Genomic DNA, 286,317 nt, shown 5'->3' with positions numbered 1-286,317 from the left:
GGCTGGAGTTATCTTTGTGGGTGTTCTTTTCCCCGGGGCTTCTCCTCCAAGCCGCTGCAGCGCTGAGGATCTCACCCCGGGTATCTCCAACCGACAAACTCAGCCTCCGATCAAAACTGTACATTTATTTACAGCCCAGTGGGCGGCTAAAAAACAGTGCTCAGGCGGAGCTCGAAGACGACGGGCCGAGCTCTCCTGTGCCCGGACCGCGTCTCTCTCGTCTCCTTGTCTTCATATTCCCTCCACCCTGACGCTGGGGGCCAGGGAAGAGGGAAAAGCGAGTCCTTCGTGGGGGTCCAACCCCATGTGGTGGCCAATAGCGCATCCGGTGCGAGCAGGCGCGACCCTCCTCGGAATGCGGGGAGTTTCAAGGCGCCGCGTGACACGACACGTGCGTTCAATTTCTGTGCTGCTCGTCCCAGGGCCCGCGCCAGTTCATGCGTCGAAGTGCCCGACACCTCCACCGCCACTGTGAAACATAACTTCAGGAATGTTTCACACACCACACACACTTTGCGAGCGTGCTCCATCGTTCCTTCAATTGGCGACACAACAATGAGCACGGCCAGTGCCCCTTGACCCTGGCTGCAGGTCACCATGACAAATTAGGCACAATCCTCACATAGCTCATTCAGAGCGAGCGGCCTTTAGAATGCGGTACGCACCGGCCGTCGTCGTCCGAAAACACCCTTGCCATGCGCCGCACACCCTCACACAACAGTATCATGGGCCCCTCTCCTCCTCGCTTCCTCGCTCGGGAAGGGACCACTGCTGGCCCATCACCATGCGTTGAAGCCACTCTGCACTGAGGTGAAGCTGACTGAAGCTTTCGCCTCTTTCTAGGCGAACCCTCGGGTTCGGCCGCTTCTGCGCTCGGAGCGCCGTGCTCCACTACGCACCGTTGGTCAGCGTAAGCAGGAGAGGACTGCTTAGCGGCTACGTCAACGCTGACATGAAATGCTGTAGGGGCTATCTCTTCAGCCACTCCTACAGACCTACCTGCAACTGCCCTGGGCTGCATTACATGAGCGGCCGTACCCTGATTTACATTTTCCTCGCTGAATTCGCTGGAGCTCCCTATGGCAATCACATTGTCGGTACTCAACATTTGGGTATCTCGAGAAACACAAGATACAGTGTGCGTGACACCATCTGCATCCGATTCCTCGCGCAATTCCCGTGCTGCTGCATCCTGCAATGCAACTGGCCGCTCGCCCACGCTCCCGGAACGTTCTCCCTCTCTGAACGCGGTGACAACGGGCTCACGCTCGACTGAAACCAGCCCCTTCACAACGGCTGATTTAAGAACTTCATAGTTCTTCCCCTCCTTCCTGTGCGAACCCTCGTGTTCGGCCGCTACTGCACCCCTGTGCGTGCACAAAGCGCCGTTCTCTACCACACGTTGTGTGAAGCAAGGAGTAGCAAGGGGCTCATCGGCAACATGAACAATAACATGCGACGCTGCGGAGCCTTTCTCTCTTGCCATCAGCTTCATCACGGGCATGCGCACACTCTCATTCAACTTTGACTGCTTGTCATTTACCAACGCAGCCTCGCGCGTAACACCTTCCTTCACCTCCATCTTTATTTCGGTGAAATTCTCTAAGCGGGATGCTTCACTATCCTGCTCCCCGGTTGCAGAAAATCTCAACGCCCACGAAAGAACGTGCGCCACTATCCTATCTTCGCCTTTCCCACGTGACTCTGATCGTGGCGGATATCGCGAAACAGGAGGACTATGCGCGCCCAGTGAATGGGTTCCACCCAGCGCATCTTTCAGCGTACCGGAGCACCCCAGTTCACTCTCTCCCCGAGTGCTGAACATTACTGTTTGAGCAATCGGTGAGGTAGGAGCATTGTTAGCTCTCTTGAAACGTCCACTCTTTGAACGTTCCGCTGCTAACTCTGCCTCAGCGATTCTCAATTTCGCCAGCAATAGCGCCTTCTGCTCAGCGAACGACATTGCAATGCTTGCTGTCCCTGCAACGTTCATGCACGCTTCCTAATCCTCATCATTATCTCGCGGCTACACCTAGATAGCCGCTAGATGTCATGGTGAACCGCAGACCCAGCATCAAACGAGGCACTGACCTGTATAGCTCGGCGCCTGTAGAGATGCCGCACCGGTGCAGATGGGTTATCCGTTTATGCACCGCTCCTTCCGCCGAGGTGTCCACCAAACAATCGCCCGCCGACTTCTCGCCTGCCGCTTCTCCTTCAGTGGGCTGCTGATGCCTCCACTGACTGCTCGCCAAGCTGCTTCTCCGCTGCTCAGTAGGCCGCAGAGATTGCCTCGGTCTCCGTTGAGACGTCCGTTGAGCGCCGCTCGAGCCGCTTCTTCACCTGGGTGGCGAGCTCGCTGCTCCTGCAGATCTCGTTCAGCAGGCTGCCGCTCTCCATTGAGAAGTCCGCTGAGCGCCGGTCGAGCCGCTTCTCCACCAGGCTGACGAGCTCGCTGCTCCAGCCGATCCCATTCAGCAGGCCGCGACTTCTCCGCCTGCTCCATCTCGCCCGCCGGCTGGCTGAGTCGTCGCTGTTGAAGATCCTGTCGACTGCGCCAGTTATCTTCTTAGATGTTCTTTTCCCCGGGGCTTCTCCTCCAAGCCGCTGCAGCGCTGAGGATCTCATCCCGGGTATCTCCAACCGACAAACTCAGCCTCCGATCAAAACTGTACATTTATTTACAGCCCAGTGGGCGGCTAAAAAACAGTGCTCAGGCGGAGCTCGAAGACGACGGGCCGAGCTCTCCTGTGCCCGGACCGCGTCTCTCTCGTCTCCTTGTCTTCATATTCCCTCCACCCTGACGCTGGGGGACAGGGAAGAGGGAAAAGCGAGTCCTTCGTGGGGGTCCAACCCCATGTGGTGGCCAATAGCGCATCCGGTGCGAGCAGGCGCGACCTTCCTCGGGATGCGCGGAGTTTCAAGGCGCCGAGCGACACGTGCGTTCAATTTCTGTGCCGCTCGTCCCGGGGCCCGCGCCAGTTCGTGCGTCGAAGGAGTGTGGGCATGCCCGTGAAAAAGCTGATAGCCAGAGAAACAGCCTCAGCTGCGTCGCATGTTCTAATTCATGTGACCGATGAGCCCCTCTCTACTCCTTGCGTCACACAACGGTGGTTCAGTAGCGGCCGAACGCGAGGGTTCGCACATTAAGGAGCGGAAGAACTATGAGGTTCTTAAATCAGCCGTTCTGAAGGGGCGGAGACTGGCTTCCGTTGAGCGTGAGCCTGTCGTCGCACTGTGCGGAGACAGAGAACATCCTGGGAGCGTGGCCGAGCGGCCAGTAGCTTTGCAGGATGCGGCAGCACGGGAATCGCGTGAAGAATCGGATGCAGTTGGTGTCGCGCACACTGCATCGTGTGTTTCTGGAGGTCCCCGAATGTTGAGTCCCGAAAATATGATTGCTATGGGAAGCTCCAGCGAATTGAGAGAGGGAAGTGCAAATCAGGGTACGGCCGCTCATGTAACGCAGCCCCAGGCAGTTGCAGGTAGAACTGCAGTGACTGAAGAGATAGCCTCTCTGGCATTGCATGACCGCGTTAACGTGCCCACGAAGCAGCCCTCTGCTGCTTACCCTGACCAAAGGTGTGTCGTAGAGAATGACACCTCGTGCGCGTACGGTGGGTCAGAAGCGGCCGAACCCGAGGGTTCGCCTGGAAAGAGGCGCAAGCGTCAGTCAGCTTCACCTCAGTGCAGAGTGGCTCCAACGCATGCTGACGACCCAGCAGTGGTCCCTTCCCGAGCGAGGAAGAGAGGGGCCCCTGATACTGTTGTGTGAGGGTGTGCGGCGCATGGCAAGGGCGTTTTCGGACGACGACGGCCAGTGCGTACCGCATCCTAAAGGCCGCTCGCTCTGAATGAGCTATGTGAGGATTGTGCCTAATTTGTCATGGTGACCTGCAGCCAGGGTCAAGAGGCACTGGCCGTGCTGATTGTTGTGTCGTCAACTGAAGGAACGATGGTGCACGGGCCAAATGTGTGTGTGGTGTGTGTTTCGTGTGTGAAACATTCCTGAAGGTATGTTTCACAGTGGCGGTGGAGGTGTCGGGCGCTTCGACGCACGAACTGGCGCGGGCCCCGGGACGAGCGGCACAGAAATTGAACGCACGTGTCGCTTGGCGCCTTGAAACTCCGCGCATCCCGAGGAAGGTCACGCCTGCTCGCACTGGATGCGCTAATGGCCACCACGTGGGGTTGGACCCCCACGAAGGACTCGCTTTTCCCTCTTCCCTAGCCCCCAGCGTCAGGGTGGAGGGAAGATGAAGACAAGGAGACATCGGGAGACGTGGTCCGGGCGCAGGAGAGCTCGGCCCGTCGTCTTCGAGCTCCGCCTGAGCACTGTTTTTGAGTCGCCCGTTGGGCTGTAAATAAATGTACAGTTTTGTATCGGAGGCTGAGTTTGTCGGTTGAGGATACCCGGGGTCAGATCCTCAGCGCTACTACGGCTTGGAGGAGAAGCCCCGGGGAAAAGAACATCCAAGAAGATAACTGCTGGGCTGCGGTTTAAGCAGCCTGAAAAACCGCCTGAAGTCACCTGCAGGCGCGGAACCTGCAGTTTTAAGGACATTCTTGCTCATATAAAGCTGAAAACAAGGGCTATGTCAACGTCTGATCCCTGCGCCCGCTCCAGATGCTGTACCTGTCAACATATACAGCCCGGCTGCATTTCGCGCCGGATACACCGACAAGCGCTGGGAACCTGCCACGAGCCAATCGAAACAGCCCCACTGTTTCAATGGCGGAACAGCACGGCCGGGGAATGGCAGAACAGCAGGAAAAGCCTCATATAGGCTTACATGTTGTCGGGAGCGTGTCATTCCTTGTCTTTACACTGGTACAAAGTATAATCACATGACAGAGCACGTCGCTGTATTTTGTTCAGTCAACTATCAATCCTTTGTATGTTTATTTTTCTACCGACATCGCATTTTATTGACTATAGCAGATCCATAATTTCTGCTGCATAAAAAGCATTGCTCTGCCCATCTTGTATTTCCTCCACATCAACAAAACTACACAATTCTCCCTAATGCGGAGCTTTGTTTTTTTGGCACTATTCCAGTTTCCTTGACCTCCCTCTTGGTTAGAATCAGCATTCTGTATTTGCTTAACCGGAGTTTTACTGAAGCCATGTCTGTTTCGATTTAACAGATACAAATATAATGAAATTTAAGAAACGTGCAACAAGCTCAACATTCAACAGCAGTGCAATAAGGTGTTCCGCTTAGCGAAAGTTTACTACTCGCGCTACTAGCACAAAAAATAACAAAAGGCGATTACTTAAGGACGAAGACGCACATTTGCTAGTTTCACCGCCATAATATACGAATGCGCCGCATGTACAGTCCACTGCGATTCGGAGGTTGTCGCGGGAAAGCTACTCTTTCAAACGAAGCAGGAAGAACAACAGCTTTAGCAAATAATCCATGCAAGTTTTGTTATCATTGGTGTAGATAAAGGGCAACCAAGTCCAAGTCTGTGCTTGGTAACAACGAATGTACAGGGCCGTCCACGCTAGGTGCGAACACGGCGCAGCGTGGCCTCGCTCAGCGGAGCGCCAGCGCACAATCCACGGCCGCGCATCGAAGCTAAGCGGCGCAGGCGCACAGGGGCTTGGAGGCGGGGCTTCGTGTAGTCTGCTAGAGCAGGAGAGCGCCGTGCCTGCTTTGCTGTGAAGCACGCCTAACTGTAGGCTTGCCTGTAGCGTCTAAGCGCGCTGCGACGGCGTTGCGGGAAAGCGCACTTTCCTTACTACGGCGCGTTGTGTAGTTTCTGCGTACGAGAACCCACAGCTTCCGCTTTTCAGTTCCGCGGTGCAGGTTAAATGCAAGTATTGTTGCAAACATTTCAGGACTGGCGGCTTGGTTTGGTTCAATGAGAGACGCTGCATAGAACGGCATCGTATAATTTCGGCCACTAGGATTGATTTAATGCACACTGGCATTACGCAGAACATAATTGCCTGTGCATTTCGCCTCCGTGGAATTTCGGTCACAGCGGCTGGGTTTCGATCTGCCGAATTTCTTCCAGATGTGTATTGGCTTTTTTCAAACATATGAATATCGCGCATCGTTGAGATGGTTCAAGGAGTCGCGAGGAAGTACGGGTCTTACCATAAAGGAGGATGCGCACAGGTGGCAACAAAGGGAGGGGCCGCTTTCTCCAAATAACTAGCCATGTAGGGAGCGCAACCAATGACGTATGCATTATAATTTAGCACACTAGAGTGGGACCGGTCCAGGATTCGACCGTAGAGTAGACGATTGTGCTGGGGGCGTGACTTCCTGGCTGGGCGACTGCTTGAACCATCTCGACGATGCGCGATATTCATATGTTTGAAAAAAGCCAATACACATCTGGAAGAAATTCGGCAGATCGAAACCCAGCCGCTGTGACCAAAATTCCACGGAGGCGAAATGCACAGACAATTATGTTCTGCGTAATGCCACTGAGCATTAAATAAATCCTAGTGGCCGAAATTATACGATGCCGTTCTATACAGCGTCTCTCATTGAACCAAACCAAGCCAGTCCTGAAATGTTTGCAACAATACTTGCATTTAAACTGCACCGCGGAACTGAAATGCGGAAGCTGTGGGTTCTCGTAGGCAGAAACTACACAACGCGCCGCAGTAAGGAAAGTGCGCTTTCCCGCAATGCTGTCGCAGCGCGCTTAGACGCTACAGGCAAGCCTACAGTTAGGCGTGCTTCACAACAAAGCAGGCACGGCGCTCTCCCGCGGTAGCAGACGACACGAAGCCCCACCTCCAAGCCCCTGTGCGCCTGCGCCGCATAGCTTCGATGCGCGGCCGCGGATTGTGCGCTGGCGCTCCGCGGAGCAAGGTCACGCTGTGCCGTGTTCGCACCTAGCGTGGACCGCCCTGTACAGCTTGAAACCCAAAGGGTGGCAAGTCAGTCGTGCAGGCCATTGTTGTATCATGGAACAGCCAACAAGGGAGCGAAGAGTGTGAAATCTCGATTTTCATGGTTCCGAAACGAAACTGTGGGCTGGTGGCATGCTTGGCCGCTCGATAACCTTCAAATCGTGCTCGACTGTACTTCATAGCTGACAAGAAAACTTAATAGTCCCTTTTCTAAAACACGAGAATCTTGATAGTAAACATTCAGTGTTGGCCTCCACTTCCGCCTGACGAACTTCGGGGTCCGCGCGCCACTCACGAGCGCACTCATGATCACACTCACGAGCGCGGGTCCGCCTAACCACCTGCTCTGCGGACGAATGAATCGCCCGTGGTCTGCTCCTAGACCAGCGAACAGCAATTTAGCTGATCATCACTATCATCACCATCTAAGCTCCTTAAAGGAGCCATGAAGAGAAAATACAACTTCGTTTAATTTGAAAGAACTAGGATTCAGTATGTCACTCAGCTCCATTAGAGCCGCAAAATATGTTTTTTAATGAAAAAAAAGCAAGAAGTATTTAAAAACTTTCAAATTTTGCGCCACAGTGACGTGTTATGAGCAAGAATGACGTCATTAGGGCCCACAATAAAACATAATTTTCAGTGCCTTAACTGCATGTTAACGTTCAAGTGATGCGGTCAAATGAAACTAGAGGCCGGATTACAGACGTCCAGTCATGTGCCGTCGCGACAGGTCAGTTAGGCGGCCGCCAATCGCACAAACAAGGTTCCGTGACGTCATAGATAAGTTGCGGGAAATTGGCTAGGGGGTCGCGACTGCTTCAAACGTTTTCCTTAATATCTCCGTTATTTTTTCGAAGATTGCGATGATATTGGGATCATTGTTATCAGGACTAAGCAGTCTTTCTAATAAACCCAACTTGTATTTTGTCTTCATGGCTCCTTTAAGGTGGGCTTTACAGGTAGTGTTGAGCATACACAAATCGCATGTTAAAGTCAGTTATTTCAAGCTTCGTTTGCAAAACAACGCGCAAGATGCCTTGCCTACATATTTCCCCGTCCCATTTTTTGGTCGACCACACCCCCCCCCCCCCCTCCCCCCGAAAAAAATTCCTGGCTACGCTCCTGGCACACGCCCAATCAGGAGTACGTTCAGCATGCACGTCGGTTGTTTAAAAAAAAAAGGGTGTAATGTATTGCTCAGAAGACTCAATGCTTGCACGCATCTTGGAGCAGCAACGGCCTTGGCAGATGTGTTTGAGTGGTTTTCTTCTCTCATAACATCCACAGTGCTTTCAGGAAAAGCCCCAGGACTAGCAATTAGCATGTTCCACTTAAGAATAATGCTGCTTATACTTTACACTTTCAAATCTTTTTCTTTGTGGAAGGATGTTTCTTTATTGGCGGTACAGCACTAGCGTGCGTAAATCGCAGCCTTCAGAACTCCAATCAGGCCTCTTTAAATGGTACAGTCTTTGTCAAAATTTTGTGGGCCACGGCGACCGTGGCCGGAGCAGGCGCGCGGCCAGACAGGGGCGCTGCGCTTGCCGCTGTCGGCTGGTTGCGCGGCTAAAGAGAGCGAGGGGAACTTTTGTTCTTGCTTTTGTAGTGTGTCCGGCGCCACAAGTGCTGCGCAAAGTGCCTGCGCTGAAGCGAAGTGCGCCTTCTCTGAGAAAGCGGCCCCGCTGCACTTATCGCGCCAGCCATACTACGAAAGGAAGCGCGAAATTTCCCCTCCCTCTCTTTAGCCGCGTAACCAGCCGACAGCGGCAAGAGCAGCGCCCCTGCTCGGCCGCGCGCCTGCTCCAGCCACGGTCGCCGTGGCCCACAAAATTTTGACAAAGACTGTAAAGGCAGTTACATAACTATTTGAAAAAGTGGACTGCAAGGACTGTCAATTCACATGATAAACATCCAAAAAATAGCTGAAAACAGAACTGGTAAGGCTTTATCGAAGACTAAACTACAAAGGTAACAACATTTTGGTGTCACCACCTAAGAAATATGGCTCACCGTAAACATGACTAACACCAGGAAGTTCGTATACATGGTGATTAACTGTTACGCCCGCATTATGATTTTGGGTGAAACCGAGTTTTCCGAAATTAACAAGAAAGGTTGCCATTTAGCGGCTACATGTTAGGTTATGCATGAAACACCAATAATTGTTACGGGGGCGAGAACTTGTACATTCAAGTGATCGAACATTATTCAAGTATGGTAGCCCACTGTGCTACCAAAACTGTGTTTGAAAACTTACGTTCTGGCGGCCAAACACTGTTGACAATGCTTGTGGCTCTTGTCCGGTTGAATGGAGGGACGTGATGTGCTCAGACCGTCCAGAGGTCTAATACCCCTGTCACACGGCAAATCTAATGTCATTCAAAGTGAATGACATTAGCTGTTAATGACATTCGGCTCGGCCGTGCGGGTCTACACGGCGAAACAAATGTCATTCGATTGCGATAGCGGTGACGATTAGCGAGCTCGCAAAACCACAAAAATTACATTTCAAGCGCATCTAGAATGTTTTTACACGTAATATTTAAAAAAAACGTAACAAAGGATTATTTTTTTAAGTAAAAAAACAAGAAAACTATCGATTTAAGTGGCATCAGTAGACATCACAAGCCGAGACAAGTCTGCAAAAAATCCGGATTCGGCTAGCGCGCGCACTGGGGACGAGAGTTTCTTTTTTGTTAGTACTTGTTTATCTTTTTTTATTTGAAAAACAACACAAAGAAGCAAATATAAGTTTACCGACAGTTTTTAGAAATAATATTCTCTGGTTTATTACTGAATTTTTCTGTCTAGGGACGCGCTACTGCTGTCGAGGCTACTCATTCGGCCGCCAACTGAGGTCTAACTGAGGTCCGAGACCTCAGTTAGCCGGTAAATGTCATTCGCCTTGAAGGTCATTCGGTATTCTCGTGTAGCGCCGAATTAATGACATTTAGAGCGAATGACATTTGCTGTAAATGTCATTAGATCTGCCGTGTGACAGGGGTATAAAAGAGGATGACACATGATTACCACACAGGCAAGAATGGAAATTATTGGGTGCACGAATGTTACAACTCGGCAACACAATATTCAGCCAAAATCAATGCCCGCGTACCGCGGCACCGTACACATGGTGAGGTGGCTCGCCGCAAACGCAACGAAGCTTGCGAGGCGCGCACATTCGCTCGCAAACGATTCTGCCTCGCCATTCCCAACACGGCACAAATGACAGCGGTGATTAACGAAGCCGTAAACGCTGCGCAGCACAGTTTAGAGGAGTAGCCGCCCGTGTTCTGATAAACTACGCGTAAGACGTGGTTTGCAGTGGTGAACTCTGAAGCTGTTCAATGTAGTGCTGCGGAATGGGAAACGTTACTGAGTTACTGAGCGCCACTGCGTTACTGAGCGCCAGTGCGTTCAGCGCTCAATGCAAGCACCACAATGTTCTTTCGCACATCGCCTTTCTAAAGACGAGCCCTCAAGGTTCAACCTCGCTAGTTCAGTTAAACAATTCACACACGCGGGCTCCTGTTAACGAATCCTTAAAGCGGCGCTGACAGCTACAAACGGCATCCAGTGAAAAGAAAGGCGGCAAATGTGTCGAGACAGCTTACCTGCAGGAAACGAAGCAGAAGAGCGAGCGACGTTCAGGGGCAAGCGCCGAACGAATTTAGCCGTCTTCAGGTGGCAAAGTTGTTCTCAAATACTTCATCGCGAAGTCGAACACGACAGACATAACCGAAGACGACGAGGTGTCCAATTAATCATAATAACTGCGCTTGTGTAACTGCACACCACAGTAAACAATCCATGAAGGACGGGTCACGGCATGGAGGGTCACGGGGTATCTGTATCTGTTCCGGAATCCGGCCACGCCGCCGCGCGCCGTACTCAGGGTTTCGGCCGTTGGCAGGGAGTTGCGTAAAGAAATTAAAACGACAACAATAAATAATTGCCTCTTTTACTGGCTACAACAGTAAATTATTATTTTTTGTGTGCAATTTATTAAAGAAGCTTAGATTTTTAAAGTTTACAAACACAAAACGCGGACAGAGTTTTTTGGCGCTCCATTTGAACGTTAAAAAAAGCAGCAGATAGTAAGATAACACTGCGCAATGAAATTTGGCAGTGTTCTAGTGTAAGTAATCGTATTATTATTTGGCGTCTGTTTATTTAGCGCCCGACTTCATGCCCCCTCCATTCCCAACTTTTGTTTTCATTTGATATCTGCCTTGTTCTCCAACGTTGTTTCTGTAGGAGAAACTAGGTGGTCTGTTTATTGCATTTGTACACAATATTTACGGTCGCTAACAATAAGAATGGAATAAAATTGTGATTGCTAGTACTTTATAACTCCACTGAGTGACGAGAATGACTGTTGTCAGAGGGGGCTATGATTGTGCTGGTGGGGCAGGAGAGGAACAGGGAACGACGGAATGATGATACAGATGTCACAGTTCAAGGTACGTTGTGCTGTGCTCGGTGCAAGGTTGTAGAAAACAAAAAGTGGGAGGGGGAGTGTTATTCTGTCGATGTCGTAATAAGCAAGGGCTGATATTTTTTCCTGTTTCAATGTCGGTGCTGCCGCTGCTTTTTATTGAATTTGGCAGCTTTTCTTTTTTGCTTTTGAACATTTTTGACGAGGTTGGGTGGATGGCACAATGGGATGTCTTTTTGAAATTATATTGCATGCATGACCTCAATCAATGATGAGCTGAACACCTTTTCCCCACCCTTTCAACACCCTTCCAAAAAAAAGGGTGTTGAGGTTGGTCAACACCCTTTTTTTCACGCAAAAAGGGTGGAAAGCTACAAAAAAGGGTGTTGAGATTCAGGAAAAAGGGCGTAAGGGCCTCCTAACACCCTTTTTCAATTATCTTACACCCTTTTTGGCCAAAAGGGCGTAAAAAAGTTTAGTGTGTACACAGAGCAAGCTTTCACGCTCAATATTAGCTTTGCAGAAATACTTCGCACTACTCTAACTCCTGTTTCTAGCTCCACTCCTGATGGAGCTGCGAGGAGCCATAAAGCTGCACCTGATTGGGTGCAACCCTTGGAACAAAACATCATCATCATAATCATAATCATCATCATCATCATCCTATCTACGCCCACTGCAGGGCAAAGGCCTCTCCCATTATTCTCCAATTACCGCGGTCCTGTGCCAACTGTGACCAATTTATCCCCGCAAACTTCTTAATCTCATCTGCCCATCTAACTTTCTGCCGCCCCCTGCAGCGCTTGCCTTCTCTAGGGATCCACTCTGTTACCCTTAAAGGAGCCATGAAGAGAAAACACAAGTTTGGTTCATTCAAAAGATTGTCTCGTTAGAATCATACTGACACCACTTTTAACGTAAACTTCGCTCAAATAAGCTACATAATTAGGAAAAACGGGAATGGTCATGCGACCCACCAGCTCATTTCCCGCAACAGAACCTATGTCGTCACATGAGCTAAGCTCTGCGATTGGCGGAGGCTGGCAGAAGCAGACGCAAATTAGGTAGAACTTACAAACTAGACGAACGAGCGATTTGCGCTTAAATTTCGGGCACATTCTTTACAAAGCAATAAGAATGATGGGACAAACAGTGGAAGTTACGAAAGCACATGTAAACATAGAAGTACTGATGCGTTCTGCTGTTCGTACTGCGCACAGCATGCTTGGTTTCGCTGCACAGCACTACGGGGCTTGGGGTTGTCTCAGACGACACTGGCCGATTGACGCAAGCAACGGTGTCTTACGTGACCCCATTTGTCGAGCGAGCACTGTTTCAGGGAACGAATATTTTCTCCCAGAACAAAAACAAGCCAGGTTTAAATGCGGGCAAAAACAAACCAAACGCTTGCCACGGTATGGTGGCGCCATCTAGGTTACGGAACATAAAGAAACGCGGGAACAAACCAACACCGCTGTACAGGGTGGAGACAACCTTTGAACGGTCCCGTGCCGCCGCAATTGGGCCAACGGGCTCAACGCGTTATTCTTTTCGTTTCCCACGAGACCTAGCAACGCGAAAGAGACAATATGATTCAAACTTCTTCAGTAAACTGCGTTGCGGCGATAATTTTAGCGCGGTTTTGACACAATGACTTGCTTCGGCGGCGAGCGAGCAACCGAAAATGGCGGCGCCAGCGTATACGTGTCTCTACCCTGTACGGCGGATGCGTGAATGAAGGTATTCTAGGCTGCAGAGCGGTCGGTTTCAGTGATGTCACTTGGGACCACGAAAACGCACGATTTAGCGGGAAAATCAAAATTTTAACCTAAATTGTTTAATTTCTCAGTGAATAAAGCACCGTTTGTATCCGGACAAGCGCTGGGGGCACTATAAAACACGAAATCTTTCGAATAAAACCAACTTGCATTTTCTCTTCATGGCTCCTTTAATGACCAGCGGTTATCTTGCCTTCGCATTACATGCCCTGCCCACGTCCATTTCTTCTTCTTAATCTCTACTAATATGTCCTTAACACGTGTTTGTTCCCTGACCCACTCCGCTCTCTTCTTGTCCCTTAATGTTACACCTATCATTTTCCGCTCCATTGCCCGCTTAGTCGTTCTCAATTTAAGTTGAACCCTCTTAGTGAGCCTCCAAGTTTCTGCCCCGTAGGTGAGTACCGGTAAGATGCAGCTGTCATACACTTTCTTCTTCAGCGACAATGGTAGGCTGCTATTCATTATCTGAGAATGCCTGCCATATGCACCCCACCCCATTCTGATCCTTCTAATTATCTCGGCCTCATGGAACAAAACACATTGTGGAGAAATGCAGATAGTTGTCTACTAGTTGGTATCATACGCCGTTTCGCTTGACTGAATTTTTTTTAGCGAGATTTATTTGTCAATGATTTAAATTCACACCATTCTAGTAGTCAGAAATATTAACGGAGCCAGTTACGCATTTTGTGCAAATGCAAGACGTTACACGGTTGGTTCATTTTCACGATTTTTTTTAACACGAAAGTGTTTTATGCCGGGGCCCTCCAAGATCTCACGACACAATATCCGTCACGAAAGTGACATCGCCAGAATAACTTCAGTTGACGTGGCTGCGCCGGGTTTCGAGCCATAAACTCTTTCACCGCAACGGGAGGTACGTAACGCGCTCCCGATTGCGCTATGAACAGACGCGTGTTTAGGACCGTGGTTTAGGACGACAAACGCGCCTTATATCTTTCCTTTCAGATGGTGCTGCCATCTAGGAGAGGCGAAGCGAAGTAGTGCATCACGACGTTTATGAGCGCCGACAGTTTGCGCCTCGATGCCAGCACCTACGTGTACGGGGGATGCTCAGCGCACGCTGCGGAGAAGCCGACTTGCGGATGTCGCGCTCGTGAAACGGTCCGCTTGTGTCACCGAATGATTCGCTAACAACCCGTTTGGTTTCGTACGCACGGACAGTCTGCGAGCGCCTGTGGTTTCAGTGCGAGCGATTTACGCAATGTTCCGGCGCGTGCAATCCAGTGTCTAACGTTGATGCGTATAACGGTGCCATACCAACGAAATATAAATAGCGATGTGCAAGTTGATATCGATGCATAATAAACATTCAACTGCTCCTGTGAAAGCACATTTCACTTTCGTGTTTTACCGGTTCCTATAAAAGAGGGAACAACCACATTTTTTTTCGTGTTCTTCCACGATGATGAGTTACAGGTCTTTGCCTGGGAGTGAAACTGGGTGCGCAGTCTACGGTTTCTATGTCATTATTATCAGGATATTTATTTTCATGTTCGTTTTTTGAGGACATGCATTTTCTCCATATTTTGTTTCCGCATGGTGAAAGTTAAAATTCAAATTTTATTAGTGTCTGTATTTTCTGTCTTTTTTGCTTTTTAATATTCTGTTCAATCAATGACTTCCATTTCCCCTGTTCTAGCTATAAAATCTGTTAACTCTGCCTATTATGCATCTTTGGGCAACTTTAGGGCGTTGCACGGTTTGCCCGTTCTCAAGATTTTTTATTCGCGCCTTCATCGTTCTTTTCCGGGATTTTTTTATTTTTGTCTGGTTTTTTGGAGGGTGGGGAGGGGGATGATGTCGACGATTCAAAATTTTGATTTCGTGAGTTCATCTTTATAACCCTTAAAATTTTACTTGTATTTCTTTATATTTTTTATTGCTTGTATTTCTGATTTTTTAAAATTTTGTTCTACCAATTATACCTCCGTTTATAATAACGAAACTTCATTTCTGTTCCATGAATACAAATGCAGAAATAAGAACCGCGGGAAAAAGCTGTCGTAGACAGCTTGACGATGCCGCAGCCCCTTTCTGAACAACCACTGTAGCGAATTATTGCGTTAACTCCGGCGATTATGATTTTTTGGGGAAGGGGGGGGGGGGAGAGGAGGTGGGGGGGGCGGGGGCGTGGTACTCAGTTGAGGGATATAGTCGGTTGGGGAATACTGTGCAGAGAATGTTACGCATTAAAAGTAAATTAACAGTTCTCTTTCGTACAATAGGGAAGTTCAGTGCCCTTTTTCTTAACCTCCCCCCCCCCCCCCCCCCCCTGCGAACTTCAAAACTTCGCAGGGATCTCCAGCCTGCTCGGCTCCCACTTGCATACGCCACTGTTACTTGCAGTGTGTGGGATTGCCTTTTGGGGAGTGCCTGTCGCCCCTGTCAGAGAGACCACTCTGCATAGTCACAGCCAGTCACGGCATTTAGCCACATTGAGCGTTACTTACATTACCGCGTGATTCTTCATCTACGACAACATTGTCGGCGCCTGTAGACTGCAATGAAGAAGCAAAAAGAAAACATTAAACAAGCCGTGGAATTTTCTGAATTTGATTAGCACGATCTCTCGTAACTCTTCTAAGCGCGAGAAGAGGAAGAGGAATCAACTTTTACTGAGCCCAAACGAAATCGGTGGTGCACGCTGGCACCAGACGGGGTGGTTCCCGAAAGGCTCATTCGTTGGGTCTAGCAGATTGTGCGCGAAACTAGAAAGCTTTCAGTCTGGTATCAAGTGTCTTTCCAAGTTTCTGCTCAGGCATCCAAATCCGCTCTGTGCCGCTGCCTGCTTCGGGCTGGCGCCTACTAAAATAACCAGCCCCAGCTCTCATCGTATAGGCCTATAATACAGTCCCAACCCATCCGTATGACAGTGTTGTTTAGAATAATAAATAGGGTACGGCAAATAATATCCACGGCCTGGCAAATAAACTACGTGCTTCCTCTAGCAAAACGCTAGTGATTTCAACGCTGCGTTTCCCTTTTACCGCTAGGGCGACGCAATCTCAAAAATAAAACAAATATTCGGATGCGGGCGTGAGGGATTAACCGCGCGGCTGCTTACTGTTATGTGCACCGACACATGCTTACAAACATATGCTACAGCAAGGGTCATTGGGCGCACTTGATTATCTGGGTGCGTTTTTTTTTTTTTTTTTTTTACCGCGCTAACGCTCCCAAATCAACTCCACCGCGAGTAGCGGCTATTGATATGCCAACTCGTTATGCAGATGCCAGGAAATTCTGCACGAAGCTTCACTGCCATAGCTTAGCGCGTCTATCTTTTTCCCGCTCAAAATTCGTCAGAAAGTGCTTCATTCGCACATCATCCTAAAAAGAAGAGCCATCTCGGCTTTGTATCTTCTATCCTCTAGCACGGCTTTTCGGCGGCGGAAACATTCCAGCTTCCCCAGGCCCCCAGTGTGCGTTTTTCCCTATTTGCTTCGTTTTCCCTATTTCCTATTCATGGAATGATGAAGAAAAAATTTGTTTTTGTCCTTGTCGCCCTCCTTTTATCCTTTCAATCTCCTCTACCGTCTTCATCCACGTCATTCTCTGTACCTCTTGGCCTCCTTCCTCTACGCTCTTCTTCTTTGGCCAGTAATTTACCAACCGACTTCCAGGGCTCAGTAACGTTTACTAGTGAAGAGGCGCAGGAATAACAATAATTCCTGATTCAACAGACAGACAGACAGACAGACAGACAGACAGACAGACAGACAGACAGACAGACAGACAGACAGACAGACAGGCAGACAGACAGACAGACAGACATGCCAACATAGTCTCACATTGGTACCACGTACTGCCTTTAAAAAGTTCGGCGTTATTTCCCGGCCGACATAGGGACTCAGCGGAAAGCCCATCAGTAACATACATGCATGCGGTGCAATGGCGGCCGCGTTTTCGCGGCTTCATTATTCCGCTTCAGCTCATTTTAAAAATTCACCAACCCTTCGGAAAATCGTCCAGCTGTAAAAGCAGCCATATTACGCAATCCCCATCTAAACACTCTGTCGCGACATTTTGAACCACAATTCGCGTTACTTACACTACGAGGGAGTACGATGCTCCCGTATTGGCTTTCGTCTTCTGCTCCTGCCTTGAATGAAAGAGTCAGCAAAAAAAAAAAAAAAACATTAAACAGGTACTTGTATTTTTATTCGTAATTACTTAGATAGATTGTAGCTCATCTAAGGGTAAAAGTATAAATATATATATATATATATATATATATATATATATATATATATATATATATATATATATATATAAAGACAGGTCAGCAGCCTACGACGCCAAAGGAGGCATAGGGGTGTGGTTAGGCTCTTTTCTTTTTTACTACGGTTAATGAAGTGAACATTTTTTTTTTTAAATATACAGAAGAAAGAAAGAAAAACACGCGCCCAGAGTGGGGACCGAACCCACGCCTTTCGATTACATGTCGAATGCCTTACCAATTCGGCTATCTGGGCGACTGTGTTCTCCTTCACTTTCTGGGCTATTTATATTTACTACAACTGTATCTGACACTTGAGGGTGGTAGCCAGCGCCACTCTGACTACACGGGGAGAAGGGGACCTTCTTTTCAACCCCCGGGGCGTGACTCCAACGTCTACAGCCTGTCATGAGCGGGTAACTGGCGGGAAGCCCTCTTATGCTACCTAGGCATCAAGGCTGCCAGAACCGAGACCCTCGCTAGGCTTTCGCAGAATAATATAGTAAGGAAATGAGGGGCTCGTTGAGGAAGTACAGAAAGATAGGTCAGCAGCCTACGACGCCAAAGGAGGCATAGGGGTGTGGTTAGGCTCTTTTCTTTTTTACTACGGTTAATGAAGTGAACATTTTTTTTTTAAATATAGAGAAGAAAGAAAGAAAAACACGCGCCCAGAGTGGGGACCGAACCCACGCCTTTCGATTACATGTCGAATGCCTTACCAATTCGGCTATCTGGGCGACTGTGTTCTCCTTCACTTTCTGGGCTATTTATATTTACTAGAAGTGTATCTGACACTTGAGGGTGGTAGCCAGCGCCACTCTGACTACACGGGGAGAAGGGGACCTTCTTTTCTATATATATATATATATATATATATATATATATATATATATATATATATATATATATATATATATATATATATATATATACATATATATACGAAGGTAATGAACAAATGCAATAGACGCAACATGCCATCGAGACATCGGGGTATGTGCCTCACCAGCATAGCCCATACAGGATTATGCCCAATCCACACACGGGGATATGCTCCAAAGAGGTGTCAGGGAAGACGATGAACCCCAGGACGTGCATGCACCAGAAACGCGCTTGGTGATCGCAACGCTCAGACCTGTGTTATCCATCGGCTTCGCTCGTGCAATTAAACAGCCTCAACCGGCTACCGGCGTGTCGGTAGACAATATATATATATATATATATATATATATATATATATATCAGGAAATATAATCATCATTTGATAAGAAAAAAAATCCCCGTCTCGTATCGCGCGCTTTTTAGGGTGTTCCCATATGCGCCCGAGCTGTTTGATCTTAGCTTTACAGAAGCAACCTGCCCTTTCTATCATTTGAATCTACCATAAATACAGTCCCACCTGCCTATCACCCTGCTGTTTAGAACGACACCTAGGATAGAACAACGAACAATCGTGATTCGCCAAGTTTAATGAGCTGTTTATGCTACGATAACAGAGCTAGTCTCAAGACTGTGTTTTAAAGCAAAACTTTTTAGCTCTACCAGCCCGCGGTTCCTTCGTGGCGGGCGTGACAAGGAATTTCCAACGTGGCTGGAGAGGGGGAGGGCGGTTTTCATTCACGGAACAGAGCGTAGATGGCGCAGGGAATGGGCACTATTACCCAGCTCACACGTGCGGGTGCGTCGGTGGTACAGCTTTGTTGTCTGTTTCAGCGACGGTTGTTTTTGGCCTGTTTTGTCGCAGCATCGTGTCCATTGCGCGGTTTCTTCGCACGGCTTGATTAAATTGTTCGATAGCACCTCCAGGGCAACAAAGGCACGATGGAATTAAGTGGTCGTATGGCAAAGATACGTGAAGGATTGGTCTGCAGGGCGGGAAAACAAAATGTAGAGACCTAATACAGACATACATGTAGCCGCTAGAGAAACGCTACCTTTTGCGCACTGCTTGTCACGAATGGGACTCCGTTTAGTAAATTGGTGAATACCAATTCGGTTGTGTTCTAAGAGGTGGTACAAAATGCGAAAGGAGCAACTGGATCAGATAAATAGCAATTATAAAAGTTCCCTCAGCTTTCTCGCAATTCTCGAACTTAGTAAGCAAACTAGTTTTAATCGGCATAAATGGGAGTCCCTAAGCTCACATGCCGAATTGTTTCGGTATCTGCGCCTGTGTCGCGCGGTGGTGCATGTAGTAGCCCCGAGCTAGCACATCAGGATGGCTAGGTTCTGCTGTCTCAGTTCTCGAAAGACGTTCCTCTCCGTTTTCTTTCTGCTGACGCACGGCAGGGCTACAGCGGCGGCGTCCGCCGCTCTAGCCTGGCCGTGGCCGACGCTGCCGCGTTCGGGACGCTGTTGCGTTCGGGACGCCGCCCCCGCGAATTCCAGGTAACGGCTGGCAGAATCTCTGGTTTCACTCTTGGTAGAGCCACGGGAGTGAAGTCAAGTGACGTTGCTTGGGCAATTGTCTTGGTTGTCGTTTAAAGCTTTGCTTTCCAACCACCTTCGCAGCGTGGATTGGAGCCATTTTTTTCCCTTACTGGTTACTGCAAGGATATTTCAAAACAAACAAAAACATTTCGAGGCAAGCATGAAGGATTCATCGCGCGGTTTCGGGCTCCTTCTGTGTGACGCATACCCTGTGCAGTGAAATGCTGTCATTTTCGAACACCAGTTGTTTATGAAAGTGAACCTTGGCATGTCGTCGCTATTTAACCGCAGGAGTATACGAGGAAACTCTGCTGCTCACTTGCCGCATCGAAATTCCTCATACTTTCAATTCTTGCAATGTTACAAAAACAAAAATTTACCATCTGCAGGTGGTGAAAGAACTGGACCAGTTCAGCGGAAAAACTAGATTCGAGAGAGCCCCTATTTACGCTTCTACTAACCCGCTAGCTTGCTTGAGCAGGTCATGATCGCAATGAAGTTCGTCTAGAAACGCCAGGCACTGAAAGTTCTGGCCGAGAATGGTGTGCGCAAATTTTCAAGCTCGTAAAGTTGTGCTCAAGTTGGGAATGATTAATGCCCCATGGGTTTAAACAGTCCAGAACGTTCTTTAGAAATTAGTCAACTACTCGCATGCCTATCTGAAGCGTCGACGTAAGGATAAGTTCATGTACAGAAAAGACTGTACCCATATAGTCTGTAGGCAACAAAATGCTGAAATTAACGCGAAGACTGCCAACGGTAAAGATGCAACAACTGCCCGCTCGTCCCTACCTGCCAATTGCTAATCACCTTCCGTATGAAGTTGAGGCTGAGGCCCCGCCATATGTTTTCTGTTCCAACGTAGGCAGCGAGCAAGCTCAGTGGTTTTTTTTTTTTTTTTTTTTGCAAATTCCCGAGCGCGGCACCCAAAATTGGGAGGGCCGGGGCTGCATCACAACCCCTCCCCCCTTCCCTTAATCCGGCAGTAGTACAGAGTTCTGCACTCCCCAGCGATACGACGGCGGTCGTAAGTTTCAGACTTCATGATTCCAGTTCAGTCGAGTAAAACATTTACCTACCCTTCAGAAGCTACTTCTGTTTTAAAAGTAGAAATATTACGCAAACCCCGTTTAAACACCTCGTCGCGACATTTAAACCACATTAGGCAATACTTACAGGTGTTATAGTTCCGTAAACGCCTTCGTCTGGTAGCTGGAATGAAAGAGTCAGCAAAAAGACAGCGTTAAACGGGCCCTCTGAGTTGGGCTGGTAATTAGTGTAATATCGTGTAGCTCGCCTATATGTGAAAGCATCCCGAGGTACTTTTAGCAATTTATGAGTGAATCTGAAAAAATGGCCGCGTATCTGCTCCTTTCGTTGCAAATGTCGACGAAAGACGATAGTCGACTGGCGCCCCTTCTCTTTCCCGCTCACCTCCCATGCTGTTCCTCTCCCGTCTCGTTCCTTCCAAGATAACTAGCTAGAGGTTTGCTCAAGCCAATTTAAATTTGCCGCGTTTCCCTGCTTCAAGTTGGGTGCCTCGATGCCAGCGCTGCCGTACGGCGGAGGCGGGCGTGAATCAAGGCACCCTACTACAACGTTGATAAAACCACGTTGCTTAACTCCACGAACGTTGCAAGCGGAACGTGCAACCTATCTAGTGAAACCTTTCGTTGCTGTTGCCGTTTGATTTCTTAAACGCCGCCAGAAGCTATAGTAGCGCGGAAAACAGCAGGCGACGGTTTTCTGCAGTTGATGCAGTATTTCATTTGCTGTCGCAAAAACCAAGCATCCGTTAACTCTTTACAAAGGAACGCTGCAAATATCACGCAGGTATTGGTTTTCTGCCTTATATTTGCGTAATGTCTTGCTCTTTTAGACCGGAATTGAACGTTTACATTCGGCTGTGGGTATGTAATGCTATTGCGCAGCTTCTGTTTCGCTTTGGCCGGGTGGCTCAATCGAGACATGTACACATACAGACAGACCGAAATTTCTACGTTTAAGTAGTCCAATAAAGGCTATCGTCTTTAAAAATGGCAGCGTATATGTGCTCGCTTCGCTGCAAATGTCGTAGAAAGACGGTAGTCTTCTGCCACCCCTGTCACGTGACTGGCTCTCTTCTCTTTCCCACCCCCCTCTGCCGCTCTTCCCCTGCCGTTTCGTTCGTCCCGCGATAAACACGGTGGAGGTACGCTCAAGTCAATTCAATTTTCCCGCGTTCCACTGCTCACGCGATAGCTATCGGAACCTTTCGTTACTGCTGGACTTGGAGTGATGCCGCGGGGTATAATCTCGGGCGCGAGCACTTTTTGTATTTTTGGGTCGAAACACTGTTGTCAACGCGTATTTTTGTATTTTCTTTTGCAAATGTAAAGCGCACATCTGTTATCAGTTAGAATAACTCTGCCTAGTACGAATTGTGTATCGACCTCTTGCCTCAAATATTCAGCACGTTTTCTTTTTGCCTAGCAATGTTGACAGTGAGAAGCGTGACACCAGGGGCGATATTCTCGTGTTTGTCCGTTTTGAAAACGTCCGTTTTGTGTCCGTTTTATTGTGGCGTACTTCCAGTTGTAGTCGGGCTTTGGGTTGAGTTTTGCGCATCTGTCCTTGTGAACAAATTTTAAACGACTAAACCTATTTTAAACTATCTTTTATGCGTTTATTATACCACCAGTGAACTAACAACAAGGCGACGTAAAAATTGTCTGCTCCAAATCGTCCGCTCCGAGAAGCCGCGACTCAACGCAGTAGCCCCGCTGTCACATCCGGGTGTTCGCTTTTAGCCTATCAGGGTTGGCTCAAAACGGACACTTTCGAACGGACACAAAACGGACAAAACACGAGAATACCGCCTCAAATGTATACATTTGACAAGGCTTTGTCTCTATATAAACATCTCGTTTAAAAATTCCCCATTCTGTTGGCCGGGCGGGAGGCTGAATCGAGAGAGGCAGACAGAGACAGGTAGACATGCAGACAGACCAAATTTTTTCGGGCTTAGGTGGCTCAATAAAAAAAAACTATCGTCTTTAAAATGTTCATCGTCCTGTATCCCGCTATTTTTGAAGTTTTCGTGTGTACATTCGAGTCATTTGTGCTTAGATTTATAGAAGCAACCAGCTCTTAATATCATTTAATCTACCGTAAATTGACGACTGGCTAAGTAGCAGGTCGTATTGCAGTCATTTCTGGTAGTTTTCGGAGAGCTAAAAAGTCAGGATTCAGTTTTTTTATCAACTGCGGATAGTTACAATCGATTGACGTATACTGGGAAATTCAGTTAATAGTAATACCATATTAACATTAATACCATAAGACGTCGTGCTGGTGAGCCCAAGGACGCGGGTTCGATTCCCGGCCGTGGTGGCCGCTTTTCTGACGGATGCTAAAAGCAAAAACGCCTATGTGTCGAGATTTCGACTCACGTTAAAGATCCCCAGGTGGTCAAGATTAATCCGGAGCCCTCCCCTATACGGTGCATCTTGTAGCCCTGGTGTAACTTCGGTGCTTTAAACCGAACAATCAGCGATAACACATTTAGTAAAACATCGTTTCTTTATAATAATGAACTTGATGTATTTTATAGCGTTTCTACTCGTTTAAAAGCTGTTTTTCAAGAATTCAGTTGTGCTACATCCTGACATAAATAATCGCTTCATCTGCATAGCTTCAAAATAATTGCTTCATCTACATACCTCGGCTGCATAACCGCAGAAAAGTCTCCATTCACTTTTCTCTTTCTTGGAGCATAAAACACTTAAAATTTTGGTAACAAAACATAAAAATTTTCATACTTACGTTCCTCGCCCTAACTGTCGTTTGGCCACTAAAAACTGCGACAGCTGAAAAATGAACAAAGAGGTGTCAATAAATGTCTTCAAATATTTCAACACTATAATGTCGCGGAAGTAATGGTGATATTAAAGAATTACTTAATGGTAAAGTGGGCTACAGCTTGCAAGTTTTTCCTCGGCAAATTAATTCATTCATTTTCAAGGAGAAAATCTGTGCTCCTCTGGAGGATGCGCAACAGCAACACACCGGGTCTTCATACTGGTTAAAACATAAAGTATTGCTTGAAAGCCAGTGACTAATTTATTCGCGGCGCAGAATCAGAGTGTTGAGTAAGATGGGGATACGTCGCAAATTAGAACAAAATAAAACTGTTTTTGATTCCTCTGTCATAGGAATCAGTCAAACACGAAAGTGAAATGTGCAGCGAAATCTGCAGCTGAGCCTGATTTGTGGGTTAGCGGCTTTCTTGTGGGTGTGCTTGGCGAGCGACGTCCTGCTGGCGGGTCGTTTCGGCAAATGTGTACTGGTGTCATCTTCGTGACGGATATGACGTCAGTGAAATCGTGGGGTGTCGCGGCAGAAAACACTTTCGTGTTCAAATATAAAACCCGAAAACAAACAACTCTAAGCATAACGTACTCTTCGGTTCTAAAGGTTGCTTCCCCGCAAGAGGACCCTGTGTGCAGGGTTGCACCCTTTACAACCCGCTTGCTTGGTTGTACAGGCGTCACTTCCGTGGCGGATATGACGTCAGCGAAATCTTCGTGTATCCGGGAATAAAACACTTTCGTGTTACAAAAAGGCATTCCCACAACACGTCGAGGGTCATGTCATAACATGAAAAAGACTCCTCAAAATTCTATACCAGTGATCCCAATGCACGACTGATGCGGTCGCGGTTTTTTTTCATGGTCATAGGCGACCAAGTGCACTGCTGCGGCAAGCACCCCATGGCTTTCTTCCTCATAAGAAATGTCGCTTAACTATTAGCCGTGAAGCTATTCACCTCTAGACCATGTGTGCATCGCGCGCATGCGTTTTCGGGGGGTAACCCGCACCAAAAATATCGAACAGAACTCTCCCGTGTACAAAAAAGAAAAAAAACCATTGGCCCTTCTACTCTCTAAAGAAAGACAACCAGCGGAGCTGTAACGTGTTGTTAGAAATGACGGAATTGTTTCTATGTGTGTGTCTAAAAGAATGGGCGTGCCGGAGGCGGGAAGCCACTAAGGCAGATCGTGCCTTGCCCGAAGCAGCAACTACTGCATCTACAACTGCACCACAGGCACCAGAATAGGGAGTTCTAGCATATCGTTACCATGCTTACGTTAAAGTTTACCGGGCTGCCGGTAGCCGGAGTTTTCGTTCATCGCTGAAAATGGTAGGACGCGTTTTAGCACACCGTTTGCGGTTTGCGTATTCCGGCTTACCGGCTGCCCCGAAGCGGGTATCATCTAACGAAATAGTCAGTATCATCATCACCATCAGCCCGTCTGCGCCCACTGCAGGGTAAAGGCCTCTCCCATTAATCGCCAATTACCCCGGTCATGTGCTAACTGCGACCAATTTATCCCCGCAAACTTCTTGATCTCATCTGCCCATCCAACTTTCTCCCGCCTCCTGTTACGCTTGCCTTCTCTAGCGATCCACTCTGTTACCCTTAATGACCAACGGTTATTTTGCCTCCGCATTACATGTCCTGACCAGACCCATTCCTTCTTAATTACTACTAATATGTCCTTAACACGCGTTTGTTCCCTGACCCACTCCGCTCTCTTCTTGTCCCTTAATGTTACACCTATCATCTTCCGCTCCATTGCTCACTGAGTTGTCCTCAATTTAAGTTGAACCCTCCTAGTGAGCCGTTTCTTCCCCGTAGGTGAGTACCGGTAAGATGCAGCTGTCATACACTTCCTTCTTCAGCGACAATGGTGGGCTGCCATTCATTACCTGAGAATGCCTGCCGCATGCACTCCCCCCCCCCCCCCCCCCATTCTTATCCTTCTATATATCTCTGCCTCATGGTTGGGATCCGGGGTCACAACTTCGCCTAAGTAGATATATTCGCTTACAACTTCCACTGCCTCGCCACCTATTTCAAACCGCTGTGCTCTCCCGAGGCTTTTGAGCATTATACTTTAGTTTTCTGCGCATTCATTTTCAGGCCCACGATACTACTCTAGCTTGTCCGGTGCGGTAATCATGATTTGCGTCACCCCAATTTGCAAGAAGAGCAGTAAAATATTTATAAGGGAGGGCGTCAGAAAAGGAGACACAATCTCCCCAATGTTATTCCCAGCATGTTTACAATTATTAAAAACATTGGATTGGAACAGGTGGCCATAAGGGTTAATGGAGAATACCTCAGTAACCTCAGATTTGCTGACAACGCTGCCTTGCTAAGTAACTCGAGGAACGAAATAGTATCAAAACTGTAATCGAGACGCGAGGGTACACTTCGTCTGCTCAGCAAGCTCGGTCGCGACGGTAACACCCGTTCTGGTAAGTTGCCGTGCACGGTAACTTCTCGCGCATACGCAGTTTGCTCTTGCAATCACGGTCATTAAAGTTAGAGAGTTATAGCAGAGCAGAAAACCGGTCCAGCTACGGTACCCGGTAGATTACCGGTGGTACTGCGCGTGCGCAGAGGCAGAAAAACTGGTTGTAAGCAGGCGAAGTTGTACCAGGAACCGGTTCCGGAAAACAGAACGGAGAACCGGGACCGGTTCTCTGCTCTGCTATAGCTTTTATAGCAGAATGGAGAACCAGTCCCGCTACGGTACCCGATAGGCGACCGGCACTACTGCACGTGCGCAGAGGTGAAAAGACTGGTTGTGCGTATGCGCACGTGTACCGTTTACCATACCGGGACCGCTTCTCTGCTCTGCTATAACCATCTCATAGACAGGTATAGTAGAGCGGAGAACCGGTTCCGGTATGGTAGGCGAACGGTGCTACTGCGCGTGCGCAGTCAGAAAACTGGTTGTCCGCATGCGCAGACGTACCGGATACTGCTGCGGGACTGGTCCTCCGCTCTGCTATAAGTCTGTAAAGACGCTGTTCGCCGTTACCGGAGTGAGCACGCAAAGTGCGGATTGAAGCCGAAGTTTGTCGAGCGATTGCTTGCTTTCTGCGCGGAGAGGGCGCTGTCAACGCGCACATTTTGTGATTGCAAGCGCCGTTACTCTTTCTTGGTATCCTCCTCACCGCACCCCCTTTCCTTCGTAACTAACGAGTGATTAGACACTTTCACTTTAAAAGCAAAGCTATACTAACCTGGTCGAGCGGTTTCGCCGTAGCGGTAAATTTGACCTTCATTTGACCGCAGCTGCGTCGTACCCTTGGCAACGCATTACGTGACTCGCCGGGACGAGCCCGCGTTCGCCGCTTCCGCCGCCGCTGCCAGTTTGGCGCATGCGCTCTCTGCAGCTAGGTAGCCGCCTCACCCGGTGACGCGCCGCGTGGAAGCGAGCTTGGCAATTGGTACGAGCGAGTTCGGGGTGTCTTCTGTGAGCGTTGCTCGGGAGCTGGAGGCTTTGAACCGCCGTCGGTAAGCGGCCGGCGTCTGTACCACCCCGCAGATATCGCCCGGCGAGCCCTTCGGCTCGTAAAACGCCAGAACAGGGACCACAACCGTAGACAAAGGCACACTTTGGACGAATAGTGTAATAATTACACCTAAATGAAAGGTAAACCAAGTGAAACCATGACAACCAGGCAAAGGAAGAAGGGTTACTATCCTAACGACACATGCAATGTTGGCATGAGGACACACGTTATAACCCCAATCTCGCCTTTTTAAGGGGAAAGTAGTCAGACTGCTAAAACAAGGAGAAAATACCGAATACAGCTCATACTCTACAAAAACTTCTGCACATGACCCGAGTCCAAGAAGTCGGCGAAGGCTCGCACGTTTAAGTCGCCTTAAAGGAGCCATGAAGACAAAATACAAGTTGGGTTTATTAGAAAGACTGCTTAGTCCCGATAACAATGATACCAATATCATCGCAATCTTCGAACAAATAACGGAGATATTGAAGAAAACGTGTGAAGCGGTCGCGACCCCCTAGCCAATTTCCCGCAACTTTTCTATGACGTCACGGAACCTTGTTTGTGCGATTAGCGGCCGCCTAACTGACCTGTCGCGACGACACATGACTGGACGTCTGTAATGGGGCCTCTGGTTCCATTTGACCGCATCACTTGAATGCTAATGTGCAGTTAACGCACTGAAAATTATGTTTTATTGTTGGCCCGTATGACGTCATTCTTGCTCATAACACGTCACTGTGGCGCAAAATTTGAAAGTTTTCAAATACTTCTTGCTTTTTTTCTTCGTTAAAAAAACATCTTTTGTGGCTGTAATGGAGCTGAGTGAGATACTGAATCCTAGTTCTTTCAAATAAAACGAGGTTGTATTTTCTCTTCATGGCTCCTTTAATGCTTTACACAGACAAGCCAACAAACACATGCCGTGCACGCGTGATAGACCGACACCTGAGTCACTGGGAGAATCAGGGGTAGTGCGGACCTCTTGCCAGCTAGCATACGCGGGAGGAGACATCCCACACCATGGGGCAGGTTCACGCCGGGCAGGGGTCTGAAGCAAATACCCTTCACACACAGGTTGGGCAGCAGCTGAAGGAGAGGGAGGAGGCCGTTGGAGTTTAGCAGCGGTTACATTGTGCAGGCTAGCGCCACTAAATAAGCTTTTATTTAGTGACGCTACAGGAAACTATGCCATTGGAGGCAAATAGAGGATGCACCCCAGTAAGGGTCCCGGAGAATCCAAGTTGGTAGGCATTGCCGCTCTATGCTTGCCACCATTGCACTGCAGGCGGGGGAAGGGGGGGGGGGGTCGGTTTCCAGTAGTAGCGACGTTGAAATTATCAGACAGCGTAAGCTTGTGCTTGAGCGGGGACGTGTGCTGTGTCGGCAGACGCTGACAAAAACAGGACTGAAAAGCTAGCCGTGGGATTATGCTGCAGACGGGTAGTGAAAAAATGTCCCCGTATTCTGCATGCTCCGCTGCGAATTACGAACGACCTTGAAAGTTGAAAGATGATTGCGTTTATTCGGCCCTTCCCCATCTAATAATTCTACAATTCCCGCTTCCATACCTTCCGCTCTCCGCCTTTTTGTTTTGTTTTTTTTGCACCCCGTTTCACACTCTCGTTCCCCCTTGCGCTTCTCTGCTTTCCGCCTGTCCCTACTCACAACACCGCCTCCGTGCCCGTCTTCTGGCCTCCTTTCGACAACCTTCTAGCAATACTCCATTTACTCCTCCCAATATGCCCCCTTCCTTCTTCTTATTCCCTCCACTTTCCTTCACAGCCTTGTCCTTCCATCTCGCCTCCCAGCTCTGCTCTTATCCTCTCCTTCTCCCCTCCCCTCCTCTAATTCGCCTTCCCCCTTCCTCATGTCCCCTTGCCTTCTCCCTTCCTCCCTGCTCGCCCATTTCTTCCCATCCACATATCCTCCCCATCTTCGCCTCCTCTAGCTCCTCTGACCATTGGCTATTCTCATTCGTGTCACTCCTAGTCTTCCCTTTATATCCACCCACTCCAATCATACTTCTCCCCTGCTACTCGGTCATATCCTTCCACTGCTCCCGTCCCTCTTGCTTAGCTGTTACACGCTTTTTCACCCTCCTCTCCAACCTCTATCTCCCCCCTTTATCGCGCATTTCATCCTCTTCTTCGTCCCAGTACACTCTCGTTCACCCTTCCACTTTCTCTCTCCCTCCTCTTTCTCCTCATTTTCTCCCCCAGCTCTTTCCTCTTCAACGGGGCCACATGACCCACTGGTGCCGTTGGCGTGGGTCATTACCACTAAAGCAATGGCTGGCATTCGTCATGTTTGACTGCGCTAATTATTTACGCGTGACGAGGAACACTGTGGGACACAAGTGCATTGATTCGTCATTCGCTAATTTAGGTGACGGACAGACGAGCAGGTCAAAAGTTTTGAGTTTAGGTAGGTGAGGAAAAGCTTTGGTCGTAAAATGAACAAACAGTAAAACAGCTGTCGCCGCCAGAAATCGCAGGGCAAATTTGCAACAGGGGGCTCAACGCACTCTCGGGGCTAACGCACAATTAACACTGGTACAGCGAAAAACAGGGCAAAGCAGAAAATACCGGCCCAATGAGACCACTCTCCCCGTTTCGCAACGATGTTCAAACCAAAACTGCCACCTTTTGCTTCACCAGCAATGTAGTTGAAAGGCTGTAAGGAAGGTCAAGAAGCCTTTAAAACGTGCTGTAGGTATACACGTACTGCTTCTTAGTGAACAACTGGGGTTGCAGGTTTCTCCGCTTCGTTTCCCCGTTTCGTTTCCCCGTTTCGATTTTACGTTTCCCCGTTTCGTTTCCCCGTTTCGATTTTACGTTTCCCCGTTTCGTTTCCCTCTTTCGATTTCACTTTTCGCCATTTCCCCGTTTCGTTTCTCTGTTTCGATTTCACGTTTCCCCGTTTCACTTCCCCGTTTCGATTTCACGTTTCATTTCCCTGTTTTGATTTCACGTTTCCCCGATTCCCCATTTCTTATCCCCGTTCCGCTTCCCCGTTTCGTTTCCCTGTTTCGGTTTCACGTTTCCCCGTTTCGTTTCCCCGTTTCGCTCTCCTCGGTGACTGTAGAGGTTCCTCACTGTTGCCTCTCGTCGCGTGGCGAATAGTTTAAAACCAGCGACATTCACTGGACCACCAAGTTTTTAGCACCGTCTGATAGTCCTGGTCTTTCGATTTTCAGTATATTCGGGGCCAGAATAAAATATTTTGAAGTATGGCAACTAGAAATTCTTAACAGCGAAGCTGTTGAGCAAATCGTTTGTGTATGGTGTTCGCAATTAAAAATACCAAGAAAACGTCGAGCGCTCGTGCACGCGTCCCTCGAGCGCACGTTCGTAAAGCTAAGCATACCCACTTAGGGAGATTGGCCAATATCACCCCCTCCCTCCCACACACACACAAAAACTCGTTCTCGGACTCCCAATTCAAGAAAATGGGCCTAACACCGAAATTATCCGAACCCTCGAAAACACAGCCGACCAGATTGGCAGACTTATCGCCCGCATAGCCAACCGCAACCACGGCCTCAGAGAAGCCAACCTCCTTCGCTTGGTGCACGCATTCATTACCAGTCTCATTCCATACACCACCCCCTTTCTGAAGTTTACCCAGACTGAAATTGGACGCCTCCAATGGATCATCCGCAAGGCGGTCAAACTGGCCATGGGTCTCCCCCGCCGTCACACCTCTACTGACAAGCTTCTTAACACCGGGACATACAATACCTTCGAGGAGTGGTGTTTGTTGGCCAACTCCACCGTCTGGCCTCTACCCCGACGGGTCGCTCCATCTAAGCAAACTGGGCATCTCCTTTGCTACGCAGAACGGAGATAAGGTCACGTGACTCTCTCCGATCACGTTACAGAGGGTGGCCCCCATTCCACGGAACGTGAACCCTGCCTTCCATCCAAAACGCCACCTTGCCCGGGCCAAGGCCTTACACGAGGCCCATGCTTCGCACCCCACTAGCCCCACTACCCTGTAAGCCGACGCAGCGGAATATCCCGACCGTGAAGCCTGCGTCGCCGTAGTGGTCAACTCCCGAGGAGAGACTGTTGCTTCGTGCTCCGTCTCCGCGCCTCACCCTGAAGTTGGTGAAGAAGTCGCCATTGCCCTTGCCCTTACAGCTACCCCGGCCACCGCAATAATCTCCTACTCGCAGACTGCTCTTCGGAACTTTGCGACTGGTCGTGTATCCCCCGTCACCGCACGCATACTGCAGTCAGCAACGAATCCGCCCGCACATTGCCCACGGCTGATATGGACACCACCCCATTCATCCCTTCCGGGTAACAAGCTGGCTAACGAGGTAGCCCGAGATTTCTGCTGCCGGGATGCCTCGGATGCTGCCTCTCCACTTCGGGCGGGAGGGAGGGGTCGCCTAGCTACGCATCGGGACATTACGCAGCAAATACCGCCTTAGACTCACTTCCCCGGCCCCGTTCCCACTTTAAAACGCAGGCAGTCTGTTCAGTGGCGTCGACTGCAGACGAACACCTTCCCGCATCCCGCTTTGTGCCACTTCCATTTCCCCACGCGATACGGCCACACGTGCACATGGTGCGGCGCACCTTTCGCTTCCCTCCCCCTCATAATGGGCGAGTGCCCCTCCAACCCCCCCCCCCCCCCCTCCATCTTACTCTATCCCTGCCCCTTACCACACTAGAGCAGTGGGAGGCTACGCAACGCCACCTAGAGGAAATTCTAGATGGCGTTGGGCTACGCTGCTCAGCTCCGACCAGCTCCGACCCACAAGTGCAAGGGTGTGTAATCCAGCTGGCCGAACTCGCTGCTAGGGCCCACGGGCTCCTGGCCGTTGATTAGGGGACTGTAGTGTGCCGGTGCTCCCAACCGGCGCCTCTTTCCATACAACTTTGAATGAATAAAGTTTCTGCCACCACCACTCGGGCGTTAGCCGCGTGCCTCGAGCGCACGTTCGTCAAGCCAAGGCTAACATCGGCCACAAAAAAGCTCCACCGTTCGCCGTATCGTGGCAGCACTTGCTCGAAACGAGAAAAGCACGACATAGCGTACGCCCTCATTCGTTCGTCCTCGTGTCGTCGTGCGCATGCGCTCTGCACCTTAGAAGGGCCGTGACTTGAATACCGAAGCTGCTGTAGGTGATCACTGACTCCACATGGCCCGGCCACGAATAATTCGCACGGCCGAGGAAGAGGCCGCGCTTCGAGAGGCTCGGCGTGCAAAAAAGCATCCGCTAGAGATGATAAGTCACGCTTGCAGAGGGGCGTACGAAAACGTCGACCAAAACGACGAGCTCACTCTGGTTTTGCTCAACATCAGGTCATTGAAATGCCGCGCCGCCGACGTCAACCACGACACCACAACGATACTAAAACTTCGTGTCCATCAATGACCACCTACAACAGCTATAGCATCGCCATTCAAGTCTTGCGCGGAAGTGCAATCTTCCATTACTTTTTTTGCGTGTTTTCGACTGCATAAAATGCCGATTTTTGTATACACTAGCTAGCATAGTCTCGACCAAATTGTTCAGTCAGCCACTACAATAGCACTTTTCAAACGTTGTGTTTTAAACCCCTGAGTTTGAGGTGATAACTGTAAACGACTGTTGACGAGTAGTTATGACCGTTTTCGGCCATCTTAGTGACAGTGCAACTCCTATTTGAAATAAATGTCCCTCAAATATGAAAGTTTCAAGCTGGGTTTGATAACTGTAGATTTTTAAAAAATCCTAGATATGGTTGAAATATGCGCATCCCGGTAGTGACTTTATCATTGACCACCGAATCACCCGAGGCGCTCTGGAAATAAAAGCGACTAAACCTAACTCCTTCCGGTAATGCTACCTCACCCTTCATATCACTTCGAAAACTAATATACAAGGACATGCCAAGTGACACGACAACACAGTACGCCAACCTGTCGAAAGTTAGCCACGTTTTCGAAGTTCAAGCCCCAACGCATTCAACAATGCGCATTAATGCTCGTATTCATTTTATATCACACTCGGAGAACAATCAACATGTATAAAATTAGCACACGCGTGACTTAGTAACAAAAGCAAAGTGTGCGATCTCTGAATACTCACTTGACAGCAACAGCAGAAACCTGACAAACTTTTTCATTGCTGAGGAAAGCATTGCTACCGACGAACCCGAGATCTCTGGCCTTATTAAGATGGCGTGGCACGGGACTGTAATTAATATTTTTCAGAAAAAAACGTATCCCGGATCATGCGCGCTGCGAACAACGGGGCTTATATCCTCGCCAGTACCTCAACTATTGTCTTCATCTGGCCGGAAAGCACAATATCTTAAAAATACGAAAGTGTGAACGTTTCAGGCCTAATATGTGTATCTTTAGGTCGGCAATGAAAAGCCTACTGCGAAATATGTATCTTTTATTAAACTTCGGGGCATTATAAACGTAACCAGCTACTTGTTGTAAAGTCTGTTTACACATAAACGTTCTCTCATTCACGCTTTGTGAGAACGTGTACTCAAAAAAGAGCGTGTGTATTGTCCTAACGTTTCGATTTCGAAATATTAAGTATGGCTAAGTGTTTAGCGAATGCTTTCCGAGTTTCCGTAATAAACGGAAATCAAAGCAGCACCAATAAACGGTACAAAGAAAGACCAACACACGGCGCTGACTAGCACCTTGTGGTTTATTCCGCGAGCTGCGAAAATATACCGAAGGAAGGGAGACGAGGAAGAACCGCGATAAGCAAAACTAAATACTAAATGCAAAGATAAAGGAACCCGTGACAGCGAACACAGGTCCGGATTAACAGTGCTGAGGGCCCGATTAAAAAAGACGAGGGCACCCATGACTCCTCCTCCCTCCTTACCCTCTCGTCATTCTTGAGGCTTCACGATTTTTAGAATTCGCTCCAATGAACACCTGTCGCATTTACTCAAAGAATATCCGGAGTGTTTATGAACATCGCCTGGGTGTCTGCTTTCTTACAGAGCATGTGTAGATATTGTCATCGCAATTGAACTATACCGGGAGACGAAGAGAGATACAGAGAGAGAGAGAGAGAGAGAGAGAGAGAGAGAGAGAGAGAGAGAGAGAGAGAGAGAGAGAGAGAGAGAGAGAGAGAGAGAGAACTGTATTACGCAACAATGTGAGAGTGGTTCCTCAGTCACTCCTCGAGCAGAGCTTCGGGCCGCACTCCAGCGTCTCGGGCTGCCCAGCCACACCCTGATGAACCTGCTTTTCCCGACGGGCCCAAACTCCATCCGCCGGGAAGCATTCAGACTTCTCCTGGCCTTCCTCGAACAGACGAACCTCATACAACGGCTCCCAATGCCTGCCGGCCAGCCTTACGCACTCCTTATCTCTTTCTTTATCTCTCTCCCTCTTTCTCTGTCCCCATTTGTTCTCACCTATCTCCTTTCATTCCCCTTCTCCCCTTCCCCCGGACTGGATTGCATGCTGGCGAACTCCAAACAAGTTCAAGATATCCCCAGTCCACTTCTTTTCCGCTTTCTGTATCAATAAAAGCACTCACTCACCCTGGTTCCTCAGTCCAGGAGCCCATGTGCTGTCCAGGCTGCCGTAGCCCTGGTCACAAGCAGGGGCTGATCCTCAGGTCGACAGCTGGACAGCAGTATCTCCCACTGCTCAAGGGAAGAGGACGGGTTCAGGGGCGGAAGGTGTGAGTTTTTTGTGCAGCAGAATAATATGTGTGTCAGAGTTCCTGGTTCCTGGCAGAATTTACACTTATCAGAGTACTGTGTAGAAAAGAGTAAATGCATACAGATGGGGTTGGGGAAAAGTGCCTCATTGAATTTGTCTGAGCGTGATTTCTTGACTTTTGTCAAAGATGTGTGAGGACTGGGAGAGAGAGAGAAAACACTTTATTGGTGAGACACCGGGTTCAGGTTGGGTGGGTGGCCTCAGCCCAAATGGCCGAAGCGACCTGTAGTTCCCGTTGCGTCAGGGTCCGTTGATCCACGAGGCAAGAGCTACCCAAGGCCTGCTCCCAGTGGGTGGGGGTGGGGAAGGGGGGGTAGGGGTCCGCGGGGCACTCGCATAAGGAGTGGTACAGCGTGTCGAGGTTGCGGCATCTCGGACACTCTGCGGAGAGGAAGAGGTGTGGGTGGGAGTGCTGTAATTGCGTGCGATGGGGGAAGGAGTGGGTTTGTAGAGTGCGCCACATCTGTGCTTCCTCTATCGTAAGTTCGGCGTTGGGTGGGGTAGTGTTCTGCGGGTGAGGCGGTAGTGTTGTGTGATGTCTCGGTATGTGGTGAAGGCGTACCCAGTGACGTCGACTGCTCCACGCGTAAGACCAAGAGGAGTGCTCGCCCGGGGTATTAATGCTCGGGCCTGCTGATTAGTCACCTCGTTGGTTCCCACGCCAGTGTGAGCCGGGGTCCACAGCAACATCACGGGCTGGTCAGGAGGTTTTTTTAGAAGAATTTTTAGTGCCGAGGCTGAGATGTTGCCCTTCTCATAGTTGCGAAGCGCCTGCTGTGAATCCGATAGCACGACGGTCGGTGTTGGCGTCTTGGTTATGGCGAGAGCCAGGGCTGTTTCTTCTGCAGTGGTGGGGTTTGCCGTACAGACGGAGGCTTTGATTGCTGCTTGCGGTTCTGTGGCGGAGGCAATGCCTGCGATTGCGAAGGCTGCTCTGTCGGGGTACCGTGCCGCATCCACATACACGGTGTGTTTGTCTGGTGGATAGTGCTGCGAGTGGTAATGCGCGCGTGCCTCTCTTCTTCCCGCGTGGAAGGTCGGGTGCATGTTTCGTGGGATGGGTTTGACCTTGATTAGGGCCCGTATGTGTCTTGGTATCCTGGCCGCAGCGGAGTCGGTGTTAGGCGGTTCTATTTGGATCCGCTGCAGTATGTACCTTCCCGTCGTGGTCTGCGCCAGCCTGTTATCTGTGTCGTGCGATGGGCATCGATTATCTCGTCTACGGTGTTGTGGATGCCCAGTTTTGCAAGTCTGGTTGTTGGAGCGGAGTGCGGAATGTGGACTGGGAAAGGTCTGTCTCGTGGTTCGGTGGTATTGGGTGATTTCTTGGCAGGTGAATACAGGGGCGGAAACAGCCCCGGTCTCAGCGGCTCGGTGAGCGAGGTCTCGAGCCTGTCGATGAGCGAAATTGGTAGACATTATGTGGACTCCCGCCCACTCAGCATTGACGGGAGGCGAAGAGACATAAGCAGCATTTAGACTGGACGGGCTAGTTTATTCGTACTGAAAGAATGGTAAACCGGTGAGAAGTTAAGACGAAAGGAAGAAATGCATAAGACACTTAGAAGTGCAGTCTAAAGTCGTATGTGTTTCTTCCATTTTTCTTAACCTTTAGCGCACTTTACCCTATTTCAATAGACAACATCGTCCCTCAAAAATCAGGAAGTGCATCCGTGAAAAATTTCTTCGTCTATCTGCTTCACTAATTCGGCAGCGCACGCTTTGGTTGCCTGCGTGTGAAAGCTGCCATAGTAGACAGGTGGGCTTTTTTCAGAAACTTCTCGTACATCCACATAGTAAATACGCTACCAATCGTCTTGCTATTTTTGTGATTTCATCCAGCAACAGCAATTTAAGCTTTCTTAAGACAGCGTTCCCATAAAAACAGTGATATTATATGTATATTGTAGTATATGCCGACTGAGCACAACAAACAATTTAAATTTAAACAATTTTATTCAAATGTTTTCATCTTGCGGTGAGCTAAATATTTTAGAAAAAGTGGCGCCTATAGAAAACGAGATCAATACCGAACTTTCACGAAAATGTTTTTAATAACGCTCTCGAATGAACAATCCCACATAATTTCATTTATATAATCTCTGTTTCAATCAGGGGAAATCAGCGGGAAGCTCAAACTTTGTCGAACCAAATCACAATGTCTACCATTTTTTTCAGCCCTCGGGGAGGGCCCCTAAGGCCTGGGATCCCGGTTAATTTGAACCCTTTGAACTATGGATAATCCGCTCCTGCGAATACGCAGTGATAATTACCGATACCACATATAACTATCAAACCCCTGGCAGGGATACCAAGGGGGTTGGCGAGTCAAAATCAGCGGCAGACAGTACAGCTTTGTCTTCAAGAATCAAGAAGGAAAAATCGGGTCTTATCTTTTCGTCTTGAAATTGTTGTTCAAACGAGAAAAAGATTAACGACGTTTCTGTAAGAGGCCCTAGAGCCACTAAATAAGCTACAGTTAAACCTAATCTAGTGGCTATAAGAGGCCCCTAGCAGAACTATTTGTAGAGGGCTGCCTGCTTTTCCAGTTTCCTGTGCTGCGAGCCTCGACTGACGGCGCCTCCAAAACACGGCGGATTCGAAGCTTTAGGAGGAAGCGCCAGCTTCGGAAACGGGATGCCCTCCGGTGCTCCAGAATTGACGGCGGAGTTGGTTCGTACCGGTTTCTGAAGACGCGGTGAAATATCCATGGCGTCTAGCAGGGACGCGGTCGCTGTGAGCCACGACATGACGCAGCGAGCGACCAACTGCACTCAAATTTCACCTCGACCAAATTTAGTTTTGATGTGTAGTAAGTACCTCCAAATCAGCTGGGACACGAGTGGCAGCCCCGTGAAACGCCTCTTTAATCAGTCAGAAGAGTTTAAAAAAGCTCCGCCGCAGACCACGCTGCACCTGCCGGGGGATCGCGTAAACAGCCATGACGCGCCTGTGACGCTCCAGCCGACGGGGGCTTCTTCATCTGGCCAGCCACGCAGCTGCAGAACCAGTCGAGCTTTGCTCCGAACACTTCCCCCATTTTCTGCCCCGCGCGCGTGTCAAGATTGCGCGCAGGATGGTCCCAAGCAGCTGACCATCCAGCCGCTCGCTGGACGACTGCAACGTCACTTCAATGACCACGCTCTTTTAAGTGCGATGCACTTCTTAAGCGACCCTGAACCTGCGTCCACCGGCGATGTCCGCATAGCATACCCACGTGGGGGATTGGCCAGGAATCTCCTCGTCTTCCTTGGCAACGGGGGGAGATGGGCGCGCGCTGCCTGGCCGCTGACATGGCACATACCCACGTGGGGGATTGGCCAGGAATCGGGCGTGAGAAGGGCTAATGCACCCGCTTAAAGGAGTACTGACACGAAATTTCAAAGCTGAGATCCGCTCTAGCAATCAAGTACAACGACAACACAAATAGGTGTCTGTGAATAAATGCATCTTTCTTTCTTTGTAGTTGTGTGTGTGTGTGAGATCTCTCTTTCGCGAACATTACCGAACCGCGCAAATTCAACTCGTGCATTCGCACTTTCACATTCTTCCCCTCGGGGAAATGCGGGGAATTTTTTCAATTTCGGTTTCAAAATCTCCAATTTTTGCTGACCGCTTGCGGCGTCCACGCGCGTATTTCAGCTGTCGTATTTTGCATCTTGCTTTCTTTTTCAGCAGACTGTACGGGTTCGAAATTTTGAGTGCACTCTATAGACGATAGTCTTTCTTGGGCTACTTCAACCCAGAAAATTTTGGTCTGTCTGTGACTCGATTCAGCCGCCCGGCCAAAGTGAAACAAAGTATGCGCAGTAGTCTTATATACTCACAGCGAAATCTAAACGTCTAAGCCCGGTTCATATGTTCATACTCGTCAACATTACTGAACAAGAACAAGTCATTACGCAAATATAAGGCAGAAAATCAATACATGAGAGATATTTGCAGTGTTCCTTTATGAATAAATTCATAGATGCTTGATTTCTGCGAAATGAAATACTTCATCTACTGCAGAAAAAAAATCACACTCTCGCCACTATAGCTTCTGGTGGTATTTTAAGAATTCAAGAATTCAGAGCAAGGCGGTTCTATGAACGTTGAAGTAGGGCGCCTCGATTCACGCGTGTCTCCGCCGTACGGCAGCGCTGGCATGGAGGCACCCGGCCTGGAGCAGTGGAACGAGGTAAATTTAAATTGACTTGAGCAAACCTTTAGTGTGTTTACCTTGGGAGGAGCGCGACGGAAGAGGAGCAGCCTGAGAGGTGAGCAGGAAAGCGAACGGAGACTTTTACTTGGCAAATGTCGGCAAAGACTTTTGTCGACACTGTTTTTTGTCGACATTTGCGACGAAAGGAGCAGATACGCGGCCAATTCTTAAACTTATTTCGGCTTGGTGTGCGTCCATTCGCCTTCTTTCGTCACTGCTTCAGAAGAGTGGTCTCCTGGCCTTTAAAGAGCGTCACACAAGCAAGCTCGGGGGTCATGTCAGCAGGCGACGATATCTTGAGCTGACGAATGAGCTCACTGACCTTGATATCTAGATTATTCACTCAGCTCCATGACCTGTTGCGGAAGCAGATATGCTTTGCGAATATGGTTAAAGGCATCGCCATCGGCTTGCGAAAATGACGACAGGAACATGTTCGCCGAATCGTTACTCTGCGTGTCGTTATTATCGTTAGAAAGCAGCCTGGCATGCTCTTGCCGTTATAGTGAACAACGAAGCTGGTACTACTGCTACTTGGTGGGCAGATATCGACGATCATCTGATGCTGGGCGAGGTGTTCTGCTTGCGTTGTACACGGTTTTATGATATTAGACTCATCGTGGGTGGCATTGACAGCAGTTATCACAGTGCACGCACTTATGTTGGCTGCGTGTTCATAGCGCACGGTGTGCTGAAGCCTGCGCGTCTCTGCCTGAACCGTCGGGAGAGGGACAAAATGGGTGCCTTGCAGTACGATGGGAACACCCATCTCGCTTGACTCACCCAGGTGGTTCAGACGTAGCCCCCGGAAGTCCAATTCATAGCAGTTCGGCCAACCGGGTGGCGTAGCACGCGCGTTCGGAACGAGCTCATTTCTTCGTCGAACAGCTGCGCTACGGTCCTTCAGCTCGTCCTCTGTCAAATTATTTTGTATTGCGGCGTCATTGGAGCTCAACTGGTTTGTCGTGGACAAAGTCGAGCTTAGCATAAAGATCGACCACGGGCGCAGCTGGGTCCTACAGGGCGCCGACTGCTGCGGTTTGACCACTGATTTCCTTTCTCAGGAACCTGCAGCCTCGGTTCAGGTGTTTTATAGGGAGGGGCGGCGTAGCCGGATGAGGGTCGGCTTGGGCGCGAACCATGATGGGCAGCAGCCTCCTGGCCTCCTGGATCAAGCAGCGCACAGGTATACATCCAGGGCATCGCGCGCCTCGTCAAAGGCAGGTCCGCTCGTGCCTCGACTCCCGGGTTTCACGGCACCAGCGTGTGACGGATCCAAGAGGCAAAGCACGACCCAGACGACCCGCTCTCGTGGAAGCTGTGGAACAAACTCTGAGCGAGGCAGTGGGCGCAGCTTCGTCTTGCTCTTCATAACCCGCTGTCGCCCCCTGCCTGCGCCCATCTTATCCTTTATTTACAACACTTCGCTGACACTTTCCTCCTCTGGTACGTTCATCCAAGGCCCTCTCGGTGAATGCACACATTATGGCTCAGAAGTACAGCGCTCGTCTCTTGTGCGGAAGATGCTGTGTTTGAATACGAGCACCGCCGAGCACCCACCGTTTTTTTTTTTTTTTTCGTGGGTAGAGGCATCACTGCTGAAAGTCCGACCTTTGGAAGGGGATTTACACCTGCAAAACTGCCTTTATCCTTGCTAGGGGCCCCCAATTCTAGTCTATCTGGTGGGGACGCGTCCCCAGCCGCGTGTTTGATGTGCGGCGAGAAGTCGTCACTAAAAGGGAGAAAGGGAAGGCAGAACCCATTCAACAGAGGAGCCACGAATGCGTGGATCCTCCGTTGTCACACACTTCCGGCTCGCTTTAGAGAGAGAGAGAGAGAGAGAGAGAGAGAGAGAGAGAGAGAGAGAGAGAAATACTTTAATTTGGGAACGAGTGGTTGAGATTTGGGTATACGGGTGGGTCCCTCCGTCCAGGACCCCTGTCTTTTCCGCTGCTCTCCGGGCTTGAAGAACCAAGTCCCCCTGAACCCCAGGGTCGGAGCTAATCAAAGCTGCCTCCCATAACTCGACAGTGCGTGTTTGTGGTGTTGGGTGCTGAGGGTCATCTGACGGGACAACCAGAGCGTGGAACAAGTTCGATGATTTTCCACACTTGTTGGATCCCGTGTATCGTTTAATACCGAAGCATGCGCTCTACTCGCGCACTTGTATACGTGAAGCGGCGACTGTTTCAATCGCGTGTTGGACTTCGCTTCGGTTGAACTACACGATTAAACCTGAATATTTTACTGAAGTAAAATGTGCTCCCATGATACCTGTGTTCGATTTCTCGTCCTCGGTTGATGGCCGCTTCTGCGGATGTTGAAGTTTGATTTATGCAGAAACAGTGCTCTAGGCAGTATTACCGAAATCCTTTGTCATCAGTTTTGTATTGCAACAATCGCAGTGCAGCGTCCGCAAATCGCCACGTAGGTGGAACGGCTGTTCCTCAAGCGTGGATCTACCGTCCATCCTGCGATCGGACGCCGCTGTAGAAGTTCTACAAGTTCTACAAGCTGTACAAGTCAACATTATGACTGAAAACAACCCGAATATCTGCTCCCTATCATCACTATCCCACCCTTGTAACCCGTGTAGGGAATGGACAGGGACAAGAAAAAACGCCCTGCACAGTACACACGTGTCGGTTTAATTTACGTTATGTGATAGGGGCCAGCGTTATGGTGTGGCTTTTGACACGAGCAAGTGCGACGTTTGCGATACTGTTTTGTTTGTTTGCGCTGCGTTTTTATTATTACTGTTGCGCATAGGCGTGCGCACAGGGGGGGCGGCCGCCCCCCCTAATCATCTGAAGGGGGGCGCCAAATTGGCCCTTATTTTGCCAATGTAACACATTAAAGTAAAAATGTCTGGTCAGAAACATTTTGTATGTGTTGCAATTCCATCGCATTGAAATAAAAACTTTATAACCATCCCTCTTTGCACTGCGTTCGGACCGCTAGGCCTTCAGTAGGAAGAGGTCGGGAGTTGCTGTAGAGGGGAGGGGGGGGGGGGTAGGGGGAGGGCGCAGCGGTAAGACTTTGCCCCCCCCTAATCGAGAACTCTGCGCACGCCTATGCTGTTGCGTACGGGAAGGCCGACCCGAGCCGAGCTCCGTCGCCTCCGACATACGTGTGGTAGCGTGGTGAAGTGAGCGGCCAGCCACTGTTGCAGCCGTGAAGAACTCCAGAAGCCGTAGGCAAACGTAACTTGTTTACTTCATAGCGAGAGATGAGTCGAAGCCAAAGAACAATGCCCCGACGGGCGAGGTTACAGTACATGACTCGAGCAGAGTGACAGCACTGATTCACTGCTCATGCAGAAATGAACTACAGCGCTTGGAGGGGTCTTATTTATACCCAAAGTGCCAACGGTCGAAACAAGCGTTCCCTCTAGATGCTGCACACGACACGAACGGCACAGACACACACAACACTCTTTCCAGAGTTCGTGAGCAGTCGGAGCGGCGCACGCCACTGATCTCCACCTCTGGTGGAGATCAGTGGCGCACGCTGAGTCCGAGAGAGGGGAGAGAGGAGGTATCCGCAGCGGACGCGGCGCTTCCGCGTCCTTGGGCAAGTTGAAGCCCGCCTCGTCTGCCAACGCCGGTTTGAATCGCGCCGATAGCGAGGCGCCTGCGATCCAGACGTGTAGCGACGAGTTGGAATTGTCGGCTGCAAGCGTGAGTCACCGACAGGGAGGGGCCTGTTTGAAAGGCGCACGTAGTGAGGCTTCGCCGCACAGCCGAGGAGTATTGAACGAAGCACAGCGGTGGGCTGATTCGTAACATTACCCTTCCCACGTATCGCGTTTTCCGTGTGTCTGTGGCATAAACTGAGTTGACGTCTAGAGTGTGTGTTTCGTCTCCTCTTTAGCTTTGGCACTGTCTTAAAGGAGCCCTAAACAGGGTTCTGAAGGTCGCCATTCCAATCGCGCAATCGCTAGAGTACCCCTGCACGACAATGTATACCAAATATTATATTACACCTCTGCGTAAAGCAGGAGCCGCACAAACGCGCAACAAAGATCCTTTCTTTCTTTCATTGCTTACCTACCGCTTCCTTGCCGCCACACTGCCGCGCTCTGACGTGCAACAGACTGCTTGTGACGCACGAAGCTCTGAACAGTACGGCTGCGCTATTGGTGGGCCCCGTTAAATGCTGTAGCCAATCAGCGTTCTCGGCTCTGGGGGAAACGTGGTTGCACGCGGCGCTCCTGCACCGGCGGTACAGCGTATTCGTCTTGCACTGGTGGCACAGACGAATGTAGATCGCCGCCATCCGTTACACGAGCTTAGCTGAGTTTAAATATATAGCGCGTCGTTTACAAGGTATGAACAACGCTGAAAAACACGGAGCATTTCTGCGGGCACAAACGCCCGCTAGACGCGCGACCGCGGCCAGCATCTGCCTGCACGGTCGACAAGCAGCCCACTGTGTGGTGTATGCACGATACGGCATACACCGCAGCAGCTAAAACTTGTCACCGCCCGCCAGGGCGGGACTATTGCTGAAAATCAGTTTGCAAGTACGTGAAAGGGGGTGATAGGGCAGTGAAAGATTGCGCGGGGGATCGTCGTCGTCGCGGCCTCGCAAAGCAGTGTCTGGATACCTCGGTGGGACCAGAGCGCTGCTACTGATGATGATGATGATGATGATTGGTGGCTTTCCCTTTGAATCGGGGCGTCGGTTGTCAGCAACCGACTTGCCAGTTTTATTACGCCTACTCGCCCTACTCCCAGCTAACCTAATAGATTTGCATCCTCCCTCCCATCTCCCTCTCTTCCCTGTTTAAAAACTCATCGCCCCCACCCCCGTTTTTTTCTCCCCTCGCTGTTCTAAATTCTCATCCGTATGATTACTCCGCCTGCGTACTCATCCCATCCCTACTTTTCCTCCACCACCACTCCAGTCGCCTCTTCGTCATCTCTATGGCCTTGAAGTTGAGGTTCACCCTCTCCCCAAATCCCAAAGCCTCCACCAGCGTCGTTTCCCCCTCACCCCGCGGTGGTCGTATCTCTGTGCAGTTCCTGACAATATGGTCTATAGTTTCCCGATCACTGCCGCAGCACGCACATGTTTCATCCTGCTGCCTGTAGCTACCCGTGTATGCCCGGGTTTTCAGGCACCATGCCCGTGCCTCGAAGAGCAAAGTACTGCCTCTCGTATTGTCACAGAATCCCTCCATCTTAATTTCCCGTTTCTCTGCCCTATAAGTCTCTAGTCCTTCGTCTCCACCGCGTGTCCACGCTCCTCATATAGAGGTACCTAAACACCCTCGCGACCCATTTTTCGTCCTCCATGTCACGAAGTCGCTCCTCAAACTTAATTTATCTTGCTCTGCGCCTCCCTCGCCTCGAAAGACGACCAGCCCATATCCCCTTGCACCGCTTCATTTGTAGTTTTGCTGTGGGCCCCTAGGGCCAATCTGCCTACCGCCCTCTGATTTACCTCCAGGCCGGCTTGGGTCTCTGGCTTCATTCACAGAACCGAATTTGCGAAAGTTAATCCTGGTACCATGACCCCTTTCTGCAGACTCCCCTTACCACCTCGTATTTGCTGTATCCCCAGAGGGCTCTATGCTTCATTATGGCCGCGTTCCGTCTTCCTTTCGTCTTAAGGTGCGCCTCATGCGCCTGCGTGTAATCTTCGCTGTCGTTCAGCCATACTCCTAAATATTTATTCTCCTTCACCAATGGTATTTCTACTTGCTGCACTGATACTGTTTTGTGCTCCGCGCCGTCGTTAAAGACCATGATCCCCGATTTTTCTCTGCTAAAGGATAGCCCTAGGTGCGTCCCTTCTTCACCGCATATATCCATCAAGCCCTGCATACCTATCCGGTTATCTTGAGCGTCACAGGCAGCGCCTCCTGGCAGCCGCGGCGGCATGTTTTGCTCGTACGGTGCCGGCGCGGTCAGCCGCCCCCAGCGCCAGAGGTATCACAGAACGGTGCCTTTACGGGCGAAAAATAAGCGATTCTGCCTACTTTTATGTTTGCGAATGGCTCAGCAGTTACAAAAACAAGTCTGGAACATCGCCGAAGAATAAATTATGTTGGTTTTTATGCGAATGTTATTAAGGAGAGCGCAGGCTGCGCTCCGAGAAGCCATCTGATCACCTCAACGCTTGGTTCCAGCACTTCTTCGTCAACAGCGCCTGTCGGAGCATACGTTGGCTCTACATTTTGTGGCTACCCTCGTACGCAGGAACGTCAGCAAAACCGTATTTCACATCATGAATTTGGGCGGGCACCTTTTTCGGGTGACGTGTACTTTAATTTCGATGTTCGACAGTTTCAATAGCGCTCGTCGTGCTAACACATAAATAAGCGTTTTATTTGCTGCTGTGTGTCCTGCGTTGGACGCACAGATGGCGCCTACAAGCCTGAAGGTAATAGACTCAGTGCTGGCAAAAGCTATGCGCACCTGCCTGGGTCTACCTAAATGCACATCGACGGTTGGAACCCTTTGCGAAGCTCGGTGCTTTTCCGCCACAGTGCTACAACGCCAAGAGGTGCTTCGAACGTCTTTGCGCCATTTGACTCGGTGTCATACGCATCCTTTGGCAGACCTCTCCACACAGTATGCAAGACACTTGCTTCCGGCGAATTTTCAACAGCCTCAAAAGTCGATAGTAGCCCCGTGGGTACTGGCACCATGGAAAATTTGCACGACTATACCCGGAATTAGCAAAAAGTCTGCCATGCCTGCGGCCGCGCTCAAGTTCTTCACACTCGAGTATATTTCCAGCACTTACAAAGGCTACACACATGTTTATGCGGATGGCTCGGTTCGCCCGGGCTCATCCGCCATCGGCGTGTGGATCCCATCAGCCCGGTGCACTATCGAAAGAAAACTTAGCCATGAAACATCCTCGACTGCTACCGAGCTGGCAGCTGTGAGGGCTGCACTTCATTACATCAGCGGCCATCATGCCCAGCAATTGGTAATATTCCTCGACTCGCGCAGTGCCTTACAAGCGCTCCGAAAGCTTAACAACAACCGCAGTCAGCTTGTATGTGAAATTGCCGAAATTCACACAATGGCAGTGCGCGAAGGCCATGAAATCTCTCTTCAGTGGGTACCTGGTCACTCGGACATACAAGGCAATATTAGATCCGACGCAGCCGCCAGCGCAGGCCACTTGCTGAGCAACACAACCCAGCTTCCTTTCTCCCGAGAGGACAGCAACGCCCTTATCCTCGCAAGTGGATGGGCTGCACAAAGGTCGGAGTGGCAGGACCCTCACCGCAGGTATCTGCCACTGCACGCTATTGACCCGCATTGTGACTTCCGTTTTCCACGCGGCCTCAACAAGCGGTGTGAAGGAGTTCTGCACCGACTGCGCCTGAATGTGGCGTTTACTCGGAGTTTTAAGTTTAAGATTGGTTGGGAAGATTCCCCCCTGTGCCGGACTTGCGGTGTGCGCGAGACTGTAAATCACTTGCTCTGCGTCTGCCCTCGATACGCTGCTACGCGAAAAACTGCAGCGAGCTTCCTCTCTCGTGTACGTCATGGAGGCAGCCTCGAACTTTTTCATTTTCTTGGGCCTTGGGCCAATAGTGCTGACAGTACCTTAGGTACAAAAGTACTGCTCCAGTTCCTACGAGAGACTGAACTGGACAAATCTATCTAGATCAGAGACAGAGCAAGTGTGTCACGATATCTTCTCTTTCGCACTGTGGCGTTCATCTATTTATTTTTCTTGGGTTGGTGTTGTTACTCTTTTTCCCGTCGTTTACTTTTCATTTTGTTTGAGCGTTTCCATTAACGATTTTCTTTTCAATTGTATTTTTTTTTGTCCGGACTCTGTTGGCAGCAATCTCTTGTTTTTCTTGTCCTTTTTTTTCATTTTTTTAACGCTTCATGTTTGTCTTCTTCCTACTGTAACCCTGATGTCTGATATGCACCACTCATCAACGTAGTCACCCCCCATCTGGTGTAGCAAGCCTTGTCCCTAGCAGGGCTGACCTCACCAGTTCACATTAAAGAGCATTCTCTCTCTCTCTATCCCACGCACGCGGCAACTTCGTGGGTAATTTCTGCCCGGCTGCCGTGGCTACTCATGTAAAATCGCCGTCGCCGTGTGTTAGCCCCAGCCGCGGCAGACAGCCTTCCAGCAGCTTCCTCGAAAAAAAAAAAAAAAAAAAAAAAACGCTTTGGGTTTGCCGACGAGCACAGAAACGAAGCAAGGGATTATCTACGTGAAATATCAACGAAATTCGAGAAATTTAGATAATTGTACGTGTGTATGAATTCCTATGCCGCTTCTGTTCATCTTAGGCTTTTAATTGCAGCCAGATTGGTGCTTTTCTGACTTTTTCGTGTTTTTGTTTGCTTTTCTGGTTCGTGTTATTTTGGAATCAATAAACAGGTGAGTGCGGCAAATTGGTTTTCTCTTTGTTCCATTAGTTCATTTCTGGCTCTATTGGTATTTTTAGTTTTTCTTATACAAGTAACATACATTTACGTTATTATACAACAAATGTTTTAATAATTATGCCCTTTTGTGCGAATGCAAGGTGTTTGAGATTCGGTGCATATTAATATTTTTTTGTGTTCTTCGGTTTGTATTTCCGGGTTCTTTATAATTTTGTTTTATTAATCGTGTGATTCATGTGAATAGGTAGACTTCTCGATATAGCAAGTTCATTTTTATTCTTTTTCCCTGTGTGTATTTTTAACTTCACTCGACAAATGGTCTACAGTTACCCTATTACGACGTGCTAACTTCGATCTCCCATTGTGCGTTATTGTGCAAGTGCCAGGCATTACACAGATTGGGCTCTGGGGTATTAGCAAAAAATGCTGACGGATTAAAATTTATATTCCATATTTTTTGCTTACTCCCAACAGCACTTGCATTTTAAACTATTCATTTGAATCACACCATGTTCCGGGGCTATATAGAGGGTCCTGTTTCGGTCTGAATTTCTGCGTTGACGCCGAAGACATGGTTGCTGGCGTCTAGTCTTTTTTTTTTTTTTTTAGGGGCGAAGCTCCTTAAGTCATGGGTCTGTCCATCCCTTGTGTCTCGTGGTACGTGACCGCCGCATGCTTTCGGAGATGTCGCAAAGTGGGCCGCGTTGCACGCGCAAGAACCGGCTGCAACCGGCAGCGCAAACTCGGCATTGGGAGCGCGAGCTTGTCTGTGTTCGCCAACGGAGGCGCGAGCGCACGTGCACTGTGAGGGGGAGATCACGCAAGAGATCACGCCACGAACGCAGCCAGTCGTTCTCGGAGATCGAACGAGACGCAAGGACCTTTGCTCGTTTCCTCTCGTCTTGTTCGGGCACAAGTTCGCCCTAAATAAAAGTTATTTCTTTACCGTTGTGTCCCATCCTACGTGACAAATTGTGGTAGAGGTGCGGAGTAGTCCTCGATGGCGCGGGGTCTTTCACCATGTCTGGGCCTGGGAGCATTGACTCCGAAAATAAAAGTTGATTTGTACAATGTACGCACACAGTCTTACGTCCTTCTTAATGATGTAATGGGCGAACTTTCACGGGAGAGTTACGGTTACCGATGATCTCCCCCTCTCGAGCTTCGCCCCACTTATCATTCATTGCCTGGATATGGCGTGATTTTTTTTTTCGCAGGTCAAGTAGCCTTTATTTTTTAAGTATTTCTCAGGGCTTATTTATTCTAAGCCGTAGAACAGTTGACGCACGGCTCGCTTCGCGTAGTCACGCTGGCCCTGCGCACGGGATAGGCGGACTGGCCAGCGCGGTACGAGCAAAAGATGCGGCGCGGATCGACAGGGGGCGCCGCTGGTTCGAATTAAGTGGCGCCACCATACCAGCGGCCATCTTCAATTATTGTCGTTAACGAGCATGTTGTGTTTGGACGCCCCCTATCTGGCCTTCAAACGCTCGTTTCCACAATTATAAAACTGACGTGCCGACGCGTGCACGGCCGGCGCGAGGAGCCGTTCGATGCGGGCCGGCCACCGACCGACCCTGCTGAGCGGTAGCGGATGTAGTAGGCGGAGCTTGGCCGTCGTCTGCTGAAAAAAAAATTATTTATTTTGCAGTGCGCAGCCAGAAGTGGCGAAGACCGGAGATGCCGAGCGGAACGCGTTCCCCGCTAGCAGACGACGCTCGCTTTCCTAGTGCAACTCGCAACCGCAGCGCCGCGGTGGTGAGAGTCGCGGCCGGCCGCCTTCTCTCCACGGCCGCGGCGGGGAGATACGGAACTGAAACTAAAGCGTGGCAAACTGTTCGCATGGCGACGCAGTGAAACATCCCCCTCGCGAGGGGCATGATCAAATGCAGAGCATTTCCGGGGGCGCACGACGTTAAGTAGTTTGCGTTACGTTAATGTTGTTGCACGGCAACTGCTGACGAGAGAGCGCTCGTCAGCAGTAAAATTGGCAGCCTCGGCGCACGTTGAGTCCGAGAGAGGGGAGAGAGTGTCCTTGAAACGTGCCTGGGCGCGCTATCGAATGTTGATCGCGCCGATAGCGAAACGTCTGAGCCGGGCATGTCGAGGCGAGCGATGCGGACTACTACGGACGACTAGAACGGGTGACATCGTGAGTTAAAGATATGCTCTGCATTTAAAAAGAAGCGTGACGTACCGCCGCGCGAAGCCAACGGCTGCGCGCTTCTCGAACCAACTGTTTCTCTAGGTGGTTGGATCTCACGAGTGCCTTTGATAATGTAGCCCATGACGCCATACTACGCGGCCTCACGGACATGAACGTCGGCCCAAGAGCCTACAACTACGTACAGGATTTTCTATCTCACCGTACGACACGCCTTGCAATCGGGGACCTCAAAACCAATTCCATCCTGCTGGGCGATGTGGGGACTCCCCAAGGATCAGTGCTCTCGCCCTTCCTATTTAACGTGGCGATGCGGGATCTCCCGCCAGCCCTAGCCCAGATACCTAATCTCCGACACAGCTTATACGCGGACGATATTACTCTATGGATAGCCGGGGGCAGAGACGGCGACATCCAGGACGCCCTTCAAGCCGGCATCCGGACAGTGGAATGCTACGCCAACAGCAAGGGGCTACAGTGCTCTCCACAAAAATCTGAATTTTTAGTTATCTACCCAGGCCGTCACACCCCTCCACCCCACCAGAGCATTCAGTTATACTCTAGCAGGGGAACGCCCATACCTCAGGTTCCCGTTATTCGGATATTGGGGATGCACATTCAAGCAAACGGTCTCAACTCAGAAACCATCCGCCGCCTCGATGTTCATGCCACCCAGGTCGGGCGCATGCTCACTCGGGTAGCTAATCGGCGGCAGGGAATTTCCGAACACACTCTATTTCGCCTCGTGCAAGCCTTCATACTCTCCAAGATAACTTATGCCCCCCCTATCTCCTGCTGACTCGACTTGAAACAGAAAAGCTCAATATAATTCTACGCCGTACCTACAAGCAGGTGCTAGGAATTCCCGGAACGGCCCCTACCCACCGCCTTCTGGAGCTTGGCATCCATAATACAGCTGATGAGCTCATCGAGGCTCAGCGCACTTCTCACATGCACCGCCTCGCACTCAAGCCTACGGGCAGAAAAATCCTACAACGGCTAGGCCGCACGGTCCCATTTGAACACCCTTCTGCGCAACCCGTGCCTGCCTTTTTACAAGCGGTGATAGAAGCGCCCCCTCTTCCTAAGAACATGCAAGCGGGCTCGCAGGACGGTCGGCGCCGGGCACGAACGAGGTACCTCACCCGCCTCCTCAAGACCCATTCACATGTGTGGTATACGGACGCCTCCCCATATAAAGGACGCCCCGCCCTTTGCGCAGCCACATCTAACTTTGCCAATAACCAGGAAGTCGCATGCACCTTGCGCCATGGCGACATCAAAGACGCAGAAGAGGCAGCCATCGCCCTTGCGATTGTACAAATCACTCGCAGTGCCTCTCCTGGAATCATCGTAACTGACTCTCAGACCGCCCTGCGAAACATTACGAACGGCAAGTGCAGTCCCCCAGCTGCTCGCATACTACGCACCATCCCCTAGACCCCGCACTAATTACCTCCCATACGTCTCCTTTGGACCCCCGCCCACTCGGGCCTGGAGGGGAATGAGGTGGCTCATGAGCTGGCCTGCGAGCTCACCAACCAGGCGTCAGATCATCCGGCCACTACTCTGCTCTCAGCACCCCTCCTTAGCTTTCAAGATGCCCTAGCTTACTACAAAGACGCTAGAAACATTTACCCACACCCGCACACCTCACTCACTCGATACGAAGCGACCACACTACGTCAAATCCAGACGAACACCCTTCCTTCCCCAGCACTGTACAGTAGAATACACCCTAGCTTATACAGCCCGTTCTGTACATCCTGCGGAGTCTGGGCCAACATGCAACACATGTTATGGCAGTGCCCCACTAAGCAGACCGACAATTTTATTCACAACGAATCAGACTGGGAGGCCGCGCTGCTCAGCCCCAATAAGGACATCCAGAAGGCGCTTGTGGCTCTAGCGATCCGTGCGGCCTCCAGTGCTTCAGCGAGTTCCGCCACAGCAACCACCTCCATGAACGGCCCGGCCACAGGGGGCCACCGTCGGGTCCAAGCTGGGCTCAACCGCTGACCCTCTGAACACTATCGGGCCACTAAATAAAGTTTTCTCTCTCTCTCTCTAGGTGGTCTTGCGCCTGGTCGGTGACGTCACCGCTTCTAGTGCTTTGGAGGCGCGGTGAAAGAGCAAATGCGCCAGGCCTTGTTGCGGGCCCTTTTTAATGAACGATAACTCGGCTAATACTGAACGTGTTCAAATCATTTTTGCGGCAGGACGTTCTTTGAATAGTGCTCCAACGATTGCGCACGTGAAATCGCAACCTTTGGAACCCTGTTTAGGGCCCCTTTAATGTTCGCTAGTACAATGAATTCCCTATAGTTAGTACCCAACTTGCCCAACTTAGCGCTTTGGGTGCCCTAACAACAGCACCTGTTGTTCTCGATAAAGATCTTATTCATTCATTCAATGAACCCTCAGCATGTGTTAAATAGAAATTTAGTTTAATGCGCAATAAAGTTTGGCCTAGGAGACGTGTATTTTGCTGGGAATTAAGTCGACAGGTTTTTATATTAAATTAGGCGCTTAAATTTACGTTAAGAGCACCTCTACAGTGAGGTTTTGCTCGCAGGGAGGTACAGAATTAGGTGGTAATCATTGATCTCGGTGGCTTAATTAACTAAATTTGGATAATTAACTTTTTCGCGGCTGCAGTAAGCATGTTTGTATTGAAAAGTTGAACGCAATCGCGTTTTGACGTAGTTTCATTTGGCCGAATTCTTCTCGCGCATTTGCACTCCGAGATATCGAACTGCGAAGTTAAATTGGCGTTCGCATGATTACATATGCTAGACAGCGCAGACCGGCGCAAAGCTCCTCTCTTCTGTTGTGTGTTTCGATGGCGCTTCCGAGTGCTGCAGATTGCAATAACGCCAGCCAAGACTGAAAGGCTGCCAGTTATCACTTTTTCCTATGCTGCAAACTAAACACCGCACACAGCAGGCACGTCACAAAAGGGAAGAGCTTTGCGCCGGTCTTCGCTGTGTGGTGAATCACATAAGTGGCAACTCTTTTTTTATCAGACACTGTGTTAGATCTCACTTCTCCGTCTGTACCGCCGCCGCCGGAGGCGACGACATCAGCGGCAGAGACGGAGAAGTGCGATGCCATGTGTTGGTGTGAGCTTCCTTTAATTTTTTGTAACTCCAAGCGCATGCTCAAGGCGTGCACACTGTCGATACACGTGCCGTGGGCGAAGCGCACTGCGGCGCGAGGGGTCGCGCGACGCTTTTACGTGGCATTCAGCGAGAACGCACAGGGTAAACACGCAGATGTGCTCAGTGAGTGCACCGTCTGTCTCCCCTGTCTCCGCGTGGGCTCGTAGTACTCAATCGGTAAGACAACGCGCTCTCGCTCCATTTCTCTGCTCATTCCAGGTTCGATTCCTGGTGGTGCCAGTAACTTCTTGTATTTGTTCGAGAGAATTTTCTGTTGACACCAGCGGTCGCGACAGAACCCTTGGGGGGTAGAGGAAAAAGCTTCGCCTTAAAAAATGGCGCAGCTTGCACTAATGGTGCCTGGCTGGATAGACAGCCGAGCTGGCGGCCCCTCTTTCTTCGTTGGAGACCCGGCTGTGGCACATGGATTTCCGAACTTGCTTCTTAAAAAGTTCTCATAACTGGCAGGCCAGGATCGTTCTGGCCGCAGGCTTTCACATCTCCACCACGTGGACCACGTTAGCACGTGCTAGAACACGCAGCAACCAGCTTCGAAACTCTGCGTCCCTGCTCCCACTTCAGGCGCAAACGCACGTGAACTGGAGAGAACAGCACGCTAGAGATCACGCCACAAAGGCAACCGCATAGAAGCCGGTTTCATGATGTGCGAGGCCCAGCTTAGATAACGACCACGGGAAGTGTTTTTGCCTGTGGTTCGTCGTTTTGTTTCATGCAGTGGCGGCCTTTTAATTTGTTCTGTTGTGCTTAATGCGGGGGGTTAGGTTATCGCTTTTTCCGTTCTTTTATTTCCAATCTTCCAAACCGATGCATGCATTTGCCTTCCCGTCCTGGAAAGACGGCCTGGAAAGATAAGATGATAATGTTTCTGCACGCGACGGGCACCTAAATTCGTTAATTTTCGCTTGAAGATTATCCCATTTGGCTCTAGTACTTGTAAAAATCTGGCCTATTTTTCTTGAAGTGCATTGCGTACCAGCTAGCACAACCAGCGCAGCGCAATAATGTGCAACCTCAGCTGCAAGTTATTGTTTCCCGCTGTACCCTCTGGCCCTTGGTGCGGCCCAGTGGTTAGTTTGCCGGTTTCACGGCGTAAAGGTCCTGGGTTCAATTCCCGGAACCTCCCGAACCACATTTCTTTCTCGAGGCTTGTGGGCTCCTTGCCACTTTCCCACACACTTCTAGGCCTAGCAATTTTGCCCCCTCCACTTCGCCGATGATAGCTTTCTGGTGACACTCCACGGCAGAACTAAAAGCTTAAACATCTCTTCTGTTAATACCAAAAATGTCATAATAGGTGCCGCCGCCACTGGCCATACGCGCAACTTGGACCAGAAGTGATCAAGCCTTCTGGTGTGCACGTCTTTCCTGCCTGCCGCTACATGGCACTACTCGTCCACACTTGGGGTGGGAGTACCGCTTTTTGAGGAAGCATGTGAGCTATGCATGAGTGCTAGTAGTCAGAAGCTGCTAAGGACATTGGGAGTTCGGGAAAGCCCAACTGGTTTGACCGAAACTGACCAAAATCGCCCACTCAGTACGTGGTACGTGGTTGCTTCTATCTATACATCACCGCTGCCTAGCTTGCTTCCAATTTATTGTGGTGCTAACAGCGGCTGCACTTGGCGTTTGCACAATGTTTGATCAGTGTTTACGATTTCTCAACAATTAAGAAATTTTTTGGCACCTAATCAATGCTAAAATGGCCGTCTGAAACCAACTTTCTGGTTGCCCTCAGTGTTCCTTTAATTAAAAACCCAGCAAGACTTGAGCGCACAATGAATTACACAGAACGGCCCAAAACTGCTAGTTCCGGCTTCTGTTGCTCCGAGCCCAGAGGGCACGTATAATAGAACCACGCCATGACCTTGCCATTTTGCAAGGACGTCAAAACACTGTGGAGGCGGTGGAACCATTGGCTTAAGTATAGAAGGCTCTACTTCTACCAACCCGCTGCCAAAGCAGAGTTACCTGAAGGTGTCTAGGCCAACCCATTACGGTGGACATTTGATGACTTCTTTCAATAAAAGAGCGAATGGCGGCTTCTACTGCGACTGTAGGCAGGGGACAAGAAGCCTTTAACCTCAAACCAAAAGGTGACACACTGCCAGTGCAATTGGGAAAAATAGTGTTAAAGGAGCCTTGAAGAGAAAATACAACTTCGTTTAATTCGAAAGAACTAGGATTCAGTATCTCACTCAGCTCCATTACAGCCACAAAAAATGTTTTCTTAACGAAAAAAAAAGCAAGAAGTATTTAAAAACTTTCAAATTTTGCACCACAGTGACATGTTATGAGCAAGAATGACGTCACACGGGCCAACAATAAGACATAATTTTCAGTACGTTAACTACACGTTAGCATTCGAGTGATGTGGTCAAATGGAACTGGAGGCCCCATTACAGACGTCCAGTCATGTGTCATCGCGACAGGTCAGGCGGCCGCCAATCGCACAAACAATGTTCCGTGACGTTATAGAAAAGTTGCGGGAAATTGGCTAGGGGGTCGCGACTGCTTCACACGTTATCTCCGTTATTTGTTCGAAGATTGCAATGATATTGGTATCATTGTTATCGGGACTAAGCAGTCTTTCTAATAAACCCAACTTGTGTTTTGTCTTCATGGCTCCTTTAACAGGTCGAGAGAACAGTCACAGAAAGCAGCTTGCCAAACCAAAGCAGTTTTATTACATTGAAAAGGGGAGTTTCGCAACATTTTTCATTGAGCTCAGATCAGTTTTGCAAAGGACTTGCCGAAAGAGGGGCCCGCCCGCACATAAAACTTAAGGCTGCTCCACTGTTTCGTTGTTGAAGCATTTTCACCGGCACTATTGCCCGACACACCGAAGGAATGAATATATTACCTTTTATTAACACTCCAGGTGCACTGAAAAGAAACGCACCTGTACTGAGATTTACACAAGGAACAAAAAATCTAGGCAGACACACAGTGAACTAGCATAGCATGAGCAATGATCAATGTTTTGATAATGTATTGCGGTTTTCCTCGTAAGATACAATCTAGTTACTACTCCGATAATCCGTTTCAAGATACGCACATGCCTGGAACTTCCGGTGTGATGCAAAACTTAAACATGTTGATATGCTGCGCCTCATACCTAAGACATACTACAACACCCTTATCTATATAAAAAAAAAAGCGCAAAATTGAGCTAAGAGAACTTTTTGCAATAAAATGTAATTATAAAAGTTGGGAAGAGAGAAAGAGAGAGAGAGGAAAAAAAAAAAAAAAAAGCACTGCTGGGGCATGAATTCAGGCCGTTCGGACCAAAACCCAAGACTCTACCAAACAGCAGAGCTCGTTTTAGCAGTTCAGGGGTGGAACACGGTACACGGGTTTGGAAGCAGTCCTGGGAGAAGGCAAAATTGCCTTTTGCAGAAGGCTTGGAGCAGCCAGAAAAGCAATTGGGCAGGGGGCTGGCACAGCAGCCTGCGCCAGCCTTCTGCGAGTGTTTGTCTACTATACTGGGCCTTCTAGACCCTACTACGAACCAGGAATGCAATTCTTGTACTATGTCTGGATATTTACAATATACGGAGTTATCTACGTCTGGTCCAAGCGAGAGCGCCGCGCTATCATCGTTCAAAGGGTAAACCTCACTCCCAGAGTGGAAGGGGATCAGATAACACGCCCTAGATAACCGGGGATCAGATAACAGCGGCGTTCCGTAAAACAAGGCGGTTGCTTGCATTTCTTATTTCAAACACTGGTTTCAGTGTGCGCAAACTGGAACATGGCTTTGTCTCCACCCATAATAGGGTTGCGAGAGTCGACAAACGTACGCCAAGACTACGTAACGAGAGCGTGTTAGAAGGCATAACAATTGCTGTACCATCCTCCACATCAGCAAAGCTAACCTCAAAGACAACAGGTGAAAATGAGTAATTAGCTCATAACAAAAGCAAACCGAATTAACAAACGAGGGCAACGCGTCCAAGACCCTGTCTGTTCAACACATGCAAACGCTCCCCAGAAATGGTCAAATAAACTGAAGTTAACCTTCAATAAAACTACAACCTTTCATGCGAATATTATTCTGTTTTCTATGCCTGCAATGTGACACAAAACATTTTGCTCGCTTTTGGTCATTCTCCATTGATTGTGGCGCAGCGGTCGGCACCGACAAACAAAACCGTGAAAATGCGACACGAACAAATTACAAGTGAGGCGGAGAAGGCACGTGATGCCTGCCGCCTTATAGCTAAGCAGAGGCCAATTTCCATAGCGGCTCAGAGCCTTGATGAAACTGAAACCATAACCGCATTAAAACAGAAAACACGATGTTCCAGCCATGTTTTGGGGCACGGGGCATCACGGTGGTCGTATCTCGCGGCTCAATTTGGGCTCTGCAGCGCAGAATGGTGCTGAAAAACAAGTTTAATGCAACAGGGGCGGTTAGGCGCAATCTGGCACAGGTGAACATGTGTGGCGCTCAATGGTGCAAATGGCACAGCTGTTCCACCCCTGCAGTTGTTTAATAAGGGAATAGAGGAAGTGTTCCAAGCAAGCCACTAAGTGGGTGCACACAGGAAATGCCAGGCCTGTACCCATCAGGAAACGGAATAGTGCGTCACTACCGCTGCACAGAACGGTCGCACAAAATCAGGCGAAATAACCATTTTCATCATCATTACTGCGAAGAGATGGAGCGACCCGGAAAGACGTGTAGCAAAATTATTTCCAGCTTGCACGGTTCCCTTGACTGCAAGTAGCTGCGCATGCAAACTCGTGAAACCCCACAGCCGCAACTTATTAGGCTTAGCTAGCTGCAACAACCAAGAACAAAAAAAATGCTATGTGGTACTGAATTGCAGACTCCCAGAAAAGTTGCACGAGAAAAGCTGCTCGCAACTATGACAGCAATGTGGTCACACGAACACGCAAAACGTTTCAGTCGGCAGCCTACAAAAATATGTTCTTCACCACACTGTTGATAGATGTCACACCACTGGAATATAATGAGCTAAATGCAGGAGTACGCTCTCACAAGACTGAAGACAAATGGCCCCAAAAATGCACTGTCGTAATTAATACTGGTTTTACTAAGCAAAAAAAAAAAAAAAAGATTCAGAACAATGGTCTCCTCGAGGAACTGAGAAAACAAAAAAGAGAGGGAGAAACACCCTTATTTTGTGAACAGCCATTTCAGACACACACAAAGATCCCACAAGACTGGTGGACTATTATTCACAAACTGCAGACGGTGTAAATGAAATGTACCATCAACAGAAGATGGGTTTTGTTATGACCTATGATGTGTTCCTATGACGTATGTACAGGTGCTACGTTCCTTTAGTGAAGCAATTTACAAATGTGTATGTACAGGCATTTCTTTCAGGCTCTACGGCCAGTGCACCAAATGCAATCTCACACAGGACAACCTGTCGCCGCTTACCGAGACAGAAACGAACTGTTAGGATGGGGGTGGGGTAGACGGGTAACCTTGGTAAACGATGACAGCGCTTATCCCAAGGCTTTTAACTCGCAAGGCGAATTTTTCAAACACCGCGTACAAAAGGGCAGACCTGACAACTCTGAAACTGTCCACATGTGGCATAACCGTCTAGAGAAAAAGGCCAAATTTCAAAAAGGGCAATACGGTTAGTCAAGCTGATCTTACACAAGCCTGTGTCTAGAGTGCAATTTGACAATAGCGATGTCCACGTCCCTCTAACCTGACGTAACAGAACCTAACTTAACGAACAAAAAGCAACTAATCAAAGCACCTCAAACAAACCTTATCCACAAGAATTAAAATTGAAACCAAAACTAAAGATGTCTTGAGGACCGAGAGACGAGCTGGACTCAAACCACCGTCTCAGGAATATCAAGAAGCTAAGATGGAACATCTACACAATGGTAGACGTGCTGCCGAGTGCCAGCCTCGTTTTAAAATTTTGAAGTTGGTTCAACGGTTTACACTAAAGAGAACGGCAGGATTAGAAAGAAAGCAACCATACCTGGATCCCGTTTCTGCACATAGGTCTATACGCTCGGAAGGCAAGAACACAATTTTTCTTCTGTTTACGCGCTCGCAAGAGACAGAAGCTCCTAAACTCCTGATGTGCCTTTCCTGCAACACTTCCCACGTTTCCGAGATCACTGCTTGCAAGGGAGTGGCATCCCCATACGAATTATGTACGCAGAAGTGCAACCAATAGCTTGCTTTCTCCAAGCAAGAACTGAAACCAAATGTGAGGATAAATATAACGTTGGGGAAACCCATCATAGAGGCCATTTCTTGGGTGCAGAACACAGCCATGGTTGGGGACTCGCAACTTATCCCGCACTTGAGCTCAACCTCCTTACGTATGCACCGAGCGAACCAAGCCCGCTAGAGCAAAAGCGGGCAAGACATTTTGGCCACTTGACCTACAGCATAAAATGCAAAGCAATTAGCTCAATGTGTAGCCAGAGAAAAAAAAAAAGAAAACACTGCCTGTAGTCTGAATGGCTGGATGTCTTGCCGGCGTGCAGTGTTCTGACAACGGCATTCCACACTCTTCGTACACCAATTCCTGGCTTACGGAGGCTGAATTCCGTGAGTAGCGCCAGTGTTGTGCAGCGCATTTCTCTAAGCACTGAACGTAGCCCGGAAGAAAGTGTGGACACGAGTACCTGGTACTCAACCCTGTGCAGCATTTGACTCCCATAACAGACTGAAAGCTCAGCCGAAAAGCCCAAGCCAGTAGTCGCGCCTACGTGTAAAACGCACCCCATCACGAGAAGGGGAATCTGTGCAGAACAGTGCAAGAAACTTCTCACCGATTTGTTGTTCCGGGGCTTTTTCCACACACACACACACATTCCCTCCGCAACAAATCAGCCGTGCTGCCCCTCCCAAGAGCAACCACTCACAAAACCAAGTGCGCGGTCACACCCAGTAGTCCCTGGCTCGTCTTCCTTCCCAAAAAGACCAGAATGACGTCCATTCACTGGTCTCCAGTTTCGTCTTGGAGCACTGATGAGCACACAACGTAGGTGCAGTCCTTCCCGCACACGTCCGCTTTGCTGACACGGAGCATGACCCGAAACTCTAGCCACCTTGTTCGAAGAGCGATTGACGAGGTCGTGCTGCCCAAATGCAGTTGGCAAAGACGGGCAGAACCTCTGCTCCTTGCGCTCTTCGCCAATAGCTGCCCAGCAGAAGAGCCCGTGAGGCGCTTCGCGCGTTTCTTCCCGACAAAGACCGGGCACCGAAACTTTCCTGCCAGACTTCAGACACGGGTTGCGACGACTCCAGTCAAGGCCCCCTCCCCCCGGTTCTTCCTTTTGAGCTACAACGCAGACAGAAATGCGCCTCGGACGACCGACTGTGAGATGGGAACAACCACCCTCGTGGGCCGCCGTGCAAGGTGGTGGTAGTGGCGGCCTGCTCAGCGGTTCCGGCGCAACCGGCGACGGCGGCGGCCGGCGGGGCCCCTGCGTCTGGCCGGAGTCAGTTGGCCGAGATCCAGCCGCTGTTGGCGAAGTGGTTCAGGATCCGTCGACAGTGAGACTTGTCGAGCCCAGCCGGCGAGCGGAACTTGGCCACGCCGCCTTTCTGCCGCTGCGCCTGGTCCTGCAAATGGGGAGAACACGAACTGTTGCCGACTTAAGCTGTGCCTTATGTTGCCCACACACCCAGTGAACACTCTCGGGCCCCTCTCAAAGGGTCCGCCACACCCTTTTGCCTCTGGCAGCGACTGGCTAACCGAGACACCCCACCCTGGCTTGGAATACAGATGAAAAAGACTTTAGGAGCAGTAGGTCAGTGCAAGGCCTCCTTAAGCCATTTCTGCATACTACACACCACTTGTGTAAGTGCACAGGCAACGGAAATGGAAAATACAGGGGGAAAGCGAGCTGGCCATTGCACTTTGCAAAACATCTTTACTGCCTTGCTTTATTCACACTTTAAATGTCACAAATGGTAGTCGAATGAAGCTCCCAAGCCTGTCCTCAATTATCTTACTCTGCACACTGACTCAGTTTCTTTGATACAGTTAAGGCTGAAAGTTGGGCTAGTAGGTGTTGACTTAGAACCATTTTACCAGCAAAGAAAAAGGACAGGGACCTAGAAAGAAGTGACCTAGCGATTGTCCCGTGTACTTCTTTCAAGGTCCCTGTCCTTTTTTTCGCTGGTAAAATGGTTGTAAGTCAGTTTCTTTGTCCTACAAGCTAAAAGGGCTCCTCTTTGTGCCCCTCCCAGAGAGAGTTGTGAGAGTTATCGACTTTAAAACGAAGATTCATGCAAGCATAGTATCCGTTCAGTTTTTCAAGCTAATGGAGCCAACAAAGATGGATACAAAATGTCCCGCCAATCTCGGCATTGTTTCTCTAGGGTCTCATGGAAAGTAAAAACGCAATTCCTGCCACACATTCACAGCAGCAGGACTCTCTTCCAAAGGATATGGCGGAAGTGATGTTGACTAAAACGTATCTCAACACCTGAAGGACTGCCATCGGTTTTGAACAAGTCCTTCAAACCAGCCAATGCATCCGTGTCCTGCCCTTGCATTCCACCAGCTTTCAATGCAGAACACCACAAGCACCTCACAGAAATGGAAGCAATGCACTCCTTGGGAGCAACACCATTACAAAGTGCAGTTTTGTAGGCACTACAAGTGCAAGGCATCCAGTGCCTAACCAGGTCTAACTCACTGCAGGTGTTTCTAAGGGGGGATTTCTCATTTTCCAACAAGGCATGACTCCATGAATGACATTTCAGTGAAACAACTCTCTATTTGTCCTTTTTAGCCTTGAAATCATCCAATTTGTTCTAATAATGCTGTTAGGTTTAACGCTGAATCAGATACGCACACTTCCCTACTCTCTGCAGCAGAGAAGAGTGGTGCCACCAATGGGCAGGCGATAGAAGGAAGGAATTCCTGGAGAAACCACTAGGCAAATGGGTCTCCATTCCTTTCACTTTCCAACAATGGATGAGCCTCTATTCTGGCCCGCACAGTGGCCGCCTCCAACTTTAACGTCCCCCACTGCACGGTGAAAAGCGACAACCGTGGAATCTGCCAGGAGCTCTACACTTCACCCCCTCCGCTGGCAATACCCCTGGAAAAGAATGCCGACCTCACCCCACTGGCAGGCAAAGTAGGCACCGAGTGCAGAGACTCTCTGTTACCTCCGACCATGCACTGTGCTTCGGTACACGCCAAACTGCAGCAGTGGGCCAGGGGCAGTACCCACCTTGAGCACCACGGTCTTGAAGGTGATGTAGCAGTTAGGGCTGATTCCCATGGACAGGCACAGCTGCAGGGGAGAGAGAAAAGTGCACCAGGGTGTCACCGATATGGAGAGAGAGAGAGGGGGGGGGGAGAAGGAGGAAGAGGAGCCTCCCTCACCTTGCGCTCCTTTTCGGAGAGCAGCTCGTAGCCGGGCAAGCTGGTGATGTCGGTAGCCTCCTTGGAGTCTTCCCTCGTGTCACCTTCTGGGGGCAGGGGGGGAGGAGAAAAGCACGGGGGGGTGTCGTCACACAGCTGCCGCACCGATTGGAAAGGGCTACTACCACCGAGCTGACCACATGCACTTTGACGGGCTACCGAGGCAGTCTTTGCCTCCCCACGTAAAACGGGGGCCAAGTTAGTTCTGCCAGGTCCACTAAAAACCAAAGAGCCCCTCGGCAACATCACGCAACTGTAAAACCCTGCCCTTAACATTACCGTTGGCAGTGGCCCAGCCGTTTCTGCATCACGCTGTCCCTGCCCCCTCCAAAAGTGGGCAAAAGCTGCACTGCAAGCCGGTGAGCAGGGGGAGACACGTACCTTGTTCGGTTAGCATAGTGTCGGCGCCTCCTTTTTCTCTGCAGCGGGGAAGGGGGGAGAGGAGACACGAGAGGCAGATAATAAGAACCGGCATGAAATGCGGCAGGGAACAGCTGCTTAGCCCGCAACACAGAGGCAATGGGCCACAGAGTCAGAGACACTTTTTAAACAGCTGCCTGCAGTTCGCCTGCACTGGCCAGACAAGGCAAAGAAAGTCGCAACTTTGTCCCCTTTAACTGGCAGGACACTAGCTGACTGCATGTCCACGTGATATGCTCTAATGTACGCAGCAGGGCCAACCAACGATCCTCCCATGCTCACCCAACTTCTACACCCTGTAGTGTCCCACACAGCAGTCATTACACCTGAACAACACTGACTGCACACCGGATGTTAACGATTCAAACCCCACTGCCAAGAACAGGCTCCAACACCGCTAGACACAACGGGGGTAAAACAAGAAAGGGAGGAAGAGAAGGAGACTCACTCGTGTTTTTTTGATGCCGTTGAGATGGGCTTTTTGTGAGCGGAGCTGGCGGGTGCCTGCGTTGAGGGCAAACTGGTTCGGCATGAGCGCCCCCCTCCTCACACTGGCTCAAGCAAAACAGCGCCCGCCCACCCACCCACACGTGCAAGTTCCCTCCTTGCCAAAGACTCTAGCTCGCGACGATTAACGATGTGCCACAACAGGCACAGCGGTCAAGACGACGTCCCTGCCAGACTCTACTTACTGAAACTTACGATCCCGACATGCTATCCTAGAAGAAAGCAGAGCAGTTGCGTGCATCAAGGTCAGGGAAGCAACTTCAGAACCTCTATCCCTGCAGTTTCCCCGTCAAGACATGCGAGAGCTAATCTTTCCGAAAGCAGCGTAACGTCAAGTGCAACGTGCATTCCACATAGACACACCTGAAGGAGTGGACAAGAGGAAACACTTACAGACTTCCTCTTGGCCTCCTTCCGTTTTTCTCGGCGATGCCGGGCCACATCGAACTCTGCACCCTCTGTTTAAATTAAAAAAGAAAAGTCACATATAGAACTGCCAAGAGGGGAGACTGCGTAACCGTATCTCCACAACCTTAAACGGGCAGGGCCTTAAGGGAGGTTAATGCCCGGTCATTGGGGCTGCACCAAAACTTCGCAGCGAGTTCGATAAACCATGTCATACAATTTCCACAGCCGCGCATAAACGATGCCCGAATGGAGTCGGCAAGACCGAAACAAACACGCACATGCACGCACGCACGCACAAGCTCTGCAATTTCTTTGCTCGTATTCAGTACGCAAGACCGTAGCCCCTTTGTTTCCTTCTCTACAAGCGTAAGAATATTTTGTGAAATGCCTCAGGCGAAAACACAGTGCATCAAGCATCTCCACTGCCTTCTTAGAAACCACCCTGTCCCTGCGAAAGCTCACCGCAAGGGGAACAGTCCGTTATAGCCCCTACCCAACAAGGTCCAGGCATGAGCATAGACGCACAGTGCAGGACTCACCTTCTAATTTAGTTATCCCATGCCGCCTGTACCTCAGTAGCTCCTTGATCCTTGCTTTGAGTTCTTTTTCCCCTGTAACGCAATGATCAATGCCAATGTCAATAGCGGCTAAGCCACAAATTCTCACCAAGGATACTTAATACCAGGCTGTTAAAGAGTATTAAAAGATGCCAAGCGCACATTTTGTCATTCTAAACTGCCCAAAGATACGCCCGACAGCTGCTCCCATATTTCTTCTTTTTTTTTTTTCAATTAATTTTCTATTATGAAAACTGTCTTTAAAGGAGCCATGAAGACAAAATACAAGTTGGGTTTATTAGAAAGACTGCTTAGTCCCGATAACAATGATACCAATATCATCGCAATCTTCGAAAAAATAACGGAGATATTAAAGAAAATGTGTGAAGCAGTCGCGACCCCCTAGCCGATTTCCCGCAACTTTTCTATGACGTCACGGTACCTTGTTTGTGCGATTGGCGGCCGCCTAACTGACCTGTCGCGACGACACATGACTGGACGTCTGTAATGGGGCCACTAGTTCCATTTGACCGCATCACTTGAATTCTAACGTGCAGTTAACGCACTCAAAATTATGTTTTATTGGCCCGTATGACGTCATTCTTGCTCATAACACGTCACTGTGGCGCAAAATTTGAAATTTTTTAAATACTTCTTGCTTTTTTTTCGTTAAAAAACATCTTTTGTGGCTGTAATGGAGCTGAGTAAGATACTGAAACCTAGTTCTTTCAAATTAAACGAAGTTGTATTTTATCTTCATGGCTCCTTTAAACCTGTGCTGCACGGCTGTTTTAAAGGCCTTCCGAAAGCGCAAACCAATTGTCCATCAAGTGGCCCATCGTAAATACAGAGGGCATACTAAGTGAGCATTCAACTGCCAACTGAAAGTAGTTATGTAGCACAGGCACACGCAATCCAAAAATGACAAGTCGAAGAGACCTGGTATCGGTAAACTGCTAATTAACACTTTTGTGACCCCACCTATTCCCATTGATAGGAGACCTGGTATCGGTAAACTGCCAATTAACACTTTCGTGGCCCCACCTATTCCCATCGATAGTAAGCTATTGACGAATACAAATCCAAATTTTGGCGTTCTCTGAGCACTTTTGCACCGCTCACACCATTTAAATAGTAAAGGAGGAAGTATTTTATCGGTTTCGCTTTCGAGGGTCTTTTTTTTTTTTTTTTTTTTTTCTGTGTGTGGGATTTTTGAATGTCCTTCGTCGGCGGAGAGCCAAGCTCACGTGGTTTCAGTTACAGCGTCGCCGCCATTCACCGGTGCTTCGCACGAACGGCGAATTTCAACGGATTCCGATGTAACTGAGCTTGAATCTGTGCACGGTGGTAACAGCACAGACACAGAAGACGACTTCGATTCGTCACACTTTTCTACGGTCAGCGAAAGTGCGTCAAGTCGCCCTGGAACATCACCAGGTGTGCGCCTTTCAGTTTCACTTTCTTCTCCGGTCGCTCTATCACGGGCACGTGTTGTCGTTAAACAGATCCGGCCCTGTTCTAAAGGCCACAGCTCTTATCTGCAGGGTGTCGACTTCGTTCAGGCAAGATCATTTCGCGCCGACTACAAAGAGAGTCGACTTTTCTCCACAAAGACAAGCCAGAGTTGACCTTGGTGTAGCACTCCAGAGCAGCGTGCGGCTGTTCGTGTTTATATTTATATTTTTGTATGTAAATAACTCTTGTACTTACACCGCTCATATTTGCAGTATTATTGTGTAAGCGTTTCATGTTCAAAGTGTATATTTCAAATGGTTTTTATGTGGACCGTGTGCAAAGTAGTTATCATCAATTTTTTCTTTTTGTTACTTTTTTGTTTCCACAATTTTTTGGTAAAATTCCTAATGTATCTGTTTAAAATTATTACTGTTGGAAAGCCCCACCCTTGCTCTATCATATCATAACCTACTCTTTAGAATCCATCAGTTTCTGTGGCAAGCAAAAATTTCCTGGACTACCCAAAAACAACCGGTAACGAGTGTTTATATAATTTCATTTAAATAATTTTTTTTTTACTTACAGAGCTCATTTTTGCAGTATTAGTTTATAATGCCCTTGTGTTCAAATTGCATATATCAATTTATTTTGTGCGTACCCTCTGCAAAGTGGCATTTATGTTTTGATCATTTTGTTTTTCTTTTTGTTACCTTTTTATTTTGCTATTTTTTTATACAATTTGTTATAAATCTGTTGTTTGAAATTATTCTGTCAGAAAGCCCTATTCCTTCTCGATCACTTCGTATCTTGCAGTTCAGCATCACTCATTGTCTGTGGCAAGAAAAAAATATATACTGGAACACCCAAAACCAGCCCATTTTTCTACAGTCACAAAAGTCTTAAGGGGAGATGTTATTCAAATGATGACAAAGCATCTACGTTTTCTAGTGTGCTTTTGTAAAGTTTTCTTCCCACGAAAAACCAACACAAAGTGCCGTAAAATGATACGTACATTAGTTGAGGTGACAGTACCTGTGCAAGTTGACGAAAAAAAAAAAGAATATTCTAAAAAATGCTGTCTATCCCAAACGGCACCACTGGGCGCGGCCATTTTGGTATTGTCAGATCGGCAGAGACGCCATCTTCAATTTTCTGGGTTCCTCCTCTATCCCCGCTCACTCACAGTAAAGCCACAGCCACCTTTAAAAGACTACCACGAGGCAAAGACTCCTTGCCATGGAAACAAGGCTAATCAGGCGATGGACATCCACGCGTCCCCACCATCAGATGCAGCCGAGCCAGGGCTTACTCTCAAGGTTCTCCAGGAGTTGCTCATGCTCCGAGGATGAGTGGAACTGGCAGAAGATGCGCATCTTCTCCTGGAGCTCCCTGCATGTGCACGGCAGGGGAGGGAGAGAGAGAGAGGGAGAGAGAGAGAGGGAGAGAGAGAGAGGGAGAGAGAGAGAGGGAGAGAGAGAGACACCAATCAGGAGGCCATCCATGGCACCACTGATGCCATGACACCTCTGGAGACGAGAACTTGTTCACGTGGGGTGGGGCCCTTTTTTGGGGCAGAAGCAAGGGACCCACTTTATACCGCACTTGGAAACACTTCTTTTAGAAAAAACATGAAACCAAACATCACCGCTTCCTTATTTAACCTTTTACTTGACAATAAACGACGCACTATTTTTTGGAAACGTGTTCCGGCTAAAAAGCTGCCGGTTACGTTTGTCCTCGAGCATGCACGACCCTACCTTGCTGTTTATTTGAGAGATACAGTCAGACCTGGTTGCTTCGAACTCGCAAAAAAACTCCTATCAGTTTGATGTAGGGCGTAGTTCGATATAAGCAGGCGAAGGAATTGGACATTGTAAAAGCACACCATTTATAAAAACACCTTGTTCATGCAGCTGCCTGCTGCAGTACACACTTCAGAGCTAGTCGGGGCAGCTGAGGCCGCAGCCTTTCACATTTAGGAAGAAGCGCCGGACTAATGCAAGTGCACCAATCATTTCGGAGGATGTCAGCAAAGGACCGCTCCAGTATGATGTCGCGTGACAATAATCATCCGCACTCGCCAACCGCTCATCCGGCAACAGCAGCCACAAATTCCGACCGCTTGCTCCACAATTCAGCAACACCGGCAATCGCTCCATCGCACTCAGGATTTTCAATCATAAACGGCATGTGCAAGTGGCACGTCTGTAGGAGTTTTGGTTGACTCTTATCTGCCTGTTTCTGACTTCTACCTTCTATTGATCCCATTCCAGCATTCATGATTTGTGATGTCACCAATTGAGGTGCAGAAAGAAACATTGTATGGGCCTTAATACCAGTTTTCACGCTTTTGGCATTTTCTGCATTAAACTGCCCCTACCACGAGAAATACTAGTATCCTCCAAACTGCAACGTGCCGAGGTTAAATCCCTGTTTTAACACGGAAGTGTTTTATGCCCGGGTACACCAAGATCTCAGCCACGTCATATCCGTCACGGAAGTGACGTCGCCAGAAAAAGTGCAATTGACGCTGCAGTGCCCGGTTCCGAGCCCATGCCCTCTCGCCGCAAGGAAAGGTACGCGGCGCTCTGCCCACTGCGCTATGAAGAGAGACGTGAGCAGCTCTACGAACGCAGCTTATGTTTTTCCCTATTCAAATGGTGCTGCCGTCTAGGAGACGCGAAGCGAAGTAGCGCATCATGACGCTAATGAGCAAGGACAGTTGGTGCCTCGATGTCAGCACCTTCGTGTACGGGGTATGTGCATGAATTGACGCAAGGCTCCGCTGTGGCGTTGTTCCCATGACTGCTGTATGTCAAGCTGCTGTTTCTGTGAGTGTCATTTTTGGTTTTGTTGTCCCGGAATAAATCGGTCATTTTTTTTTGTTTCTTGCGTGTCGGCGTCAGGCTCGCGAATCCTTCACACATGAAGGAGGTTAGGAGGTTCCTTTCATATTCAATTGCTCCTGTGAAGGCACCTTTCACTTTCGCGTTTTGCCGATTCCTATAAAAGAGGCATCAGCCACAATTTTTTTCTTACTTCTGTGTCATTTGACACCCAAGTCAATTGTGCCTGTGCTGCTTATAGAGCTTGAGCCTCTCTCAACACACTATAAAAAAGTTGCACATAATCCAGCATTCTTAAAATTGTTCCCTTCCCCAATTTCTGCATCGTCTACATCCAGATCAACACGAAAATGTCAGCCAAAAATTGGGCTAAACCTTTTGGTGAACGCATGCTTTTGGGAGAATTGCACCCCTTTCTTTCTTTGCAGTCCTGCAGCAAAGTGTCGACCGCAAAGCAGTACATGGCCAAATCCAAGAGGAAGGCGACTTCAGTCGCACAGAACATTGGCAGCCGGAGGCAGTTTGGCTTGACAAGGAACAGCATCCACAGTTGGTGACCATAAAGGAAGCTGTTTTCAAGTGCAACGGGTCGGGAAGAAGCTTTCGGGGGCCAAAGAGAGGGGGGGAGGGGGCTTCCTGAATATTATGCCACGACAGAATTCATTATAATGTCCGTAGCGCAAAACCAGACAACAAAGAGAGAAAAGGACCACAAACAAGCGCTTCTTTATCGCTCTCTGTTTGTTGTCTAGTTTTTGCGCCACTCGCCGACGTTGGCAGCTGCTGGAAACTGGTTTTCGCTGAGAACGGTGCATTGTCCTTGCCGCACAGCGAATGGAAACGAGACCCATGTTTGCTGTTCCGCAGAGCACAAAGGCCAATGAGCGATGGCGGGCGTGATGAAACACTGGTGACGTGCCTGTCAACCTGTTTCCGCTCCCCCAATGTCGCTTCCGCGAGCACGAGCCATTTCGGCGAAAATACACTTTGCCCGAAAAAGCAATAAAAGATCACAATCGAGATTGCGTGTGCAGGACGGCAAGTGGGTGCAGCTTTCACCGGTGGCGCGGCACCACGCCACATGGCGGCCGTCAGCAAGGCAGCGGGGCAAGTTCACTGCTAGTGTGCGCGTAGCTTCATGATTTGCCAACTATCCAGCACCCAAGAGAGAGAGAGAGAGAGAGCACTTCTCGCACAATGTCACAGGAAAATGTCCCCCGCTCCGCGTGACGAAGCGAACGGCCGGCACACTACAGTCGGTAGGACTCACCGGTCGGCCTCCCGGGACGTGCCCCCGCTGCCCTTCTTGCCAGCCCGCGGCAGTGGGGGCGGGTGCTGCGGGGTGCTGGGCCGGCCCGTGTGGCAGAACTGCTCGAGCAGGCGGTAGTCGCGGGCGAGGGCCTTGCGGCGCATGCGCTCGCGCAGCCGGCGCGAGTACATGTCCACCTGGGCCAGCTTGAGGGCCACCTCCAGCTCCTCATCCTCCCCACCCACCGACAGCTGGCTGATCAGCGACTCCGCCTCGTTGTCAAACTCCTGCAGGGCAAAGAGGGCAGGGGAGAGACCCTCTGAAACACACTGGGCCCACGTACATCTGCATTGAGAGCCTTTGTACAAGGTAGCTCCTGCTGCCGCTCTCACAAGAAAAAGTCCATGGGCAAATAAAATACACAGCGGCTCTCGAGTACTTCTGCGCAGTGCAAAGTGGCAAATGCAGGAGACCACTACAGATGGGGCAACCACGTCAATGTTTCCGATAAAGCAAACCAGGTAAAAGCCACCCAAGAAAGCAGCTTCTGCCAGAGATCAGAAAGCAGCTTCTGCCAGAGATCAGTACACCCAGCTCGAGTGACCACACCACTCGACATTTCTCTTTACAATCACCCCCAAGAAAGCTACCCACTCCATCCAACGCTACCGAGATGCAGCAGGGCACAAGGGTAGGGTTGCCACCTGCCTGGTTTTGGACCGGCCCGACCATTTTTTTTTTAAATTAGCGGGCCGGTTGCCGGTCCGTACTTAAAACCGTTTGTCATTGGCCGGTTTTTTGGCCCTCGTGCCGGGATTATGCCCGTTTTGGCATTTTATAAGCGTCAATTCAACAACTAAGACAATAAATATGCGTCGACAAGCTGCGCAGAGACACGCGAGCAGAGAAAATACGCGGGCGAGCACGCTGCCCAAGATGGAGGGGGACCTAAGGGAGGATTGATTAATTGTAGGGCTTTACGCGCCGATGCAACGCAGGCAATGAGGCGCACCGTAGTGGAGGGCTTTGGATAAATTTTGACCACCTGGGGATCTCTAACGTGCGCCGAAATCTCGTGCACACGGGCGTTTTTGCTTTTCGACTACATCACAAAAGTGGCTGCCGCGGCCAGGAATCGAACCCGCGACCTCGTGCTCAGCAGCGCAACGCCTTAGCCACTGAGCCACCGCAGCGGGTGACCTAAGGGAGGAACGAAACAACAAAATGCTACCACTGCAGTCAGCAATTGCGGTTACTTTTCAGTGAAGCACATACAGAGCACTAACCAAGCTCTCAATCACTTTCAGCACAAACGGTATGTTTATTTCTGTCTAAGCAAACGCTACCATAAATGGCACTGCATGTCAAAAACATGGCGTCTTTTTTTTTTCAACACAAACATTCTATGTACCCCCTCCCCCCGGGAAAGGTGGCAACCCTACACAAGGGCCTGGGACAGTCGGTCCCTAAAGGCCTCCTGTCAAAAGCTTGCCCACTCACCCGCTCGTAGTCGTCCCTACAGGGCATGTAGCCTAGCTCCTGCTGCTCCGCAGGTGTGATGTCCACCGAGGCCACGGGGCTGCTCAGGCTCGGCGACAGTGGGCCTGGAACAGTGCGCATTGCAGGTGGCAGCGGGTCAGCTTTGTTACGGTACCATAAGTTGCTCCGTTAAGTTCACCACCCAAGCAGTCAGTGAATTGTTAGAAAGCTGACTAGACATAGTACATGCGCTTTCCTCCAAGAGAGGGTTATGCAATCGAGAAGAGTTCCTCTCCCAGTATTCCTCATTCAACTGCATTCAATTATTGCAGTGTTAAACGCACAATCACTAAGCCTAACTGGAATGCGTCAGGACCTGCCACTCACAGGCTCTTGAAACACGACCAAACTGCGCTCTGTGTGGCTGTATCCTAAGCTGTGCCATGGCATGGCAACAACAGCCACACGATGGCAACTCTGAGGCACCCCTATGTCGCAGTTTTACACAACTAGCAAACTGCATTGGAGTGAAGAACAGCCCAGAAACCACTGAACTTGACAATCTCAACGTTTTTTTTACTTCTTACCAATATTCCTCGTACACTGGCACGATGCTACAAATTTTCTAACCTCACGTCAGCTATGGCACACACTTTTTACACGGCTACTCTATCATAACATACAAGAGTGCATTAAAATCACGACATCCACTTCTCTTCTTCAACATGCAAGCCCTTTCGAATACAAACCATTTTGTATTGACACTTTGTATCGATTTTATGTTTTCATCGAGCTCGCAGCCCAATCACAACTTTGAGGCAGCTACAAATCCGCCAACCCCTCAAGGCACACCCTTCTCCCCGCACCCCAACCCTTTTGAACTCACCTCCCTCAGGCACGGTGTGATCCTTGATCTGGGAAGACACCTCCGCAGACCAGGTGGCTGGGGAGGAACAAAGGGAAGAAGCACGTCAGTACCAAGTGCATTCTAAAGCCGCGAGGCCAAAGATGAGGGGGCAGCAAACAGCCGACTCACCTCTCCCGATGTTCCCCACAATGTAGAGGCTGTTGTAGTGCTCCTGCACCTCTGCCAGAGGGGGAGGGGAGGAGGAGGAGGGGGCAAAACAAGGGCACCGACACTACTCAGCACCACTGCAACCAGAGAAAGCATTCTTACACCGAGATCTCTGCTACCTCAGCCTTGCCTATCTACACACAACTACTTGTGCAGAGGCAAAAACACAAAGCTCTCACACTGACCAACAAAGCAAAAAAAAAAAAAAAAAAAAAAAAAAGCAGCAGCTCATAATGGGGGCACATAGATTACTGCTGAAAGATAATGAGTTGACATGGCCTGCAAAAATGGCCATGCCCGAACGACTGTCCTGCTACGACTCACAATCCTCTGCGATGTCTCATCCCGACTGGCTACGGGTGGAGAAGCCCGCTGCGATTTCCATCAAATCAGAAAGAACTGAACTGGCACAACTCTCCTCCAGGCCCCTCACCTACCTAACGCAGCAAAGCTGCCCTCTGCCTATCCACAGGCATACCTGAAGGCTGGTGGTTCCAGGCTGTGAACAGATCCCAGAGTGTCAGAACCCCAGCGGAACAGTTGCACTCTTGGCTACAGTTAAGCATGCAAGCCCCCATTAGCAAATTGACAATGCAATAAACAGGCCAAGACCCCCCCCCCCAAAAAAAAGTCACTACAAGAGACACTTGGTTATAAGAGACAATTGAATGCGAAAACGGTTTGGCGGTTTTTCCTATGTTTGCCATTTTACCAACATCGCTCACAGGAAACCTTGGTCACAAGAGACGTTTCCCGGGCCCCTTGAGTGTCCCCTGTGACGAGGTAGTACTGTACATGGCTGGTTCTGTGGCTCACCTTCGGCACTCCTCGCAGGCAGGCACTGTGAGACATCTTCCCTGCGGGCCAACAGAGAGAACAGCGTGAGCATCTGGTAGGCCATGGCCTCACAAGGCCACAAGCTGAGCGAGCATAAAATCAACACCAGTGTCAGTTAAATATGCCAACAAGTGCAGAATTTACCCAAGAAAAAACACGCAGGAAACAGGGAACGCTGAGGAAAGAAAGCAGTAAGTACTGTACAGAAACACAAAAGGCACGCACCAAGCAAAAGTTTTCAATAATTGTAGCACGAATTCGTATAGCACAGCCGAAAGTGGCTCACAATGTCTTGTCACACCATGTCTTGTCATAGCTTGTGCGACGGCAGTGTGCTTGCAAGAGTAGCCATAAACGTAGAAACTTTCGGAAGCAGCCAACCAGGTCAGAAGAATCGCCAAAGCATTAGTAACGCACTCCCTAGCATACGCTGCAAGGTTTGCAATGTCCCAAAGCAGGCATCAGAGGGAAAACCCAGAAAGCCCTTCCATTTGACTACCAAAATATCAACACTCTGCGTAAAGCCTCGACAGAGCGCCGAAGTTATCAGCACCACCGTTTCATGGCAACGCACGGTTCTGCACCAAATAGTCATGCCTGCCATTATTGGTGCCAAGTGTTCATAGCCATGCTTATATCCATTCCCCCCTGTGCTCAAGTGTCAAATTGTTTCCAAGTTCAAACTGCAGGTGCTAGTGTACAGTTTACGCTTGTGCACCTCGTTTCACAGCAATCACAAAACGTACTGATGATAATGATTTTTGCTTATTGGTGCAAGGCCAGCTAGGGCAACGAGCGCCAAAGACATGGTTATTTATCGTACACTTATAAGTGTAAATAGTAAATTATTACAGTAAACACAGAACGAGCGTGAAGCGAAATAAAATCCAATGAAGATGGCTGGTGTATAGGGCCAGTTGATGATCACACATATGAGAGGAGTTCCAAAACATGAATCTGACAAAAATTTAAATGTACATTTAATCGAAAACATAGGGTTATCTCCCAGAAAGTATGCTGGATGCAGCGGAAAGTTGTATTTGTATAGCTCTGGAAAGTCGTTATGTCGTGTTGTGTCTAGTGCTTTGCATTGTGTGAGGATCTGTGCTACGGATAGGCCTTCTCCGCAACTGCTTCACAACGGTCTTGAGGAACCAGTGAGCAGGTACGAGTGTGTTACATGTGTATGGCCGATCCGTAACCTAGCTAAGGCAACTTTAGTGTGTCTGTTGCGTGTGTCGGTGGTTTATGGTCCCAAGAGTGGCTTTATTACGTGTAGTTTGTTGTCTGTATGTTCATTCCAGTGCACTTGCCATGTTTTGCGAAGATGTTGTCTGATGTGTGGTTTCAGGTCACAAAAAGTACTACCCAGCACAAAGGCTGCATGTGGTTAACAAACACCCCCCCCCCACCCCCCTTAAATTGTGATGAAACTAAACCCCCAATATCATTTGCAAAGTGTTTTTTTCTCCCCTTTCCCTGCATAGTTAGTTTCTGTGACGAGCCAAGTTTAATTTATTTCTAAACAAAACCCACTGGCCGATTGTGGCACATTTCAGGATAAAAAGACCTCATGAATTTCTCGCCAGGAGTGCCGAGACTTTCAGAAGGTTCAACCCCCCGAGACAGAAATCACGCTCACATGAGCCAGATGAAAGCAGGCCACAATAAAAGTGCTGCAGAAATCTCCAAGAGGCTACAAAGGCGGCATGGACAAGCCATTGAAGCCGACAGCAGCCGTTCTTTACGCTCGTTGCACAAAAGGAAGGGGGGAAGAATGAACGACCATGCGTGGAATTGTTCACCGTTACCACAGCAGTGGTGATGAATGCAACAGCTGTTGTAGCAGGCAGGGAGGAAATCTAAGGCAACTGTCTCGCCTTCGCAGCAGATGCCCACGGCTCAAAGCGGAAAGCTGAAAACCATTTACATCCCCAAGTGCGCAGAAATCTTAACAGGACCGGGCAAGACGATCTAGGCAGGAAGGATAAATGTAGCATGTATATATACATTACTAAATGCCCAGCCGGCGTTGGTGTGGGTAGGGGGAAAAAAAGTTTAAATTACTGACCACCAAGACAAGAACATCTCAAAATTCTGCAGCACACTTCGGAGAGAACCACACAGAATTCGGGATACAAACTGCAGCCCACACGCAAAAAAGAAGAAAAGAAGAAGAAGAAAGAAAGAGAGAGAGAGAGCCAAAAGCGCAAGCACAAGCAAATGCCAAACTCCATGGCCATGTTTCTCTGGGTCAACACAATAACTCGAAACTCAAATACAGTGCCTGAACTAGGCCGCCGTCGCCCTCACCATATAAGAATGGCAAAAAGCTACTCCAGTTTCTCAACAATCTCAATGCCTTGACGCCAAGATGAAACGAGCTGACACACAGTAACCAGGCACGGCCTGTTCTTGGAATTACAGCCCAGGTTAAAAAACGTCAAAGCTCGTAACTGCAACATGCTGCAGCCCCTTTTCCCCGGGTCCTGTCTGGGACAGCTTGAGACTCATCACCACACCGCAAAGCCAGCTTAGCAGTAGTAGTAGGACTACTACTGGTGTGCAGATTCCCGCCCCACCAATGAGAATAATCCAAACCAGCCAAAAACAAAACAAAACTTAAAGAGAAAACGTGCTCACCAGTTTCCGAAGCCGTACTGCTCGATGGCCTCCAGCAGCACCAGCTCCTCTTTGGCCTTCCAGTTGCAGGGTGCTTGGAAGATGGGGAAGTTGCCACAGTCCTGAAACATGATGATGATGCTTGGTGTTTAATGGCACAAGGCCAACGAGGGCAAAGAGCGCCAGAGAAGAAGTTATTTAATGGTTGAAGAGAAGTGATTGCCACAAAAAGGCAGGCATAAAAACGTGTAAACCAGACATAGTAAACTCAATTAAAGATAATGGTGATGGCTGGTGTATAGGGCCAGATTATACATGATCGGAAATGAGGTTTTAAGACTTACGTCTCACAAGTACCTAAACACGCGTTTTACAGAAACCATGGCATCGTCACCCAGAAACAACAATGGGTGTAGCAGAATGTGCTGTCTGTAGAGTTCTCTGAAGTGTTGGTGTTGTGTTGTGTCAAGTCCTAAAACAGAGGGTGGGGATGGGGGGTGACTTCTTTTTCACTCGCACAGGTGCAGCGACACAAAGACCACTCGCTCGAATGACTCTTCCCCAGCAGAATCAGGAGACAAACTGCCGGGTACATTCAGTACTTTCTGTTCTTGGTACATCTTAACAGGACACCGGGGGCCCTTCCAAAAGGCTCGTTCCCTGTTACTATGGGCCGCACGGGATGAGACTGGAGCCTGCACTCCAGTAGCCAGAAGGAGGTGGTCTCGGCAAAGATGTGGTTGTTTTACGCCATTTCTTTTTTTAAAGGGTCCATGAAGATGGATGGATGGAATAAACTTTATTTAAGACGAGCTTTAGGTGCTGATGTTAGGGGCACCTGCCCTGTGGGGGGTCTTCTTCAGTCCGGAAAACCCAGGTCCTCGCTGGCTGCTCTTGCTCTTCGTACCAGGTCTCGCTGGTCGGAGAGGTCTGAGCTGGTCAGCCGGGCCACCCACTGCTCGTAGGTGGGGTTGGGGTTTGGGGGGAGGCTAGGGGTTTGTGAGCACTCCCATACCATATGGTATAGCGTGCTGGGCTGGGTGCAGAATTTGCAGGTTCCGGGATAGAGGGTGGGGTGGATTGCGTGTAGAATGGTGCCATGCGGGTATGAGTTTGTTTGTAATTGGCGCAGAGTGGTGGCTTCGGTGCGGGTCAGTTCGGGGTGAGGTGCAGGGTAACTTCTGCGCTCGTGGCGGTGGTGAGCCAAGATGTCTGTGTAGTTTAACAGCGGCTCAGGTCTTGGAGCGTTGCCCTCTTGAGAGAAAATAAAACTGTTTAAAGGAGCCATGAAGACAAAACACAAGTTGGGTTTATTAGAAAGACTGCTTAGTCCCGATAACAATGATACCAATATTATCGCAATCTTCAAACAAATAACGGAGATGTTAAAGAAAACGTGTGAAGCAGTCACGATTCCCTAGCTAATTTCCCGCAACTTTTCAATGACGTCACGGAACCTTGTTTGTGCGATTGGTGGCCGCCTAACTGACCTGTCGCGACGACACATGACTGGACGTCTGTAATGGGGCCTCTAGTTGCATTTGACCGCATCACTTGAATGCTAACGTGCAGTTAACGCACTGGAAATTGTGTTTTATTGTTGGCCCGTATGACGTCATTCTTGCTCATAACACGTCACTGTGGCGCAAAATTTGAAAGTTTTTAAATACTTCTTGCTTTTTTTTTTTCGTTAAAAAACATCTTTTGTGGCTGTAATGGAGCTGAGTGAGATACTGAATCCTAGTTCTTTCAAATTAAACGAAGTTGTATTTTCTCTTCATGGCTCCTTTAGCTTCAAAGAGTTAGACTTTAGTACCTCACTTAGCTTCATTCCGTCCACGAAATACGTTTTTTAACCGATGAAAACGCAAGAAATACTTAAGGACTTTCAAATTTCGCACCACAGTGACGGGTAATCGGCGCGAGTGACGTCATATGGGCCAGCACTAAAAGCATATTTTCAGTGGGTTAGGTACACATTAGCATTCAATTGATTCGATCAAACAGAACTAGCGGCCCCACTACAATCGTCCAGTCATGTGTCCTCGCGATTGATTAGTTCGACCGCCGTCAATCGCCCAAACAAGATCCCGTGACGTCATAGAAAAGTTGCTGCCAAAAACTGGCTAGCGAGTCGCCACAGCTCCACACGTTTTCTTTAATATCTCCGTTATTTTTTGGAAGTTTGCGATGAAATCAGTCATTTTTATCAGGACAAAGCAGCCTTTCTAATGAACCAAATTTGTATTTTGTCTTCATGGCTCCTTTAAATATTTGCCTTGCAACAAATGTGCCCCTTTGCTCAAAAACTGAAAAGAAAAGCAAGAATTTCTCGCATGCTTTGACAGGACATCATAAATCGTGGGCAAGGCAGCTGTGCACACTAGCTTCAATAGAAACCAAACAAAAAAAATTCCACCTGCGAAGTTTTTGAGCACACGACACAGAGGTAACAGAGATTAGGGGAAAGGTATGACCGAATTGCGCTCCTCTCAAGCACTGACGGCGGTCATCCCTAAGGGAGGCCCATACACAGGGTTCGTACAGGTTTCAAAAGCAAAAATTCAAGGGTTTTCAAGGACTTTCAAGGACCAGCAAACACATTTTCAAGGTCCCCATCTAATGTTTTATCTGGGATTATTTATAACCTTTCCAACTAAATGCAAATGTTTTTTTATTGCACAATACCTAAGCACATTAGTGCACATTTAGGTAGGTGCTAACGGGTTCGTAAATGCTCCCCCAGCTTTATTTTTTTTATTTCATGGCTGGTATTACAGGTTTTTCTTTTTTCTTTGTGTTTTTCTGAGGCTGTTTGATTTCAAAACTTCGTTAATGTTGCCTGCATCTCCTGCTTTATCAGCAAGAGCATCAGCTGGAATTAAGTCGACCAGGTGTTGCTTCAAGGCAGGATGAACTATGTGCACGTCCACCATTTGCATGCAAAAAGCAAATGTAGATGGAGCGTATGAGGCACAGACTAGATGCAAGATGCAAGCTGGCTTTCACTGGATTGTATCGTGATATGGATTGGATTGACAAGTGCCTGCTCCCAATGTTGCCTTGTAATAATGAAAATCCACCAAACTTGTAATTTCACGCAATACACTGAAACTTGATTGTTACAATGTTTCTTTACATTTGTTAACCCCTAAAATCCATGACAAACACTTGAAATTCTTGTGAAAGGGCAGGGCCATTGATTCTCTCCAGAAAAATCAAGGGTTTTCAAGGAACATTTAAAAATTCCAGGACTTTCCAGGCCTTGAAATTGACACTTCTAAATTCAAGGGTTTTCAAGGTTTTCAAGGACCTGTGCGAACCCTGCATACAGTGACAGCCATTCTTTGCAAAGCATATGCAATACAGTTGGTCTTGCTGCAAGGTGGTTTTGCGCACAGAGAACAAAAATGCGCGGAACCGTGATGTACATCTATCCTACGCTTTATTCTGGAAATTAAGTATAAGTAGCAGCAATGAAAGAAATGCTCTCTCAGCACTTGTAGGCACGTGGCGCGCTCAAGTCGAAGTCCTGAGCCCCTTTAGTGAAGAAAATGAACATCCTGGTGTGTTCTATAGCTCCACAGTCACCATAACAATCACAGGGCACTGGTTCATTTCTTTTTCTATGCTTTGTGCTTTAAAACGCTCTGGGCTTCGAGGACACATGCAGCCAGTGTTCCTTGCAGACGCGAAAGATGCCCAGAAACTCAGGTGTATAACATTTGTTTAATAAAAAGGGTTTCCTGCTTTCCCAAACAAAGCCCACCTTCAAGCAAACTTTTCCTTGGGTAGTCAAACAAAACAGCAATTTTCTAACCACGAAATGAATCCACCACGCTACTTTTTGTCTTGGCCAAAAAGCACCTACAAAACCTTATAGTTAAAGCAGAACTTAACAGCCCCGGAGGGACTGTTTGTATCAAGCTAGATCTGAAGAGAAAGGCCCTAGCTACGGGGTATGCCAAGAGGAGAATTATAAATTAATTCACGCACACTCGATACTACGAACAGGCACTGACATCTACACGAAAGTGTTTCCGTTTTCCACCTTTGCCACGAGTTACTGAAACCACCACAACAGCGGAGACAAGGTCAACCAGCGCCTTGCCCAATTACTCACAATCAGCTGGTAGCCATGCCTGTTCTTGTGCGCACCCATCTCGGCTCCACAGGAAAAGCACTGCACGCAGACAAAAACAAGCCAGGTCAAACCTACGTATAATACACAGGCACAGAGAACAAACACTTTCACGCTTCTATTCACGCTACCTGACACACCCGTAAAGTTGGATTTGTCTATACGCTCACGCTACCTTACACACCCGTCAAGTTGGATTTGTCCATACGCTCAGACCCTCCAAAAAGTCACCTAGAGCATATTGTACACAAGTGTGAAGATTCGTTGCGGCTAAGGTGGCTTGGGTGAACATCAGCCTAGTCACCATGCTACAGAAAGCCCAGAATTCCTTCCAAGTGCTGCTTGTTCAGTTTAAGCTTCGCTCAAGCAGCGTGGAGAAAACTTCACCGTCTCATGCAAACTGGCTCCTACATCCACTTTCCCTTTTTTCTGCCACACAATTGCAAGAGACACCAAGAGATGATTAACCTCTTGTTTGAAGCAATAAATCCCACCATCAACACTCCTTTCCCGTTGTTATGCGAATGCTTAAGTTGATTAAAAATATTTAAAGACAACATTTCCCTTTTCTACCACTCGACATTTTCAGGACGTGGAAGATCAAATTCGATCGATCGATTGATTGTGGGGTTTAACGCACCAACGTAACTCAGGCGATGAGGCTCCGGATTAATTTTGACCACCTGGAGATCTTTATCGTGCGCCGAAATCCAGCATTTTTGCTTTTCGCCTCCATACGAAAAGAGGCCGCCACGGCCAGGAATCGAACCCGCGACCTCGTGCTCAGCAGCGCAACGCCTTATCCACTGAGTGGAAGATCAAATTGTTAGCGAAACAAACAGCGACAGCGTGACTGGCAATGTTTAAAAGTGCAACAGGTATTCAAACGTTTTCGAGCTTAGAAACGTGTGCTCAACAAACGTCACCAGCTACACTTACTTTACAAACACCTATGTCGCTGCTGTATTCAGGATCACGTTCATACAAGATCCATCAATCCACTGTCAGCTTTCACAATTTGACACAACAGTAGGTAGTGAGTACAAATGTACGTGGTGGCAACTACCACTATCACACTTCTGGCCTTTCCCGCATTATTTGCTGACTCTAGTGGTATATTTGCATCTTTGGCACTAACCTACTGATACGGCTCAACTGCAGCACCCCCGAAAAGGGGCCGTGAAAATAACTTTGTTCTATTTGAAAGAACTAGACTTTAGTAGCTCACTCAGTTCCATCCCAACAGCAAAAGACGCTTCTTTAGCCACAGAAATGCAAGAAATATTGAACTCTCAAATTCTGCACTACTACTGACTCGTTATGGAAACGTTTTGGGCCGCTTTTCTGATGGAGGTGAAAAGCAAAAATGCCCGTCTGTACGAGATTTCAGCGCACGTTAAAGATCCCCAGGTGGTCAAAATTAATCTGGAGCCCTTCACTACAGCGCGCCTGTACGCCTGTGTCGCATTAAAGCCCACAATCAATCAATCAAATCGGAACGTGACGTGTTACGGCCGGCACTGCAAAACATTTTGATAAGTGTGTTAACTATGCATTAGCATTCAAGTGATAGAATAACGGGTGCCAACTGTACAAACAAGATTCTGTGACGTCGTGGGAAAATCACTGAAAGCAGCCAGGGAGTCGCCACTGTTTAATATATTTTCTTTAGAGGAGTCATGAAGAGAAAACACAAGTTTGATTCATTCAAAAGATGGCCTCGTTAGAATCATACTGACACCACTTTTAACGTAAACTTCGCTCAAATAAGCTGTATAATTAGGAAAAAAGGGAAAGGTCATGTGACCCATTCGCTCATTTCCCACAACAGAACCTATGCTGTCATACCAGCCAGCTCTGCGATTGGCGGAGGCCGGCAAAAGCAAACGCAAATTAGGCAGGGCTTATAAGCTTGCTGAACGGGCTAGTTGCGCTTAAATTTAGGTCACATTCTTCTTAAAGCAGTAAGAATGGTGGGGCCGACAGTGGAATTTACGAAAGCACACGTAAACATAGAAGTACCGATGTGTATGCTGCTGCTGGTACTGCGCGCACTATGTTTGGTTTAGCTGCCCAGGACTGCGGAGCTTTGCGATTGTTTCAGACGACACTGGCCGATTGACGCAAGTGACGATGTTTTACGTGACCGTATTTGTCGAGCGAGCACCATGTTTCACGAAACGATTGTCTCCATGAACAAAACAAGCCAGGCACAAATACGTTCACAAACAAACCAAAGGCAGAAAACGGCTTGCCGTGGTGTGGTGGCGCCATCGAGGTTAACTAACGGTAAAGAAGGCCCTGTGATGTCATTTCAGACCATGAAAACGCACAATTTAGCGGGAAAATCAAAATTTTAACTTACACTAATTAATTTCTCATGAATAAAGCATCTTTTGCATTCGGAAAGGTGCTGGGGGCACTATAAAACACGAAATCTTTCGAATAACACAAACTTGTGTTGGTCTCGACTATTTGTTTGAAATTGGCAATAAAGTAGTTAGTGTTGTTTTTGGGACAGAACAGCCTTTTTAATGGCCCCAACTTGTGTTCTGTGTTTATGGCCCCTTCACAACACACACACAAGCAGGGTGTCGGAACGAAATGTTTTTTGTTCCGGTTTCTGTTTCGTTCCGTAAATAAAAGTTCCGTTTCGTTTCAGCTCCGGAACGAAAAAAATAATGGTTCGTAACGGTTCGTGTTTGCGCGAGAAAAATTGATATTTATGAAATTGTTAAAAAGGATTGAGAATTGTGAAACTACGTTAAAGAAGATGAAGTGATGCTTAATAATTGTTTTGAAAAATATAATTCTTGAAAAACTCGCATAGTTGTGATCTTATTGTTAAAAGTTTAAAACGTTCTGTCTCACGGAACACTGAAAAACTCTTAAAAGAGATTGTGTGCGAGTACGTAGCAATGGATTAACATCAGTAACTTCGGCAAGCCCCCCCCCCTTCCACCATATATATCCGAACGAAGGGATAACAGCACGAAAATTGGTGAATTATTGCGCACTTCCGCATTGCAAGCATATTTTTCTAAAATACTATAACAGATAGGAGTGCCCTGCCGGACATTGTTGCTTCCGCGCTCCTTATGAAATATTTTGTGCTGCACTCTGGCAGCAGTTGCTTACAAGTGGAACATGACTTCTAGTTGTTTGCATTCAGTGTGCGGCTGTAATCTGCTTTTTGCGCTGCTAGTGGTGAATGCTGGTGTTCATGCAAAAGGTTGTACGCTTTGCTCCTTGCTCTTATGTTGCGTTTTAGAGTATTCGTGTTTCTTTATGTCTCACACCCCCTAAACAATGCCGTAGGGCTAATGTGGGTGTTTTATTAAAATAAATAAATAAGGATGCGACATCTGCACGAAGCCAGAAGCCCGTGGCAATCGCGCGTGGATCTCAGCAGCGCACTTATCGGCACAAACGGAGAAAGTATGGAAGCAGGCAGCAAGCCTTCTGAAGGAGAGTGGGTGCCATAGAGACGAAAGACGATTTCATGCCAGCAAATCTACGGCAATTTCCCATTTCGCCGAATGGAAATTGAATTAATCCTGAAACACACAAAGTTGCCACTCAAACCGAAACAAAATTTTTCGATTTCGCTCTTGAACGAAGTAATAAATATTGTTAAGTTTTCGTTCCGGCCAAAAATTCCATTTTTCGTTTCGTTCCGACACCCTGCACACAAGACCACAACACGGCAGCCACAGCTTTGCATGGAAGCAAACAAGTCTCGAGGACGTCAATGGCGACTGGCTCAACGGCACCACCATGGCAGCCCGTAGAATCTTACGGAGGAGATAACACAGCAGGTGCAAGTAACATACTGAAACATCAGAGAACCCTGCAACAGCTGGTCGGCAATTTATAAAATACTGGAATTTTTTGTCCTGTGTGTATGTGCATTTCAGATTCAGCCTACGATCAACCTAGGGTGCAACAACTAAATGCTTGAAAGGCTGGAAAACATCCAGAACTGCCGATTTGTTTTTGATGTCACCTCCACACACTTCTTGCACAATGTAAACAAACAACCGCAGCAGGAGCACAAAATGCAACAACACACACGCACCACCAACAATGCAGGCTTATTTGCGATGCACCGCAACTGTAAACAACTGATTAAGTGAAAGTGCAACAGTGAGAAAAGATCCCCCATATTGGATGCCAACATGATGAGACGCATGATTAGGGCCGACGAATGGCAGTGAGGAAGAACTTTAAATACAATTTACACCACTTTGATGGGAATACTGGGAGAATAATTCTCTGCTCGACCATGCAGTAGTGGCCCTATTCACAATCAATCTACGAAGGACGATTGGTCAGCATGCATTTTTGTAGCGGACGCCTTCCCGCCTCGCACAACCTGGCTTTCCACAGCAATCACCAGAGTAATCTTGTCAATACTATGATTCGATCTAAAAAAAACAATAGGATGACAGACTTGGTGCTACGACGTTTCCCAAATCTCCACACACTAGACAGTACTAAACGGCACTGGCCGAACCTTCGACGACTGTTACACGAGACACAACGAGCAAAAAAAAAAAGCGCGATAAAAATAAGAACGTAAAATCTTGTCCGAAATTAAGAATGCGATTGTGTTTACTTTTGTGCGGGCAAGAACTTGCAGTTAATAAAAACGATCTCATCCAAGAATAAAGATTTCGTCGCAGGACGGCGCCGGAACATCCATCTACGTCAAATGATGTTCCTTTATTTGTATTTCCCGGCACGCGCAACCATGCAAAACGAAAAAGCACACCGCACCTGCGCACGACAGATTAGGACGCGGCGCGCGATCGAGGAAAGTCGGGCCGACCTGTGCGCAATCTTTATTTTGTGCTTCCCTCCCAGCAGGCGTGCGGCTTCAAACGGTTTTGCCGCCCGTAGCGACGACGCGGGAAACCAGCCGGGCGGCAGACCGCCCAGTTTCGCATCCGAGCGGGCGCGGAAGAGCCACGCGTTTTTTGTTGCTGTTTTTTGCGTTCGCCTCGGGACGCGTGTTCCCGATTCGGTCGCACAAGAATCCCGCCGGCCGCGTCCACCAGCGAGGTCCCGGTCGAAAGCGTCGCGAAGCGGCACGCCTGGCCCGCCATTCTCGCAAGCCAGACGCCGAAAAGAACGCTACGAACCTGTAAACAAAGGTCAAAGTCTGGGCACTCCGCACATTTGACGCGCACTCCCGTGATGTCCTCTTGACAGTAGTTGCAGTGGTACTTGGCGATGACACCTGCGAAATGGCGGGACATTCCATTGACGACACAGGTCGGTTTCGGGGACGAAGAACGACAAGATTCGGCGATTTTGGGCGCCGATTTCACCAGCGTAGCGTCTCCCTTACCGGACATCTTTCTTTGTCCCCCTGCCAGGGCTAGCGTCGTTACGTCACCACCCTGCCCACTGCGCGTGCGCAGGGTGATGTCACGACCGGCATCCCCCGCGCGAACGCACGCGCGCAACGCCACGCCCGGCAATCCGCGGTTCGCACTTCCGGGTCGTCTGCTCCAAACGCAAAATAGCGGTTCTACTAACTTGCATCGTTTTGCGCTTTATGTGCATACTTAAAAATAGCTCTAAGTTTTTTTAAGCAAAATACTGAATTGCGCCTTTTGAGCGCTTAAGAAACGTAATAATTTAGAGTGCTTAATTTGCATTTCCGTCTCTTGGCCAATGACGTCATTCGAGTCTATTTGAACAAAAAGGAGCGCCAAACGCAGACTCTTGCCTCCGTGCACTTCGAACATGTCTCGACTTACCAGGTTTGGACAGACCACGTCGAGAGCGCGGATTTCGCCTGTAGGGTAATTTGCGCCTTGACACCATGGCTAAAATGACCCGGACAATCCCGTAGGTTGACTCGGATCGTGCAGCCGTCGTCTGCGAATAAGTTGCCCTGTCAGAAGCGCGCTTGGCTCTGTTGTAATGAATGCATGATGCAGTCGGGCGACTCACGCCCAGCAGATTACACAAATAGCGATAGTGGCGATGAGTGCGTCGATAAGCATTCGATGGTAACGATTCTGGCAAAGCAGTGCATAAAGAGGGGACACTATCACCGCTGATAGTGAGGTTTATCCATGGCGCCATAGGAATGCACGCGAAAAACGAACGCCGTATCGCCTCTCAGGAAGACCGCGGTGAGTCTGGGTCTGATTATCGCGATAAAGTGGTGAACGTAGCGTCGTGTTTTACGAGTTCTAGAATCTCTAATACATGTATGCTGCTTCTATTTGTGCCGCCACTGAACCATTATGTGTGCACACAGTCGAAGTGCGTTCAACATCGAGTCTCGGCGAGATTGATCTATTTGCTGGCCCTTCATATTTTTGTCTTTTTCGTAGGCCCAGAAGAGCCTTGGAACATTACTTTTCTTTTCCTTCGGAATGCTAATATTATTTGCATGTTGGTCTTACTGCTGCTTCATTCATATTACTGCATAGAAAGTGTCTATATTATATGTTAAGCCAAATGGATTGAACTAGCGTTTGGTTACACTGCTGTACACGTGATAAAAAAAAAGTATTGTGAATACAGAGAATTTGGTACAGGGAAAGAAAGTAACCAAGAAACGATGTAAATGAATAGAACAGAGTTACAATCTGCAGTGAAATGGTCCCCAAAATAACCTGGTGCTATACCAAATGAGGGCCAGTGAAATGCTCTCGCTGATTTGTTTTTAGCCCGTGTGCACAACTGCATTTCTATGTGCCAATAAAAACAAAGAGCTTACTCTTCATACTTGCAGACCCAGCCAGTCCTCCTTTCTTGGCTGATGGTTGCGGTTTCCCACTCTCCTCCATGCCTTCTCAAGCGCATCGCGTCAATATTGAATTAGTATTTTTTGTCTTCTTGCAGAATTGCAGTGCAATTTAAATGCCAATACCAAAAAGGGGGCTTTGCTAGAGCCTGTTGCTAGAAGTGGATTCGGTGTGGACAATGATCACTACACGCCTACAATTAGTAGTGCAATGACTCAGCCGCGTCAGGTTACAGAATCGTCAACTATAACTTTTTCCCGCTGGATAACGTACACTAGTGTGTAATACCAGGGGCGGAATTATGAGCTTGTCCATTTTAAAATGCCCAGTTTGCATTAATTTCAATCATGGCGTAATTGCACTTGCGCGGTCTCCGGCCTATGACATGCACAGAATCCAACGCCCCACCTTGCTTGCGCTGCGTCGCATCTGGGTCGTCTGCTTTCAGCCAATCTGGGCTGGCTCGAAATGGGCACTTTGAAATGTACATCACATTGACAAAACTGAGACTTTGACCCCTCGTATCGCGTAAACCCGCTAAATGTCTTCGAAGACAGGCATGCAAAGTCAGACAAAGGCATTGAAGACAAGACAAAATTCCACCTCGGCCTTCGTGATACGCACTGCAAGAGAGCAGAGTTAACCTGGACAGTAGCAGGAGATATCAGCCAAATGAGTCAAAAGCATAGAAAGGGCACAAGTGCAGGATTGAGATCGCCTCAAAAAGGGGTCAGTTTGTTATCTGCTGGCCGCCAGACCACTTAGCAAACCAGAGAATTGCCATCTAAGGAGATCAGGTGCACTTTGATGGCATCCGGACTGCTGGGCAAAGCTACTTTAGAAAAAATTATTGCGAAACTAGAATCTAGGCAGCTTGTGGCTATATTGGGGTGGGGAAACGATGGCCCAGCTTTCAAAGTTTTGTAACGAATGGTGCCACAGCCGTCAGCAAGCAAGAAGACAATATCCCTGCCACAAATGACTGTACGTGTCAGCTTTTGTGGCATAATGATTCAAAGACACAGCACGGCGGGGAGGTAGATTTAACAAACTTCCTTTAATTAACACGTATGTTACACACTAGTCTGTTCTCATAGGAAATCAAGAACACATAAGCAGTCAAAAGGCAGTTTACAAACACTTCCTCTTAATTACATATATATTTCTCCTCCCTTTTGTTTCCGCTAAGGCCTGGTCAACTATGGTTTTTAGGTATGCATATGTATATTTTTATTGTATGTACATTTATGTATATGTGTAACTATAACATTGCCTGCGATAGGGGGGCCTCAAATGGAAACAAGGTCGGGGAGCGGCCAATCAAAAAGCTCGCCAATCAGCTGTGCAAAACGACTTCCGTTCCAGACCATATCACTCATCACATAACTGCACCACCGCGTAACAAACACTCATTTAGTTGCAAACGAGAGTACCGTACGCCGACAAAACGTTACACAGTTCAAGTATTGCATTATTCACTCGATGAGAAGCTTCTGCGCACGCGACCCCAACACACGTCCTCGCAACGCGAAGGGGGTGATTCCAAAAATAAACATCTGGAGAAACAAAAGAGTTCGCTAACGACGGCCCACCGATGGGACAAAATAACGCGAGGGTGATATTTGTTACAACACAAAAGAAATGTTCTCCTTGTCTTGAACGCGCTCGAGTGAGTTGAGGTCAACGACGAAATGAAATGGAATGTTTGAAAACAGCTTAAAAGTACACATCCACGTGTTGTAGGCAGTGCAAGGTTGAAAACATCTTTGTCCACTCTCTGTGCCTCGTGTCACAGACTTCGCCCACTGTCCGTCGTCTCCGACTAGACAGCGGCAGTATTGTTCTCGACATGTGCATCACAGGTTACGCACATTTCTGGAACAGAGGCCTACGGAAACACCGTAAACAAACACAAAGTACGCAGAAGGCTACCACAAAGCGTCACAAAACAATTCTTGTTCCCCCGCGTGCAGCCGATATATTTAAAAGGAACAACAAACAAGGCTTAGTACGAGTACAAATGCAGTCCTAAAATTCAGTGTTGAATTCCGCACGAAATGTTCAACATCTATAAAGTGTGAAAATAAATAAGTGCCCGAATAAATCAAGCTGCAGAACAAACTTGCCTGAATTTCATTTCATAATTTGAAGTAATAAGAAGACACATCAAAAACAACAAACAGGCCTGAAAATTCGGGCGACCTAAGAGTTCAACACAGAAAAAAACAAAGTTGTAACGAGGGTATATTTTAACATTCATGGTACAAGACTAGAGGCAAGAAACAAAAGCTTGCATGCCAAAAAAAAGGAAATGGGGATAACCTTCAACAAAGCAACAGCACTAAGCGACTCGACATAAACACAAGACTCCACCATCATTTCCTTTCGTCCAGTTCGAGCGTGCGCAAGTTCCTGTGGTTTTTGTATGTTTTTTTTTTAGCAAAAAAAAAATCCCTCTACACCGCCCAGAGGTTGCACGCGCGTGTTCCGGCCTGTGATGTGGGGGTTTCTATTTTCAGAATCGGTCGCGCCTTCCGCTCTACTGATATGCACGCGGTGTTCTATGTACAGGATTATGCTAAGTCCTAGAACGTAGTTCTGCATTGCTTTTTTTTTTTTCCCCTCTTCTTCTTTCCTGCGAACATCAAACCGTCGTTCATTGCTATATTTGGAAGAGTTAAGAAGCGGAGCCATAAAAACGAAGCGCTCTCGTGCATTGCATTTATCACCGGGGATTTCGCGGAGACTAGACGTGAAGCCCTCTGCATCGACTTCCAGCCATCCGCCCAACAAATCCTTCTCCACAACATCACGGGATCGTAATAAGATCATCATCCCAGGAAGGGATAAAACAAAGTGCTGTAACTACAAGTAGATGCACTTTTGAAGATGACAAGATGGGAAGAAAAAAGAAACTTTTTTTTTTCCCTTCTAAGCACACAGCACTACAACTTGCAATGGCGTACTCATTTCAAGAAATCAACAGGGTATTAACGTGTTTTTGTCAGTAAATTTACGGGCAAATTTGTTAGCCACGCTCTGGAAGCTTGCGGGCGAGTCTGAAAGAAGTGCATTTGGGGATACTGGCAATCCAATTTTGTGTGACAGGACGGGCAAGATTAACTGGCAACAACTAAAAGTGGATAGTTAACACGTACGAAGAAATAGTCACAAGGTAAAACTAACCCGTTCGAGTGCAGTTATGCATGGTACGGTGCTTGGAAACGTACAACAAGCAACCAACGAAACACGAGGGGGGTCGGAAGTAGTTTGTGAACAGAGATTCACATCTAAAGATTCTAGTATCACGGTGAGTGGTGAAAAACTTGCTTTTCGTTTTTTTTACCAGCGCCAGACACCTTTCAGATGTTCATTCTTAAGGAGGAAGCAGAATCCGCATCACAGGAGACTTCTTCAAAATGAGTTTTCGCCCAAAGAAAACGTAACAACATTCACAGTTCAGCCAAAAGGTGTGCTTAACTCTTTAACAACCTAGGAAATAGAAAAGGATATGTACTAAGCAGACATAAAATCAGCACAAAACATTTCTGTGACTGAATTCCAGAGAAGCTAATATGTAAAACTCGCATCCAGAAATGGCTTGACTAGTAGGCTAGGCCCTGGACACCTTACAGCTCAAGGAAGTTGCTACTAGTATGGCAATTCAGGTCTACCATTTCCAATATGCTTGAGTTCAACGCAACACATTGGAAGAACCACATTCTGAGTGTGTCTGCAAATTAATGGGTATGACAAGCTTTTTTCAAGACTACTCCAAACGTCGGTTTCAGCAGGCGCGTTATTGCGTAACGTTTGACGTTTCTTCCCGCAGAAAGGGGTGAACTCTCTGACAAAAGCTCCTCTGAGCATTAAAGAGAGAAAAAAATTGTGTCACTATAAGCACACTGAGGCAATGCTGGTACTAGTAGTTGGTAGAAATCCATCTTTTGGCAGCAAATTCAGTTGCACCGCCTTACGAGGCATAAGTTCTTGACAGTTCACTTTTGACTAGAAGGACAGTACCGCATGTCTGGGACAGTGAACCTCTTAAGCAAGCTTCAAAACACAGCTCAATACACAAGACCAATCAGCCAAGCAACGACATACTCAACAAAACCACAAAAGTCATTTGAAAGGTCATGCAGAAATGTACAGGTGTGCAACTTATGTATTTTGGTTTTATACTTTAAGGGGCCTGCCGTATCGCTCGATGCTAACCTTTTCTTTCGTTTGTGCGAGTGTATTGTTGCTGAACCTTACTAAACCAAAGTCAAGCCTGGAATACCTCAATCAGATGACTGCTCCGAATACACCCGACTACAGGCAACCTGCCTTTGACCATTACGCTGTTATTGTGAACTGAAATTTTTAACCGCATCAGAGACAATGTACCGGAAACAATCTTGATTAGCAAGAGAACTAAGTCTGATAAGTGACCATTTGTGTTGACCCAGTGTTTTTGGAAAAATGTCTAACAAATTGATGAAAACAGTCTCACTAAATATGACAGCTCATAAAAAAAGCTTTTACAAATGCAGCTATGCTGTTTCAGTGTAACCGAACTCTTTTTTTTTCACATTTTCAGCGTGTACACAAACAGAAAGTGCAGAAGCTGGAAGGATGCTGAAAATGCCCAACACAGATTACAGGCCTAGGTAGCCAACTGGCTACGTGTTAAGAATAAAGATGATGCAAGGAAGAAAGTCGACACGTGCAGAGAAAAAAAAAAAAAAAAAAGAAACGGAAGAAAAGCAACAAACAACGAGCGAGGTGCAGTACTGCTACAAAGGGCTGCCTCTTTGACCCCTCATTATTCCCTGTGTGCCCTGAATTTTCCACCCATTTCATTAAGACTTCATCAGAAAATAAGCAAACTTTTGTTGCATTTCCGTCTGTGACATGCACACGTTGAGCCTAGTGCAAAGGCAGAGATTATGAGAAGAAAGAGACTGGCACTACGACACCTTTGTAATTGGCATTTTACTTTTTTTGTAATATCTCGTCCTTCACCATGTTTGAATGCAACGTTCCCAACTCTGACATTTTCCGGTTTGCACTCGGCGCTGATGCAAGCAATTGATTGCAAAAAAAAAACGAAGTTGTTTCGTTTCAAATGCGAGGCAAGAAGCAGGACACAAAACTAAACGCAAGGTAATCGGTAAATGACTGTGTGAAATTGCTCCTGCAGCTGAGAGGCGTACAAGATGTGTGAAAGGAACAAGCTGAAAAAAAATAAAGAAAATCGAAGATGTCATCTCAATCCTACTCGTCCAATCTGTGCCTTCACTGAAAGCACGGTGAAAACTATTTTACAGAGGCAATGAACAGTGTCCCTTCACAATCAATTTTATCCAACTGACGACCATCATCCCCTCACCTCCCCATCTATTCTGTTTATGCACATTCATGACCTCTCGCCAGCAATCTTGCTGCGTAAGGAAACGAGTTTGGCAGGAAATTCGGATAGAGGCGGCTTGCTCAAGCGATGCGTCCTAGTGCACAGTTTCTGCAGGAATAAGCATGAGTTTATTCCTGCATTGTGCTCCAAACAGGGCCAAGTGCATATTGCGCCCTTCATAGGGATTACTGCCAGATTTCACAATACACCAGACATTCCGGAGAGCATTCTGCAGTTGCTGCATGGAGAACAATTCCAAGCTATGCCACTCCCTTGAATTGGTTTAATGTTGGTGATTTTCCTTCTCTTTACACGCTTCGCTGTCTTGAAAGTAATTTAACTCCAAGAAAAAGCGAACTTCAGAGAAATCCTGCTTTGAGCCAGAAATGGCACCCTTTAGATTGCTTGGCTGCATGCTTAACGTTATGACAGAAGAAGCTCCCTGGTAGTGGCTGTTCTGTACAGCACAGGAAACATAAATGCACTAACCACAAACTGCGAGTGACAAACTATCTCACTAAAAACAATCGTACTTCTCCATGCTCATTAGTGCAGAAACAGCACTGAACCCAACCGCTGGAAGCTTTAGCAAGCAGTTATATTGTCACAATGGTTGGACAAAGGATGCGCACAGCTTTTTACCCCCATCGCCTCTGACAAAGGCAGGTGATGGGTCGACGGCTGCTGGCCAAGCCTTGCACCAGCGCTTGCAGTGGACTACACATCACCCCGGCACGAGAGCTCTCAGCTGTGCCACTGTATCCTCGTCGGGTCAAACTGAAACTCATTTCTCTTCCAACGTTGCTTTTCCACAAATACGAAGACGCCCCCAAAAAAGGCCAACACAGACTGACTAGGTCAAAACAAAAATCGCTGTCCAAAATGGCACTGAAATGATTGTGAGGGACAACTGTTCGAGACATAAGCCTTCAGATTTCCCTCCCTAGAAGATGAGTGAGCTATAAAAAACGTAAGCCATAAAAAGGGACAACTGGTTCAAATTATGCCTTTTCACCACTTCCCAATAGCAGAGGCAAGTGCAAAACACTGGTGTTTCAAATTCCGCCAATCCTGTACTTTAAAGTCACGTCAAGTTGACGGCTGCTTGCAGCAAGTTCAAAAAGCAAGAGGCCACTGGTAGCAGGAGGTTTCCGACAGTGTACTTGGGCCAGGTATACCAGACATGCAATTGGTTGTGCAAAAGCAAAAGTTTTGTTATAGAGATTCCACAGATTAGCTGGGCACTGAGCTTGCGTAGTGTGTGAACTTTGGCTCCCTGAAATTGCCACAGTTCTTGAAGCCAGCGAAGTTGAGGGGGAATAGTCTTTCCTCCACACGACTGATAGTCCTATGAAAGGTGTCTATGTCCACTTCTACAGTCCAAAATAAAGATTAAGGCTGCTCTAAACAAACCTTGCACTTGATTAAAATGTGACTTTCTCACACGTATGTAGTGAGTATCTTTTTCCATATCAAAAGAAGAAAAAAAAAACGAGTAGAAGTTTATGCGCACAACATCACCCATCATGGTAATCTGCTGACTCATAGCCTCTTCCACGCAAAGCTGTCAAGGCAGTCTATCGTAATTCGGTGCAAAAACTCCTAAATCAAGGGCGATCACTTTTGAGTAAAAGTTGTGACACATCATGGTCTGGCTGACGTCAGGTGTGATACAAATGTGACTCAAAGCGGGGTCACTATGAAGTGTTTTCTACCCGAGATTCTGATGGCAACGAAGTTAAGCTACTGCAACGATGCTTCCTAGCTAGTAAAGTCAACTTTGGGGGTGTCCAATTGACCTAATCTATGCTGTGCAACCGTTCGTAACTGACGGCAGACTTTGACGTCTGCGTTACCATCTCCCTTTAGGTCGCTCTTCTGGAGAGAGCTGCAGTGTAGGTGGTAGTGCCTGTACACTGATACCAAACCTGATATTACCGGTACCTCAACGGTACCTTACGGTACCGGTACCTCACTGCCCTCAGCAGCGCCGCACAGTAACGTTTAACAAAAAATGACACATCCATGCCTGCCCCAGATTGTAGTCATTTCACCGCTGTTAGGTTGATGACGGAAACTGTTAATACCGTTTTGAACTGACTCATTCGTTCGTAGCTGTGTGTGCGTGTACCGAACACGTCAGGTTTCGAAGTCTAGCTCACACAGAGACGGTTATCGCACCGGCAGTTGCGAGCGTCAAAGCGGCGTTAATGTCGGCTACAACGCGACATCAACCGCACAGTGCCTGGAAAGTATCACGCGAGGAATAAATTCGAACCCCTCTCGGCAACGTGGGACGACGCAGTCCCTCACAAAAGTGTGCCGGGCCGGTTCGGCCGGTCGTCTGCGCTATTGCTGTCATCACCAACAACAACAGGCTCCGTAAAAGTCGTCCCGAAAGTGACGTAACCGGTGTGCAACAGAGAACTCATGGAGAAAGCAACACGGCGCAACAGTGAGAACTACGAAAAGGGGGACGAGAATCAAGGAGGAGGAGCAGTGTCGCCGGAAGAGTCCGGCTCCTTTACCGCGAGGAGGAATGCAAAAGATGGGCAACCCTCCGCGACACGACGGAGAGCCGCCGATGCGCAGTTACAGAATGTTGCGTGTGGTCCGCACGTCGTCCGGAAGCGCGAAGCACGGGCCGCCGGATTGCGGCGTCAGCGGTCCCGTGCTGCGACGTGTTTGGTAGCGGTTCTGGCCGACCTCGCGGCTCGTGGCAGCACGCCCCTCGCCGCCGTGGGCGAGAGTGCGGGCTTCGTGGCGGCAGGGAGAGAGAGAGCCGGTTTCTGTCGTCCTCTTCTACGTCGAGTGGTCGCGGCCTGGCCTAGCACTTGGGGTTGTCTGGCGGTGGTGGTTGTTCGTCGGGAGCAGAACGGCGCGGAGAAAGCAGACAAGGGGCGTTGGCTCGTTTTTCCTCTCACGATCCTATACTAAGACTCGGCAGCTTGGGTATGAACAGTCTACTTTGCTGCAAGGGGGGCAGAGGGGGGGGAGGGGAGAGAGACGACAAGGTCAGACGAAGGCTCTGGCGCCCGGTAATACAACTGCATGCATGCCCACAGGCGGCACAAGAAGCAAACTGCTATACTCGGTGACAACTTAAGAACGGCACCGGAAGTTGCCGCTGTGCCTTATCACCATAGCCGGATGTTTCTCCGCGCAGCGCAAGTAGGGCGTTACTGGGAATATTTTGAACATGGCGTGAGCCATTCCCGTGATTTTTTGGACTTCATATGCTTATCAACGACTCCAGTGACGACAACAAAACTGCGTGAGACAAGGCAGACGATATTAAGCAAACCCCTTTCAAAACGCGCGCGCACTGACGTCACGGGTCCGGCACTTTGGCGGAGTGATACACTACATGAGGTGGTGCCGTTCTTGAGTTGTAACCGAGTGTAGCCGATTTCGCGGGGGCACTCGAGCTACTCGGCTGCCTTGCAGCTCCTCTCTAAATAATGCCCTTGATTGTAGACTCACTGCGACGAACCTTCTTCACGTAGATTGTATAAGCATGCCGGTTATGCTGTGCCTCTTCACAGGTTGTACAAGCCAGTGAAAGTGAGTGCAATTCCTCTCCTACAATAATAAATTAAAAAAAAATAGCACGGGCTTGTAGCGTGCTAAGTGTTGCACTGTGTCTTAAAGAAACGATAGCATTGGTGGGCTGAAAACAGAAGAGGCTGTGCGTGAAGTCTCAAAAACTGTGCAAAAAAGAGGATTGTGGTGGCGTTTGTGGCAAAAATGGGTGGTCTAGGCACTAAGTTTAAAGCTAAATGCTGATGCACATAATATTCAAAGCTGACGTTCACTGCTCACATAACAATCTGCTTGAAACTTTTTGCCTCTAATAAGCAATGAGCGATGGAAACAGTGACTTGACGGTGCTGCTTGTGTGCTGTGAACTGCACTGCTATCATAACTACAGCAAAAAAAGAGCAGCAAATAAAGAAAAAAGAAATGTGGAAATGGTGCTACAGCCCCTGCGTCCTGCCATCTTGCGGCGCTAAGGTACAAAAAGTATATCTTAGCAACTTGCAGCACACCCACAGGAGTACAAGCACATAGTATTTCCGTTTTATGAAAGGCACAGAGCATGTGCAATGTGCAAAGCCCAACTGAACACAGTAATTGACTGTCCACCACCTGCCGAAACAGACCTAGCAAGTAACTTAATAAAATAATATGCCACACATATTCTGTATAAAAAGGCATTGCCCAAGTGCAAAGAACAAAAACGAAACTTTATCCAGGACTCAAACCTGGGCGATCTGTGGCAGTGAAAGCATGATGTAGTAGTACTTTTACATTACAGAGCTGGTCAGCCTTCGTTTCTCTTCTTTTTTTCTTCTTTTATTGTGAAGTGGGCTAAAAGAATGCGCATTTGTTCGAAACACGACACTCGATGAAGAAGTTACTCTGAGTCTTTCACAAAATGAAAAAATAAAAATAAAAATGAAAAAATGGAATAAAAGTAGGCAACAGCTATCTGCAGCCTGTGATCAGAACTATAGTTCGCTGCAGGGCTGGTGTAGACCTCGAATGGTGTGGTCAGTACATCGTGGAGCTTAACTGTGACTGTTCCGTGCTGCGTCAGCCTCTGCTTCCAGACCTGTTTCTTGCCTTCATTTAAAGGCCACAGTGCACGCAACTTGCAGTCGCAGCTTTGCAATTGTGAGTGCGAGCAGCAGACAGTGTGCAAGTGTACTCCAGCAGCGCATGCACCAGCAGCAAAAGCAGCAGCAGCGACTGTGCCACAAAAGATTCTGCACAGAGCTCAGCAAATGTAACTGGAAGAAGCAGATACACTGTGTAGTGTGACAGTCGCGTCTCGGAAGCTTCATGCAGCAGCAGCAGCAAAGATTGCATTGACACTGAATGTGTGAACGTGTCCTTGCAGACAGCTGGGGTTATCCCACACCGTGCAAGGCTTGCAGCTGATTTTGTTTGAGTGCAAAACAATCAGTAGGGAAACCGGTGTCCCAAGCAGTACCACATGAGCGGTGTCTAGCTCGTGTGTCACATTTTGCCTGCCCCATGGGTGGACAGTTAGTTATATCTTGAGTTAGGTGTAATAAAACTTACCTTGCTAACATATATGAAAGCGAGAGTGTAAGAATCAGCATGCACGCTTCAACACGCTGAACAGTCTCACGAGAACTAGCTGCACCCATTTTGTACAGAAAGCTACCTTATTTGACTAAAATTGCTACCACTAACATTGTCCTGAAAACTGCGTCATTCAAAGTGTCTCAGTTGAGTTGCTTGATGAAACACAACTTGTAATCTTTTCTGTCTTTTTTTTCTTGTGTAAGAAGCACAAAGCAACACGTTACAGCTGAAATGTCACTAAAGCGCACACAGTATGACCTAACCATCTGTGCCATTGATTGGTGCAACTACTACTCTAAGCCCACACCACAAATCTAATTCGTACGCATCAGTGCTACTACACATAACCAAAAGCCAACTTGTGGTACATGCTGACGGAGCACTCGTCTGATGGCTTCGAGTTCAGGTCACAGCTGTTATTCCGGTGACAAACACAGGTAACAACCCCCCAAACATCTGCGCACCACCAGGCACCAGTGAGTGCAGCTACTGTCTCTTGGCTACTGTGCGACAAGGCGTACCGCTGGACGTGCGACACAGTGCTCAGAGAGATCCCGGTGTGTGCAAGTGCAGGTTGGTGCAGTTGTGCAAGAGCTACACTAGAACACAGCAGGGTGCGGACAGTGCAAAAGTGCAGTGATCAAGGCGGCAGTTGCACCCAGTGTTCCCCTCCTGGGGTGACAGTGACATTTCGAACAGCACCACTCGCAGACAGCACCCCTTGTGCAGGGCACTGCAATGGCAGCCGCCGGTCGAATACGCCGTTCTCGTGCAACGAGCACATTTTCTCCAGTAAGCGTCTTCTATTACAGTGCCTTTGACCACATGTCTCATCACACAATGTTGCGTTGCAGCGACGACAGCAGAATTTGCCGCAAAAGCAAGTTATGCAGGTTCGACTGAGAAGACACTCAGCAGCACTGTTTGCGATTTTACAAGGATGCAGTCCTAAATAAGCAAGAAGAGCAAGTGAAGCAAAAAAAAAAAAAAAGTGTCTTTATGTGCAACTTATTTAAGCTGCTGGAGTTATACTTAATTTCGCCACAAAACGCAAGGCCCAGCGTCCCAGTCCAGGCCAGTAACTCTATGGTTGCGGTAACTGTGTCTGGTTTTAATTTACAGTCAAAACGCTTCGCCACGCAGTTACTTTCCTGTCCCCTCTCAAAGACTGAAATTTTACGAGAATTAAATAAAACATCTCATTGGACGTGCAGGTTCACGATGTTAAATAATAAGGGAGCAATACAAAACAAAATGTGAGCGAGTGCCTGCCTCTATAAGTCTATTTTATCCTTTGGTTAACAGCGCTATTTTATTATTCAATATTTTACATAATATTCGCCCACACACAAGCCTGCACAGACAGGGTATGTCTTATGCAGCTTTAGCCAAGGTTTAAAAGTACATTTAATTAGCCTACCAATTTATACTTTATAACTAGTAGTAATGGTTTGTTGGATAATTTCTGGGTTGTAACACACAATTGTCGGAACAGGAGACTGGCAGAAAGCTAGAATTCATTGAATGCTGTAGTATGATGTGCTTCCCATACACACTGTACTGGAAAGCATAAAACTTTTCAAAGAAAGTAAGATTTCGGATAAAGAAATTTCATTAAAACAAGGTCTTACTGTATTTTCAAGTTTTGAATAGTTAATTGTACCTACTTCACTAAGATAAATTATTTAAAAGGCCGGCCAGTGCGTGTCCCCTACTTCATATGAAAGCTGGCATTTTATATAGGGGGAACCACAAGGAAGTTTTGAATAAATTGGTGGAAATAATTTTAAATCTGAAAGGTGGCGCCATGCAGTGTTTAAAAGTGACACTACTGCTTGTATGTAAACAGCACTGTTTCGGTTTCAATGCACGATTTAAAAACCGCATTAATGAACAGTAAAGACTGCATTTTGTTATTGTCTTAGCTTGGGACAAGTTTTTTAACATCTCCTTTCATCTCGCGTACAGTTAAAAGTGTGTTAACACACAGCTCACTGTCTTGGTTCCTGGCATTCGTTCTGGCAGCACACTTAAGGCTGGTAGATGCGAAAATTCCACTTTCAACCATTCTGGAAAACCTGTTTCAGTTCAAGGTATTTTATGTAATGCCCTTTCATTTGGGATAAAGAGCACAAAAATCGGTTGGCTGTCCCTCTAACTCTTCAACTGATGGAAGATTGCAAACAAGAATTGCAGGGCACTGAAAAGATCACTGAATGCAGCAGTTGCCGCAAGAAGTTCAGATTACTGTGAAAAATTTTTTAGAGCCTCAAAGAGCTCCGTATTTTATTTGCCCATGGAATTTTTATTGCGAAAGCAGTTCGGACTGCCCTCGAGCGGCTCAGAACTGTTCCCGACAGGAAAATGTAAGGGGTCTAGACCAAGCACACGCTAACGGGTCACCAGTTCTGGCAAACTTTTAGGAGAACCAGTAATGTGCCACCAAAGTGGTTGTGCTTATAGTGAAGTGATTGCTGCTCATGCTATGAAAACGGTAGCGTATTATTCAATGAGAGCAAAGAAAGCCGACTGCCTTACTGGTGTGAGAAAAGAAAAACAACAACAAAGTGCAATTGTATATGCTGTTTCCATTCCACCAGAAGTTACAAACATTTGAAGTTTGGGCTTGAAAGACAAAACCAGTTCTTTTGATGCCTGATTTTCAAGCGTGTGGTTCAAGAAGGCATAACTTCTGCCCCAACACAGGCCCAATGATGATGTTCGTCTTATGGAAATCTTTGATTTGTGCACAGTTCCTGCTGTCATGTTCAGCTGCATCTCTCCAGCAACTTTTTTTTTTTTTTTTTTACAAAAGCTAACACAAAATTAAATATGAACATTTGAACAAATTCAAAAACGGATGTCTTACACAAAATCAAATTTATATCTACATTAAGGACTAGATACTAATGTCCCCAAATCCTATCAGCATAACTGTAATTTTTTTTAGTATCTAAAAACATTTACATATTGAGCATAACAGTAGGCGGCTTTCTCAATCCAGAAAGCCATGATCCAGTGCAGGCTATCAGTGAGCACAAGCAATGAGGCATTCCTAATCCCCGCATTGTGTGCTAATGAAGTTCTTTAGTTTACGATTGGCTTCACCTCTTCGGTTTTACAGAAGATTAGGCGTAAAAATGACGATTGCTAGTGCCCCTAACACGCCAAAAACAAGGTACTGGCAGCCCATAGGCCAGGACTACAACTCCTACAACCTGTGCTCTGGTTTCGTTTGGCCTGTATGTGCCTAGAACGTCCACACTTCATGCCGCATGAAATTTCTTGCGCAATTTCAACAAAAGCGAAAAAGACATTGCTCGAAACCACCAAGTGAACATTTAGAACTGCTATCCACACAAAACACACTTTTCTCACAACTTGAAATTACAAACGCAAACCAAATTTTGAATTGCAGCTGGTCCTAGCTACATTAGTATGAATTTCAGACGATAAGCAAAAATCTAAATTCTGATGTAATTTTATTCATTTTTCCATGAGTGTTTGAACTACAGCCAGTTTAAATATGCCGGTGCTTAAAAGAAGCACGCCCTATAGCCAACTTGAAGATGAAACTTGATCTTTGGGCTATACAAATCATATTTGTATCTAAATTAGCCAATTTTAAAGCAAGACACGATTACTAGCAAAACAGTAACAAGGACTAAGAAAAAAAAAACACCGGACAATGCTAGCATTGTCCCGTGTTTTTTCTTCTTTTCGTCCACTTTACTGTTTCACTGGCAATCATGCCTTAATATGCTCATTACCAAGCGATCAGATTTTCCGCCTTGGCTGTACCAATTTTAAACTTGCACATCACACTGAACAGTTGAAATAATTACAGACGCTACACAAAAGGCATACTCATTTACACTGTCACCAGTACTTTACTAAAATGGCACATGTACACTGCATGTATCAACTATTTGGTGACAGAAGCAGCGCTCTTGTATAGCTAGATTACTCATCTAGTGCACAGATATGTGGTATCACTTGTATGTGAAAAAAAATGGCCTAGAATAAGCTAAAATGAGCACAATGCTCAGAAGCACGCACAGGCATTCCAAAGGCAAGTATTCGTCACCATGCACATGCCCAAAGATGAAGAAAGACCTCGACAGTGCATCAAGCCAAGCAAAAGGTTTGTGTCCACGGGTTTTTTGAGCCTGCCTTTATACCCTGTGATAGAACTACCTCGTTATCCGTACCGTTAATCGTGCATCAAAATTTTAAATATTGACGCAGGGCTTAATTGGCGCGTACTTTCCCGAGTGCTTTACCCTTGTCAAGCAACAGCTCTTCACAAAGATACCCGGATGCTCTCAAGTGTGAGCCAGCGCACCGACTACTAGCGACACCTGCCCGACACATCAGAAGCCAGCGCCGCAAGCGCACAGACTACGGCGACACCTGCCTGACACATCGAAAGCGAGCACGAAGCCGAGCAGAGCGAGTGTGCGGCGCGCGGCCGGCGGTAGTAGCTTGAGAGGCTCCTCGAGGCGTCTTGCCTCGCTAATAAAGTTAGTTTTCTGCCTTCGAGTGCCTTGGTCGCGTCTCGGGCCCTCGCTGGCCCGCGTCGCCCCTCACAACTGGCGCAGTCGACCCCGAACCGTGCCTGGAGCATCGCCCTGTGAAGTTTCGTCGCCCAGCGCTCCCTCCGTGTGCAGGTGCTACCGCCCACTTCGCCGGAGCCATTTCGCGCTTCGCCCTGTGTTTCACCGACTGTCGTGTTGGCGCCTGCCCGCCCGATGAAGTAACCTGCCTTCAGTGCCCAAACCGTTCGCCCTACTCGCCCTCTCGTCTCGTAACCAGTTGCTGCCTTGTACCGCCATGCCGCTCGTGAATTGGAACGAGGCTACGCCAGAGGACCTCGCAGGCTTTACAGCAGATTATCTCCGTGAAGAGTTGGCTCGCCGAAATCTGGACGCTACCGGGCCGAAGGAAGAAGTAATAAACCGCCTTATCGCCGACATCGCTCAAAACCGCTCAGCCACGCCCACTTCCCCAGACTCCGCGGCGTCCACCCAGCGCCCTGACACAGCACCGCCTCCGCCGAGCTCCGATGCAGCACAAACTACCGAGTTGCTGACAGGTTTACTTCAGCAGCTCCTTCATGTGTCGCAACGCGCTGCAGTCCCTGTTCAAGTCACAACTCTTCCAGACCTGTCCGCATCGCTTCCTACTTACAGTGGGGACGGCGGCATTTCAGCGTCCCACTGGATTGAAGAGTTGGAGCGAACTCAAAACCTTGCTTCGTGGCAGCCTTCAACACTACTCGCCGTCGCCATGGGCAAACTTCGTGGAGCGGCCGCTGATTGGAAAGCCGTCATTGGCCGTCAATGCCCGACGTGGGAAACGTTCAGGCAAGCGTTCCTAGATCAATTCAGCGCCAAGCAGACCTTGCTGCAGTGGCAACAAGCAGTTACTTGTCGCGTGCAAGCACACGAAGAGAATCTTGTCAAGTACTCTCTGGCAAAGCTGAAGCTCATCTCTGGATGCCCAGTCACTCTCTCGGACACTCAGCGCATAGAGTACGCTCTTCAAGGCATTGCCGACTCGAACCTGGCCACTACTATAGCAGCACAACGCCCAGCGACCGTCGCAGCATATATGGACATTGTCACTCAGCTTGATCAAACACTGAGCCATTCGGCCATTCCATTTTCACGCCCAGGGTATCTAAACGCCACACCACCCACTCCAAGCCTACAGTCGCCTTCCCGCAACTCGGCGTACATGAATCCTCAGGCTGTGTCAGACAGAACGAGCCGGCCACAGCGAATTTCAGCCCTGCCACCAGACCAACAAGAGTTCCGATACCACACCATCTCCGCTAAACATGGTGCTCCTGCCTACCGTCCTGGACAGAACTTGGCCGAAGCTGTGTGCTTCCAATGCCGCCAAAAAGGACATCTCGCATCCAAGTGTCCATCTAGAGCTACCGCTCCAACGTCTAGTACACATTCTTCCCCAGCTCTCCACAGTACCCCTTCGGAAACCCTCGATGGATCACTGGTCCAGTGTGCCCTTGTTACCACAACAATTGCTGGGATTGGTCAAGTGGATGCATTTCCCGACAGTGGATCGAAAGTGACGCTTGTTTCCCGCTGCCTGGTCAGCTCTTTGCCCCTCTTGCCCTGGACTAGACCCCCTCTAGTCGTCGTCGGTGGAGAAACAGTAGCTCCAGCTGGTGCCGTATGTTTGAAGGTTTCTGTCGGACCTATCACCGCCTTGGTTGAAGCAGCCGCCCTCCATAATAATGCTGTGCCACTTATATTAGGTGAAGACTGGTTTTCTGCAAGCCATGCACAATTGGTGTTTCAGCCACCCATGCCAACTGAAATTCGCCACGCACCCACAGGAACGATTGTTCGGTGCCATGAACGACTGTTGCCCAGGATGTCGAATGCTGTTATGATCCAGGGGCCCTCTTTCAATCACCACATGCCTGGACATCACAGATCAGCAGGCCTCCAGCGTTTGCCACTCCCAGAAGAGCAGCCGTGGTTACCACTATCTTGCCAAGATGATGTTCCAAACACCTACAGCCCCTCTCCGGAATGCAAGCAAGCTGCTTCTCCAATAGTTGAGCAGAAACGCAGCCAGTCCAAAAGCAAGTTGAGCAAAAGTCGCAGCAGCAACAGCACAAGTGGCAGTTCCCGCAAGCCCTCGTCCTCATCGAGCTGTAAAGCGCACAAGAGCAGTTCAAGAAACAAGGAGCGGCACAAAGATCCACCCCAGGATAAAAACAAGTCATGTGACGCCAAACCTTCATCTGCAGGAGATGTTGAGCACAATGCAGAGCACAAGCCACCCGAACTAAAGCAGTTGGAAGCCAAAATTACAGAGCCAAAATTGTCTGAGGCCAAAAGTTCATCGTCAGAAACTGATTCAAGGCGAGCAGACAAGTCATCGCAGAAGCACCGAGACAAGTCGAAGGACAAAAGCTACAAAAAGCGTTCCTCCAAGGGGCACAGTTCTCAAAAAGAAGCAGCATTGAAAGTCTCTTCGCTTCCACCGCCAGCGCACGCAGAACCCGCCTCCGCAAAGCCTTCAATGAGCAGCTCCGTGCTACGTCGTCCACCATCGTCGCCACCTCCCCCTTCCAACAAACCGCGAAAGCAGAAGTCGGAACGGAAGTTACGGCCAGAGCCTCTGGAGTGGAAGCTGCCAGCGGAGCCCCTGGAGCGGAAGCCGCCCGTACCCCCAAGCGCTCCAAGGACTATTCCCTCTAGCAGTGAAGGCAGCAAGCAGTGCCACCTCCGTGACCAAAGGGACTTGGTCCAACAGAGAGGAGCCGGATGTGAGCCAGCGCACCGACTACTAGCGACACCTGCCCGACACATCAGAAGCCAGCGCCGCAAGCGCACAGACTACGGCGACACCTGCCTGACACATCGAAAGCGAGCACGAAGCCGAGCAGAGCGAGTGTGCGGCGCGCGGCCGGCGGTAGTAGCTTGAGAGGCTCCTCGAGGCGTCTTGCCTCGCTAATAAAGTTAGTTTTCTGCCTTCGAGTGCCTTGGTCGCGTCTCGGGCCCTCGCTGGCCCGCGTCGCCCCTCACACAAGAACCATTAATAAAGCTCATGTTTTGTAAGGATTGCTGCACACTCTACGCTCCTTGCAATGTTTTATTCTTCTTTTCTGTCAGGAGAGTTTTCGCTAGCTGCTTGTCAACACGCAAATCCGAATCCAATCCACAGTGTTGTCGTTCTGTGCTGGCTCAAGCCACCAGTGGACCACACTGAAGCCACCCGCACCGAGCAAGTCTCAGAAGTCTTTCACGCACGAGTCCTTGAGAAAACAAAGCAGCCCCCGAGCACGAAACAAAAACCCATGCCGACAGCATACACACACACACACATCAAAAGACAGAGGTGCAAGGCAGCCACCCAGAAGCCAAGCAGTTAAGAAAAAGCAAAAAACACAATTGGCGCAGTTCTGTGTATGTAACAGAGACACTTCTTGGTCCTAGCGATTGTGGCATGACCTTGATGTTACAAATGGCCACGGGTCAAAGTAGTGGCGATGAAGAAGACATGACGTCGACTGCACTGTTCCACATCCATGCCGCTGCAATTGCTTTAAAATGCCTGAAGACTTACAGCAAAGTCAAGGCCCTTGCAAAATAATTTCGAGGGACACTAAAGTGACTTTGCGAAGCCTTATTTGTGGCTGCATTGTGCAGTGCAATTTGCATAATCCATTATTCGACTATTCAGCGGATATCTAGCGTCTCGGCTTATCTGCAAAGGGTGGCAGAGGAGAAAAATTTAAGCATTTCCACTCAACATGAAAGCTCTCAAGTGTAAAGCAGTGCTTAGCAAAGGGGGCTGCGGTGCCCTCTCTCGACTAGTAGAGAGGGCGCTGCAGCTGCTGAAAAGGCCTATAAAGAGACACTGGATTGAGTTTTCATTAATTTGTGGTAATTAATGCTTTATTAATGATTCTTTCCTTATTTTGTTTTTGTGTACTTATTTGAGGCTTAGCAACGGCAGTTTCCAAGGCAACGGCCCAGCGCAAAGGTTACCCTTAACACTTTGCATGCGATAACATGTGCCTCTGTTGCACAATGGGTTTGACATTGGCTTCGTAACGTGAAAGGCCCAGGTTCGACCCCGAACAGGGGAAGCGGTGATTTTTTCAAGGTCTCTGTTTGGGTGCATGACTGTGGTGGCTAGATACCATGACCTCGGATGAGCTACGACGACAAGGTAGTACCCTACAGTGCTCCGCACTTAATCATGCGCTGGTCGTGGTTGCACCATAATGATGTTACGCTAGTTTGCATGTGTTTTCAGTCTATTCCAGCCTCCATAACTTTGATTTTCACCCATTTCATGGGTACCAATACAGACTTTACGTTCGGCAAAAAATAAGTTGTACAGGTTCCGACATACTGCCAATCTGCTGTTTAGCCCTGCCAACTTGCCAGTGTGTTTTTAAACCTAATAAAGTGATTAGGCAATGTTTACGGCTCACTTGAGTGTCCCTTCAGGTGGTCTAGTGCTACTCAAACTGAAACTATTGAAAACAGTAGATATAAAAAAATTGTACGTATAATTGCATATAATATCCTCACCAATCTCAGCATGGTTTATCTGCCAACTAACTTCCTCAGGCTTTTCTCAAGAGCAGGCAGTCTAGAGGCAGCAACAGATTTAATATCTTTAATGACCGAGAAAAGATTAGCAGTGCGACTGCCTCTCGATGCAATAGGTCAAGGTCACGTGGGAACTGAAGCAACCCTGGTTGCAGAGTTAAACTGCAATAAACACAAAAGAGTGATATAGTCAGGCAGCTGCTTGTAGGCAAAGTGAACAGTAGTATTAAGGTGAAGAGAAGTTAGGCGGAGACAGGAAAAATGCGAAGTTACCATACCACACTGTGACGTGGCAGTCCGATGCAAATGATCAGAGCATAATAAAAACCTTGCCTTTCAGGACTTGCACAGTGTGTAGATCATTAAGGCACCTTTTGTGCTTCAACTGCTAGCATCAAGGATCTACAAGAATCTGCCGTGCAGTTATGATAAACTTGCAGGTGAAGTCAATAAAGGTGTTTTAAATGTGCCAATGAGAGAGGCAGCAAGGGCAGCAGAAAGTTTGAACGGAGTTGTCCCGGAGGTTGCGAGAGCCACCCTGATGCCTGAAAGGCGTATCGCGTTTCGTAAAAATACTGTGAGAGCGTCAGTGATCAGAGAGAGAGAGAGAGAGAAGGCAGTAGAGTAGAGAGAGAGACAAGAAAGAGGCACGCACGCATGCGCGAGGCAGCCATGGCGGCGGCAGGCAAGCTAGGAGGAGGATGGACCCGGGTCCTTCTTGGCCGTGAATGATATCACAGAGCGGAGCCCCTTCACAGACGTCTGCGAGAACGTTGCAGGGGTCAGCTGCTGGGCTTGGCACGAGAGCAGCAGCAGCGGGGGGCAAGACAACACCCTCCCCACCACTTCCCCTCCTTCTTCTCCTCCTCCTCTTCCTCCACCACATTTTTAGGATGCACACACAGTCTCTACGCGTCTACTCTGCAGCATCTCGCAACTACTGCGCCACTACCACGATGCGCCAGACTGCGTGGTGGGACAGCGGGGACGTCCTCAGCCGTGCACAGCAACAAGAGGACAAGTGGGAATCACCCGCTCTTGCCTCCTAAGCACCCATTTGTGGAGCCACTCGTCCTTCCAGAATGGCGGCCTGCAAGTCCTTGGGACCCCACAGATAGCCCGGAGCTGTCATAAAGACGCTAGGGCAACAGCTGTGTCGTAGAATTTTGCACTAAGGTATCCTAGAGTGGGATCTGGCAGTGCTTTCAAGGCAGGTTGCACTTTGCAAGGCAGCTGTTAATGTCAACCGAGTCCTGGTGGTTGCTGCCTGCTTTGGACTGCCTTCATTGACTGCTTCCGAAGAAGTATTTCGCTCACGCAACTGATTGCTTCATAAAGCAAGTTCCTACATCCACTGTGGCACTGTGTGGCACTGCAATGCACACAGAATTCACACTTATGTAATGCTCATATGGAAGTTGCCTTTTGGTTTGTGTCCATGTCTCTGGCCGATCTCCCACGGGGTTGTGCTTGCCACTGGTGTATTTTGTTCCTCAACAACATCACCAGCTAGTTTTGACCTCACTCTTGTTTTACGTGCGGCTATCACGCCCCCTGCTAGTATTGTTACTTCATAAGTTGGCTTTTCCTCAATATAAGCATTGTTGCGGTGAAGCACCCTTTACAGGATTTCTGCACCAGCGCAATACATTGACACATTTGCCACTAACAGCTGTCACAATGACATGTCCTCCTGCCATTCCAATTATAAGCCCTTTAACATTAGAAAAACCATAGCATAACGGGCAGGAGATACTCATAACAGTTTAATCGATTTTAGGCTCAGGCCAGTGTCACCTGCGTCTTTGGAAAGTACCACTATTCCTCCAGACTCCCAAGTCATTACTCACGCACTCATTTTGTGCGAGTTTTTACGATGTCTTTGCAGAGGTCTGATGTAACGCAGGCAAAACAATAAGGAAGCGCGTTATGCCTCAAGGCTGCAATCACAGCTATGCTTCGGAGCAAGGTTGAAACCCTCGAAGTGGAATGTTACCTGCAATTTTGAAATACTAGAAGAACTTTAATACCTGGTATAGTAAAGGTTCACTGTGAATCCTTGAAATAACAGCAAACTTTTGTGTATTCTTCAACTTTTCAAACATCTGTGCCTAAATCCGTAAAACATTTACTTCATTTTTACAACGGCAGCTGCTAATGGCAGCTGTCTTAAGAGTTTTGCACAGGCATGGAAGTTAGAATGCCTGTAACCGTGCTGAATACTGCAAGTGTGGTCAGAAGAAGCAAAAGTCAACTTTATGATGGAGAAGATGATCTTATTGTAATTTTTGGCGTGCGCAACAGCGCAAGTTTTAACTGAGGTGGAGGGAAAAGTCATTGTCATGAAACAGTTCTGGATATTATAGCATGAGCAAGGTCCAACGAGCTATAAAATTCTGACTATACTGACAGGGAACTAGCCATACCAGTCGCCATTACAGCATGTCCAGTAAGCCCCTGTTTCCAGTGTTTAGACAGAATGTGACATGCCAAAAAAAAAAACATCCTTGTGTTTCCAACACACACAGGAAGTCATGTTTCTTCGTGACCATCTTTGCAATGTTCAGTCATTGCATTGCTTTAGCCAACCCGATAAACTCTACAGCCTTCCTTTCATCGGCAAAAGCCTCGCAAGAGCCTACCCGCCAACGCACAATTTTAACAACTTTAAGCCGGAGTTGTTGAAGGGGAACCCAATCAATGCGTGGAGCGGCACCCTCTGCCAAGGGCACTGTACTGAGTTATTTATGACAGGTGATGTGTCGTTTGTACTGCAAATAAAGCACAGTGTGCCAGATTGCTCTGCACGGCTGAAGACGTCCCAGGGCTGACTATGCTCTAGGGAAGCCAGGACGGGGAAGCGACTAGCTACGGCTGCAGACAGGTGTGCATCTGTAGAGCCAAACAAGTTTCACTCAGTTATTAGGCAAATACAAAGAACACATTGGCGCTCATGAAATATGGGCAGCCTTCTATTTACGTCTCTTCTATTCACTGTCTGCTGGGATGTAAACACCCTGCATCTCTGGCGTACACAAAAAAGGAAGAAAAACAAAAGGGGCGGAAAGGTAAAACGCTAAACGAGTACAACGCATGGTATACACACGTACGTATCAGCACACACGGACAAAAAAAGCGAAAATAAGAAAATGTGTTTCCAAAGGAACTGGCACAAAAACCAACAGGGGCCAGCATGAATACACAAAACTGAGACAGCCCATTGGTCCACTACTACCTCTACTACCACAGCGACTGCGGATGCCCGAGCGCTCGGAACAAACGCACAGCTCTACGGGGACCTACGAGGGGGACTGGAAAGGGACTAACACACAGATCTACAGGAAGGTGGGGCTCGGAACTGTTGCAGGCTGATGCAATCCACAGTCGGTTGCTCTTCACAACGCCACCAGAACAAAAACACGCAGAAATTACACCCCGGGTGTTTACGGCTGGTTGCAACTAACGCGTCAGCTAGCACAATTTTTGCATCGCGAGCAGGGAGCCAGCAAACTCTTCAGCTGATTCGGAAAAAGTGTACACAGGATTTGCTGAAATAAACTTCTGGTTGCCTTTCATGGGACAACAGCTGCTACTTAGGCGTGTAGACAGACTGGTATTTAGCTCGTTTCCTAAACCTTACTGAACTAAGAAGTTGCCAAAAATGTGTGCGCATTTTTTAACTACGTATATGCAACTGATTAAGAATACCGTTCGGTCAACAAGATAGAGAGAGCACACACAACACTTATACGCCTGAACATTTTTGTACTCGCTGATTACAGCCGAGCCGGATTACTTTCCTTTTCCTTTTGTAAAAATGAAGTCATGCCTGTAGCTGCGCGGGGGAGAATATTGCAGCCTCTGAACGTAACTGTATAGCTCACACATATATTACTCATACTGCGTATATACTGCACGTAACAAACACTGACGGGTGCACAGTGAAGCACACAGTCACTACTCACAAACACCAAACGTGTCCTCAACACCGGTGCAGTGTGGAGCGAACAGCAAGGTGAGAGAATTTTAGTGTGGACACAGACAACAACGCCTTACAACGAACGCAGCACACAACAATGACAAACTACACTCAAGCGAACCGACGCTGTTTGTTTTTAAAAAAAATTGCAACTTTAATCTCACATTGGAAAGAGAGCGCTTAAGTAACTAAATATAGGCACTTGTTAAAGCATTGAGCTGCTCGCGACATCCTCCCAAGTGACGACTGTCTCCTTTCCTCACTAAGGTAGCACTTACGCGGCATGAAAAGTTTATTATCAAAATATTTCTAGTTAATTGTCACAACGCTTAGGCTTGTTATACTTCGACACAAAGGAAAATTGCCAGTAGGTATACTGCTATACCCCGATGGGATGCTCGCACATACCTTCTTCTTGGTGCCGTTGGCGTAATCCGTGTACATGGTGGAGTTTGTGTACCGCCGATAGCTGTCGTTCCTCATCACGAAGTAGACATGCCACTGCAGGATCAGGAAAAGGGCAGAGAGAAGGTCAAAGGTCATCAGCCACTGTCAAGGCACTACAGCGACGGCTCACGAGAGAGGAAAAAAATACCGAAGGTCAGCTTGGACTCTGGCACAAACAATAGCGATTACAGCTTCTGAAATGAATACAAGGCGAGTGGTGATTTGTTCACATAGTTCCAAACTGAAGCAAGTGTTTTGGGGTCACCCACAGTTTAGTGGTCACCAGGACGAGAACTAAAATGTCCAATTTTCCAGCTGTGCTCCAGTAAGAGGTAAATTAAAAAAGAAAAGCTCAAAAGCTTTCCTACAACATAAGACACAGCCAGCAGCAAGCATCAATTAATCGAAATTTTTTATACAGCCTAGCTGACAATCTGTACACAACTTTAACCCCTCTCCTACAAGGATTATCCGTAATTAGGGTGCAATCTACTTTGACACGCTATAATTACCCACTTCCCTTGAGCAACGAAAAATTGGCCAAACTAGCAGGGTACGTCACCAATGAAAATGTCATAGCATTGTAGCTGAGAACCTCCAAGACATGCGTTGTTCTCGGTAAAATAATGGTAGAAAAACACTGTTCTTTCCTAACTGGTCACTGCCTGCAGAGGAAGCATTTAGTCTAACACACCAGCATCCTCATATGGTAAGAAGCATTGTTGCGGCAGTTGTAACCCAGGAACTGGCGCTTTATCTGTGCAATCTTTTTCAATACGTTCCATTCTTTGGCCAGGCATAGTGACTCCCTGCTAATGGTTATAGCTAACACAGTTTTCCAGCAAAAGTGGGGAAAACTTATAGACATAGAATATACAACAGTTACGCACACTTGCCGAACACCATTAAGTATTAAGCGTCGCGTGCTGACAGCGTATTGGCGGCTGATGAGGTAACGTGCGTATATTCTCTTGATGTCGGCTTGCTCATTGCTTCTAAGCAATTATAGCTTTCACATTTAAGGAGAGCCAAAACTTGAGCCAAAATGTGACAATCATCACCACCATAATAATGACTATCATCATCACTACCACCACCACCACCACCCTATTTAAATTTACTGCAGGAATACTTAAATACAACACATAATATAATATAGTAAATTATGCAATAAATACGAATGAATGTGACAAAGATGAGCCAAAATTGAAAAAGCTTGTAGTTTGTCACGCTGCTGATGAAACAAAACTTCCATAAAATACATTCAGCTGTTAATTGCACCTATAGATCCAATCAACTTTGCAGCTATCAAAATGACGGAATCGAAGAGAAAACAGATGCAACAATTTTTTTCAGTTCTTCAGGCAAGTTAAACAGGTTATTGTACTTGCAGTGTCGTCTACAGAGTCCGCACCCAAACCTGTCAACTTTAGGAAACCATTTAGTTTAGCAAGACGGTTAGGCCTCTGCAAATGCAAATGCATGCACTACAACAAAGAGAAGAAATCCCATTTTCTGACAATCATTCGCGAGCTGCACTGAACTGTTTTCGCTTCCTAGAGGTGCATGCTACACCAAGTGTCTGCGGGTGTTTTCACCAGGCAAAAAAGTGACACTGAAATATGACACTTTCTCTTTCGCAGATCACTTCATAGTGTTGCCAAAACGGCACTCACGGCAGCCTCGTCGAACGTCCACCGGTCAGGATTCTGCATATTGATCTTGGTGTTTTCGTAGCTTCTCGAGTCAATGTTGATGGGACAGTTGGCGTCGGGCGCCAGGTATTCGCTGCGGGGGGGGGGGGGGGCAGCACAAAGTGCACATTAGAAGCCACCATGTGAAGCAGCAGGCGTCGTTGATGCCTGCCCCCTTGGAACAGGATCCCTTGACCAAGGCAAGGGTAACAGCCAAGAGAGCTGTGTCTTGCAACCACATCCACTTAGTGACAACTTAAACCACAACATGTAGGAGAAGAATGCTACATGTGGCAGAATATTTAGCACACCAATGCTCCTTTGATGGCTTCATTTTCTAAGTAATAAACACCGTTCCAGTGTTTTGTTAAGCAAGTGTGCGTTCATCCTACTCCCGATACATCATTGAGATATTAACTTACGATTCTCAATCACTGTGGTAATGGCTACTCACATGTTTAACAATGACTATAAAAATCTTCGTATTATTTTCACTAACAGTGTGTATATTGTATATATAAGTAAAACGAATCAAACATAAAAAGCAACTGTTGGTTGGGTACACCAGAATTCACCGCAAGCACATTCAAGCACCTGAGGTGGAGAATTCAGGTGCTGGAGGGTGTTAGTGTTGTAAAAAGATGTTGAAATGCACACAATTTATGATAACACTATGATAGGTAATCCGTGATAGGGTAATTAGGGTACATGCCCTAACTATGGCAAATGCCAAACCATTCGGGGTGGATGAATGTACTAAAGGCTGTTGCTAGCTGTACACTGCCTCCAAGTAAAAGCTTGAAAAAACCTGCGACAAAAGCTTGAAAGTGTGGTGACATGACCATAAAATGGCCCCATCATTACAGCAAAACAAAGAAAAATGAAGTGCTTGTGAGTGCACCTACACTCAATGCTCGCAATGTAATTTCTACCTTAATGCCAAAGCACTGCTGAAGGTGCATATGTGTATGTGTGAGCATGTGTCCTGCTCAGAGACCGGACACCTGCCAAAATGTAAATGGCCACCTCCCTCCCTTCCCTCCCACCACTTCCCACTCATGTGCCCATCCTTCCTTCCGTACCTTAGCACCTCAAGAACAGCGAGTATCCCGAGTGTGGGCTTCTATAGGCACTTTGGAACAAATGCCAAATGCGCAGCGGTCAACTGTTGAGAACGAAAGCTGGCCTGCTGGGTTTGCACAGTACTGCATTATTGTTAGCGAACCGAAAAAAGATGACAACAAAGGAGACACATAAGACGCTCGCCCATGAGTGGCCTGGTAAGACACAGCCCGCATTTAAGTTGACAAGGGCAGGTTAAGAAATACAGTGAGGATCCTGTGCCCACCTGAACTTTGTCATCGACCCATTTACATTTACCAGCATCGATGCAGTACTGAAGCTAACAACCATGACCAAATATGTAGTTAAATTCTGGTCCACCAGAACTGAAGTGCAGTGTTAAGGAGTGCCCATCGAAATAAAATCCTACAGGTGGTGACAGCTGCGCACAAATGTATAAGGACCCATTCTGCCAGGCACGTGAGCAAAGAGACAGACTTACTTCCAAATCTCTTGTACTTTGATGGGGACATCCTTTAGATGGATCTGCTTCAGCTGCTGCACAGCCTCCCAGAACCTGCACGTGTGGGAATCACAGATATCACATCACCGTTTCACTGCAGCCTCACAGACAGGAACACTGCTTGGCACTACTATAGGTACTTCTTGTTCTTACGACTCTGCTCTACACATCAGATGTAGCCTAGCCAGATGTAAGAGCCAATAATGGGGTACTTGTCAGGGTTTTCAGCAGGGAAAGGGCATGACATGTTCATAAAGAAAAAATTATGCCGTTTTAAATGCCAAAGTGACCCCTGGGCTATGAGCCATGCTGTAATGGTCGGCTCCATATTAATTTTGATTAGCTAGGGATATTTAATGTGCGCCAAAACCTCGACACACAGGCATTTTTACTTTTTGCGGCCTCCTGAAAGGCGGCCACAATGGCAAAATTGAACCCAATTCTTGGGTTCTGCAGCCCAACGCTTTAGCCACTAAGCCACCGCGGTGGGATGACATGTTCAGATTGCTCTCAAACCATACTACAAGCACCACTCAGACTGTTTGCTACTGGACGCATTTGGTCAAACGGGTAACAACATGGCAGGCAAGTCGACAGTAACAAAGTTCGGTGACAGAACTCGTTTGCTCCCCCTCTGATGAAGCCCCCTTCGTTCCATGTTCGCAAGGACCGAAAAAAAGAAAAAGAAAGAGGGAGGAAGTGCAAAAAGCTTGGACAGCTTCCAAAGTACACTCCTCCTGAAAAACCCAGATGTGGGTCTCAAAAGAGAAGGGTTGCTACAACGCACTTTTTCAAAACATCTTGACACATTCACATAGCTCGAGCTGGCATTGTTATCTGCTCAACAACAATGAAAATGTCCCAGCTAATTGCAAACGTACCCATGAGTGTAGTAGACATCACGGATACATTTGTAAGAGAGTTCGTTCTCATCACCTCCTGTTTTCCCTGTTTCTATCTTTTTTTACCCAACCCCAAACAGTTCTATGCCTCTGGACATGACGTACAACTTTAGTGCTCAATTATGGTTCCCTTGACTCATAAGCTCAGCTCTCACCTGCACATTATACTGGGAAAGTTTAGCAGCAAACACTTCTTGGCTGTTGCTTGTAGGGTGCAAGCAACCCGCTTCCCAGCTGTGGAATTATTCCCAAACCGAAGCCCTTGGATTCCAGGCGTCCCCTTGGAGGCGTCATGGTACAGTAATACCCTCTATAGAATGTTCTCCCTTCCTTTTTTTGCCAACACTCAGACGCAATGACAAAAATAAAGTTGGCTTTCCTGCAAGGCATCTACAATCTGCTGGTATGCATCTCTTAAGCCAGCTTGTCCGCACTGCACCTTAGCTACTCAAGAAACTGAGCGTGCAAAAGATGTGCCTGGAGCTAACAAACACATAACTCTGGGGTGAAGGAACAAATTGTGGGAGCAATTAACCTGGCTGCCCATAGCAACGTCACTTTTTCCCCCTTCTGCAGAGTCTAGACGGTGGAGAAGTCCCGCCCCAGCATAAAACAGAGAGACTCAGGTTGGTGGCAGCAATCAGTCCCTCTGACCTGAGATTCTCGAGGCTGAACTCCTTCTCGAGGAACTGGATGAAGTGCTCCCTGCCCGCGGGGTCCCGCAGCAGCTCCTGCAGCGAGTTCTTCCACCGACGCACCCGGCGCGGAGGAACGTTGGTCCTGGGAGCACCGGGAGGAGTTAGCCACAAGGCACGACTGGCTAAACACCCTTTCTTTCACCCCGACACACACCCTCACCCCAACTTGTGTGGGAGTGGATCTCCTCAAAAAGAGAAGGGGTTATTAGGGTAAGCTCACATCAGTGGAGCAGAGAGAACAAGAACAAGGCAGCAACGAGAATGCAATGAGAAGGCGCAGTCCAAGAGACAGAGGCATGCTTCAGCCGGAAAGGGGGAGAGGAGGAGGTGGAGGAGACAGGAGGAGCAGTACGCACGTCTGCTTCTCCATCTCCCAGAACTCGGTGTTGTCTGCGATCCAAGGGTTGGAAGGCTCGAGCAGCGTGCAGAAGCTGTCGTACTCTATGTGCCTCTCGTAGTACGATCTGTACCTGCAACGACCACAGGAAACAGAAAGGCATTGGGGCAGCGTAACCACTGCAGCAGCCGCAGTGTCGTCCTTTAGTGCCCCTTTAGAACACACTTGAACTGGCAGGTGGTGGGTGCAGTACACACGAGATTGTCATTGACATTCCTCACAATTTCTTTTGTAAGCGGGCAGCAAAGGAGCAGCAGAGCATGTGCACGTACCGTATTTTCGCACATATAGCCCGCCTCTGCATATAATCCGCTCCCCCACTTTCAGCCCACCGGAAAAGCAAAAAATCCTCGCGTATTGCCCGCACATTTGATACAAGAAAGGCTGCACCAAAGCTACTGCTCAAGCAACACATCACATACTGTGTAGACAGAAAAAGTGTCTGTTTAGCAAGTAGAATACTGACTGCAAGGCAAAAGCCCCAAACTGCTCTCGCTAGAGCTATTACTTGAGTCGCATTCATTACTGTTGTACACAAGGTCATCTTCACGGCACAACGCGCAGTGCAGCTTCAAGGCACAACACGCATTGCCGTGAAGCTGCACTAAAAAAAAAACCCCGCGTATTTTTCGAACCCCCCCTTTGCCACTGAAATTTTCGCATTTTCGGTGCAGGTTATACGCATGGAAATACGGTATTTCCACAATGCAGCTATGTCCGGAAAATTGTGCCATCTGTGTTTGGGGAAGTATATTACTACCAGCAGTTTTTGGTGGTGCTGCATGAAATGCAACATTAAAATCAGACAACTTGTTGCACCGTTAGCTTTAAAGTCAGATGTCTTATTTCGAAGTTTATTGTTCTATACCCTAGAACATTAGGTGAGAACTAATGAGCCAACGGCAAAAACATTGTGCATTTTGTCAGCCCTCATTTTGCAAAACCGTCTCGGATAACAAGCATGAACCATTTACTGCCATGATATACTTCAGCGGTAGTCCTCATACTGAATTCAGGCCCTAGCCAGTTATTTTCTTTCAAGCTTTTGCATTTGGGCCAGCACTGAAACTCTCTGTTTTTGAAAGTGGGAAATTGTACTTCATCACACACAGAAAAGAAATGGTGCACGTTCAACTTTTCCTTCCTGTTTTTTCTGCTAATGACTTTTAAAAATACTCTCTTCTGCACTGTACAATAGCCATAATTATGGCTATTGTGGCTCCTCTAAGCCATAATAGGTTGCCATTGACTCGGTGCGATCCCTAATACCACAAGAGGGCATTGCTGGCAACACCAACAGCTAGGAACCAGTGAACCAGTTTATCCTAGACAGCATTATTTCAGCCTAGTTGAATCAGCACCGAAAATGTGCAACAAAGCCAAACCCAGAAATAAGAATATTCAAACGCTGAGAAAACATCATTGTTTATAGATGTTGTAACTAAATAATGAAAATAAAAACAAGGGCTATAACAATAAAAATACAGCCCATTAATTTTCTTTGTTGTCATCAAGCCAAGATAAAAATTTCCAAAGTGCATTCACAGTGAATGCATCTGAATCCACTGTGCAACAAAGTCAGTGTGGCTTCTGAATGCTAAAAGGATAGTAGCTTTGTTTTTCTTCTCTCATTGTACTCTAGACAAAAACACTTGTTACACTTTGCTATCTAGTGCGCTGCACACAACCAACCTACATGAATTCGGTGCACGAGTCCTGGGGGAGGGGGGGATCTGAAAGGGGAGTCACACTCACAATTCCAGAGCTGCGGTGATCTTCACGTTCCCGCCATCGAGCCTACCCTTGAGCGTTTCCACCTGGTCAAGAGCAGGGGGAAATGGAAAAAGTGCAAGGGTGAATTTAATATACACAGTTAACGCTTTCAAGATCAAGTGCACACTATCAAATATACATTCGTCAAATGCAGTGTCAAATATGTCATGAACGGTCTACACTGTACTGTTGATGGCACGTATTTCACAGGGGCATCCCTACAGCAATGGACTGTATGAAACTTCAATTTCCTTTAGAAAATCTGGCTAACATATTGGAGCTGTCAGTCATCAATGATGACGTAGAACAATGATTACGCCTTTAGACAAATCAACATTAAATAGGACTTTGTGTTTTATGAGATACAAAAAAAAAACAGCTTCTTTCCATTTGAAAGTGCCGTTTCAAATAAAACATTCAGTTTCTGGTGAAATGTCCTTGCAAACAGGGACGAAGCAAGGAATGTGCACTTGCCTCCTTTTTGAGAACATCCAGCGGTGTGTTGATTTCGCCTTCCGAGACGCTAGGACTGATGCGTCCACCAGGTACTGCACACTGCAAGTGCTGGGACACAGGAAAGAAAGGGCACAACACACTTGCAATTTGACCTAGGTCACATTACGCTACATATTGTTAGGAATCATTTTACCCCTTTAACATTTATTTATGCATCGTTTCCCACTATTACTTTCTAACTGCAACGATTTTGAAGCGATAAACCATTTTCTTCCCCACAGTTGTAAAATGGAGCAGACAGCTGCTGCACAAATTTATGTTAAATTTCTATACCCCTGTCAATCCGAAAATCCTAGTGAGTACTACATGGTTTATATAGTTTCACCTTTTTGAAGTATTACTGAAGTATTACAATTTTCACAATGGCATCCAATGAAATTTATGAGCGAACTCTGTACTTTTCTTGCTTTATTGACCTCCAGAGCTTGGCCCCCTGTACAAAAGTAAGAAGAGACACCCCACCAGCTTGCCTAACCGTTAAAGGGGACCTGCAACACTTCCGATAAACTCTTTCACCCTTTCCTTCGTGTCTGGAAGCATTGTGGAAGCTGTAGCTATCACCAGCATGGAGCGGCACTGAGTGATTTGCTCAACACAGCAGAACCATCTGCCTTCCGTTTCTGCTTTGCTTTGTGGCTGTTTTCTAAAGAGGTCATCAAATGTGCCTAATGCTGCACCAGAAAAGAAGTAGCCAGTAGCTGCTACACTGCTGTAATGACATCATTCAAGCGTTCGAAGAACGCCAAGACTCGGGAAAAAGAGAAAAATCTTTTAAATAGGCTTCCAAGTTACCTGATTGGCATGGAGGAGTAATTTCGGGCTCAGGTACTTTGTGACTGCCTATTCTAAGCACTGGATGTGTTGGTTGACAACGTTCCGAAAGCACTTGGAAAAAAGTTGAAAAAAAAAAGTGTTGCAGGGTCCCTTCAACCGAATCCCTACACAACATCCCAAACATGCTCAAGGAGCCCCCACCACACAGGGCTCGCCCCAGATTGAACAACACATCTGTTTGCAGAAAAAACATTTAAAGAAACGCCCTCGCGTGGCTTTCCATTACAGAGTTCAGCGGACCTGAAAAGGGAAGTGCGGAAGGAACGATTGGCCACTCACCTTTGTGCTTTTGATTGGTTTGTTCATGCGGCAGGCCTTCTTAATGTCGATTTCCGTAGTATTTACACAGCCCGGCTGTGAGAGACGACCGAGAAGAAAGACAACAGTGGTTTGTGAGAATTGTTGCAACACTTTTTTTTGTTGGAAGTGCATGCATGCAATGCGTGTATACAAAGTTACGCTCAGCCTGGGTGAAATCGGCCGCATCATTGAACGCCTGAGGGAGTTTATCTGCCACGTGGTAAACATGTTCCAGGACCCAGTTAATGTGCTACCCCTAGCACTCAACGTCAGTTGAAAGAGCTGATGTATCAGGATAGAGGGCACAATGGGTGCCAACTCACCACTGGCCTATGTACATCCCAGAAAGCCCTCTCTTGGCTGTCCAGCACTTTTCTTTCTAGCTTGTCCCTTTTCTTGTCAACCCTGGGCAGGAGATGAGAGGCAGCGAATAAAGATGCGCACTGTTAACGCAAAAACAGCACCCAGAATCAGCAACGTCAATTTCGCCTGCGCTTCACTGGTTGCCATGCTTTCACCCGAACCAGCCAGCAATTTGAATGCACCTTGCCGATGTCCTCTCAGCAAGCCCTTCTGAGTGCTTTAGGATGTTACATGGAACAGGTGACCAAAAAGGAGGGTGCTAGAATAAATTGTCGCAATCTGTGGAGAAACACTCGAACATCAGATGCAGAGAAAAATAGGAAAATGAAGAGCACAAAAGCATTACCAATTAATGATTGAGCATCTAGGATCACAGTTCAGTGGCAAATGACAGAACTAGTGTAGTAAACCTATGGAAAAAACTAAGGTCACTGCTCAAAAGCACGAGGACCACCAATTCAGGGTTCACTGTACAGTTTTCTTTAAGATTGCTGCCAGGAGGGCCACCCATTTTTTACACGAATAAGCGGCCCACATCTTATAATTTCAAACCTCTGCTCCCGCAGAGAGCTCACAAACCCTGCTAGCTAATGAAGAAAGTCATCCCTGCCAACCCAAATGTGGCACGTGCCCCTCTGCACAGTGACAGGAAGGGCCCACACTTCCTGTCAGCACCTTTGCAGCACCGTAACATGGTCGGGCACCACTTACAAGGCACATGGATTCTGGCACACTGACTAATCTCTGAATAAAGCCAGCACAGTGGCTAAGCAGACGGGTGATCCCTTTTGTTCACTTGAAAAGCATGCCACAGTGGCCCCACAAAGTTATCCCGGCACACACATGGCGAAAATTTCAATTCAGAGATTTCTGCCTCATTAAACCAAACAGGCCCTCATCAGCTCGTGCAAACTACCAACTGGCTTCGTTTCGTGTTCACATGCGATGCCTCTCTCTCCGAATCATCTCTGAAATGCATTAGTAGGCTTCTGACCAGGCATGCACAAGAAGAAGAAGAAGAGGACAGTGATGCACGACCAGAGGAGGAGGAGGAGGCAGCGCCACGTGGGTACTCACTTGGCCTGCGCCTCAGCCTGCATGAAGATGAACTCCCACTTGCGGGAGAACATCTTCTGCAGCCGGGCCAGGTTCTCGGCCTCGTAGTCGGCCAGCTCCAGGCGGGCCTTGTTCTGCATCGTTCGCTTGCACAGGTACACGGCTGCACGGGGGGGATGAGAAAGGGGGCAGGGGGCATTAACAAGCGAGCGCTGCAAAGGACACTGTCGTGAGAGCGATTCCTTTACAGCACCTGGGAACCCCAGTGGGGCCTCTCAACAGTCTGACCAAGGAATTGCATCCTGGTATTTCACTTCGTAAAGAAATGCCAGCTGTTCAGGAAATGCACTAAAAGCTCGTTAATTAGAAATCGGTTAATTCGAACTCACGCCCTGGTCCCAGCACAGCCCTGTATATTTCAATGGGGGGAAAACTCCCGATAATTCAAACGCGCCGGTACCCAGAACGGTTCATTCGAACTGGAATTCCCTGGTTTTCATCGCTCCTCGCAGAAGAAGTCGGCCCGAGTGATTACAATGGGTTGCAAATCCATACCAAACCGAATTTACTACAGCTGCAAAACAATGAAGCAGAAAAACAACAGCATCGCGAGCGCTACGCTCCTGCAACAGCTTATTTTGATTCTACAGAGGGCACCACACCACTGTAATGGCTGCTTTGGTGCATGACATTATCATTTGCGAAACACTATTTATGAAATCACCTGCCAAAATGTGTAGTAGAACCTAATTCGCAATATTGAGTCCAAAGGTAGCTTCTTTGTGTTCTGCCCGCGCAGTGTGGCACGATTTCCATTCATCCTAGCGCCCGCCCGCTAATTTGAACTCTGCTTAATTCGAACAATTTTTTGGTCCCCTTCGAGTTCGAGTTAACGAGCTTTTACTGTACTGCCACTCGCTGACGTCCTCTCGAGCCACAGGCGAATCAGTGAATGGCAGCACTGCTTCAGTGCTCCCGTCTCAGCCATTTTCAAGCATTGCACAAGCAGGTGGAATGAGGGCACAGTCTAGGTAACCACTTCAAATTGTGTGACGGGGAAAAGTTGCACTTTATGAGCATCAGAGGCATCAAGTCTGTTTTGGGTGAAATCATATTTGCCATTGGGCCACCCTACGCACTTGTCGTGAACTTCATTCACCTCGTGTTTGCAGTAATTAAAGGGGCCATGCAGACAAAATACAAGTTTGTTTTGTTCGAAAGATTTAGTGTTTTGTAGTGCCCCCAGAGCTTGTCCAGCACCAAACGGTGCTTTATTCACTGAGAAATTAAACAATTTAGGCCATAATTTTGATTCCCCCATTGAATAGTGTGTTTCTTGACGTCTGCGATGACGTATCCAGGGAGAGTACTGAAGCAAACGTAAGTATGTGGACTAAAGCTGCAGCAAACTGTGGAACGCTTTGTTTGCTGTCAGTCCTCCTAGATGGAGCCACTATACAGCTCAGGACCGCTGTCCACCCTTGCTTTGTTTTTGACCAGATTTGTGCCTGGGTAATGATTGTCACGGTTGATATTACTCGTTTCATGAAACATTGGGTATGCTCAACAAACAAACTCACAGAAGACAATGTCGCTTATGCCAGTCGGCCAGTGTAGGCCCAGTGTGCCGGATGGCTGTGCAGCTACAACCGGCATGGAGTGTGCAGTACAACGCACTGTAACTTCCATTGTTCCTCTCACCATTCTTACTGCCATACAATCAATTTGCATTACATTTATACGAAAATAGCTTGTTCTGCAAGCTTACAAGCATGCCTAACTTGTGTTTGCTTTTGCCGGCCTCAGCCAATCGCACAGCTGTGCATATTACGTCACAGGTTCTAGTGTGGGAAATGACCTAGTGAGTCACATGCTCTTTTAGGACCGAAGCACGTTAGGGGCTCGGGCTGTTGGCGTCTCATGTCGTCACGGTAAATCAAGTTGTCACATGATGGCCAAAAAACAAGTGTATAATGAGTAAAACCGGTTCAAAATAAACTAATATGATTTAAACTGATTTAAAATGTAGAAATAACCAAGATTTAATTGCATTACTAACAGAAATTTACTAAATTGAGTCTCGAAATTGGCTCCAACCACCAGGTTTTCCCCTGTAAAGCATACTTCTTTGCATGCTGCGGCGCGTGACACGAAGATAACTTGTGGCCAGTCTGTCCCTCATTTAATTGCTTAAATCCAGTTCGACGCAAGAGAGGGCACCCCCGCCTCGGAAAGTATGCGATTGCTCCTCACACGGTGCTTCTTTAGCGCCAAATCAGCGCGCACCGTTTGCCGCTAAAGAAACTTACAATCTTTCAATACACTTATACACTGCATGCCTCGCCCCTCCCCAGGTTTCACGTCAGTGGAGATGGCCCAGGAATTTTTTCCCTCATTATACATCTTATTTGAGTGAAGTTAGCGTTAACAGTTGTATAAGTGTTATTCTAACGAGGTAATGTTTCGAATGAACCAAACTTGCATTTCGTCTGCATGGCCCCTTCACACAGAGGTGCAGGGCTTTACAAGAGCAGGCCTAGTAAGAAGAGGATTTATGAAAGTCGAGCCCACTTAAAACAGGTTAGTTAATTGTGGGCGGGGCTTACCGTAGTCAGTATTTTCAGGCTCCCAGCAATTTGAGGGCCAGAAGTAAGGCGTCTGCAACAACAAACAACAGAGACCGGTATCAGCAATGGGAATCGCAGCACTGCACAACCAAGCCTGCAGCTGCTGGTACACCTGCACTGCTGCATCGCACAGTATAACAGCCAAGCTAGCACTTTGGGCAGTTCAGGCAATGCTGCCCTCAGTTGGATGGGGAAATTATAGACTTATGCATTGCACTAAACTAAATCTAAGCCCGCAGATGTGTTTCGTTCACTGAAATTGTACAGGCAAGGTAGGATAATGCAGAAGCATTACACGAGAGTGGGCAAAATCTACCCCTTCATTTCACAAATGTTCTGTGCAGTGTGCAATTGATAACTAGTCCCTTTCACTTCAAACCTCCACTCATCCAGAACATTCAAGAGCTGAAATGGTGAGAATGCCACTATGGAAACTTGCGTAAAACAAAACTGCCTGCAAAAGCCATAACTAGAGAAAATGTTACAAGCACCAAATGTGCCAACAGCCTTACACGGGATGCTGAACAAAGGCATTACAACGGGCAACTGGGGTGCAATAAATCTGTGGCCTTGGCCCTCCAAGGTTACACATGTTCGTCACCTTAGAGCTTGAACGAATGAAATTGACGGTGGATTGACAGCTACTGTGGCTAACAAGACTTGTTCGAAGTTAGCACTTCAGTTTTGCCGAATTTTATGCTCTCTTTGTCGTTGTTGCGATCAGTATTGCCTGCAAAATTGCCGTCTAAACTCAAAATTTCCCATTGTTCACCACAGATACTTTGTTCACATTCACTGAATTTCGATTCAACCGGTTCATTGATCATTTCAAGCCTTTTCTTTTGTATGCAGTGCCAAAAGCGAGGGGCCTGGAGGAGGCCGAGCTTTATCTCCAAATTAAAATTTCCACGACATCAACATCATATCCACATGGAAAGGCAGGAACTGCTACATTGCTAAATTAAACAGATTTCCTTAAATAAAGCTTGTGGTCCCGGTTCTATGTTGGCAAAACAAACACCATCATAGAGATAGTTTGCAGTGTTGCCTTTTCTGAAGCAAAAAAAAAAAAAATGTTTGGCATTATCGCCTGCCAACCTGCACATCCTCAGAAATTTTACTGAATGAAGCTGTTGGCCCAAGTGTGTGCAAGTTACTTGGTTACGGAAAAAATCCACATGGAAAGGAAAAGGACAAACTAAAATCAAGGTTCTACGTGCCAAGACAGCCCCTGGCTAAGCACCGGTTTTGGCCACTTTGGGCTCTACTTTCAACCACGCACTGAAACGTTCTGCCGGCCCATCATCACCTGGAAGCGGTAGAAGGTGCCGTCTGCCTTGACGGTGAGCACGTGGTCATCGATGGGGAAGAAGTAGCCGTGGGAGGCCATCAGGTGCGCCAGGTGCAGGGCCTCTGCTGCAGGGGAGGCATCCATCCGTTCATCCATTCATTCATTCAATCAGGGGGAGGATGAGGAGGGAGGAGAGAGGCACCACTCAACCCTCACACACAAACGGTACGGACAGTTTTTACATTACCAAGCCGTCAAGTGTCAAGACCATTTCTGCGAAATTTGTGCCCTAGACTTTGCAACATTCAGTCCTGTCCATCGTTGCTCAGTGTTCGTGAGTGCTGAAGGAAACATACCAACAGGCATCAAGTGACCCACCAGAAATGTTTGGTGCAGCACACTGAAGGAAATCCCCCTGAACAATGTCGCTACTTCCTGTGTGGGCAAAAAGCTGTCCATTGCCACTCCCCCCATCTGCCCAATCAGAGCTAGTACTTCAGGAAATTTCACATAGGAGGAGGTGAGGGGCACAGAGAACAGAATAGTACTGGCAGGAGTGGTAGCCATCCTGAATTAGATTTCATTTGATTATTTTATGCACAACTGAAAATTGATCACTCCCAATTGCCCCAAAAGTACTCAAAGGTCTCCAGGAATAGTTAGGATAATTTTATGTAAATGTGTAAGGCGAGGATTGGCAAATTAAAGGCCTTCCTTTTTCCCCGAGTGAAACCTTGTGTCAAGAGAAAGGTGAAATGTTAAACAACATAAGAAAAAATGCCATAGCAATGCCTGACCCCTATCAGGTCTGGCACTTTGTGCATTTTCGTATTTCCACTTTCTCCTCATTCAACATGCCAGAGGCAGAGGGCAAGTGCAGAGCCCGTCTCTCGAAGCAAGATATAGGATACCTCATGGGTAGGGCACCTAGGACCTAGGTGTCCAAGAATCTAGGACACATCTGTTGCAATGTAGAGACTCAAGAGAGGCAAGAAAAAAGACTGCAACACTGCTTACAGCTCGGTTGAGTCATCGTTGAACCAGGAACGACAATAAAAGTGGGAAATAGTAAACTGGCCAGACACAGTGCGAACACGCATCAGCCACAATGCGCACACCATAGAGTTTCTTACAATATAGCTAGAGGGGAAACTGGCGCTGCGATCGTACGCCTCAATGGGCGTGATGGGTAGTTGTGGATTTGGATTGGCGCTTGATGGCTCGTGGAACTTACTATGGATTGAAGGCAGTTTCGTTTTCGTTTTGTATTTGCATGAGCGCATTTTCCTAGGCGGGGTGTTGGGAGGAGTGATCAAAAATACGTTTCTCCTTGAACTGAATGCCTCGCGTGCACTGACGCCGCCCTGAGTGGAATGTTTTACAACCAGAGTTGCGAATTGGGTGGGTTATCAATGCATTGCCACACAGCGAGCATGAAAACACAAATGACGGCGCTCTGTGCGGCGAAGTTGTCTGCTAATTAGGAGTTGCGGCGCTGCTCATTCGACGGAGCAATGTATTGTCAAAGGTGACGACAGTTGCGAATCGCTTGGAACAGCCACACCTTTCGTGCGAACGCCGGCTCCTACGGCGTCGAACAGCAGCACCGGCGGCTGATAGGAACGCAGCTTGATGGATGTCACTAATTCACGCAAGAATAACTTCTCCAAAGGTAATCTTTTTCTTTTTTCTTATGAGCACAAAAATTCTCTCACTATTACAAACCACCAGCGCCGAAACTTTTACAAGTAGTTGTTAAAGAAGTCCGCGTCGTGCTGTATTTGGCAGAAAATGGCAAACCTGCTCCACAAACCTTCTCAACTCCGCGTCTGCTTTTTATTTAAACGCGCCGTTTTATTTCGTACAAAACCGGTTTTTCGTCACTAACTTTTTTGTTCTCCATGTAATTTGTAAACGGAGAACCGAGCAATAAAAGCTTTTTTGTCAAAAAACACAATTTGCGCAGCCATAAGCTCGTTTTGATCCTACGCAATCCGGTTCCAAAACTACCCATCATTCCCATTGAAGCGTAAGCGCCGCTGCCATGTTCGCGTTGACACTAGCGCCAGTTTCCCCTCTAGTTATTTGTATGAAACTCTATGGCGCACACAGCCCTGCTCAGAGCATACAGAGATATGCGAACCTAGAAAACGAAGAAAGGAAGAACAGAGACTTACTCTGGTCATCGACGTCAAGGTTCTTCATCATCCATGCGATCAAATCGGCCCCTGCATTGAAGCCAGCGATCTTTTTAAGACATGCACAACGGCCACAAGCCTTGCGGCAGCAAGGGGCAGAGATACCTCTCTCAGGCATGGCAAGAGCCAGGCCAGGTCGGAAAAAATATTCGAGTAATAGAGAGTTTAGAGGTCGCCAAGATGCTTTGTCACATGACAAAGCCCACATTCACCAGATCCGAAGTATCAAGTGCACAAGCTTTTCTCTGGCTAGCATGATCGGCAAAACACCGATATAAATTGGCACTGATAAATTTCATCCATTTCTTGCACTGCCTTACAACTGTTAAGATGTCGCCTGCTAAGCTATGTGAGTGCCTTTATGTCATTAGCAGGGGGGCAAGCAATACCTGGCCCATTTATTTTTTGCTGCACCGTTACAAGAAAATAACGACAATAAAGCAGGTGGAAAAAAGAATGTACACAAGGTCTCCTGTGCATAAAAGGGTTGGAGACTGCCGAGAAGTGTAATGACAATATGTAAATTACACACGTATGACCGGTAAGGAAAGCCTGCTACGGCAGAAGCGCATGTTCCAGTATTTTTTTGCCTGCAAGAAGTAACAAGTTGTATATTGCCAATGGATGAGGTACACAGAAACTGAAAACCTCAAACCGTGCTGTTTAAGCTCAGTCACACTTAACAGTGACCTGATTGAACAGATTTAATCTGAGAATACCAACAGATGGCAGAAGACAAAAGTTTAGTAGAACTACGTATACAATTATCTGCATAATAGAAGGCTTTTGTGATTTAATTCACAGCAAAAAAATGACCAGAATAGGGGTGTGCATACACAGTAAAGACCATACTTGCTCTAATAAGCTAGGTAACAAAAAGCAATGGCAAATTGGGAAGACGTAGGTGCCGCATTTGAACTTTGTTTCACCAGCAGCTGACTTAGAGACACCATCAATATTGCTTTTCAGACTTAAGTTGAACGGAGGGGCCACATACGTAGGTTGAAATTTCTGGTCAGCAAGTAGAACTGGCAGGAATGTGCTGCATGGATACTGTGAATAAAAACTGAGGGCTCAGCAAAACAGCTCATCATGCTCGGACTTCTTTCGAAGAATACTCTTTTTAACCAAGCTCTTCATCAACTTTACGACTACTGCTGCAGTTTCACTGGAAGCCCGTCAGATTTATACTGTAGTACAGGAGTCAATCTCATTACAGCCAGCACTAGTGATCGCCATAACTACTACCTCAAAAGTGTGCACTAGTTACATGCAGTTTGTTTTTATTCCCACCATATCCAAGCTTTCCGGGAGGAAGGCGATTGTAGTTGCAGCTCTTTTGCACTTCGTGCTTTTGTACTTTTATCGTACTTTTATTTTACACTCCCAGCCTGATACGCATGTTGCCACGTGACAACTTTGCAAGAGTGGAAAAACCTGGCTCGGTCTGTACACGTCACTCATTTCGAAGAACAGCCCTGAAACGGCAGGCCAGTTGTTACGTTTCAACTCGTTTCTTTCGTTTTCGAGCTTTTTTTTTTTTTCTAGTCTAGAAAGACGCGCAACTAGAGTCGTGAGGCTTACTTTCCCACTTGACAGTAAAGCAAAATGTGAAGCACGCTTTACAGACGTGCAGAACACGCTCCACAAGAGATGAGCGAGCCAGACGAAAAATGACTCTCTCTGGGCGAAACGCCAAAAATAGCTTCCGCTCGCTCGCGCAACAAGTCATGCTATACCTTTGATGAAAGAAAAAAAAAACGGCGATGAAACGAGCGGGCCGGCTAACAAACTGCGGATAAAATACCGATGGAAGGAGCATTTTGTTCACTGGTGTGCGCGTGTCAGTTGCGCTGAACGTTATTTAAAATATGAACTGAGCGCCGCGTCGATTAACAATTCCTTTTTTGGATATAATTACCTGAACAGCGCCAACCTTCGGTGTTTTTCATAAACAGCCAAACAGCACAGCTTTTGGAGCCTTAATTTCTAGAACGTGCGTCATTTGCCTCGTGCAGGAACAATGGTAGGGCTAGTAGCTAGCATTTGAAGTTGAGTATAGGGCAGCGGTATAGCGACGGTGCGCCTATGGGTAGTTGCTTAAAATTCGTAAGGCCGGTAAAGTGAGCTTTTTAAGTTATGAGGCAAGTTTTAAATTATTAACGGAGGCCTCCGCATCTTTCTGAGCAATGCCGGCGACATAATTAATGCTGAAGGCGCTCCAAAGGCAGCGCGTCGGAGGTCCAATTTTTAGACTAAATTTTAACACGCCTGCATACATAGATACCTCAATCACATGGACAACGGGCAAAGTGATTGGCACCCATAGATAGAGCATAAAATCGTAAACTAATCCACCGGGCGGAAAAAACGCATTGGCGTACAGCGTTAAAAAAAATTTAGACGGCGCCGCCTTTGAGCAGTCAGTTCTTAACCAAAATTAAAACAGGTTACAATGGCACATGGATGGATGGACGGATGGATGATGATGATCATGATTAGTGGCCCTCCCTTTGAATCGGGACGCAGGTTGTCAGCAACCGACTTGAGGGTTTTATTCATTTGACTGCTAATGGTATCCCCAATGAAACAAGCTAATGACGTGTCATCTTACCAAAGAAACTAATGCATCTACGTTTTATACTCTTTGTTTAACTCTAGCGATGCTTTTATGGCAGGCTCAAAATACTTTTTTCAGCCAGAGGTGGTAGCTGTCCTAGGCCATATTCCCCTCTCTGCTTTTCGTCCACCAGCATTCTAGTCTTCTTTTCGTCCCCTCGACAGCCTTGAAGTGAACTCCCTCTGTGCTACCCTTAAATCCTCTGGCTTCTAGAAGCCGAATATTTCACTCGTGTAGTTTTGGATGGACACACTCGCATTCAAACACCATGTGCCGCATAGTTTCTGTTTCTTTTCCGCAGACCACGCATACCCCATCATTTTGTGAATACTTCCCCACAAGGCTCTTAGTTCTTAAGCATCCTGCCCTAACCTCAAAAAGCAAAGAAGGCCCTGAAAGAGCGTTCGCATCGTGTTTGTCTGAATTGATTCTATTCGGCAATAAAAATCTATAACCATCCAGCTTCATTTTTCCCAAAGTTTCATGCAGTCCTGATGTCTCGCCCTTACCTATACAATTTACGCGGCACGTGCGTATGAGAGAGAGAGAGAGAGAGAGAGAGAGAGAGAGGGAGAGAGAGAGAGAGAGAGAGAGAGAGAGAGAGAGAGAGAGAGAGAGAGAGAGAGAGAGAGAGAGAGAGAGAGAGAGAGAGAGAGAGAGAGAGAGAGAGAGAGAGAGAGAGAGAGAGAGAGAGAGAGAGAGAGCTCACCCGTGAAGACGCTGGGAATCTTGGACATGAAGCTCTTGACCGTCCGCACGGGAACGCCGGTCTGCTCGTTCTGCATGCGCTCCACGATTTGCTCCATCTGCGCAGTCCAAGAAGAGGCAGGGGTCAACATCTTCTGCATCCTCATCCACAAGTGCACCGCAGCGCACGTAACAGAGGAGAACGACATGCCACACGATGAGCCACGATTCTACCTCCCTTCGGCCATTAATACTGCCTATTCCAAGCAAGGTTTACCACGCGTTGTCCCCTTTCGGTGTAGTCATTTTTGACACGTGACAACTTTGGTGAACCCGAGCTCCTTGCGAGTAAGTGAGTGAGTGAGTGAGAGTGTTGTAGGCGAACGGGGCTTTCAATGTGTGCCTACAATCGCTCGGCCCGAGCAGCACAAGAGTCACAAACATATATGCGCTCTCCATGAACTGGAGGCGCAGGCACGATACATATCACGAAGAATCAAATGTCCGTTCGGGTATATGATGCCAGCTCCAAAGGGAGATGGACGGACGGCTCTCCTTTGAAGTTCTTCAAAGTTCCTCACTCCATCACATTTTTTGAGCAGTTAGTGATGAAAGGTCAAAGGTCACCCGGAGCACCGTGGCGTTTTTGCCGAATTCGTCCGGCAGCGCAGCAGCCAACAACAGGGCATCCGCATTCTTTTTTACTTTTTGAGCGAAGCTTGCAAGGCTAGGGTTACATCTATTTCTGAAGCCTAAGAACAGAAACTCCTGAGCCTCCACGTGTCTTTGAAGCGGAGGGAATTCGATAGCGCGAGGCATTAAAAAACCAACGTCTCAATGTCAAAAAAAAAAGAAAACATGATTTGGACCTCAAGTTTATGCCTCAGCACTTGGATATGCATTTTGTGTAGGTTACTTATCAAGAGGCCCCACTTTCAAGATCACTAGAGTCAAAATAAAAACATGCATGTATCTTTGTACGGCATATGCGCCGTTAGTCCCCAAGAGAAATAAAATTTCCTCGTACCTTCCACCTAAATTCTGTGTCGCATCTACGTCGTCTGCTAAAACGGTTCGCTACAGGTCATCCACATTCAATGAGTCGAATGACCCATGATCTGCTACGAGACATGCAAGCGCGAAGCATCTTTACAAGGGGTATACCGCGGTCGCACGTTCTTTTGCGTGGTTTTTCGTAATGTAGTGATACTACTGGATATAAATTTCCACATGCAAAAAGTTGCTGACGAAAGAGGGTTTAAGATGCGTCCTTTCACGTCGTTGGGCCAACGGTTAAAGTAGCGTAAGCTGCAGCATAGCTGAGGGCAAGTCTGGTTGTGTAAAAAGTTCACAAACTGTAATGAACCAGTTTCCCCGTGCTAAACAATAAAATATTTTATTTTCGTATTAGTGACAAAAAAAGAAGAAAACATCTAGGGCTTTAGGGCAAACCGCCGTGAAAATTTCAACCTCTTGAAAACGCCAAATCTTACTAAAAAGACGGCAAGGTACAAAATGTAACACCCGAAATATGCGCATGCACGCCGGAAGAGACTAGCGACAGGCATTCGGCTACAGCCGTTGTATGAGGTTCGTCTCCTCGAGGAAGACCCTTACACACTCCTTATCTCCCTTTTTCTCTCTTTCCCTCTTTCTTTATCCCCATTTTTTCTCATCTATCCCCTTTCATTCCCCTTCTCCCCTTCCCCCGGACTGGGTTGTATGCTGGTGAACTCCAACTGAGCTCAAAATATCCCCCTTATTTTCCACTTTCTGTATCAATAAATCACTCACTCACTCACTCACTCACTCACTCACTCACTCACTCACTCACTCACTCACTCACTCACTCACTCACTCACTCACTCACTCACTCACTCACTCACTCAAGAGACCAGCGATAACTGTCGATCTTGAAACCGAAACTACGAAATGCATCGTCATTGTATACAGCCAAGCGGAAGTGACATTGCAGCCGGACAGCAACGACCGGCCAACCAGCCGCTTGGGCGAAAGCCTGCACACAAGCCCTTTGTCGCACGTGCAGCAGCCCCGGGAGAAGCGCGTCCAGCGGAGCTCGACCGGTTGACCAGCCGCCTCGCTGACCAGCGAACCAACGCTTATCCGGGCCGGCAGGAACGCCACTTCCGCTGCACGGCTGTCTGCGCGAATTGCCGGCAGGTGTAGCGTCGTCTGCTGCAAAGCTATTGCAAACGCTTCCAATTGATTAACGAGGAATTTAAGGGGACTAGCTGTCACGTCGCAGCTGCACCTGCAGCAGGCTCAAAATAAATTCAGCCGAGGTGGAATTTCGGTTTAGTTTGCCCTTAATAGTTTCCACTCTGACGTTGAAAAAAAAATGACCATCGTGCGATATGATGACGAACAAGAGCAGGGCTACGGTGACAATAAGGAAAAAATGTGGCGAGGCAGCCGCTCGCTCAGGTAGATCATTTTACTAGGCAAATGTGAACACATGCTAGACTGGGTGGGGTGGTGGTGGTGGTGGTGGTGATTTATTAACACAGGAGGGAAGAGAAAAGGCCTGGGGATATTGTTGAACTCAACGGGGAGTTCACCCTCATACGACCCAGTCCAGGGAAGGGGATTGGGGCTTCAAAGGATAGGAAGGGAGAAGGGGGAAGAGAAGAGCGGTAGGAGAGTGGGAGATAGTCTATATCGCGTTCGTTTAGTCCATGACTCGATGGCTACAAACGCAGCGCTAGTCTTGTTGTAACCAGGAAGTTGACTAGGTGCTGGAAGACCTCCCGTCGGGTGGCGTCCGGTCCCGTGGGGAACAGGGAGTCTTCTAGCTTGTGGCTTGGGGCACCGAGTCGCTGGAGTTCGGCCCGGAGTTGTGCCCTTGCGGTGTCGTGCTGCGGGCAAGAGCACAGCAAGTGCTCTAGCGTCTCGGGCTCTGGGCAGTCGGCGCAGGTGGGGGATGCTCGGCGGCCTTGGTGGTGCAAGCGCGCTCCCACGTTGCAGCAATTGAGCCGCAGGCGAAGAAGGAGCGACCGGGCGTCTCTGCTAATGCGTCCGGGCAAGACCCGTGGGGCCTGGCCACTGACTACTCGGGCATCTGGATGCATGGCCTCCACCACTCGTGCCAGGATAGTCCTTGCAGCGTCAAATGACACCACATCCCGGGAGGCTGGAAACCCTGCCTGGCGAGCAGCACCTTTGGCCATGGCGTCTGCAACCTCGTTGCCCGTGATGTTCACGTGCGATGGCACGTGCCTCTTATAACCGCGTGGCGTAACCCTCGCCCTCCGCCGGATAGCGGCCGCATGACGTCACCACAGGTCACGTGGACTGCATTCCTTTCTATGCCGCTCTTGAGCGCGCCTCTGTTGTGCTCCCCCCCTTCCCCCCCTTCTAGAACAGATATTTCGACAATGTAAGGTCCATCATGGAGTATGGCTGTGCCGCCTGGGACCTGCGATTGGCCTATTACGCGAAAAGTTAGAGCGTGCCCAACGCTAGCATTGTCGCAGGTGATTACAATTTCCGTACCAGCGTTACATCACTCCCAAAACAGCTTACCGAGAACTTAATGTGCTTTATCTATCAAAAAAAAAAAAAAAACCTTAATCCTGACACCTTTCTGTTTACTCCGCATTCTGTATGGAGACTATGTGAGCAAAAATTACTGAAATATTCTGCCGTGCGGACGTTTTTTAGGGATTCCTTCTTTCCTCACTCTATTTGTAGATAAAAAAATGTTGCCAAGTGGTGCAGTTTACTATGAATACCTGTGAATTTCCCCTTGCTATAATGTCTTCTTGACGCGGCAGGAAAACTCAAAATTTTTTTAGTACCGTTTCTAATTAAAGCCCAATATGTGCCTAGAATTATTCCTCTTTTTTCAAGATCCATTTTTCTTTCAAAGACGACGTCGCTGTGGAAACTTTAGAAACGCCAACAGAAGAAAGTGAAATTATGTAAGTGCATAACGGGCCTTTCTGGATAGCTGCTCCAGGGAATTTCGACAAACAAGTGCGCCGGTACTAAATACACAAAAATAAATCGAGGCAAAGGAATACCTTGAACGAAAAAAGAACAAGACACAAAAAGTAGAGGTAAAAACCTGCGGCCTGCGCCCGCGGGCGGTGTATACAGCGCGCAGACGACCGGCGTTGCAGACGACGTCCCTGAACCGGAACGGTTATCGCCTTCCGGCAGACGACCAACGAAAGGCCACGAAAAAAAAAAAAAAAACGGAAACCGGAAACTACGTCACGAGGTAGCAATAAAGAGGAAAAGCGAAAAAAAAAAATAATGCAAGCGCCCAACGTACAACCACACTCGTTAACTTTCTTTTCTTCCTTTTCCACCGCCGAAACGGAAGCAGACGACGCCCAGGTTTTTGCGCGAGGCTTTCAGGATGTCGTCGCCTGTCCCGGACGAAGCCGGTGGCATTTTACCGCTGTTAAACACGAGCGGTGACACGATAGTGCGTTGGCTCCACTTCCGCCATTCCTTTTTTTTTTTTTACTGTACATTTCGCAAGGCTGAGCAACGCGATACATCAACATCAGAAAGGCGCGTGGTGCCCCGAAAAGCGCTGAAAATGTACGGGCTTGCGCATCTTTCCAGCCGCCTCCAAAGACAAGCGATGTAAAAGGCCTACGACGTCGGAAAGGCTGGCCGTTTTCTTAGCCCCGTCGACTTCACGTTACGCCGAGCGAACGAGCGAATGACATCTAAGCACCTCCCCTTTCGCCACGTATTTTCTTTCTGCCGTAGTTCCACGGGAGAGAAGAGGTTGTGCTACGAACGGTTCTGGGAATTTTCATTTCATAAGTGGAAGGAAGCGAGGAAAATAATCCTTCAAAGATAAAAACAACAAGAAAGAGATATGCTTCTGTCCACCTCCACCCTTTTCACGGTTCACGTCCGGCGGCCTGCAAAGTGCAAGAGCAACAGAGTGAGGCTATGCGCTTGCAAGAAGCATGCGCAAACGTTTCTTTTCTTCCACCCTCGTTATATCGAAGTTGTCTGCACTACCGCACAACGGCCTTCTTTTTGAACCCAGGCGGGCAAAATAGAAAAACTGAGACAGGTGAGGGAAGCCTGGACATTGTTCAGAATCTACCTTCGACGGAAGCCTCCACCGGCGTTAGCAGGTACCTGCACGCATCTGTATACGTTCAACAGCTGTCCATATGCGTTCATGAAATGTTTCGCAGAGCTCTCGCAAAACACACTGACGGAAAAAAAACATCCACTGTTCACTCGCTCGAGTTCGAACCTAGCAGGCAGGCTGCGCGGCGCACTGGAATCGGTGAAAATACGATGAACATAAGGACAATGACGTCACCGTCCATGGGGCGTATCTGTGTTTGTTTATTTTTAGAGAATAGAGGATTTGAGTTTTATGTAAACTAACCGAGCAGGTGTTAGCGGACGGAGCAAAATTTATTAAAAAAATCGACATGTATTGTGGGAGCGCCAGTGAATAACTTTAGGCGCCGAGCTTTCTTCATGGTTTTCCCTCCGTTTATTTGCCATCACTGCATCTTCGTCTTTTTACCCCACCCGTTCATCATCAATAAATCATCGTTTAGACGCGCGACGCTTCACGACAATTGCTAGGATTCGGGATGCTCGCTGCAGAATAAAGGGCCTTCTCGCCTTCAACCAAGCCTTCTCGCCTGAGCCTCTTAAATGGTGAGGGTGCAGTTAGACCCCACGACGTCGTCTACAACGTCTCTTCTGGAGCTCCGATCGGGTCGGCGAATATTTCGGCCAAAATTCCGACATGCAGGCGGAAGGAGTCAACCCTGCGGGTGACATATAACCCCGCCTGCCCACCTGTACGGCATCCTGGACGATCAGCAGCAGACAGCGTGACCCCCAAATCTTCGCCGGACTCCGCGGAAATGACGTGTCAGCTCTTTCAATAGGTGGGACGATTCTCTCAAACTTCTCGACGTCAGCTGGTACCAAACTGAAATGGCGAAGACGTGGTTTTTAAACCCCGAAGAGAAACTCACTACCTGGGCCGCCTTACTACGGAACTACGCCAGATTTTTTGGGGACGTCTTCAACACGCTCAGGGGCCGCCAAGAAAAAGCCGGATGTACGGGTTCAACACCCAGGCGAAACGCCCACGTCATACACTAAGGACGTCCTGGCCCTTCGCAGACGCGTCAACGCCAGCATGACAGAGGACGAGCGCGTGCGTCACATCATCATGGGCATTCCCAACTTTGCTTTTTAAGCTCTCGCCCTGCAAAACCCCACAAGTGGTAATGACACCATATCGACTTGCCAGCGCTTAGTGACACTCCAGTCTCACCGCTTGCCAGCTGCCACGTGGGACTTTGCTGCGCCTACGGAGGCACCTACCTGCGCGCGCCATAATCCACTCCATCATAAGTCCTCCGTTTCAGTCATCCAATACATTAACTGTTCTCGTTGAAGGCATCAATGCAGAAGCTCTAGTCGGCACCGCTGCTATTACTTCCATTATTCATTCTGACTTGTGCTCTCGGTTGCGTAAGGTCACAACCCTTTATAGCGGTCAGGTTCTGCGCGGTGCTAACGGTTTGACGATTAAACCCAGCAGATAATGCACAGTACGCGTTTTAGTCGACGGCATGCGCCATCATATCCAGTTTGCTGTATTATCACCGTGTACGCATCAGCTAATTCTGAGATGAGACAGAGCCACTAAATAAGCTAGTGGCTCTAGGGTGGGACCTTCTATCTTCTGCTGTAATTTCTTGACACCAGCCGCCTTCCATTCACACGACTAACACCAACTTTGCCACGGTTGCGGAAACGGCATAGTCACGGTTAGTGACAACACCCGAGTTTGTTTCGCCGCCCGGCCATCAGTGTGCTAGTTCCACTACACGTCAAGGGACATCATTGACGGAGACGTGTTGATTGTGCCAAATATAAATTTCGCGCCTAAAGGGTGCAGTGATACGCCTCCTTGCTCAGTGCGATTTTCGCGTGGCTCGGCCAGGCTATAGCCGTACGGAATACTATACTTTGGAACCGATCCTACTGCCACAAGGAGCCACTGTCGCCTTGTGCGGTTGCGCAATGAAAGCGTGTATTCGCCAGTTCGTTCCAACGAGAGGTGCATACATGGGCATACGGGGGAATATTAACGGCGCGTGCCATCAGTAAATGGCACAAGGGGCTGGTGGAGATAGAGAGAGGGAGGGAGGGAAAGAATAAACTTTCTTTTTGAAAAAAAAATAAAATAAAATGGAGTCTTCGGGGTGGTTTCCTTAGTCCAGGACACATTGAGCTCGGGCCGCGTCCACAGCCCTCGCGACCAGCTGACGCCGATCCTCGAGGGCGGAGCTGGCCGAGGCTCTCTCCCAAAGCTCATGGGTGGGATAGGGATTGGGCGGGGAAGAGGGGATTGGTCGCAGCCTCCCACAATGTGATAGAGTGTCCCGGGAGCCTCGCAGAAGCGGCACTGCGGGGGGAAACAGGTAGGAGCCAAAATGTGGCTTCTGGTTGGAAGGGGGAAAGTGTTCGTTTGAAGGGCACGGAGGAGTCGCTCCAGCTCTCTCGGGAGTTGCTTGTGCGCTCGGGGGTAATGATGCATCCAAGTCCCGAGCAGCGTCAGTGTTTTGAGTCGTATATATAGTGCAATTGTGTAGGCATTCACTCCGCGCTCGCGGTACAAAAATGGAGCTACGGCTGGACAAACTTGGCTTAGTTGCGGTCAACCAGCTGCACGGCGAAGTTTTTGACACGAAAGTGTTTTATGGCCGGGATTCACGAAGATATCACTGACGTCATATTCCTCAAAGAAGTGACGCCAGTATACAACGAAACAAGCGGCCTGTAAAGGGTGCACCCCTGCACGCAGGGTCTTCTTGCGGGGAAGCAACCTTTAGTACTAAAGAGTACGTATTCCTTCGGGTTGTTCGTTTTAAGGTTTTATATTTAAACACCAAAGTGTTTTATGGCGGGGTACACCAACATTTCACTGACGTCATATATTCGTGACGGAAATGACGCCAGTACACCTTTGGCAGGGCGTCGCCCGCCAAGCACCCCCACAAGACAGCCGCCGACCCGCAAATCATGTTCAGCTGCAGATTTCGCTGCATATGTCACTTTCGTGTTTTACCGATTTCTATGACAGAGGAATCAACCACAGTTTTTTTTTTTTTTTGAAGGCGCGCTGTATTCAACGGATTCAACGACGCAACAGGCGCTTGTGGGAACGCGCGCTTTTGGTCGCTTAGCTCTGCTTGCTCTACGGAATCGAAGTTACGGTTACCTTCGCATCTAGTACCAACCACAGACGTCACTGCTACAGATAAGCGGAAGAAAAAAACCTCGTTTCAAGTATACAGGCGAGATTAGACAGCGCTCGTTGGAACAGCGAACATGCGCCTGCAACGAGCAACGACAAATGACCAGGCCGTAAGTACGACACTCGCATATTTGTCAGCGCACGTAGATTGCACATTCCCGGTGTTTCCACCGCTACTGCCAAGCGTGCGTTTTCACCGTTACGGGCCATTAACTTGCGGCGCTATTTCGATCCGATCGCCCGAGAGCAATCTTTAATGGTATACACAAGAGGTAAGCCCTGGGCAATGCTTAATTGGCTAGCTTGCTCGGGGAACACGCGGAGAATTGAATGCGAGCACAAAAGTTTGACGTGACCAAGTTTGTCGAACGACGCGCCGAGGCGCGCAGTGAACGCGCCCACAGTTTCACCTCAACACACAGCACAGGGGTTCGATTCCGGATATAGCGTCACTAAATAAGCTATTCTTAAGAGTACCACCACTTCGTTCGTGCACCCGGGAGCGTCTGGGGGCCATTCTATTTCTGACTTGCAGTGTTGCCATCTCTCCCAACGAAACCGCCACCGGATGTGACGGGAAGAGTGCGACCGGCCGCTCTAGCGAACATCACGCGGTGCCGACCGACCAATGAAACTCCTGGTGGCACATAACAATGAGAGAAAAGAGTGCAGATACTCTAAAAGCCTTTATTGAGTGACGCTAAACCCGGCCACGGTGGCTGCTTTTCTGATGGAGGCGAAAAGCGAAAACGCCCGTGTGTCGGGATTTCAGCGCACGTCAAAGATCCCCAGGTGGTCGAAATTAACCCGGAGCCGGCGCGCCTCTAGCCCAGGTGTTCCAGCGCATTCAACACCCCAAATCAATCAATCGAAAGACAAAACACAGACCTTGCTCGGCACTGTATAGGCGCGGACGCGCAGTGGACTTGGATGCATGTCTGCTCTTCCTCGTATATATCATTTTCTGTTGGCACACGCTTTCAAAATTTCCCATCGTCCTCCTTTCGGCATACCTCCCGTTGAAACGAACGAGCGGCTAGACGCTTTCACTGCGCAACCGCACGAGGCGAAGCACGAGCTGACAATGTCAATTGGTTGAGCTTGAAGGTCAGATTGACGCTACCAGCTGTTTTCTGAATTTGTACCGGTAGCAATAGAGCTTTCGCTCTAAAAGGAGATGCACAAGCACACGCACATACACAAAAAGTGGTAGAGGGAGAGAGAGAGGGAGGGAGGGAGGGAGGGAGAGGAGGAGATGTAGGGAGAGAAAGAGAAGGAGATGGAGAGAGAACCAATCCCAAACGTACAAAGGAGGCGATCCGAAACGATGCGGCGGCGACGTGGAAACGACTATAACGTGTTCAGTTGAAAAGAAAAACGACCCATCGCATATTTCATTGTTTTTTAGACCGCCTCCAGCGAAGCAAGGCAAGGACGCAGACTTCTTTCTCTCTTTCCACAAGTTTGTTGTCGTTATTTGCGCGTCGACCAGCTTAAAAAAAGCGCAGCAGAGTTTAGAGACACTCCATCGTCGCGACAACAAAAGGCAAGGTGCCTCATTCGACTTTACAAAACTGTACCACTACTATTCAACGATGTCGCTCGGCAAACACGACGCCAAACGCAAACACGCGCGGAGGACAAAAGCGGCCTCTCTTGCGGCGCGGGAACAAACGCGCGCCCGACCGACCCTCGAAGGCTCCGGAAAAGAAAACAACGCGCGCGCACCCTCCTCCTGTTTCCCCTGCGGCCGGCTCGGACAAAAGGCAATAAATTAACGCTTCACCTGGCGAGGCAGGAAATAAACGGGGAGAAGAACATGCCGGCCATTGCGTAACAGAAGACGGCGGCCATCGCGCGGGAAAAACAAAACAAAACAAACGACGGAAAGTTCGCAGCGCGCTGGAAGGTGGGAAAGTGAGAGAAAAGACGCATGCAAATGCCGATGGTGATAGTGATGAAAGATAAAACACAGGGACAGAAGGGATAACGAAACAAAAGACCACGAGAAGAGCGTGTGGTGCGCGGACTTCATATCCGCTGGCTAGCTGGGCCTCTGGACGGGCAAATATTTGTTCTCGGACGCGTCTTCCTCGCCTTGGCGGCGGTGGGTAGGGGGCTGTTTACGCGCAATATAAGTGCGCCTCCGTACTACAGCGTGTTCTCCGGGACAAACTTTGTCAAACCGAATGCGTGTTGTTGTGGCCAAATCCACACGCAATAATGTAAACAAAAGTCTTTGTAGTCCCAAGGCGCACACGCTCAAGCGCGGATCCCCGCCCAGCGCATCCTGCTTGACTAGACAGACGCGAGATGAAGAAGTTAACAGTGGTCTAACAGTGGCTGACTTGGTCCGCCGCATTGGGTTCCTTGAATACGCGACAGCTAGTCACCCAGGTCAAAGCTATTCCTAACCCATACGGACAGCTCCATCGACCAAGACAAGGGCGTACGCATACCCCCAGAAGTTGTCAGGTTAGAATAAGCCCAGAGCTGCAGCTGGTTTCACGGACGTCCGTTACAACAGAACCTGCTGGCACAGGCACAACTTGTTTTCAAGAGCGGCGCAGCAGAACAGCTGAATTCAGGTAGTCAGTACTACGGTATACACGGTGAAAGCGTGAACCCTTCCACGCGCAATGCAAACAACCTCCAAGGCGGCACGTGCGGACGCTTGGCTTCAAAATCTAACAGCAACAGTGGGTGCACGCCGTAACAGCTATAGCCGTCGAGTAATTGGCCAATACCGCTGGCTAACGCGGAGCGAGCTTCAGTAAGAGGGGCAGCCCTGCAGGAGTATTAGCAGCATCATCTCCCAGATAGACACGGCGAAGGGACAGCGACAATTTGGTAGCTGCGACGATCCATCAACAGGCGATCGCACCGTCACAACTACAAACGTGCGACTTTGAGTCAACGCGTCAGAGAGAGTAAACATTTGTTTCTAAGAATTGGGTGAGGGTAAAGAGGGTGTTAAAGAAGGCGGGCAAGGGCGGCCATCCTATAGTCCGGTAGGCCACGTGCCACGGCCGCTGCGCACCACGCACTCCCACTGCTCGTAGGTTGGGTGGGTGGGGGGTGAAGGGTTAGTAGGGCACTGCAATACCAAATGGAGTGCAGTCAATGGGGAGTTGCAGTGTGTGCAGTTTAAGGAGTAGGTGGTCGGAGATATGCGGTGTAGATGTTGGTGGTTATAGAAAGTGTTGGTCTGTAAGCGCCGCCAGATCCGAGCGTCCGCGATGGGAATGGAGGGGTGAGGTAGTGGGAGAGTATATCGGCATAGGTGGGGGGTAAAGGCTGGAGGGTATACGGAGAGTCTGGGGGTGGTGGGTGGTTCATCCCCTCCGGCAATGCCCGGTAGGTTACGGCGCGGGCGGTGGCGTGAGCCACCTCATTCCCGGGAAGAAGAGAATGCCCTGCAGGATCCATACGAGACGGATGTCCGGTAGTGTGGGTCGTTGGGTGAGGATGGAAAGGGATACGACCCAAGGCGTAGCGACGGCAGGCGGATTGGGAATCAGTCAGGATGGTGATGTGCGTAGTAGGCGTGTGTGCAGTGGTGAGTGCAATGGCCGCCTCCTCTGCAGTGTCAATAGATGTGGTGCGTACGGTGGCTGTAGTGGTGGTGTTGCCTGTTGAGTGTATGATTGCGATGGCGTGTGCAGGGTGTGTGCTGTATGGGGCGGCGTCTGTGTAATAGGCAGTGGGGTCGTTTAAGTAGTAGTCGTGTGCGGTGTGAGCGGCGCCCCTTGTTGTAGCTGTGGTGCATGTGCTTTGGTATTGGAAGCACTTGGATGGCAGCGCTGGTTGTGTGGGGGAGGGTGCAGAAGGTTTCAAGCGCGGCCACATTTGCTGGCCGAGAATGTCATGCCAATCCTTATGAAGCTGGTTACGCGCACCCACGGTTTCCAGTCGAGCGGCAGCTTATACCCCTGTCACACGGGCACTTTCAATCGCGATTGAGTAGATCCGGATCGAGCTCAATCCGGATCGGGCGCATGCTACACGGCAGTTTCAATCGCGATCGAACTCGATCCCGCTCGAACTCAATCCTGATTTCTCAAGCGCGATCGAGGCTTCCAAGCGCGATCGAACGAAAGCGGCGATACTCTCGTCCCCGCTCAGTAATGACACAGAAGGTGAAAACTTCAACTAATGCCACAAACTGTATCAAATAACTTGACCGAAATAAAAGTGCGGTAAAATTTCCATAGTTACGTATACCTACGACCGCGCGAAGTTACCAGACGCCGGCCGCAAGTACATTGTTAGCGCCATCTGGCATACACGAGTGCAATCGGTGCAACTTCTCGATCGCGATTGAAACGGGCCGTGTAGCAGCGGCAGTGCGTCGAGCGCGCTCGAAAACTCCATCGCGATTCACTTCAATCGCGATTGAAAGTGCCCGTGTGACAGGGGTATTATTCATCAAGTGCTGTCTAGCAAGATTACCATGGTCTATGACTACGCGACGTATTTAATCACCTAGCCGGCCGCCTGGATTTCATGCAGTAGATTAATTCGTGGCTACACGCTACTACTGACGGTTTGGTCCTAAGAAGAAGAGGAAAACATCGATTTGAGTCGCTCAAGTGGGAGTAGTCGGCGACAGGCAGGTTTTCCTGCTAGCCAGCTAAACATTCACACATACCTCATTTTTCTTCCTGAATCTACTTTCATATTATACATATTTAAAAAATTCTGTTGGGTATTTTCTTTTCTAAATTTTGGGATCTAAAATAATATAGGTCACATCCTCATTAGGCCCAAAACTTCTTGGCCAAACCCCGCGTGGGTATGTGCCATGGTGGGAGGCAACCAACCAACCAACCAACCAACCAACCAACCAACCAACCTATGAGGTGAGCAGGAAGCCTTCACTCTGGAGGAGGCGACGTCCATACGTCAAGATAGCTTCTGGTCACCAAATTCTCCCACAGCTCACGGGTGGGACGACGGCATCGGAGAGGAGGATGTGGACACGGGGAGGCCATTATTCGGGAACCCGTAAGGCCGAAGTGAAATGAAGCTCTGTGTACTCGGGATGCGGCCCCCTTCCACAAGACTCGTCCACCGAGGGTGACGCCAAGTAAGAAAGGCGCCAAACAAGAAAGGCCCATCAATTGATTTGTTCACGAACGTCTACAGTTCGTAATGGTGAAGCCTGGTTTGTTTCCCGGCCAGCGTCCCAAACCGGTTAGGGCCCCCGCTTCGCTGCTCGGGCCACTCGGAAATGACCTCTACTCGGCCTCTCTTGCACGTGGCCATACAGGCGGCAATTACTTTTAACGGCGTCTTTCCGCCGAGCGCCAAGCTGCTTCCTGCTTCCACCCTTTAATAGATTTCTTCGAGACCATTCATCGCGTCCGTAGTCGTACACCACGCGTTGCTTCGCGAAGCGCCGGGAAGGATGCGCCTGCGCAAACCGGCCCTCCAATATCGTCGCTTGCGATGCGCTTATTTCCAGCTCGTATACAAGAATTTCCCCGTATTATTTCTTCCCGAGTTAAAGAAGCGGAGCTTGTAAATTCGTACCTAACGATTAAAGGCAAGATTTTAACCTGATGTCATTTTTGGCACTCATGCCACCTGAAAATGCGAAAGAATAACAATTGGTAAATCAGATGTTTAAACATTTGACGCAGCTGTGATCGTCCCTGCCCAATCCACCTGAGGTGGCATTGTGGGTGGGGATTATGATAACTCTGTAATCGCCATTGGCCAATCCCCTTGAGCAGGTAAGAGGGCAGTGGATTAATTTTGACCTCCTGGACATCTTGTAACCTGCACCGAAATCTGTTTTCGCTTCATGCCTCCACCTAAAAAGCAGCCCCCGTGGCCGGGAATCGAACCTGCAGTGCCCTTGAGCTGAGCCGCACAACTTCGCCTCAGCTAACACTGAGCCACCGCGGCGGGCAGGCTTCTAGGCAGGCATCCTTAACGTTGACCCTAACGAGATGACAAGCAACGTCACACTCAGTGCAAAGCGAGCTGCGGGCACCGGTTGACGGCGTTAGCGCTAGGCCTAGCGACGGATCGTCGTGCACCTGCGTCTCCCTTTGCCCCTACTGCGCAGCAACCTTCGCGCAAGCGAGTCAACAACCAGAAGGCATACAAGAAGCTCCACGAATTGGGCTTCAAGCGCGTCCGTCCGCGCAAAATCAGCCCAGGTAGTGTTTTTGCCCAAAAAAAGGAGAAAGCGCAAAAGTGCAACTTTGAAAGCAGGCAGCCAAATCACTGCAGCGAACGTGTCGTGCTCGATTGTGAGCGAGTACCACATCACGGTCACGCGACACCGTTTCTGGCATGGTCATTTCGGCCACGAGAAGCCGCCTAATACAGCCGTGGTCTTCAACACGACCTCCATAAGATTCGTGATATAAATTTTAACTGCGCGTCAGGACGCGCGAGGTCACAAACGGGTGCCTGGTTTAAATTTAAACCTGGTTTAAATCTAGATTTAATTATTTAAATTTACATTATGAATAATTTTGAACTCCCCCAGATCTCTCTGGCTCTGATCCCCCTTATGCCTTCTTCGTCCGCTGACCACTCGCCTTCATTTTCATTAAAGTCCGCAACAACAAAATCTAGCACGATCCCCTGCTCTTTTTTTTTTTTTCTAATGCAGGCGAATCTCCGGATGAAGGCACAACCGAAGGTCACCCAAGCCCAGCAGATCCATTGGCAAACATCCGGAGCCCTCAAAACGCCTTTTAGCAACGAAAGCTCTTTAGACGCGCCGTTAGCATCGATGATCACATGATTACAGCTACGAATACTACGTCAACACCTACATCAGCTAGGTGACGCTTCCACAGCTGACCGTTTAACAGCTTCGCTCCCGGACGAAATCATAGAGTTTCATAGAGTTTCAATATATAATGGAAATCTGGCGCCACTGTCTAGAGGAGCCGCGCTTCAGCGGTCGTTCCGTCATGTACCCGGCAGGCACATTCCACTTGTCCTTGGCACGGCTCATGAACAGGCTGAAAAGTTGGCTCTGGCTTCAAAAAAGCAACAGTATTACTACAGTATTACTGTAGACGGTTCATGAAATTTGTTTTGCTATTAGCCAAGTAGGCGAGGAACGTCGCTAGCGGCAATGGCGCCGCCTACGGCGGCCCTAAGGTCCCTAAAATTTTAGGGGCCTTAGGTGGCCCGAGACTGCAGCGACAGATTTCCCTCTAGTATACCGTAATTTCCCGATTCTAACGCGCACTTTTTTTCCGAGAAAATAGGTCGAAAATCGCATGCGCGTTAGAATCGGATACGAAACCGAAACTGCCGAAACGACGGAAATTTCGTCCCTCCCATCGCCATCTTAAGATGGCGCCAAAGCTTTTAGCAACGATTTTTCGGACGCAGGAAGCATAGGCGCCTAGGCTTTTCTATCGGCGTTCACACAAACCGTCAAATCGTTCCAGTTGCGCGCTTGATAACAGCAGTGGCAGCAGCGGCTCTCACGCGGCTCTCACGCTCTCACTGAGATCTGAGCGGCTCTCAGCTCTCACGGCTGAAGCGTGCGCCTCTGGAGAAGCTCGCAGGATGGGCGTGCGAGGCGTGGGCCACGATCCCATCGACCATGGTTGAACGTCCGTTATGAAGTGTGGCATCGCGAGCGCGCTTGACGCCACCAAGGACGAGACGTTGTGGTCAGCGGAGAGCGCCGAGGAGTGAGATGAGTGAGATGACTTCGAGAAATAAATCGCCCGTTTCTCTCGCATTCGTTTTTCTTGCTCACAAAGTTCCGTGCGCGTTAGAATCGGAGGTGCAAGTTTTTTCGTTTTTTTTTTTTTGCCGGGAAAATCGGGTGCGCGTTAAAATGGGGGGCGCGTTAGAATAGGGTAATTACGGTATATTGTATGAACTTCTATGGCCGAAAGAGATAACTCGCGGCACGAAAACCAACGCACTGCAGAGAGCAAGCGAGGCGAGAAGAAAAACAGCGCATTGAACAAACCAACACGCCACCAACGACGGGAGTCCGAAGTGAAACGCAAACAGTGTCCTCCTGAGATGGAAAACAAAGCGCCGACGAGAGAATCCCGCAGGTTGCGCAGAGCGCGAACAATCCGACGCCGGCCGAAGAACGAACGATGAAGAGTAAAAGAGACAAATAACGAGCAGACGACGGCATAAAGAAGACGAAGGGCGCAGCAGACGACAGCGCGAGAACGCAGAAGCTGCCCGCTTTCCCGTTCGCGCGTCGTCTGCACGAGCAACAGCAGCTGCGCATACAAACTTCACCAGGGGCCCTGCCTCCGGCTTTTCTGCCCGTTGTTTACGCCTCCGTGAGAGCCGAGCGCGGAAAGGCAGAGGCCGAACGGCCACTCCACGGAAATGGTTCCGCTGCGGCTCTCAGCGCGTCGTTTTCTCTCTCGTGAAGAAAACTCCGAGCGGCAGGCAGGCGGAGGACGCCGCGTTCTTTTTCACCAAAGAGAACGGGACGATTTGTTTGCGTTTGCGGGACGAGCCGCCACCACCGCCGCGCGGTGGCGCGATTGTTGCTCGTGTTTGTTTTGAGTCCCCCCTCCCATTCTTTTCTTGTGCTTCTTTTTTGCGTGAGTGCGTGGATGTGTGTGCGTGTGTAACCATTTATTTGTCTTTCCCGCCATTGTGGTATTCATTCCCGTGAGAGGGGGAAAAGGCGAGAGCCTAAGTGAGCCTGCAAACACTGCAGGAGTCAAAGGATTAATTCGCGCTCTCTTTGAGGGGGGCTGCAGTTTCGGGCACGGCATGTGCAATTTTCCTCCTTTTCGGCTGGTACATGAGACAACGAAACTCGCTCTCTCGTGGTGCAGGAAGGGATAAACACAAACCTCGGTCGATTAAGGTGATTTGAGCGCCATGACTACGGACTGGTGATATCAACTGTGATATCATTGCGTGCGTGCGTGCGTGCGTGCGCTCGCGAAGACACGCACTCACCAACGCGCGCACCGGAGAATAAATATCAGAAGCAAGCTACTATAGCTACTTCCCTGACAGATAGCACATTATCGGCACATCGGACAGTTCACGGACACGACCGCTTTTGCCGGTAATGTAATGAACTGTAACAGAGCTAAATAATGAACTGTAACAGAGCTAAAGATATTTTTTTCCCGGCCTCTCTGTCACGGCTGGAAGCTACGTGCCTCCTTGATTAGCGTACCGGACCGGAGCGCCCGTGGACTGCACTAGAAGCGACCCGGAGCTGGATTTTTCCGCGCATTCCTATAGGTGGTATTCGTTGAAAAGTTTAGCTGTCAATTTCTTCGCTTGGCAACACTGGAAACGGCCACAGACATGGCCGATACACCACGGACATGGCGTGGCTTGGGTCACTGCGCTTGCACGCCGAAGAAAAAAAAACGCCGGCGTGCGCCACCTGCTCCGTTTCAACCCGATTCTCAACAGTGGGGTCAACAGAGATGTCATTAATGCCTGCAAACAGAACGCGCGCAGAGATCCGGGCACGAAGAGAGGGTGGTGAGAGTGTGGCGTCGACGCAGCATCAGAGATCAAGGGGGGACCGGAGGAGAGACAGAGGAACAAGCAGGCACCTGTTGGGCAAAATGCCGCCCTTTCGAGCCCACGAAAACTACGCAAGAGTCGAAATCTGGGCGAGGAATTCATCGTAAACGCTCACTGCCTGAGAACGGCGCAGCAATTAATTCGAGGAAAACACTAAGGTACGCCCGTCTCTGCGTAGCATCCTAATCCACGCCGCTTCGCGAACAAGCTCTCCTCTGACGGTTGAGGCTGCAGAAAACCGAGTGCATATGAAATGCGTTTCGCCGAAGGTCGCTGGCCGCAGCAGCAGCAGCCAGTGCTCGCACTGGCGTCCACCCCCCCCGAACGAGCGGGCGAAACCGCGCCCCCCTGCGGCGGCTGCGAAGTGACCGGGCCCGGCATACACGTACGGCTTATCAAGCCAGTGCTGTACACTACTAACCCGTGGATCGATCAGCGCCGCCGTGGTTCGGGCACGTGCGATGCCGATCCGATGGGCCCGCTTCCTTCGAGCGCCCATCTTTTGGTCGTCACGTTTATTGAACGGTCCGGGACGCCGCCGTCCACGGGAGCTTGGGCGGGCGAGCCGTAACCGCGGAAGTACGAAGCAAGCCGGGGCTTATATAGGAAGCCACTGCAGCCTGAAAGACGAAGAGGGGACCCTGCAGAAAAGGCAACGGGACGAGAGGGCCTTTTACCAGATTGAAGACACGGAGGACTCCTCTTCGTCTAACATGTCCTATGTGTACACTCCTCCTTCTTTTTTACGTTAAAAGTTCTCTGTTCTGCCACCTTGTATGAACACATTCTATGCTTCATTTACCACGCTTACGCCGCGTACCAGTTCTTTAAGGTGTTTTCCCGTAAAGCCAACCCTATTTTCAAAAGCAAAAAACGTGGTTCGGTTTTGTCTTCCCGTTACTTTCGCTGTGCCATTTCCGCGACAGTTTTGGGGATCTTCGATTTACTATTGTGCTCAACGCCAATACCGTATTTGCCCAATTATAACGCGCTTCTGATTGTACCGCGCAGGTAAGTTTCCTCATGAAAATCTGAAAAAAAAAATTAAACTAAAAAAATAATTTAGAAAAATATTCGCAACAGCTGACAAAGGTATGCCCATCGCGATGCGTATGCCAAAATTTACTCGCGTGATGTCTACGGATTGTTTTGGATTAGATTGAGTTGGATGTTCGTGTCCATGGCGACGCCGCCGGACGCTTTGAAGCTGATTTCGGTTTTGCGCCCGATTGTAACGCGCGCACACATTTCAAGGCTACGTTCAGCGAAAAAATGTGACCGTTAGAATAGTGCAAATACCGTAGTCCGCGGGTACTCCGAGCACTCCCAGTTATAGCTGTCCAACCATTCCTCGACGTCATGGCCGCGAAGCCCAGCTAAGAAGGGGGAGGGGGGGTTGTGCTGGCCTCTGGTCCCGAGGCACGGTGGGACTGCCGGACCGGCAATGCTGGCTGGCTATGCTGTCATCAGCATGGCCTTCTGCGGTAGGCGACGACCTGTACGGGGCTGCAAGGGTGCACTTAGAAGTGTAAACCGCAGGATCGAGTCGCACGCTCGGCCATTTGAAAGGCAGGGATTCGTAAGAGCCGTTTATTTAACCGAACGGGCCAAGGAAAAACAAACACAATGCATGCTTCGCGGCAATATGCGAAAAGATGGCTGACGATTACCCTGCTCCCTAATGCGAAATTGGCGCATAGCTGCTCCGTCTCAGGAAGTGATCAGCGAACGCATGCGGCGACGAACGCAACTCCGTCGCTATCTCAGAGCGCGTCGCCGCCGCCGAGCATGTTGTTGCAAATCGCGTTTGAACCTCCCGCGCAGATGTCACGTGGTTCGGATGCGCCACGCAACGGGGAGGAGGGAGTTGCTTTGTTGAAAGAGAAAGGAGCAACGAGGACGACGACGATGGACCTATGTACGTGCGTCACGCAAGGCGTGCTGGACTTCTGTGGGGCCGCCGCGGCATACGCCCGCCCCCCTCGCACTTTCACCACACTTTCTTCCTCGGTCTTCTTCGGTGCTTCCTTCGTTCGGTGGGTTACAAGGCCGGCAAAGCCGCCAAACCATCGCAGCGGACGCTTAAGTGCTGCGCAAAACAACGAATGCCGGCTGTCTATTAAAGCCACACTGAGCTCCATGGCAGCACAACCTGAAAGCAGCGTACCCCGAGCTCCATACACTGCACTCCATGTTACAGAACCGTTCCATTTTGACCTCCGCTTTATTAATAAAGGGACACGAGCGTGTGGTGAACCAGCTATACAAAATATGCATAAGCCCAAAGAACACAATTGCCATTCCGATCGAAAAAAAAAAACAGCTCATTAGAAGCTACTGACCAACAACTATTCGAGGCAGCCATTTTCAAGTTTAGGGGAGAGGCATCTGAGTGGCCTTGTTGGGAAAGTGGTGCTTACTATAACTTCACGGTCGAAGCTGTCTTTTGACAGGAAATTGGGCAGAAAATTCCACCAGCAGGAGTTGTATACCACTATAAGAGAGGACACCGGAACGCCTGGTGATGTGTGAAGGGGAAAGGGGATTATAGAATACAGCATGAAAGTGATAGGATAGTGTGAACAGTAAACACAAATTGGACACAATACACTGGCACGATGAGAAATGTATGTATGTACGTATGTACTATTATGATCAATATGAAAGGGAACACAGGAAACCGTAAAGAAATTACTCCCACCTCCCCTCGCGGGAACCCCTGTGTAGATGCGACGCATAGGGGGTTCCGTTGTTGTTTCCGTTAGGTTGATTCTCCCATCGCGTGAAACGTGCCGTGAACCCCCTGCCGCGGCTATGACGCAACACAATTTAACACAATCCACTTTAATCCAATACAATCCAAATCCAATCCAATTCAATCCAATCGAATCCAATCCTATGACCCTCGCGAGAGAGTGTTCGCTATCGGAAAGGAGAGGGGGTGAGCGGCGGAGAGCGCAGCTCGCGCGGCGAGGAGAATGGGGGAGGGGCGGACGCCGACAACAACGCTGTATGAAGGGACAAGGCGAGTGAATGAGATGCAGTCGCATCTAAAACACCCTCAGACCCAGATATGAGTGATACGCAGCGGCCGCCGTCGGAAACAAAGTGGAAAGGGGGACGCTCTTCTAACAACTGTCCCCATTCCCGCCGTGCGTCTTATCGGCTGTCCGACGATGCCATATTATCTGTGAAATGATGTAAGCTGCGGCTTTGTAGTAATGCCAGCGTGGTGGGGGTGCCAACAGTTAGTGGAAGGGCGCCCTCCTTTCCCCCTTCGTTTTTCACAGCGCAATCCGCGCATCGCTCCGAGGCTGTTTGCCACGCGTTGCTGTGTTCCGTTGCTGTGTTCATATTGCTCATAATAAAAGTACGTACTACACATGCATGAATGTTATGTGCGAATGGTATGTATGGACGCATGTATGTATGCACGCACGTACGTACGTATACGTACTATACGTACTATACTGTGAATGTATGTATGTATGTATGTATGTATGTATGTATGTATGTATGTATGTATGTATGTGTGGATGTATGCACGTGTGCGTGCATTTGCGTACGCATGTACGCGTGTGCACGCACGCACGCACGCGTGTGCACGTATGCACGCACGCACGTATGTATATGCGTGTACTCGTGTCTATTAATGCAACGGCGGCGTTCACACGAGCCTGGGATGACTATCGCGATGGGAAGGCCTCCACCCCGTACACCCTCCAATTTGCGGAAGGACGTCGCGGCGGCCCACGTTCCAAACCGCGAGGCTTGTAAACACGAGGTTGCGAAAATGAGCGACTGAACAGCGAGCAAGGTCATCGCGGTTGTTCGTCAGCTCGAAACGGGGACACGGGGAGGTCGTAAAGTCGACGACCACTCGGTGATCACTCTACACGCACCCGCGGACTCTAGGCATGCCCGCCGCCGCACCGCGAGAAAAAGGAGAGGCAAGTCCGCGACGCAAGTGTTCAACGTGGAAACTCAAACGCACAGTCATGCACAAATACACACACACACACACACACACACACACACACACACACACACACACACACACACACACACACACACACACACACACACACACACACACACACACACACACACACACACACATATATATATATATATATATATATATATATATATATATATATATATATATAGCGAATCATAATGAGAAATGAGGGCTCGTTGAATTAAGACAGAAATAAGAGTTCGCAGTCAAGAAAACCTCGGAAAGCAAAGGGGAGAATGCTGTAGGTCATTTAAACAGGTAAAGAATTTGGAAAGACAGAAAGTGGAGAAAAAAATGCCCACCGGGTGAGATCCGAACCCACGACCTCCAGAATACGCGTCTGGTGCGATGACCACTACGCTACCGGCGGGGCTATTTTCCCCTGCACTTTCTGGGGTATATTTATGTTCAGGTATTTTTGTTTCCTGCGCTTGGGGGTGGAAGCCAGCGCCACCCGAACTACTCGAGGTGAAGGGGACCTTCTTTTTAACCCCGGGGCCGTGACTCGAGTGTCTACGACATGTCGAGAGTGGTCGACCAGCCTTGAACCCTCTTAAGCTCCCTTTGGCACCAAGACTGCCAGAACAGAGGCCCTCGCTAAGCATGTAGCGAATCAGAATGCGAAATGAGGGGCTCGTTGAATTAAGACAGAAAATAAGGGATGGCAGTCAAGAAAACCTCGGAAAGCAAAGGGGAGGTTGTAGTGGGTCATAGAAAGAGATTAAGAATTTTTTTTAGTCGAAAAGAAAGTGGTGAAAAAATGCCCGCCGAGTGGGATCCGAACCCACGACCTCCAGAATACAGGTCTGGTGCGATAACCACTACGCTACCGGCGGGGCTGTTTCCCCAGCACTTTCTCGGGTATTTATGTTAAGTTATTTTTGTTTCCTGCACTTGGGGGTGGTAGCCAGCGCCACTCGGATATATATATATATATATATATATATATATATATATATATATATATATATATATATATATATATATATATATATATATATATATATACAGAAAGAAATGCTGGCAGTCTACAACGCCAAAGAAGGCAAAGGGGAATGGTTAGTATATATATATTTTTTTTACCGTTAGTGACGTTACATTATTATTTTTTTATTAATTACGTGAGAAAGAAAGAAAGAAAAACACGCGCCCAGAGTGGGGACCGATGGGTTCGGTCCCCACTCTGGGCGCGTGTTTTTCTTTCTTTCTTTCTCACGTAATTAATAAAAAAATAATAATGTAACGTCACTAACGGTAAAAAAAATATATACTAACCATTCCCCTTTGCCTTCTTTGGCGTTGTAGACTGCCAGCATTTCTTTCTGTATTTCCTGACGAGCCCCTCATTTGCAAACCCTATATATATATATATATATATATATATATATATATATATATATATATATATATATATATATATATATATATATATATATATATATATATATATATATATATATATATATTCTTTTTTACTGTAATAAAACCACGCTACATTTGTGTACGTGTTCTGATTCATACTTTTGTGTTCGCGTTTTATTTGGCCGTGACTGTACAACGTTTTGAGCGTATAGCCAGCCGACGTGTAGAGGAAGAACCAGGCCGTTCCAAATAATCTTGCTTAGTATACACTGCCACGAACTAAGCCTTGGAATTCGTTCTGTTTATGCTGTGGCTCCGCCCAGTTATCTTTTCAAGCGGAGCGCCAGTGTGTTCCTTCTGCCGCATGCCGCGCCGGGCAATCTTGTGGCGTCGGGAAAGGGTATCGTTAGTAGTCACTACTGGCTAGGCTGCTCCTCTTTGATCGACAATGTTCTCGATCTAAATCGATGGCTCTGGAAAGGACCGCGTTCTGACATTAAAGCATGCATACCATTTTCCGACGCTCGACTGGGCACGTCACTTTGTTGACTGCTTCTTTGACGCTCGTGTTTTCTTTGCAAATTATTGCGGATCACAAGTTCGTCCCAATAAATTTGAATCATTTGCTCAGAGAATCTTGTATCCATCTTTTGCTATACGTTAAAATACACAATCGGGGCTTAAAAACGCACCGATGCTATGTATACGATCCTTAAAAGTGTTAGAAAAAATCGTGCACCCCTCCGACCCCTTGGCCCAACGTAGTCCATTTAACGCTGGAGCAGGCTGCGTTGATGCGGAGCAGTTTTGCGGCGCAAAGTGACCTACCAAAATGATTGCATCAGCTGGACGCTTGCGCCTGCTTACCGGAGTTTTGACGGACGGCTTATTTTAGCTGTAGTGATTTGCATCTACTTGCATGACTAATAGCTTTTGTAGGCTGTAATAGGTGCAGTTTTCTACGCAGTAAAAAAAAAAAACAAGAAAAGAAATTTCGGAATGGCGCAGTCAGATAGACGCCGTCTCCATGACGCGAGGGAGTCAGGTTCGATTCCCACCACCTGAGGCGTTTCTTTCTCTTTCACTTCACCCACGATCATCAACATCGTTGGAGAGAGTTGGCATCTTGCAGTGCGTTTTCGCCATCAAGGAGACACAAAGCTTCGCTTTAAAAACCCAGAAGCGGGTACCAGCCTATGCACAGCCGTAGGGGCAGCTTACGATAGCCACCAGCGCATTTTTGGCGGCTGATGATGGGCGCGCTCAGGAGGCGCACCCTCCGCCCTCGGCTGCGTCAGCGCATGCGCACCACCTCGCTGGTAGCCCGCGGGCACTATCGCAAGCTGCCACCGCTCAGCGCATATGCTGGCATCAGGTTCTTCGTTTCTGTTAACACCATTGACGACTTTACATGGTACCCACGATCCCCGCCACACTAGGTAATTAGATCACTCACAATTCCTTAGCCGGAGTGTCGTGCATACCTTTGTTTCCCTTTTGAATTTCGCGCCTCCACCCGGAATATACCCAAACCTCGCGAACGGAGGCATTGCGTAACACTAAACCCGCGATGTTTATTGAGCAAGCAGAACTGTTAACATGTCCGCCTGACCCGCCGCTGCATACTACGCCTGTGAGCAATCGGCAACGTCTGAGGGGCGAACGGAACCGTCGAAACACAAACTGCAAGCCGGGAGGACGCCAAAAGTATATATATATATATAAAAAAAAAAACGGTGTCGTCGGCGGCGTTGAACGTGAGCAAAAAAATCCCGTAACACCACCTTGTTGCCGTCGCCCCAACAGATGACGTGCAAGAGCGGAAACCTTTCACCGCTCAGAAAGCTTTGAGGGAATGCGAACCCGGCCTGAAAACGCCATCGCGTTCGACGCACAAGGGAAAAAATTAATTAAGCGCCCTGCAAATTTTTCCAAGTCACATTATAGCTCGCGCGCTCACACTGGGCCGGCGCAAGCGATAATGTGACTTGAAAAGCTTCGGAGCGCACCTTTCTTTCACGGACATATGTTTTAAGTGAGATCAAAATCAGGCGAATTGCCGTCCACTTACAATTATTTTCTAGTTGGAGCTCGGCCAAGCATACCGTCACTGAAAGCAACAGTGGCGGCGCAGCTGCTTCGCTCCCCCATCTTTGTTCGCGAATTTGCAGAACTCAATAAACACACACACACAAAAAAAGCAGCACTGCTGACACCGCCTCGAAGAGACGATAATAGTGTTTACGCCGTGTTGCTTTTTGTACGCCTTTCATCCGCCGACTCCTTTTTTTCTCTCTCTCTCTCTCTCTCTCTCTCTCAGACGAACACAACGCACCGAAAAAGGTTGCGGCCGGGCAACAACGTACGCAGCACGTTAGGCAATAAATAAAAACACCCGAATAAATAAATAACGGTTTTGCTTCGTCGCGGTTGCGTCGGAGGGAAGGCCGAGAGGCGAACCAGCTAGCGGCCAAACACTGTCGAGGCGTCGGCGGAGGCAACGTTAGCGGAGCACATTTTATCGCGATCAGCAGCCAGCGCTGCCTGCGCATCATCGCTCACGGCCGTCCGACGCTCGCCTCGGCCGCATTCTTGTTCGCCCAGGGGGAGAAACCCGGCGTGGAGGCTATTTGGCGGACAGGAAATGGGCGCCGCTTTCCAGCGCCGCGATCAAGGAAGGAACGGAACCGCCGCCGAGGCCAGTGTTCGAACCCGCAACCTTGCGCGTTCGAACGCCGCCTGAACCATGAGGTGCACACTATGCAGACCTTCTCACCGATTTGTGCCAGTTGGTAAGCGATAAACAGAGCCTCGCAAGCAAGCCAACCTAGGCAGACCTCTCGATATCGACCTTTTTTCACTTTTGTCAACCCTTTTGATCACAAGCGGCGCTATCAGGATGATCAAGGTGCGCATGCGCAGCACGGTCCGCAGTATGCTCATTGCGCAGAAAAACGAGTACTGCTGAAGCAGTAAATAAACTTGTTTTCACGCATACACACCATCATTATTTCGACATTACGGCTCACTGCTCACATGAATGCAATGTCAGTACCCGTTTCGGGCGTATAACTGACTGATCCATTCATTTCATTCGCTGTTCGAACTCCATCCACATTATTAACGAAATCGCCTGCCATAAACGTGTGGTAGCGCCTAATTCGCGATATAGAGTCCACAGGTGTTTTTTTTTTTTTTTTTGTGCTGCCCGTGCAGTGGGGCGCGATGTCCATTCGTTCTAGCGCCCTCCCGCTCATTCTAACTGCGCTTAATTCGAACAATTTTATGGTCCCCTTCGAGTTCGAATTAACGAGCTTCCCTACTGAATTATGGGAATACAGAGTTCATACGGAGTATGATGCCCACAAGCGCCCCTAGCTAAAGTGAATATCAGGTTAATAAACTGGGGAATCATATTCATTCACACAATAAGAAGGTTTGACACAGTTTTCGTGTTTTCATCTTCAATAATAAGCACAATCACGCTCGGTATGTTTTCCGTAAACTCCGTATATACGGAAGTTAATACGGACAATGATTTTGCGGTTCTAGTAAACTTACAGACATAAAATCGGTGTCAAATTTTTCGATAAGTATGCAGTATTTTATTTTCATGTGTTTCCAAAAAATATTTCTTATTTTGTGGCAGCGTTGTGTCATTCTAGGAAAGTACTCCGTATTCCCATATTTTTAAAATTTTATTTAGACAATACTGCAGGCCAGAATTAGGCCCAAGCAGGAGTGGAAAGATAAAAACATAGCATATCAGGCAAAATGTAATTATACAATCTCTATCTTAGAAAACACCAATAAAAATGGCAAACGGCAAAAAAATTTCTACATGTGAAAAAGCTGATCAATTGATGCATGCAGATTAGACGAAGTGAACACAGAGGCAGGAAGACTGTTCCAATCGGATATTGTTCGCGGGAAAAATGAGTATTTATGAGTGTTTGTGCGGGCGAACAATGGGGTAAATTTAAAGCGGTGGTATTGCCTGGTGGGCCGGGAAGAAAGACAGGTCAGATATATTGATGGGTCGATGCGAAGTTTGCGGTTTCGAAGAGCGGCAAGGAATTTTAATCGGTTGATTCTTCTTCGGGATTCTAGCGTTAGAATTCCGTTGTTCTGCATTAGAGTGGTAGGGGAATCGTGTCTTTGATAATGGTTATAAATAAACCGAACAGCTTGCCGTATTTCCGTATATACGAACCTTTCAGGAGGGTTTTATTGCAATATTGTAACTGATCCACGTCTATTATTATTAAAATAGACGTCGAGCGTAATATATTTTATACATATTTTATATTCTTAGCATTTAATATTTTATATTTGCAGTAAAGGTCCGGTACAAGCTAAGAACGACCATCCTAAAACTGTTATGGGCGACGAAACTGCATAAACTCAGCGGGAGAATTCGATGCTCACGTCTTATTAGCATCGCGATCGCAATAACAAGTACCGCGTCTTAGGCAGGTACTGTCCGCGGAGTACACGCTGAAACTTTACACCGAGCGGACCGCTGCGGACTAAACGGAAATTTTTAACGGACCTGTTTAAACTTGAGCTTGGTCCGGTGGCTTTAGCAAAAAAAAAAAAAAATTACCAAGAGCCGCCTGTAAAGGATGCACCACCGCGGATGGGATGTTATAACAGTGAAGCCGACTTTCGCGCCAGCTCGAGTGTGAGCACAAGGGGCATACGTGTATGCGCAGCCCTACCGTCTTAAAGGTGATAGTCGTTCTAGGGCTACTAAAACGCAAAAGAAAATGGCGCAGCTTGCACTAATGGTGCAAGGCTGAGAAACAGCGGAGCTCTGGGTCGACCTAGCTTCTTCCGGTTCTGCGAGGGCTTAGCCAAGTTTTGTTGCGTTTTGAGATGTTCTTGCTAGACCTAGGCTAAGTGATGAGGGGTGAGGCCAAGTTTTCCCGGATTTTGCGAGGAGGTTCCGGTCGGTCCCAGCGGGAAACAAGCTAGGTCGACACTACAATTGCACCAATAGCGCAAGCCGCGCAATTTTCCCCCCTAAACAGCTCATTTCAACGCAGCAAAGAACAGCGGGGTTTTCGCAGTAATACGTCTTCTTGTTCACTGCCAGCGACGAGTGTTTTTTGCGGAAAAGATTCAAAATGCAGCGGTTACTACGAGCCAGAATGACCCAGTACAAAAAGAACCAAAAGAAAAACTAAACAAGGCTTGCGAAAGAACAGTGGTGACAGCCCAACAAGAAATCACAAAAAAAATAAAGAAGACTGCTTTCGAAATTAGCCAGGATATTGCAACAAAGTCGAAAGCACGTGTTTCACATCAACAAGCAATGCTAGAGGGGAAAAAACGACGAAATTTATTCATATATGCACCCTTCCTTCCGTCCAGACTTATTTTACATACAGTTTTTTTTTTTTACTAACCTACAACACGCAGCAGTTAGGAAAGCCGCGCTATAGAAGTGGTATCGTTGCATTTCAGAACAGCGCTAAAGAGCAGACGCACACAGTCAAGACGCACACAGTCAAGACGCACGATAATATTGATTAGTATTAGAACTGGCTATGCGCAATGACTTAATCTCTCTTGGCCCGCCCTTACAAACCTGCAACTCCGAAACCGGTGATCGTAACGTTTGGTAGGCGTGTCGAAGTAAAGTCGTTGTGTCCCTGTAGGAAAGGGCATACACTCACCCTTTTCAAAGTGAAGTGGCCGGTGTTTGCAGGGGTTGATGCTCTCTGAATCAAACACTGACACACCTTCCCGACTGCCCCTCGTACAAGCTACTACGCGACACGGGCAACTGATAAACAACACCGTTTTTGATACGCTCCACAAACGGAAGGGTATACGGTCCACGTCGCATTTGCTCATCAATCTGCCACTTCTGTTTTCAAACAAGTGCTCAACAACAGGGGACAAGCGACTGAGGTTTGTTTTGAACAGCGTTTACACTATATTCGCTGCCGATCTTTTTTTAAACAGCGAGACAGCCCATGAACGTATAACTGTCATTTTCATCTTCCTCGAGTGGCTGACCTTTTTCCGTTCCAGAAACGACTTAAAACACCTGGCAGCTCTCCCGAATGTCAATGAAATGAACCCGCTCGTGAATGGGCAACCTATCCTAATCGGGCAGTATAGATGACACGCAAGCCCGAAACTTGGAAGATTTATCATTGTAGAACTGGCTACGGGGAACAAATGCTGAAACGTACACTTCCGAAACTACCCAACTTTCGCAGTAATAATCAGGTATACTTGGAAATTATGACAAAAACAGCACTGAAGGCATTTTTTACAGAAGGAAACATGAACTTAGGCGATACGTAACATACTCTACGTTAATTATTCTGTGCAGGTGTACATGTACGCGTGTATGTATATTTGTATGCATATATGTATATATGTAACTTTATGCGTGTGTACATGGTTGTGTGCCTCTATATATCTGCATATTGCGTTAAATCTGGTATAAAGACCAACATGTAGAATGAGAAAGGCTGTTTTTCTAGTGATATTTTTGTTCAAACAATCAAGTGTTATTTATTGTATTTGATAGTGTATAATTTTTATTTTTATGTGTGCAAAGTGTATGCGCACGATGTATTCTGCCCTGTTTGCCGATTTTTATTTGTATTTGTTCGTATTTTTCCTCAATGAGGAGTAGGAAACTAGTCAAGCTGTTTTTTTCTTTTCTTTTTTCTCCTCTTTTTTCCCAGCTTTTCTTTTTCGATCTCCCCCATCAATTTCCGATGGAAAATAAAGGAACTATAATTATTATTATCCTTCCAGACTCTATAGCGCAACACGTGACAGTTAGATTTTAAAGGGACACTGAAGTGATATGTAAACATTGCGGGATTACTTGCGCAAATTGTAGTCCGGAGTCCCCAGGCCATGTTTCGACCACTCTAGGCGCGTTTACGCGATTTTATTTAGTAGAAAAACTAATTCGAAAACGCTGTCCTCCTCTCTTTACGCTCGCCCATTTTCTGTGGCGTTTTCGTGTGACGTCAGGAGGGGATGAGCTGGCAATTGGCTGCGCCACGGCTGCGCTACTGCACGGCTCCCCGGCCGACAGAGCCAGTCGGCCCAGCGTTTCGTCCGCCGGCCGCCGGCGGGTCGTCGCAATCAAGGAGGTTAAAAAAAATTGCTTGGTCGCAATTCGTTCGCTTAGTTGAAACGAAGCCAGGACACGTTTGTGAATGGAAGAATGTGCCTTTCTTTACTTGGTTTGTTTGTACACTGTATCTAGCTCCAAGTCAAGGTCGCTTCACAAAAGCGCTGCACATGCGACGCTTCGCTGACTGGTACGCCAGTAGGAAAATATAAGGCCTCTTGAAGGCGGGACAAGAGTCAGCGAAGTCAATATAGGTACTAAGCAAATAAAATCAACTGATATTTTTACCGTACAGCGTAAAACTAGGGCGCGGGAAGCACGTTTTTGCGCTGGGCGAACAAGCACAGCGGTCAGCAGCACGACTACGCATCTGCGAACGCTTTTCCGTCTACGAAATGCAATTGCTAGACGTGAGCTACTGTGGAAACTCGGGCGACGCTTACTGCACGATCGCAGTACAACAAATAGTCACCTAAGCGGCTTGAAATGCCAAAACTAAATAAAAGTGTAAACCGGTTGTACAATATATACCCTATATTAGCAAGGAATTTGCGTCCGCTCCGTGGCCTAGCGGTCTGAGGCGCTAGGAATACACGGCGAATGTTTTGCGAGTGACGAGTTCGAATCCCCGCGGGTATGTGCTTTTTATTTTTTTAAGTTAACTTTTTTGTTTTCCGCCGATGTTTTCTATATTGAGTTCACCTTTTTTGGGGCCGCAACGTTCATGGCTACACGAACTAGTTCACAAAACGCGCGCAGGCTGGCACTGGCGCGCTAGCGAGTTCTCGTTGGCGTGCTGTTGCCATAAGCACCGACTGCTTGCAGGCAGTGGGCACAGGCCAGAATGAACAGACCCTTGGCCTGGTGCGAACACGCTTTTTACGATACAGGCATGAGGGAGGCAAGCTCCAAATATGGGGGAAAAGCGCATGACATTTGGGCGTCTGCGGGTACGCGGAGGGCGTTCATGCACTGCGTAGGTCTCGGCTAGTGAATGCTACGACTACAAGCCGTCCTGGGAGGCTTATCTTGTGCATTTTACAGCCGACAACATGGCAGAAGCGCGGTACGATGATTACTGAGATATTGAGAATGCCCATCCAACAAAGCCATTGGTTATGTTTTACAGAACCGAAACCGAAACCGAAACTTGTGTGATTGCTAACCTTGGGCATCGTCCAATCACGGCGCCCCTCCTCTCAACGTCACAGCCTTAGTTGGTGCGGCCGCCGCAAACCGCGCATGGTAGTTTTTCTTCTTTCGCGCTTTGTAAAATAATTACCGATTTGTCAACCGTATAAACGATGAAAAGTGTGCTAATTTGAGCCAGTCTACGCAGTGCAAGCAAAAACGGGAGCTTGACAAATTCACTTCAGTGTCCCTTTAAGGGTGCATACCTAACAAAGGATAGGGCAACGCTGTTCCGAACAAGCTTGGAATGCGAGCATTTAACATTCAGAAGAGGCTTTTCAGATCTGGGTGCGTACACGTAGCACGTGTGGCTAGAAATAATAAGTTACATATAAAAGCTGCAGTTTGCTTCCCGTATCTTCAGAGGTGCGATTTAAACCACCGCCATGGGTCCCTGAAGCAAGTTGAAACCGAACGGCGCACAGCTACCGAGAAATAAATACTCACCAACGAATCGGAAGAGTCTTATCCCCTCACCCTGCAGCCCTGTTCCAAGCTTCTGATTTAATTGATGCAGGAAAATAAAACTTAAAATCCGAGAAACTTCTGACCCTGTTTTGGCCGTTAACGGCAACGAGTGTGTTGCTTATATGTAGCAAACAAGAAGTTCAAAATACAATTCCATCGGCATTTCAGAGTGATTTCAAACGCCGGCATCATCATTCTTTTGAATGCTTGTTCATGTCTGTGATGATTTGCCCCACCGGGCGAGCCCTAGCCCAAGATCCCGATCAGTGCAGCGAACCCAATGCATTTATATCTAATCAACCGAATACCATATGTGAAAATTGTATTTTCACACAAGTCGACAACACAATAAATCACGACGAATTATGCCACACTGCGCCTAAATTTGCCGCCTCGTGGGCAACTTGTACGCGCAGATCGTTCATCCAGCCACGACGGGCAGCTTGCGTCCTGAAAATTGCCGGCGGTGCTGACGGCAATTACAACCTGCTGACATAAGACGACAAAGGTACAGTAAACGACATATTGGGACTTGGGACTTAGCGCCCCAAATATACATCTACTAGACCACCTGTGAATGACACGCACCACGACGACGGATGTCCTTCGTGTGCAAGTGCAATACAGGTAGGAAGCACCCTTGCATGTTTATTTAATAATCCACTAGCGCAGTATGCACACACAACTTAAAAATCCCGCCAAGGACTCGGTTCCTGCTCTAGTGACACGAGTTCAAATCGCGCACGAACCCAATTTATTTTCTCTTTACAGCAGCTGCAATTTTTGGTAGCATTCGTGCCCGACGCCGGTAACTTTTCGCGTTTGACGAGAAATCTAAGGTTGTCGTCTTAAATAAATGGGCTACTTCTATCCGGTCTATACGCCAAGAGCTGACTGTAGCGCCCGGACAGTGCACGTATTCAAAACTGCATCGTATCGGGCTCGGCAGTATCGGGTGCACGGCGCAGACCCTCTACGGAAACATTTCGACCCTCGATCGATAACAGCGCCGCGCCGAAACCGCTCCCGGAACTTGTCTCGCCTGTAAGCCCCACCCCCCCTCCCTCCGCTTACCTTTAAAAACCTTCCACAGCAACGAAACAGCTAACCCATGGAGACGACGCTAATGTGATTATTTAGCGTTGGCCCGGCTTCTGCCACCACAACAGCTTCTGCCACCTTCGTCATAAATTGCCGCACAATAGTCAAGTTGCGCCTGAAGAAGAAAGTGTATGACAGCTGCATCTTACCGGTACTCACCTACGGGGCAGAAACTTGGAGGCTCACTAAGAGGGTTCAACTTTAATTGAGAACGACTCAGCGAGCAATGGAACGGAAGATTATAGGTGTAACATTAAGGGACAAGAAGAGAGCGGAGCGGGTCAGGGAACAAACGCGTGTCAATGACATATAATTAGTAGAAATTTAGAAGAAGAAATGGACGTGGGCACGGCATGTAACGCGAAGGCAAGATAACCGTTGGTCATTAAGGGTAACAGAGTGGATCCCCGGAGAAGGCAAGCGTAGCAGGGGACGGCAGAAAGTTAGATGGGCAGATGAGATTAAGAGGTTTTGCGGGGATAAGTTGGTCGCAGCTAGCACCTGGGCCAGCATAAATGGGGATCTATGGGAGAGGCCTTTGCCCTGCAGTGGGCGTAGATAGGCTGGCGATGATGATGATGATGAGTCAAGTTGTAATGGTTTTCCTCGCTGGTACCTCCGTCTCGCTCCCTTCACCACACCACAATTGTGTCCTTGCTGTGGAACACCCTTTAAAGGGGCCATGAAGACAAAACACAACTTTGTTCAATTCTTCGTTCCAGCAACGAAAGACGCCCATTAACCGAAAAAAGCAATAAATGTAAAAAAAATCTTCGAATTTCGCTCTACGGTGACGTAGTATCGACAGGAGTGACGCAATACAGCCCAGCACTAAAATATAATTACCAATGTGTTAACTGCACGCTGGCATTCACGTGACACAATCAGACGCAACAAGAAGCCCCACTACAATCTCCCAGGCACGTTTCTTGGCGGTAGCTTCGTTCGGCGGCCGCCAATGGCACAGTCGAGATTCTGTGACGTCAGAGAGACGTCACGGTGGCGGATGAGTCGCCCCTGCTTTGTTTTTGTAGCGTCAGCTACACTGGCCGAGGTTGAGCAGTTTCTCGTGGAGCCCGAAGGGCCGTGGGGCGCAAGCGCGAGGAGCATTGGATTGGACTGGATTGGATTGCATTGCATTGCACTGCATCGGAAATCCAACCCAATTGCAGTACGGGTGTTTATAAAATTGGGTCTGCACATTCGGCGGTCTGCGCATTCCAGAGGAGTGAGGTCATAGCCACGGCAGACGCACTGGCGCCGGCACGTGCCCAGCTGTGCGCCTCCGTTGCGCAGTAGCCAAGTCTGACGCTGCGCCGGAGCCACTTGATAACCGTTTCGCGTGGCTCCTGGAAGGCCGTGCTAAGCATGCGCAAGGAGCAGTGACTGGACTGGACTGGACTGGATTGGATGGGATGGGATTGCTGAACCTTAGCTCACGCTACGTATATCCTGGCATAGCCGAGCTAACCCACTGCAATTTTTTTTATTTTAACTCGACTTTGTTCGAAGTTTGCCATAAAATTGGTATCACTGCTATGGGAGATAGCAGTCTTTTCAACGAACCAAACTTGCATTTTGTCTCCACGGTCCGTTTAGAGACAAGCCTCGTGACCGTGACACGTACACGATGAACCGGCGACATTGCAAAAAAAACAAAAAAAAATACGGGGGATTCTCAGAACTTCCCAATCATGTGAAGGCGACTGGCTAGTGGAACCTTCTGTCGATTCGTTGTTGAACTTTCTTCTGAGTTTCGAGGCAGCACCCGTCGCCACTTGCCCAGCCCCCTGGACAGCACCCTCGAAAGCTCGACGTCGCCAAAAGTTCGCACAACGCGTTCCATGAGTACAGAGATCTATCTGAGGCTTTCCCCTAAAAAAAAAAAATTAGCGCGCACGGGACCAATGGCGACGCTTTTCCGGAACGAAGGAGTAGGTGGTAAGTTGGCGTAGTCCGGTGTACAGCGCGTTCCACACCGGCACACACTGGTGAATTCCAATGGCCTACCGGAGCCCTCTCGGAGCAACTTTTTCGCTCCGTTTGGAGCAAACATGTTCCAGTGGCAGATCGGGACAAACCAAATCCTGTTACAACGGCAGATCGAGAGCGCCGTTGCAGCAAATGTCGCTCTGTGGAGCAAGATAAGTTGCTCCCATGGAGGAAAGAATACTCAGGAGAGGCCCCTAGCACCCCAATGCATTGCAAAAAGTGTGGAGGAGGTCACGTGATTTTTCTTGAGCCCATGGACAATGTTGCTTACTTGTTTACAACTGCGGCGACCAAATTTGGGAAAATAGAACGGACAAATTTTTAAGGCGCTTGGTATGTGGGTGCTTCGCTACGCTTGCAAACCAGCGCAGTCGCTTCGACAAACGTTTTTAGATTAGGCCAGTTTGAAAACTCCGCCGTCGGAGGCGTCTGCGTTCGCCATAACGCGAGCCTGTTGCTATGACGACGACAAACGCTACTTTTAAGAGCTGAAAAATCGTCCTTCTATCTCAAAAACGAAGGCCGTTTTTCGATTGAAACTTTGGGTGAGGGTTAGAATTGGCAAATTGAAGGCGAAATGAACAGCTCAGAAGATGACATCGCACCGAGGAATTAGCCGAATTAGCGACGAAGCTGTTTTAGCTTCAAAGCGGGAGGGCAGGGCGACACCAACCGAAGACAGCAAAGGATGATGGGAAAGAGTGCTGGGCTCCATGGGCTCAAGTCATGGCGGGACTCGGCTTCACAAATGTGACGTCAGGGCCTCTCCTAACCTTTTCTTTCCTCCATGGTTGCTCCCGTGAAATCGGCGGAGTCGGCCGGAACTCGCGGGGGCCTTCTCTTCTCTCGTGACATCAACGCCGTCTGCTTCCCCTCTACTCCCCTCTTTTCAAGCCGCATGGCGAGCGCTCCGGCAAATATGCGCAACGACCACATTCACAACGGGAAGATATAGATGCTGCACGCCGTGTCGCGTGCCTGCAGCTGCTACTTAACGAAAGCGCCAGCTGAAACTCGGAATCTAGTGTCGAGGAGCCCAGCTCGAAGGACGACTGGATGGACAGCGTATAAACGTGGCTTCGGCGCTTCTGTCTTTTTGACTGCCTGCAAAAATGCCGGCGAAACTTTCGCCACGGGAGCCGTTGGACACCGTCGAGCTTACAAAAAAGAAGCCCCTTTTATCGACAAAAAGCAGACGAAGCCAAGGATAAAAGGCTTGCAGGGAAGCAGACGCTTTGCGAGGGGCCCGACGTAAAAGCTGCCGGAAAATTCCCGATTCAGTCATGCTTCGGCATTTGCTCCGGCGGGAGCGCGAGTGTTGCAAAGGCAGTTTCGGAGCACCCGCTCTTCGAGGGAGCAGCATGCTCTGCGGCGGTGCTCGGCGACCGCTCCCGATCTGCAATTGGAATTCAACATAAGGCAGCGCGCGTTGATGGCAACGCAGGGTTTCGTCCGCACTCCGCCAAGTGTTTTTGCGACGAAGTGGTCGCCTTCCCCCGACTGTACCTCCATGATTACAGAGCGTTCCTGGCAACTTCGGCCTCGAATAAGGACAACTACAGGCACATATCGCAGTTTAGGTTCAATGACCTCGTCACGCCACGGCTGCTGCCGTCTCGCGCAAGTCGGATATTTTGCGGCGTCGGCTCTCGCTTTCGGGATTGTGCGAATTAAACCGCATTTGGTGCACGCAGAAAAGTTGAACTATGCCGCGGTTGATGTTCGCGGGGGAAAATACCTGGAGAGAGGGGGGGAGAGGACTAAGCCAAGTGTGGCAAAATGGCCAATCTTTTTTTTCTCTCCAAATAAACCATTTCAATCAAACAACAACTGCAACCACTGAATGTCAATCGAATAACTTTTATCGCCATTTTTTTCCCTTTTCCTGTCCCGTTCTCTTAGCAACGAGGGGATCGAGATATTCGTCCTGCCTCTCGTTGTACTCCACCGTGCGTATACCTCGGCAAAACTAGGCGCCACTCACTCACACTCAAACAGAAAAATATATTTTTACTAATGCACTCACTCACACTCACACTCAAGTCAACAGTCGCCCTCACCGCTCGCACTCACTCGCACTCACGCTCACTACGCGCCCTCCACCACTCGCTCTCACGCTCGCCGTCACCACTTTCACTCGCTCACACTCACTATTCGCCGTCACCACTCGCACTCACTCGTGCTCGTGCTCACCGCTCGTCGTCTCCCTTCGCACGCGAGTGTGCGCAGCAGGCTCTCCATAAGTCATGAAACCGAACAATATTAGTGCATTACGGCGTCAAAAGGCCATCCAAATCACATTCCTAAATCAACACGCTACCAGAGGATTAATTCTAGGGTGTCCCGTTGCAGGAGCTCAGTGACGGCATATTTCCGAAGCTAAAAGTCTACACAGCGAGCGACTCCTGCGACGAATAGCCAACAGCGAGTGCAAGATAATAGTGGCACTCAAAACGGCAAGCCCCGCAAATGGCGCGAGTGCACCCGCGAGTGGTGAGCGGGGCTCACCGCGCGTGGGACTCGCACTCACACTCGCCAGTCCAAAACGATATGGCGAGGCTCACTCACCACTCACTCATGAGTGGTGAGTGGGAGGTGCGTGAGTGCACTCATTAGTGAGCCTGCCGACCTATGACCGTGTGTTTCTCTCCTTCAAAAAAATTTCCCCGCATTTCCCCGAGGGGAAGAATGTGAAAGTGCGAATGCAGGAGTTGAATTTGCGCGGTTCGGTAATGTTCGCGAAAGAGAGATCACACACACACACACACACACACACACACACACACAACTACAAAGAAAGAAAGATGCATTTATTCACAGACACCTATTTGTGCTGTCGTTGTACTTGATTGCTAGAGCGGATCTCAGCTTTGAAATTTCGTGTCAGTACTCCTTTAAGCGGGTGCATTAGCCCTTCTCACGCCCGATTCCTGGCCAATCCCCCACGTGGGTATGTGCCATGTCAGCGGCCAGGCAGCGCGCGCCCATCTCCCCCCGTTGCCTAGGAAGACGAGGAGATTCCTGGCCAATCTCCCACGTGGGTATGTGCCATCTCCCCCCGTTGCCAAGGAAGACGAGGAGCGCGCGCACCCGCAGCTGTTGCTATGTGGACGGACGGCGGTCAACGGAATTCAGGGTCGCTTATAAAGTGCATTCGCACTTAAAAAAGGTCGCTGCTGCCTATCGTGGTGGCAAGCTATAACGGGAATGAACACCAGAGCCCTTCGGTGGTAGGGACGTAAGGTGTGGAAAGTTCAGTGATCATCTTGAGTGTGGGAACACTTTATTTTTATTTTTTATTTGAAAGATTCCAAGAGGTGAAAGTACATTTACACATAAGGTGGAGGGCAAAAGGCTACAGCCTGACGAGGCCCTCCGTAGAAAGGCGATACAAGGACACAGTTTGCAGTGGAGACCACGGCTAAATGGATCGCACTGGGACATTTTTCGGGTCACGGTTGATTATCTGGAATACGGTGCCGGTTGATAGCGTTGTCGGATCAGTGCAAGTTGTGGTGTCATCGTAAAAGAAGGAGGGGGGGTTAGGGGTTAGGGTGGTTGGGGCCGGCTGTGACGGGGTGTTTAATTTCCCCATTCCCTAACCCCGCCGATGCATCCACCCTCTCTAATAAAGTTCTGTTATGTTACGTTAATTTCCAGCTCCTCTGCCAACACCCCGCGTGGGTACGTGCCACAGTTTGCGCCAACCAAACAACCGCACAGCTCTTTCTGAAAACGCTCATGTGCTCGATATTTTGGCGAAAACGTTAAGACCCCCCGGTGTTCGAAATAAATCCGGGGAAGCCCTCCACTACGGCGCGCCTCTTAGCCCAGGAGAGTAGCGTCGGCGCGTTAAGCCACACATTCAATCAATCAATCAATCAATCAATCAATCAATCAATCAATCAATCAATCAATCTGGCCGAAGCCGCTATCACAGCTTGTATGCCTGCTAACCGCGCTGTCCGGTCGCCATATTACAGCTGTGGCAGTGATTGAGAGCACAGCGCCCGAAACCCGGCCATCACCGATGCTGGCGAAGACATCGCGGGGCGCAGATCGAAGGGGACCGGAGACTACGACGATCGTAATGACGACGGCCGGTCGATGCCGGCGCGGCAATACCGTTAATGATTGAACATTAAAAATAGAGCCGTGAGCCGTTCTCGGCAAACATTGCTCGGCGCGGTTCGATGCGCGCGATCCGCTTTTGACCGGAGATTGAGATTGTCCCGCGCATGCAACCGCTCTTCTTATTCTAAAATGTTTACTGTAACTGGGAGCGGGCAGCGATGCGGGCGGAGACAAAGGTTGGCACTGCACGCGAGCGGACGCGGCTCGAGTTCCCGCAATTCCGTTTCGTAATTAGCGCACTTCCTCTTCCGGCAAGAGAACAGGATTGCTTTTCCGAGTCACGCGCGAACAGAGCACGGCGAGGATGAGGAAGAGGACGGTTCAGTTCGGTCACCGGTCCTGCGCTTTGAAGAGTTATTTTGAGCCCACCCGCATCACATATTCCAAATGTATACAAGACACGGACGTTCAAGCAACTTCGTTCAAGCAACTTCGTGGCGATATTTCCAGCATAAATTCGAGATACAAATTTTAAAAAGTTCTTGAGAAATAGATATGCAATGCGCTACCGGCATCCCCCACTACATGCATTCGCCATGTATCTTTACGTACTTGGCTTGCCCGAATTCGTTGTTCCCTTATTTTGCTTTCGCTTTGACATGTATTTTCTTATTGTATTCGGTTTGTGATGATTGCCAGGCTCTGCCACTCAAACCACACGTGGCTTTAGACTATTTGTCCCATTTCAAACACGAAATAAACGATCTCATCATCATCATCGCCGTCATCATATACGTCCGGGCAAGTGCACTGGCACTTCGCGGGAACCAGAATTCGGACATGAGAGAGATAGTGAGGAAAGAAGAACGAGTTGTGACGATAATGATGATGACGATGATAATGACACGCGAGCGGACAGCTCTTTCGTTCGAAGCCTGAAACATGTCTGCCATTTTCTTTAAGGCGAGAATTCAGGTGCAGCGTTCCGGTTCACCGCAGTTCTTTCAGAAATGATTAGTACTCCGGAGTTATTCAGCCTAGTGCAATGACTTTTCGCGGAGATATAATGCTGAGGGCGAAAGACTGCTCTGTGCATAGTTTCGAAATAAGAACATTGCTTTACCAGGCTCTTGAGCCATCCAAACTATCCCAAATGAAATGCATGGGCAGTAAGTTTGGACAACACAAGTTTTCCCGGTTCTGCAATATATTTGTCTACGGTGTTCATGTACGAGTCGACTCCTTGCTGAAGCATCACGCTTCTCCTATGGTTTCTGAACGGTTCGCTTTTTTGGCGGGAAAGCTGGTGACGTTCGCGTGCCTTGGCTTGCTTGGCTGCAAACTGGACAGTATACGTGCAGCAGGTCATCTTATTAAAGCGAAGCCTGCTATGCCTCACTGGTGGCGTCGAACTGCAGGAAAGCCAACTTTACATAATGGGAGGGCACACGACGACGACGACGACGGTGATGAAACGCGAAACTTTCTCCAGAAAGAAAAAAAAAATGCTTCCCGTGGTTGGAAATCGAAGCTTGGTCCCTCGCGTTATAAGGCCGACGTCTATCCGATTACGCCCTTCCGACAAGATAGAAACATTTCGGATTTTGGGCTTCGACTTTGAGCCCGGTTGCACGGGAGAAAGCTTCGCGTTTTAATTATCATTTTAAAAAAGGGTTTTTTTTTTCTTTTTAACGCCCGACTTTGCCCCCCCCCCCCCCCCCCCTTCATTTTGATGAGAATTGCGTCGCTTCGTGAGAGACTCCTTGGCCCGTCACCACCTCGGTCGCTTCAGTCCCGCATTCCCCATTCCAGCGCCGCGCCGCATTCACGCCAAGCGGCGCGCCGCACAGAAACATCCGCTCCATGGATATAGACACACGCCAGTCGTGCCTTCAAACGATGGCGGCGTGACCGGCAGTCGCGGAGCCTCCGGGCACTGCAAGTTTAGCCGTACTCCAGGAAATCGATCTGCCGAACACATTTGATCAGATGGAACGCTCCTTTCTGTTTGTCCTGCTCTACCAGATTGGAGACGCGGATGATTGAATGGCCCGGAATCGAACCGAGGTCGCGGCGGCTTCTATTCCCGCGTCCGGCCTGCAGCCCGCAGGGTTGTACACTGTCACCGATACTTTTCCCGTTTTAACCGGAGACGCTGCCCACTGCCGGTCCGGTCCTTGGCAGGAGGGTTAAGTTACTGCGCGTCCTCGCGTTGCTTTAATCGCGGACTGAAGTAAAGCGGTCAGGATGGCTATATCCGGTATCTGCGCCAGGGCTGAATAGGCTGTACCGCAGGCCTCCAAGTTCTCCCAGCTATTTCGGAGAACGGTGAAGCAACAGTACCCGCAATATCGGTGACATTTCGGGGGTAGGGGGGAAGGGGGGGGGGGGGGTTCTAACGAGCCGACGCTACACCTGGGGCGCTATTCTTGAGTTTGCCCGCTTTGGAAACGTCCTTTTTGCATCAATTTCATAGTTACGTACTTCCGTTTGTAGGCCGGCTTTGAGTTGACTTTTGCGCAGCCTTTTGTGTAAACACATTTTAAACAACTAAATCTATTTTAAACTATCCTTGCGTATTTTTTATGTATTTTGAGAACCTAAACATGGTAAGATTTTTACGATAACATGACGCAGTTGAAAATTTTCACCACAAGGCGATGAATGTCGACAGATGGCAGATGTAACCAGCAGTCTGGAAAGCTGGTGTGCGACGGCAGGCCAGGGACGCCTGTACATTCTCAGAGTCTTCGTTCTGTTATGCTGGGTTTTTTTTGTTTGTTTGTTTGTTTATGTGCCTGAGTGTTGTCAAGTGTTCCCTTTTGGTGTGCCATATGTTTGTCTCTTTCGTGCCACGTTATGTGTTATGTTTTTTATGCATTTCTCGCTGTTTGTCCTGGCTAGTGTGTGCACGTCACACCCACCCGATTCAAAGGGTACAGCCCAAATATCATCATCATCATCATCCTGTGGCAATAAGGAGTAAACAACGCCAGAATTCGCCACATTTTTTTTTTTTTTTTCGCGCTCGGACGACGATTTTTATGCGAGTGGTCGGAATTTTCGTTCCTTAACCATACGTGCCTGCTTCGCCTCATGTCTACGAACGTTAAGCTCTGGTATGTGTATTTGTCAAGTACCAATAAAAGTTTATAAATTGCATGCCGAGTGCTTGTGAAATTTTGGTCATCTGCTCAGCAATTATCTACTGGCATTTTACATTCAGCAAAGATTATACTGTGCCTGCGATTGTATTTTTTCCTCTGTATTTCTTGTTATCTTATTTTTCCCACATTTTACCTGGTGCTATGTGGTGACAAAGATGTAAATTTTATTTGACTACATTGTGCTGGTGATTCTTGCTTGTATTTTATTTCCCTTTTCTTTCTTTTTCTCTATCGTCCCGCTACTGGGCTTTTGGGCTGGTCAAGTTGCCTGGGAGCAACAAATCGTCCGTCGTACTGTTTTCCTAAACTTTACGAGAAAGAAAGAACGTAGTTAAGCTCGCAGACGATCGTGATGGCGTCGGCGCAGATGCACCGGCTCACGGAGGGCTGCGACAGCGATATCGTTTCTTCGTTACCGACCGCTGACTGAAAACCATCGGTAGCGAATAAGCGAAGGGCGCATATCACTTCGTCCTCGACACTGAGCCCACGGTGCCGCCGGCCAAGTTTGTCTCGCAGCTCGTCGCCCAGCCACCGCACAGGCCTCTTCGAGAGGCTGAAATCTTTTGCAGGCATTTAGAACGGGTCAACACTACTTTTTGCCCTCCTGTACCGCCAGCGAGCCAGCAACAAGTTGGCGAAAAATCGTCTGCTCCAAATCGTCTGCTGCGAGAAGCCGCGGCTCAACGCAGTAGCTCTGTGCTAGCGTTGCGTCACATCCGGGTGTTCGCTTCTAGCCAATCAGAACTCGCCTCAAACGGACACTTTCGAAACGGACACGAAGCGGACAGAACTTCAGAATACCGTCCCTGGGCTATAAGGCGCGCCGTAGTGGAGGGCTCCGTGTTAATTTCGACCTTAGTAGGTATCCTTAACGTGCACGGAGATCTCGACACATATGCCGCATTGCTGCTTTCCGCATCCATTTGAAAAGCAGCCACCGCGGCCGGGATCAAACCCGCAATGTCCTTCGGGATGTGGGTGACAATTCCCCGTCGCGAGCCGCGCCAGCGGCGACCGCGTCTCCGTTGGAGACCACCAACGAGCTGATAGCGGAGAACACGCAAGAATTCTGCTGCAGCCCTGAACCGCACGGCGACGTTGCCTTCTTGACAAGAGCGTATACATGCAACGCTAACCAACGCTGTCGCCTCCCCTCGCGTGACTCAGCGTCAACTTAGTAGCAAGTTTATCCTGAACAGGACGGTCTTCCTCTGGCGTTCCTTGTGGACTGCGCCGACCTGTTTTGAAGTTTGGAGGGCGAAGGTCTTGTCCACACGGAGCTCTAATGAGCCGTACAGAGCCCGCACGTGAATAAACACTCCTGGGAAGAGGGTTCTCCGCGCGCCCGTCCAATGGCAGAGTTGATTTATTGATTGTGGTGTTTAACGCGCCGACGCAACGCAGGCGATGAGGCGCGCCGTAGCGGAGGGCTCCGGATTAATTTTGACCACCTGGGGATCTTTAACGTGCGCCGAAATCTCGAACACACGGGCGTTTTTGCTTTTCGCCTCCATCAGAAAAGCGGCCGCCGCCCAATGGCAGAGTTCGACGAACCTTTCGCTGTAGCTCGCATCCCGACAACCTCAGCACATTTTAAACTACATTTCGCGGGAATGCCGCCTAGCAGCCAATCCCTGAAAACGTTGCAATGATATTACAAAAAAAACCACCACCTGCCCCCTTACCCATGCTGCGGATAAGGTGAAGGAGCGTCCGCTTCCTCAGGCGTATGCTCGCTCCTCTGCCGATTCATTCCTTTGGGCGAATGTAAACAGCTTCGCGTCGGCTAGGAGGAGCGAGCGCTTAGTGTTGCAGGACGTGAGCAGCACGAGGACGCGGGTTCGATTCCCGGCCGCGGCGGCCGCTTTTCTGATGGAGGCGAAAATCAAAAATGCCCCCCTGTTCGAGATTTCGGCGCACGTTAAAGATCCCCAGGTGGTCAAAATGAACCCGGAGCCCACCCCTACGGCGCGCCTCATCGTCTGCGCTGCGTCGGCGCGTTAAACTCTACAATCAATCAATCAATCAATCAACGCACGACGTGATCAAGTCACGCTCACTAGTATGCACGCGTGAGACGGGAGTTCCCATCTTCCCTACGAACTGGTTCATTTTCTCTACACTGGCATTCCTTGCTTTTGGGCCGCGGGTCGCGACTTTCCATTTCGTCAACCGTACAGAAGCGGCCATTCCTTCTCGGCGCATCATCAATTAAACGCGGCGATAGCCTGCACACTGCCGCTAACGAGGAATCTAAAGCATTTGGACATTTAGATAGAAATTTGTCGACCTGAAAAAGAAAAGGGAAATAAACACGCAGGGTTACGGGGGCCCAAGCCGGGCCGAAGGAAGGTCCAAGATATTTGCGAGGAAATTCTTCGCATTTCTTCCCGGAGTTGTATACACCTCTCGAAAGGCTCTGCCGACCGACTGCGTGACGGCCGCGTATATACCACAACACACAGGAGCCGCTCGTTTCGCGCGGTCGAGTCCAGTCAAAGCTTTCGCTGCCGACCAGCGCGCGTCTATTCTCGGCCGCATTTCTGATGGGCGCCAAATCCGAAAACACCCCAGCAGTGCGGCTTCGGTGCATATTTCAGAACGCCCGGCGGTGCAAGTCAAACCAGCAAATGGACTACGGATCGGTCTCGCCATATTCGGTAGCGCGGGCAGGACACGTTCTTTACGCGAGTGTTTTGGGTGTTCGCAAATATATAAGGGATAAGTTTCCCTTTTTTTTTTTTCGACTCATTCATATTCTGTCGCGAAACTTAATGTTCGACTTTCGGACATTCAGTCGTGGCCGGATATTTGAATTTGTTTTTCGAAGATAATTCACGGGTGGTAATACTTGAAAACGAAACACGCATATTTCGGTCGGCATTACTGCCAGTTTCGTTGCCCAGCACGAACCTTTTCGGCTTGTGGCCCGGCGCGAAAAGCGCAGCTCTTCACGCATACTGCCATGCGCAGTGGACTGGAGGGCTCGTTGCCGTATATATAGCCCCATCGGAACATGACCGTATACGTGTATGACGGCGTGATATATATATATACAGAGGTTAGTTGCACTGCTTGTTCAACAAGCTTGCAACGAGTAGTACTACTAAGTTTGAGGACGATAATGTCCTTGACGACCAAGACGGGACAGAAATCGCGCAGCACGACCGGCTGGAGCGAACCATGTAACCCCCTCCACACAAAAACCTCACGAAAGAGCAGGAAAGCCACCTATCAGGGGTACAAACGAATGCGTTTCTTCCTCCGACTAGAGCCCACATGCTTGCCCCTACGATATACTCCTCGCAATGCCATTTCTGCGAGGCTCCGGTACCCTCTACCGAACTATGGTTCACTGGAACAATGCCGTGTTGTGGTAAGAAACCACACCTACCCCTCTACCCTCCCCTCCCCTCAGTAGTTGCAGGGGGCATAGAGTTTCATACGATCATAAGTAGAGAGGAATCGGACGCTGCGATTGTCCGCCGCGGTGGACGTGATGGGTGGAGGTGAATTCGGATTGACGCTTGGTGGCTTCCGGGAGGTCGTGCAGCCTGTTTCTCTCTGGTCTTGGTAATATGCGACATGTTGGAAAAAAGCGTCAGGAAATACGTTTTCATTTAAGATTAATGTCCACGAGCGCTGGCGCAGCGCTTAACCGAAGTGTTCTATGATCGGGCAGGTTGCCGCAAGCAGATCGAGCACGGAAACACAAACGACCACGAATTATGGCACTATTTGCGGTGAATTTACCCGCGAATTAGTTGTTACACCTACGCTTGTTACCAAATGCTTGAAGCGGTCACTCTTTTCGTGCGAACGCCTGTTCCTACAGCGCAGACTGCCGGCCGACATGAATCCAGGTAAAAGAATGCCATGCGTTCAGGCTGAGGTAACTTCTTCAAAGGTATGCGGTTTTTAAAGAACACATTTTTTTCTTAATAAAACAACTATCAGCACCAGGACTTTTACAAATAGTTCTTAAAGAAGATCCCACCCCGCTGTAGTTAGCAGCAAACAGCGGGCGTATTCCGCGAACCTCCTCGATTCCTCGTCTGCCCTTTATATAAACACCCCATTTTATATCGTACAGCAACGTTATTTATCAACTAACTTTCTATTGCACAGTGTAATTCGTAAACAACAAACCGCGCAGTGAGTGTTTTTCTTGCGAAAAATGCAATATGCGCGGCCGTAGCCACCTTTCGAGCCCACGCAATCCGGTTCCACTTCTACCCATCATTCCCTTCTAAACGTAAGCAAAGCCTCAGAGTCCGCGTTGACATTAGCGCCAGATTCCTCTCTCGGTACTGTATGAAACTACGGCAGAGGGCACTGTCCAGCTCGGACGCTGACGACCAGCTTTGGCTGGTGAAGAGAGCCCAAGAAGTCAGACGGTCTCAAGGAGCCCTGGAGGAATAAGGACACTTTCCTCGGGTTAACTGCTGAACAGACGTTTATTACGCTTATTCCTCCTCCTCCTCAAGGTCATTGTCTTTCTCAAATCAACTCTGCCGACCAAATTGAAAACCAACGGTTCTCGAAAACTGAGGGGAAAAGAAACGCAACAATTTGGCAACACAAACAGCGCCTGTAGAGCGTGCTCTCACTGTAGGACAACCATGCATGCAGGTGCAGCCTGATTACGAAGAGTGCTTTTTTTTTTTGCTTTTTTTCCTCTCGTACCCAAAAATTTACCGGCGTAATCCTAAGCCACAAAAAACAAATAGATCTGATAAACACAACCGTTATAACTGCGAATAAAAATGAGCGCCCCGCGAAGCAAATATACTTCTTTTTTTCTGAACTTTCGTGCACAGTCGCGGAGGAAAAAAATCAAATGGTAACCCACCTGCGCCAAGCTACAATAGCGGTCATCAATTACCGGCGCAAAGGGCACAATGCTTGAAAGCTGCTGGCCACGGATCTCAAAAAAAAAAAAAGAGAGAGAGAGAGAGAGAAACACTTGCATTATTGCGCACACGGCGAAATTGAAAAAAAAAAAAAAAAAAAAAAAAAAAAAAAAAAAAAAAAACCACCAAACACTCGGATTGCTACAAAAGGCAATGCCCACTCGGGTCGACGGCGCTGTTGCATTGTTCGGACCAGGAACAGCAGCGGAACTCTAGGAAGCACAGATGCAACACATTATCGCACAACAACGTGCGCTACGGCCAACCAGTGTACGCAGCTGGAAAAAGGGCGTTCTCCGGCGCTTTCTGCTCCGGATTGTTTGCCTGGCCGGCGCAGTTCGCGCGCGATTATTCCGCGAGTACGAATTAGCTACAAGACAAAGCACGGGGGGATTTGGATGCGCGCTCGCGTAGTGCCCGACGCAAATAAAGTCGCTCGCACGGAAGCGCTGACGCCGAGGTAATTGAAAATTATCGACTTAAATGCCTAACGTCGAGCGCAAAACTGGCGCCGCGAGTACCGTGACGGGGAGGATGGCGTAGGTCGTGTGTGTATATATTTATATATATATATATAACACGGAACTTTAACGGCTTTAAGCGTGAATGGGTAAGTGGTGCACTGACACGCATACGTGCAGACTGTCAAAATTTTCTAAGGTTTCTGGGCAACAGAGAATTCAATAAAAAAGCTGTGACCAAATTATTTTATGAGAGCGAGAAAGAAAGGTATTATCTTCTGCTCTCTGACATAAAACGTTTCAGCGTCGCTCGAGGAGCGCACTTTGATTTCTTTAGAAAGAACACAGCATTTTTTTTTTCAATGCACCTATTGCGAAAACTGAAATTGGAGAGATAGGACGACCTACTGTCGTTTATAAATGCTTCAGTGGCTCTACGAGGACTGATTTAGCCATGAGGCCCCGGCAAATTTCTGGAAGGAGATCGGATGGTGAAAGCTACTACGTAATGGGTGAAACAAACCTATGACAGGGAAATAGTACGCTATAAACCACGTTCATAACTAACGCACGTGAGCTCGGTGATTAGAAAACTAACACTGCAATTGCATCCACAGAAGAGCGGGCAAATACGCCTTCTTCCGATACACGGTATGCTGTTTGCAAATGGCCTGCCTGCTAACATAAAAAGTGAACTGCTTTATAAAACCTCCGTTGTAACAAAATACCGCTCCATTCGAAGTGTATCGTGGCCTTTAGTGCTGTGTATAGAGATAACATCATGCCCGTTTTAAACGAGGCATCGCTTACAACGAAGCCACGAGGGCTCCGTTATAGCGCGAATTTGCCGAACAGTCATGGACAGATTAAATGCAAAGACGAAAATATGATCCAGACGACGCAAAATTGGAAAAAAAAAAAAAAAAACTGTTGATGGAGGTCAAATAATGGCGCGCTGTTCGTATTTTTGGAAAGACACATTTCCCGACTTTGTTGCTGCAATTAAGCAACGCGTCAGTTCGAACTGCGTGGAAAGAAATCGCGCTGCTTGTGTGCTCTGGTGGATATTTTCGTGATCGCGTTTCCTTCGTCCCACAACTGTACGCGGGTGCCAGATATAGATTCGCTCATACGCGCATGCTCGATTTCCAAAGAGCGAGGGGAAAGACAAGAATAAAAAACAGTGATGCACAATACAACGCGAGTTGTTTGACAAACATGCAGCGCCTTCAAGCGCAGTTCGTAAAAAAATGACGCCTGAGCAGGCACATACGCAACATGCTAAGCTGTAGCATGTTCCCGCCGACTCTCCCTTTGACGCCGTGCTTCCGGCAACGGAGGCGAGCGCGCACGCGATGGAGAATCACGCAACATCGATCACTTATTTCGGCCGCCGCAACACTGTGGCTTGCACGAAGTACGAGCAGGGCGGCGCGCTGACGTTTGTTTGAGAGGCCGCTGGGAATTTGCGAGACCAAAACGGAAGGCTGAAACGGGACGAGAAAAAAATAAATAAAAAGAACGGGTAGCACTCAGCCTTTACAGCAGCGACCGCTGAAACTGTTCGGGGCGATGACAAGAAGCACTGCAGAGCGGTTCAGTTGACATTTGTAGATATCCGGGGTGAGTTGACGCTGAAGCATTGCGCAATCGCAAAACAGAGCAGCCGCGAGTGTTAAAAAAAATGTCAACGAAAACAAGCAGCCCACTGGTGCATGTGATTGTCTACAGCGGCTGGGTGGCGATTTCTTGCGCGCTCTAGGCAGGTAGTACACCTGAATGCGGAGATCGTTGCGAGTGGCCTGTCAGTGCATGCACCGTCGCATGGCGCGCGTGCCCGGCGCCGAAGCTCACCTTCCGGCAGACGATCTGGTTGGGGTTCTCCTCGTTGGCGGCAGCGGCGGTGGCCGAAGAGCCGCTGGCCTGGCTGTTTCCTCCTCCTCCCGTGTCCGTCTTGCGACGGTACGCCATGGCCAGGCGCTCGTGCGGTGCCACGGTGCGGCCGAAGTCTAGCCTCGGGGCCGTCGGGGCGACGCCGAGGCGCGGGCCATACCAGCGGGACCAGCAAGCTCGCGGGCCGCGCGCGAGCCACCAGCGCGACGCCTGCGGCCGCCGATCCAGCACACACACACTCAGGGTCGTCCACTGGCCGCTGCTCCCCCTCACGCCTCGTCCCAAGTCTCGGCGGCCCGTCGAGCGCGCGGAGAGACCGCACAGGGAGCAGCGAAAGCGCGCCGGCGGTTTCGGAAGCCGGTTAGGCCTAGCGGGCCCCCGGGTCGCCTCTCGGAGGGCGGCGGAGTCGACGGCGTTCCGTGGGCCCCGCCGGGCGAGCGCGACTGCTTAGGCCTAACGTTCGCTCCCCATCGCGCTCCGGTGGGGCCCTTGCTCGCAGCGTCGTCGGCGCACGGACGCAAGCCACGGGAGGTGCGGCGGTCGGCGGGCAGCGCTGCTCCCGCGAGGCCGAGCTGGCGGCATTATGGTCGACGGCGGCGGCGGAGAGATCGCGCAGGACGTCCGTGCCACAGGCACCACCGTCGCTCGGCCCACAGGTCCGGTGCGGCGCTACGGCGACGGAATGCCGGCCGGCGGCGATTGTTGCGGGCCGGGGCTATTCCCGGGCCGTTAGCGATGTCCGCCGCCGCATTTCGATGCCGATCACGCACGACACACACGCGCTGCGCAAGGAAACATGCAGAAGCGAAACACGAAGCGGGCCCAAAGCCAGCAGCTGACCTAGCGGCCGTTTACAAACAAAAAGCTGCAAAACCGAAACAGTGCGCGCACGACCAATCGCGAGACGGATGGGGCTGGCCACGTGACTAAAACAAGCCGCAAGTAGCTGCCGCCATCTGTTGCGTTGCTCAGGAAGGACAAAATCTCGATCAATTTTCTTTTTTTGCTGCTGTTTCTGTTGTTTGCTTAGGTTCACAATTTTGCTCACTTTGACCAATGTTCTAAATTTTCAGCGCAAAATATCCTTCAAAGGTGGTGGTCTTCAACAGTCGGGGCTCCCTGTTCCCTAAAATGCCCTAGTTCTTTTTCGTGACCGAGTGCCTTATAAAATTTCAGGATTAATAATACCACTGCCTTAAAAAACAGCATTAAGGCTCTCTTCTTTCAGTGTTCGTTTAAACGAAAGATAATATGCCTTTAAACATTTTCATGCCTCAGTAAAGCTCGTGCCGCATAACGCAAGAAATAATACAATTTTGTACAAAGGGTTACGGCACCAACAAAAAAAGACCAATTATATGCCCCAAGTATTGTGAGATATATTCAAAGCACAGTGCCTTCACCTCACTTTACTACTTTCGAACACCCACAAAAGTTATAGCGTCCTCGATAAACACGCACCGGCGTTGCCCCCAAAACTGGCGCAGTGCACAGTGCCCCACGACGGTGCGCACCAGCACGGGGCGTTTATCGAGGACAAACTGAGCGGTTCTACCCAAGCGCCACCTCTTAAGCTATGAAAGGAGCATTCACAAGTGGCAATACAGCAGTGTAACGTGACACAGCGCTACTAGAAAGTGACATTTATTGAAGGCCAATGATTACGTGTACTCACAACCCATACACGTCACACATGCGCGGAAACGTACTTCCACCGCTTCCGCTAAACTACATACAAGCTTCTCGTCTTCGTCATAATGCGTTATAAAGCCATAATGCAAGTGCGTTTTGTTCCGCCCTTCTGCTACAGCAAAGCATGTAGGTCTTCATGGTCTAGGCACTCCAGTGACTGTTCATGATAATTCAATCGAACAAAACGAATGGAAATCTCCAGCTGGCTGGCAATGCATGCAACCTTCTTCACAGTACACGAAATTCACCTCCTCATTTATAATCTCTGGCTACTGTTACTGCCCATTCGGAGCCTGTCGCATCGTTGCCCGATGAATTCGCAAGCAAGTCATCCTTGTCAGCAGCAATATACAGCCCAGTCCACCTTCACATGAGTGCGTCGATGCACTATCACTGCAGCACACAGCAAGGGAAGCCGCTTCCCCGGCGTCATTCGCGATGTGTCTTGGGATTGCCCCCCGGCACCTCGTCGACTCTCTTGGTGCACGGCGCGGCAACTGAAAATTGCCCCGCGACAGTGCACCCCGGTTTATCAAGGACGGATGGTGCACACCAGTGCGGTTTATCAAGGATGAAGAGGCGCATCAGTGCGCCCCGGGGTGCACCGGCGCGGTTTATCGAAGATGATATTAGCAAACCTACCTTCATATCAACTGTCCATCGATGGGGTCTTTCTTGCAAACGTTCATCAATGTCAATAGGTCAAACGGTGCCTCACCGCACACTTTGACAACCAAGGAATATGGATTACACAGCATCACAACACTAAGGTCACGATGGGAGCAAGCATTCATGGGACAATTGGTTCTCATTCCCTTCAGTGTGGGAAATAATCGAAACTTCCGTTTTGGCACAACTCCCAAAATACTAGTCCCATGAATGAAAGTCTGCATCATATTCAAATTTTTGCAAGGTAGGGGTTTCTCATTTTTGTACTGTAACAGTAAAGAATGGGGCATCTGCATAGCAAGAGGTTCATTAGAATTCTTCCAACGCAATCTCGATCATGATGCAAGAGGCTGTTCTTTTGTTGCCCCTCAGCGAAGGTGTGCTAGATGCCGATGTGCAAGCTGGATGTCATACGTGTAGTGTGCTGCAAATGTTGGGAGCCTTAGGAGCCTTAGCACTGAAGTTTCCAGGTGATGTCACTCAAACAGACAAAATGAAAGATAAATTAGTGATTTTGTTATGCTCAACAACCCACATCTGCATTCAGCTTCCCTGGCATGAAAACCTGGTTTAAATTTTCTACCCAACGTCCCGAGATAAAATTGTGCCTTTCCAAAGTTCAATCTAAGTGTCTGTTCCTGCGACTTCACTGTTCCAGTCATAGAGTTAATACTGGTTCCAGTCTCCACAACAAAAACAAGCACTCTGTTTATATATCGAAAACGTTTATTGTGGCACGCGCAATTTGTTCAAAGACAAAACAGGCAGTGGTTTAACACAGAGAGACACGTTAAAACATCAGATAAATACTTTTCGTTCAGTTACAAGCAGCATTTAAAAACACTAACACGACTTGGTACATCCGCAAGCAGTTGGCAAATTTCGCCGCATATCTCCTTCCAGGCTGCAGAGGCTACGCAACAGCCAAGCTAAGCGTCAGCAGAGGCTCCCCCCCATCCAGGACTGCAGAAGTTGGAGCAGAACACATGTACACTGCCACTTTGGCTCTTTATATACAGGGGGAAGGGGGACGCAACTTCCGACCACTCCACTGGTACTGGTTTTGGGACCAAGGGCAATGACCCTCTTCGCTGCAAGCTGGCGGCCTATATGAAGACCTGCTCTCCGGCCAGGCTGTCAGCGAACGGCTGGACTAGCGACGACGTGGCAAAGTAGAAGATGAGCCCGAACGTGATCGAGATGGGCAGGGCGGGGAGCGCCTTCTTAAAGATGGCCAGCAGGAGTAGCGTCAGGCAGAGACCCTGCGGGCGTGACAAAGGGAACAAATTCAGGGTTAAACGATTCATAAGGAACATGAAAAAGAGAGAGGAGCTATTGCACTCATGAAGAGGGCAAGACGCATAACTCCTAAGCCAGCACTCTATCTCATGCATGGTAGAATCACACCCTTGCTGTCTGTAACGGGGTGATCACCCCTGCCTTTGAGGAGACACTAAAGGCTGAAGAAAAACTCGGCAGAGGCATTTAAAACTGCTTAAGTGCTGGAACACAAAAAGCCTTACGGATGATATGCTTTCGTGCGGTGTTTCTGCACAGATTACCGGTACAGGGAGCTACTATCCAGGGCTGTGGGTGTTATGTCCCAGGTATTACCCGTTTTGGCGCAAGCACTTTGCAAGTGGCATGTCTCAAGATATGACGCTAAAACCCATTCTATTTACTACTCCAACCTAACCGGATCAAACCAGTTTAACCAAATGTGTTACCTCGGAGAGCAGCAGCCGAACAGCATTCTTTCTCTCAAAGAATGCCACGACCTTTCAGTTACGGCAACACTGCAGCCTTTTCTCATTATGGCCCGTATAGAGATTTCATCTCAATAAATTCATGCTCTAACTTAACGATCGTACCTTTCATAGCTCCCTACTTTCTGCGATGGCCACCAATGCCTAGTCTGTTTGGAAATAAAGTGTCAAGGCTGCCATTTCTCTCTCTAACCTTTCCCTCACATTTTTTCAGGATATTTTTTAGCCTATAAAACAGTGTTCAGAGTGAGCTAGTAGCTGCACAGGATGACCAGAGAGAGGATGACAGTATGGAGAGAACGTTAGGGTACATAAAGCCAGTTGCCGGATTACATGGCCTCATCTCACGGTTGTGCCTTGAATCACCTCTGTCGTCTTGCAGCAGTTTCGGAGAGTGAAACGGGAAGTGCATCGACCAATATCAATTCTCAGTGTAATGCTTGTTAAGCGGAACAACAGTGTATACAGTGCCCAGCTCAACATGCATCCGATGCTCCGAAAGAAGGGGGCTACAGCAACCGAAAACTTAAAAATAAAAAAACAGAATAACCAAGAACCGCCACCAATCAAGTACTGCCCTCTCACCTTCACTTTAGTGAAATGATTTTCGATATTTTTTTTACCAACGAGATGGGTAGCCTTACATTAGATCCTTTCAAGTGCCTGATTGGGTTGAAACAAATAAGACATCAAAAAGAGAATGCAGTGCATTCTCAATGTACCTTCTAAATATAAAGAAATTTTGAGCATTGGTCCGAAACTCAACTCCTTTGCCACCTAGCGCGTCCCTTTTCCATGTGAGGAAGAACAGGCCCTTCCCACTTGTGCGCCAAAACGACTGGTTTACGTTACCAACATTTACGTTACAGCAGGATGAGCATTGCCAGCGAAATGCAGACACATGCACTGGCCTTGGAAATGCACTTCCCTTGCTCAACACAGTGCGGCTGGCTATTCATGGTCACAGGAGGAAAAAAACCACGAAGATTGATGGGATGAGAATGCAGCAGCACTCTTTTCCTACTTTCTAATTCAGGATGCGTCAGGAAAAGTATCACACGCCCGCAGCTCGTTTTTCCCTGTTCCCTAAAGTGGAACAGGTGGCTGCCTGCTTCAGTGCATCCATTGCTAACCCCGCAAAGATCAGAATGAAGTATGTCTTCCTGGGGGCAAGAAAAAGCAGCAAAGGGGCATGGCTGTTTTGAGAACCTCTAAACTGGGACTCTCAAGACAGCGGGCACTAAACCCCTGCACCTGAACACCGTCAATCTCTTTGAAGGGACAAGGCATTCTCTTAAAAATAGTATGCGAACAAAGCAGCGGAAAAAAGAAAAACTCTCTAACTACAAGACACAAGTGCACAATATAGTGGTAGTTCAAGTTTGCTATTTACAAATAATAACAGGCTTTCAGACAAGGGCCTCCTTTTATGCTGACGTTATACTGAAAAGCCACCCACGCTCTGTTTTTTACGAGAAATTATTAGCACTGCCCACATTAAAAAACAAAATGTACCAGCCCTACTCGACCTACACCAAGCGGAATACCCTTACAATTTAAACATATGATGGAGCTTGTGTGAAGCAACTCATACCTCTCAGTCCACAAACCTAACACTCCTCCCAAAGAATTTTCTGGACCAATACCCCTAGACAAAGTCGCATTGAAAATTACATTTATTTTGGTGTTATAGTTCTCTTCTTTTCTTTTTGTGAACTTGATGGTGCGGAAAGACTGATTATTACGATACTCTAAATAAATCGGCTAAGCCCTGCCTGAAAAAAAACTTGTTCTAAAAATAAAACAAAATTCGAAACCTCTGACCCATATGTAACCACTCTGCCCCTAAAGAAAACAAAAAGATCCGATCCCTGGATTAACTACCGCTGGTGCAATTTGTCAGACCATTTCCTTGCAATTTTCTTCCGACATTTCTGCCCCGTACTTTCTATTCTTCAAGTGCACTCAAATTGTTCTCAACGTTACAAGCAGCCTACTGCTTACACGGCGGAACCTCATTGAGACATCTCCCCTTGTTCCACTTCCGTGGAAGTCACATCGTGTGCAGGTGTAGCCACTGCTAGAGGTAACACTGAGCGCGTGGCCGACGGGCACCGCAGGAAACTTGCAGCACATGTGCAATCAGTGCCGGAGGCGGAAAGAGCTGCGCACTGCCTGCTACAGTTCCTTCCACTTCACCCCGTGTTCTTGTACAAAAGCACTGGAGCCATGGTGCTCTGTTGAAAGTGGGAGCAACTGTAGCAGCTATCTCCGCCTCTGGCACTAACTGCGCATATGCCACAAGTTTCCTGCTGTGCCCGTTGGCCAGGCGCTCAGTGTCACCTCTAAGGTCGGGTTTAAACTGTGGCCGTAACTGTTGTAATAACTTTAAAGAATGACATCATTTCACACCTCAGCCAACTGAACTGCATAAAACGCTGTTTTTTTTTTTTTTTTATGTCCGTAGATCACGATACGGTTTTTGCGTTGGCAGTCTGAACATAGCCTAACAGTGGCCACACCTGTGCACTCAGCCCAGCGTTAGCATCAAAGATTGTCCTTGGTGTTGCATTGTTTAGTTGCTGTGTCATCACAAGTCCGCTAAAGAACGCACTCGCAGGATGCTGTGCCATTCTGAAATAAAATTGGGATAAGAAATGCACCCCTGACAGCCGATATTCAACCGCTCATCCCTTCACAGGCTGTAGGCACCTCACAATTCCTGAGTACCCTGCCACCTCACAGGACGGAACGACACGCACGGTCGTTTCCATCTCTTTCGGGGAGTTTGTTGGGCAACATGCACTCACGATGAGGATGGCCACAAAGCAGGCGATGGTGGTGTTCCAGTCTCCGTAGGACGACGCCTTCCCCACCAAGACGCTATAAAAGATGAAGTCGCCCAGGCCGAGCTTGACTCCTCCTGCACCAGTCGAGGGGGAACGGGGGGAGAGGTAAAAGGGTGAGGGCCAGATGCACAAACCGGACATTGTTGATGATGTAGCACAAGACTGGACAAACACAACTCAGAGGCAGCTAGCCACATTGCAATGAGCTACATTCCATTAACAAACAAAGGGGCTGAAAATTATCGCAGCGGTTGGAGTGGGGAAAACGCTTCTGGTTTAGGGAACTTATGACTGCAAAATCTGAAATTCCCATAGGACTGGTACCTGCCCCATGTGACCCCGTGAAACCTACGTTCTGTGCCAAGTGCTCCACTATTTGAGCTTCAGGGCCAGCTGCCCCACCTTTCTCTCCTGCATGTCGCATTCGTGTTTGGATACATCAGGCCCCCAGGCGGCCTAAATTATTTTACCGCTGCCATCTCCGTCTAAACAATTTGTTCTAGATTTGTTTTAGACAATCACTCAGACAGCAACGCCCTCATGCTGAGCTGCCACAGAGCTTAGCAAAGGATGACAGCGACACAAATGACTACCCCCACAAGCGTCTGACGAAAATGTCCCATGCATGTAACGGAAACAAATAGACAGTTTTACCCCCTTTCCCTTCTCCTTGCGAGCGTGTCACACTGCCAAATGTTTTTGAGAGTTTCTGCGTAGTAGAGGCAGATGGCCCAAGTGGGATCGCCATAGCCCCTCTTACAAAGCCTGCAGACTGCAGACAAGACACGAGTAAACCACGGCAGCTGTCCCTCTTGAATCTGCCTGCAATGGCAATGACTCTCCTCCGACCCTCCCCCCGACCCCGAGTGCGCACTACTCACTCTCTTCCTCTTCCTGGTGGGGGAGGTCGGCGGTGGCGCTGTCCGTGGCAGCGGCCAGGGTGCCGCTGTTGGCAGTCACGCTGCCCCGCTGCGAGCGGCGGCGCACCCTCTCCGCACGCATGCGCGGCTGCTCCACCACCTCCACGGGGGGGTCCACCTCCCCACTCTCCACTCGCTGGCTCGGGCTGTTGGTCGAGGCTGGGGGAAGAACAGCAAGCCTCCCTCTCCACACCCATACGAACACCAATCCCAGGCTTGGAAAGCCCTCCAGATCCCCACAATGATAACATGGCTCGTGCATTTGGTTTCACTCACATAAAGAGGGAGGAGCATTCTGACGCACAGTACCAGTGCGACAGCATATTTCCTGAAAGGTTCACACACTCAAAAAGACAATCATCATCATCATCAGCCTAGTCAGGTCCACTGCAGGACGAAGGCCTCTCATTGAGCTCCAGCCACTCCTGTCCTGCAATGCTCAAATCCATTCTTTTCGCTGAATTTTCTGATTTTTTCATCCCTTCATCGAGTTAGCTATAGGCCTTCCCCTTTTCCTAGACCTGTATCCTGGCATCCACTTTGTTGCCCTGGTGTTCCAGAAACGGGAGCAATATTTTCACAAAATATAACTCCTTGCACTTGGCCGGTGCAGATTTAAAAAATAAAGTAGGGTAACTGATTTAGCAGGAACCAGAGTAATCGTGGAATAACTGTGAAACAGTTCTGTCAAAAGACCTGCGCAGAACTCCTAGAGGATGTTACAAAAAATGTACAGGCACCAGAACTTTTTTTTTTTAAATAATTAAAAAGAGATCCCCATTTGGAGAGTGCGCAAAGTTACAAAGCTTGCTTGTAAGTTGTCTTCACAAGCCTGGATCGTGGTTATTAAGATAGACACAAAAACAGGTGGGGCACATTAGGCTAACCTAAAATTCCCCTTAGCAATTCCTCAGACGCCCTAAAAAATACAACTGAAGATCTGTGCAGGGAAAATTTTGTGGTACACTTAACAACGAGTACCAAGAGATGTAATGACAAGCACCGATGCCGTTAAGCAGCTTTCAGGTGGAGATGAAACAGTACCATAAGAGGCAGAGGGGAACAATCACTTTGGAAAAAGCACACATCCAAGCTATGAGACAAAAATTTTCTAAAGAAAGTAACATCCAATAGGGTGAATTTAAGGGAGACTGCGAACTAACAAACAACCATGTATCACCCGTCATTTAAAAAAAAGTTTAAGGTGCTCGCTTATGGACAGATGCTCGGAGTAGTATGGAGCACCTTTAAAGGAAACCGGTTGTCCAATGAGCCCTGAAAGGAAGGCCAACAGGCTTTCAACCTAGGAACAAGCTCACGTGGAGGTAGGTCAAGTTAATGGTGAACTCCAATGGCCGATCTGGGGTAATTTTTTGGGGCTCTACTGCTAGCTATCAATCTCTGACTAGTAATCTCAGATCAATGCACTATGCGGCACAATGCTCCACCTTGCACCAGTATGAAACCTCAAGTATAGCTGGAACCAATTGTGCTTCCATACTCAATTCAGATTCACCTTTTGCAGAAAGTTTTTTTGATCCATGGTAGATTAGGCTGCCACTCTAGATAGACCAGTCCAGAGGTCAAACCCCCCCCCCCCCCTTCCTGCTTCAGTGAAGTGAAATAAAGTGGAGTTCGGCAGGAAACGCTGCTGTAGAGAGGACCACACAATAAACTGGTTGCATGAACACCAAAGCATGGATGTAAAGTAGAGGAATACTAAGTGGGAGCAACGAGACAAGAACTGAAGCCAAACAATGATTTGTGATCATAGAGAACGGTTAGAAGTTGCCAGGGGGGGATTACACCCTGCAGATAATCCAATGGAACCCACCACAAAGATGCACAAACAGTGTGTAGAACGGTGCTGTGTAAACCGCAGAAAATCGCTACTACTGACAAGCATTTACAGTTGGCCTCCCGCGTTGCTTTGTAGGATGAGGATTTTCTTTTGTTCCCTTTTAAAGCACAGCTTTAGTGTCCTCAGTGATGCCGTTGTACGCCAATACGCCCTGCAGGAAAGTCAACTTTCTCTGATGATGATGATGATGAATGATCATGGGTGAAGAGGAAGACAAAAACGCTTCCCGTGGCCGAAATCGAACCTGGGACCCTGGCGGTATGAAGCCGGCGTATATCGAACTGCTCCCTTTCGACATGGTCTAGGCGGTTTGAAAAACTCAAGACGACAACCAAAGGATCTGCCACGAGAAGAATGGCGTTGCTGTGCGTGCCGTAAGGCTGTTAGCCACAAGACGTTAGCCTAACTTCCCATCTTGAGGTTTAGGACGTTAGGCCTAACCTCACATCCGGGGGTTTAACACCTCCAACCGGCACCCACTCAAAAAATGGCTCACTGAACACCATGCAGCAAATATCGATCGGCGCCATACATCCCAAACCCAGACGTTAGGCCTATGGAGTGCACACCCGAGAGTTGCGGTGGATATCCTAAAAAAGTGGCGCATACCTCCAGAGTAGCACATACTCGCAGTGTGGGATTGGCCAACCAGAGAATCCATCACGAGAAAGCTTCCCATTTAACCATCGTCATTGTTAGACGGAGGGGTGCATGACTTTTTCATTACCATTCAACTTTTCTTATTTTACTTTCGTGCAGTTTCCTTGGTGTTCCATTAAAAGCACTTTGGGCTGGCGATACAAAAATTCATTGAAGATCCACTGGCGGATCTTTGATAATGCCTAGACCATCTCGTCCCTCTGCTTGGGGCAGCTCTCCTCACTCTCGAATCTTGCGCTCTTCTGTCACTCGCTCTATTGGCACACTGACACAGCTTCGAACAGAAACGCACACACTCTGGCTGCATGCCCCATCCACTGCTGACGCGATTATAAAAACTCATTTTGGAGCAATACTTGCTACTACATTGCAACCACCGTTACTGAGATGCCCATGTACAGGCTCTGGTCTCAGCTGACACTTGGCACAGCGGCAAACATGTAATGTAGGTCCAATGAATGTTGTGTCCCCATTGGCCATGCATGCGGGCATGTCATCGCAGATGTGGTTTCCATTAAAAGCAATATCATTACAAAAAGCAAAATGTGATGTTTAAGACCAAGCTGCACAGGTTTAAAGCAGGCTGAAAGACCATAGCGTATGCAACTCGGCAACAGTAAAAAACCTCTGATACGTCCCCAGGTGCTTCATTTGCCTAGCATAATGTTAAAAAAAATATTACATTTTTCTCCAATCCCACGCATGTATTTTCCAGTTTTGAAGAACATATTGTTACGCAGCAATAGGGCACAGATGAGACGAACCATACGTGATGCTGAAGCAATGAATGTACTAACAAGATGAGATGATTTATTTACAAGCGGCCGTAACAGCCTTAGCCAGGCTGCGGGCTGCCTACTCCTTTGTTGCAGTTGTCTGTGGCGGGTGAATACGGTGTTATGTAACCCTTGGTACCTCTTCTTCCCGTGACAATATCCACGAGCTGCTACTGCAGCCATGCCATCAGGCGTGACTAAGCCGAGTAGTGCGGAAGACTTTCAGCTGGTCAGTCTTCACTGCCCTCTTTCTAAGTGATGGAGGTGTCGGGTACTTTTTTTGCACTTTTTTACAAACCCTCTGAGGCATTCCCTCATGGCATGACAGTATCATTCCTGCTTTCCAATCCTCTGCTCTTGTACCACATAAATTTTACTTTCAAAACACTCTTGCATTGCACGCACTAGAATTTTGCATACGGATTCCCAGAAGGGCACTTCCCGCCTAGTAGAAACCTACAAGAAGAGGTCAGACGAAAACTGATGCAAATGTGCGATAAACTAAAAGTATGAGGAGGGTCTGCGGGCAAAATAGTAGCTTCTCCAGTGCACAGTTTTAACAGCTTGATCTTGATGTCTAGGAGAACAAGGCTATAAGATAAGATTACTAAAAAGATAAGATAAAATAAGAAGATAAGATTACCACCTTACTGATGTCCTATTATAGGAAAAAAAACTAATACAGTAGGACCCCGTTGATGTGTTCTCAGTTCATACGATTTCCCAGTTAGTACGCTCTCAACTGTGAACACTAAAAATTCCCATTGTACATTTCTTGCAGGCTAGCACATTTTCCTGGATATTACGTTTCTCCCTCGAATTTTTTAACATATCAATGAGGTTCTACTGTAAACATGCAAAAAGTTTATTAACTGTGCACACCATTTGGTTCGAAACTAGGGACAGCGTCAGTACCCAGTTGGGCTTTTGTGTCTAGAAAGTGGTGAGCTGGGCAGCTTGAGCCTCACCAGTTACCATGATGGGAGAAGAGAAGAAGCAGGAGGCAGAGTTGGCCTAATGCCAACGAGATAAGAGGTGCGCCCTAAAACCACCTATTTTGTTGCTGTTTAGCTGCACGTCACCGGTGCACTGTGGGGAAGGCTGCCACCACTAGCTGAGAAAGCCGGTGCGTGTTTGCAGTGGTCGATTGCAAGCTTGATTGATTGTTTGGTTCAACACACCGTCGCAACGCAGGGGATGAGGCGTGCCGTAGTGGAGGGCTCCAAATTTTGACCACCTGGGGATCTTTAATGTGTGCCGAAATCAAGCACACATGGGCGTTTTTGCTTTTCGCCTCCATCAGCAAAGCGGCCGCTGCGGCCGCAAATCGAACCCACGACCTCATGCTCAGCAGCACAACTCCTTAGCCACTGAGCCCCCACGGCGGGTAGGTCGATTGCAAGCACTCAAAGTACGATACCTCCAGTAGTGAACTAATTCTGATTCGTTGCAAAGTGCGCATTATTGTGCATGTGTTTTAGCACAGCATTTCTCATTTTCAACAAGGCAGAATTTCGTGCATGTGAGCTTACTGAAACAACTACATTTGCACTTTATAATACTTGAAAAGTACCCTAAATGTTCTAACAATGCTGTTTGATTCCAAAACAAATCAAATATTGCAACATTCGATTTACCAGTTGACAGTTTCGAATGTTTACACACCCCTATGCAACCACCCCACAAGCGCGAGCAAGCTTTGTGAAATATTCTGAAGCTTATCTTCTGGGCAACACGCAGGCATTCTAAGCGGTACTCCCGCTTAAAGCATTTCTTCCGCTGAAGGAGCATGAAAGTTGCTGTCAGCAACTGTACTACTTTCAAGTGATGAATGAAGTAAACCAGCAGGTAGTAATGACAGCATGTTTCAGGAATGACAAAAGGGGCAAGGAGGTTGGTTTCATTTGGCAGATCATTCTCTGTGCCTTCATAAGCTTTTATTTTTTTTTTTTTCATGACCCGTGAACATACGTACTTACAAGACAAACTAATTTAGTTTACATTTTTGGTGAACAACATGAACACACTTAGTTTACCATGGCACAGGTATTTAGAGCAAAAAACAGGTCTCGTTAGTATACGTGGCACTAAAAACAGTTTTCGGAATTTTTCGACCGTGAAATACATTTCAGTCGCGTGGGAAAAATGTCTAACAGAACACCCACAAAATGTCATCAAGGCCTTTAATATTATCGTAGTGCGCACTGGAAAACGCGTCCTCAGGAACGTGCTTCATGCAGACCAGGTCCTTTTTTATGTGCAACGCCTTACCTGCTCTTGGAATTGCAAGCATGTTTTTAGGAGGCTTTCAAAAAGCCGCCACCGCCCCTTCCCTGAGCACGGTGTACTTTGAAAAAGCAAATTGTTGAATAAATGTCTTATTGGCAAAAAAACGCTATTTCTGCAGCCATACTTTTGCTTCAAGCTCGAGCAATCCAGATCTACTACTATCCATTATCATCAAGGCATTAGTGCCGTATCACAGTTCGTGTTGACACCAACACCAAATTTTATTCTAGGTATTATTGTACGAAACTCTACGGATGCAATGACAAGCAACATGGCACGAGTATCAACTGCACGGGCTGAGGTCACCACCTTAAAAGTGAACAGACTTGGCAGATGCCATTTTTGTGAGCGGTGTGAAGTGATGTATCTTCATTGCTAAAGCTTAGATAGATCTCAGTAACGATAAACTTGTCCTTGCATAGTGTTCCTTGCAACGTGGACGGCTAAAAGAGTAACACTCGTGCTCAGAGGGTCCCTCTGATGGCATAAAACCCAGATCAATGACCTACAAACAATGCTGAAAGCAAGTACTCTTAGCCCCTCTCTGTGTCTCGTGCTCAGCTGTTGGAACCAGAAATTACCACGCCTCCTACACATGCACAGTCTATCCTCTGAGCGCAACCTACGCACCATCTGCACCATGGTAGGCGGAACACGTCAACCCCAAAGGCCCTCTCATACTGTGAACGTGGCTGGCCCAATGTTGGAAGATCAGATCTTCCATGACATGATCAGTACACTTGCCTCACCGTTCAGCTATTACAGTGTATACCAATTGTAATGCAACCGCTTATAGTGTGGGACCAGATAAAACACAGGTTTTTGTTACCACCGGTTTACCTCCCATAGAACTCGATTCATAAGAATACCGCTTAAAACACGACTGGCCAAAGCCCAATATCGTTTATAGTGGGGTTTTTTGGCGGGTCCGCTGATCAACTGGTGCAGCTGGGGCATCATTTTAGAGTCGCGAGGAAAAACAAAAAAACAAAAAAAAAAAGAAAACAGACAGACGGAATCATCCATCCGACGCAGTGTGCGCTGCCTGCTCCCCTCTAACTTCGACACAGGAAAGTAAAAAATAGGCGCCCTTTAGTTTGCATGTTCTGTTTGCACTCACGTGATAGCCACAACTGCCCTTGCTTGACGCACCTCGGAAGAAAGCGAGCCCCCTTCCCCCTTCTCTCCCCCCACACGCAATAGTATCATCCTCGACAAACTGTACCAGTGCGCACCATCTGTCCTCGATAAACCAGGGCGCACTGTCGCAGGGCAATTTTCGGTTGCCCCGCCGCACACCGAGAGAGTCGACGGAGCGCCGGGGTGCCATCCCAAGAGGTATCGCGAACGATGCCGGCAAAGTGACTTCCTCTGCTGTGTGCTGCAGCAACGGTGCATCGACGCGCTCGTGTGAAGGCGGAATATTGTTGCTTACAAAGGCGAGTTTCTCACGAATTCAAACGGGTGTTAATAGTGGCCTAAGACTGCGAATGAGGACGCGAGCTTAGTGTACTGCAAAAAAGGTTGCATGCACGGCCAGCCAGTTGGAGCTTTGCATTCATTTCGTTCGACTGAATTAAGCGAACAGTTACTGGAGTGATTTGATTGATTGATTGTAGGGTTTAACACGCCGACGCAACGCAGGCGATGAGGCGCACCGTAGTGGAGGGCTCCGGATTAATTTTGACCACCTGGGGATCTTTAACGTGCGCCGAAATCTCGTACACACGGGCGTTTTTGCTTTTCGCCTCCATCAGAAAAGCGGCCGCCGCGGCCGGGAATCGAACCCGCGACCTTGTGCTCAGCAGCGCAATGCCTTAGCCACTGAGCCACCGCGGCGGGTCAGTTACTGGAGTGCCTACACCATGAAGACCTACATGCTTTGCTGAAGTGGAAGGGCGGGAAATAACAGACACTCGCGTTATGGCTCTCAGAACGAAGATGAGAAGCAGCCTGTAGGCAGCTGTTCAGTGAAAACGGTAGAGGTACATTGTCGCGCATGTCTGACGGACATGGGTTGTGTGTACATATAATCATTGGCTTTCAATAAATACTAGCGCTGTGTCATATTACGCCGCTTTATTGCCACTTGTGAATGCCTTTATGAGTTGCTTCACAGTTCAATACACGGCTCTAGGAAGAACCACTCAGTTTGTCCTCAATCAACACTCCGTGCCGGTGCGCAGTGTCGGTTTTGGGGGCAACCCCGGTGCATGTTTATCAAGGATGCTATAAGTTGTTTCTATTAGAACACTGTGCAGATAAGCCACCGCACTTTTCTTTTATGAACATTTGGAGATAGCAAGCCGCGACACGGGGGGGTTTCCACTATCTGTACGTTGCGCTGATAAGCATCACAAACAACACAAGGTGGGGTGGAAAAAAAAAAAAAAAAATCTCGCTTGCATTCATATCACATTTTCCCGCGGCATCCATTCACAGACACTAAGAAATGCAGCCCCGCTCCTTCACAACACAAGCACAAAGGAAGTCAGAGCTGCGTGCATTGTTTGTAAGACTGCACTTGCGGTTTGTAAGACCCTGCAGCAGCGGCTGACGTGACAAAAAAAAAAAAAAAAAAGAACCGTGCTTCTGTTTGTAAGTGCCTTGCGTTTGAGTGATGATAAACGAAGAATTACTTGAGAGGTATAGGTTGCGATGTGGTTATATTCGCGCATGTTTTGTTTATAGTGCGGTACCGCTTATAGAGCGGATTTTCGCGGCTCCTGCGAGATACATTATAAGCGGTCTACACTGTAGTATTTAGCACATAGGCGACCAGACAAGACAGACGGAGGACACACACGTCTCGCTACGCACCTTCCCTCAAGAAAATGAGCTGATCTCCTCGCCAGATAAGTTCTTCGCTGTCGCTGACAAACGGTTGTGCAACCGGCTCGGTGCCGGCTTGCGAACTTCGGGGGGCATCGTAACGTGCTGCGGCGTCATTGTTCGCTACCGCAGAAGGTGCACGCGTGCGTCGGAGCTGCGCTGCAAAATGTCACCACCAATTGGAAACCTCTGCCTCTGCTTGCCAACTCTTCATATGCCCTTACAACGAGTCAAAAAGAAAAATGAGAACGACACAGAACGAGGAACTTCTGCGCTACACTTTTACGAAAAAGCGTGGCACAACAAATAAGCACAGCTACACTCTTCCTACACTGGCAAAGAGAAGTGTGATAACATTTCCCCCGTTCAGCCAACGTAGGCAAAACAAAGCCAAAAAAAAAAAAGAAAACCGTGCGCTGTTTAGCAGAGAAGAAGCCAAGGAGAAGTGAAAAATATCACGTTACAACAGCTTCGCTTGAGGTAAATCAAAGCGTTGAATTATATGTTAGTGTACTGATATGGTCCCCCTTCTGCAACCCTTTGTGTGAGGACTGCTGTGGTCTTGGTCCTTCCAGTGCACCAGTTTTACATTTTGAATGTCTGCGTCCCACATGCGAACACAAGCAGACACACCGCATGAAAATTCAAAGATGGGATCTCCCGAGGCCATGAAACAATGTGATGAGTTTCCTTCTAACATTCCACATCTAACATTCTGTGCCTAAAAACTTCAGAATAGGTTTCACCGAGGCCATCACATGCCCAAGTTTGAATACAGATTAACTACGACGAGTAAATAGTTCTTCAAAACGCACTAAATACAAAAGCACGCAATTCCGTACCACTTAAGTATGAGGAAAGTAGTCTACGTAATTGGACGTGAAAAGGGGGCTTTGCAAAGCAGTGCACAGGCATTCTTATCTAGAAGGCGCTAACCAGGTTTGCCTGCCCAAGCCCCCGTTATCAGAACATGCTGTTGGCCTAAAGCCAAGAGGTGCGACACCCCTCCCAAGGCCTCGTCTTTTCATCCTCCGGCTACCCAAGAAGCAGAAGATGCAGCCGAAGGTGATAATCAGTTTTCCAGCCCAAACGCACTTCTAAGATGCCTGTAGACACTACTGAGGACGGTTAGTGCATCTTGGAACGAGCTCTGAGATATAAAATGTTAAAGAGCTGACACCTGGTCCATTGAAAAAGATGCCATTTGCACACAATTCTTACAGTGGACCTGTATGTGGCTGGCTTCCCATGTATTTTCAGTCCCCATCGCCAAAAACTCCTAAGCGCTCTCCGAATGAGTAAGGCATGGGCCGATCTCTGGAGTAGCGAAAGGAAAGCTAGGAAACCACCCACACTACAAAGCATTTCGCACTTGGTGCGAGCATGAATTCAGCTGCCCCAGAGAAAGAGCAGGCCGCTTAGAATCCTGAGCACCGCGAAGGTAAATGCGAACGCAGCCGGCAGCAGCGAAGACGAGTATAGCAACAAAGACCGTGCCCGATAAGCTGCCCGCAATATGCTCGACAGGAAAAACAAGTGTCGTGAAGCGAAGAATGCTGCAACACAACGCAGGTACCATGACAGTACATTAGACCACCCCAATATGCAAAATTTGAGAGGGAGCTTCTGGACAAACACTTATGATTCAGTTGTGCAGTGTGCGACTGGCTGCGGTTCGAGAACGATTTGATGGTGACTAGAAACGTTCAAAATTCTCCAAGAAGCGTGAACGTGCAATGAAGGTGTTGGTGTGCAGCTTTGCTGAAAAGGTTGACGTGGCAACGCTGAAAGCGTGCAGGATGGGCAAGCATTCCTTACAGCATGGTGTTGTGCCGCGGCTCTGTACGAGAAATGGATGCGTGCCCCCCCCCCCCCCCCCCAGGAGCTGTATAGGGTCATCCACCTTTGCGGGGCAGAATGGCTTTAAATTTTTTAGCGGAGAATTCCTCGCACCTAATGCAGGGGGTAATTCCCTACATCTAAATCCATTAAAACAAAATTTAACCGAGTTTCACTGAGTACACTGTATTTTTAGAACTTTGAAACACTGCGAGAAATTCAGTTTTGCTAAAACTGCTATTCCATTTGATACTGAAACAAATAGTATCCCGCAATTCACTTCGCTATTCTAAGCTTTCAAATACTTGCCCAGCCCTAGCACACTGAGTGATTAGTAGCACTGAACACAGGTCCACAAACAAACGAAAACTCTTGACACTGAACGCATAGAGTACCTGCAGTGTGATCACTACAGCTGACACATTCTGAACGCCATCCTCAACAAAATAAGCATCCCACCAGTATACACTACAACTTTGCAACCAATAATAAAACTCCCGGTATTTACTTTCCCTGAAACAATGTAATTCCTAGAAACCAAACTATTTATTCTAGCACACACAGCCACGCATGACATCATTGCGACGCAGTGAGGAATGAAATGAGGTTTCATCTCAATATGGCTTAGATCTGGCTTGGCAACAAATGAGCTCCTTTACAAGTTGGTGTTATCACCATAACAACACCCTCTATAGCAGTGGCAGTGGCAACACTGGATGCTATGGCAATGGGAGCTGTTTCGAAGGAAAGACGTGGTGACGCTACAACGGTGACTCCATGCACACGTTCACAATATTAAAAATGAGGTATGTTTTCATTCTCAAACTAAGAGGAGATTCACATTTTTTCATCGCAAAGGTTTCTTTGAAGCCAAACAGTACAGAGAAAGAAGGGGAAGGGGGGGGGGAGAAGGGGGCTTTGTTGAGAAGGGTTATCTTTGTGCATGAACTCTTGTAAGTGGCTAGTGTAAGTGGCCACTGGGGAACCGTAAATACTTTGTTGTGGCAGAAATTTCATTGAAGTGGCATTCAATGTGGTGGTGTTAGACTATACAAAAATATAGTAAGAGGTGCAACGGTTCAAGTCATGCTCAATTCACAAATTTGTGTCCCGTTGGGGCAGGCACAGGGATTTTTTTAGGAGCCTAGGCAGAAGGAACACTTTTTAGGGGCCAGGTGAAGATATTTCTGTGAAGAATTGCTGGCAACACAATGCGACATGCTGTACCCTGAAGGCTCGAAACATCACCATGCCTTCTCTACAATAACGAGTGCACCCAAAACATGATCCTCCCACAAGCCTAGTCAGCTTGTAAAAAATTTGACACCCAAAAAAGCAAAACAAAAAAATTCAAGGGCCTTGTTTCCATCCTCAAATTTGGAACTGCACTTCTCCAGACATGCCCACAAACCTGTGTCCCTTCTTTCTTCTTTTATGTCAATTTTTGATTATTTTTTTCCCTCGCCCACTCAAAAGCATCCCTCTGTGTACAACGACGCAGCAAGGGTGGAACAGCTCACCTGAGGAAGTGTCACTCTGTGCACCGGGCTGGTTCTGGTTGGTGTAGAAGGGGTCGCGGTCGGCCATCGACACCACACACCACGCCATGGCAGCTGCACCCACCCCAAGCAGCAGTAAGAAGGGCGCTCACAGTAGCGTCTACAGAGGAGCTTACTGCATGCACCCACTTATAATCGACCTTGCAAAAGAGAGGGCACCAATGGCACGTTGGTGTCCTCAAGAAAGACCACCCACTCATCTACTCCTACACTTTTTTTTCCCAAAACCTGAAAAGCTCCCCTGGCCATTTTCACATGGCTTGGACAGCAAGCTTCTTCAAAGTTCAAACACAGTTCCCTCCCTCTCCCGTGCCGACACTCCCGTGCTGAACTTGAAGCCCAAAGAGTGAAGGATCACCTTTTACACGTTCCAACATTTGACACTTATTTGACACCCACGTGACTACCTTGTGACACCCCTCACAGCCACTCACAGGAGTAGATGAGAGCGGGGAAGATGGGCTCGTTGCGTTCCTGCGCTGTCTCCACGAGGATCCGCAGGGGCCCCTTGGGACACAGGACGGCGATCAGGTCTGCATGGGCAGTGAGAGGGCAGACAATGACAGCTCCACACCTAGCGAGGTGAAGCCAGGTGAAGCAAAAGTTGACAGTGCCCCAAGTATACCTATGACAGACCACCCCCAACTGAGACACTCCTGTGGACCACTTTTCTTCCTGTGCGCTACCAAATAGTTTCAAATAAAACTGAGCTTTGGTGCAGTGATGTTCACTACAACAACCAAATACTCGATATAGCACTGAAGAGACAAGGTTTGCACAACTTTATGCCTGCTGACCTTGATGTACCACAAGTAGCTGTGAAATAACTAAAAAAATGTTTTAATGTCTGTATAACCGAGCCTGTGGCCGTAAAATCAAAGTATATTTATGCAACTAGATCATTTTCCCTTCGCAATGTGGTGCTTGAGAGAGGACAATTGCTAATGCAAGCACTTAGGCATCCCGATACAGCACTGCTTCACATGCCACAAAGCACGTAGGTACCAGAGGCAACTGGCATCGCAGACGGTCACTAATTGTACCGAAATGCCTGCTCACCCAATTCATTGGTTTCTTCTTTCCCTTTCCCGCACAAACTGTTTTCGCCATCACTCTTTCACGTCCATGCGTCTCGTTTCGGCCTTTAACTTTCACCCATCCGGACGTCGTGGTCGCTCCTTTGTATCTGCCGCACACACACACGTACCAAGGCCACAACCCCAAATGATAATGAAAGATACACCAAAAGGCTATGCAAGCCTTGTTGCTACGAAGCCGTTGCGAATGAGTGCTCAGAACGTCATGCAGTGCTATGAGGGAGTAAAAGGAGTAGTAGAGAGGAGGGGTACCCCAGACAGAGATGACGCCCAGCACGACCCAGGCGGTCCAGTCGGGCAGGTACTTGATGAAGACGAGGGCCATGAGGGCGGACACCAGGATGAGGTAGGCCTGCTGCAGCAGCAGGGGCCCCTTCCAGTGGATCGACATCATGCCCACCACGCCAAAGTTCCACATCACAAACACCGCCGTCGGGTAGTCCAGGGGAACGTTGTACGCCCGCAGCACCTCCCTGCATTGTCGTTTGTTTGCTGTTTTTCGTGTTGTGCAGAGGAGCGAAGGGGGAGGGGAACACACTGGCGTTAATCAAAAGCCCTCTCTCCAGCTGACACCCCTTTGAGCAGAGAAGCCCTGACAGTGTTACGTCTGTCTATAAGGCTTGACATGAGGATTGAAAGGAAACGTCACAGGCAGTCAGCAAAGGTCATGTGAATCGGGTTGTGGCTGCCTTCTTGGGGTTATCTAATCCAAAATCCGACAGCACGTCCAGTCCTTGAAGTGTGAACACCTGCTGCATGCTATGCAAATGCAGAGTAGAAGGAAAGAAGAGGGGCTCCAATTTACGCACTTAGCAGCAACGTTCGTCCACTCACCCGAGGAATATGTAGGCGAACAGGAAGACGAGAAGCAGCGAAGAAAGGATGAGCCAGGCATGGATGACCTGCACACAAGAGCAACACACTGCAGTTGCAACACACACATAAACGTGCAGGGTGCCACCGAGCCATGTTCGAAAACGCATACAGGTAGGTAGCTTGTGCTAAATGCAAGCAGCGCTGAAATAAACGACCATGATTGTTGAACAGACTAAACAGGCCAAAATAGTTCCCCAATAAATGGCACTGTGCAAATATTCCAAACTTTAGTGTACTCCACAAATGACGACAGTCACGTGGTTTGATTCGCAGACCACTTTCAAAGCTAGTTTCCCAAAGTTCGAAGATTATGAGTCAAAGTTGCTTCACTGCGAGGCATGAACACTTGTGGCTTCACTGCATGACACGTGCCCTTATGGTCTCCTTTCCGCACGACACCGAAGCTATGCAAGGGAGCCAAACAACGCAAAGGGGCATGAAATGTGGCATTAAACTGCATGAGGGAGAAGTTGGGCCAGTGAGAACATTGAGAATATTGTAAGGCCTTGGGTACTCGGTGAGGTAAGGCGTTTATGTTACGACAAGGCCGTCTCCGAACACCGGTCCAGCAACGAACGATGATGATGATCAGTCCCGTAGTAGACGACGCGTTCCTCGATGTGTTTGATAATGGGGATAATGGGGAAGTGAAATAAATGATTTTCTATGCTTCAGAGCTTCACACTCAATATTTTTACAGTTCTGTACAACTCCTTAATACACTCCTTTTTTACTTTTTTTTTTTACACTAAGAACTCCTTTAACACAATTCAGATTTCCATATTTTTCTCACCCATTGGGTCATAAGTGTAGCATCACTTTTCCTTTGATGCACGTTCAGTTTGCACACTTTTCTACCTCATTTTTGGTGGTCTGCCCAAAAATTACGCCCACCTCCCCTCGCGGGAACCCTGGTGTGATGCGACGCTGAGGGGGGTTCAAGCGCAAGCGGAGAGCAACCGTTGACCGAAAGGCCGCCGGAGAGCGGCACACCAGTTATATGTGCAGCGCGCCCGAAGGAGAGGAGACCACGGAGAGAGTGCCGCGGCTATGACGCAACACAATCCAACACAATCCACTTTAATCCAATCCAAGTCAAGCCAATCCAAATCCAAATCCAATCGAATCGAATCCAACCCAATGCCCCTCGCGAGAGAGTGTTCGCTATTGGAGAGAAGAGAGGGAGGGAGAGTGGCTGCGGACAACAACGGACGCACGCAGGAAGGACAGGGCTGCCGACAAGAGATGCTCTGAGCGTCGCATCTAAAAACACATCCATAGCAACCCACCCCGCCAAGCTCCTTTTGAGGTACCAGTACTACAGAAAGTGCTTTTAGTGCGTCAAAAGGTAGCTCCTGGCCCACCTTGTAGCAGCGGAATTTGTAGAGCACGATGAGCAGGATGGTCATGACCACGATGACGCCCATGAGGATGAAGGCGTTGGCAAACGACTGCCACACCTTGGTGCCCGTGTCCACCGTCTGGTCCGTGAACGGCGTGTACACCCTGCGAAACAACAGAGGGGGTGGACGCGTTGGTCCAACCTGCGAGTCCCCTTCTCCTGGTAGGGCCGGGCAGGGAGGGAGAGAGAGAGAGAGGGAGGAGGGGAAAGAGCACTCACAGGTAGGTGTTGGTGTGCCGGTAGAAGTTGATGGAGCTGATGGTGGCCACCACCACCAGCATGCACAGGGAGACAGGCACAAACAGCTTGATGACGTGCTTGGCCCCGTACTTGAGCTCCTCCTCCTCCTCCTCCTCCACGCCACCGGCCCCGCCACCCTCCCCCGCCCACGAGGGGGGCCGGGCACGGCCACCACCTGCCCCGGCGGCCGCCGCCCCTCCTCCGCCGGCAGAGTCCCGCCGGTCGCGGCCGCCCGCTGACCCGTCCGCAAACACCACCTCAACCTCTTCGTCCGCCATCGGCTGCGACAGGGGAGCGAAAAGAGTGAGCTAATTGTTTTTGAAGCTAGTAGAAGGCTGCAGATTCATTCACACCACCTTGGGACCTTCGTCATGTGCCAACACCACTTCTACCAGAAAGGTGGCCACCATGGCTGAGAACAGAACTGGCAACTTGGTGAACCATCACAGTAGCAAGGTAAAGCAGAAACATTTATTTGAGCCAATAAAAATATAATGAAATAATGGTGGGTGGCCATCTGTTAGTTCAAGAAGCCGCGAGCAACTGCTACTGCTCTAGCCCGGGAGATCAAGCGTTCCAGAGTCTCGAGCTGAGAACTGCAGGTCATGCTGCAGGGAACAAGGGTGGTCACATTTTTTTCTTCTTCTTTCAAAAACACTGCTCCTGCAAGTGTGAGAGATATTCACACAAAGGGATTTTGAGCTGTTGGCAATACCATACGCGGAGGACGATTCTTCCAACCAAATCAACTGCGTATTAGCTCAGCCGATTCTTAGCTCTCGCAGCATTGAGGTACCTACTTCCTGGCACTGCACCGCTCATGTGAATTGCTTATAATAAAACGCATCGCCCAAAAGAACAAAAAGACCTGAAAATTTTGCAGACAGGCACCTTTTTTTTTTTTTTTTGCAGAGTATTGTACAAGGTCATTCCATCATTCAAAGTAGACTAAAATAACAGCACAGCCAATTTCTCAAAGAGTGTGTGGAGCTTTGAGATTCTTTTTCTTCAACAAAAAAGTATTGCAACAGCGGCAGCTGCTATCCTGACCGCTTCCTTAGAATTCAAGATTTTGAAGTGCCACATGCAATGCGGGAAGAAGACAGAAGAGGAGCAAGCTGTCAAGTATGGGCTATGCACTTTGTAGCTAGTGTGGCTGTCTTGTAGCCTAGCCTACGTCAAAGGCCAGGAGACAAATTCTGCTTTGGTCTCCTGCTTAACACTTTTGCTGTGCCTTTTTTTTTTTTACATTATCAAGAATACTTTTTTAGTGTTAAATAACCAAGCCAAAACAGAGCTGCCTGCCCTAAAGTCCGCACAGTAGCTGAGACATTAAGCAATCACAAGAAGTATAACACATTACCTGTTCATTGAGGTTATAATAGTGGGAGAAGTGGAGGTAATGATATTTGCATTTTGAAATCTGCTCAATAAACTAGTGAGTTGACTTCTAAAATACCATATACTTAACTGAAATATCACTGCTCAGCTGAAGGCAAGTATAAAAAGTAAGACTTCTGTCTTACTTCTGTCTTAAAGTAAGATAACGACTATTATTATTGTTAACAGGTGCTCAAGGAAGCAGAAGTGTGGTCAAAAAACCTGAAGTTTGGAGATATCGATGTGCAGCCATGTACATTGCTAATAGAGAAATACAACAGGACAATATTCAGCAGTCGGCACAAAGATGTCTTGCTTCTTTTCTATTTTTATTGTTATTTCTGGACTGGTATGTTCTTGTTGTAAAATCCTACTGCACTGCTCTTGGGGTGCAATACCATTCATGTGCCAAGACTTTTGGAAAAACCTCTTTTGGAAAGAAAAAAGTTTGTCCAGCATCTGCTATGATCAAATATAGCACCCTTTCATTTGTTTACCAACATTAATTAAAAGCGCCAACTTACCGGTATCAATTAGAAAAATGTGACTCTACTTTAGCCGCCAACATTTTTTTCTTTGGCCATAACCTAATATCCTTGCTTAAAAATAGGTGTGGAAAGTTTGAGCGCAATGTCAATTTTCAATTGTACCCTGATAAAATTTTGTCAAAAGCAGCAGCACATTACTTTCTGAATTGAAGCATGCACAACTTCAAAAAAAAAAAAAAAAACACATTCACATGCGTATGCAAGCATGACAACACCGACTCATCAAGTACCATTGTTAGCACGTCCGATGACATATGCGATATCCTTATGACAGAACCAGCAACCTTTTTCTTTTTTTTCCTCTCAAGGGTTCTTCATCATATTGGCCTAATACAATACATCTAGTGACATTTGTAGGATTCCATACACACTCTTGTCCCAGTCGCTCACAACTGGTTCCGCTTCAACTTACCACTCTTCGTCATACTACAGACTTTTCTCACTGGTAACAAACTATATGCAACCTCAGAAGATGTCCTTAAAAAATCAAAATATTATTTATAAGTACCAGCATAGCTTACTCAAGGATGAATGATGTCAAGTTCAACTTCCCGAATTTTTCTTACACCTTACATATAAATCAGTCGAGGCCAGCTTACAAACTGAAGCAATATTCTGAATTTTTTCTAAAACATTCACCTGAAAGCCGCATCGACCTTTCAAATTTTTGCACCTTAGGTTCACCCCAGCGTTTTCTCATAAGGGTAAATTTTGATTTCCTTCCTTAAGAACCCAGTTACTTTCTGCTGATAACTTCCTTTCTCACACAAGTTACCTCTGGTGTTCCCCAGGGTAGCATTATCAGACCATTACTTTTCTTTGTCTACATAAATCACCTTTTTTGTATGGTCCATCAATCCAGGTGTGTATTTGCCGAGGACACTATACATCGCACAACTGCTTGTGTAACCATCTTTTTTTTTCCTAGTTTCACCTAACTTGACATATGGCCAATGTCACTCAAACGACTAAAGCCACTTTACCCTTCTAAAACAAAGACTGCGACCTTTGACAAGTTTCATACTCAAAATAATTCATTCATTCATAACATCAATAAAGATTTCACAATATCGCCAGAATATCTAGGTCAGGATTCTGGTCCCAAGTCTCAAATTCAAAGCAATTTATTAGTAGTGGCACTGCAGTTTCCCAGATGATATAAATATTTTGCTCTTATTAATTTTCAGTCAGGCCTGACATGACAACATAGCATTAATCCAACTCTTTTTTTCAGCTAATTGCCTTTGAGTAAAGCACACACTAAAACAAACCCTGCAAAAAATTACATGCAGTGACCGCAACCCTTCACCTGAAAACTGATTAACCACTAGAATACTGGGTTTTCACCAAGCTTACTAGTCAACTAAAGTTGAGGCCGTTTGATTTACTCCAATTATTCACCTAATGGTGGCACAGCAATATGAATAAATTGAGCCAAAATGCAATTTCTGAGCCCTTTCCGAAACACGCTTGTGTCACTTTTTCCCAAAACTCTTCTGCTATATATAGTTTCAGCTCAAAGCATATCATGTTAGTCATCGCTCATGTTACACGATATAAAAGACTGGATCGAACAGTTTACAGGAGCAAAGTTCCGGAATTGATTCACACTACTGTCATGAGCCAATTTCATTTTTTTACTGTGTGCATTTACAGGTTTATTGTCATTTTTACAACCCTGGGCTTCCTTGTCTTGATTCTTTTTTTTTTTGCTCATCTTATTACAATGGCTGCTTCGTCATGGCATTTTGCAGTACCGCAAGATAACTCCTTCATTTTCCTTTTTCATGCTGCCACTTAATATACACACACCATCTAACCTGCAGTTGTGTAAGTGCCCCCCATCTAAAGACCTCCAAAAAAGGGCCTTTAGGGGTACTACTAGACAAATTTTTTGGCGAGTTAGTACTTTTAATTACAAGAGATGACGAAAGAACGAAACCAACAAGCGAGACTTCCAAATAAGGTTTTTTTTTTTTAATACAACACACATATGCATATACAGAAACCGTATGCACATGGGCATGATCGAGAGGTCACGGTGCACAGACAAGTCACGTGCGAACCTGACATCTTGACAGCTGGTTGGCAGCGAACTTGACAGCTTGTTCTTCCCATTGTGTGACACACATGCCCAGCTCGTTTGTCACACAACAGCTGCTCATTGTTGTTTTATTTGTTGGTGCATCAAGGCACGAGCTGTCACGAAAACGTTGCGATTTGTTCACACGTGACATGGTTTCGTGTGCCGTGACCTTCACATTTTACCGATGTGCGCACGGTTTCTATATATATATATATATCATGTTCAATCTTTACCTCATAAATTTTAGTTGCAAGTAGGGTTTATTCACGTCATCCTTTCGACATCTCCCATAAAAAATTTTTGCGCTTTACATGTTATGGATACTGTAAATTTGCCAAAAAATTCCGTGTAGTCAGACTTTGAATCTTAACCCCAAAACGAGCTGTAAATGCTCTTTTTCTAATTACATTTACGTACACTTTTGTACATATATATCACCGTAATTTGTGCCACCAGTAGCCATAGTAACAGAGGTATTCAGCAATCATTAAAAACAGAGACCTTACCCATTCATTGAGATTACTATAGATGGAGGCAATGATATCTGCATTTGAAAGTGGAAATGGCAGCAGCGCTTAAGCAACGACAGCAAACAAAGATTTATTTCTCATTTCGTTGTAGTTTGTCTCGGCTACCAGCCACTTCTTCGCGTTTTGGAGAAAATTCTTAAAATCATCCAGGTCACTTTAGCAGTAAGAAATCATTGCTCCTGCAGGAATTCCTGGAGGAGTTAACTCCGTTTTATACAAACGTATACACCTACGTGTAACGTCACTCTGTTCCAATTCCCTTTACATGTGAACCGAGAACGGTGGATTCCAGGTTATTTACCCCAAACGGCGGCATGAATAATAACACAGCACCACAATTTTCGCACTGACATCACTCAAGGACCGCGCTACAATTACACGATCACGAGGTAAGCCTGGAACAGAAAGCGAGCTGAAATTTGGAAATTAAAACGCGGACTACCGAGCCATGGTGTCCCTAATGATGTGTCACGACTAATCCTAGTTTCACCTCAGCACTGATACTTCCACAAGCCGGTGAGATCACCACCGCCACGGTAGTTATAGCGAGTGAGCACGCACAAATTACGTAGCGGTGTAATTGAATAATCGGCCACCGTTCACGAGACCGTGGAACGGGTATGTTTCACATCGATGACAACGCCGGAAGCTTCACACCGCGCACCGCCCCGCATGCGGTTCCGTAATCATCGGCCCAGTACGACTACGTCACTAAGACTCAAGGTAAATAAAGCCAGGATCGCTGGGAGGACTGAGTGATCGCAAACAGCTTTTTACCTCGATCAGCCGAGCTTCGTCGGCTGCATCCATGTCTTCGATGCGAGATTACTACGCGCGCGCGACGAAAGCCAGCTCGCGCTAGCACGGTCACGGTGGCGATACCGTTTGGCCTTTATCGCGACAACAATGGAAGGAGATACTACGACGCTTTGACATCCAGCTGCCTCTCGCGACGGTAAACCACGCTCGCGACGCCACGCGCGTCAGAGAGGGGGGAGTCCGCGACGAGTCGCAACACACCTGCGAGTCAGCGTCGCGACGTTTCCGGCTCAAGCGCGGCGGATCGAACTTGACGGGTGCGGCATTCCTCGCCAGATCGGCGTAGGTCGACGTGGGTTCCATCAAGCAGAGGTACTCGTTCACCGACTCAGAATCACTGCCGAGCATAAAACTGCTGGTTTTATTTGCGATTTCGGGCGGTTTCCCCGTTCGCCATCGAGGAGTTTGTCAAACGGGAGAGCGGCACGACGCGAGAAACTCCACGGAAGATTGGAGATGGCGGCGCAAACTTCCGGTTTTTATATGCCTGCTTTCCGGCATTGTCTTGTGCCAGGAGTAGCCAGAGCCAGCCGCTGCGCCTGCCAACATTAGCCGATTATGGGGAATGAAATTCCGCCTTCGAGGCGTTCGTTTTTACGGACAGTTTGAACACTGCATTACACATTACATTACACTAAACTGCGAGATGCTATAAAAAAAAACCACCTGAAGTCGACAGGGGCATATCCGCACTAAATTATTTCGGCCATTAATCAATGCCAAACTCCCCTACAGTACCGCATGTCTTGTAACACAAGTCCAGTGTCCAAAGCGGTTTGTTTTCTACCCTGCTTTGAAGGGCATATATTTGCGCAAAAATAGCGCGGAAAGACTCCTCCGAATTCGTTGTACACATCTCTACGACTCGTTTTCCAACCCTCGACCTGGAATTCACACATGCACACACCCACACACTTGCAAAAACATGGTCAGGACAACAGGCAACTCGTTTGTATTTACATAATTTTATTAACCTAACGTACGCTCACAGCCGCATTACAAAAATGAGGCCACGTTTATATACAACATTTTACAGTAAATACAAACCCAAACAGGGAGGTAATGTTGTGTAGACTATGTACAGAAATGATAGTCGATACAATTAGACAAGACCCTAGAGCAATTGCAGTTCACCACAAACGGAACAGCACTTTTTTTTTCCATCTTTTTCACAATTTTTTCTCACTTCCGCCTCGCTCAACAAGACGAGTGCGCTACTTATGTCGTACACAAGACGCAAAGACCACCACACATAGAGACACTTGGAGAAGCCTTTTTTTTTTTGTCTTTTTTGTACATTAGGTAGCAACGTCAAAGGAGTTTCTCTTTGGAAAAGCACTTCATGGGAATTCTTGCTAGGACAACAGGTGCAAGTCGTCTGCGACGATGAATGAGACCTTGTAGCATTTCAAAGCAATCAGTCGCTTCCTGCCAACCATAACCTCAGGACTGGGAAAAGTAAAGATGGCCGTCAGACTGTTAGTTAGAGCTTCACCCTTCTTCAGCATAACCAAATCGTCAGTTCAAGTGCAGTCGTTTCTCAGCCCATGCCGCCAAGCATGTGGACTTTGAAATGAGATGTTATGAAGCCTGCGCACAGACACTGCCCTGATGTATAGTATACCGACTTGCAAACAGCAATGCCCTGCAGTAAGGAACAACACAATGTGGCCCTCAAGGTGGAAGTTGCATGCAGTATAACAACATGCTGAGTGCCACTCATACAAATTCTCCTTCTAACATGCTGAGCAATTTCTTTTTATTCTTGTCTGATGGCAAGCCAACAGCATAGTCGATTCGTCTAATGCTTTAACAGGACAAAGTCGACACAAAAAGCATCACAGTGACTCCACAGAGGGAAAGTGATTCACAAAGGATCCGAAGCCAGCGGTTCTTGCCAACAAGACACATCTTTCAGCTACCCCTCTGCTGATCTTGGGAGGCTCTAGTGCAATTGCGAGTTATCCTGTGAGACGAGTGTTCCAGACGTTCCAGCATCTGGTATGCCAGCAGCACAGTGCACTAATTACAGTGCTGAATGGTGGATTTCCGAAGGGCTACAGCAGGTGACAGGTATCGTCCCCTGGTTGCTTTGACCTGAAAGTGCAGTGACGGCTATCCCACCTCAAGCTTTTGCAAGAAAACGCGACCAAGTACAGGCAAACCTCACAGTGTGCACATTGTGGAAAGTTTTGCGAGGAAGCACTCCTGCACGTGTCTCTCTAGGGATCAATCATCCTGTAGCGCCAGGTATTATCCGCACCCTCCCCAAGTCTGCTTAGCCACCAATCCTTATCACGGACGTGCCATTTCATTTTCAAACTAAGCGTGGATTTCTGCTGGGCAAGTGCAGACGAGACTTGATGGCTTCTCTGGCACATCCCTTCCAGCTACAAGCAACATCCATGCTTTGAAATAGGGGCCAATTTGTGGCTCAGCGGGGAAAAGTTCATGTTTACATTGAAAACGTGGCATGCAAGCCTAGTGGCGGCAGCGCAATCTTGTTAGTTGGCGGGAGCTTGCTGTAGGCATGACTCGGTGGCCACGACCTCTCGAGACGGGGTGAGGCGGGCGATGGAACGGTGATGGCCTTTGAAGTACGAAAATGGTGTGTCGGGTCGGTGGTTGCCCCAAGGCTGGTGGATACATCATCACTGGAAGACAAAAGGACAAACACAGCAGTTCAGAACTCAGGATCCACGCACAAGATAGTTTATAAGCTGATATTTCCCTGTAAAGGCTCACCTCCCGTGGTGCAGCAGCAGGGGAGGCTCACTTGCCCCGCTTGGCCCAGTCCTTGGGCGTCCAGTGCAGGCACTTGGGGTCGATGCGGAGGGGCCGCTTCAGGGCGGCCCGCTCGTAGGCCTCGACCACCTCGCGGGTGAGCGTGATGATGTACTGGCCCTTGTAGTAGTTGATCAGGTTCAGGTACTGCAGCGTCGAGATGACGTCCTCCTTCTTGATGCTCGTCAGCTCGCTCATCTCGTGGATGGTGATCTGCGGCTTGTCGCCGCCCCCCTCGGCCGCCCCCGCCGACGCCGGCGGCGCCATGTTGATCATGATCTCCAGGATGGTCTCCGACCAGTACGACCGGTACGACAGCAGCCCCAGGTCCGACAGCGGCTTCTCCGGCGAGCCCGTCTTGCCCTCAAACTTGGACAGCTCGTAGCCTGCGTGCAGGGAAGCACTCCTGATTATCAGAGACCGAAAAACTTGGCTGGGCCATCAGGCTGCTCTGTTCAAGCAATCTTCGCCCTCTGATGGTAATGCACGAGAAAACAGCAAGAAGGGGGCGAATTTTTCTGTTTTTGAACACTGCTCGCATGGGTGCATTTAACTCCCGCATTTTCTCCCTTTCCAAGCATGCCTCTCAACAAGAAGCCCCCAAGTTCGTGGTGCTCATGCTCCCAGTACCACCATACCTCGAGTGCAAGGTCACTGAATGGCCCCGGAATGAGATTCACGTGTGTCACCAGCTACATGGAAGCTGTGTGGGGGATATTACGGGACAGTTGTAGCGGCCCAATCGCAATGTGCTGCAAATAAAAACATGGGTGCTCTCTCTGCAAGGATAGGCAGTGCCACCCTAGTTCCGCCGCGCAGTTTGCAGACGCCCTCAGCAGCAGCAGCATTGCAACATCGTGACACCTTAGCCGCAAAATTGAGGTATGCTACAACAGGACGTGGGCATCACAAGGGTAGGATAAAATACAGTTATGCATTCATTCATTCCTGCCCATATTTGAGGCAGCTGCTGCGAGCTTGCAGTTAAGCATAATCAAGATGAACCACGTAGGCACTTGTGCAGGCAAGGTACTGGGGGCTTCAATGAGATGATGTCCTTGCAAAGGCATTACAGCTGGCCTCTCTCCTTTCTGTCTGTAACCAGGTCAACTGAAGCCCCAGCCCACTTTTTTTTCCTTCCACCCTGTCTCTCCTTCCAAACAGGCGTGCAAGAGCCGTGCAATGATGCAGTCCGCCACTCACTGAACTCGATGAGCAGCTTGCCAAAGCCTTTCCTCTGGTACGGCGGCAGGGTCAGGATGCAGGCCACGTTGTAGTCCTCCGTCGACTCCTTCTCCTGCACCACGAAGGGCCCACAAACAGGCACGCACACACACCGCGTGTCAGGGGAGCACTGGCAATGCACTCGAGCACAGTTACACACTACGCACACACACAGCGGGACACACGTGGCCCCACAAACGGAGCTGAGGAGGTCAGTCACACAAGCTGCAGACACTGCCGCAGGTCTCCCAACAATACGGGACACTGTTACGCTTCACCACAATCACCTGACACGAGAGAGACAGGCAAGTACCGCTGTCGACCAAAGTTTTCCAACCTGTGGTCGGGACTTAACGCAGGACCTGCGGTTTCCAGATACCCCCTCCCCTCACAGGGAAGGTTTGATTGATTATGGGGTTTAACGCGCCACAGCTACACAGGCAATGAGGCGCACCATAGTGGAGTGCTCTGAACTAATTTTGACCACCTGGGGATCTTGTAACTCGTTCCTTACCACGCCATAGGCCATTGGTCATGGAGTTCCGATGATTTCAAACGTCTCGCGAAAGCTAAAAGCAGCACCTTGCAGACAACTAACGCCATCTGGCGTATTTATTGACAACTCTTTTTTCAATTATATTACTTTGTTTACATTTCGCGTCTGTAGACGGCATCAGGAGTGAAATTTGAACCCACGGTAGTGGCGAGTTGGGAGAAAATGGCGTCCTGTTTCACTGCACACTCTGCACAGGCAGACGTCTGTTTCAGAGCGTTGTTCAACTCCCCCTCCCCCCTTTCACGCCATTATATTGACCGCTGTCCCCTCGTCTGTGTGTCGCCATTGTATAGTCCCTGCGTGTCCGCCGGGGACATAATGAGCCACTTAGGCTGTCACAAAATGAGTAATACTCATCGTGAGGGGAGGGGGGGGGGGGGTGTAATAACGTTTTTAAGGGGGGACGAGGGTCTTAAAACTAACTTTTTTATTTATGGGTAGAAACTTATGAAAATTTGCACATGGATGTGCTTTTCTCTGTAGATTTCAAATATGCAATTATATTTGAGCTGGTGCTGTTAGTTCAAAAGTTATCATACAAAGTCTAAACCACAATTAGGTAATTTCTTACGCAGCTTTAATGAACTTTCACATTGCATTTTGTCGCTTTTAATTACATGAATGGATAGCCAGAGAGTTCCCATACCCGATGACATTCTTCGTTTTTCTCTAAAGTCACGGCATCCTAAAAAAATATGTCAAGTACAAAAAATGGCAGTATTGGATATTTTGGCTCATCAAAATAACTGCAAGTCATTATTTATGCGTAGCCTAAACAGAAAAACTAAGAATGTCATCGGCTGCCTCAGGCTGTACTGAAAAAAATGGTACCAAGATTGACCTTATGAAGCAAAAAGAAGTTTCCAAAAAGCTGCGTAAGGCTGAGGGAAGTGACCAAAAATATGAAACTGAGAAAACTGCATTTGAACTTTGGCCATGTGTTATGAGATGAACCGTCAGTAGTGTAGCTTCAAAATTTCCCAGTAACAAAGACATGTTCTTCCCATTTTCAAATCTGTCTTTGGATTCCAAAAATGCCAACTAGAACTGGAGATACAAAAGGCCAAGTAACGGACCCCATCAGGAATTTAGCAAAATTTATCGACTTCGAATCGGTTGGCATTTTGTTAGCGTTGTGAAATCTGGTGGCGTCTTGCTGGCGTCGTGAAAACTGCAACAGTCCTTCGTGAAGTGCCATCATCTATTACAGTGCACTGTGGTACCCAGAATATTGTGTACGGCAAAAGTGTGAGGGTGAAACTTGCTTTAGGTTCCCCCCTTTTTTTTTGTTCTTTGGTGAGGCTATTTCATTCGCGGTTTTTATGCTGGAAGTTTGAGAGGATACAGTGGTGGGACACTGCGCAGTGTGTTTTCTGCAAATGCATCATGTTGTTGGCCTCAAAAGGGTCTTTTGGGGAAAATAAATGTAGCCGAAAGGCAAACTTTCTTGGTCTATGGGGATAAACCCATATACGCCTTTTTCCTTCAAGCCGTGCATGGTGCGGCTATCTCCATCGGACATCACGGTTGTGTACCGCAGCCCATTCTTGGAGAGCGAGCGCTTGAACATTATCAGGGCTGCCTCTACCTCCATGCGTCCTGCACCACAGTCAATGTTTCGCTGACACTCATGGTCTGCCAGCCAATCTTCGTAGCCCTCATCTGAAGCTTTGGGTCCGATGGCGCAACCTAAGCAAAAGTTAGAGAGGACTACATGATCAATCACCAAGCCGGTGTACACTTCAATGATGCAGCCCACTCCAATGTGTGACAACCATCCCCTTGTCATCCACGTGCCATCAAACATCACATCTACGTTGTTTGGCGGCTGACCAAGGTCCGAGTACAAGTCCTTGATGGCACGCACACTATCAGCTTCAGAGGCTGCTGCAGTGTCCTCGCAAACCTGAACCACTTTCCTCAAGTGCGCTTGGAATGAATGTCTTGTGGTGCAGGCCTCTGTGGGACAAGTTCATACCAGCACAAAAATCTGACAGAGCAGTCACCCCCTTCCCGATGCTTTGAATACTTTTCAAAGCCCTCATATTCACTTCAAAAAGAGTGATATTGCCAGATCCTTCGGTCGTTGGCGAGGAAAAACGTTCTACACGGTGTTCACAAACCGAGCACGTCACCTCGAGCTTCACGGCGAGGCCGTACTGCCGGTCAGGCTTCCTCAAATCCGGCGCCGCCAGCCCGCACTTGCCGCACCTGACGTGCGCAAAAAGGTCCTTCAGCATTACAAAATCCACTAAGACAAAATCTGTGCCGGATTCTTCCTCTGAGTACGCCAAATCCACTTCAAGGAGGTCGAATTTCCGCTGCGTTGCTGACTTGGTCTCCATTCCGCGCTTGACCTCGTCCGCTTGTTCCGTACGCGCGGTGATCTCCTCCGCCGTTTAATACCTCGTGTCAAGCCGGCAGGACGTGCTTGGACCAGGTATGGATTCCGGAGGTGGTTGGTCAGGCGATGGGGCAGGCGAGGCAATACGAGGCGGCGAACGATTCTCATCCGGCGGAGTCGAGCGGCCCGAAGTCGCACCACGCGACCTTGAGATAGGCGGACAACGCTTTCGCTTCCCGTGTGCATGACGGGTCGTCTTCTTCAAACGTACGTCTCCTGGCATCATTCACGAAAGTACGCGATGGAAGAATTAGAGGAAACTGTAAAAAAAAAACTGCTCTAAGCGAGCGCTGCACCAGAAGAGCGGACTCCGTCAGACGAGCGTAGCAGACGCCATGATGGCGACCGCCATGACAGCAGTCGCGCCGACCAATGGGAGGGGTCGTACGGCGAACTCAAACCGCGCGCGCCCGCTCTAGCCAATCGGTGGCCGAGAAGGTGCCTTCGGAAAACTGGCAAGGGCGGTCGTTCTACTCAAGCGACGCCATTTTGAGATATCGCAAAATGCGCACAAAGAAACAAGCTTCAAAACAAGACCAAGATGGCGGCGATCGGTCGGCTGCTTCGCCCGCGGGGCGCGCGGGAATTTGAAGCAACTTTTGCCCAATTCGGGGCATTTCGTGGCCCTCGAGGCGTTTCAAAACATGATTTTAGAGTATTTCCCGATGGAATTTCGCGTTGATATTTTGAAGGCAGGTGCTTGAAGGTACAATAATTCCAAAAATTGGATTTTCTCAAAATCGATATTTTGGCCATTTTTGACCATTCTAAGACCCGCGTCCCCCCTTAAACCATTTTTTGCGGCAGGACGTTCCTTGGATAGTATACTCTAGCGAGTGCGCAGTGAACTAAATACAGTGAATCCACCCCTCTCAAGCGACAGGGGTGGATTCACTGTATTTTAGTTCTGATAAAGACGCTCCCATTCAACAGCGCCCCAGACTTCGACAGGTGCTGCCAGGTAAGGTTCGTTTTTGACTTCGTGGTGTATTTATAAACAAAACGTGCTCCCTATCCGACGACTCTGGTTTCACATTCATGTGTAGGGTGTGGACAACATGCGGCGGGGATATTTTGTCAAATGCACCGCACTGTACCACATTATCACTTTTAAGATAGCCTAGCACTCGTGTCAGCTTACCACTGCGGAACGCTACGTGCCGCTTCTCAAGAGCGCTGGATATTTTTTGTTTGTTTTTTTACCACTGAAGTAATAAAGATTTTTTGTGGGCACACAAAAAAGTACACTTGGATGCATATTTTAGAGAGACCGACTTAACTCTCGAGTGGCTTCGCAGAGTGGCACAGCCGTCAGGGCCGCTGCTAAGTTGATGGACCCACAAAAATCCAAAACTTAAGGGGGCAGACTGGTCTTAGAGCTATATTTTTTATTTGCCAACCAATTTTAATGAAACTGCACTGCATTATAGAGTTTTTTGTGCTGATTTTAAATCTCCTATTAGATTTTTTGTAAGCTGATTATATTTTGAGTTAATTAATGATTAATTGCCATTATTTTGGGACACAGTTACAAAATAACCACTTTATGCAGAATGGCAATTACCACGTGGCTTGGCAGACAAATGACTAAAGGATACAACATAGGAAGAACTTTTTTGATTTAGCTATTTTTGGTCGTTTTACAACACAGGGAACTTCGCTTCTCCCGCGCTCTGCCAGAAATGGCTCGCAGGTGGTGCCAATTGAACACAATAATAATTTTCCAAAGCCTCCATTTGAAAAATTTGTTTCCTATATTGTATTCTCCACACATTTTGGTATCAGAAGCAAAAAGAATTGAAGTTGTACCTGCTCTGGTTGCCAAGATATCTGAGGATGAAATGCTAGCTTTGCATTGCAAGAAAAGTGCCGTTTCACCATCGAATTCTGCGCTAACTGAGCTTTAGAGTGCACTTTCAAATGCTATTATAATATAATAACAACAAAATATGATGCCCTTTGATGAGGAAATTTACAGACTGTTAGAAAAATGGCCGTGGAGGCCAAAAATTCCATTTTTGAGAAAACGCTTTTTTTGACCGTTTTTCGGCCCCAAAGACCCAACTGCCCCCTTAAGTGTACAGCGTTGATGTATATATTGAACCATAGCTTCGGAACTTAGAAACAACTTGTATATGTTAAAATTCCTAAAATAATTTTTAGGCTCAGAACAACTGCCTATGTAAATTGCGTGCATACTTTTTTGCGCATTTTTTCTGTTTATTTAACCATTAAACTGTAAATAATCATACCTTTCACAAAACTGCTGTTCCCAAATTTGAAGAAGAGTAATCTATAAGCTACAATTTCAAGAATAGCGATGCTAAATGTGTCGAGTAGCCTAAAAGAAAAAAAAATTGCTTTGTGGAAAGACTAAAAATCGGCCATTTTTCCACGGTAACATAAGAGTTACCATGCGCCGAAATCTCGAACACACAAGTGTTTCCCACAGGGAAGGAGGGAAATAAGGAACAGGAGGAGGAGGAGAAGGAGGCAACGGGGAAGCGGTCACCTTGGAGAAGTAGCCGACCAGGTGGTACCCCCGGCTGTCCACCTCGGTCATGACGTAGAAGAGGAACGGGTCCGTGTCGTAGTACAGCGTCTTGTGGTCCAGGAAGCACTTGGCCAGCAGGCACAAGTTCTGCGCATACATCTGGGAGAGGGATGGGGAAGGAGAAATAAGAAGAAGCGACACTGTCGTGCACCGAGGAAATGAAGGGAAGCAATTCAACTCTGTTACATCGAGGACACCCCCCCCCCGAGTCACGTGTATTGAGGCCGTCGATACGCCAGCTACAATGGCACAGTAATCAAGGCATTCTGCTGCCAGGTGCAAAACAAGTGGGTGCCCTGCAGTACACGTTTGTCAGTGCCTACTACGTTGCCACAGTAAAAGTAAAAAGTGGGTGTCTTGTAGCTATAAGAAACACTGAAGAAACACTATAAGAAACACTGCTCTGTTTGCCGTGAAGCCAAAATGCCAGTTTGGTTCATTCGAAAGACTCCCCCATCGGAAAAACAGACACCAATCGACCCCAAGATATGACTGGAGGACTCCTGGCTTTTGTGTGCTTCTCCGCACCACTGCCTCCACTCCACAAGAGGTCCCCAGAATGTCTGTCGTCAAAAGGCACTGGTCAGCATTGCCGACAAACATCCACAGCTCCTCGCCCAGGCTGCCTGCCTGGAAAAAGAGCACTTGCAGCCAATAATGAGAAGTGAAGGAGAAAGAAAGGGGCACTCCGCACCTTGTTTTTCCGGCCATCAATCTCGAAGAAGGAGTAGTTGCCCTTGCGGTAGATCTCATTGCCGGGTGGGTGTTTCAGCGTGCATTTGGCCTGAGCACAAACGGAGCAAGAGAAAAGGGAAGGCGGTTAGTACTGAAACCTTACTTAGTGTACAGATGTGTTCCAAAAAAGGTCAGTGGATTTCGAATGAGTTCAGGCCCAATCAGACAAATGCACAAGAATACACATGGGCTCAACTGACAGAGCGACAAAGCGTTCGGTATTTTCTTGGTATTTTTTCTGTTTATGGACGGTGCAAACAAGAGCTTTAACAGCCCTGCTGTTAAAATGCAACACGTCTATCCAGGTATAAATACCGTCACAGAGTTCGTACAGGCTTCAAAAGCAAATATTCAAGGGTTTTCAAGGACTTTCAAGGACCACAAAACACATTTTCAAGGTCCCCGTCTAATGTTTTTTTCTGGGATTATTTATAACTTTTCCAACACAATGCAAAAGTTTTTTATTGCACAATATCTAAGCACATTAGTGCACATTTAGATAGGTGCTAATGGGTTCGTAAATGCTCCCCCAGCTTCATTTTTTAATTTAATGGGTGGTATTTAGAGGTTTTTCTTTTTTCTTGGTGTTTTGCTGAGACTGATTGATTTCAAAACTTGGTTAATGCTGCGTGCATCTCCTGCTTTGTCAGCAAGAGTATTAGCTGAAATTAAATCGAGCAAGTGTTGCTTCAAGTCAGGATGAACTATGTACACGTCCACCATTTTCACGTAAAAGCAAACGTCGATGGAGCATATGAGGAACAGCAAACATGCAATGAGCAACCGTCCATAGACTAGATGGAAGATGCAAGATAGAGAACAGAAGCTGGCTTTCACTGGATTGTATCGTGATATAGATTGGATTGACAAGTGCCTGCTCCTAAAGTTGCTTCGTAATAATGAAAATCTACCAAACTTGTAATTTCATGCAATACACTGAAACTTGATTGTTACAATGTTTTTTTACATTTGTTAACACCTAAAATCCACGACAAACACTTTAAATTCTTGTGAAAAGACAGGGCCATTGATTCTCTCCGGAAAAATCAAGGGTTTTCAAGGACCATTTAAAAATTCCAGGACTTTCCAGGCCTTGAAATTGACACTTCTAAATTCAAGGGTTTTCAAGGTTTTCAAGGACCTGTGCGAACCCTGACGTCAAAACATCATCCAAAATTTGTCCAATTCTGCACCAGGCAAAATATCAGCTGAGCTAATATGGAGAGCACTTAAAGTGCAGCTCCAAACCACCTGGTGTGCCAAGACCGTGTTCAGTGTGAATAGCGATAGCTTCAACGCCCTCGGTGCAAGTACAAACCATTCTATCGCAATGCTTGCGCAGACCACTACAGGCGGAAGCAGGAGTGACTAAGTAAGTGAAGGTGGGAGGCAGGCAGCCCGGGTGCCACTCACCAGGTGTCGCTTGAGGCAGGTCCGAGACTTGGTGTACTTGAGGCAGAATTCACACAGGTAGATGCACGAGTTGACTAGTTCCTGCAACGGGGGCAGCACAGGTAACACGGCGTGAGCGTGCAGAGCATGGGGCTTCTTTCGAAAACTGACATCTAAGAAAATGACATCTAACTAACTATTCCAACTAACTAAGCGAGAACACGCAAGTGTTCTTGCCTGTCCAAAAATTAAACCCGGAGAGGCAAGTGACAGCTGCTGCACAGTACACTACGTAGCAGCTGCCGCATGTTATGGTGGGGATGTAAAAGAGCAACGGATTGAGCTGCACAGGACGTGCAGAGTAGATCAGAACTTTGTCACTGTGTGGTAGGATTCTGGAGAGATTCCTTTCACTGCTCTGTTCTCCCCATTTGCAGGAGCACATTTCCCAAATCCACGCCCTGATGCGTGCCAACCAAATGGCAGAAGTCAACATCTCCTCTGGAACAATTTGTCCGTAGCAATCCGGGGAAAAAATCCGGTGCCCTTCAGCGAAGCTGGGCACAGTCCAAGAAGTGTACTCAACTAAACACGCTTGTTCGTCTTTTGCCATTGAGCATGTTTCCTAGCCAATAAGCTGAAAGGAGTTTTACCGTATTTACTCGCGTAATCCTCGCACTCGCGTAATCCTCGCACCCCTAATGTGAGCCACCAAAACTTGAATTTTTTGGTTCCTCGCATAATCCTCGCACCCCCAACTTTGCAGCGGCGAAAGTTGCCTGCTCGCGAAACCCGCATGGTGCACACGCTCTCCAACGCGCGCCCTCCCCTGCCGCCTCTCCGTTCGGCGGAGAGCGCTGTGTATCCAAGGCCATCCAGGCGCCCTAACAACCTGCATGGCTACTCCCTAACAGGCGCCCTAACACGCTACTCACACTGTCCTTGAGCCGGTTTCCCGAATGTTTTGCGTGCGCGAAACTAGACGGTGTTCGCGCAGCCCGCTGTCGTGTCGTGTCGCCGTCGTGGTCCCGCCGTTGAGGGGCAGCAGTCAGTGAGTCACTCGCGTCAGTGGTGGATAGCTCGCTGCCGTTTTGAGAACTTTATGATCTAATTGTTTTGTGCTTGGTGCCGCTTCGCCATGGGGAGGAACGCCAGCTACACTGCCGCTTTCAAATTGAAAGCGAAAGAGTACGCGATCGAACACGGCAACCGTGCCGCAGGCAGGCGCTTCGGCGTCACCGACTTCAACGTGCGTTACTGGAGTACGGCACGCACGTACGACGACGAGATAAGGCGTGCGCCAGAAAAAAGGCGGCAATTTCATGATCGCTGATCGACGGGAGACTGTTTACGTTGTAAATAATAAAATAAAAAGAAATAGCTGCTGTTGGCAACACTGAGCTTAGCTATACAAAAAACGACCGCTACATTTAGCGGGATTGGCTTAAGGCAAATTGGCAACACTGTGCACCAAATTTTTTTCCCCGCATAATTCTCGCACCCCTAACTTTGCATTGACTTTTCCGAAAAAAAAGTGCGAGGATTATGCGAGTAAATACGGTATTCCACTGGAACAACAGGGGGCAGGCCATTTACAAGCGGTAGAAGAAAACCATGCATTGACAGTAGACGGGAATTTTGTAACACTTACAACTTCCTTGCAAACTAACCATGACAGGTAAATGAAACTCGGTGTGATGATAGAGTTGCCTTAGCGAACAATTTCGGCACTATTTTTTTCCTCGATACCTAGGCTAGGGCTACGCTAGCCCTGGAGCAAATACGAGCGATTCTTTGTCAGAGACTCCCGCTGACACACGCTAATGAGGAAACCCAAGACACATACAACTTTGCTGTAAGAAGGAGGCGCGCACACCTGCCACGGTGGCTCAGTGGCTAAGGCCAAGTTATGCTGCTGAGCTCAAGGACACTGCGGGATCGATACCAGGCTGCAGCGGCAGATTTTCCAATGGAGGCGAAAAGCAAAAACTGTGTGCTAAGATTTTGGCGCACGTTAAAGATCCCCAGGTGACTGAAATTATTCTAGAGCCCAGGTGTGTCAAACCCCGCAATCGATCACAGGCGCACTCATGTGCCCCCTCACCTGTGGGTACGGGGAGAAGTACCAGGGCCGGATGCGGTTGCGTCCCAGCTCGATCATCTCGATGTTCTTCATGCGGGTGACGATGTCGTCGTGGTGCGCCACCATGCTGCCCGTGGAGCGGGGGCAGGGCGTCGACGAGTCCTGGGAGTCCTGCGAGGCCACCGCCGGGAGCAGAGCCTTCCCAAGGGGCACCACATTGCGTCACCCGAACGACCGACTAACACGTGCACTCGCCCACCAGAGCGACACTGGGGCCCCTTTTCGAGGGACCTCGTATAAAGAACGACACACGGCTGCAGACCACTTTGCATGCGCTTTTCTTCCCACTCATTTACACCACGGCAACAGCAACTATGCCACCGAGTGCACAATTTTGGGAATGCCATTTCTTTTTATCTTCGTTTCATTTTATCTTCTCTGTCCCTTAATGACACAAAGACAAGAAATCTCAGGTACATAGCATCGACCACCTGTCACGACTGAGAGTACGGGAAGGATTAGAAGGGGCGTTCTCAGCAACCATAAACGGACAAGTGCGCACAGTGGTGGTCCCAGTGAAAAAACAAGCTCTTCACTCGTCATGCCACAAGGCATGATCAAACTGTAACCTGGCTCAAGTGGACACTCCCTGTGTACTAATACCCGCAAACTCTGGTTCCATTTAAAGACTTCTTTTTTTACCTGGCATAAGGCGGAGCTCCGCAGTAACAAGCCCTCACGAGGACGGAGATGTGACACTGGCAGCCGCGAGTCGCTAGTACAATCACCAAACCAGGAATTTGGGCTTCCAGGTAAGTAAGAGCAAATATTTTTTCTTTAATCACAACTTTTTCTGTCTTCCTTTTCTTCCAGCCCTCAAAAACTATCAAAATCTTTTCTCAGACTCACAAGCAGCAGATAGTTGAGCTTTACATTTATACATAAGGATCCAATGCGTGCAATCTCGTAGAATAAAAAACTGTGCCGGCCGATTCATATGCCAGACAATACCAATACCAATCTCAGAGTCAGCTAGCTGCTCTTCCCAATAGCAAACACCAAATAAGTATCCCACGTCAATGTGATTCCCACAACTTGTGCAAGAAAAAAGAAAAGAATTCCAAATTGGTGGTGATCTCTCCTAAGAAGCACTGATCAGTGCAAGCCAAGCTGTTCCGCATTAAAGCAAGGACCAAAGTTCTGCCAATTCTCAGAACCAAACACACTAGGTAGTAGATAGCTTAGCGACTAGTAGGCTCCATGGATGATTAAAAGGAAGTTTGTATCAAAACAGAGTGCACTCACATCATTTTCAGTGGCAGGAAATTTTCGCTTCCTTCCGGCAGCCTTTTTAGGTGGAGCTCCGTTCTGCAGGGAGCGGGGGAAAAAAAAAAAAAAGAGGTGAAAAATGAGGTGCTGACAACCAAATTCAGTGCTGGAGCAGTCATGGTCTAAATCATCAGGATGACAAGGTGATATTTCTAAATGCACATTTGTCGCGCCCAACCAAATTTCTTTTGCTGCGCAGTTTTGTCACCTTTGCATCGAAAAACTCGGCTACAAGAACAAAAGCTTTAAAAATATCCAATCAATGCTAAGTACAGTCTTTGTCAAAATTTTCTAGGCCATGCCGAATGTGCACAGACCACAGAAAATTCAATGTGCAAGGTTACGTCCCGAGCGAGGCTGAAACATTTTATGCTAGAAAGCTAGAGAAAACACCTTTCGTTCTCACTCTCATAAAAAAAAATTTCGTCACGTTTAAAGGTTAAGCTTATTCTTTCTTATTTTTGGTGGTCCAGCAGGCTTAGTATTGGCCTAGAAAATTTTGACAAAGACTACATCACACTGATTTCATTTGAGCGTACATTAACATTCATATGCATTACCCCTCTTCTCTCTCCCAATCCTTCACCGCCTCTTCCCTACGACATGCAAGACTTTTTTAAAATTTTTTTTTGCCACGTGCTGATGAGACGTAATTTACTGGACTTCAACCTTACGAAGCTTACTGCTGAAATGCACAAAACCGAGGTCAGTCTATTAGACTTGAGATGTGTTTTTTCCAATACATCGTGCAATGGCAGCAATCCATACCTTTGGGCAATTACGAGTACACAAAAATGTGGCCCATCAACATTTCACACCGCACCATCAATTTGGGCTGCAGCTGTCATATAGCTATGCCTTCACGTCAACAAAACGGGACACATTTTCTATACCGATGTCTGACACTTTGAAATGACAGCCAACATTCAGAGAACCCAGCCTTGTGCATGCGTTTTCATGAAGCGTAGGTCAGAACCGTGAAATAGCTGCACACACGCAGTAGCATTAAACACCGAACACAAAACACTGAACCGTATTGAACACCAAACCCCATTCAGAACACTTCTCCTGCACAAGGGGAAAGGGGGGTGAGGGGGTGGACCTAGAATATACTTGTAGCTAAAAGCACCTCTCAAAGCCACCCGCACTAACCTCCTTAACAGCTTTGCTCACTTCCGCCGTCCTCGCCTTCTTGCTCCAAATCTCAGAGTTCTGCAACAGAGGGGGGAGGAGGGGGAGGGGGGGGGGGGGGGGGGGCACAGGCATACCGATCATGAACTGACTTCAACACACACAAGACGGGGAAGTCTTTGGTGTGGACCTGCGCGTCATTAAATGGCAATGCGCAGCAAAGCCTAACCGCTGGCCAATACTCCTCCTCCACAGGCCGTCGCCACTTTCCTGCTTGATGTTCGGCAGTTTTACTGTTGAGCCCAACGACATGCCAAGTAACGTCAAACTTGTTACACATCAAGCTGTGGATACTTGTTAACGCCGTTAGATCTCAGAGCATAATGTTAAGCCTAATGTCGAGGAAGTCCCCAAGGCAAGCACTGGCCAATACATTACTGCGGGCATGTGTCATCATCTCTGTTTGTCTCAATGTTAGGTGGCCTAATGATGTGCCACAAGAAACACCAAGCTCGCTATACATCTAGCTGCGGGTACCAGTAAACGTCGTTAGACCTTGCAGTGTAATGTTAAGCCTAATTGCAAGACTATCCCACTCACGAAAGCGTTTGCCAATGTACCGCTGCGGCGTAGCCACTGGGAGGATTAGGAGCCATTTGCTGCTACAGACACCAGACGCTATCTTTTTCACTCAGTGAGCCATTTAATGCTCTTGCTTCAACAGATGGCCCGTCTACAAGCACCCCGGCCATCTGTCTGAGCAACTCAGTATTTGGTAGTGCACTCATTCTAGGGGAAAGGAAGGTCCACGGAGCTCAAAGCGTAACAGCCCCTCAACTGCTCTCTCTCCCGATGTTGCACTAGCGGGGCTACACCGGACGTCTATTGGGTAAGTGCAAGAGGGTTGGCCCCAGAAACGCAGGTAAAACAAACGAGTACCCCATGCACAACGGGTCACCCCGTGTCGTTATGCAGCCTAGCGGCCCCGGTTCATGCAAGGGCAAACACATTACCAGAGGAAAGACTTTACCGAGCGTGAGCGTTTACGCTGCAAGGACAAGAAGAACAAGGCCAACGTAAGAAAACACACTTCAAAATCGGCATCAACAAAGTCAAGCCCCAAAACTGCCAAAACAATGTGCCAATCGCACACACACACACAACGACCGCCTATACAGCCCATTCTTGCTCTGACCTAGTTTAAAGAAAATCCATCTTTGTGCTTCACCTACTTCAGCGCTATCTTGGCAGGAGATCGCCCATTAGCTCATCATCACTTGTGTAATACCTGTGCAACATGAGCGTTTGAAAGGACAGTTCAGTTGAATGACCTTCGAAATTTCAAATGCCATTCCAACTGGAAGGAGTTCCACAATTCGCAAAGGTAGTTGAAAGTTTCCGCGTTCTCGCCCCCTTGTTTTAGTGTCTTTCCATTCTTTCCAAAAATTTAATTTTAGAGTTAAAAAGGGCTTTGTCCCAGCCCCTTTGTTGTCCCGTTTTTGCCTAGGTATAACCCAGCGCAATTCAGTATTACACACAACTAACTAGCACATTCTACATCCTTTTGAAGAAAAAAAAAACAATTATTAGTGATCAAATTGATTACATGTTCAAGTGCAGAAAAAACAGCCGGTTTTCTTTTTCTTTTCCTTGTAATCATAGAGCAAGCAATAGAGAATAAAAACAAGTGAAAATTATGAAGATTGTGCACTGTAAACACGTAGTTTTACTCGTAAATAATCGTTTTTGTGATTACAGCATGCACAAACTGCGCCCGAGAGTACTACCGTTCACGTTTCAAAGGCCTTTGAGAATCTCAAAGGTCGTTCGTTGGTGGTGCTCCTTCGACTCAAATGGCATTTCAATCAAAGGCCTTTGAAAACGTTCACTACCAGCTAAAAGGTGTCATTTGTGTCAAATGACATTCGACTCAGAAGCCTTCGAAACGCTCACGTAGCATGGGTATAACAGACAAAGTGTCATCAGTTCTGATCCTTTGACCACTCTCTCTCGTGTTCGCCTTTTGTCTGCATTCTCCTTATTTACGATAGCGCCACGCCAAATTACAACTCCCTCCCTTTTCTTTTTGTTTGCACAGCAAAGCGCAGTGCAGACTCAAGCTGAAACGAGTAGCAGGAATGCATCACAATTCAGTGGCCTCCACTTAAAAAGAGCCCGGATATTAAAACGCTGCAATGCAAACAGCCGTCTTAGAAATCTGACCAAAACAAGCAAGTTGAACCAATTTTCCTGCTTGTTACCAGTTTGTGGGCCATTTCAAGCTCTTCTGTGCATCTCCAGTACCAAGCCAGCTCATAAAGACAAAATGCAAGTTTGTTTTGTTGTCTTCTATGTTTAGCGTTCATTTGTAGCCTCCATTGTTTATCCCACCATTCTTACTGCTACAAAAAGAAATGCGCACTAAATTCAAGCGCAAATAGCTCATTCTGCAGGCTTATAATCCCTGTTAAATTTGCATTCAGTTTTGTCAGCTGCAGCCAACCGCAACAAACGGCCCATAATATGACGCAAGTGCAGCGCGAGAAAGCAGCTGGTGCGTTGCATGCCTACTCTCTGTTTTCCTAATTATATAGCTTATTTGAGCAAATTTTGTGTTAAAAGTGGCGTCAGTGTTATTCCAACGAGGCAATCGTTCGAATGAACCAAAGCCGCAGTGTCCTACCGCGGTTAACGATACACCTGCCCATACACCAAGGTGCCACTTAAACGCCTCTAAGGAGTGTATACGGTACTTCGCAGCAAAGCCAAAAACCCAAGCCAGTGCCTTCTCAACAACAACAAGCACTTCTGTTTCGGTTGCAGGCACGACAGATTGGCCGAAAAGAGAGCGTCGGCCGGCACCAAGCCAAGCTCATCTCAAGTGGAGGCCGCTGCAGTGGCCAGGAGCAGCCAACAGGTACGGGAGGTGGTTCCGTACCTCCTTGGCCACCTCTTTGACCACCACTGCCGGGGGAGGTTCGCCGGGCGATTTCTCGGCCCACGATTCCGTGCTGGCCGGGGGGAGCGCCTTGTCAACAGACACAAACAGAACACAACGTAACCAGGGCGCAAGAATAATAGCAGGGGAAGGGGAGGGGGGGGGGGGGGGGGGGGGGCACCACAAGCATCGGGCAACACCAACAAAAGAGGGGTAAAAAAAAAAGTGTGCGGGCGGGGAGAAGCAAACCAGCAAATGAAAATGGGAAAACCAGAATACAGGACAACCTACGGTGCCCTTGGACTACATGTGAAATCTAAGGCATCTGCAAACACAGGCATCAGAGATAATAAATGAGGTGCTTTGCATTTACGAGCAATGCTGCCGCTTACCTGCTGTGAGCAAGTTTGTTTACCAAATGAACATGCAGCGAGAAATCGGGGAGTGCACTAGGGCCATAGTGGCACGCGAGTGTGATTCTTTCTCTTGTTTCAGATAGTCATGTATCTTTACTACGGTGCAGAATGCACTCGGTGTTTTACAGTTTCCAGATCCCCACCACATATGCTTAACGGTCACCGGTACATCTCAATGTGACAGCCACTACTGGGATGCATCTTTCACGTTGCACACACACAGTGGCCCATCCAAGAATTAGCCAAGCGACTGCGGCATCTCTCTCCTAGCAGACAAGCAACACGTCATAACAAGTACTCTTGACCTTCTCAGAAGTTCCCTCTCCAAATTCTCAATTTGAAGGGACACTGACGTGATTCGTAAATATTGCGGGATTACTAGCACAAATTTGTAGTCGGGAGTCTCTAGGCCACGTTTCAACCACTCTCACTCTGGATAAACGACAAAAACAGTGTTTACTCGAACCAGTCTACGCCATCCAAGCAAAAACAAGAGCTTGACAAATTCCCTTCAGTGTCCCTTTAAACTACTTTGTCGCGTACATTGCTGGGGGGAACCCTCAGAAACAGCAACAGCTGCGAAAGTGAAGATGGCAGGAGACTGAGAATTCCTCATTTACAGCTCGCCGGTCTTTCCTCCTTTTCTTTTTTTTGCCTTCAGGTGCGAGTACACAGGTTCTGCACCGAGTTTCCCCCCCGGCCAAACCACATTTACTTCCGAGAAATCTAATTACACACTACAACCAAAGATACAATAAATGGAGAACCCGAGAACATCGGGTTCCCCATTTATTGTATTTTTGGCTGGAGCGCGTAATTAGACTTCTCAGACATAACTTCCCAACCGGACAGACCTCTACACGTTCACTCCTGGTTTACAGCGCGGAAGCAGGAGAAGGAAATGAACTCGGATGATTCCAGAGACACCCGACTAATTTGCTGCCTTCCTGCGCTGCTGACTGGTTGTAGAATGACGCGCCAAGTAGCAGGAGGAGAATAATAAAAAAAGAGGAGCCACCCCTCTCTTGAGCGAGAGAGCAGTCCACTCACTCACCTCCTTGACGGATCCCTTGGCTTCCGCAGGCGACTTCTGGGGCCACGTGTCCACCTGCATCGGGGCCGCGCGTGCAGAGCCATCTTCACACGGCAACCACCCAAAGCATGCCGCCCCCCAATCATGCACACCCCTTCCCCTCACTCATCGGGCAAAACCCTGGCCCTGTGCACCCCGCCTTTCCCCCCAGCACCCTGCCACCCAGTCTGTGTTTTCCGGACAGCCAATCGGTGTGCGTGACACTGTACTTCAGGTCACGCCAGCAGCAGGACCACTGACCCAAACTGCTCCGAGAAAGAGACGTCTCGTCTTTTCCACTTACAGCCAGTGGATGGTTTTAAGTCAGGGAGAAAGCGCCTCGGAACAAACACTCTAACGGCAGGAGGTTGTGAAAACAAACAAAAACGAAGAAGATGCAGGCCATCAGGCGTGCAGTGAAATGAGCGGCTTGTGCTTACGGGAGGGGGAGGAGGAGGAGGAGGTTGGCCCTGAAATGACAGAAGAAGGCACAAGGAGGAGGAAGAGGTCACTGGAGAGTCATGTACATGAAACAGTGGTTCCTCCTTACAGGGGCAGCAGCAGCAGCAGGAACAGTGGGGGGAGGAGGAGGGGGAGGCGGGAGGGGAGGGCAATCCTGAAAAGGCAAGCAATGAGGGAAAAAAATGCTGTCGTTGGTTTCGCTTGGGACTCACAGGAGCCTCCACGAACCCAGTTGCAGCAGACTTGCATAGTAATGATCCCATGTAGAAAAGCAAACAAGATTTTAATCGTGCGCTGCACTAAACTGAACTAGGAGCATTCCATATTGAACATGTTTGTCTGTTAGCATGGGGTGAATGTTGTTCAGAAAGGTCAGTATGAGTAATTCTGGATCAAACTAAATCTCTTTCTCCCACAGCTGTCTTCGAAAGATAACACAGGTGAGATGTTTTAGATTTTCTATTTTTTTCCTCCACCAATTTGATGTCCACGACAAAGAGCCCATGGATTAAGGCCCCACAGCTTCAATGACAAGCCACTAGAGAAGCGGGGTTTATATACTGGCCACCGATCACATTTTAAGCATTCAAGGTGTACTTACTACAACCACTAAACTACTGCCGTCATGAGGTTATGCAGCAGCAGGAATTCAGCAATGAGTCACCACAGTTCCCAAACACACTGCTCTTTTCTCTTTTACTTCTTTCCGAAATAACAAACGAAGCCTCACAAACTCACTTGTAAAATAACATCTCTGTATTCCACACCCATACCAGTGTTAGTTGCGGCGGTAACTAGAAAATTTGTTGCATCCATTGTGGGAAGACAGCAAAAAAAAAAGTCAAAAGTCAAAGAAAAGATGGAAGACAGAACCAAGATAAAGAAATTCCTAGTGCTGGTACAAAATCTGTGGTTCCTTCTCTTACGAAGCCAATGAATGTCACGCACTCATGCTTCTGAGACTTTCCTCGTATGTGCTGCACATAATGATACAACAGGTACTCGCTTTAGATCGTACGATGTGCTCTTTCTGCCGTGTTCGTGCGCGTGCTACTTTTGACACTTTGTGCCTGTGCCGTCCCTGACATCAAAATGGTAGTTTACATGTATAGTCGCTGTTAATATGACAGCCTAGTCAAGGTTTAGGTAACTTGCTGTTGTTCAAGCAATCTTTCCCTCCGACCTCCCTTTTAAACCACTGCATTCAGAAACAGCCAACGTGTTCGTCTACTGACATGTTTGGTTCTTCCTTTTCCTATTCATCGAATCGCATCGAGTCAACCTTGATGTAGCGACACATCCTGGGAAGTGCAACTCGTACTACAGTACTGCGAATAAATACACTTTTTAGATACACTGCTGTCCCTCACAAGCATTTGATTTGTGCAAAGTTCACTTGCATCACTATTAAATTTGCTTTACATTCTGTAGTGGGCCTACTCAATTCGTAGTCAGTCTGGCTTCCGAACTGTCCTATCTGCACACTAGACCCATGCACCTGCCATTCTCAAAAGAAGGCACTGTTCGGTGGGAGTCCACAGGGCTGTGGAAAGGGGAGGGAGGGAGGGAGGGAGAGAGAGAGAGAGAGAGAGAGAGAGAGAGAGAGAGAGAGAGAGAGAGAGAGAGAGAGAGAGAGAGAGAGAGAGAGAGAGAGAGAGAGAGAGAGAGAGAGAGAGAGAGAGAGAGAGAGAGACCACTCACGGAGGTGGCCGCCAGCAGGTCAGGGGAGCACGGTCGAGAGCCATTCTTGACGTCCTTGAGCGGAGTCTTGTTCTCCTTACGCGGAAGCTGCAACTTCTTGATGTCTAGACGCTCGCTTGTCACCCACTCGTCCAGACGCTTGTTGTCTGCACACAGGTTTGGGACCAGCAACATTCCTCATCACACTGCAGCGCAAACGGGCTGTCAAGACACTGCGGATCGCAGAAGAGCGGTGTTGCCACCGTGGCAGGAAGCGCCTAACTACCGGAAGGAGAGGAATTCAAATGGGGATTTGGGAACTATTGTGCGTAATTAGGGCCACTACGCCTGTATATGAGCACGCACATGCACTATGCAACAAATGAGCACAGTGTGGGTGTCTCCTAAAACTACTCGCGCAAGTCGTGCACACGACCACCAAAGCGCTGGGAAGGGAAGAGACATGCAGGCGCATCGACGCGAAGTACCTCCTGAGCACCCCCAGCGAACGCCACGGAGAGTACGTGGGTGCAGACAATCCCGTTCTCGACCGCGACATCGAGGAATGGGAGGTCAGGGCCGTGCTGCAGACCATCAACTGCAAGTCGGCGGCCGGGCCGGACCGGGTGACAAACAAGGCCCTGCGGAACCTCGGCGACGGGGCCATCGCGTCCCTGACGAGGTACTTCAACCGCTGCTGGCGAGCGGGAGCGCTCCCGCGCCAGTGGAAGACGGCGAGAACGGTGCTGATACCGAAGCCGGGCAAGCCGCCCAACATCGAGAATCTGCACCCGATATCCCTAACGTCGTGCGTGGGGAAGATTCTCGAACACGTGCTGAACAACAGATGGCAACGCTACCTCGAGACGGAAGGGCTCTACCCCGACACCATGTTGGGTTTCCGGAGAGGCTTAGCACTCAAGACACCATGATCCAGCTACAACGCGACATCCTGGACACGTCCGTCTGCACCCAAGACAACAGGGCCGTGCTGGGGCTGGACTTGAAGAGCGCGTTCGACGAAGTCAAGCATTCCGCCATCCTGGAACAGGTCGGCAGGCTCGGCCTGGGCAGAAGATCCTACAACTACATCCGAGACTTTCTCTCGGAGCGGACCGTCGAAATACACGCGGGAGACCTCCAGCTGCCGCCGAAGAAGCTCGGGAGCACGGGAACCCCTCAGGGCTCGGTGATATCGCCGCTGCTCTTCAACCTCGTGATGATCGGGGTGGCGCGCAGACTCTCGGGGATCCCACAGGTCCGCCACACCATCTACGCGAACGACATCACGCTGTGGGTCCCCGGGGGTAGCAACGGCCACATCGAAGACGCGCTGCAGACGGCGGTGGACACCATCGAAGACCACCTCGACGGTAAGGGCCTGCGGTGCTCGCCGCAAAAGTCGGAGCTGCTGATCGTCCCGCCGCCGGGCAAGTACCGTAAGAGGGAGGCCGAGGACTCGGCGAACATCAGAATCAGAACGAGGGACGGCGCCGTCATCCCCAGGGTAGACACGCTCCGGGTCCTCGGCATGTACCTCGAGGCCAGCAGAAGTAACAAGACCACGGTCGACCGCCTCGTCACCAAGATCGGTGCGGCGGCCAGACTCGTCCGACGTGTGGCGACGCGGCACAGCGGAATGAAGGAGGCCAGCCTCCTCCGACTGCTCCAATCTTTTGCGATGAGCCACGTCGCCTACGTCGACGCGTTCCACTACTGGCTACGGCAGGAGCGGGACCGCATCAACACAGCCATCCGCAAGGCTTACAAGACGGCCCTGGGCTTGATATGCAGCACCAGCACGGCCAGGCTACTCAAGCTGGGGGTGCACAACACCCTCGAGGAAATCAGCGAGGCCCAAACGACGGTGCAGCTCGAGCGCCTCGCCTCCACAAGAACGGGCAGGCGCATCCTGGAGCGCCTCGGGATGGGACTGAAGACCACGGACTCGCATCGGCACGAGACGACGCAGCTCCAGCCGGAAGTGATGCAGCGGCTCCGGATCCTCCCGCTACCCCGCAACGTCCACCCCGACCGCAACCGCGGCCGCCGAGAAGCGAGGGCGCGCGCCCTCGTCGCGACGCACGCAAACGACACGGGCGCCCTGTACGTGGACGCCGCCCGGTACCCCGACAGACCCGACGCCTACGTCGCGGTGGCGGTCCGCGCCACCACGGGTGAAGTGTACAGCGCCTGCAGCGTCCGCGCCCCGTCAGCCCGCCAGGCGGAGGAGACGGCGATCGCAGTGGCGCTGACGGACCCGCGATGCACCACGGTGATCAGTGACTCGCGCTCGGCCATCGCAAACTACGCCAAGAACAACGTGTGTGAAAGTGCTGTGCGCGTTGTGAGGTGTCGTGCAGTGATCAGTGAAGTGGTGCCGGCCACCCACCTCCGGTGGTTTCCGGCGCACACGGAGATCAGAGACGTGGGCGGTGGTCTTCCCAACCGCAACGAGACGGCGGACGCCGCCGTGCGAGGACTGACCAACCGCGCGGCGGCGGGGACGGCGAGTCCGGCCGGCGGCCACCGAGCTGCCGGCGGGGCCCCCCCTCCTCCTCCGAGCTCCGCGGCGAAAGACCACCGAGAAGACGACGACGACGACGACGACGGGTGGGACCCGGAGCCCCTCCTCACGTACGGGGAGGTGCCGGAGTGGTACCGGCTCGGCCGCCGCACAGCGCCACCGCCCCACCAGGGACTCACGCATACGCAGGCAGTGCTGTTACGCCAGTTACAGACACTATCGGTAATCACGCCGGCACTCGCACGCCACGTGTGCCCGGACGTCTACGTCAGTGATGTGTGCAGTGTATGTGAGCGTGAACGCGCAACTTTGGCCCACATCCTGTGGGACTGTGCAGTGCATCCTGTAGAAGCAGCGGACCTCTACGGCCGGTTGCCGGACACCATCGTCAGTGCCGCGAACTCACCGGACCTGACACAACAAACCTTCGCCGTCCAGCAGCTCGAGGCTGCTCTCGCCAGGCAGAGGCGGAGAGAGGCACCGACGGGGGGGAAACGGACGAGTTCCCGAGTACCTTTCGCGCGCCGCTCTCGCCGACGCCGGCGGGGCCTAGCCCCGAGGGCGACGTAAACGCGTCGGGGGGAGGGAGCGGCTCTGTGTAGCCCGGACCTCCCCTCTGCTGGCATTGAATAAAGTCTTTCTCTCTCTCTCAAAACTACATCCTCAACAGAACTTGTGTGTTAGAAACGAGAAGCCCTGCACCCAGTGAGCCAGCACAAGGACCACTTGTCTCTTACACTGTTAGCAAATATCACACAGCTGGTGTTCAATCAAAAACAGCACATATGGGCATAGCAACCGTAGTTTCGAGCACGGCAGTTCATGAAAGACAAATGAAGTAGTCAATTTTTGCAGCAGCCTCACTGACAGCACGGTAGCATTTTCCTCACTAATGCTGCAACAAGCAAGGGCAGGAAGGTTCACAGCGGTGAACTTGACAGTGACCACAAAGAGCTCACATACTTTCACTTGATTTGTGAGCTATTATACAACAGTCTACTTGTACGACAGCTCTTTCTTACAGGATTACCAATCGCTACTTTGCTACACACCGTGTTACTCAATAAAAGGAAGGAAGGACGGTTACTCACAATCGATAAAGTGAACATAGTAGAGGCATTGATTCTCTGGAAGTTCTTTGATGCTCAATATCTCAGCAAGGGCTGTAAAAAGAAAAAGGAAAGTATGAAACACAGGCAAACAAACACTCACGAGAACGTCTGTGGCCGTTTGCGAGCCAAGCAATGCCTCGCATTCAGTTACCTAAGCGAAAGACATTGAATGTGTTCTTGTTTCCCATAAACTATGAGTGACCATTTACATTTTTGTACGCGAGAAAAGCCAACTAAAGCAACCCCAACAGCACCGAATGCTCACATAGAGGTTCCGATATTTGCTTCACAAAGATGTTGCACGAACTGAAGTCCTGAGGGCACATAAGTGACAGAGGCTAGGCACGAAGGCTCATGAGAGGATGTTTTCAAGAAAGCCGTGACACACGCCATCAACAAGTTTAATTCGACCCCCGGAAGCTTAATTTTATGCCAGCTGTGCCGTCACTCGTGGCTGTAAAACGAAACAATGATTACACAGCCAATTGATCAGGCAGTTCAGTGCCCGCATGCGTGTACGTGCATTTTGAACGCAAATTCATTGAGTAGCAGAATCAATAAGCAGATTAATAATAACGCAACAAAATTCTCAAAACAACCGCTGACAAACTGTGATGGCCTTCAAGTTCGCCCCTACAAAAATTAATAAATCTGTTTTTGTTGCGCGACATCAGCAATACCATGCAAATTTTCAGGCGAGCTGAGATAATTTACAACTCGGAATAACTTTCATTCGTCCGTGTTCACCGCGGATGATTTCGAGTTGTCTGCCACAGTTGCAAACCGCCAGCAGACGGCGCGGTCGCGCCGCCGGCAAGTAGTAGTTTCGTTTCTGCTACGCGCAGATGTATCAAGAGCTTTTAACACGAAGCTTACGGGGTGTAGATCATAAGTCAAAAAACATAAAGGTCGCATTTTAACGCACAGAGTCTTTGAAATCTGCTAAGTCCTCGCTTTAAAACCCCTACTGCGAATCAATGAAACCGGCAGTCGCTTGGTGCCAAGACGGTCACCGGTGTCTTAACGAACAGAAAATTAACGCACTGTTGACGCTCACAGAGCAATGTTGCGTATAAAAATCGCTGCACTTACGCCAGTCGTTACTATTCCTCATACGAACGGGCATCCGACATCCTTCGGTGACCTGGGGCTGCAATCGAAACCAATGAAACGGTGACGATAGGGTACTGACAACGTACAACCGTCGCCATCCAAAATACAACACACTGGCACCAGAAGGCCCAAAATCTTTATTTCTGCCTAGAGTTTAACGCAACAACCCCAAGAGCCACAACGCTCACCATACACGTGCGAGGCATACAAATGTCAACAAAATCGCCAGCGCCCCTATGCGGCGCCAAAAAACCAAAATGGCCGACTCCCACTGAATCGAACGCGGCAACTAAGGGCTCACGCTAAATCAGCGGCAGGGGTTACAAGCACATGCGGTACGATTTCGGAACCCTTGGAGGTTTAGGAGTGCGTTAAAAATGATAAGAAGCTAGCGAAATAGCGGCATACCGTAGATTCGTTTGAGTTTTCATGATCGGTTGTGTCCTCTGTCATGGTGGGTCACAAACGAATGCCGAGCCGCATTCTCATTGGCCCACGAGTCAAATTTCGACACATGAAATTATAACCGCTTATAATCATTGTATTATCTAGATATAACTATTATTTTTTTAATTTAAGATTTAACAACATACGTTAAAGCATCCTAATTTACGCTTTTAAAAAATTTCTAATGTGACGTTTTTCTACGCAGCGGTTTCGTCATAATGACGCAGTGCGTAACATGGTATGAGTCATCGTCCCAACTTTGCAAAGCCGCCAAAGCAGTCCAAAGCCACTAACATAACGTTTATTCTGGCATACAGGTTTAATCTTTAACAACCTGTACTCATAACGGGACAATAACATTGCTATTTAACGTAAAGTGCGACTAAAAATGCGCAAAAGCCAAGCGTTTTTTTTTTTTCTGACGTCAAACATACGTCACATTACGTATTCAGCAGCGAAAAGTTAATAAATAACATAACGTCAGTATTTAAAAATAAAATAATTTTCAAAAATTTGATATTTTTATTATTACAAAGATAGTATGAATTTTATTTATACGCATTATAGGCTCATTTGGTGTGCTGCGGTAATGTCAACATGGTAGCCTCCACTAGCAACTTGTGCGCTTTGTAGAGTTGCAGTGAACTGGAACTGGCACTGAGATCGCGAAAGCTGCTTCGCGCTTTTCTGTTTCAGTTTGCTGGAGGAATCGTGCCTTCCACAGTCATTTGCCAAGAGCTTGCCAAAAGCCCGGAGCAGTCGACATGGAGTCCTCGGACCTGTTCGCTTCGGACCCCGACTTCTGCAAGCGTTGCGGCACCGTGCTGCCTCTTCCCGGGTTCGAGGACTTCGTCACGTGCAAAATGTGCAACGCCAAGATCGACGTGAGGAACTTCGACGGCCTCGAGACGACGTCCAGGGTGGTCTTCAACGACCGGAAGGCCGCCCTCAAGAAGGCAGCGCCCGCCTCGGCCGCCAAGCCCGCCGGGCCGCTCGTGGACCGCAAGTGCTCGCGGTGCGGCCACGAGGGCATGACGTACGCCACGCTGCAGACGAGGTCCGCCGACGAAGGGCAGACGATATTCTACTCGTGCCCCGAGTGCCTCTTTCAGGAGACGGAAAACTCCTGATGAGGCTGCGGTACTTCCGGCTCGAGCCGCACGATCCTTCGGGGACCGAAAATCGCTGGCGTGCGCGGGCTAGATTTCCTGTCAACTGTGTGTGTGTACTGCCAGAGTGAACGTGCGAAAAGAACCGGCCGCTAGTACAAGAGAAAAAAATATGCGCGCGCTATTTAAGCCGGTTATTCCACGCATAAGTCTTTCTCTTGTTTCACAGTTTTACTCCCGTTGATGATTGTGTAAGTTTTGATGTAAAGCCGAGCATTTTACCAGCGATGTGAATTATGCATTTATCGCGATATAGTTGTTACCACGTTTCTAATGTGGAGCCCACAATTCGTGTTGTAGTTAATTGCCCAGCGTTCTAAATCCTTCATGCAGTGGTATGTTAGCTGCTTGCGGAGTGACAGGGGAGACAATTTGACACACTGCTTCCCAAACATCAAACTAAGCTGTGCCACAAACTGCAGTCCGTTACAAGAAAAATTTAGAGCCCTTTTACGGCTGTGGAGATGGACTACCAGTGAAAATCAGCTGGTGGATAACTGCTTTGAGGGTCCGCTCGATTCCCCCTGCACCTGTTGAACCAGTTTCCAGCAGTGCAAAGCCGGGTCTGCTGCTGTCCTGCATAATTGGCGGAACCAGACCTGCACAAGCAGACCTCCCCGGCAGGGAGTGCAGGCAACGCCATGAACTCGTCCTGCACTTGTGGGCACCACCGGTCAACCGAACGGCCCAGTTCAGGTGCCGTGAGCTGCACCACTGAAATGAACGGCAAAGTGCTGCCTCGCCTGAACTGATTCACGCGATGGTGCGACAAATGGACCCCGAGTTATGTATGGTGACTTACTATGTTGATCGAATAAAGACACGTAACTTCCTGAGAATTGATTCTAAACTTATTCTCACACAGTATGTTTCGGGATAGTTTTGGTAAAGCAAGAGTTGCAGCCATTTTACAGAGTAACCATACTCTCTCCGTAGACAGCCGTATATCGACAGCAGACTGGAATTCTGGGATGTTTACAATTTCACTTTGAGATTTCGGTGCACGTCAAATGTCTCCAGGTGGTCAAAATTAATCGGGAGCCCTCCACAGCGACGCAAAGCCTCAAAGCCCAGATGCAGCGTCGACGCGTTAAACATCATAATCAATCAATCACTGTGAACTAATTAAGGCTAGTAGTGAATGAATTAATTTATTGCTAATAACTGGAACGCCTGCTGATGTGGGGGTGTAAGGAAAGGGGAACACAGGTATACAGGAAAGGCAGGGTGTAAAATGCTCTGCAGCTCTCAATCTGATGTCGTTTTTTTAGGGAAAAGTTACTCTGAAATTGGCCACAAAGACGACTTTACCATTATGCTGAGCGGTAACTGAAACTCAGCATAACGGTAAAGTCGTCTCTGTGGCCAATTTCAACCAAATTTTTTTCCAAATAACCGACACGAGATTGAGAGTTGCAGAGCATTTTACCTAGCTCTGAAGTGAGGAGGCACGACCTGATCTGATAGATGCGCACAATTTTGGACAAAACCCAGCTCCAGTCAGCTTCGTAGAAAAAAAAAGAAATGCAGGCCTCTTCCCAGAAGCCCGTCCATAAACCCGCTGGGCCCAATGTGAAACTAAGATATTTTTATTCCAACCATTTAGGCGAAGCGGGTGGAAGTCAATGGGAGAGGCTTTCATCCTGCTGTAAACCTAAATAGGCGGTTGATGATGATGATGCTAATGAGCAGCAGAAACCAGTGGCGCCATAATCACCGCAAAATAAATAATGACCATTAACAGTGACAAGGCGCTTTATAATGAACCACAGCTAAGCACTAAATTTTTTATAGCAGAACACATTTATAACCTTGTCGCATGGACAATTTGAATGTCGCCAAATTTGTTAAACTCAATTTGGATTTGGTGCAGCCGTACAGCCACGTTTGAGTGCAGTTCACTACAGTTTCATGTATTTAGCGACATAAGCACACTTGAGGCTGCTATAAAGTGCAATTGAAAGCAGGCACCTCCAATTAAGGTGAATGGTAACATATCTGAATTTGAAGCTTTTATCGTTCGCTTGTAAATTTAAATGCCGAGTAATTATGGAGGGCACATTTTTGTGTTGTGCACGTGGTGTCGTACACGTAATTTAAGTTCAAAGTAGCAGAAAACGAAAACCTTATGCGTCGCATTTGGTCTTACTAAAACAAAATAAAGGGCAACTTTCTTTGCGTTGACCATTCACAAAAAATGGGCACTGTGGCGGCAGCATGGGCCACATGGCCAGAGTGGCATGGCATTTCCACAACTTTCAAAAAGCTGACACCACACGCGTTTGTAGTTGGAGTGACCCTTTCCTTCGTCCTTTCTCGTTCCTTCACTGCCTGAGGAGTGCAGACGAGAACTTTCCAAGCCGCTCGCTATGACACCTTTTCAATGGCAAAGATTTTCTCCCCCAGCGTTTCCTGAACTGTGAAGAAAAAATGTTGTAGGAGTCCCCACAATGGGGTCCAGCATGGCCTCCGAAAAAAGTAATTTTGTGTCTCCATGTGCCTTTCACTCCATGAGCCGCGTTCACGAGGATATCCCGTCCATACCACAAGTGTGTCCTTTTTAACATTGCCCCTGTATAGTAACGCAGCAATTCAAGAGGAGACTGGTCTTAGTCCACAGCAGAAATCTCCACAGATTGGGCGTTTCTCAATTTAAGCTAAGTGAGTGTGTACGAGTTGCCACAACTGTGCTCATATCGTGGCAGTAGCGTTTACTATAAATGTGACACTTTTGTGTGGGTTTACTCTAATGCAGTAAATGTTCAGTGAGGAACATACGGTGAAATTGTTGCTCTGTGGTAAATAATGTGAACACCTTATTTTAAAACAGTGAGAAACAATCTCGCTCTCTCACAACTTGCTGCATGTAAATTACACGTGCCAAAAAAAGTGATGTTAGCCGGGCAACAATGAAAATGAGTGCTTAGACTTTAGATATTATGCAGAAGCACCAATATATCCGATCTATTTCAACACAGTGCATTAGCTCGGAACTGTGAAAATAAAAGTGTTGAAATTGCAAATACATATCCTGCTGTTTTATGGTTTTGATAGAAAGGCTAAATGCGTGTTTTAGGCATTTCACCGAAAAACACAGACACACGGCCGAAGAAATCACATACCGAATCGGAGCAGTGGATAAGTTGCGTTAAGGTTGTGTTTTAAACGACTTTGTCTTGATACCTACTCTGCACTTACCCATTTTTTTTTGGGACAGTGCTAATTTTTATTCAAGAGTTCGGAGGCTAGAGCGACATTTAACACCCATTTAAACCTGAGACACCCTGCCACATTGTGAACTCGACTAATACATAGTGCATGCACCTAAGCTACCAATTAGTACAATAGCAGGGTTCAAATTGCTTTTTTAACGTTCCATATTTGTGAGAATGAGGTGCAAATTTTTCAACACTATTTGTTGCTTCAGGCATTAGCATGCATTAAGACAATAAAACGAGAACTAGCAGCTGATGAAAAGAACGCAATGCAACAGAGCTCACCTGTAAGCATGCCTAGCTACTTACTTAAAAGCATATCTGTATCTTGTGAAGTATTTTTGAGACAAATAAGGCTGATTGATTGATTGTAGGGTTTAACGCGCCGACGCAACGCAGGCAATGAGGCGCGCCGTAGTGAAATGCTCCGGATTAATTTTGACCACCTGGGGAACTTTAACGTGCGCCGGAATCTCGTACACACGGGCGTTGTTGCTTTTCGCAGCCATCAGAAAAGCGGCCACCGTGGCCGGGAATCGAACCCGCGACCTCGTGCGACGAATGAGGTCAATAGTTGACCAGTTGGCACATTAGCCAGAAAGAGTGATATTTTTACATGCCGATTTATGCGTGCTGTATGCAATTTGTTATTGTATTTATTTTATTTATTTACATGTTAATATTTTAATATAACCTTGCACGTGTAACTGCAATAGCTGCATGCACTAAATTTATTATTACTGCATAATAATTGGCAGGAGGTGCAGACAACATGCTTCGAACAAGACTTCTCTTTTTAGGAGAGAGTCGTTTACTTAACTTCGCTCGTATATACATCTATTTGTCATAATGTTTCCTCATGCAAGAGTATTAACTCTATGCATACAAACAAGCATTCACGCAGACATGAAGTATTCAACTTGAAAGGAGCTATAGAATATAGAACACCTGCACAAATGGCCCTTCCTAATTATGACAACGTACATGGAGATAACTAGTCAAATAGAACCATAAAAAGAAAAAATACAAAACTATGGGAGTGAACTTAAAAAATAAATATTATGTATGCATCTCACACACCTGCACCACAAAACGCAGAGGCAAAAGTAGAAAAGTTTCAGAGAAAAACGACGACGGAAACACGGGTGGAAAAATTACGGGGGATGCAAAGAACAGAATGTAAAGGCAAAGCCTGGTTGGGTGAGCTGTTTATCAGCGGCACCAAAGGGAACCAAAAAGCCGACTAAAAGGCCCGTAAAGGCCTTCTACACCTGAAATACCGCAAGGTGTATTTTACAAAAAACAGGAGCTTCTGCCATGGCTCACCACTTTTCCGTGACTGAAAGATACCGTCTGTGGAGTAACTTGCAAAATACGCACTGCTTTCTGCACACTATTGGCCCAGAATTGAAGTAGATCGACTCCCGAGACATCAGCTCCCTCCTCAACTGGAAACGTATCATCGCCTAAGGCTGAACTGTGCATATATTTCGCCTTGGAGCGACGCCAAATCTGCACTGTGATAATTGTTCTTGTGTGGAAACAGTTGAACACATTTATTAGAATGTGCCGCCTACAAGGAACCGCGATGCCACTTCTTTGAAAACATTGAACGTCTGGAACAGGAACCAATAACTCTCAAGATTATTTTAGGACCATGGATTTGTCCCTCGAAGCAGCGCCAATTAGCTCTACGGAGTCTGTTGTCTGTTCTCTTATTTGGATGACATTGGCCTACTTTCAAAATTGTAAGTTACATGAAGCTCAGACCAAAAACCAAATTTGTGAAAGTCCGTTATCGCATAAAGTCCACGACAGTGTTTTGTCTTTTCCTTTCCTGCCCAGCTCTTTCTTGGGCCTTTTCTTCCCCCATGCCCATACCTCAGCAGAGAAGCATGTAGGCAACTGGAAACGCCGGCAAACCTGTCTGCTTTTTTAATAAAGAGCATTCTCTCTCTCTCTCTCTCTGCTTTTGAACTTTGCGCCACGCCCGTTACCACTGGGTCAGCCACCTAGACAGCACCCTCCGAAGCTTGTTCGTTTAGAAAGCCTGTAACATATAAGTGCTTAGTCTTTATAAAAAGAAAACCAGAGTCCTTTCACCAACCGTGTGAAGAGCGCACTGTCCAGTGAAACTGTTGCTCTGGTGGGATTTAGCCACATTGGGAATTTGATATATGTTGAACTGTGAGGACAGCGGAGAGAGGAGGGCAATGTGGGAAAGTCAGCTTACAAAGCCCAAGTTTATACACCATTCCTTAAAGACGGCTTCCCCTTTATACGTACGCCCATGCATTGCTCGGAAGACATTTTTCAGGGGCAATGTAAATTGTCTTATATCAAAATATTGAGGCCCTAGAACTTTGGTTCTCTCGCTGAAAATTGGTCGACGCTCGCGCCATTGAGTTTCTCACTAGCTCACATTTAAAAACTGCATGCCGTAGACCATCTTTCCTCCATGCCGTAGACGGTCTGCTGGATCCCAGCAGAGTTCTGATCTGTTCCGGATTCTGATCCTAGCCGTAGACAGCTGCGCTGTAAAAATACTTCTGCAAATGATATGCAAATAATCACTACTATTGTTATGACGTCACTACGACGCCATTTTTTGCCGTCTTTCAAGAGATTGCCTAAAACATGCCTAAAAATGCGGGAATATTGTCAAATATGCAAATAATCACAATATTGTTATGACGTCATGATGACGTCATTCTTGTTGGTTTTCTAGAAATTGCCTCAAAAAAGCGAGAAAGTAGTTCCAGAACTTTCCACGTCGTTCGCTCTACAACGGTTCAAATAATCATATCAAAAAAAAAAAAAGAAAGGCGACGTTGTCGGCTGGCCGTTGGTGCGTACGTGCTCGACGCCTCCCTGTTCTGCGCGCTCGTGCTGGTCCTGCGTTTTAGTGGGTGCGCTGGGCACAGACTGTGTGCTTTTTAGCCTTTGAAGTGCAATTTGTACGGCTGTGCTGCCTGCTTGTGAATGCCTACCGAGCGCGTGAAGTGTTTGCCCATCGACCGTTGTAAGTATGTATTGGACTGGACCTACACAGCCACTTTGGTGGAAGATTAGCTCGTTGAGGGAAGGTTCCGTTGCCTGCATGGTTTTGCTGGCCTGCCTGGCTTTAGTCCGGGAGCACACTTTATCGAAATGATGCTTTAGTAGCTGGAAGTACCGGCCTTGACTGAGAGGCTTCTCCTTAAAGTGTCGTTTCTTGGCGTCCACCTAGCTGCATAGTTGCGCTTTAAAAGCGAGAGCTCAGCCTCAGCTGTTCGCGCCGACCCCATCCCGCACATTTCTTCCTAAATCATGTGTTATAATTGGGTAATACACGATACTGGATATTATTTGACGGTATTTGACGTTGCGGATGTTTTACATCGCGAAATCAGAAGAACGCACGCAGGGCAAGGTAGAACTCTTGGAAACATTTCTCGCACTAAGCTAAAGACTGACTGCGCAGCAGCATACTTGCACATGTCACTTGTGTGTTCTGTGGCAAATTTGTCCTGTCAGTCTCGTGCTTAGCGCAATTAATGTTTTAGAGCTTTCCAGCGGTGGTTGAACACTGACAATTAGCATACTCTGTTTATCGATCCTCTGGCTACAACGCGTCGAAGTAGGTTCGCCAGAACATAGGAAGTTGCAAGAGCGGAAGCTTCGGCGAGTTGGTAATACATTGCATTGGTGGGAAGCGCGCGGGGACAAAAAAAGAAAACAAAAACATAGACGAGACGAAGCGTTTCGTCTCGTATATTTTGTTTTCTTCTCATGTCCCCGTGTTGGCGCTTCCCGCCAGTGCGATAGGAAGTTCTTTAAGTATTTAGAACACAGTAGTAGCACGTCCAGCGCAAGCCTCTTGTAGTCTAGCTGTAGGCGTATCGCTCTAGATGCCTATAAAAGTGTCGTCGCGCGTATTCAAAGAGCTTAAACTATTTGTAATGTCGGTTTCATGCGTTTGAAGTTCACGAAAAGGTGACGCTATTTATCGTGCCTAGCAGTGTAAAATGCTTACGCTGTTTCCTCAAAGTTAGTTTGCAGACTGAGCTTACATAGCCTGCCGAGATAATCGAGCAGACCCTAATGTGTTCAGTATCAGTAGAGGTCGTTACATCTTTTTCTTTTTTACAATGATAGAGACGGTGCTGCAAACCAAGCTCAAACTGTATCATCCAACGGGCTACCTTACTGCACTGAAACCGTTGCGGCAATTTTGTTTGCCAATTCCTGTTTTATTCACCTGGCACAATGCTTCGTATGACATCAAAATAGGCAGCATGCGAGCACTCAATTCTGCCCTCCACTTTCTTTTCGTTGCAGGACTGTTTGCATCTGCGTGCGCGCAGTCTGAAAATGGCCACCGCTCGTCCCTCTCCACCCCGGGGGCACGTCAGAAGACCGCCCAACGGCCGGGACAGCGGCACCTCGGCTGTCAAAGTGGGCCCCACCGATGCAACACCCGAGCGACCGTCCAGTCGCAACACTGCGTCGCCGGAGGACAGCTGCGCCATCTGCCTGGGTGCCCCGGAGAACAAGTCGTTCACAGACAGTTGCTTCCACACCTTCTGCTTTGCTTGCCTGGCCGAATGGGCCAAGGTGAAGGCCGAATGCCCCCTCTGCAAGCAGCGGTTCAAGAGCATCATCCACAGCGTCCGCTCACTCGAAGACTACGACCAGTACTTCGTCAACGAGCTGCAGCGTGCTCCGGAGTCCGTGGCGGACTACTATGACCGGAGGTTCCGGTACACAACCACAATGACTGCTGGGTGGCGGGAGGAGGTGATAATGCGTCAGCATCAGGAGCGCGTAAGGCAGGCCACGATAGCGGCGCAGTCGCGCAGGCAGCAGGCCCGGTTCATACCCCGAGGAGCCATAACTAGCGCCGAGCGGCAGGAGCTCTACGGTCTTGACCTGTGGGCCGTACCCAGCTATTCTCACTTCCGTGAGTCGTCGCCACGCTTCTACCGCGAGAACCCGGCGTGCACCCACCGGCTTGTTCCATGGCTCAACCGTGAGCTGAATGCACTCATACCGAGCCAAAGCCGTGTCCGATCCACCATGGATGTCATAATGTCGCTCATTCTGGCCTACGACATCCGGCATCCGGCCTTTGCCTCCGCCTTGCGTCCCTTCCTCGACCAATACGTGGAGCACTTTGTCTACGAGTTCTACCTGTTTGCCACCTCGGTGCACGACATGGTCGGGTATGACAGGAACACCGTGTACAAGTCCCGCAGCCAGGCATACTGCCGGGGTGACCCCGTCAGCCGGTTCCGAGTGGTTCTGGCGGAACAGAATCGGACAGCGTCGCAGCCGACGACCGCCAGGCGGGAGTCTCCACAGCCGGGCCCCAGTGGTCTGGGAGCAGCGAGGCAGGAAGCGGTCACCGCGGTGGACAGCGACAGCGATTCCGACAGCTCCGACTGCATCCTCGTAAAGGTGGTCAAGCCGCAGCGAGAGCGGACGCCGGTCGTCATCGAGCTCACATCGTCGGATGACGAGGGGGATTTGTCAGCACCCGGCCCCTCCCAGGATCCCCAATCAGAAAGGGCGGCTGGAGCGAGCAATGCGAGCGAGTTTTCCACGTACCGCTGCCGTGCTCCCGAGTTTGATGACGTGACCACATCCTCGCCCGATTCTCGTGTGTACCACAACGTGTCGCCAGTGTCCCACAGCTCCCCCGGTCTTCGTGACATCTCACAGGCAGGCTCTTCGGAGTTTTGCGAAACGGGCGACACACCATCGGAATACGAGCGTCCCCAGATCAGAAACTCAAGGAGGCATTCCAGGTCCCCGCACGTCCGACGGCGAAGAACGTCTAGCAGCGAGACCAGTGTGGAGTCTACGTGGCGAAAGGCATCCACGAGCAGAAGCAGTTCAGGGGGGTATCCTCGACGTGCGCTTCGTGTTCGCAAGCATGAGCACGTCGTGGACGCGTGGGAGACCAGCTCGGACGAGGACGACGTGCCGGCTACAGAAGCGAGGACGCCGCGAAAGCTTGGCAGTGTTGTTGTTGCTGTCAACGGTGGAACGAGGCCACGCGACGCTGCAAGCCGGGAGCGCCACTCCTCACGTCACCATCGCAGGGGTCGTGAGCACAAGGCCCGAACAAGATCGCCAAGGCACAAGTACAGGCGTAACAGTTCTTCACAAGAATTTTAGCTATTCCTGCATGCAGCTCATTTTACTTGTTTGTCAATGTAAATAGTGTAAATATGTTTTAATAAAGTCACTGCGGGCCTAGTGTAAAGCCGTGGTGTAGTTTTTTACGTTGAATAAAAATGTAAATAGTGTAGATACTTTTTAATAAAGTGACTGCGGGCTTGGTGCAAAGCCATGCTAGGGTTTATTTTTACGCTGAATAAACTTGTCTCCATCTCAAATGCTATCAAGTCCTAGCATTTTCGCTTGAACATACAACGCTCAGTTGCAGCAGTAGTTAACACCACATGACTAAGTTTTGTGAGCAATCTCGTATAACGTCGACATTCTTTGCACAGTTCATCCCACATAAGTTGTATACAGTTGAACCTCGTTTTAAGAGACATGGATGTAAGAGACAAATGGGTATGAGACACTATTCACCCACATGGTTGGCTGCCCTATCTTTCCCATTAAATTGACCTCTGTTATAACAGACATCGGATGTAAAAGACGGTTGGTTATAAGGGACAAGTCATCCTTGAACTGTAATCAATAATCTCGCTTGTAACAGACATTTTAACTGCAGATGCAGTGCCACCAGTCACTAATTGCAGTTGCTTCCAATGTGGAAACACAGGTGGACAACAGACGCCTGCAGTCGCTATTTATTATAACTTCAGCAAACACACAGTGGTTCAGTCAGCTGTGAAATGACGATGAGAAGCGCTGCCAATGGAAATGCAACTTACAGAAGTGGCTGAAGTTTACTGCCATCCATTGGAGCGCGACCACACATGCGGGCTCTCCCACTCGCGTAGCTCCCAATCAAGAAGCATCGCAGACGTGGAGTCCTGCCAGCGTAATGAATAGCCTCACCACACAGCAGAAGAAGCTGTGCGCTCTGGCTATTCATCAGGCTTGCAAACTCGACATGTACGATTCATCTTCCACAAACAGTGAAAGGGAAAAAAGCTTGTAGAATCGGTTGTAAAAAACTAAATACAGTCATGAAGCACACAGATTCAGAACTGCTTTATAAATTCTGGGAGCCAAACATACATTACAATGAATCTTTTGCAACACGCTGTAGCATTCTTTTGAGCTTATTTTAGTCATACGGTGCCCACATTAAACTCGTACATCTCGTATAAGAGACAGAAACTGCTCCCTGGTACGTGTCTCTTATAAAGGGGTTCAACTGTAGTACATACTGTTGGTTTGCAGACTGCGAACCATCGTGGTTGGCCCGAGTGTCAGCAGATAAATTATATGGCAAGCCTTTGTTTAATTAGTGCTGAAACAGTCATTTCATTTCATGGAATAAGCACGGCATTTGTTTGCGACATCTTTTAAACAATAACTCGGTCACTATTTATGAGTTCACTCGACTTAATAGCAGTTGCCTCGGTTTTCTTCAATCGAATGATTCCTAGATGTCATGAGGTTTTTTTATTTAAAACTTTGCTTTGCAGCATAATACCGTGGGGATGTGAAATAAAAGAACTGGAACAAGTCTTCACAAACAACACGTAGAAAAAAAAACCAGGCTATGGTGGTGCAACTCAAAAACACCGAACATTGATGTCTGTCGAACACGTTATGAATGGCCAGGCTGAAGGGAGCATGAAGACTCGAACTTTCTTGCCACCTTCCCTCGTCCTCCATTTTTTTTTCTTGCTAATACAGTCAATCCCGGATATATCGAACTCTAAGGGGATCGCGCAATAGTTTGATATATCAATAATTCAAAATATAAAAAATACCCACCTGGAGCTTCTCTGAAAACTCTGCACATCACTGAGAGCTTGGAGAGACGGCGACAAGCAGTAGCTTCCCGATTTGCTCTTCAAAGCTCGAAAAATATGAAACAGCACGACGCCCACCGCACTTTAGGTATTCAGCACGAAAAAGCACGTGAGCTTCGCTAGCTTCTTCATCTCGTCACGAAGTTCATCAAGCTATCTTCAAGCTTACCATGCCATTTAAATGAGAAAGCCAGTCACCGTCTACTGCGCCGCCAAGGCCACGAATTACAGTGAATGCAGACACAAGCTCGGCTAGCGTAGGCGGTTGGGAACGTCGTCGACATAGCTAGTAAGGTCCGCTTTTCCGGTAATGGCAATGCGCACCACGATCGCCTCATCGTCGCAATCCACCACAGCTTGCACGTCGTCGTCAAGAGTTACGAACTTGCATGCTGTTGTGGCCCCGGGATTTCGCACGGGAATGATGACAGCTTTCGGTAATTCACTCTCGAGGCACTCAACACCGTTGCCTTTTGTATCCGAACGCCTCTCGTCTGGAGCCGCAACGCAGCTGCTTTGCTGAACCACTGCAGGAACACGCACACGAAATGTTCCAGGACGCCCGTGCTGCGCTGCCTTCGCCTTACGTCAGCTTGGTACGCAGTTTCGTGCCCAAACGTGCTGCGAGGAATTTCAAATTTCGAATGCCTCTGCAACCAACGACCACTTTTCGCTGGCCTCCACCCCGTCTAATGATGTCCGCCTTCATCGTTAAATCCAAATCCTTATGTTCTTTTCGCGACCATGTCTCCGGAGACACGCCGCCGAGAAAAAAACAAACACGCACCACGCCGCGCCAGTCTCCATGCCAGCAGAGCCGCTGCTGGGTAACAACATACAGTTTCTCTGTGTGGGTCACCGGTCTCTGGTCGGTATCCCCTTTCTATTTCGCATCCAATCACACCCTGCATTCTCATTGTCATGAGGCTATCCCATGCTAGTGTGTCGAGCAGGTGTTGAAGGCATTGAGTTACTTTGTAAGTACTGAAGGCCCCCAAAGTGACGCGACGTGCGATAAGTCATCGTCATCGCCCACAACTCCATCAGGAGAAGCACAGTTGCGGGGGCACTTGCGGCGTGGCGTTCGATATATGGAATGTGACGGTGAACAAGAGTTCGATACACGCGTACGAAAGTGCTATACTTTTGCATGGGATTTCTAGGGATGTTTAGACTGTTCGATATACTATGCAATAATTCAATATATCCGGGATCGACTGTATAATAATTGGACAAGCTTCAGTGGAGCAAAGCCTGTCGAAAAGCCCCTCGCAGCACTAAGCAGAAAGGAGGGAAAGGGTAAATTCAACGTGGAGTGCCACGCAGTGACAGCTCCTGAAAGCTTGCGGCCATGTGCCTCACCTTAGCCAAGGAAAGTGTTTCTGGGAACCTACACAAACGATGCTGAAAAACTCTGCAATAAGCATTTTAGTAGGGGTGTGCGAATATTCGAAATTTCGAATATTCGATTCGAATTTTTTGGTATTCGATTCGATTCGAACGACACTTTTATGGTTCGAAATATTCGAACCACCCAAAACTAAAAAAAAAAAAAAAAAATTCAGAGCGTGTCACAGCAGCAAAGTCGCGAAGCATATACACGGCGAACGGTACGTGGTTTCCCAGACGGTATCGGTGTTATTGTTTTCTGCTCGCGAAAACGCTCTGCGCACGCCCAACGCGCGCTGACACCGCCAGGAAACCACCCCCGCGCTGCACGCGGCGCGGCCGGCGGCGTCAACATGGCGTCGGCTCCAGCCGCGAAGTGGCGCGGGCGCTCGAGCGACCGTTTCTAATACCCCTGTCACACGGGCACTTTCAATCGCGATTGAGTCGATCCGGATCGAGCTCAATCCGGATCGGGCACCTGCTACACGGCAGTTTCAATCGCGATCGAGCTCGATCCCGCTCGAACTCAATCCTGGTTTCTCAAGCGCGATCGAGGCTTCCAAGCGCGATCGAACGAAAGCGGCGATACCACAGAACAGGGAGGATTTTAGAGAAGCAAAGGTCTAGCTTTGCCTGTAGTGCCAGAAAAAGCGTAGTGGCGGCGTCGTGAACTACCCAGTACGCCCGCTTGATGGCGCTGTAAACACGGCTTTGTAAACATGGCGGATGCTTTTTGCACAGGCCGCTTGAGCTCCTTAATAACATGGCTGCCCTCGCACGGCGGCCGCCGGCTCGCTGCTCCACGGCCGGACTCGACTCTCCTCCTCCCGCGCGCGAAAGGGGCGTCGAGTCCGGCCGTGGCTGCTCCTGCTGGCTCCTGGCTGGCACGCTGGTCGCGTGTTTACTTGCGCCGCGCTAGTGAAGTGATGTTACGCCAGGTGACCAGATGGCCTCGACTGGCACAGACCACAGTGAGCAGCAAGTGAGAACAAATCGTTTATTGACATCCGCAAGTTTACAGAGGCCAGGACATCATTTCATTTCGATCGCTGCAATTGTACGTCGCTTTCGTGACAACATTTTTTTTTTTTTTTGCCATAACAACTCGTTCACTTGCGCTAAGATTTCGAACGAAGGGCACAAATGAAGTATTGGCGGCGACAACGGTTTCCTTTGCACCGTCTTTCTAGCGGAGTGCATAACACTCACCTTCTGTTGGAAGAATCGAATATTCTGGCCTCGACAGCTGCCTTCCGATGCGGAATTTCCCACATTTGTCATTCCACAAGCACTCAATTCCCGTGTTTTGCCAGTCCTCTCAACAACTGATGGACGCAAAAGCACATAACAGCAATAACAGTCACGGACGAAACCGGTGCTCCGCGCACATTGAAACGGTCGGCCGTTGCAGCGGTTTCAATTTGAATTGGCGGCTTTGTGGTTGCGAATTCAGAAACGAGGTGGTGCACCAGTCGGCTGTTCGTAAAAAGTTGCGTACATTTTTGCTCAACGGATGTTTGATGCGGAACTTGTTAATAGTATTTTTAAATAACACATTGTAAGCGAACTGTGTGGGCTCTTTGAGTCACGGAATGAATGTTTTGTATTCTATACCAAAAGTAACATTTTGCCTGCGCCGTCTGGTGGGCTTGATGGTCGAAAACAGCGCTTTAGGTTGGTCACGTGGGGCGTCGATTTTTACGCCGCCTATAGGGAAGACAGGGAACGTCCAAGCTTGAGAGGCGATACCGGCGATACTCTCGTCCCCGCTCAGTAATGGCACAGAATGTGACAACTTCAACTAACACCACAAATTGTGTCAAATAACTTTATCCAAATAAGCGTGAGGTAATATTTACATAGTTAGGTATACGTACGACCGCGCGAAGTTACCAGATGCCGGCCGATGATGATGATGATGATGATTAAAGGCCTCCCCTTTGAATCGGGGTGACGGCGTGCGCCATCTAGCCTATCTTAGTAGTTTGAATGGTTTGAATTTAAATTTAGTCCCTCAACTCGGATTTCTTTTTAATTCTGCCCTGCCGCTACCCCTGGCTGGGATGTTATTTTATCGACTTCCCTGCTTTTTTTCCACCAATACTCTAGCCGCTGCTTAGTAATACCTACTGCTGACCAGTTAATGCTTCCATCAATTGCGAAGCCCAGTGCCTCAGGAAGTAGGACTTTCCCCCCAATTCTATCCGGCTGAATCTTTTCGCATCCTATTACTATGTGGTCGATTGTTTCTTTATCCCTGCCACATACAACACATGTCTCATCCTGGGACGAATATTTGCTCATGTAGGTTCGAGTTCTCAAGCAGCCAGCCCGCGCCTCAAAGAGCAACGCACTACCTTTATTGTTGTCATAAAAGTTCTCTTTCCGGATCTCTTTTTTGCTTGCTTTGTAGATTCCCAGCGATCCCTTCTTTTCCATCCTCTCTTTCCACATGAGCGTCTCTGTTTCCTTCACTTGCAAGTACATGGTTAGCGCCATCTGGCGAATACGAGCGCAACCCGTGCAACTTCTCAATCGCGATTGAAAACAGGCCTCTCAAGCTTGGACCCGTTCCCTGTCTTCCCTATAGGCGGCGTAAAAATCGACGCCCCACGTGACCAACCTAAAGCGCTGTTTTCGACCATCAAGCCCACCAGACGGCGCAGGCAAAATGTTACTTTTGGTATAGAATACAAAACATTCATTCCGTGACTCAAAGAGCCCACACAGTTCGCTTACAATGTGTTATTTAAAAATACTATTAACAAGTTCCGCATCAAACATCCGTTGAGCAAAAATGTACGCAACTTTTTACGAACAGCCGACTGGTGCACCACCTCGTTTCTGAATTCGCAACCACAAAGCCGCCAATTCAAATTGAAACCGCTGCAACGGCCGACCGTTTCAATGTGCGCGGAGCACCGGTTTCGTGACTGTTATTGCTGTTATGTGCTTTTGCGTCCATCAGTTGTTGAGAGGACTGGCAAAACACGGGAATTGAGTGCTTGTGGAATGACAAATGTGGGAAATTCCGCATCGGAAGGCAGCTGTCGAGGCCAGAATATTCGATTCTTCCAACAGAAGGTGAGTGTTATGCACTCCGCTAGAAAGACGGTGCAAAGGAAACCGTTGTCGCCGTCAATACTTCATTTGTGCCCTTCGTTCGAAATCTTAGCGCAAGTGAACGAGTTGTTATGGCAAAAAAAAAAAAAAAATGTTGTCACGAAAGCGACGTACAATTGCAGCGATCGAAATGAAATGATGTCCTGGCCTCTGTAAACTTGCGGATGTCAATAAACGATTTGTTCTCACTTGCTGCTCACTGTGGTCTGTGCCAGTCGAGGCCATCTGGTCACCTGGCGTAACATCACTTCACTAGCGCGGCGCAAGTAAACACGCGACCAGCGTGCCAGCCAGGAGCCAGCAGGAGCAGCCACGGCCGGACTCGACGCCCCTTTCGCGCGCGGGAGGAGGAGAGTCGAGTCCGGCCGTGGAGCAGCGAGCCGGCGGCCGCCGTGCGAGGGCAGCCATGTTATTAAGGAGCTCAAGCGGCCTGTACAAAAAGCATCCGCCATGTTTACAAAGCCGTGTTTACAGCGCCATCAAGCGGGCGTACTGGGTAGTTCACGACGCCGCCACTACGCTTTTTCTGGCACTACAGGCAAAGCTAGACCTTTGCTTCTCTCATGGAGGAAAGAAAAGGTTAGGAGAGGCCCTGACGTCACATTTGTGAAGCCGAGTCCCGCCATGACTTGAGCCCACGGAGCCCAGCACTCTATCCCATCATCCTTTGCTGTCTCCGGTTTGATTTGACTAACATGGCGTCGCCCTGCCCTCCCGCTTCGAAGCGAAAACAGCTTCGTCGCTAATTCCTCGGTGCGATGTCATGTTCTAAGCTGTTGATTTCGCCTTCAATTTGCCCATTCTAACCCTCACCCAAAGTTTCAATCGAAAAACGGCCTTCGTTTTTGAGATAGAAGGACGATTTTTCAGCTCTTAAGCCTGGCAAAGTAGCGTTTGTCGTCGTCATAGCAACAGGCTCGCGGGATGGCGAACGCAGACGCCTCCGACGGCAGAGTTTTCAAACTGGCCTAATCTAAAAACGTTTGTCGTAGTGACTGCGCTGGTTTGCAAGCGTAGCGAGGCAGTGAAATACCAAGCGCCGTAAAAATTTGTCCGTTCTATTTGCCCAAATTTGGCCGCCGCAGTTATAAACAAGTAAGCAACATTGTGTATGGGCTCAAGAAAAATGACGTAACTTCCTCCACACTTTTCGCAATGCATTGGGATGCCAGGGGCCTCTCCTGAGTATTCTTTCCTCCATGGCTTCTCTAAAATCCTCCCTGTTCTGTGATTGAAACGGGCCGTGTAGCAGCGGCAGTACGTCGAGCGCGCTCGAAAACTCGATCGCGATTCACTTCAATCGCGATTGAAAGTGCCCGTGTGACAGGGGTATAAACGCTCTTTAAAAGGCGGCTCAAGGGAGACACAAAGTTGCTTGTGCGGTAAAGGAGCTGATAATGCATGCGAAAACGGTATTATAAAACATCATCCGCGCCGCTAGAAAGCGCCCGTAAAGTATTTGCCGGGGTGCTAAGCCTAACTATGTCCGGCGGAGCCAAGCCGGCTGTCTCGATCTCATCGCAAGTAGTCAGGCTCCTCCATTCTGCCGCGCGCGCCTCGTGCGTCATTTTCTGACCGAGGTAGGCGCTACCGCCGGCGCGAAATCGTCGATGCGGGCGTGAAAATACAGCGCTTGCAGAGCCGAGCTAGGCGAGCGAATCGCGTGCAAAAACGCACCATGCGGTTCACGCTTGACTGTTGCGGCATGTAGTGAGCTTGGGCACAGCGAGTGAGGAGACGAGCGCGAAGCTTTACGTGCTCCAGAAAGGACTGCTTTGCGACATGGGGGTTAAAAAAAGCAGAAAAAATCACGAATTTCTTCACGCGAAAGTAAGAGAAGAAATAAATGAAAACTTTTTTCAGCGCTCAATTATTTGGTCTGTGGTTCATACGAATTTCGGATGATACGAATATTTTTCGTGGTCCCGCAAGATTAGTATCATCGAGATTTTACTGTATCAGCGCGCGGCAATGTGCACGGGCTCGGGCATGCCAGCCACTAGTGTCTCAAGTGAGCGGCTGCTTTCGGTATCTGGTGGAGTCGTGACGAGCAGAAGGTTGTCGCTGCTCCCCGAACATGTCGAGCAGTTAACCTTTCTGCATGTTAACATTTAAGTGAGTGCAGACCTTAACCTGTTGAGTGCAATGGTATTGTGTAATTTCTAATTTTACTTTGTATGATTTGTTGTGCAATAAAGTTGCAGTTTTTGTGTCTCTAGGTGGTGAAAACTTTAATTTTACAAAAAACAATAAGTATTCGTATTCGAAAAATATTCGATTCGATTCGAACTTTGTTTTTATTATTCGAATTCGCTTCGAAATTAAAAAATTGATATTCGCACACCCCTACATTTTAGACTAAAGCTTATACCCTGAAGAACTCAAACCCAAGAGTTCTTTTTCATATCTTCTGTTTTAGCACCACAATTTAGCGTTGACCATAGTGGCACAGCCTAAAAAATCCAGCAGAAAATTTCCAGATGGCCTGGGAACCTCGCATGTTTGTCATGCAAGTCTAAAAAAGAGAAACTTTATTTAGTGATTCGAGTACGAGCTGCGCCGTTAATACGCGTAACGAAACATCCACTTTTACGTACCATACTTCAAAGGCACAGAAGTTACCATATACCTTTTCTCCTTGTTTGTGCGGGCGAGGTTAACAGAAAGCTGCCATGGGAAGATGCGCACACTTTTTTAATTTCCTTACTGCTCGGTTTTCTTTGGCGTACCCGTTTAGTCTTTCAGCTAAGGCTACGGCGAACACTTTAATTGATAATCTGTCCCCAGTGCCTGTTTATAGCCAGCCCTACTTGCGGGACCACGACAGCAGTGTTTTAGGTTGTGTCAAGTGTATGCGCGTGCCACCAAATGAAACAACGCTTTTTATTTAAACTTCATTCGCAAACGGTTCCAGTTAAAACATGGTTGCACAAAAGAGGGATGTTGATCCCTTGGTCAGACAACTGCTGCTTGTGCAATCAACCAGAGACCATCGATCTTTGTTTTGCATTGTGCCGTGACGCGGTGTTTTTCTGGGACTTTTTGCAACGGGGCGCCTAAAAAGGACATTGACATCACTCCGTACACCATTTGAAGACGTTAATCAGGTGCCCTACGACGTTTTTTGTTCTGCTAGGATTGTTTCGCTTGTGAATATGCCGCATGATTTATTGGCATGCAAACCCCCTAAGCCAACCAGGTGCTTTTTTCGGAAACAGGCAGTGTTGGTGGAATTTATGTGGCGCAAAGTGATCCACCAGAGTGGCTGCATCTTTTGGATGCGTGTGTCTGCTTGCTCAAGTTTTGAAATGGCGCCAATCTTAGATTGATGCGCTTACTGTTCCCTGTCTATTATATTTTATATTGTGTGTCCATTGTCATGTCTGAATATGACTAAATTTTCCATGCATTAAAAACAAATACGAGTTCTCGGAGAAGGTGGTGTTCTGCAGTCCTTCAACAGTGACGGTCTTTGCGGAGGCACCCAGAGTGTTTCAATGTGGGCAGCCAACAGGGACCACAGGGCGGCCTGTGGATTCTAGTAGGGGAGTGGCCAAGCTTGACCACGAGTGGGGAATATCAGGGGGGTAAGGAATCATCATCTCGACAGTCACGACATACCTGACATCACGACATACCTGACAGCGTGGACAGCCAGTATACTTTTGTATGTAATAAGAGAAAGAGACCACAAGGAAGGGACAATGTCTGCTCATGTCTAATATGTGTAGCGTGCCTGCGTGACATAAATTTCAAAGAGGGAAGCAGCTTTCCTGCTGCCCGGACAATGCCGAGATGTTTATGATGCATCGCTCTATCCTCCCTTGGATTGCGTTCTTCAGGCCATGGCCGAGGGTGGCCGGCGAAAGAGCGTTGTAGGCCAGAGTGTGAGCTCATTCAAGGTGGTCAACAGGATACCCAACGGTTCGAACAATTTTCCACTCCTGTGTTGAAGTTGTCAGGGTGGTGCTAAACTTCATGATGAACCGAGGCTTTTTTTTCCAAGGCGGAGAAGAAGGTGCAGTAAAAAAAACGTGGCCGCAGCATCGAAACTACAACTTCTCACATTCCTGAACCCAGCCTGCTCGTAAAGCTGAAACAGCGGAAGACTGGATCAGATTTGCATGTGAAGTGCTGCCGTGCAAGAACGAAAATGTTTCATAATGTGGACCAAGGAAGATACGTTTGAGCCACAAGAAATAAACACAGCTCCATCAGGAACAATAGCAACGCGCAATGCAAATAAGCTTCAGTGCAAATAAACTCAGTGTGTGACGTTTATTTCCAACATATGTCTGCCATGCAACGGCTGAAAGCAACGAGTGAAAATCAGCGCTACTGAACAACATTTGTGCATTTTATTTTATAGTGGCAGAAGAAAATGTAAAAGTTTTTTACAGGCCCTCTCCAGGTTTTTCAGTTCCCTATCAACACACCGGAAACGCTTTTTAAACGTCGCACAGACAGCTAAGGCACTAGAAGCATTATTCCATAGGGCATTTCTTGAATCACAGCGTCACAAAAGCTACTAATTGAAAACACCTCGGCAATTATTAGAAAAATTTGGTCAGCCCAATTGAAACTACACAGCCACGATGTACAGAGCATTCAAAGGGAACTCTAAGAGTTTGAGCATGCTTAGCTGACATCAAAGGGGGCTGCTCTTTTACAGCACATCACCCTCCTGCAAGTACAAGACCCGTAGTACAGAAAGAAAAATCCTGCTACGACAGTCAGAGATTTCAAAAGGGAAGCACAGCAGCATTTGACCTGCACTTTAAACACTCTGTAGAAACAAATACAACCACATTGTAAAACACACAAAATGTGCAATATTATAACAAAAACACCTTCTTAAAAATTGCTCTCTTTCTTTGATAGGGACTTCTTCAGTGTGTAAACACTAGACTAACAATTCATTCCACCCTGGTTAGGATCACATCGGCACTCTCAATTTACCACCAGCGTTTTTAACTCCCATTATCAGGAAAACTAAAACTAAAACCACTATTCTGTGTGGCACATCACAATCTGTAGTCCCAGCACCAAAGGACTGCTCAGGAGCATTTCTTGCAGCAACATCAACAAAACTGTACAGGAATTTCGCTTCATTGCTGTCACCGGGTCAATCAGCATGACAGAGACTGGCCTCCCAGAGAGAGCCAAAAAAACTTCTGTGTGACACCTTTGAGCAACCTCACACACCAGTAAAAAAATACGGGAAGGGGACATCTTGAGGAAGTGGCTCCGAGCCGAGTTGCAGTAGAAAAAGATGTATGCGGCGCGTGTATCCTTCGCACCGGCAGCGGTGGCGAGCGGTTCACTCTTCCTCGCTCGAGCTCGAGCTGCTGCTGCTGCTCCAGCCCTTCCAGCCGTGCTTGTGCTTGTGCTTGAACATCTTCTTAGGCTTCAGCTGGGTGGGTGGGGAGGAGGAAAAAGAAGAGCTGGTTATTTCCATCCTCAGAGCACCTCTCAACAAGTACCTCTCTCAAGAACACTGAGTTTGTAGAAGGGTGTACTGAAGGGCTTGTTGGTGTACATGTTAGCACCAAAAACAGCGCAGAAGATGGGACCAAGCAAGAAACACACAAAACAGGTGCTGACGAACAACTGGGTGTGTTTTAATGAGACAGGAAAATATACATCAAAAGTGAAGAAAAAACGAAACGTGACATAAATTTTGATGAAAAAATGCGACATCTATCCGGGCGCGATGATTTATTGACAACTAGCCGTGTCAGGCACGCAGTCTCCCTATCGAGCAGTGAAACGGACGGTTCACTAATGCACATGGTCCCTTTCGTGTCGATTTCGAAGGCTCCAAAAATCTCCCTCTCTTTCAGCCACGATAAGTAGTGAGGACGGCACATTGAATAAAGTGGGGGGGGTGCAGACGCTGCCGTTCCACCTGTTGACGACCTGACCTCGTTGTATATTTACCGGCCGCATTAAAAACGCACTCAGTTTTTTGTCAGCACCTGTGTTGCGGGTTTCTTGCTTGGTTCCATCCTCTGCATAGTTTTTTTATACTGAAGTTGCGCCTCCGAAAAGGAAGGCAGCTGTTAAGGTTAATCATTGGGATGAATGACAGCTGCGTGAACAATGAACCCTGCCATAAACATTTTTACAGTTTCCTCCGCAAAATCAGGCAAAGGGGAGGAGGGCAACACAACTATATACAATACATTTTTTTTCCCTTCAAATTACTTCCCCGTACCCCAGTGTCCTATTTCTCCAAGTCCGTATTGTGAAGAGGCTAGATTTTGATTAGCTCGAGGTGACTTGGAAAAGACTGCAGTGCATGATGTGCCCTGATGCACACGTTATCACAAGCTGTCACTGCCATCTTCTTAGCCAGCTTACTGTCAAAAGCAAAGAAAAAGTGAAGTTCCACTCTTCCGTCTGGAACCTGCACGATGCTATCTTTTTTTCTAGAGTGAGCTTGCAATTTTGAAGGGGCTGTGAAGGGCAAATACAACTTTGTTGCATGGTGCAGGCTATTAACAGGGATGTCTTCTTTTATTGCCTGCTCGTTTTTTTTTTCTCTTTCTCTCTCTCTCTCTCTCTTTGAGCGCAACATAGGGTGCTGGTTACACATGCACAAATACGGTATATCAATGCCCTATTGTTAAAAAAAGCCCGGTCGCGGTTGTTGATGCATCATGCCCCGGCAGGATGATCAACACATCTAGATTTCCAAGGCCCATAAAGTCTCTAGCTATAGCGTACACATGTGCAACAGAATGCAATATCGTAAGTGAACACCCCCAATCAATTGCAGCTGGGCGTTTCACGCGCTGCTCCCATCGACACGCACTAAGTTTAAGCGTTTAAGCCTCATTTAGGCCTCTCTAAATGCACCCCCCCCCCCCCCCCCAACCCCCCCCCCCCAACAGACGCACATTTTCTCATGCCGTCTCCTTTGGCTGCCCCGATCCCTCCTAGTGTTGCGCCCTCCGCTTTAGTTTTTTCCCTAATCCACCTTGCCGCACAGTTGCTGTCCTTTAAGAGCAACATCCGACACCTTTCCTCTCCCAACTCCCTGGCCTGATCCAAGTTTTCCTGCCTTAGGCACTCAGTAGAATGCCATCCACACTTCCGCTCCATAAGTGGGTGGTGGACGGCACGTTGTATACACGGTCGTGCTTCCAGCAAGTGCCCAGCTCAACGTCCCTTTGATTCCTTGCACCCACAGCCACTGCACCATGCGGTTGAAGGTTGCCACCCACCTTCTTGACCAGTGCTGCACCAGCGAGAGCGGTGGCACCCACAGCCAGTCCTGTGCCCAGGGTGCCCGCTCCGATGGGCAGAGGCATGCTGGACTTGGGCTTGTAGTGTCCGTGGGACTGCAAACAACGGTAAAACAGGCTCCAACAAAGACATCTCTACCGCTTGGGGGCAGCATCCACAGGGTGGAGCTTGCAGTAAAACTGACCACATGGGGCGAGAATGCAGATTTCCGTACCAACTGTTTTAAATGCACACAGTACAAACAAATGGTCTTGAACTTAGTTCAGTAAATACCAAAACTAGGGACGCGTTGCATGAAAGCTAATTCAGACTGAGACAGTTCTTTTTTCCAATTTTGTTGCTTATGCAATGAACAAAATGTCACGTATGTGAGTGCCATTTTTAAGAGGAAGAAAAAAAAAAACATAGCTGAGTGATACACGACTTGTTTTTTTTTTTTTCGACCACGAAGGAGCCAGTCAAAACTTTTGAAGAAGAAGAAGGGCACCAATTAATGCGAAGGAATTAATAGTTGGGTCACAGTGCTTCAAGCTAAGTGAATGGAATGATGCCTGGCAACGTGCCATATGTCGAAAATACTTGGTCTCATGTTTAATCACTGCAAGGAGCTCTGGATTTTATTTCGCAACGTGCGAGATAACATGCCCCAAGGTTAAGCGTGCAAACCATTGCTTTCCGAACAGAGGTCAGTGCCCACAAATGCATTTACAAATGCGCCACCTGAGCACCACTGTATAGAGTCGATGCCTTCCCCACAACGTTTATTTCTTTTCTAAACTTCGTAGGGATTAAAAATGTGCTCTTTACTGTTTTATAAACTTTGCCGGGATGAAAAATATGCTGCTTTTTACTGGTCACAAGTTGACTCAATATTGAGTACGGGCTTTTACGGTCAACAATGGGTCAGTGTTTTTGACATCAAGCAACCAAGACAAACACACAGAAACATTCTCTACTCACATTGGCACATCTCACAGCATTCACTGTCACTCACTACAGACAAGGCCCAGTGGGGCTGCATAATTAGTAAGTGTTTGGTGCAAACATGCCCCGAAACTATTAACCAGGTCGAGACAAGGGCAGCTTTGGAAGAAGTGTTTCAGAAGCTGATTGTTAGTCACAGCTGATGCAATGGTAGGTTGAAATGAAAGAAAGGAAGGAATGATGACTCTTTGGGTCATGAAGAAAAGGAAGGTGTTGAGAGGTTAGGGCACCACATACACACCACGCAAACACAAAGGGTAAACACACACACAGGCCACAGAGGCCACAAAGCAAGAGGTTAGAGCAAGCCGCGCCAGGCGTTCTGCTGCCCGGACAATGAGTGAGTGAAGTCAGCAACAGAAGTGAGCTTCGAGAGAGGATGCGCTGCCAGCCGCCCATGCTGGCAATAGCCCGCAAGACATGAACAACCTTGTAGTGGTGACCGGGAGACAGAGCAGCTCCTGCCAGAGTGGGCACCAAGCCCGCCTTGTGACCCTAGTGCAGAGATTCCAGGGGGGTGACCGTCACAGTCGCGCCAAAAACGCAGCACAGGCATCTTTGGGAACACGTGGTCGCTACCCGTGGCAACACACCATCTATCCCCTCCGCGTTCCCACAACCACCATCCAACCAATGTAAAAGATTAATGTTGGTCCCTGGCAAAGTGCCAGTTGGAACAGCCACAGAGGGGAAACAGAATGCTTCAGAAGAGAACGAACAGGGGAAGTTGCAACATCGACTTGGGCGCAAACCAAACACTAAAAGGTATCAAATGTCACATTCTCGAATTAAAGGAAATTAAAAGATAGAATGGCCACGGCTGTCTATATTCAAAATTTCCTATATTTGCACACCATCACTAAAGAGAAAAAAAATGCAATTAGCTTCCAGGTTGATTTCACAATTAATTCCAGGTCGATCCCAATTCATTTGCCCCAGCAGCAGTTCATCCTTCAAGATGAGCTTCTCTCAAAAAAACCTCTTATTTTTAGTGTACTCTTCTAAATTTTTCCCTTTACACCACCGAGAACGCAGTACAAGGCTGCTGCTCCATAAAAACTGCCAAAGCTTTAGTGACTGGCCTTCTTTCCGACAGAAAACATTCCTTCAGAAGTACGGATACATTGACATTCACAGCTAGATCTCAACTTCTCCCAAGTTCATGTAGAATCTTCAATCGAGGCACTACGTTCTTTAGGCAAATAACCTGTAACAAAAACTAACAGGAAGCAGTGCTTAATACGAACTACTGCACTGCCACTGCATTTTCGCATGTGAACACCTTCTGGTCCACAGTTATTTACACAAATCCGAAAAATTGTCCACTGCCAAGTTGTGCATACACTCTTTTAGAAACAAAAGAAAGGGGTAAAGTTGAAGCCAGCTTTCAGGCACAATCCTTACGTCGGCCAGGCTCATAACCGATGACAATGCATCCTGAAGGCAGAAAAAGAGAGCACACGCACTTGACAGGAAGTTTTACTGAGCATTTTGAGCATTTCTAAGGCATCACAGTGGAGTGTTTCTGGCCGCCTAATTAACTGCGACATCAATTTCTACAACAGCCATACCAAAAATGACCTGTTCTTTAAAGGTTGGTAGTTCATTCAAGTTAGCAACAACCTTTAGCTTACCACACTAAATGTCCACCGAATAACAATGTATGCGATAAGCTAGCGTATTTAAGTACTGAAGCTTATGCTATTGCGACACTATCATGAACATTTTGAAAAGTGATAGTGATTCTGTTCAAACTGCTCCCTTGTTCAAGCTGAATTTTTCTACGAAGGTCATAGTATGCTGTGGTCTATATCACATAGTAACACCAAACTCAGCAACTCTGCTAGCTTGTTTATTTTGTATAACCATAACAATTTTTGACAGACAAGCAATTAAGTTTCATGATGGCAATCTTCACCACCTCTCGAAACAGCTCTCTTCATTAGCAACAAGATTCTAATGCTTGGCGCCAATCGGGGATGTTGAATTGCTTTTTTCTTTAGCGCTACATATGCCGCCGCTGTTCCAAATGGTGGTGAATGGAATTTTCTCAAAATGCACCCTGACAGGTGAAAGATGCTTTCAATTTCAAAATAACCAGGTAGGTTTGCACTAGTGCCAAATTGGCGATAAAAAAAAAACCATAAAGAGCTACCTTCAAACAAAATTTAAAAGTAAGGGAACAGTTTTAAAGTGTGTGCTTGTAATGACTTTGAGGTTCCCTGTACACAAGCATTACATTTGCAATCCCATCGACCAGTGCAGAAAATGCGAGAGGATTCACGTTTGAGCTAAGTGCACATTGTTGATGAGACACCAAGCATGAATAGATGATGGGAGAGTGTCTAGACACCAATGTGAGAGCCTTCCAATACCCTGCCAAGATTGTGCTTTGCGAGTACTCTGCAACCACTTCTACACGGCTGCATGCAGCTAATGAGTGACTGCCCAATTTCATCCTCAACCGCACCATTTGCACCGCTGAACAGGTGACACCTCACAAGCAGTCCAGTAGGTCAAATCAATGCCGACGATGTAAATTCAACAACGTGTTCCTTTACAATGGCACAATTTCTTTGCCACCTTATAGCACAGGGTTGGCAGGTTGTATGAATGCAAAGGCATGCTTTCCACCCATTAACCTGGCCCCCCCACTTTTGGGTGTTATTAATTCAAGCAGCAAGAGTGAAAGAAAAGCCAGTTCGCGAGGCTGTTCTTGCCTCAAAACAATGGTGGCACCTGCCAGCCCTTCGTGGACACCAATGTGCAGACACCCACTAAGCTGTGCATGCCCATGATCCCCCAAGAACAATCTCCCCAGGGCATGGCAAGGGTGCCTAGAAGGCTGATGCGTTCACCCATCTATAACTGGCCAATGCCTGCATCAGAAACGAGTGATTGCGCAGAATGTTACGATAGGTCCTTCACAGCTTTTGACAACTATTATGGTTTCCGGTCGCTAAACACTGCCAGAGATGGGGTAAACATGCGCACGCAAAAAAAGACACCAGTGCACGCATGTATATGTACCATCCCGTGCTTGAGCAGCGATGAGCCAGCCAGGGCAGCGGCGCCAGCAGCCAATCCGGCCCCCAAGCCGGTCCCCAAGCCGGAGCTCTGCTTCTGGCCCGACGGGTGCGGCTACACGACCCAACAGGAATGCGTCAACACAGGGGAGGAAGAGAGCACAACAGACACCACGGGGCACATAAGGCACAACACACAAAGCAGAAGACCACCACACAGCTGAGAGAAGGAGAGCGCAGCAAACCCAACTAATTGCACACGTGACAAATGCTAAGAAAAGGGGAGGTGGGGGCAGAGATCAGTCTGCCGAGAGCAGTGTTGCGGTTCGCTCGAGCAGCCACAGATGTGTGAAATGACGAGGCAAATGATGCCACGCTGATGACCTCAGTTACTCAAAAAGTGCACAAGTTGCACAGTCAATACAAGCGTGCTTTGCCACTTTTTGTGTGGATGAAAAATGTAAAAAAAAAGGTACACAGAGAAACCCCGCAAAGTTGTAACAAAGTTGACTATACTTGTTTTTCTTTTTTGGTAGCCATTATTGTGAATTCTGGAGGCAACGGTAACGGGGAATTGAAGCTTAAAACAGGTTTCCTGTGCCAAAGAAGCGATAAAAGTGGAAAGTATCAGTTGAAGACCCGTGCTAAGGTAGTCCTCAAACAATTGTTGATGCAACTAGAAGCAGAATGCTACTCAAGCAATGCTGAATCCCATTTAACAGCTAAACTAAAAGTTAGAGCTTGGCACAAGGCAGTAACACACATTGCAATATAGTGAACCAATCATCATAAAATTACATTAACGTAATGGGAACTGACCTTTAAACTCCACAGCACATCAGATTATGCTAAGTCATACAAGTTTGCCTTTTCTAATCTTCTATAAGATTTGCCACAATATTTGCTTAGACTGTTGTGAAAGCTTGTCAAAGGAGTACCACCCACCCAGATTGGCCATCGATTTCGTTTGTTCAAAAGACATGCCAGTGCCTGCTTAGGTTCCCTGTGTCACAACAGTAAGTACCATCTCTAATGTTCTGGTTCAGCGATTCACAAATTACAGGCACAAAGAAATTTCAAGGCTTTGAGGCCCTTACAGTACAGGGAAACCTCTTCCCTCAAGTTTTTTCTCTTCCACAATGTCTGGCTGCAAAACAGGAGAAAAAGAAAAAAAAATGGCGGTGGAAGGGGGCAATTTGTCTGCAGATACCATGCACCCCTCTGACATTTCCGCACAGCATGTTCCGGTGAAATTCTGCACACAACACTGAAGCTGCCTGAGGATGCTAACCATTTGTAAGGAGTGCTTAAAAACTGCTCACATGACCTACAGGAGGAAGAGAAAGCTGCTCTGACTATATGTCACACATGAACACCATAATCCCCCCCCACATTCTGTATTTGAAAATCCTTCATCACTTTTGCTAGCCCCCTAAAATAACTAAGGTTGAGAACTCATGTTCTGTATAAAAAGGACAAGTACACAGATGATACTGGGTATTCGCTCAAGTTTTCACAAAAATGGCAAAAGTAGATGGTCGACAAAGCCAACACCAACATCAAACATCTGCATTGATATGGGCTAATCAGCTGGTTACCCCCAAAAAATGCTGCTAGAGCCACCTCTGCGAGTTAAAAAAAAAAAAGAGTTTATAAGAGATTTATTTCCTTTTCAGGTACGAACCTTCTCACACATTGATGGTTTTTTGAAACATTCTGTGAAAACTAGTCATTCCAACAAACTTTGCCCAAGCGACCTGGAAGTATTTCTCTGCATAAACCCAGCCACATCACTTTTCAGACTCCCAGTCTATGTAGGCGCCCAGGGAAGATAGCTTTGTGTGTGGGTCACACGAGAAGTTGCACGAAATGTGTCCTAGCAATAAGGAAGGCAGCAGATGGCGACTGAAGGCGAAATTGGGCCCCACCCTAAAACACAGTTTGATTACACAGTCGCAGTTTATTTCACTGCAATCAGACAACAAATACTCCCATTTCATGAAGCTTTGAATCGAATTTTACAGCATTAAATTTCTGAGGTGGTGCAGAGTTAGCGTCCCACACTGCAACTCACACAGAAAGGAGCTGTAGATGGATCGACAACTGGGCCAGTTGGCAGTGGCTCCTGGAACATCTTGAAGTAGCGCACACTCGACGCAGTAGACAGACCCCTGCAGTGCTACGGTCTGTCTACTCCCTGTCGAGTTTTCCCCACTTACAGATGTTCCAGGAGTTGTAGAAGATGCCAGCTGGCCCCGTTTTGGGGTGCAGGTGTCGGTGCATCCACCTGAAGGAGAACACTAAACGGGGGTGCTCACCACATACTGGACGCCCTGTGTGGGGTACGCAGCTCCCCCCGGGTACCCTCCTCCGGCTGGGTACCCTCCCCCACCGGGGTATCCAGCAGGCATGCCTCCAGGAGGGTAGCCCCCACCGGGTGCTGGTGGGTAGCCTCCAGCAGCGGGGTAGCCAGGCTGGGTGGGGTAGGGGGCCCCGTGTCCCACATCGCCCCCGTAGGGTGACACCCGTCCCGAGGGCATCACTGGCATCGGCATGGGCATGGCCATGTCCCCGCCCAGGGGTGGGTACATCGGGGCTGCTGGTGCAACCATCTGAAGAAGGGGGACGGAACACCGCAGGTAAGCGACCCTAGACACGGGGTAGTGAAGAGGCCCACTCACAAAATCACAGCCACAGTTTAACGTTGGTCTAAGTTGAACTATTAGGGAATGCTTGTTTGACGTATGCTGCATATGCAGTCACCACGGGTTAATTAAACAAGACACACCAGTTCTATTTCAAATTTGCTGCTGTCTGCATTACATTGTGAAGACAGCCCATTTCCAGATACACAGTTTTATGTATGCACCACACATTCCGACAAGAGTTCTACTACCACAGGCTGTACTACTCCCTCCATGAGTACATTAACTCAAACCAGTTCATTGCTATGGCTGTACAGTCCTACACTGCCCACAAAAAATGTAGCTGAAGAACTAGTAGCAGCCAAGAAGCACTAAAACTAGCCAAGTGCGAGAAGCCAAAGAACTAAACATAGCCATGAGAACATTTGTTGGTAAGATACAAAGTCGCGTTCAATATTTGGTGTCCAACAATTTCCAACTTCCAACCTCAACTTCCTTTGAACTGAAGGCCTAACTCAAACTCCCCTCGTGCCCTAAGCTAGATTCCAACACTGTTTTAAATGCAAACAAATTTCGCTAGAGACAGTTCAGCAGCTGCTTCGGTACATTTCCTACAGTACGATGAAGTTGGGTTGCAGCCAAAGCTGCTTGCTCGGTATCCACACAAAGCTCCACTGGCACACCACCGCACCCTCCGTTGATAGTGTGCAGGAGAGACACGATGAGGCAACAGATTTACCACTCCTCACCCAACCAATCACCACCAAGCAGCCTCATCAAATTACCCTGGGTAGCAATAACAACGCATCAGTCAGCCTTCGAGGTAAAAAAAAAGCTGATTCAAGAGAAGACCGGTCCTTGATTCCTCCCTGAACTACAGAGGAATGCAAATAACAAGCATGCTAGCACTACAACCACCACACCGTTTTTTTTTTCTCTAAGTTCCTGATAACATTGAATGAACGGTACAAGAAGCCGTTTACAATGTGCGAAACAAGCCTGTGCTTTAGCTGAGCTGCCTCGCAAGAAAACTGAATGTGACATGAGGAGGAGAAACGCAATGCTTACCACAGGCGCCTGTGTTTAGAGGAAAGAACAGTCAAGGCATAAGTAGGATTGACGCAGAAACGTATTGTCAGTGATCGCACAGCCAGATCTCATGAAACATCAGCTAGCACTGTGCCAAACCGTCTCGATGTTACCAGAGCACAATTCTATGTAGTGACATAAAACATATCATACAATAAATAATGCCTGATAAGTGAAGCAGCAGGTGGGGGAAAATCATTTCTTCCTGGGCTCTTGAAAATATTCAACCATTAGATGGAAAAGAAAGAAAAATAATTAGATAGCTATGAGAAAGCTGTGAAATCCTCAATGATACACTGTCCCCATCACTAAAATAAAAACTCAGCTAGTAATACGTATTTACTTCACTACTTTCACTGCTTCTATCATATTTATAGATGCTTGTCTACTACCAAAAAAGAAAAGAAAAAGAGCAACAGCAAGAGAAATTTCATACAAACCACCTCTACCTTATGCAGCAATGAAATTTTTCTTTTTCAAAGTATGGTTTATCTGCTCTTTTTTACCCATACACACTGCTCACCACCTCTCACCCAGTGTGAAACAACTCACATGCCGCACTTTTTCAAGCAAATCCAGTGCTCACCGAAGGTGATCCCTCAAACTGTATCAGGTTGATGGCCGTGTCGCCATCCATGGCGAGGTGGGTGACTCGCTGAATGGGGATGCGATGCCGGAACTCCGCATAGTGCTGGCCGTTGATGGCAATCTGCAAGCGCAGAGGTCAAGGGTCGTTCCAGAGCGCCCTCAGTGCGATACACTCCTGCACTGGTTCCACACAACAGAATGCGAAAGCAACTAAAGGGGGCCACAGTACATACCTTAAATTAACAGACTGACACTTTACGTTCAGACCTACAGTGACAACTCTTGCTGACATGCTGAGGCAAAGACATTTGAAGCAGCGCCCATCTCACCTCACAACTCTCAGTTCAGATTACTCTCTGTGACAGCCTTGCACCAAAAGCAACTGTCATCTTTGGAATGCGATTGATTGATTGCGGGGTTCAACGCACCGATGCAATGCAGGCGATGAGGCACGCTGTAGTGGAGGGCTCCGGATTAATTTTGACCACCTGGGGATCTTTAACATGCGCCGAAATCTCGTACACACGGGCGTTTTTGCTTTCCGCCTCCTTCAGAAAGTGGCCGCCGCGGCCGGGAAATGAACCTGCGACCTCGTGCTCAGCAGCGCAACGCTTTAGCCACTGAGCCACCGTGGCGGGTTTTAGGAATGTGATATCTGCAGCCACACAGACGTAGCACAGAGCTGCTCAGAGCGAATTTTTTTCCGAGACCTCCCTTCCTAATTCAATAGTCTGTTGAAGAACTGGTACAAATTTCTAGAACAACACACTGACTGACACAGCAAGACTAGGCGACAAATGTGTTTTAAGGCCGTGAGACGTCCCAGTAATGAATTCCTCTCTTTTTGATGCTTCTCTTCTTATTGAAAACTGAAAAACTGAAATAGAGGAGGCATACATAAGACTCTTGGAAAGCATGCACAAGGAATGAACGGGCATATAATCCTTCAAAACAAGGCAGAAAAGTTCTTGATCAGGAAGGAAGTGAAGCAAGGACACACTATCTCTCCAAAACTGTTTACAGCTTGTCTAGAAGGGGCATTTCAAAAGCTTGATTGGGAGAAGCAAGGAACACGAGCACATGGAGAATATTTAAGCCACTTGAGATTTGTGGCTGACGTCGCCTTGTTCAGCAGTTCAATAAAAGACTCGCAAAGAATGCTTCAGGAGCCGTACTCGGAAAACCTTTGTGCAGGACTAAACAAATATAAAAAGATCAGAAATATATTGTTTAACAGACGTCCAGAAAGTCTCAGCTCTTGTCTGTATAACGGAATGCTTGAATAGAGTAGGTTAGTGAATATAACTACTTTTGGGCAGATGGTCAGTGCTGATAACAAACTCGGAAAAGAAATCCGGTGCAGAATAAATGCAGGCTGGGGGCATTCAGCAAACATTCATGCCTTCCAAGACGACTCAAAAGGAAACTTAGGTCAGCCAGCCAACACTGGAGAGAAGGATGATGGGGGCGACACTTGGTGCAGATTTTGTTCCCTGATTGAAGACACTTAGGGGCATCTTCAATCAGGGAACAAAGTCAAGGGGGAAAAACATTGTAGCCCAGATTAAGAGTAAGAAATGCAGCTACACTGAGCATGTAATGTGGGGAGGAACTGGCAAATAGCGGACTATCCGGGCAACAGGGTGGCTAGAGTGAGATACGGCAGCAGCAGTAAGTGAAGGCGGAACACCCGATGGAGGTACGAAATCAGAGAATTCGGGGTCAGTCAAAAATTGTACGTGAGCAGTGCAAGGTAGGAACGGTTGGACGTTTACGGGAAGGGCCTTCTCCCGACATTAAGCACAACCGGCTTGATGGGGATGATGATGATGATGATGATAATGACGTAGTGGCACAGACAACAGGTGGAGAAGAGTGAGGGAAGTATTCCATGCCAACCACTTTTGCTGTTTGGTGTCAAGTGTCAATCCTCTTCTCCTGCACCCTCCCCGCTCCCCACAAAAAAATTAAAACTCAACAAGGCTTGGTTGCTGGCTAGTTGCTACATGGCAGACGGAGGAATGGATACTGTGCAAAAGATGTGGACAAAGACAAGAAGAAGACAGGACAAGCGCTCATCCCATCTCCCTCTCGTCTTTGTACTCGTTTTTTGTGCAGTATTTATTTATTTGTCTACCATTTGAACTTCCTAATCCGAAACAAAACCTTGGCTAAGGAAATGAAAAAACAAATAATACAAGAACGAAACAGCCAAACTATTAATAGCACAACAAAAGATCCCATCGAGTACTGGTTCGTATTTTCCAGCCGAAATGACTGCGCATGCAGGAACAACGCAAAGTCGCAACAACGATCACCCCGTGGTGAGCTACCACTGCGTCACTGAACGAGTAACGGTGCGTGCCTTGAAGTGGTCGTGCTCGGTGAGCACCAGGATCTCGAACTTCTGGCCGGCCACCAGCGGGAAGGGTTCCCCGTGGGACTCCTCGGGTCCCCACTGCTGGGCCTGGATGGAGTTGCGCACCACCCGCGGCGGGGGCGAGAACACGGGGCTCAGGTGCAGCGCTATGTCGTCCCGGGGGTGCATGCTGGGCCCGCACTGGAGGTTGACGGCAAAGCTGCACCACGTGGGAAGTAAAAAAGAGGTGAGTGGGTGTGTTGGGTGGCCACCACAAGTGGCGAGCACTTAAAAGATGACTAAGGTAGAAAGCTGGGCCAGTTGGTTCATAGTCTTTGGTTGGAACCAGTGTTTAAAGGAGCCATGAAGAGAAAATGCAAGTTGGTTTTATTCGAAAGATTTCGTGTTTTATAGTGCCCCCAGCGCTTGTCCGGATACAAACGGTGCTTTATTCACTGAGAAATTAAACAATTTAGGTTAAAATTTTGATTTTCCCGCTCAATCGTGCGTTTTCGTGGTCCCAAGTGACATCACGGGAACCGACCGCTCTGCAGCCTAGAGTACCTTCATTCACACATCCGCCGTACAGGGTAGAGACACGTAACGCTGGCGCCGCCATGTTCGGTTGCTCGCTCGCCGCCGAAGCAAGTCATTGTGTCAAAACCGCGCTAAAAGTATCGCCGCAACGCGGTTTACTGAAGAAGTTTGAATCATATTGTCTGTTTCGCGTTGCTAGGTCTCGTGGGAAATGAAAAGAATAACGCGTTGAGCCCGTTGGCCCAATTGCGGCGGCACGGGACCGTTCAAAGGTTGTCTCCACCCTGTAGCGGTGTTGGTTTGTTCCCACGTTTCTTTACGTTCCGTAACCTAGATGGCGCCACCATACCGTGGCAAGCGTTTGGTTTGTTTTTGCCTGCATTTAAACCTGGCTTGTTTTTGTTCTGGGAGAAAATATTCGTTCCCTGAAACAGTGCTCGCTCGACAAATGGGGTCACGTAAGACACCGTTGCTTGCGTCAATCGGCCAGTGTCGTCTGAGACAACCCCAAGCCCCGTAGTGCTGTGCAGCTAAACCAAGCATGCTGTGCGCAGTACGAACAGCAGAACGCATCAGTACTTCCATCTTTACATGTGCTTTCGTAACTTCCACTGTTTGTTCCATCATTCCTATTGCTTTGTAAAGAATGTGCCCTAAATTTAAGCGCAAATCGCTCGTTCGTCTAGTTTGTAAGCTCTACCTAATTTGCGTCTGCTTCTGCCAGCCTCCGCCAATCGCAGAGCTTAGCCCATGTGACATCACAGGTTCTGTTGCGGGAAACGAGCTGGTGGGTCGCATGACCATTCCCGTTTTTCCTAATTATGTAGCTTATTTGAGCGAAGTTTACGTTAAAAGTGGTGTCAGTATGATTCTAACGAGACAATCTTTTGAATGAACCAAACTTGTGTTTTCCCTTCATGGCTCCTTTAAGGCGCTACACAAGGGAAGAATACTAGAAGAATACCAGAGCCGTCCGTGTCTGTATTCTTCCCTTGTGTAGCAGCGTCTTAAACACTGGTTCCAACTAAAGCACTTAAAAGCCTAGCCATAACCTCTTTTCAGTATTTTATGCTGTACGAGCTTAATTGGTGCACAGTAACACATTTCTAGGTCAGTGCCCGTCATGTGAGCATGGTGTGGCAGCGAAGATAGCACACAATTCAGTGTACACTAAATGTACACCAAGTGTGCACCAAGTGTGCACTTGGTTTACACACAGCAATGTACATTTAGTCCACTGCATAGTGATGTTTCAGAACATGCTGCAAGTTTCCCCTTTGTCGCCTCAAAATTTCCCACTTTTTCCCACCCGCTACAGTCTTCTAAATTCCCCGTCACAATTTCCAGCACTAATTTGGGGCTATTGAAGGGCTCGCGGTGAATGCTGCCTCACAAAATCAAGTTATACGTAACTGCATTTCTGTAAAGAACAGGCTGCTATGTTAAAGCAGCAAAGATGTATTTGAGCAAATGTAGCCCGTACATAACAAGGAGAATCAGTGTAAAATACATTAAAATGAAGTCTACACCCTGCAACAAATGTTAGCGATAAAGCAGGTTGGCTTATATTTCAGTGTGGTGAACTACTTTATGCACGAATGGAAAGATATGCTACATACAACTGTGTTGCCACCTGCACATGTGAACTTATAATTGAGAATTCGTAGGCTCTACCAGTGTTTACATTATACAGGAGACAAAGAAATTCGAGCTCGTGCAGTTTTAAGATGAAAGGAGCTCCATCTGTCACAAGAATAGACTTGCCCGCAATCCAAACAGTGAGACAAACGGAAGTGCTTGCCAACTTCATAGCTTTAAACATTTTTTAAGTGGCCGACATTACTGGCAACGAGCAGCCAATGATTGGCAAGTAGCATGTGCCAAATTTGCTTGTTTTTTTTGGCTCCTTTTAATTCCCTCCAATTTTGCTGCACTGGTTCGTGCTGCATTTCATTCTTGCTCAAAGCTGATTGTCCTTTTTCATCAGCTAAGTGCACTGGCGCAGCCTGCCGCCATTGTTTCATTATTTTTCTTAGGTCAACGCACTTGTCTTTGCTGACCAACCCTCTCAGGAGTACACATCATTTGCTGTGAGCTTGACTGCGTGTTTAAATGAAGAGGTCCTCTCTTTGTTTTTGTTTTAGATGCGAATGCATCTCATTCACTCGCCTTGTCCCTCCATACGGCGTTGTTGTTGTCCGTCCACACCCCTCCCCCTTTTTTCCTCGCCGCGCAAGCTGCGCTCTCCGCCGCTCACCCCCTCTCCTCTCCGATAGCGAACACTCTCTCGCGAGGGGCATTGAATTGGATTCGATTGGGTTGGCTTGGCTTGGCTTGGATTTGGATTGGATTAAAGTGAATTGTGTTGGATTGTGTTGCGTCATAGCCGCGCCACGTTGCGTCATAGCCACGGTCGTTCCAGCACCGGCGTTCCGATTTCGGGCACGTGCATAGACTTGATCTTCGCTGCAAATTGCACGGTGGTCCCGTTACTTCACCATCCCCTACCCGTACACTTCAGCGACCACAAGGCCATCATCGTTAACGTTACGCCTCGTGTTAAATAAAGAATACATCATAAGCGTTCCTCACACGTTTCCCGCAATTAGAGAATCAACCCAACGGAAACACCAAGTGAAACACCAAGATGTGTCGCATCTCCACAGGGTTCCCCTCGCAGGAAGGTGGGGTAATTTTTGTACTGTACTTTTAGCAGGCACATTATCATTCGCGATGATTTATTGTTGCATAACGCTGTGCAAAACCAGCAGCCGCACAGCAAAGGGACCTCTTTTGGCAAGTTTTGTGCACTCTGGCATTTGAGCAGTGGCTGAAGCAGATATACTATTAAAGACAACTGTGGTTTTGTAGCAAGTGTTGGCTAAGATGAGCTGTCATAGCGAGCATTGCCCGTTGTTCGGCTTGCAAGCCACCTTGAGAAATCTGCTACAAATGTGGCTCCTATTCTAGTGAATGGCTCGCAATCAATAAATAAGTTCATGTCTCTAGTACTCCTTTGGCTAGGGGGAAAGAACTCTCTGTTTTTGTGCAAAAACGATGGAACAGCTTTTTATTCACAAACAGGCAGTGCCGAAGCTGCTCGTACACAAACTCTGTAGTACCTAGTCAAATTTTGCACACACATCGACTGAGATCCACCGAAAACGAAAGCTCACTTCGATGTAAAGCCAAAGTCTGTGATTCCAGAAGTTTCAATGAACATAAGTGCTTTAATGAATGAAATGAAAAGTTGCTGGGAATGAACGAAATGGATTAACAAAGTTTCGAATAAACAGAGAGACGGATACGGTACCACTGTGGTTTATTAATGAAAAGAGCTGCCGCCTAGGTACTACGTACCAATCGGTATGGTCGGCACTGGCTGATGCAACTGCTACGTCTTACGCCAGCGTTCACAGGAAGCACTGCAAGTGAAGTGATGCTGGCGAAGCTGGGGATTAAATTTATCACTACCTGACGGAGCACACCGGCCCTACCCAGCTATTTACCATCCTGCTGGCCCCATAGGCACTCGCTGTATGAGCAGGTCACTCTTTTAATACCAGACAAGGGTCAAAACATTCCTGCGAAGAAAAATTTGACATCCGCTTGAAATGAAGCAAAGCTGCTACCAAGGAAAGCTATACAGCTTTTTACAGAAGATTCGTGGTAGAAAAAAAATTCATCCTGGGAAATTTGTCTTGGACCAGGATGAATTCTTCTTCAACTGTGAAGTTTCTGAGAAAGCTGTATAGCTTTCCTTTGTAGCCATACGGCAGTATTTCAAGCGGATGTCAAATTTTTCTTCGCAGAAACTTACTCCACCTTGGTGATTTCACTCATAATCGTGTCAATTAACAAACCCTTTTAAACGTATGAAAGTAATTTAACGAGAAATTCTTACTTTGCTCACATGTGCAGCAGGTTGTTTGGATTCTCCATTAAATTCTTAACAAGGAATATGTCAGCAACCCGAAAGACTGCCACAGTAGACCACAAGCAAAAGCAATAAAACTGGCTTTCACTAATAGTGACAGAACCAAAATCTTCACTCACGCATCTTTGTCGCTGAAAATAGACTGCATGTATGTTGAACAGTCAGTGTACTTTTCTGCCCCCCACAACAAAATTGTTCAGGTTACACAAGGGTGAACATTAGCCGCCTCATTTTGGTAAGACATTTTTACGAGAGTAAAAATTACAGAATGGTGCAAGTCGTGGACCAGAAAATGGAGTAAGTATGTTCCCTACAGCCCAGCAAACCCTACACCAAGCTCAAACACCCTCTCCGGTGGGCTGTTCGGCAGCAAGTTTATACTGAGAGACTTCAGGATCCTTAATAGGAGCCTGGTCACAAATACTATATCCACCTGTCATAAGCAGTGACCTTTCATAAACATATGGCAGTACAAAGAATAATGTGAAGCAGAGGCATAGCATGTGTAGCATATGGATTCAAAAAAACAAAATTAAGAAGATGGGGATTTGAAACACATGGATTTTATGAAGCATCAGCATGTCTTAACTGACTGGAACCCCGTCTATAGGAAAAAATAATTGGCGGCAAGAACATTTCTCAATACTGGCAGTCATGGGTACCTGACAGAGCTGTGTCTGGCTCGAAGACGAGGCACAAGCAAGCACACACCCAGCCGAAAAAAACCATTGGCCGACCATTTGGAATTCCAATGGGTCGTCCAATTGGTCAGCCAATTGGTCGGCCAATAATGTATTAGGCACCCATTGGCGTTCCCATTGGCCGGCCAATTGGGCGACCTATTGGCCGGCCAATTGGATGACCTATTGGCCGCCCAATTGGGTGACCTATTGGCCGACCAATTGGCCGCCAACTTGTTGCACTTTTAGTTGGTTCTATCCCATTGCTGCAGCCACTCCATCTGAGCTGCCGCTGCAGTGCGTTGGTTACCTGTATCACAAATAGAACTCTTGGAATGGATGAATATCTTTATTTCTCTGTTTGTATACACAGCATGCAGACTAGTTCGTCCTTTAAGCAATTTTCCACAGGCCATTGTCCATGCCGTGCTCCGCTCGCCGCAGGCTGGCTGGACCTTCACAAAGTGAGTGGCAAAAGCGAACAATGGGTTAAGTTTATAATAAACCGCAGTTTCGCGCATTAAAACAACAAGGCACTGAAATGTCGAAAAACGTGAGCTCACCTCTTCAACAACGTCCCATGCATGGCGAACTGCGTTGCGCGGCGATGTCGTGAACCCGTCAATCGTAACATGAACAGCCCTGAAATACATTTAGGCAGACAAATTAATTCTTAATAATACCGCTCACGCTATGAGGAGTGAAAATGGCAAGGAAAACTGAACCAGCTATGTTACTCACATAAACAGAGGCACTCTTCCTTCGGTGCGAGGCTTAGCGGCGTTCAGCGTAAAGATGCATCTTGAAACACACTGCTTTGGGTGTGCGACATCATCGTCGCCACTTCTCACACTCTTGCAGACCACTTTACATTTCCAATGCAATGCACAGTCAGAGAAGACTGCGTGTGCAACCGACCAACACGCCTACACTACGTATACACCGCCAGCACCACGTTGAATACCACTTATCCACTGTACGTCTATCGATTGGATTCGATTGGATTGGATCATGGGTTTTATTTCAAAACAATTTTGCTACTCGTGTCGGAAAGTTTTCTTTAGTGTTTGCTTGTTGTTTTTTTGAGAACTTTATCTTGAATCGCTGATTGTAATATCAAAATTAATTGCCTCATAAATATACATTTGTAAAGGTTGAAGTTTTGAACATTTCTGAAGGTTTCAAATTAAGGGTGAGAGAGAGAATTAAATTTCAGCAAATGGTTGTCGTAATTGAATACTATCCAAATACTATCCAAAATGGCTCCCCAATCGGTACATCATGTTGGAGCAGTAAGTAGTATTAACTTTATGGTTTGAGCCAATGGGTCCAATTGGGCCAACTGGCCATCCTAATCGAGCCAATGGGCCCAATTCGGATCGCTCCAATAGGTCCAATTAGTCCCATTGGGTTTCCATTTGGCCCCATTGGGATTCCATTTGGACCCATTGGGTGGCCAATTGGACCAATTGGTCGGCCAATGGTTTTTTTCGGCTGGGCATCTAGCAATCGTACCATCTCGCCGAGTGGTGAGGTGTGCCCTGGATACGGATAAGCGTCCCGACCGCAAGAACACCACCCGGTATGGGTCCGACGTAGGGAAGCGGCTGAAAAAGACAACACGGGCGTCGCAGTCAACTTTTACCCAACGTAGCCGCCCTCTACAGATCACAATTGTGTTCTCGGACTGTCAAAGCTAGTATTCACGTTCAGGGCTCTTTAAAGTCACGCGATGCAGCACCTCACAATACGTCGCTAGTGTTGCGAGTGACACGGTTCTAAACCGCGAAACCAACAGAGTCACTCTTATCTCGATGAGACACTACCACGGTCAATGGACTTACACCGACACCTGCAATCGCGCGCCGTCACAAGCTAAGTGCAGATGCGCTCTGCAACTATTACAACAGATGCATCGTAAGTCACTGAGCAGAAACACGATCTAGACTCAGGAAGAGTCCTTCTGAAGAGCTGAAAACACGATTCATCGCCGGCAAAGGGCTACTTGAGTTGAGAACACGAAGGGAGTTCATGCCCACCCAACCGTAGGCGGAACCCCATATATAGGCAATCAAGATGCCGGCTCTCAAAGCACCTACCGGATTGTACAGCGGAGATGCCATTCCCTTGTTTCTCGGGGCAAATCACAACCCAGGTGGAACACTACAAGCTGGGCTGTGGGTAATAGAAACAGAAACAAGCCATGATATTACGTCGAAGCTGCTACCTCACACGCCTGAAATGCCAGAAACCCCGGAGCCCGAAACTGAAAGGCTGCGTCTGCTGCAACCCGGGGCTTCCGAGCCGATTCCCCCCGAACTGGCTGCTGCGCCCCACGGAAGTGACGTACGTCAACAAAAAAATTGCGTAATTGCATTACATTGGAATTATTTTAATAGTATTGCATATATTTTTGGCAGTGACACACTAATATTACAGTATCAAGATTTATTTTTAGCCTGAGTTTATTGTCTTTTAATATGACGTCACCTAGTTACCGTGACGTCATAGACATGCTTTGTAGATGTTTGCATTATATTTTTGGGTAAGTCTCGTGCCCCGCGCAGGGTACGAGATCTAGCCCCCTCGCGGTGGCTCCTGCCCCGCAGAAGTGACGTCAAACTAAACTAGTCACGTGACTTCCTGTGACGTCACAATTTTTTTTTTGCACATTTGAAGGCATTGACGGCGTGTGTTGCTCCATGTGGGATTCTGGCCTTGGCTCTAACCGCAAGCCTGCGCAACGTTACTGACGTTACGTCCTTATCGCCTTGCACAGCGGCTGCCTCACGGCGCTTTTTTCTTGTTGGAACAATTGTTTGCAATTATTTATTGAGCATTTTTCGTGAACTTGCTGCTGCTAGTCTTGGTAAGCCTAACGCATCCTAATTTGGCAAGCTGCTTCGCCCCGCTTTTTTCCGTGCTCCTTTTGTTGCCGTTAAATATGTTGCTAGCGTCATATTGTCTTGCAGTTCGCGTGCCATCGGCTTTATGCTCCTGCATTCGTTGTCTACTTGTTCCGATCGCTACTTGCATTCCAAGCCTTGTATTTTGATTCTGGCGTAAAACGTGCGGATCAGTTTTCCAGCGCTTTGCGCCGTGGCTAACGAGGTAGCCGAATTTGATGACGTGATAACGCGAGCGACGCAGTGCCAGCGGCGTCAGTGTGTGCACGAATCAAGTATCGTCAGGTAGCGCAGGGCATCGTCGAACGCAATCCGTCGTCGCATGTAGCCTGTTCTGCAATTTTTCTCGCGGGGCACTGCAAGAAACCTTACTACCCCGCGGAAACGATCCATGCACGCTGCATGCAGGGAGCGCAGCTCCACTTTCGTGGGTGGCCTGGTGAATGGGAGAGCCCAGGAGCCTCCCGTCCATGGGCAGCATGGTGCTCAGCTATCGCTGAAACCAGCCGCTCACTGGCTGGCTTCCTGTGCAAGGAGGCGCAAGCTCCAAATGTGCAAGTTCGGGAGAAGTCAAGCCTTGATAAGATCGCCGTTTGTGCCAAGCTTGACACTTGTGTTAAGTAGTGCTTTCAAGTTTGGTGTGCTCAAGGTAAACAAGTGACTCTTGTTGTTCATCTGTTTTTCGAATTTGTTGCTTCGAATAATACTATTCTCCTTTCATGATAGGCAAGACCTCAAATGAGCTGCGAATGTTAAGCAATCTCTAGGCAGCCATTATTGAATGCACAGGAAATAACGTTTTGTCTACCTTGAAATTTTCTACATAGGGTTCGTGGAACTGCCAGCTAGCAAGTTTAATAAAAGGTTGTTATCTGCTCAATTATAGTAAATAGGTAGCAAGGGATAGATAGGATAGCCCTCCCTCCTCACCAGCTAATCGTCTGGCAGCGTCTCATAACTTCCTTCACAATTACCGCATGGATTTTATTTCCCTAACCTTTGCCCCACTGCCTTCTGGCTTCAACCCGGTTAGTCAACAAAACTTAATCCTGCATCTGTTCTGATTATGTATTTTGGTACGCTAGTTTTTCGTTTACTCGTGTTTGGCTTGGAAGTCAACACAACCAACAACAATACTTTCATGCCCACTCAGTTGGATGGCCAGTAATGGTGAGAGCTTCTCTCGAAGGCTTACAGTGGATTCACGAATTCTGATTGACTGTGACATCAATGTACCCATCCAGAGCACCCTGTGGAATTCAACTTGAGGTTAATACTTGTGTTCACAGCTGGTAATTGTCTGCTCTGTGAGGGGGGTGAACAGTAAAAGTTTCTAATTGCAAGGAGATATTTCATGTTCTTTTGCTTTTTAACTCTGTGCTGTGTAAAAAACTGTTGCGGCTAATTGATTAAGTGACTATGCTTAGTCGTAAGGGCCATAATACAGTGTCCCATATTTTGTTTGCAACGATGCATACCCAGCAGAGCTCAACTGCTAGAAAGCACAATCTCTGGTGGTGGTAATTAGCTTGAAAAAAAAAAGGGCACTGAAACTATTTTTTAAGCTAACAAGCCTGAAAAACAGTTTATGGAGCACATCTACAAGGGAATTGTTCTTGTACAGCTTGACATTGCCCTCTCCTGATAGTACTTAATACCTTGTGCAGGAACTGGAACCAAGGACACCTAGTTTGTGAATATTGCAGTACAGCTGAAAGCTGTATGTATCGTGGAAGGCTTCAACAATAAAATGACTCTAATGAACGTACTTCTGCTTTGGTGTCAATGGGCAGCATGTGAGCATTGATCCGTGCTTCGCTGTTGACATTTTTGCTACACAAAAACAGGCTTGATCAGGCACTGTAGCAAGTCTTCATGAAAAAACACGGGAAAGAAACTGGACAAAAAAGCTGCGAACACATGGACACTGTTCATCACAGCACCTACCTTTCCTTGTACTTCAGTACTGTTACTGTCGCTGTATTTTTCCCCAAAATATAAATCAACTCTCCAAGATTCACACCTTCAGACAGAAAGCAAACATGGTGTTTGTCAATGACAAGTGATTCTACCAAACTTCCGTGGCTGTGAAAAAAGTCAGCGAGTAGCTCTACTTTCTCTGCACTGTCTGTGGTGTGAAGTTCCTTTTCCTAACAAAACACAAGGGTTTCTTGGCACAATACACAGAAAAAATGCCAAATAAGCAAGTGATGCCTTCTAGCACTACACTACAGTCCTGCAGGAAAGCCAAACAACCAAGTGCTCTTTTTGCTTGAGTGCAAAGCTCTGCAGAGAAGCCAAGAAAGATTCCTTTTTTGTTGACACCAAAGCTCTGCTGGAAAGCCAAAACGTGTTGCTTCTGTCACTGCTGATTTGCTGTAAGACGGGCTTGTGAATGTATTGCAGTAAGGCATTTGTTGTGTACATGTCCTTCATACCTAGATAAATATGACAGGCTGGCTGTGTAACAAAAACGTCAAGTGAGGTAACAACCAAATGTTTTATGTAAAATGTTAGAATACTGTTTGTTATAAATAGCAATTAATGGTTTTGGCAGTAGTTAAGTGGCCTGTTGGAAATCATAGGCTAAAACTAAACAAAAGCAATGTTTCATACAGCTGCAATCGTGTCAAATAGCAAAAGAATGGTTTGGGCCCTAAATTCAGCAGGCATGTTCCAGCTGGGAATGTGTTGGTAGAGCACAACAATAATAAAGGCATGGGGAAAAAGGTTGAGCTTAGTTGAGTTACCCCCAAAGTATTGGTAGACAGTTAGAATGCTTACAAAAATTTATAAATATTTTTGACACACTGAAACAATAGGGGAAACTTCACTTGCCCTGGTTTTAAGTTTATTGTACTGAGCTTAATGCACCCCACACAACACCATTGAAGAATGTTACACCTGCATGAACACAGCAGGATTTAAGGTATAACAGTTTTATTTGAGCAGAGGTAAATAAGAGAATATTTCATAATCAATCCATTTATATGTAAATTAGAAAAAGTAGGGTTTTTGAAGTGAAGCTCGGAAGCATGCTAAATGAAAGGGACGAATGGCGAGTTGTTACTAATCACAAATTTCAACTCAACCACCTTGCCAGAAACAAACCCCTTCTATGGAGGGAGTGTGTGTAATCTCAAGATTTTTTAAAGAAAAGTTTGTGAATGCACTGTACACGTAGGCCAGAAGGTATTTCGACACCCCAGCCGAGGACTCGGAGTCATCAGCGCTCTTTTCTGCTGTTTTGATGATCAAGGGCTGTTTGTTCAGGAACCACCCCCTTTTCTCCCTTTGGCCACCATCTTTCTCAGTCACTGCATTCATGTGCTTGCTGTGGGAGCTAGCAAACATGAGGACCACCTGTAAGCAGGATTACCTCAGGCTCGCACAATTGCTGGAGAGGCTAAACAATGTTTTCAAGATCCCCAACTGTGAGCTTGCACTTTTTTTTTGCGAAAAAAACAAAGACATCTAGATAGGCCTTTGAGAGCTGTCTGAAATCACAAAAGTGAGTATTTTGTGCCCAAACTGGCCAGCTAACCTCACTAGTCGACCCACACGTTGAATGCCTCGCATAAAAATCAAGAGACTCACTGCATTGGCTTATTGCATGGCATTGTGTGAGTGGGCTTCTGGTTTCCACCTATGAAGCCTGTTGGTTGTGTTACTGTCCAGTCCTGCTGTCAAACTTCTTTTGAGACTTGCACTGCCCTGGAGTGTACCACCGTGGATTCCTTGGAATTTATGTTGGCCATGAAAAATCCTAGTAAATCGTTACAAGCCCCTGAAGCTGGCTGGCAAGTGGGCATTTGTTTAGCGACCACTGTTTAGGGGCACAGTAGGCAGGCTGTTACAGAGGCTACGAAGAAAAAATACAAGGTTCGTTCATTAAAAAGACTTCTTTGCCCAAAAAACAAATGACATCAATTTTATTGTAAACTTCAAACAAATAAGATAGTACAGAAAATGTGTAGAGCAGTGGAAGTTCCATACACACTTTCCAGCTATTTCTCTATGACATCACAGAATCTTGTTTGTGCAATTGACAGCCACCAACCTAACCCACCGCAAAAAAAGCATAACTGCGCAATTTCAGTGGGGCCTCCATTCCGTTTGATCGTATCACTTGAGTGCTAACGTACATTTAACACACAGATAACTGCATTTGCAGTGCACGTCCATATGACGTCACTCGTGCCCATATTACATCAATGCAGTTTGAAATTGGGTTGTTTTTCACCGTTTCTTTTGGTTAAACTCGCACCATTACAGCCTTGACCTTTGCCTATAAATTACATTTGCAGCGTGCTTGCTGCTCATACCCATGGACACAAACCATCCGCTGAGGCTTTCACGTTCCAGGCACGTTTTCAGATTCTCTTTGACGTTGACTATTGAGCCTGCGTAGAACCCATGGGTTTTCATATGCTGGAGACATGATGGTCGGCCAAGTGTATACCCTTCCTGTTACCGTCTGTACAGCTTCTTCTCTGACCCCATCGGCTGGGTGTCCTGAATTAAGTCCCTTTGCATGAGGGGAATCGGTAAAATCTGGCCAACATAGCCACATACACAGAGACGTGAAGGTTACGCCAATGCAGCAGCTATGGCATGAAGCGCCTGGCTAGTGTACCTTTTGGAGGACCCAGTTCCTAATTTGTCGTAGCATCATGTGTGTGCCAATGTGAGGAGCTGAATGCATGATGGAAACTACCCAGCCACAATCTGGGCCACGGGATACGAGACTGCCAATGTTCTCACTCTTTCACATCCTTTGTATCTAAGATGTATTTCTGCCACATTTTACTGTAGTGAAATGGCTCACCACTACAGCTGCAATAATTTCTTCTGAAAAATCTTTTCAAGCGCTGAATACCATGCATTTATGATGCAAGCTCATGATCACCAGACATTTCCGCGCACAAAACGTATTTCGGGTAAACAATTTTAAGCCACAATTCAATCCACTCGAAAATATATACAAAAAACGCGACAAAACTGCCGATTTTCGGGTCTTTTTTGCTAATCTCCTTAAAGGGGAAACTACTGTGCTGGGTTGTACGCGGTATATGTGTGGGAACACCAATGATTACCTTTTCTAGCTATCCGTGGTTTGCACTTGTAATGCGCACATGCGACCAGTGAAATATCAGTGGCCGCGTCTAGCCTACGTCCCACGCTGCTGTCATTTTGAAAACACACCGCGATTTTAGGCCACCCATTTAAGCATTCTGAACTTGCCGTGGTGCAAACTGTTGATAGCAGATGCCGCCGCGCGGACATGCCGCAGCAGGCTCACATAATCACGCTCGGACGGTGTCTTTTCTTGCGTGGGACGTGGGTTGTTCGAACGGGGCCACTCGGCTGCGCGATGTCGCAGATCTAACGCAGGTACCATCGGCATACAGCAGGCGGTCACAGGTCAGCATTCCTCGAGAGCGGATTTCGCTACCGTGTGGAAAGGCTGGCTTGGTCCCCGCATACGTTCTCGCACATTCTGATAGTGCTTCTAACTCTATCAACTCTGTGCTGGGCCTTTCGGTATGGGCCTTTCCAGCACACCCCAGCCCTCCTGGGTTGAAATAAAGTATTGTTATTGTTATTGTTGCTTCATCTACGTTGTCGATCCAAGAAATTCAGGCATTCAGGAGGGCTTTCGGCACTTTCGGATACGCCATACCGCCAGCAGCGGCCGCATCGGCGGCTTCCGCAAGAACGAACAAAAAAATTCTTTTATAAAACTTCTAGCAGATGAGTGGCTTCCTAATTTTTTATTAAAATGTAAAAAAATGTGCTTTTGGTATTCTACTACGCAATATAATAACAATTGCTGTTAATATGACGTCACTATGACGTATCTACGACGTCACGCGGGGCAGGAGCCGTTGCGAGGGGGCTAGATCTCGTGCCCCGCGCGGGGTTCCAGACGCTGCCTATATTTTTCTCTGCGAAACTCGAGTTTGTTATTGTTTTTGACACTCGCGTAGAAGAAGTTGTGTAAACAAAGCACTTTTTATAGATTTACCACGGGTTTTACGGATGACCTACGGACGAGCGGCATGGAGAAGAGGCCGGCTTCGCGCGGTGCCGAGGCAAGCAAGAATGTTACAAGCGTCGGCGTTGTGTGGAGTCGCTCACGAGTGGTGCGGTGCTGCGCTGTGTTTTCGTTTCATATGAGGTGTTCAGCTCCAAGCCTGTGTCACCGCGCTTGTATCTTCTGCAGTAATTCACAGTCTTCAAAGTCCGATGACTATTCGTGGCAGCAACGCGAAGTGCTGGTCAGCGCTTGCGCAGAGCGTAATGTTTTTATATCAAATACGTACGTATCAGAACGAAATGTTGCCCCAAAATGTGCAGTAAAGTACGAAGCACCGTGTTGCCTTCAAAACGTGACCGATGTGTGTGGTACGTCATAGTTTTCCAGAGGTTTGTTTGTGTGAAGCTGCTGGCGCCGCAGTCATCGATGCTATCATCACAGCCATTGTTATACACGGTGTTGTGTCGGTATCACAACGCGAGGCAAATACTTTGATACTGCTCCGTACTCGACTTGCAAGTGTCCAGATTCGTGTCGCTGCAGGAGTGTATACGTGAATAATCTAGAGCCCCATCAGCTAGCAATGGTGCGTCGCAGTGACAGCGAGTTTTCGTTCGTTCGCTTCAACTTGCCGTGATCCCTGTCGTTACAAGCGTGGCCAAAAAATGCGCCGGATATCTGTCGTGAGTTACTGTGGCATTTTCCGTGTGTGTTGTGTTCGTGTGCTCCAAAATTTACGATGTCGCCAAACGTACGTGATCGTGCCCATTTATGACAGGCTAGGTGATGCGTCAGTGGCTTCAGCAATAACAGATGCTACGTGCTGTGTTGAACTGTTATATCTATATTCTAAGCATACCGTCTAGGTGACTCTGCGTAGTTGTTGTTTCTATTTGCTCTAACCTCAGTTGCCTTGTTCATCTTTTTTGCAGGGTATTTTTATTTACGTGTGCACGCAGCATATTAGCACTAAATCAACCTTACACACTTACCTGTACATGCCATAACCCTCTTTGTAATCACGTGTGCATGTGCTACTGTTACCCTGCAGTATTTCGTCAGCTACTGTGCATGCTAGCAAAGATTGTTTGCATGTCGTTCTGA

The 286,317-nt window shown here is 48.1% G+C and overlaps 8 protein-coding genes, 3 long non-coding RNA genes and 3 other non-coding genes across 35 annotated transcripts in view; 3 read left to right on the top strand and 11 right to left on the bottom strand.

Annotated features, from left to right (window-relative positions):
- The window catches only part of LOC144149183 (uncharacterized), a 12,103-nt gene extending 1,413 nt beyond the window's left edge, over positions 1–10,690 (bottom strand). Inside the window, exons 1-3 of one of the 5 annotated variants that reach the window (XM_077680713.1) lie at positions 10,498–10,690; positions 9,141–9,227; positions 2,092–2,545 (exon numbers count right to left, since the gene is read on the bottom strand). In XM_077680713.1, coding sequence (XP_077536839.1) covers positions 2,138–2,506 — 369 coding nt within the window. In that variant the 5' untranslated portion in view covers positions 2,507–2,545; positions 9,141–9,227; positions 10,498–10,690 and the 3' untranslated portion in view covers positions 2,092–2,137. Of the gene's footprint in view, positions 1–1,900; positions 2,546–4,439; positions 4,547–9,140; positions 9,228–10,497 lie in introns of those variants that run through there. The other 4 variants (XM_077680712.1, XR_013318224.1, XR_013318226.1 and 1 more) reach the window with 4 other exon arrangements.
- Positions 10,691–15,511: 4,821 nt separating this feature from the next.
- Positions 15,512–33,480, bottom strand: LOC144148290 (uncharacterized). Its single transcript, XR_013318006.1, has 6 exons — positions 33,214–33,480; positions 23,580–23,623; positions 20,952–20,987; positions 17,178–17,228; positions 15,582–15,624; positions 15,512–15,525 (listed from the first exon to the last, which is right to left on the bottom strand). It is a non-coding gene; the product is annotated as an uncharacterized LOC144148290 (long non-coding RNA).
- Trnat-ugu (transfer RNA threonine (anticodon UGU)) lies at positions 17,530–17,601 on the bottom strand. The gene has a single exon. It is a non-coding gene; the product is annotated as a tRNA-Thr (tRNA).
- On the bottom strand, positions 18,011–18,082 carry Trnat-ugu (transfer RNA threonine (anticodon UGU)). The gene has a single exon. It is a non-coding gene; the product is annotated as a tRNA-Thr (tRNA).
- A 21,941-nt stretch (positions 33,481–55,421) lies between the features above and the next one.
- On the bottom strand, positions 55,422–85,192 carry Ada2b (Transcriptional adapter 2B). Of its 6 annotated transcripts, none has more exons than XM_077682040.1 (17): positions 85,108–85,191; positions 84,899–84,996; positions 79,737–79,796; positions 75,635–75,735; positions 72,971–73,011; positions 72,116–72,166; positions 71,966–72,022; positions 71,101–71,204; positions 69,622–69,887; positions 66,815–66,894; positions 64,033–64,104; positions 63,479–63,543; positions 63,027–63,082; positions 62,540–62,577; positions 62,120–62,202; positions 61,965–62,027; positions 55,422–60,361 (listed from the first exon to the last, which is right to left on the bottom strand). In XM_077682040.1, exons 1-17 carry the CDS (start codon positions 85,112–85,114, stop codon positions 60,155–60,157), a joined length of 1,449 nt encoding a protein of 482 aa, XP_077538166.1. In that variant the 5' UTR covers positions 85,115–85,191; the 3' UTR covers positions 55,422–60,154. The 6 variants fall into 6 exon arrangements, 4 of the variants coding, with proteins under 4 accessions (XP_077538166.1, XP_077538168.1, XP_077538169.1 ...); XM_077682042.1 differs by having other exon boundaries at positions 55,422–60,339; positions 85,108–85,188; XM_077682043.1 differs by having other exon boundaries at positions 62,120–62,205; positions 85,108–85,186.
- A 2,370-nt stretch (positions 85,193–87,562) lies between these two features.
- On the bottom strand, positions 87,563–180,555 carry Rsg7 (Regulator of G-protein signaling 7). 4 transcript variants are annotated; one of them, XM_077682038.1, is made up of 17 exons: positions 179,639–180,555; positions 130,131–130,227; positions 126,781–126,831; positions 124,622–124,725; positions 123,292–123,343; positions 120,707–120,848; positions 119,590–119,671; positions 119,246–119,320; positions 118,091–118,180; positions 117,599–117,660; positions 115,803–115,916; positions 115,403–115,528; positions 113,826–113,900; positions 112,244–112,355; positions 110,529–110,621; positions 106,797–106,903; positions 87,563–94,893 (listed from the first exon to the last, which is right to left on the bottom strand). In XM_077682038.1, the coding sequence occupies exons 1-16, from the start codon at positions 179,753–179,755 to the stop codon at positions 106,832–106,834; spliced, it is 1,464 nt and encodes a 487-aa protein (XP_077538164.1). In that variant the 5' UTR covers positions 179,756–180,555; the 3' UTR covers positions 87,563–94,893; positions 106,797–106,831. The 4 variants fall into 4 exon arrangements, with proteins under 4 accessions (XP_077538164.1, XP_077538161.1, XP_077538165.1 ...); XM_077682035.1 differs by having other exon boundaries at positions 124,622–124,728; positions 179,639–180,554; XM_077682036.1 differs by lacking the exon at positions 87,563–94,893 and adding an exon at positions 106,177–106,303 and having other exon boundaries at positions 124,622–124,728; positions 179,639–180,554.
- Trnat-cgu (transfer RNA threonine (anticodon CGU)) lies at positions 152,239–152,311 on the bottom strand. Its single transcript has one exon. It is a non-coding gene; the product is annotated as a tRNA-Thr (tRNA).
- Positions 180,556–182,742: 2,187 nt separating the features above from the next.
- On the bottom strand, positions 182,743–208,852 carry LOC144149237 (presenilin-1-like). Of its 3 annotated transcripts, none has more exons than XM_077680777.1 (11): positions 208,569–208,852; positions 202,984–203,285; positions 202,727–202,868; positions 201,321–201,388; positions 200,739–200,959; positions 199,824–199,922; positions 199,351–199,443; positions 195,980–196,150; positions 187,535–187,732; positions 186,615–186,727; positions 182,743–183,300 (listed from the first exon to the last, which is right to left on the bottom strand). In XM_077680777.1, exons 1-11 carry the CDS (start codon positions 208,713–208,715, stop codon positions 183,145–183,147), a joined length of 1,710 nt encoding a protein of 569 aa, XP_077536903.1. In that variant the 5' UTR covers positions 208,716–208,852; the 3' UTR covers positions 182,743–183,144. The 3 variants fall into 3 exon arrangements, with proteins under 3 accessions (XP_077536903.1, XP_077536904.1, XP_077536905.1); XM_077680778.1 differs by lacking the exon at positions 208,569–208,852 and adding an exon at positions 208,326–208,525; XM_077680779.1 differs by lacking the exon at positions 195,980–196,150 and having other exon boundaries at positions 208,569–208,851.
- Positions 208,853–209,313: 461 nt separating this feature from the next.
- Positions 209,314–236,391, bottom strand: Tip60 (Histone acetyltransferase Tip60). Of its 2 annotated transcripts, none has more exons than XM_077680781.1 (16): positions 236,288–236,391; positions 235,859–235,916; positions 234,746–234,817; positions 231,149–231,294; positions 229,426–229,455; positions 228,968–229,021; positions 227,498–227,587; positions 224,581–224,640; positions 223,405–223,467; positions 222,121–222,297; positions 220,038–220,118; positions 218,584–218,673; positions 217,848–217,988; positions 212,355–212,448; positions 211,113–211,537; positions 209,314–211,021 (listed from the first exon to the last, which is right to left on the bottom strand). In XM_077680781.1, the coding sequence occupies exons 1-15, from the start codon at positions 236,330–236,332 to the stop codon at positions 211,140–211,142; spliced, it is 1,599 nt and encodes a 532-aa protein (XP_077536907.1). In that variant the 5' UTR covers positions 236,333–236,391; the 3' UTR covers positions 209,314–211,021; positions 211,113–211,139. The 2 variants fall into 2 exon arrangements, with proteins under 2 accessions (XP_077536907.1, XP_077536908.1); XM_077680782.1 differs by having other exon boundaries at positions 222,121–222,270.
- Positions 236,392–236,914: 523 nt separating this feature from the next.
- Positions 236,915–238,334, top strand: Polr1h (RNA polymerase I subunit RpI12). Its single transcript, XM_077679771.1, has one exon. It carries the CDS (start codon positions 237,091–237,093, stop codon positions 237,454–237,456), a length of 366 nt encoding a protein of 121 aa, XP_077535897.1. The 5' UTR covers positions 236,915–237,090; the 3' UTR covers positions 237,457–238,334.
- Positions 238,335–243,485: 5,151 nt separating this feature from the next.
- On the top strand, positions 243,486–246,954 carry LOC144150052 (E3 ubiquitin-protein ligase Topors-like). 3 transcript variants are annotated; one of them, XM_077681852.1, is made up of 2 exons: positions 243,486–243,619; positions 245,031–246,954. In XM_077681852.1, the coding sequence occupies exon 2, from the start codon at positions 245,064–245,066 to the stop codon at positions 246,870–246,872; it is 1,809 nt and encodes a 602-aa protein (XP_077537978.1). In that variant the 5' UTR covers positions 243,486–243,619; positions 245,031–245,063; the 3' UTR covers positions 246,873–246,954. The 3 variants fall into 3 exon arrangements, with proteins under 3 accessions (XP_077537978.1, XP_077537977.1, XP_077537976.1); XM_077681851.1 differs by having other exon boundaries at positions 243,502–243,736; XM_077681850.1 differs by having other exon boundaries at positions 243,505–243,732.
- A 10,480-nt stretch (positions 246,955–257,434) lies between these two features.
- LOC144149641 (galectin-4-like) lies at positions 257,435–278,543 on the bottom strand. Of its 4 annotated transcripts, XM_077681295.1 has the most exons (9): positions 278,367–278,543; positions 277,783–277,874; positions 271,120–271,333; positions 268,753–268,875; positions 266,751–267,044; positions 264,437–264,547; positions 261,836–261,901; positions 260,401–260,517; positions 257,435–258,584 (listed from the first exon to the last, which is right to left on the bottom strand). In XM_077681295.1, exons 1-9 carry the CDS (start codon positions 278,388–278,390, stop codon positions 258,492–258,494), a joined length of 1,134 nt encoding a protein of 377 aa, XP_077537421.1. In that variant the 5' UTR covers positions 278,391–278,543; the 3' UTR covers positions 257,435–258,491. The 4 variants fall into 4 exon arrangements, with proteins under 4 accessions (XP_077537421.1, XP_077537422.1, XP_077537423.1 ...); XM_077681296.1 differs by lacking the exon at positions 261,836–261,901; XM_077681297.1 differs by lacking the exon at positions 264,437–264,547 and having other exon boundaries at positions 278,367–278,542.
- On the bottom strand, positions 276,598–277,775 carry LOC144149642 (uncharacterized). Of its 2 annotated transcripts, XR_013318346.1 has the most exons (3): positions 277,009–277,711; positions 276,831–276,909; positions 276,598–276,722 (listed from the first exon to the last, which is right to left on the bottom strand). It is a non-coding gene; the product is annotated as an uncharacterized LOC144149642 (long non-coding RNA). The 2 variants fall into 2 exon arrangements; XR_013318345.1 differs by having other exon boundaries at positions 276,831–277,775.
- Positions 278,544–278,949: 406 nt separating the features above from the next.
- Positions 278,950–280,941, top strand: LOC144149178 (uncharacterized). Its single transcript, XR_013318220.1, has 2 exons — positions 278,950–279,136; positions 279,582–280,941. It is a non-coding gene; the product is annotated as an uncharacterized LOC144149178 (long non-coding RNA).
- Positions 280,942–286,317: the final 5,376 nt, after the last annotated feature.

This window comes from Haemaphysalis longicornis, unplaced genomic scaffold (assembly GCF_048455015.1).
Source record: "Haemaphysalis longicornis isolate Haplotype H1 unplaced genomic scaffold, Haemaphysalis longicornis Haplotype H1 scaffold_8, whole genome shotgun sequence".
NCBI lineage: Eukaryota > Metazoa > Arthropoda > Arachnida > Ixodida > Ixodidae > Haemaphysalis > Haemaphysalis longicornis.
This window is presented reverse-complemented; position numbering and strand designations above follow the sequence as displayed.

Coding starts and splice junctions, on each gene's coding strand:
- Rsg7 (XM_077682035.1), bottom strand. CDS start 179,755: ATGGCGTACCGTCGCAAGACGGACACGGGAGGAGGAGGAAACAGCCAG. Junction 123,344..124,621: donor GCACCTTCTACCGCTTCCAG/GTGATGATGGGC, acceptor TTGTTGTTGCAG/ACGCCTTACTTCTGGCCCTC. Junction 120,849..123,291: donor GCCTGAAAATACTGACTACG/GTAAGCCCCGCC, acceptor CCCCCCGTGCAG/CCGTGTACCTGTGCAAGCGA.
- LOC144149641 (XM_077681295.1), bottom strand. CDS start 278,390: ATGGCATCTCCGCTGTACAATCCG. Junction 271,334..277,782: donor CCTCACCACTCGGCGAGATG/GTACGATTGCTA, acceptor CACGTGGTGCAG/CTTTGCCGTCAACCTCCAGT. Junction 264,548..266,750: donor CACAGGGCGTCCAGTATGTG/GTGAGCACCCCC, acceptor TGGGTCGTGTAG/CCGCACCCGTCGGGCCAGAA.
- LOC144149237 (XM_077680777.1), bottom strand. CDS start 208,715: ATGCTCGGCAGTGATTCTGAGTCGGTGAACGAGTACCTCTGCTTGATG. Junction 202,869..202,983: donor CGGCACACCAACACCTACCT/GTGAGTGCTCTT, acceptor GTTGTTTCGCAG/GGTGTACACGCCGTTCACGG. Junction 201,389..202,726: donor ACAAATTCCGCTGCTACAAG/GTGGGCCAGGAG, acceptor TCTTGTGTGCAG/GTCATCCATGCCTGGCTCAT.
- Tip60 (XM_077680781.1), bottom strand. CDS start 236,332: ATGACAGAGGACACAACCGATCATGAAAACTCAAACGAATCTACG. Junction 234,818..235,858: donor GAGGAATAGTAACGACTGGC/GTAAGTGCAGCG, acceptor TTCTTTTTACAG/CCCTTGCTGAGATATTGAGC. Junction 211,538..212,354: donor CAAGCTGCTCATCGAGTTCA/GTGAGTGGCGGA, acceptor CCCTGCACGCAG/GCTACGAGCTGTCCAAGTTT.
- LOC144150052 (XM_077681852.1), top strand. CDS start 245,064: ATGGCCACCGCTCGTCCCTCTCCACCCCGGGGGCACGTCAGAAGACCG.
- Ada2b (XM_077682043.1), bottom strand. Junction 79,797..84,898: donor ACTTTGACCTTTGTTTACAG/GTTCGTAGCGTT, acceptor GTCTGCGTGCAG/TGCTTTTCCTGTGGAGCCGA. Junction 72,167..72,970: donor GCCTGCGAGGAGTGCCGAAG/GTGAGCCACAGA, acceptor CCCCTCTGGCAG/AGGTGCAGGAGCACTACAAC.
- Polr1h (XM_077679771.1), top strand. CDS start 237,091: ATGGAGTCCTCGGACCTGTTCGCTTCGGACCCCGACTTCTGCAAGCGT.